The sequence below is a fragment of the Marmota monax genome, unplaced genomic scaffold, assembly GCF_021218885.2.
Source record: "Marmota monax isolate L192 unplaced genomic scaffold, Marmota_monax_Labrador192_F-V1.1 WCK01_AAM20220418_F8-fsc00027, whole genome shotgun sequence".
NCBI lineage: Eukaryota > Metazoa > Chordata > Mammalia > Rodentia > Sciuridae > Marmota > Marmota monax.
In genome coordinates this window covers 17,105,016-17,393,373 of record NW_026694617.1, presented here as the reverse complement: position 1 = coordinate 17,393,373, position 288,358 = coordinate 17,105,016, and the positions used below count along the sequence as shown (strand labels likewise).

Genomic DNA, 288,358 nt, shown 5'->3' with positions numbered 1-288,358 from the left:
TCTATCACAGCAAGAGGTAAACCTATTCCAGCTGATGATTGTAATAAAATGTACCTATGCAGGAAGGCTTGCTGCTTCACATTTCAATCTGGAATCATTCCAGGAGGCCCCATAGACTAGGGTGTTTGACTTTTCCACCTTTCAAATCACTTCCCCTCTTCAAAGTCCCAACCACACCACTCTGGGCAGAGCAGTAAGATAGGTGTGGACCAAATGGACTTTAACATGGGTGAGGTCTGCTCACACAGGCTCAGTATTACTCACTTAAATGATGTAAAAATGGAATTAGGACTGGGAAAATTGAGAGGGAAAGATGGAAGGAGGAAGACATACAAGGATGCACAATCAAAATAATAAGGCATGGCCTGGAGTTTGGGCACTTGACTTCAAATGAGGTCTATTTATAGAGAACATACACTGATCCTTTAAGTTCTGGAGTCATTAGTTCAGCCATTCATTCCTTCAACAAAGATTTATTGAACTCTTGACCTAGGGTCAGATCCTTCTGAGTCCTAGGGAATAAAACAGATGGAACTTTCTTGGAAGCTTACATTCCAGTGAGGGAAGATAGATGGAGCATAAATAGGTAAGTATCAGGATAAAGTGATGTAGACAGGAGAAGGAGAAACTTGAGTTGATATCTGAAAGTCAAGAAGGAATTGATTTTGTTTATCCTTTCACCCATTGGACATTTGGACTGTTTCCACCTTTTGAGTTATTCAATGCATGTGCCATGAATATTACTGCTGACATTCAGTTTTAAGTTATTAGAATCAGCCGTCTCATTTTATCTTGTGATGGATGTGTACATGATTAGCTCACCTGTGAATTGTGTTTTCAAATAACCAGGGTGGCAAAATAACTTAAATGATAGTGTATGTTCCTTATCCCTAAAATGTATAGTTTATTTAGTTATTTTACTTGTAAACTGAAAGTCCATATCCATTTTTCTGTGTTTACTGTTTGTAATTATAAAGAATATTTATTGAGATCAGGGATTTCATTTTTAAACCATTGTAATTATTTCTTTCTGGAAGTGTTCAATGAGAAGTATATAATAAGAGGTAAACTTTAAAAAATTACTTAATGTGGAAAAGTGCACAGACATGATTTGGTCTCTAAACTTCCCCAAAACACATGGTTCAGCCAGAATGTTCCAGAGTGACTGAATGGCTCTTACTCTTATGGGACAAGAAAAACAAAAATCAAAGTAGGGCTCTGGTCACTTGACTGTGCCTGTGTCTACAGATCTGTGATGGTGTAAATATACCATTAACCATGTCCCCCAGGTCGTTGTACTGTGTTTTGACAATCATCTGTAAGCCCCATTATAGCCTCCTCCAAAGAGATGAGGAGCAGAGATTACAATGCCCGTTTTCACCCTATGCATATGAGTGGCTTTTCAGGGTGCCCCTGAACAAATACACTAAGTATACTTCTGACCTCAATCTGGTGGATGAGGTCTACATCAGAACCAAGAGATTCACTCTCTGCCTCTAGAAAATTGTATTTTGAGAACTCAGCTAGATTCCTTGGCTAACCAGGTAATCTAGTCCCAGCTAAAGATAATACAGAGGAGACGCCACTCACTATTTTACAATCCTGGTTTAAATTTTTAAAAATCCCTTTAAATTCATAAACTCGAAATCCCTATAGAAATGTGTGGTAATGGAGCCAACTGAAGCATTTTCACTGTAGGTTTTTGTGAGACTTCATGAGTGAACTAGAGTTTTCTAGACCCCAGGCACCCTTTGCTGGCAAGGACTGGGTAAGTGTCCGATGTGATGGGTGTTTATTGTGATGCTGTTATCTGTCACTACCCAGAAATTCGAGATGTTAACAAAGATGGTGATGGAGATGTTAACTAAGACTAGCTGCTAGGCAGAGGCTTGGAGTGGGGACTGGCTGACAAGGTGTCATTGGGCTGGGGCGTTGTTCCCAGCCTGGGTGCCCATAAAACACCCTGAACAACACCCCCTCCTGAATTGGGGGATTGGGGACTATTTTACTGAGACTGCTGTAATGATTTTTCTGTGGGCAGTGTGGTGGGAAATGCAGGCAAGAGGTGGTGAACTGGAAGGGCAAGTTGAACTAAGTCTGAATTACTTAATTCTTCCCCCATTCACTGGGTGGAATGCATCTCCCCTTTGTCTTTTCCCACTAGTGCTGCAGGCAGCAATGTTTGTGGCTACAGTAGCTTCTGGTGCCTGATCCAGAGTGTTTCCTTCCCTGCACATTCTTCATTCTCACAGTTTCTCCTGGCTGGACAACCAGGGAGCTTCAAATCTCCAGGTGCCTGAAAATCTTTTCTTACTCCCATAAATTCTATCAGAATATCAGCCCTGAATTAACTATACAGTCATCACAACTTCACTGTACACTGTGACATCTATAGATGACATCTCTATATTGTATTTTTCTCCCATAGATTATGATTCCAAAATGATGTCTACTTTTAACAACTTATCTCCACGGTCTAGAGCAATGTTCATACCTCTGTGAAAATGTAGCTGTAGTTTACAGTTGACCTGTGTCAACCCTAACTAAATATAATTCCAGTAATCCTGGCTAGCTTCCACATGCTCGTGTCAATGTTTCCCTCAAATGTAAGAATTTACAGCCCAGAATCAACCTCTGTGACAATTGCAATCTGGGAAAGGTGGGTCTAACTTAAGGCACAGCAGGTAGTATGGAAGGTCAAGGTCAGCAAGCTGACCATCCACAAAGGCTAAATAAACATCTTCGTTGTAGCACCTAGAGAAGATAGGCTCTGGTGAGACTCAGCTCAAATTTTTAAAAATCTGATCTTCCTTGTCAGCCCTTGTCCCATCTCTGTTACCTTGTCCCCTACCTCCAAATTGAAAACCTTATCATCATTTTTGATCTACAATATGAAGTCCAAACTCCTTCACAGGCATAGGCTTGGACAGCCAGGCTTTCTCTCAGACTACACAATCTACCTTTCCCACTTCATCTTCTCCTACACACTCCATGCCCCAGTCAAAGTGAATTATCACCCCAGTCTCCCAGAGCCCCCATGCTACTTCTCACCTCCAGGCCAGGCCTCTGCATGGTGTAGAAGGATGGCACGTTTTCACTCAGAGCCTCTGGATCCTCTTCCTATGTGAGGACTTTTCTTCCCTTGCTGGAAGACAGCATTGTTTTCTTTCACAGAACTGACAAGACTCCATATTCAATTTGCCAGTTACCCTGGAAGGTAAGACATCGACAGGTAAGCTAGGCTGGCCCATCAGCTACCCCTGTTTGGGATGCTGAATTGGGAAGCACTGATACCCAGAAGCAGGGCTGGGAAACTTCTTTCCTGGCCATGGCAGGGGAGGGGGCCGCAGCCTGCAGTTTATGGGGGTGGTCTGTGATTGTCATGCCACCAACAGCATCCTCATAATGTTGCTGCTTTCTCAAATCTTGTTCTCCAGTCTTCTCTCAGAAACTGTGTGGCCACCTGACATTCTCTCCATACGTTCTTAGTCTACTTGCAATTAAGACTGGCTGATATACTAGGCCATTTCAATATGTCCTCTAAGACTCCTCTTAATGACTGTTTTCTTCACAAGCAGCCTTCATTCTTGTTCCTCCCTCACTAATGCCTCTACCTTGGACTTCCACAGAAGTCTGACCTACCCCAGCTCAGCATTGATTATATCGTGCCATGACCTGCCATTAAGTGGTCCAGCCCACCTTCCAGACTGCAAGATCATTAAGAACAGAGACTAAGACATTAATAATAACAATAGCACTAATTCTAGTAGAAATAATAATAATAAATAACATTTATTAGCATCTACTAATGTGCCAAGGGCTACCTCATGTTATTTCTCAGGTCAAAAATGTTTCTTTAATAAATAAAAAAAAATGGAAATCAAAAGTTGTTCACAGAATAGTTTTGAATAGTGTGGCTTGGGCAATCCTGAGGAAAGATGGGTATGATCTCAGTTCCTCAATTCATCTCCTTTGTTCTTTCTCTTTCTCTTTTTCCCTGTGAATATGTCTCTTATGTTCTACTCTTATCTTCAAAAGATTTTATTTATTGTTTATTTGTTTATTTAGTACTGAGGAATTAAACCCCGGGTATTTAACTACTGAACCACATCCCCAGCCCTTTATATTTTTCTTCTGAGACAGGATCTTGCTAAGTGGCTTAGGACCTCAGTAAGTTGCTAAGGCTGGCCTCAAACTTGTAATCCTCCTGCCTCAGCCTTCCAAATCTGTGGGATTACTGGTGTGTTCCACTGTGCCTGGTCTCAACTGGTGCAGCAGTAGTTATAGTGTTAGCTGCTGGTGACTTTATGGCCTTTAAAAAGAAGCTTTTTTTAAAAAAAATTTTTGTAGTTGTAGATGGACAGAATTCCTTTATTGTATTTTTTATTTTTATGTGGTGCTGGGGATCGACCCCAGTGCCTCACACGTGCTGGGCAAGTGCTCTGCCACTGAGCTACAGCCTCAGCCCTAAAAGAAGCTTTCAAAGTGCAAAAAGTTTTCAGAAGGAATGAAGTTTGTACTCTGAAAAGACTTAAAAAGGACCATACTTATTTTAATGGCTTGGGCACAAGCGCTAGGAATAAAGAGACGATACCCTTGTGCAGGTGTGTGAAGGAGCACAAGGAAACTGTTCCTCCTGACTGCTTTCTCCACAAGGAGGTCCTCTTCTGAGTCATTTCTAAACTTCACAGTGATTTTTTCTAGGGCCTTGACCAGCCACCTGCCCTGCAGTATAGTCACAGCAAAAAGAAGAGCCTGCAGACAATCATGGTTCCTTTCCCATTGCTATTTTCCCTTTCCTGCCTCCTGGCTGAGTGAATGCGGAATTGACATGCTGTCTCAAAGGCTGCTGGGCTCTGTTCTGCATGGACTCTGCCAGTACTGGCAGTGTATATTAACCTCTGAGAAAAAGACTGAGGGTGTAATAGGTCAGGTAGAAACAAAATAAGAAAACAGGTAACAGGTAACATCTTCAAAAACAGGTAACATCTTCAAAACAAAATAAGTCAACAGGTAACAGAAGAAGGAGTGGGGCAGGACAACAGAGAGCTCACACAGGTCACTGACTGCTCTTCAGGTCTGACTTCCTGCTGGCTGTCCTGTGAGGTTTGGGAGAAGACTGGCTACTTATTTAAAAACAAACAAGGTCCTCAGATCCTTTGAACAGCTAAAGGAACAGAACACTTCTCCAAGATGTATTCCTTCAGATTCCCAGGTCAGATGAAGAGGTTTGTATTTATAAGGGAGGCTGGTCTTGCCTGGAAAAACGGTGGTCAGCTATAGATCAAAATGATAATCTCAGAGCAGAGCACCAAGTCCCCCCCACCCCAGTATTGGGGATTGAACTCAGGGACACATTGCCAATGAGCTACATCCCCAGGCTTTTAATCTTTAAATTTTGAGATAAGGTCTTTTGAAGTTGCTGAGGTTGGCCTCATACTTTCAATCCTTCTGCCTTAGCCTCCTGAGTAGCTGGGATTACAGGTGTGTGCCACCAGGCCCCACACCAAGTGTCTTTTGCATGGGCCTTAATGTCCAGAAAGAATGGAGGATGTAGAGGAGAAAAAGCTAAAGGCCACAGGAAACCATGGATTTTAATAGTTTATTCCAATTATAGATTCACCATATTTTTTGACTCAACTTTATATTTCCTATCTCTAAACCATAAAGTTCAGAAGGGTAACTGTGGTAGTGTGACCTGGACAAGGTACAACCATGACTATGAGTCTCTTTGTTTCCTTTTACCAAAATACTGTAGCTCTTTGAGTTTAGGTTTCCTACCTGTGTTTCTTTCCATCTGTTTTTGGATGACACACAAAATGCAGTGGAGGCTGGGTTAACTGTTGGCTCATTGAACTATTGCCCAGTGTATGCAGTGAAATAAAATGAATCCCCTAAGTTTAGGTTATTGGACCTTGACTATCAAAACAGGTTCACCTGCTTTGTGCAGATTAGGTACCAACCTGTTTATATTATATAGAGTTTTAAACTTTTTTTTAAGTTTTTATTTACTCAGACTTGCACAAATAAGATTTTTAAGTCAAACTTTTTAAAGTAAATACTACGTTCAACAGCTTTTGGGGTGATTTTTCTCTATCCCTCTCTATGCTATGAAAGTGCTGGATCCTAGCATTCTCACCATCTGCCCTGCCACAGGCCTGGTTCAGGTCACCAGCAACTCTCCCTTAAATGCTGAGAAAGCTTCCAGAACTTCTTTCTGCCTCTGTTCTTAAACCACCCCTTCTCCTGCTTGGCATAATTCATCCACCATAGCAGACAGAGGCATCTTTATAAAGTGTAAATCAGATCACGTTACTCTCTGGTTTAAAACTCTCAAAGGCTCCCACTTACAATCAGATCAAACCACATTCTCTGATCCACAATGGGGCGGGGACATGGGAAAAATGGAGGAACTTGTTGGGGCAAAGGGGAAGGAGCGGAGGGGAGGGTGCATGGGGGCAGGAAAGATGGTGGAATGAGATGAACACGGGTTACCCTAGGTACAGTATAACTGCACATCTGGTGTGATGCTACATCGTGTACAACCAGAGGAATGAAAAGTTGTGCTGCAATTGTGTACAATGAATCAAAATGCATTTTGCTGTCATATACCTTATTAGAATAAATAAATTGATTAATTAAAAAAAAAACACATTCTCTAGCATTGGCCCATGGAGCCTACCTGTTTGAGCTCCTGAAGCTTGTTCCCTGTTAGGTGGCCCCTGCAGGGCCTTGGTACTTATATTCCTCTGCCAAGAGCTTCTCACGCCTGGTCTCAGTTCATTGTCTGAGTCTCAATTCACATATCCTCTTTAGATGGGCCTTAACAAAACATCCTACATAAATCAGCACCCTCTGCCCACCTCCACCCTATCTGATTATCCTATTATAGCTGCTTCTGGCACTTAAAAGTACTTGAAATTATTTCAAAACTTCTGTTGGTGTTTTTTTTCCTGTCTGCCTCTGCTCTACCTCCCAACACTAGAATATAAGCTCACTGAAGGCAGGAACTCAGATTCTTTCAGTCACATCCCCAGTACCTGGAACAGTGCTTAGCCTAATAAATACTTAATGACTTATTGGGCAACTTCACAGATTTAACACTTAGTAAAATTTATTTATGTGATAAATGAACTAATGATCTTGGAACCATATGAATGAGTCTTAATTGCATTATGTTGAGCAAAAGACAATGAGACTCAAAAGACTGCTTAGTGTAAAATTCCACTTACATGGCCTCCTGGGAAATGAAAAATTATACAGATAAAAACTGAGCCATGATAACCAGGGATTGGGGCACTGGTGGTAGGGGTTGACCATAAAGGGACACAAAGGAACTTTGGGTGATGGAACCATTCTGTAGCTTTTTTTTTTTTTTTTTTTTTTTTTTTTACTATACTGAGAATTGAACCCAGGGCCTTGCATGTGCTAGGCACATGCTCTACCACTGAGATGCATGCCTAGCCTATAATCTGTTTTTGATGGCAGTTTTATGGCTGAATGTTTGTTAAAATTATAGAACTGGTTGACTAAGCAGGATGAAATTTTTGTATGTAATTATACCTCATATACATGATTTTATTTAATTGCCTAACAAAGACCTTCACTTACCCTGGAATAAACATCTAATGCATTGTAGAAAGATTCTCATATTGAACCTTTGGTGAACAGTCACCAGGTACATACATTCTGAGGGCAGAAATTATGGGTAATGCATGATGTGGAAGAATAGGGAGTGGGATTTGAAGTTTGGCGTCACCACTTACAATTTCAGGTTAGGATTTCTTAGCTGCAAGCAATCAAAATCAGCTCTGACTAGCCTGTCCACCTCTGGACCGTATCATCACCCAGAAAGAAGGATGATGTAGGGGCTGGACTCTTGTTAGAAGCAGTCACCTGGAATTATGCTCCCACCAAGACCACATGCAGTGGAAGAGATGGGACCCCCCCCCAAAGAAAACCAGAGTGTTTTTAGGATGCCTGGCTGCCCAAACCTACAAATGTCCAATATATTGTGTGACCTCTTTGAAACTCAGTCTCTGTATTTTTAATACCTACCTTGTAGAATTCTAAAATTCTAATAAGATAACCATGTAAAGCATCCCAATCATAAATGTTGCTCTATAGATTTTACTTCCCTATCCTTCTTTCCTTGCTCTGTATGTCTGAAAGTTGTACCTTTAAACGCTCCTTAACTGTTAAGAACATAGTAATTTACATAGTTTCCTATGCCAGCAATCAAGACACGAGTGTCAGTCAATTTTTCTGTTTTTTTTTTTCACCTCCTAAATGCATCATACCCATTGTCACTGGACTACTACATCAATCTTACAACTGGTCACCTGCCTCTCCTTTTGGTCTTTCTCCCTGAGATAGTATAACGTAATAGCAAAGCAACGGCACAAACTCTGAGGCCAAATCCTCTGCTTCTAAATCTTGGCATTGCTCTTTTAACAGCCATACAACTTCAATAAAGTTGCATAATCTCTGTGATGATACTAGTTCCTCCCTCAGAGAGTTGTTATAGGGATTAAATGATTTACTGTACATGAGCATGTAGAATAGTGCTTGGTCATGGCAAGTGCTATCTAATGCGTGTTTGTTAAATAAATCTACCTCCATGCTCTTTCTAGATTATCTTCTAAAATTTAAATCTGAACCTTCTACAAAGAGCAGCCATGCCTTCCGGCCTCACCCCCCTCACTCCTTAAGGCCTCCTTCTCTGACTGCCAGGCTGATGTTGAAACTGGGTCCTCCTCTGTGCACCTTGAGCTAACCCTTTAATTGTACTCAGCTCCTTGTGTTGTGATTGTTTATGCCAGTTTTCTACACTAGTCTGTGTATTCTTTTTTTTTATTGGTTGTTCAAAACATTACAAAGCTCTTGACATATCATATTTCATGCATTAGATTCAAGTTGGTTATGAACTCCCAATTTTACCCCTAATTCAGATTGCAGAATCACATCGGTTACACATCCACATTTTTACATAATGCCCTATTAGTAACTGTTGTATTCTGCTACCTTTCCTATCCTCAACTATCCCCCCTCCCCTCCCCTCCCATCTTCTCTCTCTACCCCATCTACTGTAATTCATTTCTCTCCTTATTTATTTTCCCATTACCCTCACAACCTCTTATATGTAATTTTGTATAACAATGAGGGTCTCCCTCCATTACCATGCAATTTCCCTTTTCTCTCCCTTTCCCTCCCACCTCATGTCTCTGTTTAATGTTAATCTTTTCTTCCTGCTCTTCCTCCCTGCTCTGTTCTTAGTTGCTCTCATTATATCAAAGAAGACATTTGGTATTTGTTTTTTAGGGATTGGCTAGCTTCACTAAGCATAATCTGCTCTAGTGCCATCCATTTCCCTGCAAATTCCATGATTTTGTCATTTTTTAGTGCTGCGTAATGCTCCATGGTGTATAAATGCCACATTTTTTTATCCATTCATCTATTGAAGGGCATCTGGGTTGGTTCCACAGTCTAGCAATTGTGAATTGTGCTGCTATGAACATCGATGTGGCAGTATCCCTGTAGTACGCTCTTTTAAGGTCTTCAGGGAATAGTCCGAGAAGGGCAATAGCTGGGTCAAATGGTGGTTCCATTCCCAGCTTTCCAAGAAATCTCCATACTGCTTTCCAAATTGGCTGCACCAGTTTGCAGTCCCACCAGTAATGTACAAGAGTACCCTTTTCGCCACATCCTCGCCAGCACTTGTTGTTGTTTGACTTTATAATGGCTGCCAATCTTACTGGAGTGAGATGGTATCTTAGGGTGGTTTTGATTTGCATTTCTCTGACTGCTAGAGATGGTGAGCATTTTTTCATGTACTTGTTGATTGATTGTATGTCCTCCTCTGAGAAGTGTCTGTTCAGGTCCTTGGCCCATTTGTTGACTGGGTTATTTGTTATCTTATTGTCTAATTTTTTGAGTTCTTTGTATACTCTGGATATTAGGGCTCTATCTGAAGTGTGAGGAGTAAAAATTTGTTCCCATGATGTAGGCTCCCTATTTACCTCTCTTATTGTTTCTCTTGCTGAGAAAAAACTTTTCAGTTTAAGTAAGTCCCATTTGTTGATTCTTGTTATTAACTCTTGTGCTATGGGTGTCCTATTAAGGATTTTGAAGCCTGACCCCACAATATGTAGATCGGAGCCAACTTTTTCTTCTATCAGATGCAGAGTCTCTGATTTGATATCTAGCTCCTTGATCCACTTTGAGTTAACTTTTGTGCATGGCGAGAGGAGGGGATTCAGTTTCATTTTGTTGCATATGAATTTCCAGTTTTCCCAGCACCATTTGTTGAAGATGCTATCCTTCCTCCATTGCATGCTTTTAGCTCCTTTATCAAATATAAGATAGTTGTAGCTTTGTGGGTTAGTCTCTGTGTCCTCTATTCTGTACCATTGGTCTACCCGCCTGTTTTGGTACCAGTACCATGCTGTTTTTGTTACTATTGCTCTGTAATATAGTTTGAAGTCTGGTATCGCTATACCGCCTGATTCACACTTCCTGCTTAGAATTGCTTTTGCTATTCTGGGTCTTTTATTTTTCCATATGAATTTCATGATTGCTTTATCTATTTCTACAAGAAATGCCATTGGGATTTTGATTGGCATTGCATTAAACCTATAAAGAACTTTTGGTAATATCGCCATTTTGATGATGTTAGTTCTGCCTATCCATGAACAGGGTATATTTTTCCATCTTCTAAGATCTTCTTCTACTTCTCTTTTTAGGGTTCTGTAGTTTTCATTGTATAGCTCTTTCACCTCTTTTGTTAGGTTGATTCCCAAGTCTTTTATTTTTTTTGAGGATATTGTGAATGGAGTGTTTTTCCTCATTTCCGTTTCAGAAGTTTTGTCGCTGATATACAGAAATGCCTTTGATTTATGCGTGTTGATTTTATATCCTGCCACTTTGCTGAATTCATTTATTAGTTCTAGTAGTTTTTTTGTAGACCCTTTTGGGTCTTCTAGGTATAGAATTGTGTATTCTTTTTTTTAAATTTTTTTACTTAGTTGTAGATGGGCACGATACCTTTATTTTGTTTATTTATTTTTATGTGGTGCTGAAGATCGAACCCAGTGCTAAGCAAGCACTCTACCACTGAGCTACAACCCCAGCCCCACTAGTCTGTGAATTCTTAGAAACATAGATACTTAATTGATCCAACTCTCTATGGCTGGTACCTATCCAAAAAAGGGTAATTGAATAATTGCTGATTGAATAAAATGAACAAAATAGTTGTGATTGTCTACTGTGCCAAATAGAAGCTATTGTCTTCAAATGTAGTTTTACTTATAATTGGAGGGGCTGGTATTAATGTAGCTATTCATTTACTAACTCACTATAAAGACCTCAGGTCATAATATTCAACGCTGGCATTGTAGTGACTTTTGTATAGAAATCTAAAATAAGAGCACAGGTGTGGCTGTGTGCAATGATGGAGCATATGGAATCTAGACAAAAGGGTGTTTCACATGACTCCATTAAAATTTCAGTCAGATTTTATTTAAACACTATAAAGCAGACAATTCCAGGCTGATTCCTTAGCATGTCTTGAAGTGTAGAAATTCTTACTGATTGAAAATAGGACCAGCTGATTTAAAGTCCAGGTGTACAGTGGGTAAAGTTTCTAATTTGTTGACAAAAATAAAAAGACATGATCTAGATCCTTCTTGCATCTTGCAGAGTACTCAACAGGAAGGCAGAGGTCAGGCTGGCGCTCTAGTAAGATGCCTCCTGGGCATATGCTCAGCTGGAGATCCAGAGTTCAGTGTCAATGGGTATGGGAGAGACAGTGCTGCTCATGACCACTGAAGCCAACTGGGGACTTTGATAAGGCTGGGGTTAAGGTTTACGTCTTCATCCCCATAGACCCAGAAGAAGTCAGCTATGGCAGTGCCAGAGGTTTAAAGATCTAAATGTCTAAGGAGCACAAAGATCTAAATGTCTAAGGAGCACAATGAATATGCTCAAAATTCTCATGAGCATTTTTTTTAAACAAAGCTCTCTAGGTGATTCCAATGTACAAACAGGTTAACAACCTCTGGTGAAGAGGGAAGAGGCCCCTTTCCTATTCCCCAAGGCAGGGGCTATCTGCCCAGTTCATCCAAAAGTTCTGTCAAGTAGCCTAGACTAATGTGAAAGTATAGAAGCCTGGATGCCCTCTCTCCTATTTTATATCATTTGGATTGAAATTCTATCTGCCAAGTGTCCATTCTTACTACTCTGCTTCTAGCAGATCTGTGACAAAGCACACAGGACAGCAAGTGCCTGGGAGCAACACGGGGACCATGAACCTTAGCTCCTGGGAAGTTCCCACCAACAAAATTAAAAGCTGATAACGGACCAACACATATCGGAGGCGGGAAAGGTCTTAATTACTCTTCTGTTTTCTCCATAAAAAGAAAATAACATAAATCAAGAATAGAATGATTCTTTATTCAGGATGCTCATGGGATAGCAAGAAACCTGAAAGTCATTTACAGAGTTTTAAAGGGATAGCCAACACTCCAATAGTAGGTATATAATATATATAATTAATACACATTCCATTCAAGTGTGTATGATATACATAATACATCTGTATAATCTAAATTTAAAGCATAAAGTCATCTTTTGCAAATGATCTGGTGAACAGAGGAGCAGTTGGGTTTAGAGGAAAGACCAGCATTTGATGTTTATAGACCTCACTCAAGCCCTGAAACCACCACTCAGTGTTTACTTGAATGTATCTCTTCACTTATGGTTACTACTAATGAGTTTGTTGCTAGGTTGTAATGAGATAGTGCATGTGAAAGTGATTTGGAAACTGAAGAATACTGCCCTATCATTAATTGTTATTTAAATTCATCATTAGAGAATATCATAAGAATTGAAGACTGTAATGTGTCAACATCCAAGAAAAATATAGAGACGAATCTCTAATAACTTCCATTTGAGAATAAACAAGCAACATGAATGCAATTTGGGACACTCATGCCTGAGTAGGATGGCCTCTGGTATGTCTGAGGAATAAAGAGAAGGTTGGGAATTTGTTGGAGAAAAAGCTACTGAAAGTGTTTTGAAAGAGAGCTTATTGGTATTGTAGCATCCTACAAGAGCCCATGAGCCATGACTGGCAAGTGGATGCAGTTACTGGGTAAAACTAGCCTTTAAATTTTTTAAACTGATGCATTGTAATCATACATATAGTGGGATCCTTATGCCATATTAGTACATACATATAATACAATGAGATCAATCTCATTCCAAGTATGGATAAAATAATCTGGAAGTCAGAGCAGGCTATTTCATTGGACTAGGCTCTAAGGACACTGCATCAGGCAAGTTTTCTTACATAAAAACACTATCTGTCCTTTTTCTCCTGGCTGTCCTTGTGTCATCTGTGCAGTGAGCTGTATTTTGGAAAAGTTTCTTGCTGTAGTTCCTGTTTTCAGGCAAAATGACAACCTTCCCTTCATGGTCTTCCTCAGTTCTATTTGCCATGGTTTGATGGGGGTGATTATATACTGAGTCTGACAGCTTTCAAAAATCTATGAGAGGATCTTTACTAATTCAAATATTTGACCATTATTTTTTAAAAAGGAATACATTATAGGCCAGGTATGGTGATGCACGCCTATCATCCCGGCGGCTCGGGAAGTAGAGGTAGGAGGATCACAAGTTCAAAGCCAGCCTCAGCAAAAGCAAGGTGCTAAGAAATTCGGTGAGACCTTATATCTAAATAAAATACAAAATAGGGCTGGGGATGTGGCTTAGTGTTCAAGTGCCCCTGAGTTCAATCCTTGGTACCCCACCCCCCAAAAAAGGAATATACTGTAAATGGCAGAAAAAAGCTAACATGAAAGTACTTTTTAAAATAAAGATTTTTTCTTCTACTCTCTTACCTTTGTCTTCTTCCCTGAGAGGTAATAAATCAAGAATATGTCAACATTTTCTGTACATAAATGTATAGACACATCTTTTTGATTATATAAATGAGAACAAACTCTCTATATTAGTTTTGACCTTGCTGTTTTTACTTACTGGCGTGCTTGGCAGACTTCAGATCAGCAGATTCCTTCTGGGAATGCTTATAAAAATGCTAGAAAAGGCAAGACCTGTGTGAGGGAGTCTTCCCAGAAGCAAGTAGAACAAGTACCCTCTGCCTACTGTTCTCCCCTCCACCTTTCCAATGCAGTTTCACAACTCATCTCCTACATTTTATTTCATTTCAGCAAAAATATGTTGAATATTCACTGTGTGCCAGGCATAGAGTTAGGCTCTAGGAACAGAAGAATTGATAACAAAACAGTTACCACCTCATGAAGTTGAGACTGTTCTAGGGTGGGGTGAAGGGATACAGAAAAGTAAACAGGCATTCATTCCTCTGTCCATCCAGCATATGTTTGTTGAGGGCTTCCTTTCTGCCAGGCCCTGTGCTAGGAGTTGGAGATAAAAAGACTAACAAGATAGCCAAGACATTTGACTTCTTGGAGTATATAGTTTAGTAAGGATGACTGAGAGATAAAACAGAAACTCATAAATAATCGCAAATTATCACAAATGCTACAAAGAAACAGGATGCTGAGATAGAATATAATTGGTGATCACATTTTATAAAGGATGGTCAAGGAAAGTCCCCTTGAGGACCGGCCATTTAAGCCAAGACCTAGAGATAAGAAGGGGCCAGCCATAGGAAAAGTGGTAGGAAAGTTCCAGGCAGAGGCCACAGCCAATGCAACCTGAGCTGGAAGGAGTTTACCATGTTAAGAAAGTAAAAAGGGTCCAAAGACTTGAGGAGTGGTGAATGAATGGAAGAGAGGCTTAAGTCTGAGGAGTCAGTGAAGACATTATTCAGGGCCACAGTAAATAATTTGACATTGACTTTATTCTAAGCACAGTGGGAAGCCAGGGAAGGACTTATAAAGTAAATAATCTGATTAAAAAAAAAAAGAAAGTAACTCTTGGTGTTGGTTTGTGAATTGAACTAGAGGGGCAAGAATGGAAGCAGAGAGAAAATTTAAGAGGTTTTTATAGTACCATAGGTCAGAGGTCAGAGGTGAGAGTGGCATGACTTGAGGTGGGGTTGGCAATAGAGAGCAGTGAATGGATTTGAGATTCAGTTGAACTAGATTTATCAATGCCTTAGGAAGGATTTAAGACAAAGGGGAAAAAAAGGAACCAAGAATGTCTTCTAGGTTTTGGATTCAGCAACTAAGGGTCTGGTAAGTATTACAGGAGGCACAGGTGGGTCAAGGAGGGAGCGAGAGTGTATAAGTTGTTTTTGAGATGTTTTTGGAGCATATTGAAGTTGTCAAACAGGTAATTGATATATTTTGATTTAGATTGTAGTAGATATGCCTTGAGAGTTGCTGAACACTGATTTTTAAATGCAGTTATGCAAGCATATGATAAAGATCTGATCCCAGAGCTTGGGAGAGAGGCTGGAGCAAGAATTTTAGATAACAGCTGGGTGTGGTGGTGCACAGCAGCTCAGGAGGCTGAGGCAGGAGGATTGAAAATTCAAAGCCAGCCTCAGCAACTTAGCCAAGGCCCTAAAGCAACTTAGAGAGATGCTGTCTCTAAATAAATATTTAAAAGGCTGGGGATGTGGTTCAGTGATTAAGTGCCCCTGGGTTCAGGTTCAATCCGTGGTACCAAAAATAAATAAATAGAAGAATTTTAGTTAATAAATGAAACTGGACACATGAAGAATTCAATAGAGGGTACTGAGGATTTCCCTTTGTGGTCTGTTCCTCTGCATGGTTCTCGTCACCATGGCCAGTCCCTTGTCTTCCTCCCCATATTAACAGTTTGACAGTTCTCCTAAATCTCCCCAAAGTCTTGAGTCTTAATGTTAGAGTTGAATACTTTACTAATGAGAATTAGTTTAAAAAACAAATGCCTTCCAGTTACATTGCAGGACAATGATACATGAAGTCTCAAAGTAAAAAAAAAAAAAAAAAAGGTTTTTCTACAATATGGCATATTTGTCATAAAATTTCCATATGCTGATTTCAAAATTCAAGGTTAATTGCTATCAGTAGGGCCATCTGAAATAAGGTAAATTCTATTTATTTGTTTATTTATTTTTGGTACTCATTGGTGCTTTACCACTGAACTACATCCCCAGTTCTTTTTTTTTTTGTACCCGGAATTGAACTTGGGTCACTCGGCCACTGAGCCATACTGATAGCCCTATTTTGTATTTTATTTAGAGACAGGTCTCACCATGTTGCTTAGCACCTTGCTGTTGCTGAGGCTCCTCCAGCCTCAGCCTCCAGAACCTTTGGGTTTACAAGGTTTGTGCCACCACGCCTGACACATCCCCAGATCTTTTTATTTTTTATTTTGAGATAGAGTTTTGCCAAGTTACTTAGGCTAGCCTCTGGCTTGCCATCCTCCTGCCTTAGCCTCCTGAGTCACCGGGATTACAGGCATGCACCACCATGCCTACCCAGGTAAATTCTTGAACTGACTCTGTAATTCACTGACTCTGAGACCTCTTAAGCAAGTTCATGTTTGTGAGCCTCAGTTTTGTCAATTATAGAAGTCATGGAGCATATTAAATGATTTATAAAGGCTTCTTTCACCTATAACATTCCATGATTCAATTATGCCACCCATTTGTAAATGGGTGTCAAATGTTCACACCATGTTGTTTACCTCCTTTTGTAAAACACGACATCAGGAAATGGAGAGTTTCAATTACAACTGGGAGCGAGGCAGTAAGCAGAAAGAGGTCTAAGACCCCAGTGGTCACTAAAGCCATATCCAGGGCCATTTGTCACCAGTTCCCCCTTCTACAAAAAGCACAGTATCCACATATCTATGGCAGTCATGGTTTCAACTTATGAGACAAAATGAAAGGGGATCACTTGCATACATTTTTCTTATATAATATTTTATTTAAAATATATTTACTGGGATTTGCTCTGAATTTTTTTCTGTGATCATGTCTCCCACTCATGGTACTGAGAATATCTGTATCTTTTTGAAAAAATTTTTAAAATTGTTGATGAGCCTTTATTTTATTTAATTTTTTATATGTGGTGCTGAGAATCGAACCCTGTGCCTCACACATGCTAGGCAAGCACTCCACCACTGAGCCCACAATCCCAGCCCGAATATCTGTATCTTTAGAACTGACAAATTCAGAGAAGATGGAACATAGTTCTTTCACCAACTCATTAAGACATGGCGCACAGGCATAAATTTATGATTGTGAAGAGTTTTGTCACAAGTGTGTTAGAATGTTATTCAACTTTCTGTTACTATATCAAATACTTGAGATAATCAACATATGAAGAGATAAGGTTTATTTTGGTTCCTCACAGTTTTGGAGGTTCCAGTCCACATTCAGGTGGACTGATTGCTTTTTGGCCTCTGGCTGAGAAGCAGGACACCATGGTGGGAATGTGCCGCAGCCTGGCTGGGCACAAATGCCGCAGTCTGGCTGGGCACACAATCACGAGCCACCACACAGCTTGTAGATTCAAACAGCGCAACTCTTTATTCCCGAACTCACACCAGCCGTCTACAATCACGTTCTGGGGAAATCCACGTTCTCTTCCCAAATCCACCTCCACTGGGCTTCTATCTCCCAAAATATACTGTCTGAATCCCGTGAGAACTCAAGGGGAACTCAGGCAGCAGGATACGCCCTATTCCCAGCAGGAATAATCTTAAACCTTAAACCTGGAACCTAAACCGGGAACGCCCTAAACACGATTATCTTAAAACCGGGAACACCCTAATCCGCCTTGGTCCTTGAGCAAGGTCACTTACATTCAATGTCACTGCAACATGGGGTACGCTGGCAAGGAAATTGTCATACCTACTTGGCTAATGGCTCCCAGCAGGAATGCATGGCAGAGGGAAACCATTCACCTTGTGGCCAGGACACAATATAAAGGAAAAGGAAGGGGCCATGGGCTCACTATCCCCTTCAAGGGTATGCCTTCAATGACTGGAAGACCACCCAGTAGGTCCTTCCTCATAAGTCTCACCACTTACCAATTGTGCCAAACTTGGGATTAAGCCTTTAACACATGGGCCTTTGGGGGACATTGCAGATCCAAACTACACCACCCTGCCAAGTAAGTGAATCTACTGTGTGGCATTGCAAATACTTTGTGTTATGAAATTTAATCTCAAGACTGAGTTATCAGTTACACCTTAAGCAGTAATACAGTTTACTGCCTTTATAAGTGTGAATGGGTTAGTCTAAAGAATTATGTAAATATAGTGTAGGATTGTTTCCTCTTACTGTTTTTTACTCATCACAGTTTAATTTTTTTAAGGATAAATCTAACATGGTCTATTTATTTATTTAATTTTTATTTTGAGACAAGTTCTTGCTAAGTTGCTTAGGACCTCACTAAGTTGCTGAAGCTGACTTTGAATTTGAGATCCTCCTGCCTCAGCCTCCTGAGTTGCTGGGATTACAGGAGTGTGCCACCATGCCTGGCTTAACATGGTTTAAATTCTTCTGTAAGTCTAATTTCTTTGTCTCTCCTTCCTCCCATGATATAATACAGTTTTTATTTATTTAAATATCCATAATATCAACTCAAACAACTGTCACATTAACAATATGACTAGAATAATTTCAGGTCAGAATTATATGCAAAATATTTAGCAATCAGAATGTCACTGTGCATAAGCAAGAGATACATCTGTCCCACTATGTAGTAGCTGACTTTAGGCCATTAAAGGTCATGCCAAGTATCGTGGGATTTATGTCTCCTTTCTGATCTTCAAGCATGCTGAGACCTTTCCCACCTTAGTGTCTTCTGCACAGAATCCTCTTTCCCCAGCTACAACATGTTTGCTGTATTCATTCATTCTAACCCAAGCAAAAACTAAACAAACAAACAATGAACCAACCAACAAAAAATCTCTTTTACCCAGCATTCTGAAGAAAGCCACCAAAAAACATGGTGGTATTCTCTCCCAGGCCATACTCAGAAATAGCATCTTCCACCTCCCACACCACTTATCCTCTATGTAAGGAGAGGCCTGGAGAAAGGGACATGGTTTGTGGTGGAGCAGGAGACAAAAGTCCTTGGCCTCAGATGGTGAGTTTATCCTTCCATCCCCAGGAAGTTTCTCCTCCAGCCTACTCCCAAGAAATGTGTGGCAGGTGTCCCAGAAAATCGCTTATGAAGACTGTAGGTGCCACAAGAAGGAGAGAATGGATTCTTGATCCCTGGCTGGATACTAGCTATTTAGACAAATGTGCAGTCCTCTGTGGTGTTGCTGCCCAAAGAGTGAGGGATTTCCTATATTGTGGAGACTGATGTTCAATTCTTGCCCTGATATTTCCAGGGGCTGAGGGCTTCTTGGACAATCTTTTGGGTAATGCAAGAGGGGGGGGAAAGTTAAGGTATACCTTCAACCACTAGGAGAGCACAGAAATGAACTAGCAAGTCTAAAATCACACACCCAGTCCCTCTTCTATTCTCCCTCCTAGACTCCAGGCATTACCACAAAGCATCCAGAGTCAAGAAACTGAGCCTCATTCTTATCTTTCTCTTTTGTATCCTACCTCTAGTCAAAAACCAGTCTTTTAACTGTATTCTTGCCATCTCTAAATCCCTTTTCTTCCCTCCATCTCTTTTGACATAGTTCAGTCCTTCATCACTTGTTGCTTGCGTTCCTTCAAGAAGTACATCTTCTAGGGCAAGGAAAGCACTGACAAACTGCCTTCTTGAGAGGGAGATGAAGAAGCATTCCTTGTTCTTGCTGACCCCAAAGCTGAGGAAAACTAGGCTCCCTAAACCACAACAACCAGCCAGCCAACCAACAGAAAACCCAATTCCCTTGAACCATTCCTTCTTTGAGCAGACCCAGACTTATCTTTCTTTCTACCACCAAACACCATGTTTTCATTTTCAGCCTATATTTCCCTACCACTTGGTTTCCAATTCCTTGAATAAGGACTTCCACCTTTCTTTTTAATTGACATTTATTTTCAAGGATCACTCATGCCAAGGTGTGCTTATTAGGAAACTTTTTTTGGCAGGTGACAGAAATTCCAAACACAATTGTTTACACAACAAAGAGTGTAACTGAGCAGCCAAGGAATAGATCGAGTGCAGACATGGCTTCATCCAGGACTCAGCATCACTGTGATGCCATTTCTCTCCTTTGGTTCAATTCCTTAGTGTTTGCTCCGCCATAGGGCTGCATATGGGGACAAGACAGGGCAATGGCTCTGCTCCCTATATTCACTAGATGGAAATCCAGGGAGAACAAGAGTATGTTTCACTTTTTCTGTTTTCTAAGTCCCTGAACCAATCACTGTGGCCAACAGGTTATATATTGCTTGCTTAACCAGGCTTGAGTCACATACTCTAGCTTTTTGGGCAAGGATGTCAAACAGAGATACAACAGGAACCATAGAAATAGGTGGAATTGTGTGTAGAGATACATTTTGTTTAACCCAGCATATACAAAATATTATTTCAACTTGTAATCTATATAAAATTTCTGAGACATTTTACAATCTTTACTTACACTAAATTGCCAAAACCCATCATTTTAACAAGGCTTCTAAGTGTCGATAATATGTGTGTGGGCGGGGGGGAGGGGAGTGTCAAGAGAGTATGACACATAGTTTGAGCAACACCATTCTAGAGATCCTTTTATTTTCTCTGTGTGCCCCCAAATCACCTTTAGAGTAGTCAGTGTACTGAGACCTGCTAAAATATGTTTGAGCAAGTGAGAGTAAGGCAGGGGTATGACTGGTTAGAGTGAGGCTAGAATGAGAGACTTTACTATGGCTGCCACCTTGCTTCCATCTATGGGTTGAAACACATATTGCAGCCACATGAACAAAAAAAAAAAAAAAAGAAATTGTTTGGTCATTTGCAAGCCCTTGTTATTTCTGGCAGGACATCTCCTCAAGTGCAGCTTGAAATGACTTTTTTTGGAATTCCTATTCATTACAGAACATGGAAGATCTTTAAAGTATGCGTTATGGATTCTCATACCTGTGCCTAACAGCATAATTTTTCCCCTGTCTGCTACAGCCCGGATAGATTTCTCTCTCCTTTAAACTCATCCTACTTTCCATGCAAATCAGTAACCTATTGCAAGTATTGTGTTTTCTATTTCTGCAGATTTCCTACACCCCAAGTCAGAGCAAATTTCTTGACGTCTCTGAGCCTTAGTTACTTCAGTGCTAAAGTGTAGGAAGATAATGTGACCTTCTTCACATAGTTTGGGAAGATTAAACAGCATAGCGTTTGTAAATTGTTTGGCACAGTGCCTGACATACATGAAGAACTTTGTAAATGTTATTATTAAACAAGTCTTAATTGGAAATGTGAACAGTGACTGATATTTGATGATGTTGAAAAATTAAATTTATGTTGTGTTTTAAAAAATTCTTACCCTCTAAAGACAGACACTGAGGTAGTTATGAATGAAATGACATGACTACTGGAATTTGCCTTAAAAAGAAATAGGAGGGAAGTGGGCAGTGATAAGGTAAAGAAATATTGGCCATTATACGACAATTGTTGAAGCTGATGAGAGATACATGACAGTTCATCACACTATTTCATCCATTTTGTGTGTCTGAAATTTTCCTTAGAAAGAAATTTTGATATTCTTCACAAGTTCTGCAGGGCTGGACATAGTGTGGGTACTACATATTGACCTGTTGACTAAGTACATCCATGGAATAGGATATTGACATTTGGGGGAGAATTTGAATTGTCTCTGTAAAAGATGAACTTAAAGTAATTGGCTGCAAAGATCTCCAGGAAAAAAATTAGATGGGAGCATGTTTTAGCTTAACATGTTAAGGGTCATTTTGTCAGAAAAATAATAATAAAGTGTAACATCAGTGGCATAGGGAAAATCTGTAATTCTTTAAGAGACACAGAAAAGAGGAATTGCAGAGATTTTCTCTTTGGGCAAATCTCTCTCTCTCTCTCTCTCTCTCTCTCTCTCTCTCTGAAGCTGGGGACTGAATCCAGAGCCTTGTGCATGCTGGGCACACACTCTACCACTGAGCGAACATCTCCAATCCCCTCTTCTTGATTCTAATAAATAAATGAAAATACCTATGTGGCCTGTGGACAAGAATTAAAAAAATGACTCATTTGTGGCAGATGATAAATATGTTCTTTGTTATAGTATATTAGAGAATTTATATTAGTAAGAATAGCTTATTATTAGTAAGAATAGCTATATTTCTATAAAAGTTTTATCTCTTACATGCAATCTTTATTTAATTCTGTTACATCTAGTTCTTTTTCAAACCTACCCCTCTGAAGAACAGAAGTTCATTGGATTAGACAAAGGGGAATGAAAGGAAGGAAGGGGGAATGGGAAAGACAGTAGAATGAATGGGACATAATTTTCCTATGTTCACTTATGAATACACGACCAGTGTAACTCCACATCATGTTCAACCACAAGGATGGGAAGTTATACTCCATGTATGTATAATATGTCACAGTATATTCTACTGTCATGTTTATATAAAAAGAACAACAATGAAAAATACCCTGCCCCTCCATCTCTCTTCATTCTCTGTTTTGTTAAGAGCAAGCTAATAGTTTTTCCAAATCCATAATATTCTCCTACATTATTTATCAATCTATTAATCCCTTCATATAGTAATAACTTTTCCATATCAATGTGTGTATATATTTGTGTACCCTAAGCATTTGGGTCATTTAGCTTCCTTTTTTCCCCTTTCAACTTATGAATGGCTAGAATTAATTGCTTCTTAACTGGAAGCAGCAAACGAAGTATGTTGAATGGTAAAGAGAAGGGAATTTTCCTCAAGTGCCATTTCTGCCTGAAGGAGTTTAAATCTGTGAGAATAAAGCCTGTGAAGAGGGAATCTTTCATAAGCTGGCAGAAAGTGGCCTTGAGATACACTCCAGTTCTCCAGTTGCTCTTATCTCAGTGTGAGACAGAGAAGAGTGAGATAGAGAGGAAAGGAGGCAGCTGCAGGTTTGAGAGGCAATAGGATTTTTTTTTCAATTGACTGAACAGATCAACAATATAATTGTGTTGGTTTAAACCCCATAAAAATGGTTAGAGGCAGAGAAACAGTTCATGAAAAGAGCAATGCTTGGAATCTGAAATCCTGAATCTGAGTCCTACCTTAATCATTTATTAAACTTGTGGTTTTAGACCAGTGACTTAATTTTATTAAAGCCAAATTTTCCCACTTTATTATCAGAAATTATGATGTGATCATATGGACATCAGGATCACTATGTAGACCTCTGCTAGTGTGTTTTGACAGAAGTCTGTGAATTGTCAAATGCCACTCACATAGACACACTTTATGACCACTGCCTTAATCCATTTTATGAAAGATTCACTATAGAACATTTGCAGAGTCTCAGGTCAAGGGACTTATAATGTATTTGAAGATGAGTTCAGCTACATTGCTTTGTAAGTGTCAGGTGTGTTACAGCAGTTTAATAACAATTTTCCTTTTTAAGGTCCTACTCTGTATCAGGTATGTTATGTGTAAGTTTTCTCTATTTCTTCTTACAGTCTTCAATGGAAGTATTATTATCTTCTTTTTATAAGTGAGAAAGCACTTTACAGGATTAGCAAATTTATCCTAGGGCATAAGCAAAGAAGTTGCAGAATTAGAATTCCAACCTATAGGCCTGACCCTAAAAACCATACCTCTTCCTATCTACTATACTGTAAATTATTATGCCTTCATCTTTTACTCCTTTTTGCCCAAATGTTCCCATGCAGATTTTTCCTGTTCTTTCTTATCCAACAAAATCCTACCTACCTGTGATGGTTAATCTGGAATGTCAATTTCATTGGATTAAGAGATGCCTAAGATTAAGAGACTTCTGAGTAGGTTGATGAGGATGTTTCCAGGAATGACTGGAATGGGGAGACAGCAAACTGAGGTGGAGACACTGCTCTGAATGTGGATCACACAGTCTAATAGATTGAGGACCTGGATGGAAGAAAGGTGGAAGAAGGAGGAAGCCAAGGCAGATGCAAGCTCAATTCTTCTTGAGCAGGTGCTTGGATTGCTGCTGCAATTGCCAGAGGACATCTCACTCCCGCTTCTTCACTCTTCAAAAGTACACTCTGACCAGCGATTCTCCAGGAGTTCCTAGCCCTTCAGTCTTGGCCTGGGGCTGCATCATTGGTCTCTGTGTCTCTGAAACTTCAGCCTCTTGGATTGAGCTAATGCTTCTTCCAGATCTCCAGCCTGCAGACAGCCAATGTGGGACTATCTGGCTTCAGATCCTGTAACCCAATCTAATAAATCCTCTGTTAACAACCATGCATATGTATATATCCTGTTCTGTTCCTCTAGAGAACCCTATCCAATATGCCACCTTTCAAAAAACAATTAAAGTAATTATATCTTGCACATAGAGTTGGGCTTCCATGTCTGCAGGCTCCACATTTGTGGAATCAATCAATGGCAGATAGAATATACATGAAAAAAAATTGCATCTGTATTATGTGTTTACATGCGACATTTTCCCTGTTACTATTCCCTAATAGTATAGGATATAATATAGGATAACAACTATTGACATAGTATTCATGGTGTATTAGGTATTATAAATGACATAGGGTGATTTAAAGTATATAGGAAGGTGTGAATAGGTTATATGCAACTACTATGCTATTTTCCGGCCCATTTTATTTATGAATATCCTGGATTGGGGCAGCTATATATTTGTTGTAGGGGAGAGGGTTGATCTGGAACCAGTCTCCCACAGTAAGGAGGGAAATAATACAGGACTTCCTCCAGGTCCCAAGCTCATTATGATGTCTTCACCTTCTTATTCTCATGGCATTTATCTTTTCTACTCACTTTCATTCATAGAAAAACAAAAAATTTGTTTTAGTGCATCTCATGTGCAAGACACTCTTCTAGACGTGCTATCAGTGAGATGTTATCAGTGAACAAAATAGAAATCTTAGCCTTCATGGAGCTTAGATCCTACTGGCAGCAGAAAATGTTATGATATAAATACAACAAAATAATGATGACAGTAGAAGATGATAGACGCTTTGGAAACAATTCAGACCAGGGAGAATGAGAACTCAGGACAGAGATTGGAATTAGAATGGTCAAAACCAGCCTCTAGGAGAAAGAGACTTTTAGGTGAGGATTTACTGGAGGCAAAGGAGTGAGTCATTTGGCTTTTGCTGGCTTGGGGAGGAGGGTGGGAATGGACAAGGCCCAGACCAGGCTGGCCCACTCTATGATGCTCCTTTACTGCTTGCATAGATGTTTGTCTTCTTGACTAAATTGTGGACTCTCTTACATAAGGAAGATTTGCTGATTACATTTTATGCATCCCTTCAGCATCTTCCACAATATAGAGTACGAAGTGGTTGCTTGGCAAACAATACTTAGTAATTGTTGATTTGTTAATTATGGCACTCAGTAGCCTGATATCTTTGTATTTAGAGTCATTTTGAAGGATTAATGGTGAATCTTTCCATCCCAACCAACACATCGGTTTCCTTTTTGAAGTTGCTTTTCCTGCAATAGCCACAGAATGAGTGACATAATGGGGAAACACTGCCCCCTTCTGGGAAGATAATACTAGTGGCTTTTGACTAAATTCTCGGCTCACATGATTAAATACTATTAAACTGTAACTCATTATTATTTACTCAACCAATCATCTCTGCTTATATTAGCATTTTGATACAATTTTTTTGTTTAAGCACAATATAAGAAAATGAAATTTCTATGGGAAAAAGGAGATGATTAGGGTCTGAAGCACAGGGGCTGGGAACATAGCTCAGTGGTAGAGCACTTGCCTGGGATATGAAATACAGATACTCTCTCAATAAAACCACAAAATGCCCAGAAGAGTGGGCTTATGTAATAACTCTGAAAACCACTGGGGCTGAATTTTTTCTTAATAGATGGGAAAATTTAACCTCAGTTAATCTGTGTTATAATTATAGCAGGTCAATGCCAGAGATAAGGTTTTCAATCACAAAAGCATGAAATAGTAGAGAGAAAGAGCAAGTGACTCTATTGCTTACCAATAAGTAATGTGTCTGGGATGAAGAGATGTAGCATAGAACTGTAAGAAGCTCAGGAAGACAGACTGGAATTTGCTACTTGTTGACTGAATTGCTTTAGTTATGCATTAGGTACGAATTACCTTAGATATGAATTATCTTAGGAATTTAAATGTGGGGCTTCTGTTTCCTTTTGTATGAAATGGTAATATCATCCCTGTCTCACAGCATTCTAAGGTTTTAAAGCAAATATTTCATTTAAAGTGTCTGGTATGTAGTAGCTTTTCTTTTTAAATGCCATTGTGAATTTTATTTTCCTCGTTATCTAAAAAATTTATTTTATATATTTATCAATTTATTTTTTAATTTGTCCTAATTAATAATACATGACAGTAGAATACATTTTGACACATTGTACATAAATGGAGCACAACTTCTCCTTCTTCTAGTTGGATGTGGTGCAGTCACAAGGGTAGTGTAATCATACATGTATATAGGGTAATAATGTCTGTCTCATTCCCTTTTTTCCATCCCCACACCCACTCCTTTCCCCTCACTCCCCTCTGCACACTCCAAAGTTCCTTCATTCTCCCCACCCTCATTATGGATTAGCATCCACTTATCAGAGAAAACATCAGCCTTGGGTTTTTTGGGTTTGGTTTATTGTGCTTAGCATGATATTCTTCAGCTTCATCTATTTACCTGCAAATGCCATAATTTTATTCTTCTTTTAAGGTTGAGTAATATTCCATTGTGTATATGTACCACATTTTCTTTATCCATTCATCTGTTGAAGGGCATCTAGGTTGGTTCCATAGTTTCTCTATCTATTGTGAATTGATCTGCAATAAACATTGATGGGGCTGTATCACCATAGTGTGCTGAGTTTAAGTCCTTTGGGTATAAACTGAGGAGTGGTATAACTAGGTCAAATGGTGATGGCATTCCAAGTTTTCTGAGGAATTTCTACTGTTTTCCATTGTGGGTGCACCAATTTACAGTCCAACCAGCAATGTATTGTTGCTTATATTCTTGATAATTGTCATTCTGACTGGAGTGAGACAAAATCTTAAAGTAGTTTTGATTTGCATTTCTCTAATCACTAGAGATGATGAGCATTTTTCATGTTTGTTGATTGTATTTCTTCTTCTGTGAAATGTCTGTTCAGTTCCTTCGCCCATTTATCAATCTCAAAGCCCTAGAAGAAAAAGAACTAAAAGCAGTAGAAGGCAGGAAATAATTAAAATCAGAGGCAAAATCAATGAGATTAAAACAAAAAAAATGCTCATCTTATCATGGGGTTGCAGGTGCGACACCTCATATCTAAACCATAATACCTATCAATAGTTACATAGGTGTTTCCATGAATTGGTCATTGTAAATAATATTGTGCTGAACATGGGGACATAGATATCTCTTCAAGACTGATTTCATTTCCTCTGTGTGTGAGTGTGTGTGTATGTGTGTGTATTCACTAATTAGATTGTTGGATTATATGGTGGTTTTGAGATAGGAATTAAGGATACAAAGATAGAGCACTGAGTTTCAAAAGAGTAACAGCTATGAACTGTTGAAAGGCAGAACAAACAACTTGTGAGCAACCTGACCCATGTCATTGTACCTTGCCTGCAGTTTGCTGATTGGCTGAAAAGGCAACAAAACTACAAGATAACCATAAGGTATCTGGAGGAAACACTCCTTTAGGAAGCATGCCCATTAAAAACTGATACCTTAGCTTCATTATGATAGTAAGGCACAAACCCCTGGGTGGAGATTTAAGATGCTAATGAGACATGTGACATAGGAAGTAGCATGAGATTAGAACACTACGGTAAAATTGTGCAAGTGCAAGGAAAACTGACACGAAATTGCATACCCCTGCACTGACTCCCTCTTTAGATCAGTCTTCTAGCTACTGTCCCTTTATAAATGTTAAAACTCAAGACCAAGTGAGGAGATTCACTCTTTATCTCTGAGATCACCTATACTCCTAGTTTTGAACGTTTGTTTTCCCTTTCACATAAATCTCTTGCACTGTTATTCATATATCACCTATCCTTAAATTCTTTTCGTCAACATAGTTAAGGTTTTCTCTGCTCTTGGAAACCTCCTTGTGTTACGGAATTGTGTTCTGGTGTCTTGTGTCTTGTCAATTATTCACTGCTGTGACTAAAGGATTTGACCAGAACAACTGTAGAGGAGGAAAAGTTTATTTGAAGGCTCACGGTTTCAGAGATCTTAATTCATAGAAGGCCAGCTCCATTCCTTGGGGCTCGAAGTGAGGCAGAACATTACATTGGAGGAGTGTGGCAGAGGGAAGCAGCTCACATGGTAATCAGGAAAGGGGGGAGGAGGGAAGGGGGAGGGAGAGAGGAAGAGAGGGAGAAAGGGAGAGAGGAGAGAGAGAGAGAGAGAGAGAGAGAGAGAGAGAGAGAGAGACACTCCACTCTCTAGGTACAAAATATATACCCCATAGCCATGTCCCCAGTGAACCACTTCCTCCAGCTACACACCACTTACCCCCAGTTACCATTCAGTTAATCCCATCAGGGATTAATCAACTGATTATGTTAAGGCTATGACTCAATCATTTCTCTTCCATACCTTGCATTGTCTCACATGTGAACTTTTGGCAGACACCGCATGTAAACCATAACAACAATAGAAGATTTCAAGCAAGACATAAGGCATAGTAAAATTATAGCAAAGTTAATTAGAAAGGAAAGAAGAGGAGGAAGTCACCTTCAAGTGAGATAAAGGGTTGTTTCAAAGAAGACATTAACAACTCTGTCCTTTGTGTCCCAGCATTTATTGAGGTTAACTGGCAATTTCCAGAGGATCCTGCCAGCGCACCATCTCTAGCTTTTGATTGACAGATTGTATCAGATTTCTAAATCCCTATCACATATGTCTCATTCATGAGTGTCTAAGTGAAACCCACAAATTTATAATTTCAATTAGATTAAATAACATGTCAAGGACGTAAAGGCAAATTTAGTCATCTTGGTTTGTGCCGACCAGTTTTATCTGGAACTTGTTTTTTTTTTAATAGATTTTATGATAGTTTTAAGCCAGTGAAATCTGTTCTCCTCTTATAAAAGGAGGATACTTGGACAGACACTTTCCAGCTCTGTGAATAATATTTTGTTAGTTATGGACTATTATCTTAAGTCAGAGCAGGAACAGAATGACTTGTGTAAGTTTTTTCTTTAGAAACATATCTAGGGCTATTACATCATCTCAGTCTGTAGAATTAACCTCCTAATCTCAATGTTTCCATTGCTCATGTCTACCTGTTTTTGTTACTTGAACCTCTGTGCAGTGATAGTTCTATTTTTTATTTTTGAGGCACAGTATGGAAAACATACTGTTTTCCATAATAGCTGTATCAATATACTTCTCCACTAATACTATACAAGGGTCCTCTTTTCTCTACACCCTCAACAATGCTTGTTGTATCTTAGATTTTTTGATAACAGCCATTCTAACAGGTATGCAGCTCTATGACTGTTATGTACTTATTCATAAGCCATCTCTTTGAAACTCATATAAATAGGCTTTGCAGCTGGAAGGATCTTAAAGTCTGGGAAGCCAAGAGATGAATTATGCTAGATTACACACAAAGGAAGTAAAGTAGCTGTTGGGTCTGGAACTTAGGTTTCCTAATTATCAGTCCATCTTCACAACACTCTTTCCTATCTGTAAAATGAATGTGATGATAACATTTACTGCCTGAAACACTCATTCCATTCTCTTTGCCCAGCTAAATCTTTTTGTTTGGATGTTATCTCAAGCACCACTTCCCCAGGAGAGCCTTCCATTCTCCACTTTCCCAACCAGAATACATGCTCCTTCATAGCACTTATCATGGAATGGTCTTATTATGGAATGAGTTAATTAATGCTATGTCCTCATTAGGATTCAAACCCTACAAGGTCAGGGACTGGCTCTGATTTATCTTTTTGTTGCTTCCCCAGCTTTTAGCACAAGGCCAAATACATAGTGGGTCCCAAGTGATTCTTGGACCAGTAAAGGAGTGAATAGATAGAGAGTTTGCGAATTACAAGGAAGAAAAATCAAGTTTTTATTATAGTTGTTACAACCATTGCTGTAGTCGTCAATATTCATATTCAAGGCAAGTGTTGGGCTGCTCTGGGCAGGACAGCACCTTACCAAGCCTGTTGTCTTTGACTTCTCATCTAGTTTGGCTCCTGTTTTCCTTTATGCCTTTGCTCTTCACTTGATGTCCACCTGTCATTCACCCTGCTGCATTTACCCCAATCAGAAGTCTGGTTCTTACCCTTCAGAACAATTCCTTCACCCTAAGGATCTTGTTTTCCTGGCCAACCATCCAGAAGAAAATCTGCCAATAAATCAGTTCACAGCACTATGGTGAGGATTAATATTTACTTTTTAGTTTTCGGTGGACACAACATCTTTATTTTATTTTATGTGGTGCTGAGGATGGAACCCAGCGCCCCGCACATGCCAGGCCAGCGCGCTACCGCTTGAGCCACATCCCCAGCCCCTATGGTGAGGATTAAATGGAGAAAGAATGCAAACCCTCACCACAGGATTTAGCACATCTGCTCAAAAGATGTTCATTCTTAGAGCCTCTTTTCCCTAAGGGGAGAATTATAGGCAGCAATTAAGAGCTTATTTTAATAGACAATATTTGGAAAAGGAACAATAGAGATGAAAATCTTAATGGGAAATTTTCAGGCCAGGAGTCAGGGCAGCAGATAGAGTGGAAATATTTTGGCCAGAGGTCCCTCTAGGAACCCCCACATCCCACAGAATGGGTATCACTAGTTCTGCCCTTCCCTGAGGCAGCTTGTAGAACAGCCTTTTCCAGAAGGACATAAAGCCCATGGTGATGGGCACTTCTTCTGTGCCTGGCATACAATCTCCCAGCTTCTTTTCATACTTCCTCATAAACTCCCTTTATAGGGGTTATCCTTAGTGAAGTTATCTATTATTACACATAACACCTGAGCCTATGCCAGCGAACTTTCAATTCCATGTCTAATGTTTCTAAATGCTAGATGTGTGTTTACAGTAACTTTTCTCCATTAGATTGTCCAGCTGGCCTCTCAAATTCGGTGAACTTAATTGATTGCCTTTTTTCAATGCTGCTTTTTCTCCTGTGTTGCCAATTTTTGTATTGGGTTTCACGCTACAAACTTTAGAGCCATTTTCAACATTTCCTTTCCTCTCTTTCTAGGGCTTGGATTAGACTATCCAATCTGATAAGACTAGATGGTAGCTGATCTTGTTGGTGTCTTTCCTGTATCCACTCAGCATTCACTTTTCTTCTGCCTGCTCACCAAAAGCTTTCCCACTTCGAGCACCACAGACTTTTTGCATAAAGGATTTCCCTGGTTGCGGGTACTCACTTAATTCACCTATTGGGCAGGCCAAAAGTGCCAGGTAGTTAAAACCCCTGGTAAAAGTTTTCACTAATGATTAGCAGAAGGCAATGGATATATTTTGGATAGGACAGCTATACAGTGGGCTCTATGCTGTCTCTCAAAGTCTCCAGTGAATCTGAGTTTCAATTCCCCTTCTAGGAGAGCTCAATTAAAGCAGTGATTACTTATATTAAGATAAATGGAGGAGTTGAGAATGACTAGAAAATTCTTATTGTGGATGATAGACTGTTTAGTGATAATGTTAATCATGGTTGTAAGGAAAAACACATTTTATGTTTTGAAGTTAGCTAATTGAAACTAGGTGCCTGCTGGACACATCCAGTAGACAATTAAAAATGTGGAATTGAAGATTAGGAGAGAAGTAGACTGGAGATAAGGCTCTAGAAGTTATCAGTGTATGTAGGTGGAAGCTTAGGCTATTAAAATGGGTAAGATGGCCAAAATACTTACGTACAATGGAAAGAACACGAAGTTAAAAACAGGTTTCTATGAAACATCATTGTTTAAGAAAGTAGAGGAAGAAGAGCCACTGAAGGAAACTTAAAGGATAAAGTCCACATTGTACTCCATCCCTGGCACAGCATTTAACTGTGGCCACTTTGTTGACCACCTAAACTAGTTACTCTCTTAGCATTTTGAAAGCACAATTTCCTCTAAAACTCACTCAGATTGTTACACAGACGGAAGAAGGAATTAAGACTTAATTTAACAAGACAGGGAAAGGGCTGTGGAGAAGGGAATTAACATTGGTATTTATAACAGCCTGTGGCATGGGAACTAGCACCTTGTGTTACCCTTAGAGGAGCTGAAGATGACAGAAGCTAAGAAATGCTCACAAGCTTCTGCATTTGTTTACTAAATAGAAGACTGAGAGTCCATGCAGGCCTAGCCAACTGCAAAATCCATGTTCTTGTTACTACCAGTTGTGCCAAAATATTCAATGAAGTATAGAATATTTTAGTTAATATTTCTTCTTTTCTATAAGTAAAGACAGTGCTTTAAAAGTCATGTTTTGAAATATTTTGTTTGTCTGACTTATTGCACTTGCAATTAATAATTTATTTCCATTAACCCTCTTAAACTAATGAATGATATTTGGAACTGCCAGTTAGAACTTATGATTCATTTAAGGCCACCACTGTTAGGAATTAAAATAAGTTAAATACAGCATAAAAGCTTTAAAATATGTTATTTATTTGACCCAGTAATTCTTCTTCCTGGAATTTATTATAAGGAAATGATTTTTTTAAAAAATGTGGGCGAAGGCTTAGCCCCAAGCTGTTCATAATATTGAAAAATTAGTAATAGATGAAATATCTAATAATAAGGAATAATTAAATAAATAAATAATACTAAGATGTAATTAGAACTAATATTACAGGTTAATATTGATATGGAAAGTTGCCCATGAGATAGTTTCAAGTGAAAAATAAAGCAACTTACCAAAAATAATTATGGTCCCATTTTTGGCTGCCTTACCTGGAATATAAACACTAAAAGTTTGGGCTATCCTTCATTGATCAAACTTTCCTAAGATTATTTGCATTAATTAATATGAGTTGTGACCTTGCTGAAGAGAGAAGAGACATAGTTGTTAGAAGAGGTGGAGAGAAGCATGGAGGATCATGGTGAGTGTGGTAAGGAAAGTATATCTTGCCTGCCTTCTCATACTTGGTTCAGCACTTGGGCTTTGTGAATGACAGCTGGAAATGTTGGAGGTGTTTTTCTTATGAGAATATTATACTCCTAGAAAGGGAGTAGGAGTCAAAAGCTGCAGAACAGTTCAGGGAAGAATTGTTTGATTTGGTACTTACCCAGAAATGAGTCCTAAACCAGATGTTCAAGTTTTGCAGAAGGCTGGGGAAGGAGAAGCAGTTCTCCTCGCCTGTGTGGTAGACGTTGCTCACTGTCCCCCAGTATTTCCTCATCTTTTCTTATTAATATAATTTTATCTGGGTACTCAGGCGAAAAGCCTATGCTTCCTGTTGCAGCTAGATGTGGTTTTGTAATTACATGAAATGAGGTTATGACGGCAGAAACTAGAGTAGCCATCTTGAAATAAAAGATGAAGGCTTGAACAAAGCTTCCAGAAACAACCCCCTAGAGTTCCATATGAGAGAGAAATGGACTCCTATGTCATTATTTTGGGAAGCCCTGTTATGACAGCCAAGTTTGTATACTAACTGATTTTGCATATTTGGTTCCATTTTGGTGGGAGAAAGGCAATATCTACAGGACAACAAGAATGCTGCTATTCTCATAATAAATAGCAACAGTGGTAAGACTTTTTTTATCATAAGGAGAGGAAGAGAGAACAGTGTAATTACAACTGACTTGTGGGGATGTGAGTGCTCCAGTTATCTATTGTTGTCCAACAGACTATCCCCTAAAACATAATGGCTAAAACAATGACAATGCTTATTTTTACTGATAAACATGGAAGTTGAGCAGTACTTGGTCTGGAATCAGCTATCCTCTGAAGGCTTGCTCCCTCACATGACTAATGGTTTTTGTTGGCTGTCTACTGGGACTGGAATACCTATAACTAGCAACTTGACTTCCTGACAATATAATGACTGGGATATAAGTTATAGTGCATAGAGAAAGGTGTTGGACCCAGCTATTGCCCTTCTCGGACTATTCCCTGAAGACCTTAAAAGAGCGTACTACAGGGATACGGCTACATCGATGTTCATAGCAGCACAATTCACAATTGCTAGACTGTGGAACCAATCCAGATGCCCTTCAATAGATGAATGGATTAAAAAAATGTGGCATTTATACACCATGGAGTATTATGCAGCACTAAAAAATGACAAAATCATGGAATTTGCAGGGAAATGGATGGCACTAGAGCAGATTATGCTTAGTGAAGCTAGCCAATCCCTAAAAAACAAATACCAAATGTCTTCTTTGATATAATGAGAGCAACTAAGAACAAAGCAGGGAGGAAGAGCAGGAAGAAAAGATTAACATTAAACAGAGACATGAGGTGGGAGGGAAAGGGAGAGAAAAGGGAAATTGCATGGTAATGGAGGGAGACCCGCATGGTTATACAAAATTACATATAAGAGGTTGTGAGGGGAATGGGAAAATAAACAAGGAGAGAAATGAATTACAGTAGATGGGGTAGAGAGAGAAGATGGGAGGGGAGGGGAGGGGAGATAGTAGAGGATAGGAAAGGTAGCAGAATACAACAGTTACTAATAGGGCATTATGTAAAAATGTGGATGTGTAACCGATGTGATGCTGCAATCTGTATTGGGGTAAAATTGGGAGTTCATAACCAACTTTAATCTAATGTATGAAATATGATATGTCAAGAGCTTTGTAATGTTTTGAACAACCAATAATAAAAAAAAAGAAAATTCTAAAAAAAAAAAAAGAGAGAGAGAGAAAGGTGTTGGGGGTGGGGGTGGGGGTGAGAAGTGCAGTGTGCAAGCACAGAGTGCCAGAACAAAATTGTATTGCTTCTTAGGGTCTAAGAGTCACCTCATATCACTTTTGCTGCATTCTATTTATTAGAATAAGCACTCACCTAAGGTTGGTACAGGTCAGGAGAAGGTGAGATTAAGTCTACTTTTGGGGGGTAGGAAGAGATGTGATGCTGGGGATTGAACCCAGTGCTGTGTGATGCTAGGCAAGTGCTCGACCAGTGAACTACACTCCCAGCCCCTAAGTTAACTTTTTGATGGGAGAAATGTCAAATCATTTTGGACATGTTTTTAAAATACTACAATAAAAGCTATTCCATTGAGAATTATCAGAAGTAATTTAACACATATTGAAAGAGGAAGGGATTTGACCAGTGTTTGGTCACATGGCTTTACATGCTTCAAGGGAAAAAGTAACTGTTATTCTGGGCACCTATGTGTCCAGCTATTCTACTACTATATAAAAAAGGGAGAATGATTATTGGGTGGCAACTAGCAGTGTCTATAACAAATTCTAAGTGTCATTCTTCTCCCCTAAAACTGAGCACATGTAGGTAAGGAGTAATTCCTAACAAATGTTTAAACCACAGAGCCCCCAGCACAGTGCCTGAGTGGTAAACTTTCAGGAAATGAAGAAGTTTTATCCACACTAAATAGAGTTATCACAAAGAGAGAAACAGACCTCAGACCTCCCTGCTCAATTTTGAAGACAATGGTTTTTAACACTTTTAAACTTATTACCTATTTTTAATTTAAAAAATCCCCAACTCTCACCCACTATCCTACCCTTTGTTTACAAGGGAGGTATATCTCCCAAATGAGGAAATAGACGATAGTGTGTTTCCTATATATTGCTAGTTAATTACCTAGAGCAGGCTGCTTGTGATGCAAAAGTCTGTGGCCCCATCCCTCATATAGCACTTGAGGGAGAATTTATAAAGCAGTAATCAAAACCAAAAGTCTTGTACTTTTGGCTGCAGATATTTTCCCCTTGCGAGATCTTGAAGGTATTGTTTGTTTAACCTCTCTGGGCCACAACCAAGAAACGGAGGCTAGTAGTACCTCACATGGTTATTACAAAGTGAGATAATGCTTATGGAAAGTGCCGAGGAAAGTCTAGCACTACCAACAGCTTGTAGACTAGTCAAGCTTTCCTTTTTGCATCCTGTATTGGGCAAACGATAGTTTTATTTGTTTATTTCATTTTCCAAGTATAAAATTGCAAAGCAGCTCCGCACGTTTTGACAGCATCCTCTAAAACGATCACGTAACGCTCCGCTGCCACAAAGCACTATGTTTTTTTACGGCAGCTTACGACGCCGAACCTGATAAGAACACCTCGACCCCGCAGGCCAATCGCTCTGCGCCCGGGTGATGACGTAGGCTTCACTAGTGCATGCGCAGGCTGGGGAGACCTTGGAATAGCAGTGGGGCGGCTCAGCGGAGGTGAAAGGATTGGCGAAAAGGAAAGTACCGGGGAAAAATGCAGAGTTGGAGTCGTGTCTACTGCTCCTTGGCCAAGGTGAGAGCCGACTGGCTGGAGTCGAGCTGAGCCTGAAGTAGGAAGAGCTCACTCACAGGTCCAGGATGCGGCCTTTCGGGTGGTGGTGGGAGAGGCCGGCGCCCTGGCGAGAGTCCCCTCTTGACCCGGGGTTGGCTCGCTGGTAACCGCTGGTTTTCCGATAGCGGCAGCCGAGAGGCGGGCCCGGGCTGTGTACAGTCCCCGCTAGTGTGTGGCGACCAGCGGGCTCACACACTGCATCCCCTGGGCTGAGGGGCGTACGAGTCTCCCATAGGCCTTCACTTTGGCGGGGGAAGTATTAAACCACCCTTCTCAATTACGGTCTGGCTCTTCATACCTTTTTCGTAGTCCTAATCCTGACCCCAGAGTGGCCTAATTTTCTGCTGTTGGTAGTAACCTTGGGGTTACCCCAACATATAGCGCTAGAAGATTTCTATGAGGGCCTCTGTGTTTGTAGCTCTGATCTAGTGTCCATTGCCATCCCTCAGGTCCTCCAACAGGCTTGTATTTTTAATTGCAACGGGTTATCGTTTCATTCATCTATCAAATACAGCCAAATTGTATGTATCTGGTTCAGAGCTGGGTACTACAAGAACTTAAAGATAATATAGCAATCAAACTTTCAAACCTGAGGTATCTGTGTTCCTGAAAGTAAGTGAAACATGCCGGTAGTCAAGCTTTTTAAAGAGAGGCGGAACAGTGAGTAAATTCAGAATTGACACTCTTCTTTGCTTTCTTTACTTCAGGTGCAAGAGTTGCCTTGGAATAGAGAATATTACTACATCAGAGTAGATTTTTGACACTGCCTCCCATTTGCCTCCCATTTGTTAGGGGCAGGTGTCGCTCTTTTTAGGAAATGATACCTTAGGTTTGTAGAGGTTGACATTAAGATGCAGTTTGTGGAACTACAGTAACTACAGAATAAGAGTACATTTTTAGTGCATTTTCTTGAATACCTTGTCTAATTTGCAGTTCCTAGTTGATGGCTCAAGAACATGTAAGTAAATAGGGACTGTACGTACTTGGTAGAGTAGGAAACCATAGTTACAAGTAAAATAATTGTTGTAATGCAGATTATTCAAGTCCTTGAATTTGAAATTTCAACTTTAATTATGGCATTAATGATCCCCAGCACAAAAAATTAGCCATGCTTTCTGAAAAATTAATAATAATATCACTTTTATTAGGTTAAATATGAAATGATTTGTTGAATATCTGAAATGAAAAATAAGTATAGTAAGCTGGGATTGTGAAAAGTGCAGATGATGACCAACAAAGAGAAATTGATATTACTTCTGTGTGCTAATAGAAGATACATTGAAAAGCAGTGCTTAATTTATTTGCCCAAAGTTTTTGTACTTTCATAAGTCTTCATTAGTTCTATGATTTGTATTTTACATAATAGAAAAATTTCTCCTCATTTCTAGAGAGGCCATTTCAATCGAATATGCCATGGCCTACAGGGAGTTTCTGCAGTGCCTCTGAGAACTTATGCTGATCAGTCAAGTAAGTACCTAGTACAACAGTACTAGAATTAACTGACAGTTTGTGTTTTAATGTAAAAGCAGGTGAATATTGAATTTTAAGTAATCTGTGCTAGAATTCATTTGTTTATGTATTTATTCACTGAAATGTTTATTGAGCACCTAGAGTCTTTTGGGTGGTGAACAAGGCAAAGCCCTGCTCTTATGAAACTTAATAAGCTGGTAATAAAAGACAAATAATACATAAGTAACAGATAAGTACCCAGGAGGTAATTGAAACTAAAAGCAGTAACTGGAGTAAGACTATTTAAGATGTCAGGGAACACCTTTTTGAGCAGATGACGTCTGAGCAGGGCCCTCAGTGGAAAGAGGAGTGAGAAAGGTCTGAAGTGGGAATTAGCTTGTGAGGTTTCAGGAATAGCAAGAATACTTATGCAGCTTGTGCAGAGACCCTCAGAATGTAAAATCAGAGATGTTGGCAAGGATCAGATAATGGAAGCTTTGTAAATCAGGCCAAGTAGTGTGGATTTGACTTCAAGTATGATGGGGAACAACTGAGAGATTTTGAACTGAGGAGCAATTTTCTATATTTGAAATTTAAAAAATTAATTGATTTTGCCTACTGGGTAATATTGTGTTGGTCGTTTTAACAATTTAGAATGGTGAAATGATTTTTGGTGTCCTGGATGAAAATCTTTATGGATCTATCAAAAGCACCTTTTAAAAACTAGCAGGATGTACCTAAAAGGAAGCTGTGGATTATGGAATTTTCTTCTTCATACTTTTAAAACGTGAAGTATATAAATAAAAATTGAGATTTTTTTTAACTTCCTAATATGGATATTGATTATTTGAAATTATCTGTTTGATCTTTACCGGACTCACCTAATTGGATTATAAGTAAAAATTGTCTTATAAAACCTCATTGTAGAATCTTTTAGCTAGGGGTAATTGTGACAGTCGGTCTCCCTGCATTCTGTGAAATAATTTTATCCTGAATCCTTAAGTATTATCAAACTATTATTTCAGATGTTTTATTCTTAGAAGAAAGTTGGGGGCAGAGGATTCTAGTCCCAAGTAACCAACAGTGAGTAATTTATTTTAGCTTTGAATAGGTCCAGAAATCTTTTTTTAAAAAATATTAACTTTGGGCTGGGGTTGTGGCTCAGTGGTAGAGTGATGGCCTAGCATGCAGGAGGCACTGGGTTTGATCTTCAGCACCCCATAAATGTAAAATAAAGATATTGTGTCCACCTAAAACTAAAAAATTAATATTAAAAAAATATTAACTTGATGGTGGGAGGAAAATGTTGGACCCATTATACCCTATGTCTCTTTTGTTAAATGGAAATATTACTTATTATTCTCAACTTATATAAGATAAATTTTAGTTTTTTATTTCATAAGCATACTTTTCATGGCTAAATCTTTATCTTTGGAGTTATTTAACAAAGATTTATTGCTTTTTATATGTGTAGATACTCCTTGAGCAGAAACTTAGGTTTTAATGGAATTATACTAACACTGATAACTTTTTTCTTTTTTTCGGTACTGGGGATTGAACCTGAAGGCACTTTACCACTGAGCTACATCCCCAGCACTTTTTATTTTGAGTCAGGGTCTTCCTAAGTTGTTCAGGCCCTCTACTCTACTTATCTTTCTACTATTTATTTTTATTTTTATTTTTTTTAAGTGTTTTATGGATGTACATGATGGTGAAATTTCACTGTGGTATATTCATATAGGTACATAGGAAAGTTAGGTCAGATTCATTCTGCTGTTTTTCCCGCCTCATCTCTTCTCCCTCCCCCTCAGTCCCTTTCATCTAGTCCACTGACCTTTTTTTTTTTTTTTTTCCTATTTTGATGTAATTCTATTTTTATATAATTTTTTCTATTTTGATGTAATTTCTCTTCTTTTTCTCTCTCAGATTTGACTTTATTATAATTCTTTCTCTAATTAGATATAAGAACCAGGACCATGCATCATATATATCACAAGAACTTCATGAAATACATGCTCTTAGTATTTGATTTTGGGTAGATGGAACAGACTGTACATCGATAGACCAGTATAATCAGTATAATTCTGTGTATGTAAGCTAACACTTCTGCTGAAGCTTCCTGGGTAAACCGAATGTGATATGAGATTTGAGAAATAGTGACAGAAAAGATGTGAGTGTAAAAATTACTAACCTGGACTTTTTCCAGTAAGAGACAGGGAAATCAGTGAAGAGCAAGAGAGTAAGATCTTAGTTGGTCTTTAGCAGGACTAGAACAAGGGTAGCATTGTAGCAGTATAAGGTGTTATGGAGGATGGGAATAAGACTGGAGACTGCAAGACTAAAGTTGCATCCCCACAGGCCTACCCCTCCCTTCATTCCCCTCTCCACAAACCAAAGTTCATTCTTCCCTATTCCGTCGCCCCACTATGGAGCAGCATCTGTCTGTCAGAAAACACTCAGCTTTTGTTTTTTTGGGATTGGCTTATTTCACTTAGCATGATATTCTCTAGTTCCATCCATTTTTTAGGGTCTTGACTTATGTTCTCCCTGTTCTTACAACCCTTGGGTTATAGATATCATCCTTATTATTATCCATATGTTACATCAAAGTCCAGAGAGATTAAATAATTTATCCAAGGATTTAGGGCTGATAGAGCTCATATTTGAACCCGGGGTTGTTTTGCTTTAAATCTGTTGTTATATTTCTTTTTCTTTATGGATTAGGAGATCGTAGGGTTTTGATCAGAAAGTGAAGTATTACAATTCAGGATTTCAGAGGATGAGCAATTTCAGGTGAGATCAAGTATAGAGTGTGAGTGTGGGAGAGTGTGACTGTACACTGGAAATTAAGGCCACTGACAATTAAAAAACGTCCTCTTCCAGGTCCCAATGTACATTATTTTGTGTTATGATGCTGTAAATTATATATATTTTTTGTGGTCTTTATTTTGTAGATGGAGGAACAAACATGAAGCAGGTTAAATTACTCACCTAAAGTCATATACCTAGTAATTATAAAGCTCAATTGTTCTTCTCTGGGATTTTAGTTTACGGTGGCTGAAATTAAGGAATGGAATAGTATTAAATAATGGGAAATTTATTATTAGTAGAGATAGCTTGGTTTTGCCTTGCCATTCAGTTGCTAGATGATTTATTTGGCTAGTCAGTTGACCTCTCTGAACCTCTTGTTTCTTCTTTGAAATGTCATATTTATTCCGTGCTTATCTTCCTCATCTTACAGAAAGTCGAAGTCACTTGGCCATGATCAGACATTAGTAAGTGGCAGAGCAGAAATTTGAAGTATTATTTCAGATTCCAAAGATAGTCTCTTTCCTTTATATAGACTTATCTTCCAGTGTTCTAAATTCCTGTCAGTTATTATTAAGGAAAACTACAGAATTTAGCAAGGTCACTGGATACCAGTAATATTATAGTCGTATTTCCATGTGCTATAATAAATAATTGAAAATAAAAATGAAATTTAAAATAAAAAAATGAAAATTTTAATTTGTGCCATATTTAGTAGTATCAAAGAATATCAAGTTAATAGGAATATTGTTTAGAAAATGCTGGTTATTGGCACTTTTTTGGAGATTTAAATCTTGGGTTTTTTTTTAATAGCACCTTTTGGTAAGTATTAAGCAACTTACTATTTTATATTAATTTGCTTTTATTATAGTTGATGCTGATGTAACAGTGATAGGTTCTGGTCCTGGAGGATATGTTGCTGCCATTAAAGCTGCCCAGTTAGGCTTTAAGGTAAGATTAAACTAGATGTTGATTTGCTTTCAAACAAAAGCAAACAGGACAGGTAGATCATATTCACAAAATACTTTGCAGGTAGAAACATAATAAATAATTTCTTAACTCTATAGATTATTTGTAACCCTGAGACTGATAGAGGGTTTATTTGGTTGTAGTATTCTGAAGGAATTGAAAGTAAGACCCTTCGTTTTTCCTTTCCTCCTGAAACTTTTCACTTGAGCTTCTAATCACATTTTGGAAGATACAGTGATAGAAGTAAAAGCATATATATGGTAATGTTAAACAAAAATACCTTTTAGAGTAATTCATTTTGAAGCTAACTTGTGTTTTTTTATTCAAATGATGAATTTTAAAGTTATCTATGTCCCTGAAAAATAGTTCAAATAGATTGTTTTGCAGAACAATTAAGACAGATGCATTTAGAATTTTAGTGAACTGAAACTTTGCAAATTTCATGCAGTTAACTGATATTTTCTTTGGTTGTAGACAGTGTGCATTGAGAAAAATGAAACACTTGGTGGAACTTGCTTGAATGTTGGTTGTATTCCTTCTAAGGTGAGCATGTATTTTGAATAGTGCAGAGATGTTTTTTTCATTGGCCACAGAATATAAGGATGTATTGAGACTAGATTATTATTACTAATAATAACTTAATACAGTTATTATTAGATAATAACTTAATAATTAATATTATTAATAATAACTTAATACTTGGGTCATTTACTTCTTATTAACTTAATACAGTTAATAAGAAGTAAATGACCCAAGTAAGATTAGGAAAGACACATTGTTTTCTTTGTAAAACAGTGTTGTCACCAGCCTGCCACTCATTCCTGAAATAGCTTTTTCTATCAGTACCTAACCTTTCCATTTAAAATCTGATGATCCATTTTCTTTTTCTTCGTAGTTTTCTTTCCTAATGAAGCAGATAATGAATAGTAAATTCTATTAGGTCCTTATGTATGTAAATATGACTGCCTTTTTCTTTTTTTATTTAATTATTTTACAATAGAATGCATTTTGACATATTGTACACAAATGGAGCACAATTTCTCATTCTTCTGGCTGTACATAGTGCAGAGTAGTGTAATCATACATGTAAATAGGGTAATAATTTCTGTCTCATTCTACTATCCTTCCCATCCCAACAGTCCCACCCCTCCCCTCATTCCCTCTACACAAACCAAAGTTCCTTCATTCTTTCCTATACTCCTGCCACACTATGGATCAGCATCTGCTTATCCGGGAAAACATTTGGCTTTTGTTTTTTTGGGATTGGCTTATTTCACTTAGCATGTTATTCTCTAGTTCCATCCATTTACCTGCAAATGCCATAATTTCATTCTTCTTTAAGGCTGAGTAATAGTCCGTTTGTGTATATGTATACATTTTCTTTATCTGTTATCTGTTGAAGGGCATCTAGATTGGTTCCATAGTTTAGCTGTTGAGAATTGAGCTGCTGTAAACATTGATGTGGCTGTGTCACTGATGTATGCTGATTTTAAATCCTTTGGGTATAAACTGAGAAGTAAGATAGCTGAGTCAAATGGTGGATCCATTCCAAGTTTTCTGAGGTATCTCCATACTGCTTTCCATAGTGGTTGCACCAATTTCATCCTTGCCAGCATTTATTATTGCTTGTATTCTTTTTTTTTTTTTAAATATTTTTAGTTATACATGGACATAGTATCTTTATTTTGTTTATTTATTTTTATGTGGTGCTAAGGATCAAACCCAGTGCCTCACTTGTATGAGGCAAGCGCTCTGCCACTGAGCCACAACCCCAGCCCATTGCTTATTTTCTTGATAATGGCCATTCTGACTGAAGTGAGCTGAAATTTTAGCATAGTTTTGATTTGCATTTCTCTAATTGCTAGAGATAATGAACTTTTTAAAATATGCTTGTTGATCAATTGTATTTCTTTTTCTGTGAAATATCTGTTCAGTTCCTTAACTCATTTATTGATTGGGTTATTTGTTTTTATAATGTAAGTTTTTTGAGTTCTCTATATATCCTGGAGATTAGTGCTCTATCTGAGGTGCGTGTGGTAAAGATTTTTTCCCATTCTGTAGGCTCTCTCATCAAGTTATTGATTGTTTCCTGTCCTGAGAAGAAGCTTTTTAGTTTGAATCCATCCCATTTATTGAATCTTGATTTTACTTCTTGCGCTTTAGGAGTCTTGTTCCGAAAGTCAGGTCCTAAGCCAACATGATGAAGATTTGGGCCTACTTTTTCTTCTGTTAGGCACAGGGTCTCTGTTCTAGTGTCTAACTAGGTCTTTGATTAACTTTGAGTTGATTTTTGTGCAGGGTGAGAAATAGAGGTTTAATTACATTTGCTACATATGGATTTCCAGTTTTCCCAGTACCATTTGTTGAATATGCTATTTTTTCTTCAATGTGTGTTTTTGGTGCCTTTTTCTAGTATGAGATAACCGTATTTAATATGGGTTTGTCTCTGTGTCTTACGTTTTGTACCATTGGTCTGCATATCTATTTTGGTACCAATACTATGTCATTTTTGTTACTGTTGCTCTGCAGTATAGTTTAAGGTCTGGTATTGTGATGCCTCCTGCTTCAGTTTTCTTTCTGAGGATTGCTTTGGCTATTCTGGGTCTCTTATTTTTCCAAATGAATTTCATGATTGCTTTTTTCTAGTTCTATGAAGAATGAACATGACTGCCTTTTTTAATCTGCCAGGTAGAGGCATGTTCTTACACTTGTGCTTTTAAAGAAAGTAGTTTTTTTGTTTTCCGTTCTTGTTGGTTGAATTTTTTATGTCATTATTATTTGTCTTAGATTAATTACATAAGAAGATAATGTGAACTGGTGTGGTCTTATGTATTAGTTCATGTAGAGAATGTCATTTCATAAGTGCTTTTTGATCATTGAGTAATTGATAATTTTGTTGCTTTTTTTAGGCTTTGTTGAATAATTCTCACTATTACCATATGGCCCATGGAAAAGATTTTGCATCTCGGGGAATTGAAAGTAAGTATACTTTTTATGTTTAGCAACATTTTGGGGCATACTTGATTCTTCTTGCTAAATACTTTTATATGGCTAGTATTTGTGAATAGATGTTTAATGAGGGAAGAGGAAGATAACAAATCTTAAAAATGTAGAGATTTACTTAAGATTACTTAGATCCAGATTTTTTTCCATGGTATCTTTTTTTCCTTTGCAGACTTTTGCCAGATGTCTACTGATTTTGTTGTAAATACTTATTTTTCATTTCCCTAACATCTTGAGAATCTGGGGAAACTGGATTCCTGAGTTTGGTGAACAGATAAAGGAGGGAAGGCTTCCTCAAGTTGTTGGTAGTAGAAAGGGCCAAGGAGATAGAGAGGGATGAGACATAGTAGAATAAAAGGAGGATATTTTGTAACAATTGAATTTGATGGGTCTTCTTCCATACTTTTTGGGGTAGTTTTCACCCTTTCTTTCTAGTTATTGTTATCCCCCTGAAGTTTTCTAGGAAAGACCTAAATATACCTTGAGTTATTAACTTGTCCTTCATTTTTTCCTTTATAGCAGTAGGTTTCTGAGAGAAAGGACCGTGTGTAGGCAATCACTGACTATAGAGGTGTTGTATATACGCTAAAGCAAATATATTACCCACATTTTATTTTGCACTGCATTTTTACCTCTGATACACATAGTACAATGTTTAATAAGCCCTGTTATTGTGATATGATGTGTTGGCTTTTGTCTTCTGTGATTTTTAAGCTAGCTATTAGATTTAAAAATTTTAATTCTGATTTTTATGTAGTTCTATCAGCATTAAACCAATTTTTCAGACCTTGATTAGTAAAATATACCACACATTGCTTCAAGAATTTAGCTATAGACTTAAGGTTTATTTAACAAATTACAGTGTCTGAAGTTCGCTTGAATTTAGAGAAGATGATGGAGCAGAAGAGTACTGCAGTAAAAGCTTTAACAGGTGGAATTGCCCACTTATTCAAGCAAAATAAGGTTGGTGTTCATCTTGTAGATTTCTGTTTAATTTTATATACACATTAAACATTATACATTAAGCTAATACAGTGGTGCTATTCGAACTTGCCTACTGGGGGATATTTGCTTAATTTAAAGACAGTAATAACCAGAAATAGATTTCCCTGACATGTACAACAATTTTTTAAAGTACAGAAGCATTTTGTGTTTTAAATTAATTACTGAATATTTTTTCCCTGTTACTCATGTTTGTCAGAAAAAATCATTTTAAGCTTTGTGAATTTATAAACATTATAAAGGTTGTTCACGTCAATGGATATGGAAAGATAACTGGCAAGAATCAGGTCACAGCTACGAAAGCCGATGGCAGCACTCAGGTTGTTGATACAAAGAACATTCTTATAGCTACAGGTTCAGAAGTTACTCCTTTTCCTGGAATCACGGTATGCTTTATAAATTTACACCTGTTGTACCCTTTCTGTAGAAATAAGTTTTACAAGTTACGCTCAGTGGTCTAAGCTTGTAATCCCAGCTACTTGGCTGAGGGAGGAGAATTGGAAGTTCAAGGCCATTCTCCTTAGCAAGACTCTGTCAAAATAAAAATAAGAAGGTCTGAGAATGTAACTCAGCGTAGAGTGCCCCTGAGTTCAATTCCCAGTTTATTTTATGTAATTTATGAATTTTTTGAATGAGAGATTTCTGGCTGAAATATATTGTTTGACAATCATTAGGATTTATAAAGTTACTTATCTTACTTATTCTGCAGTGAATTTGACCAGATAACATAAAATTTTATATTAAGATATATAGGAGTTCAATCTAAAGTTAAAATTCTTTTTGTTTTGGAATGCTGAATAGTAAGATTTAAGGTTAGCATTTTTAATGGAATTTGATGAAATTGGTCATATAGAAGTCATAGATACTTCAAAAAAAGGTCTTAATTTTTTCAGTGATTTTTATGGAATGACATAGCAGTTTATAAATTATTGTTTTTTTCCAAGAAATTTTGATTGTGTCTTTTGCTTTTCTTATTATAGATTGATGAAGATACAATAGTGTCATCTACAGGTGCTTTATCTTTAAAAAAAGTTCCAGAAAAGATGGTTGTTATTGGTGCAGGAGTAATTGGTGTAGAATTGGTAAGTGGTGTCTTTCTCTTACTACCTCCATGGAGTTGGATTTAAAGCCCCTGTTTTATTCTTGTATAAGCCTATTAGTGTTGAGTTTTGCTTAAACACTTCTAGTAATAATGAATATACTTTTTCTTCTGAGACACCCTATTTAGATCATTAATAATTAGAACATTCTACCATATTTTATAGTCTGCTTCTCTCTTTCTTCCACCCTTTCTATTCCTTGAAGATAATCTAATTTGGGGGGGGGGGCGGGGGAAGGGTACTGGGATTGAACTCAGGGCAGTAGCCACTGAGCCATATTCCCAGCTCAATTTTTTTATTTTATTTAAGACACAGGGTCTCAGTGAGTTGCCTAGTACCTCACTTTTTGCTGAGGCTGGCTGTGAACTTGTGATCTTCCTGCCTCAGCTTCTTGAGCCGCTGGATTAGAAGCCCATGGCTAATTCTTTTTTAATTTGACAGCCCTAGATGCTAAAAGATGTCTATTATTCTGAGCAAAATTGCATTCCAGTTGAAGACTATGCTTCTTACACATCCTACCTGCCCTGGCTCTTTGCTCCCTCCTAATTTATGTTTTATAATTATTAGACAACTTGGAGTTCTCTGAGCACCATGATGTTTCATACCTTCTGCTTGTTTCATAACTTCACCCTTTCTGTCCATCTGGCAACTTTCCACATATTTCCAGTGACCTTTTCCCTTCATTTTAGGTATCCTCTTCTAGAACCATTGTACTTTTCATCACCAAGAATTGCTCTGTTTCTGAAATCATAAATTCAGACATTTTATTCTGTAACCACAATCTTCTTTATTGTTGCTCAGTTACTCTCAGTGTACTCTATACTCCATATTTTCTATTCCAGAAATTCCATATGTTTTTGCCATTTGCTTTTTCCTGTCATGAATGCTTTCTTTATCAGTTTACACAGTCTATCACTTTAACCACTCTCTTATATGGTGTCACTTGCCTCAATGGTTCTGTTATATTGCTTGGCAGAAATAGTTTAATTAAACTCTTGTTGAATGCAGCTGTATGACTTTTTAATGCTATTCCCATTGTTATTTCTGGAGAAAGGTGAATCCTGTGGATTCATGCCTATATAAATTCTTTGGTCACAAACCTTAACAGGTTCCTCAGCCTGGGTAACCACCCATAACTCCCCTCGCCTGTACACTGTCCTGATCTTGTAGTGGCTGTTTTCTTTCTCACTTTTTTCATACCTCTGCTAGTACATTGTCTTTTGCCTGCAGATCTCCTTTTCTCCTAAAAAGCACATTAAAGAGAAACCATGAGATGACAGCTCCCTCCCCTTGGGATGACAACTTCCTCCCCTTGATGCCCCACATTTGAAAATGACCTTACTAGCTGTTTTTGCAGCTATCCTTTTGCTCTCCTTCTTGTTACTATGGAAATGCTGTTTTCTCTGTGATTAATCCCTTCACCTGAGCTTGGTAGCACATCATTTTTTTTCCTTCTCAGGAGCTTGGTTTTATGATTTTTATTCTTTCTTGTATTTTTCAGTTTTTAAACTCTTTCCTGCTCCTTCTCCCTTTTCATTTATAGTTGAGCTTGCCTCTACATGTATGTATGTGTGTGTGTGTGTGTGTATACACACACACACACACACATAAACATACCCCTCCACACATGCTCAGGTGCATCCACGCTTGCAGAGATAGGCTTACGTACATATAAATAAGCCTTCTCTTGATCCCAGACCTTTCAGCTAATTTTCCTCTCACCTTTTCACTACTGGTAGTGAAAGAGTTGTCTCTGCTCTTTTTTATCAGCTCCCACACAGTCGTCAGTTCATGGATTCTGGTATCAATAGATTGCTTCTGATAAGGACATGACTAGATTTATTGCTCAATCCAGTGGACTACTGTTTTGCAGCAGTCAGCATTGTGTGATTTCTTGCCTTTAAAACTCTCTAGCTTCTCTGTTTCTGTATTCTGCTGATTTTATATCTATCCTTTGAGTTGACTTCATCTGTACCTTTCCTTTCTTGCTGTCCCTTTAATTGTGAGTAATACTCTAGATTCTGTTTCCAGGTTTTCTCCTAGACCCTTTTTGTCTTTCACAGAATATTACTCTCACTCTAGTTATTCAATGACTTACAATATCTGTAGCCTAATCCTCTCTCCTTGCCTCTAGACTTTCATATCTGAATGTACCAACGTCTCCATTTGTGTATGTCACAAGCACTCTGTTAAGTAAATGTAATTTCACCTTCCTGTGCCCATTCTCCCTCTTCACCCCAAATAAATCCAAACCTGTTTCTCTTCTAACACTTCTACCTCAATAAATGGTACTGCCACCCATATGGAGGTAAGCAGGAAGATTAGAATTATACATTGATTTCTCCCCTGCCTTCGTGTCCTGCATTTTCTTAGGTTTTTCTAGTCTTTTCTCCTCATAGTAGGTAGGGTGATCTTTCTCTAACACAAATTTAATCATGTCCCTTCCCTGCTTGAAATTTTTCAGTGACTTCCTATTGTTATTAGGACAAATCCAAATTTGATGTGGTTTAAAAATGATCTGGCACTGGCTTATATCTCTAGTTTTATTAGCACCTTTTCCTCTCAAGCTATGTTCTGGGTCTATCTGTGTATCAGTTCCTGAATACACCTTGATCTCACTCTATTGGTAGACCTTCCTTCTGTTTGGGATACTCCTTACCAGTCCTTGCATTCTTATGAGCCCTGCCTTTATTACCCCAGAGTTCTGGGGTGCTCTTGCTGGATGTTCCATTGCACCCAGAAGGTCAGTTTTTTATTTATCTCACTTTCTTGATACTGCTTGTTTCCTATCATTTCATTAAATCTTAAATTCCAGGGGGCAGATATCAGGACTGTTTCATTTACTGTATATCTTTAGAACCAAACACCGTAGCCAATATATAATAAGTACTCCTGTATTAGTTTTTGTTATTGCTCAATAAATATTTGTTGATAAATAAATATCTTTCAAAAGTCAGCTTAGTAGTTGCCTTTTTAGTGATGACTTCTTGGAGTTTAAGTTTTTCTGTCTTTGAGTCCTTGGTATAATGTATCTACCATTTTGCAGGATCTACTAGTAATAGTACATTACATTTACTTGTTTACTTTTGAATTCCCTTCAATACCATGAGCTCCTTGAAGGCAGGGACTAAGTTTTATTTATATTTGACTCTGCATTGCTTTAAAATTTTTTTAAGAATTTATATTTTAGTTGTATATGGACACATATCTTTATTTTTATGTGGTGCTGAGGATTGAACCCAGTGCCTTACATATGAGAGGTAAGCTCTCTACCACTGAGCTATATAGCCCCACCCCAAGCATTGCTATTCTTAATGTTTAGTACTTTGGTTTCATAAAAACCAGATCCATTATTTTGTTGTCATCATTTTGATGTGGTCCACTCTATCAGGTTCACCTGTAATGCTGCCTAGAACTCAATATAATAGAAACTACTTCTTTTCATAGATATACTTCTTTTAATGGAATCCCTTAAGTAGACAACCAAGTTTAGTTGTTTATCTTTTCTCTTTTTAAAGCAGCCATATCAAACTTGGGGTTAGTTAAAAACCTCATTTTTTGCATGTGTAATTTTTTTAGTTGTAGATAATACCTTTATTTTGTTTATATTTTATGTGGTGCTAAGAATCAAACCCAGTGTCTCACACATTCTAGGTGAGCACTATACCACTGAGCCACAACCCCAGTCCCACATATGTAAATTTTTTTTTTAAAGAGAGAAAGGTGGGGGGGAGGGAGAGAGGGAGGGAAGAGAGAAAGAGAATTTTAAAAATATTTATTTATTTATTTTTAGCTTTCGGCAGACACAACATCTTTATTTTATTTTATGTGGTGCTGAGGATCGAACCCAGCGCCCCGCGCATGCCAGGCGAGCGTGTTACCGCCTGAGCCACATCCCCAGCCCACATATGTAATTTTTAATTTGTTTTTTTGAGATGGGTCTTGCTGTGTTGCCCAGATAGGCCTTGAACTTATAATCCTCCACTTAGCTTCCTGAGTAGCTGGGATTCCAGGTATACATCATCATGCTTGGCTAATCTTTTAAACCTAACTAAAGACTGTTTTGTCCACTTGCACACATTATTCCAATCTATTTTTTAGTTTGATTCTGATATTTATATACTTGCCTGCTTTTTTTTGCCTTTTGTGATTCAGAAATTTGGGGAGAATGTTAACTGAGGAATGCAGTCCCATTATCAGATCTCATCTTCTTTGATGGAGGATACTACCTTTGGTGTCATTCAAGTTGTGACCAGGATAAAGTACTGGAAATTGAACCCAGGGGGTGCTTTACCACTAAGTTACATCCTCTACCCTTTTTATTTTTGGGGACAGAGTCTTGCCAAGTTGTTGAGGTTGGCCTTAAGTTTGCCATCCTCCTCCCTCAGCCAAGTAGCTGGGATTATGTGTCACTGCACCTGGCAATGCCACAGTGTTTAACAAGTTATAAACATCTTTGAGTCTCTGTTGATCTATCTATATTGAGACTATATTTGAACACCTTGCTGATATCAAAATATACCACATTCACCAGTCTAGAAAATAAGAGCAATTTATGTGTGGAACACTTGCGGTCGCATCTAATCATTGTCAGAACAGACAGTTTCTTCTAGTATTATGTAGTGACTGATCTCTATTCCATGTTCCAGAATCTATTCTTTCCCATTTTTTGAAAATTTAGGCAATATTTTGGCAATTCCTTTATGCTAAAGTTAACAGAGTTCACTGATATTCCATGTTCCAGAATCTATTCTTTTCCATTTTTTGAAAATTTAGGAAATATTTTGGCAATTCCTTTATGCTAAAGTTAACAGAGTTCACTGATAATGTCTAATGTCAAACTAATTGGTTTGATTGTGGAATTAACTCATTTGAAAATAGCTAGTTATTCTTGGGCTTCACTTTTTGTCTAAAGATTTTATTCATTCCATTATAAAATTGTTCTCTTAGGTTGCTAACAAGAACATTAAAGGAATAATGATTAATTGATTGGTTGGTTGATTTTAGTACTGGGAATTGAATCCAGGCCTTGCTTATGCTAGGCAAGTGCTCTACCACTGAGCTACATCCTAACCCTTTTAATTTTTATATTGATACAGGGTCTCCCAAAGTTGCCAAGGCTTGCTTCAAAATTATGACCCTGATGCCTCAGCTTCCCAAGTCACTGGGACAATAGGCATATGCCAGTGCACCTGGCCTAGGTTTCCTTTTGTTGGTCAGTATAACATCCTCAAAAAGTGATTCCATTTCTTCATTTTAGCACTTTTGCTTTAGGTTTTTTACAAGCCTTATGCTTTAGTAAGCTTTTTTTGCCGCTGTGACTAAAAGATCTGACCAGAACAATTTTAGGAAAGAAAAGTTTATTTGAGGGCTCATGGTTTCAGAGGTCTTAGTCCTTAGAAGACTGGCTCCATTCCACAGGGCTGGAGGTGAGGCAGAATATCATGGTGGGAGAATGTGGTGGAGGGAAGCTGCTCACATGGTGATCAGAAGGCAGAGAGAGAGTCTCCACTTGCCAGATACAAATATATACCCCCAAACTAGGTCCCCAATTCCCACTTCTTCCAGCCACACCCTACCACTTCAATTAGTACTCAGTTAATCCCTATCAGGATTAATTTACTGATTGGGTTAAGACTCTTACAATCCAATCATTTCTCCTCTGAACCTTCTTGCATTGTCTCACTTGTGAGCTTTAGGGGGATTACCTCTCACCAAACCATAACATCTTAGGTCATTTTCAGACATTCTGACACAATGTTTTTTTATTGTATTGAATTAGTTTTCACATCTTTTTAAAAACTTAGGGAATTTACTGTATAGTCATATCTCTTTTTCATAAAGATTTTTATATGACTGTATTTTTATTTTTTACGGTTTGCCTGCCTGCTTTGGTTTTGATGGTGGAGACCATAGGATTTAGAGGGCTGGAGATGTAAATCAGTGGTGGAGCACTCCCCTAAAATGGGTTCAATTCCTAGCATGTCAAGTGAAAAAAATTCCCAGTTCTCTAAATTTTGTTAGGCATTGTGGCACATGCTTGTAATCCCAGCAACTCAAGAGGCTGAGGCAGGAGGATCCCAAGTTCAGGGCCAGCCTCAGCAATTTAGTGAGGCCTTAAGCAATTAGTGAGACCCTGTCTGAAAATAAAAAGGGGCGTGGATGTAGTGGATGTAGCTCAGTGGTCAAGTGCCCTTGGGTTCAATCCCCAGAACTCCCTACCCTGCCCCACATTCCCTACCCCACAAGAAAAAGAGAACATAGGTTTTGGAATAGTACATATTTAAATTTGAATTTCAGCTCTGCTTTTTATTGACTTTGTGTTCTTGTTAAATTAATAAGCCTCTCTGAACTAGTTCTTCATAATGGTGATACAAATCCTATGTAGCTTATAGGATTATTGTCAGGTTTTAATAAAGTGACACATTTAAAACAATGCCTGGCATGCAATAAGCTCTATAAATAAATGGTGGATATTATTGGAGTTTTGGAATCAGTTTAGGATAGATGAACTTACCTGTGTTCATCATTCCCTACTTGAGTGTTACTACTCCAAGATAATGCTTCTTACTCTTTCCACACTCCTACTATTTCTTATTATTCTAATTTAGCTTTAGAAGAGTGCTGTTGCATTTAAACAACTTTATTGAGATCTAATTCACATATTGTATAATTCTCCCATTTAAAGGGTTTGATTTGATGGTTTTAGTTCATAGTTCACAGTTGTATAGTTATCACATTGCATAATGCTAGAACATTTTCCTCACCTGAGGAAAAAAAAAAAAAAACGGTGCCCATTGGCAGTCATTTATCCATTTCTCCCTTCCTGGAAACTCATCTACATTCTATGTCTATGGATTTCCTAATCTGGACATTCTTATCAGTGGAATCATACAATATGTAGCATTTTGTCTATGGATTCTTTCACTTAACATAATGTTCTGAAAATTCATTCAAGTTGTAGCATGCTGTCTATACTAATATCTTTTTATAACTGAATAATATTCCATTCTGTGGATATTACACATTTTGTTACCTATATTCATCAATTGATAGACATTTAGGTTGTTTCTCTTGAGGGACTATCATGAATAACAGTATTATAAATATCCATGGATAAGTTTTTATGTAGCTGTGTTTTCATTTCTAATGGTTATGTACCTAAGAGTGTGATTGTTCAGTCACATAATAATTCTGTGTATTAATTTTTTTAACACCTTCCAAAATGGTGACTGTATCATTTTTACAGTACCACCAGTGATTCATGTTTCAATTTCTCTTTTTCCTCACTAATACTTAGTACTGTCCATATATTTTTTTTTGGACCAAGGATTGAACCCTGGGGTGTTCAACCACTGAACCACATCTCCAGCCCTGTTTATTTTTTTTATTTTTAGACAGGTTCTCACTAAGTTGCTTAGGGCCTTGCTAAATTTCTGAGGGTAGCTGTTCATACGGGATCCTCCTTCCTCAGCCTCCCAAGCCACTGGGATTACAGGCATGAGCCTCTGCGCCCTGCTCTTATTGTGGTTTTAATTTACATTTTTCTAGTGACTTGTAGTCTTGAGAGTTTTTGTTTGTGCATAATTGCTATCTGTTTTCATCTTTGATGAAAGTGTCTGTTCCAGTATTTTGTGTGTTTTTTATTGGTGCATTTTTTTTTTTCCATTGAGTTTGGAGAGTTCCTTGTGTATTCTATATCTAAATCCTTTATCACATAGATTTTTTGCAATATTTTGCAGATCTTTGCAAAAGTCTGGCTTTTGCTTTTGTGTTCTTAATATTTCTAAGTTTTTAATTTCAATGAAGTCCCATTTATCTTTTGCTTGTTTGTTTTATGGATTGTGCTTTTGATATTATCTCTAAGATATCTAGATATTAGATCTAAGATTGTCTTCTGTGTTTTCTTCTAGAAGTTTTATAATCTTGGGTTTTAGGTTCAGGATGCATTTTGAGTTAATCTTTGTATAGTCTCACTGTTGGATTTTTAGTGACTCTGTATTGCCTCTTTTTAACCCAGCTCTCACCTCAAAATTTTATGAAATTTGTAAAATGAATGTACGAACCTAATTGAAAGAGTAAATTTTTAGCTAATTTTAAATTAAATCACTAGGTGATTTTGTTCCTCCATTTTTTTTTTATTGGTGCATCATAGTTGTACATAATGATGGGATTTGTTGTCACATTAGTACATGCACACAATATAGCAATATAATTTGGCCAATATTATTCTTCATACTAGGTGATTTTTTTAATATAATTTTGTGCAAAGGGTATGTTCTTTGTTTATCATACTTTATTATTTAATGCTATAAAATGACATTCATCTTGCTTGTCATGTGTATATTATGCAGTTGTTCAGAAGTTATGCTAATTGTTAAAATATGGTTAAAATAAAAAAACAGTGTTCAGCCAGGTGCACATTGGTGCACATCTATAATCTCAGCAACTTGGGAGGCTGAGACAGGATAATTGCAAGTTCAAAGCGAACCTCAGAGTTTAGCAAGCCCTAAGCAACTTAGTGAGACCCTGTCTGAACACTTAAAAAGCGGACTGGGAATGTGGCTTAGTGGTTAAGCATTCCTGGGTTCAATCTTTAGTATCAAACAAACAAGCAAACAAAAACACTATTCAGCTGAAATTATACTTTGAATAAAATTAACATTTCCTTTGTTGATAAAATATGAAGCCAGTTTAATATTTTGATTCTTATTTTCTACTTTTTCTTTAGAATACTTTACTGTCCCTTAGCATGAATTTTACTTGTTAATGTCCCCTGCCATAATATAAGGGCCCCAAGGGCAGGAATTTGGTGGGTTTTGGTCATTAATATATGCCTAGCATATAAAAGCATATGTAGTACATGGTTAGTGCTTAATAAATTTTGAGTGAATAAGTGAATATATGAAGTTATACCCATTTACTTCAGAGTTCATTTTAAACCTCTTTCTAATAAAAGTATTAGCAAGAGAAGAAACTGTCTTCAGTAAATTATTTAAGACGATTCAATAAACATTTGTTATGGAAATCTTTATCTTTTTTTAAAATTGTTATTTGTAGGGTTCAGTATGGCAACGACTAGGTGCAGATGTGACAGCAGTTGAATTTTTGGGTCATGTTGGTGGAGTCGGAATTGATATGGAGGTATCTAAAAACTTTCAACGCATTCTTCAAAAGCAAGGATTTAAATTTAAATTGAATACAAAGGTTACTGGTGCTACCAAAAAGTCAGATGGAAAAATTGATGTTTCGTAAGTATAGTACATTTATTTTTGACATATCATCCTTGTCACCTTAAGAAACACTCGATCAGCTTAACAAATGTATTGGGTTTCTATAACATAAGACGATTTTATTGCTTATTGTATGACTCAGTATTATCTATCAACTTAGTGCACTGAAATTCATGATTTAGTTGGTGTTAGACAAAATTAACCAATGTTCTTATTGTAATATTCCTTTTCATAATTTGTGTTCACAAAACTTAAAGTTCCCATTGTTTAGTAAAATTAATATTTTTAGGCAGAAATCAATAATATTAGATTGCTTACTGTGTCTGTGTTCTACTTATTAAATACTTAAATAATTTAGTGGAATAACTGAAGTCAGTTATGCAGCTGGTGAGTGGCAGAAATAGTTCTTAACTGATTCTAAGATTTATGTTTTTTGCTTTTTTGTTTTGTTTTGTGTTGCTGGGAATGGAACCCTAGGCCTTAAAAACCCTAGGCAATCAATCACATTACCACTGAACCTGATCCACACCCCCCACCCTTGAGACCTGTGGTTTTTCTTTTTGGATGTTACTAGGGATTGAACCCAAGGGTACTTTACCACTGAGTGACATTCTAGTTCTTTTTATTTTTTCTTTTGAGACAGAGTTTTGCTAAATTGCTGAGGGTCTTACTCAGTTGCTGGGGCTGGCTTTGAATTTGGCTACTTTGTCTCACTTCCCAAATAGCTGGGATTACAGGCATGTGCCACTGTGCGTCCTACATTGCCTGTTTTTATTAGAGTTTAATGATAAAACTCTAGAGGATGTATACATTTTTCCCATTGCCTGACTCAGTTTGCTTATAATGAAGTAAATGTAACATTATTAGAAATTTCATCAGGCTTTGAGAAGTCTTTGATTTTAAATTTCTTACTATCACCTATCTTTATAGATGTGTGTTTAACAGTTATACGCTGTTCATTGTTTAGTATTGAAGCTGCTTCTGGTGGTAAAGCTGAAGTTATCACTTGTGATGTACTCTTGGTTTGCATTGGTCGACGACCCTTTACTCAGAATTTGGGACTAGAAGACCTTGGAATTGAATTAGATCCTAGAGGTAGAATTCCAGTCAATACCAGATTCCAAACAAAAATACCAAAGTAAGTTGGGTAATTATTTACATTTTCAGTTTATGTGTATGTATTTTTTTCTTTTATTTGCATACAGGGTTTGTGTTGTTGAGGCGGGTCTTGAATTCCTGAGCTGGCTCAAGTGATCCTCTTAACTCAGCCTCTCAGATGCTGGGCATTTACAGTAATTTTAAAGTTTATTTCAAACACTGTTTTAAAAATAAGACTTTTGTTATATTTTAAAAAAAATGTATCAACTTGGGGGAAGAATAGTGTACTTAGAAGATGTAAAATAAAAAAGAACTTAGTGAATTTTTTCCATTGCTTATAGTTGAAGAACTGTATTTGATATGTCTTTTGGTGACTTATTAACTAGAAGTGCAATTATTTATTTCTTCACTCATTCACTTATTTTATTATTATGCTGGGGATAGAACCCAGGGTCTCACACACGTGAGGCACTGAGCTACACCCCCAGCCCTAGAAACATTTTTGTTAACATGGTGTAACTGATGAAGAGTATCCTTGATTTCAGAAGTTCACTGTTTCTTTTGATCTCTTGGTAGTATCTATGCTATTGGTGATGTGGTTGCTGGTCCAATGCTGGCTCACAAAGCAGAGGATGAAGGCATTATCTGTGTTGAAGGAATGGCTGGTGGTGCTGTGCACATTGACTACAATTGTGTGCCATCAGTGATTTACACACACCCCGAAGTTGCGTGGGTTGGCAAGTCAGAAGAGCAGTTGAAGGAAGAGGTAATTCTGAACATGGGCGGTTTTATTTCAGTGTTTGAATTGATCTAATAACACTGGTGACTGATAAACTATTAATGCAATACTAGATGCTTTTTTAGTAATTGTGGAGAACATTAGATTTTATCTATTTTTTCCTTTGTTGGCATCAAAAAGCTCATTCACTCTTTAGGTTTATCAGTAGTAATAGAGGGAAGAATAAGCTGCCTGTACTAAAAAACTAATAATTTCAGAGCTTTTATATTTGACTTGAAATAGATGGACATACATTTATATTTGCTTGCATTTATACCCAAAATAGATTTCATTAACATGCTTTTTGGTATTTCTGTATGCTCTGTGGACAACTGCCTTCTTGGGATTTGTTTTCTGTACAAATAGTAGATGATTTCAGTAATGGAGATGAATTTTTTCAGTGCTTATGTAAGTTCTCATTTTTTGTCTCACCAGGGTATTGAGTATAAAGTTGGAAAATTTCCCTTTGCTGCTAATAGCAGAGCTAAAACAAATGCTGACACAGATGGCATGGTGAAGATTCTTGGGCAGAAATCAACAGACCGAGTACTGGGAGCACATATTCTAGGACCAGTGAGTATTGTAAAAATAGAAATTCCATTGAGAATCTTGGAAACCATTGCTATTTTACAGGTTAATTTTAAACCACCTGGTATTTACATTCTGATGTTATTATCAACAAAAGTTTGATTAAGGCTTCTGTGCATCATTTCTACCAGGGTACCAACAGCACTCTCACAGTCTTGATATAGTAGTATATCATCTATACTACAGCTAAATCATCCCTTTAAAACATACACTACACCATATCCCTACTTAAAACCCTCCAGTGGTGCTTTTAAACTTCAAACTGTTAAAGATGAGCCCTCACTGAATCTAGCCTTACTCTGCTCACCTTTCTGACCTCATCTCTCTGTTCTCCCTGTCTATGCTCATTAAGTTTTTATCACATCAGTCTTATTTTTATAATAGGCCTTTGTGCTTGTAGGATCTTCTGCCTAGAATGCTCTGCCTCCAGATTTTGGCATGGATGATTGTTGTTATTCCCTCCTAAGGGAAGCCTTCACTCAGTCTACAGTGTATTCTTCCTCTAGGTATCTGTTGTAACAATATATGATATTTGAGTGCTTTCTATGTTGCTTTTCCTAAGTATATACATTAACCTTATTTCATTTTTATAATAGGCTTGTGAGATAGGTGCTATTATTGAAGTGAAGAAATTAAATGAAGCACATAGAGCCAATGAGTGGTTGAGGTAGCGAGTGAAGGGATTTGAATCCATCTAGCTTCAGAGCCCAAACTCTTCTGTGTCACCTTTTCCTGAATTTTCCTCAGTTGCCATAATGGCAAACAAGACTTAAAATTCTATTCTCTTAATAATTGCTATCCTATTAGCACACAGTTGTTTTCCCTCAAAGCAAAATTACTTTTTGGCTTATTTTAAAGGGTGCTGGAGAAATGGTAAATGAAGCTGCTCTGGCTTTGGAATATGGAGCCTCCTGTGAAGATATAGCTAGAGTCTGCCATGCACATCCGGTAATTATTAACAATGCACAGAATTATGGGCTACCTAAACTTTCTTCTGACCCACAAATATTTGATTTTTAATTTTACATTTTTTCCCTTGCAGACCTTATCAGAAGCTTTTAGAGAAGCAAACCTGGCTGCATCATTTGGCAAATCAATCAATTTTTAAATTAGAAGATATATTTTCTGAAATCTCCTGGAAGCTTTTGTAGAGGTCACAGGATATGCTCACAGTTCCAACAATTTCTAGGACTGAATTATGAAACTTTTGGAAGGAATTTAATAGGCTTGGAAAGAATGGAATAGTCTATATTTTGAAATATTTTGTTTCAATGCATTACTATGCAGGACAAAAAGCTGTTAATAATAGAATCCTGCAAAGTTTTCATCAACCCATATTTTCATGCTACTTATGAAAGGCTCAACCTCCTTGAATTAATGTTAAGTGGCTTTTATCTGATTCAGTAAAGTTGGATTTACTTTTTACAAGGATGGAGCCTGGAGTATGGTTTGTCAGCAGCTGTGTTTGAAAGAAGGTGATCAAGTTATTTTAAATTTGGTTTTCATATTGGAAACAAATCAGTTATTAGAACAATATTAAAATATATATGGACTGACTCGTATAAATAAAGTGACCATCTCTTCCATTTCAAACTCTTAAAATTCTTGCAATTTAGGGATAGAATTTATGTATTTCAGGGGTTTTTAAAGGTTCCATTGAAGCTTACAAATCTGTTACAGTTACTCAAGAGTCTTATCTACAGAACTCAAATATTAAATGGAGACTCAAATGTATTATAGTAAGGAATGAAGATACCGAAATAAATGTCTTAATATTCACTTATTAGTTATTCTAAGTGCATGTTGAGATGGTCCTGATTCATTCATGACTACATCTGGTGTATATTTTATTTATTACTTTTATAGTTCTGAATATCTCTTTTTCATATTGTATAACATTAAGTACATCATTTAAAAAGTCATTTCTCTTTATCTGCTTTACAGATACCTAGTAAATGTTTAGTATATACTTTTGGAGAAATATAACAAAGGATCTTAACTTGCTGTCTTTTTCTATGTCATTTTCCTTGGCTGAGAAAACGATCATTTCTTTAAAGAGTTACAAAGTTGCATTTACTGATAAGATAAATAACCATTTTAAATACTTAAGGCCAAGTACTAAATGCTAAATAGGCTTTTCCATGTTATAACGAAATTTGAAAATCATTTCAGATTCCTTAAGTTTCCATATTTGGCATAGATTGCAGAGACTTCTAAAAAGGAACATAAAAATTTAAAATATTAGCGATATGCAAACTAGATATTCACTGGATTGCAATCTAAAGGTTATAGTTTTAAGGAAAGTTTGGAGATAGTATCTTACTCCATACAGATTACAGTCAGTTGATTGTAGCTAAAAGGAAAAGTTTATTAGTCTTTAATTACATTATATGGTTCACATTTTCTTTTATTGTGTTTAGTGATCTTAGGGATTATATCATAGTCATGACTGATGTACTATAAAGACTGGCTTCTCTTACATAACTCTGAAAAATATTGAAAAAAATTAATTGGGCAGTTGACTTAAACTCCATACTTTTGTTGGGTAGGGGAACTGCTAAAATTTCTATTATTTTAGCTTTATTTGAGCTGCCTGAATATATATATATATAGTTTAAAAATTAGTTAGGAATTGGGCCAAGGGGGTCTTTACTTTCCTTGAGACTTTCCCCTTCATATTCCAGCTGTTGGGGTTGCCCCAAATTTTCTTCTGATTCTCTTAACAAAGAAACTTGCTTTTTGCTTTCCTCAAGTGACAGCTTTTTAAAACGGGACATTCAGTCAGTTTTTGTTTCCTGCTTTAGTGTCAACTCACCTAACTTCCCATCTGTTTTGGTTGCTCTCCAGTGCCTTTACAGTTTTTGTTAAATATATCTTGTTCAGAGTTTGCAGTTGTTAGTAGTAGAAGAGTTGGTGTGGTAGTTTACCTTGCTATTATTGCAAGTGACCTTCATCTTAAAAAAAAAAAATCTCAATATTTTGGTGCTAGTTTATTTAAATTTCAGGGAAAATTTGTAGTTAAGGAATTGAATGAAATATAATAAACCCATCATAAGGGTTCCATTCAGTATGAGGTGGGAAATAAAGTCCTAGGAATAAATGTTTAAATGTTCACTTACTGTTAGCTACTTAGTTTTCAGTATTATGAGGGCCTGTGAAGAGTGAGCTTAAGTTTAAAATTATTATAAAGTGAAAGCTTTTTAAATTTTAACTAAAAAGGCATGGGGAACAGAGATGGTTTTTGCTATTTAAGAAAAAATAATAGTTGCTCTAATGGTAAGATACTACCACTTTGTTATTAGGATTCAAAAAAAGTGACAAATAATTGCCTTAGACTAGAGGGACATTGCCTTGTTGTCTAAATTCCAGCTGTTAACATAACTTACCTAGGCCTGATGTCAAATGCAGCTGTGTTGGATATATGGATGATTAAATGGTCTACAGCATAGTCTTGGTGTAAGAAGATAGTAGCTGGGCTGTAATCTAGTTAATTTAGCTACATAATTGACACTGCCTTGGCAATTATACTGTAGTGACTTAACTTTATGATTAATAGTAACATTGCTCTGAAGGCAAAAAGCAGTATCCATAAACTGTGGCCTGATTCTAAGTGGTAAAACTTATAAACCACAATTACAGAAATTGCTTTTGTACACATTCCTAGAGCAAAGTATACTTGCAAGAGTTGGAGATTGGAGCAACTAAGCAGTCACTGAAACAGTGAAGGCTTCTTAGGCGCTATCCCTCCTCAATTTCTACCAGGGAATCCAACCTGGAAGTGATTTTTTAAGGGGTAGATTTTTGGAAGATGGTGACAAGACAAGATGGGTAATAAAGCTTATTTAAAGACATAACAAATTCGGGTCTTCATGGAGGCAGTAAGCTTTTATAAATTCATCTTTACATTGAAAAAAATTCTTTGTTAAAAAGGATTTATGAACACTAAATCAGCAAATGTAATAATGTATGTAAGAATTATACCGTTTATATAAAAGCACCATACTTTATTTAACTTCATACAAAATTTGGTGATTAAAACATTAAATAGGTAATGAGTTTTATTTTGAACATTATATCAGTTTTTTAAATGTAACTGTTTTATATTTAACTTTGGTCACCTCAGCCATCTTATAGCCTTTTCTTCTTTGTTACAAGCAGGTGCTATAAACAGCAACTTTCTGGCTTATATCCTTAAGGAGTGAACGGACCTCTCCTTCCAGTCTCACTAATTCTTGAGCTTTATCTTCTAAGTATTTTTGATTGTCCTCATATTTTCTTTCTAAATCTGTGGAAAATAAAAGAAAACATTAAGTCTATGATGATCTGAAAACCTGGTCCAATCTGTGTTTATAAGGCTCTATTTGCTTACCTAAGATAAAGCTAATAGACTTTCACCCTTTAAAGAAAAAGTGAGCCCAAGTGAAAAAAGACCCACCTTTGAGTAGTTGCAGTTTGCTGTTTGCTTGAGCCAGAAGTGTTTTTGCTTCATTTTGTAGCATTTCAGCTTTCCTTCTGGCATCAGCCGACTCTTCAGATTTTTTCGCAATTAAATTTTCTACTTTCTTATACTTTTCATCAAGTTCACCGTCCAGAGTCTGCAGTTCCACATTTAGACACAAAGAGGTGATAATGTCAGTAGTTATATCTAAGAGTCATTGTATAATTAATTGCAGCAAGCTTGGACCATAAAGATACTAATTCGCAAGGCTAACATTCTGAACACTGTGCAGGCTTCATATTAAGTTATGATTTCAAAATTGTTTTTTTCAGAAAAATTTTGGCATTGCATCTAAGCCCTCAGATGAACATTTTTCCATAGAAAAGTAGCTTAACTACATGGAGAGCTTCATAAAGTAGACTAGACATCAAAGAAAGTCCATTCTGAAGAGATGAAGGATCCATCTGCATTTTGACTAATACAGGGTTTGAAACTGGACATCAGGAAATCCAAGGAAAAGGGCAAACAAAAAAATTAGGAAAGAAGAGTAAGATTATAGCAATATAAAAAAAGTGGGTAAGGAGAGAATTGCATTGGTTTAAGAAAAGTAGCTACAAATGATTCTCCTGAAAACTGTTCAAACAGTAGTCATGGAAATTTCATTACAAGGTATTTTGTTCTTCATTGTTATGTCATTTTTATGTAAAATGCCTTATAAGCAGACTACTTGGGAGACTTTTGCCCTTCAAACTGTAGGAAACTACAGCAGCAATGATAGCTGCAATAAACTTCATATATTGTTTTATTCTCTTCACTGAGTGGTATAGGGAAGTTAACATTTATGTACTTAGAAACTATAGCAAGTGGGGCTGGGGTTGTGGCTCAGTGGTAGAGCACTTGCCTAACACATGCGAGACGCTGGGTTTGATCTTCAGTACCACATAAAAAAAATAAATAAAATAAAGGTATTGTGTTCAACTACAACTAAAAAATATTAAACAACGAAACTACAGCAACTTAGGAAAAATTCTGAGTAGGAAGGAATTAGAAAAATCATTTTACAGTTTTAATACCTCCCCCCCCAAGTTTCAAAAGTATCTTTGGAGATTAACATTTATCGGCATAAATTTAGAAATTGAATGCATACTTCAAGCATTATCTGGCTTCTAGCTCAAAGTTTGGCTTGTGTAAAATTTTCTCTGCAAAATATAGTACCTTCTAATGAGAAGGGGTAGTTAATTCAAAATGAGTCTGAAAGAGGTGAGATTTGATTTCCTACAAGCCATTCTCTATATTGAGATCTAGGCTTTTTCCATTCTGCTTTTAAAGTATTCTCAAATGGCTTTTAAAGTATTCTCAAATTACTATATGCTATAAAGATCTTTCTGATTAAAATATAGACATACAAGTTCAGTATACGTATTTTAAGACTTACCCCTAGGTTAAATTAATTCCAGTTGGGATTTGAGGTCCTAAGTCATATTGATTGGACCCTTCTAATATCTACTTCTATACTTTTCTATTTATATCTTTAAAAACTTATTTCAAAATAGGTCATTTGGAATGTTTCTGGTGAATAACCATGTCCCTTATTATCTGTCGCTTATTAATCCTAAGTTAGACAAGGAAGAGATTTGTTGAGATTTTATTAACTTAGCTGTGAAGTTCAAAGATTTACTTACCTTCTTAACATCTTCTGCACTTTGTTTTACAGTATATACTACTTTTTCAATGTATTCTGCCTCCTCAGAGTTATGGGCAGCCTTCCGTTTAAGTTCTACCACGTTCTTTTCTAGTTCACTGAGGCGCTGGGAGGCATTGGACAGTGTTTCCTCGGAAGCTGCTGTTTCAGATTCAATCTACAAGTATAATTTCAAGAACCCAGCCAATCATTAGTTTAAGAAATGGTAAGAATACTATGAGTACAAGTTTAGTGGAAGATTTAGAAGGATGCTATGTCATTTTTTTCTATGTCAAGTAATTAAAAATATAATTTTGATAAAAGTTATAAGAAGAGCCATACTTTAGTCCTCATTACATCTCATGTATTTGTTCACATTATTCATTTAGTACTTCCAATGATCTAAGCTGAGATTGATGGAAATTCTTTTTCTTATTTGACATTAAAAACAAGCCCCAGGAAGCTTGAAGTAGGTAAGAAAGCATTTTAGGGACACTCATAAACTGCCTAAAGAATGTTCACAAATAAGCAGCTGTGAGATGAGGGACTTCCACATGAATTTCCAAATGAATGTGAGTGAGAAATATAATTTTCATACTTTTTTTTAAAAAAAATGTTATGCTCTAGCAGTAGAGGTTTCAGCTAATGAATGTTCAACTCTGCAAAGTTTTTATAAGATTGTGAGAAGGCATATGGTCTAGGAAAGTATAGCTGAAAACTATACATATGGAGAATTATTTAGGGAAAGAGTATCTTGTCTGGGAAAATGTTAAGTGGGATGAATGAACATTGTTTCCAAAAAGCTAGCCAAAGTAGGCAGCTATTCTTGCCTATGACAGAATAGCCAAATTTCACTGACCATTTAGTTTGTATTAAAGGTGATGCTCAAGGTAGGTCAATCCCATAGAAATAACTGAGTAACCATACCGTCTTAATATGAATTTGAGTGTGGAATATGCAAAAATTTACAAATATTTCAAACCAAATGATCCTCAGTCTCATAAAGTTCACCTACTTGTTAATTTAGAAAAAAAAGTCTTGGAGAGAAATAATAATTCTTAGAGAATAGTGAATAGATTTACACAAGCTTTTGCTAGCATGGTTTAGTTAGAGGTTCTCTTTGTTTCTTATTGTTACTGATCTAAAACACTTCCTGCCCCCAGAGTCCCTGAAAAATATCCACCTTCTTAACATATCATCAAACCATATATTTCAACTATAATATCTTCCAATTTGCTCTTAAAAACTAATTTTTAAAAAGTCATTAAAATAAATAAAAGTTCATTAAAATATTATTAGCAGAATTAAGAAATTGGAACAACCTAGAGACAGAAATAAAAATCAAAATATTTAAATGGTTATAGCATAGTCTGGAAAAGAAACAATTTTTAAAAAATATTTTTCTAAGCAGACTGGAGAAGAGACCTTATATGGTCTCAAAATTTAAGGAACAATGGCTAAGCAACTGGCAAGTTTCATTTCACTGAGGCAGTAGAATAGAGGAACACAGTTTTGCATCAACTAGTGGTAGCAAAACAATGTTGAAAAACCATCTCCCAGGTTTTAAACAGATGATGGTTAGCCTGAGAAGACTGATAGTGCCAAGTGTGGGTGCTTACGAAGTATAGGAATTCAATTAGTCATCAAATTTTCTTCACCCATTAAAACAACAACAATAATAACAACAAAACACAAGCATAAAGCCACTTTCCTAAAAATGGGAAAAAAAAATAGAATTGTTTGAATTATTTCTGTTAAGAGGCAAGAGGATTGTTAGAATAGCACTAAATAAATCTGAAATGCTTTTCTTAGTGCCTTTAATATCTGGAAATCCCTTAGTATTTTGCTTATAAAGAAAAGAAAAAACATTTAAGTTTTTCATGCATTCTGAACAGAATAGATTATTCAGCTATAAGGTTTCTATTAGGTTCTTCTAGAATTGGGCATTGGAAAAAGACATTTTTCATTTTTGTTACTTTCCAATGATTATCAAAACTATAACACAGTTTTTGTGAATAATCACTGGTGTTAACTCTGTGGGTCACTTTTGGGCTGCTTTAAAAAAAAAATAGTGGGACAGTATCCTAAAATGGAATTTTGAAATTTAATACTATACTTCATACTATTGGACAGAGGGCTTTTTGTGGAGGCAAAAAGGAAGGGGACTTAATGGTCCAGTGTCATTACAGTCCTTTTTTATCCTCCTTGAAAATTCCACCACTCAGTTTTAGCATCTGTGCTAAGGGAGTAGTAGTTCCAATTTATTTAAATTAAAGGAATCCTTTTTACTACAGAGTTGGAAGAATTCTTGTTCATTGATAAATGTACTTTTCTACTTAAAAGGGGATGATAAAATGGGTATTTTTCCCCCACATTCAACTATGACTATAACATCTTACTGAAGTTAACAGGTTCTGGGTTCCTTGGATATCTTCATCTGCTTGTTTAATTGCCTTCTCTGCTGCAATTTGGGCCTTTTCTGCTTCCTCCAGAGCTTCCTTTACCATATCTGCTGTGATTTTAACATCTGTTGCACTTTTGCTGTATAAAAGAATGAAACATACTCTTTGTTAACATGAAAAAAAAAGTAGGCTTGCTAAGTTGTTGAGGCTGGCCTGGGACTTGTGATCCTCCCCTTAGCCTACAGTCACTGTGATTACAGGTAGGCACCACCAAGCCTAGCAAAGAACATTTTTTTTTTTTTTTAAAGATAGTCTTGCTGAAAAGACCCAGAGAGATTCACAGAGGTCATTCCTTGGTATTTCCTTGGTCAGTGAAATCCTTTTGTAATCCAAGCTAGCAACACCAATATGTCCCCTACATGCAATGGTGTCTCAGATACCTGGCTCTCTTAGCTTCTTCCAACAACATTTCAGCTCTGGCAATGTCAGCAGCACTCTGCTGTAGAATAACCTCTACTTGAGAAAGGCTTTCAACTCGTTCACGGATGTCTTCTGTCAAGTTCTGTAACTGCTGTGGGGTGCTAGGCATTTCCATTTTCAGTACTTCATTAGCAACAGCTTCAATGCTGTCCAAATCAGCACTATCCTCTGTGAAAAGCAAAGAGGTTAAAAATCATAACTCATTTAACCACATCAGTTGTCTTTGATGTGATTTCACCAAGAGATACCCACACTTCCTGTTTAAGAATTTATAACCTAACTGGGTAAGGAGATGAGACCTACACAGACCTACATGGTGTTAACTATGTGGGTCACTTTTGGGCTGCAGACAGTATTACCAGAATTGTCATAGTCTGGAGTAGGCTGTAGGCTCTAGAATTGGTCATTAGAAACAGACATTTTGGCCTTTGTTGCTTTCCAGTGATTATCAAAATTACAGTTTTAAGATGTTGGTGCTCAATCACAAAGACACTGGTTGTGCGTTACTTTTGAGCTGCTTTATAAAAATAGTCGAACAGTGTCCTAAAGTACAATTTTGAAAATTGTTGAACAGAGTCTATGCTATTTCCTAAAAGTGCCTTTTTTTTTTTTTTTTTAAATCTTTCTTAGATAAAGAAACAAAGCAACAAAGGTAGGCTGTAGATAGAGTAAGGGAAGTACTGAGCAGGTCTGGAAGATTTCTAAATTTGGAAGATTTCTGGATGAAGACTACTAGTATAGGCAGAGCATGTTATGTGAAGGCCTAGCAGAGTGAGTTGTTTGGATTCTGGAATACCACAGAGGCAAGCATTTAAAGCTAGGATTGAAGGCAGTGGAACTTTCCCCCTGTAGTTCTGGGGATCAAACCCAGGACCTCAAGCATGCTAGGCAAGCACTTCACCACTGAGCTAAAGCCCTTGCCCTTACAATGAAAATATAAGGTTAGAAGGAAGCAAATGCAGATATGAAGTGTTGTGATATTCCTTATAAACTTCCTAGATTTGGAAAATTATAGAAAGGGAAAGAGAAACAGAGAAGGAGTATTCAGAGTCAAAGAAGTAGGAAAATCAGAATAATGTATTATGGAAGCCAGGGAGTTTCAAATGTCAAATGTGAAAGATGATTAGGCCTCAATAATATCAGACACTTGTTCATTTTTTAAGCTGTATGTGTTTTTAGGTTGTCAAACGAACATAAAAATGGATCCCCAAAAAGTATAAGTAAAATGAAAAATATCCTTACCAGTCAAAAAGTTTCTGATTTGCTTGATCAGATTTCTCAGATCCTCATTGCTCTTGTCTACTTTTTCTTTGGTAGCATTTGTTTTCAACAGAACATCCTGAGCATTCTGTTTTGCCTCATCTGCCCTCAGTTTTGCTTCAGATACCTAAATATAAAGAATAAATTATTTATGAAACAATTTCATCCTTTCTGAAGCAGACCAGAATGTTAGTTTTTAGTATTATAATCATGTCTCTGGGAAACAAATTTGTCCCATTTAACCAAGTATTGTATTCCTAAATAGCCAAAATATTTAGTACACAAATTCTTATACAGTATTCTTACGTGGATAGGGCTAGCATTTAATTTTTTTCCAACTTTTTTTAACTCTTCCAAAACATCTGGTTTATAAAATGTTCCCTAGTTTTTTTCTCAAGTACCAACATAAGTACTTTTACAAATGCCAAATAATTTAGCATAGGATTTTTGTAGTATAGATGGATGTATTCATTAACCTGCTACAGTTTAACAGTTCTCAAAATCTTGCTTATCTAAGATTTGAGCTTCCTACACCCAAAGCATGTGCTATTCTGTTGAGGAGAAAGCAAATTCTTAAACTCTATGAATAAATAATACCTCTTTATCACTTTCCTTGGCCACACAAAAACATGAACTTTCATACTTGACACTGAAATTACCATTTCATTTTAGTTAGCATTTAGAGTTGATCACAACCTTTCAACTCCTCCAGTGTATAACAAAGCAAACCAACAAAAAACAATACTGAGGCCATCCACTGAATTACCATTTTGGAGAGTTGTTCCACTTCAGCCAGAGCACTCAGGACATCTCGGTCAAAGTCCATAGCTTTCTGCCAGGCACTGTGGGCAACAGTGACCAGACCACCACAGCCAGGTCCCCCACACTTCTTCTGTCCTTCATCAGTTCTGCAGTTGGGGCCACCACATTCAGTCTCAGAACAATCAGCCCCTGGAGGCGTCCCACATGTCTGCAAGAAGCCAAAGATCAGGCACAAGAGTTCAGAGAGTGAATCTACTGCAATATAACAGCTGTGCAGGGCCTGGGTGGCCCTAGAGAGCATGTAGTCCTTGGCAAGGGTGTTTAAAAACACAGTGTTCAGGAGAGAGAAACAATGGGCTCAGGAGTCAGCAAATCTATAATGAAATAAAACTTACATCCCTCAATCCTGCCCAAATGAATTAGAATATCATATGGGCCATACCCAGGATATAAACATTATCTGCTTTATCCATTTGGATTCTGTCATGTTGGAGCCACAGAATGTTGCTTTTTTTTCTTCCTAGCCAGTTGGTTTAAGGAAAAAAAAAAGTATTGTGAAACAACTTTGGGCCCATCTCTGTGTTAGTTGCTCTGGTGCATATGGTAACATAAAAAGGCCTATAGCCTTTTATTAACTTTCACATTTAGGGAGGAAGATAGAAGCACTCCAGATCAGATGCAGTAAGTGTGAAAGAAAGTAAGCAAAGGAGAGACTACTGAGGATTATAGTAGTTATAGATGAGGAAGGGTTTATTGGCCAGTGGAATTTGAGCAAGGGGAGTGGGAGAAATTACAGATGCAAAAAGAAAGGAGAAAGCAGTCTGAACAAAGGTAGCTATAGCTTTTCCAAATTATCCCCTACTACAAATACCCACCCACCCTCCCACACCACCTTTATTGTCTGCCAAAAACTTCCCAAAATCACTGAGTGGTTATGGCATGCAAATGCAAATTGAGAAATAACAAGTATATGCAAATGCAGATTGGGAAATAACAAGTATACCATATGATGAAAAAGGCTGAGCAGGAAGAGAAACTGTGTAGAACTGACCTTTTGTGGAAAATACTAATACTATAAATAAAAAATTTACTGTGATAGAAAAGTAGTTATCAGAATACTCCCAAATGAGGATAGTATCATTTTTAAGAAGTTTAGTAGATATAGTCAGCTCTCTGGCCTGAAAGTTTGAAGACTATCTTAAATTAATAACTAAAATAACAGTCTTTCACATCTTTGGATTACAATACATAAAACAACTTCAGAAAGTTTAATCTGTGTGCTATAGAAGAATATGAGTCCTAATCAAGAGGAGAAGCCAAAACCTCAGGGATGCTTTGTAAAAACAATCTGACAGCACATTAGGTCTGTTTTGTTTCAACAAACAGGAGCAGGCAGGAGAAAAACAGCATGGTTCTAGCTGAATATCAACAAAGATAAAGAACCAGGAGGTACTAGGAAAACACAAAGGGATAAAAATATGTCTTTTTACAAGAAAAAGACAGTATAGAACCCAAAGAGTTCTCATAGGATAATGAACAAAGACAAAAACACAGTAAGAGAGCTGGCAAAACTGGCTAATCTCGAGGAAGCTGAAAGGTGGAAAAGCCTGCCAGAGAAGGTGTGCTTTTGTAGTGGGGTGCCCACCCACCACCGCTCCCAAGATGCTCTCTTAACAGATCAAAGGTCTGTTAGCATTCTAGTTTCTTACTGCAGTTTAGGGATTTCATGATGACTAGTTTTTTGAATTAGAATCAAGATTGCTTCCTTATGAATTCTAATTCAAAAAAATCAGTAATCACAAAATCTCTGAACTGCAGTAAGAAACTAGCATGCTAAAAAGACTGAAAGAATGGCGTATCCATCTGTAACAGCTTTATCTACTGTTAGGTGCAGTTTATACATGGTTCTAAGCCTTTGCTTTTCTTTAATTTTTTCATTTAATAAACGGTGAAATCTCTACATACTCCCTACTTCTAGGTGCTATAAAGCTTCACAAGATATTATCAAACCTTACAGACATCAACAAAATTGGTCACAATACAGTACAGACAGCATGTTTTCACTGATTTCAGAGAAAGTGAGAGGTATGGGGGAAGGAGGGACCATGGCTAAAACAAAGTGATAATGAAGTCAACTCTTTCAACTCAAAAAACACCATCTCTCTTACTGTTCCTCTGTTTCTAGGATCAGAGAATGCAAATATAGTCTTATTCTATAAAAAATACCCTCCAAATTTTCTCATGTATCCTTCCATAAAAAAATTGAAAGGAAACAGGAGGAAGAAACAGACTCAGTTTGGCTCTCCTTTGGCCTTCTGCCTTTCATTAAACTCACTACTCAATTTCATTTGGCTCCAAAATTACTTTTAAAAGCTTCTAGGAAATTAATCTACTTTCTAAGCCAGTTTCAGGCTTAATCTTCACCAGGTAAAGTTACTGGAACAAAGGATCATCTTAGCTAACACCTATGGAAAAAATTCTTTTGCTCTGATTCTTTTGGAAAGTCTCTCACAGAATGATTCTGAATTCCCCCACTGAGATACATTTTGCACTTCAAATCAGAATAAGGTTATAAAAGACAGAAATCACATCATAAAAAGGATCATGCTTCAATAAAAAGTCATTCAGTTAATACAACAGTGTGAGAAAGTGGTCATGATTGTTTGGTTGCGCCACAGAGAAATAGCTGGAAGAGGGGGAAGGCTGGGAAAGCGCATACTCTGTTTATCTGACTTGGTCATGGATACCCGACACTGGCTGGGAGAGCTAAGCCTGGGAGTTTTCACTCTTAACAGTGTTTTCTCCTAGCATACCGCAGAAGTGAGGCCAAACCCCAAACCTTACCATTTCAGCAGCAGCTGAAAGGTCTAGACTTTGTAGTTTGCCTGCCAGTTCATCCAGAAGGCGAGCCTGTTCTTCTTGTTTTTCCCTGAACTGGGATTCTCTCTCCAACATCAGGTCTTCTACTTTGTCCCGGGTGAGAGCAGACTGTTCCACAGTGCTATTGGGATCTGTGGTGGAGGCATTCACCCTCTCTTCTGCATCAAGAGAGGTCTGGAAATACTTGGTAATACTATCCAAGGCACCTGGGGCAGGAAATGAAATTGCCCACAATTAATCTCATTGTACCTGATTTCCTAGCCAAGCTACATCCATATTTGATGCCCTAAACTTACTGTAAAGTTTTAGAATTCAGAAAAAAAAAAAATCTTTATGAAGAAGTAGAGCTTTCCTCTCATGACTAGTGAACCTAGTCTGTCCCATTAGCACCTAGTTGAGCTCTGAAGGATGCCAAACATTAAGGTGAGAGATGAGAAATTAATCACATATATATGTTGTTTCTATTCATAGGCAAACATCTAGTTCTTTCTAAATTGTTGGTGCTGGGAAGTCTGTAGATTATATGTTCAGATGCTTTTTCCTTTTCTTTTTTTACTATTCAGGTCCACTCAAATGACCAGTATCATGTGCCCAACAGCATAATGTGTTTTAACTTTAGGGACCTAGTTAAACAAGAAAAAAACAGTTGTGCATAAAATAGGATAAATAGTGTGATTACTATTTCTACATTCTTTTGCTTTTGGGGGAGGTACTATGTGGTCTGTAATACCAATAAATGAAGGATTCAGAAAAATGACTTCCTGGACCAAGCAATATTCTCAAATGTGAAAGGATTTGCAGAATTACCAACTTATTGTATTTGCTATTCAGAAAAGCTTCTTTCCAAGAAAGGCCAAAAGATTAAATCATTAACTGGAAAAATTAGGAAGTGGAACCCATGTAACAACTGTTGCCACTCACCCTGCGGAGCTTTTGCTGTGTCTCAGTCTTTCTGTGCCCCAAGTCCCATCTTTGTAAAATAGAGACTTTAGTATCCCCATTTGTGCCCACAAGTTCCATGAGAAAAGTTTAGGAACTATTAGAAAACAGTTTTTTCTCAGTATTATTTAAAATGTGAGGCAGATGGTGAAATGTATTATCTAGGATTGAGAATTTGCACAAAAATGTGCTCACCCCTAATATCTGAGTTTTTGATAAATTCCAGTTGTTCAGCAAGTTCTTTCACAGTATTGTCGAGGCTCTCGGCTTCTGCCTGTAGGGAATCCAGTTCTTTGGCTGTGCTGTTGCTTTGTGAAGCTGTGTTAGATAATTTTACTTCTACTTGAGCCATCTTTTCTGTAACATCTTTGGTTAGTTTCCTATAAAAAAGAAAAATGAGGTTACCTATTTAAAATAAATCAAAGGAGAATTGTAAAATCTCACTTTTACATTTTCTAATACTGTATCTACTATTTCCCCCTCTCTCCAGGGACTGGGATTGAACCCAGAGTCACTCTATCACTGAGCTTCATCCCCAGCCATTTTTAGAAAAATTCTGAGACAGAGTCTAAATTGCCTGTGTTGGTCTTGAATTTGCAGTCCTTCTGCCTCAGCCTCCTGAGCTGCTGAGATTATAGGGATGCCACATTGTGCCCAGCTGTATCTGTTACTCTCTGTGACTTCAAAACCAATTTAGTAATTTGTAACAATTCCATCTCTAAGTACTGATTTTACTCTTACAATAGATTCTACTATATCTAAGGAGTTTTCTTTCTTAAAAGACTTTGAAGAAAGCCCAGATGAACACCCAGCTGGGTTGTGGTGGGCGGCTGTGGATGGGTTCCAAGTCCCTGCTGTAAAACAACACAGGTCAGTGCGGGTCTCAGCTCCATGTGTAAGCAACTTGAGGCCCACATAACTGCACAGACTTAAAAGTCAACAAATGATTTTAGTGTAGAATTATGCCTTCCAGCCACCTTCCAAAAATGTTCTATGAATCTCAAGGATCTCCTGCAAGATGGAACATGCAGAGAGGAAACTCTATAGCCCACCATGAAGACAACAGGAACCACCAAACCAGCTTTTCATATATGCCTTCTTCAGGCAAGGTTGCATCAAATGCGTCTCCTTACACCAAACTGCCCTTCCATTTTTCATAAGAAAAAAGGTGATCATCTACTGAGAAAGAAACATGTAGCTTTCACATATTTCTTTGTAATCCAGACCAAACTGCATTTTGTGATACATCTTCATGTTCCAAAGTTGTTGTACATGCAGTATGTGATGTGATGTGATGTGTGTGTGTGTGTGTGTGTGTGTGTATGAGGGGGCTGGGGGAGAGGCAAAGAAATATTTGAGAAGACTTATTTCTGGGAATTACGGGTTTATCTAATTGAATATAACTGTCTTCTCAGGAATATAATAGTACAAAAAACTGGGAAAATGACTGAGGCATGGTGGCATGCACATATAGGTCAGCTACTCAGGCCAAAGCAGGAAGATCTCAAGTCTGGGAAATCAGTGCCAGTATGGACAACATATTGAGACCCTGTCTCTTAAAAGAAAAACAAGCTGGGTAAAAATTATGTTTAAACCTCAAATAATACCACGAATGACCTAACTTAAAAGAATAACACTTTACAGGTTCCTTCTATTTGTAGATTAATTATATTTTAGAAACCCAATGACTTTTTTTCCTGTGGATAATAGTTTATTTTTTCAACTTTTCCCTGTCAATCTGTTGGTTCAAAAAAGACTTTCATTTCTTCTCGGGTCTCAAAAATAATTACAATAAAAAATCAAAACTAATGTGTGTGTGTGTGTGGGTGTGTGTGTGGGTGTGTGATGCTGGGGACTGAACCCAGGGCCTCATACAAGCTAGATGAATGCTCTACCACTAAACTATACCCCCAACCCTGTAATATTGATTTTTTTTATGAAAGATAACTTCATATCATAAAATAGTACATTCTTGGATAATGTTAAAAAAATTTATGAAGCTAGTTTTCCTTAGATGCTTACAGTCTACCTCAGAGTAGTCGGGTTAGAAACAGAGCTTTTCTAGAATGTAATCTCCTGGCAGGCTCTCCAAGGACACTGGATTTTTTGGTTCTCAAATAGGGGCATGAAACCCAGGCCAAGAATCTCTCCCTAAATGGGCCTGCACTCAGAAAATGGCCTACCAAAACTTGTGATTGCTGCACATGAGGAGGCTGTTTCTTAATGAGGTAAAATGCCTCATTAAATGCATTATTACTCCACATCAGACATTTCTTAACTCCCTGGTCAACTACATGGTCTTGGGCAGAAAATCTAAGGCTTTAAAAAGTCAAGGGATCAGTTAACATTAAATCTAGAAGGATAAGGCACTTGAGCTAATGATGTCAGTAATTAGTTACATTGCCTTAGATATGCTGATTTAAGTGTCACCATACCAAAAAAAAAGTTACTGAACTTCAGTCATCATGTAAAATCACCTCCTTAATGGACAGGACTTAGCTGTAAAACAATCCTCTTGTTCTTGCCTAGATAGGGAATTGCAGCAAAAACCCATAGCATCTGGGAAACGAACATTAGTATCCCTTTCTGTTTTGTCCTTCAGCTCCTAAGTCTTACTGTACTGTTTCCTGGGGTCCTTTTTGGCAATCACCATTGGCAATTAGAATGAGGACAGGAAAAAATGAGGCTAGGAGAAAGGGTGGAAAAAATGATGCCTAAGAAGTTTGGCATCTCAGCTCAATTCTCTGCTTTAATTGGCAAAAACAAACACTGTCCAATCAGAGAGGTAAATACCTTGAGGAAGGCTGGAGGAGGATTTTTCATAGTGAAGACGTTCTTATAATTTGATGAGTGAAGCACTGGCCTAGTGGATCAATGGCTAAGCAGTAAAATAAACTTAAGAACAAGGAGTCTTATTTGTGGTGGTAGAATTTCCCTAATGGTAGCAATGTAATGTAACTAATGACAATTTAAATTTACAATGTAACTTTTTAACTTTCACAATTATCATTTTTACAATGTAGAGTAAAGGCAAATATTACCTTCCCCTTCCTCCACAGGAGAGAAAAGAGGCTCAGGAAGGAAATATTATCCAAGTTCATAGGCCTAGCACATGGCAAAGCCAAGGCTTAGTTATGGATCTTCTGTCTAAAATCCAGTGTTCCTTCCACTCCACTGTCTTCGAGAATTATTTGCAAAGAATAAAACATGCACTTACTCTAAACAGCAGCCTCCAGAGTCTTGGTCAAAAGTGATGAACCCACACTCACTCACCCAAGTGCTCACAGTCAAGACTGCTGGGAAATGATGGCCCAGAGCCTATTTTCACTAGCAGGACCAACAGACCTAACAGAAGCATCACACCAGGAAGGCTCTGCTGTGTAAAAGTTGAAAAAAAAAACAGCAAGTTGTTACTTTAGCTCATTAACTACTTACTCTGCTTCCTCAAAGAGATTCCCGATGTTTTTCAGTGGCTCTGCTGCTGGGCTCTGGGCCAGGATGTCTTTTATCTCGTTGATTTTCTTCTCCACTGAGTCCACAGTCTCCCTGTAAGGTCCAATTACACCACTGATCTTCAAGGCTTTGGCTTTCTCCAGGAACTTGTGGGTCCTGTTGGTCAGCTCGGAGATGATCACGTCCCAGAGAGCAAAGCACTGGTGGCAGGGTGTGCAGTCGGGGAAGACTCCTGAGTACCCTCGTGTACACTTGTCACAGCGTGGACCCTCGACACCCTCCACACACACACACTGGCCTGTGGACTGGTCACACTGTGGTGTCTCAATGCCCCTGGGGTCACAGTCACAGGCTAGAGAGGAAACAGCAATGGTAGGTGATCTACTGAATCACAAGTTGCAGTTACCAGATTTGGCATTTAGAATCCTCAGTCACTGTTAAAATGGGAAGGTGTCAACTGTCAATGACAGTTTACCAACTGCTCATGTAGAGACTGCAAAGGCTTCCTCTAGCACATATGACCTTAACCCTTGTAGACCCTTCTTCACGGTATAAACAATTTAAAAATTAGCAGCAAACATTTATTGAACACTTCAACTATGTGCCTGGAATTTTAGAAAAAAAATTTTTTTTTTAGATGTTGATGGACCTTTATTTTGTTCATTTATTTATATGTGGTGCTAAGAATCGAACCCAGTGCCTCACACATGTTAGGCAAGTGCTCTGCCACTGAGCCCCAGCCCCTTTAGAAATGTTTTACATGTCTCATTTCATGTAACCCTCATGGCAACTATATGGGACAGGTGTAATAACAATCACTTCTTCACAGATAGGGAAACTGAGGTATAGAGAAACAGTCTCATGCAGAAAAAGCCAAGTCAGGAATCTGATTCACCATCCTAACTCCAGAGCCTGTGCTCTTGACCTCCGTCCCACCTCTGCCTCCAACTATGACTTCCCTCAGACCATGTGAGCACAGACAATTCAGGTTACATTCTGATGTGAGTCATTTGGCAGATGGTGCATCACTAAGAGCAGTGCCTAATGGAACTGGTCCTATCTGGTCACAAAACAGAGCAGTGACTACTTGGTAAAATGCAGTAAACTTGATCAAAAGAAAACCAAATCTGGAAGAAGTCTCAGGAATCCAAAGTATCTCGTTTAAAGGCTTTCAACCACATATAATCTCATTCGCGAGTATCTGCCACTGTGATAACTATCCTAACGCTATAAGCGGAGACACATAAAATGTCAGAGGTGATCCAAGGGCCTGATATGGTTGGCATCTTATGCAGAGCCAGATGGCAGGAGGTAAAATCATGCCTGGTACAGGGTAAAAATTAGTGTTCCTGGGCAACAACCGTGATTGATTTTGTTTACTACAATCCCAAGGCGACTGGATCCTGTCTTAGAGTTCCAAATCTCAGGTGACCAAATAATTTTTCTATATTCTTATTTTTCTATCAATACTTGACACTTTACAGTATTTGTATAGTGTTTGACTAAATAAAGGCCCATACTACACATATCTCTGGCCTTAAATCCATTCTAGAAAAAGGTGTGAATAAGTAAAATAAATATACTTTTACTTCCCTAAAACCAGACTATGATCTCCAAAGGCAGGGCGTGTCTTCAACCATTTTTCTATTTTCAGTGTTGAGCAGAGTTAACTTGCACTTGGAGTTGAATAGTATTTGCCAAATGAGGCCCTTACCTCATTTACATAACTCCTCAAAAGAAAATAACCCTCCTAAAACTGCTGGCAACTGTGGCAAAGCTCAACAGATTCATATCTTCAAGATACTTTTATAAAGTCTTCTTGGGTAATAGCTGCAATTTGCCTCTGCCAGACTCTCTACTGGAACATCTTCCAGGAACAGTTATATTGACATTCCTGAGAGGGGCCTGCAATACCTCCATCTTCTCATACAATTTGCCTGACCCTCACCTCACAACATCCTGCCTTGTGTTGCTAGTTTACCTTATATTGTCTTTGCCAACTACACACCAAATTCTTGAGCAACAAATCCAGCACCATGATGAAGAATGAAAGCTGGGAACCAGGTGCAGTGGCACAGGCTGTTATCCCAGCAACTTGGGAGGCTGAGGCAGGAGGATTGCAAGTTTGATGCCAGCCTTAGCAACTTAGTGAGACTCTGTCTCAAAATAAAAAGGACTGGGTATGTAGTTCAGTGGCAAAGCACCCCAGGGCTCAATCCCTAGTACAAAACGAAACAAACAAACAAACAAAAAAACTCTTATGGAATCCTGAGTAATTAGGAAACTGAATCATGGCTTCCACATCTGTAAGAGGAGCTAATGATTTTACTTACCTTATATGATTGCTTTTAGGATAAAAATAACTTAATTCTAAAGTGCTTAGAAGAGCATCTTATTAGAAAGCACTCAAAAAAAGTTAGTTTTTAGTATCACTTTCTGTGACTAATGATCTCTTGCCCAGTGTTCCCTGATTACATTTCCACTGGATTAAAAAAAAAAAGTAGTCATGATCATAGGCTTATTTACCAGTAATTTGAATGTTAGACTACTCCAGTCCTTAACTTTTATGATTACAAAATATACTTTTCTTGGTGCCTTAGGTTTTCAAAATTAAACTTTGGGGTTTCAAAATTAAAACTTGGGGTTTTTTTTTAACATTTTTTTTTCAAACACCTTAGGCATGGTTCATTCTTTCCTAATTTTGGAAGGTACTCATACTGAATCAGGAAATAGCTTAAGCTAGTTATGGATAATTTTAATTGTGATTCCTATACCCTTTATTCTGTATGTTCCTTGAAAAAAGAGTTCCATGGTCAAGGCCCATATGGGAGATTCTATATCCTCCTCTTGAAGATTAAGAGCATATTTCACACTGATATACAACAAAAAAATTCAGTAAATTAAAGATCCAGAGGAGTTCTGTAGGAAAAATAAACAAACAAAAAACACCTGTTTTTATATTTTTTACCCAGCTGTATCTCAAACTCATTCATTGGATTGATTGTTTTTTAGTGAAATACCTCGTGACATCTCAGAAAAACAATGAGAAAGGCACTACTTTCAATTTCTTAGATGAAGAGAATAGGGGGAACTTAGATAATGCTACACCTGAAAGGCTTATGTTATTTAAATTTTAAGAATTGAGTTTCCATATCATTTTGGTAAATCCAGTTGTCTTTGAGAAAACTTGGTTACCTGTGTGGCTTACACCAAAATCACCTGGAGGGATTATGAAACTTATGGCTTCCTGTTCCCTCACGCCATGCTCTGTCTGATTCAGGAGGTCTGTGTGGGGCCCAACAACTTAATATTCTACAAGGTCCCAGGAGATGCTGCTTTTGAGTGTCACTAGACCTGACTTTAAGTATTGACCTTGTCATTTTTGCAGCTGTTTCTACCTTCTCTTGCATGTTTGAGAGAGAGAGAAAGTGTGTGTGTGTGTGTGTGTGTGTGTGTGTGTGAACACATTCTAAAGGGTGGAGGCACAACCATGACTTTATCAGTTCACAATGAGGATTTATACACAAGTATAAGGGCCTATGTGATAGAGGGATAAGCGATGCCACCCATAATAAACAAACCCACTTCACTTCTGTCCCATAAGCCCCAGAGGTATCCCTATGAATAGCCCCAAGAACCATCTACCAGAGCCCACTTATCCCACTCCTCCCCTAGGCTTCAGACAACTGAGGCATATGCTACACAGGCTTTAGTTTGCTCAGAAAATTATTTTTTCCCTACAGCTCATGCAAAGGTACATGTTAGTTCAATCTTGCATAGGATTTTACTGGGTTCACAACTTGGGCAAGGGATGCAGGCCTACTTTGAAATTATTTAACATTTTTCTAATAGGAATTTTTTCACCTATTGCATTGCTAAGGGCCTATTTTGCTCTCATTCTGTCACAAGTATCTTTGAGGGAAAAACACTGGGCTGACACTGTAGGCTCAAAAGACTGATAAAACTTCCCTCCTTATCTGGTCATGGGGATGCAATTTGGGTTCCACGGGGCTTCAAATCTCTCCAAAAGACAACCTAGCCAAACAGACCAACATTCCTTTCCTCCAACCGAGGAGCTGATCATCACTGAAAAAGTCAGTCCTGTACTCTTAAAGAATACAAAACAACCATTTTAGATACATCAGGTTTTAATTTCAAACTGAAGCTGGGAAATGGTTATACTCCTGTGAACATGTGCCTCCTTCCTGGCTTCCTGAATTTCCAAAATGGCTTCTCTTGGAGTCCCATAGGAGATGAGCACCAGATGACCCACATGTGTGACCTTGTCAAAAGACCTTCCGCCCACCCCAGATGTTTTAGTGATACTCACATAGCTGGAGCAGAAAGGTTGGGTCACACCTGACAATTTAAAACTTCATGGATGCTAACATTATGAAGGAAATTCAAAGGTCATCTCTCACACCCACCAGGATCTAAACAGTGATAAACCAACTGTGCAAGCTGTGGCTGATGCGCTCCAGCAGCCTTCTATGAGAAAGGGTGTGCCTGGAGCACAGCGCTGCTTTAGGAAGTGATATTATTTGGCAGAGAACCAAGAACTTTCTCGTGGAAAGAGAGTATATACAGAAAAAGTTATTGCTTGATCTTTAACATGAACAAATCATGAAGATCAAGAATAGCATTTCAAAAATGAGAAAATTATTATTATTTTTTAAATTTTTTTTAGGTGTAGTTGGACACAATGCTTTTATTTTTTATTTATTTATTTTTATGTGGTGCTAGGCTATAGCCCCAGGCCCAAGAATTAACAAGCCCCAAGAATTCCATTTTCATCTACAAATAAATTCTCTGTTCTGTGGTCAGGAGGTATCCTCTGTGTTTACTAAGTTTTCTTATTTAAAACAATTCTTAAGAGGTAGGTACTATTGCACCAATTTAGAAGATATTGAGGCCCAGCGGAAAACATGTGCAAGTCAGTGTCGGAATGGAAACCTGCTTTCCTCATACCCTTCCCTCTGCTCCTCCAGACCTGATTTCACCATTGAGCAAAGTCTACCCTCAGGGACTGTCATTAGAGGCTTTTCACGATTGTGAAACCAAATCTTCCAAGACTCCAGCTAACTCTTTTTCCTATAGGTACTTCCTATGGCTTTGTCACTACATAACGTCCTTATCGTCCTTCAGCTAGGACAGTAATTTCTAAATACCAGCTACCAACAAGGAGCCACTAAGCCTGTGGAAAGAGCAGGATTGGGTGCACAGGCATGGCCTCAGAGCCCTGCTCTGCCCTCACTGAGGAACGTCTTCAGTCAAGCCTCAACTTGAGTCTGAGATTAGTCAACTATGACAGGGAGGTTAGACTTGCCCCCAAAGGTGGCTGCTGCAAGAATAAAATGAAGACTGATATCGCATGTGTGAAAATGCTCAACATTGAGCAGATTCTCTGTAAATGCCCAATAAAGGTAACTTTTTCCTTGAGACCTTTTCTAATGACATCAATTCCCACTGATCTTGCCCTGACAACTGAAAAGATTTGTTCTACCCTTTTCCTGCTTTCTGTGCTCCATTTCCCCAAATAGCCTGCAAGCACCTCCTGTTGAGGCGAGAGACCTGTTCACTCACCAATGCTGGGCTCATTATCCACCTTTCTGTTGGACACTTAAATTTGCCTTGGGACAGAGAAAGTGCTACATCTGAAGTATCAGATGACAGATTATCTGCTGCCACCAGCTTTGCTTTTTAAGTAAAGTGGGTCTCTAGGATTTGCAGCAAGACTAAAAGGTTAGCTGATGTTTTACCTGGACACTTCCATTTCACTAAAAGAAACACTTGAATACTTTGTATATCTTATATGTGGTTTTCTATTTTCTGACATCCGTTCCTACCCCTTCCCTTTTTTGGCCTCCGTATTATAACTTCAATTTTGGAATGAAAGTGGGAGGATGACTATGATTTCACCTACAGAAACTGGCTGCCTGACTAATCCAGGAGTTGTAAACTTTTTACATAAAGATTCATAGAGTGACCATTTGAGGTTTTGCTGGCCATTCTGTCCGTCATGACTATTCAACTCTGGCACTGCAGCACAAGCAGCCACAGAGAAGATACAAACACGCAGCCTCCAAGCTTCCGTTCCCAGTGTGGGCAGTGGCCTGCGTGAGGTCCCTGCCTACAGTCTGCCCACTTTTAGTCTAGCTCCCCACTTCCAGGGACCCACATTCTGTTATTAGGATTAGATAAGACGTGTCTTCACTCGCCTATCAACAGAATCTGTAGTTCTCCAAAGACTCAAAGTCCTATTTCCTGAAGCACAATGGAAATAAAGAAAAAAAAAAAGGGGGTGGGGGATGATTGTAGAAGAAATTCTAACCTGAGAAAAGAATTCAGGCATTCTGAAGATGACTGTGTGGGCAAAGGAATGCACCATTTTTCTACTGGAGAAATGTGAAATAAGAAACAAACATGATGGGGAAAAACGGCCACTGCCCAGGGCCTCTCACCTGTGCCACAGTTGCCTTCCTTCCTCTGGGTTTAGAGACACTGGCCTTTTCTAAGAGCCAAGGCCCCAAATGGAAACCGTACCCTCCCTTTGCAATCTATGAATCAATAGAACGATTCCTTATGTGACCCTTTAGCTTCTGGGGGGCACAATGCAGAGCTCCAGGCTGAACTTTCCTCTAGCATGTTCTGCAGTGGGTGGATGAGATTCTCTCTCCATCCCAGCACAGTGGTGGGCTTGTTCAGACTTGGCACCATCAGCCAAGAGCCCCAACTTGCTGGGACAATAGGAACATTCAACAATTTTTATGTTGGAGGCTCAACTCATTTGTCTTTTACATAACTACATTTTTTTTTTTCCATAAGGAGAACACTTAGCTATGACCTAAGTCTTTCTAAAGCTTATTGTTTGCAAGATGGCACCAGAAAGTCTAAATTTGTGCCCTCCAACAAACCATTTCAACCCTGAAAACATATTTGGCAATTAATTACATAATTCAAGAAAAGAGTATGTTCTTTCCCCATGGTCCGATCTAATTTTAGATAACGCTTCTTTGTTGATCTTTGGACCCAGTTCCTTGAGTTCTGTTACTCCTATTTCCAATGCATAGCACTGCAAAGAAAACCCTGAGCCCAGTCTGCTTCTTACTGGCCCTGTGATCACTGGACCATATTGGGTCTAGCTCCCATTTCCTTCCAGTGTGCACAGGCCCTGTGGTTGGCAATGAATCACCCATTATGAATTCAATTCTCACTCTCTCTAGATGCTTTCTAGGTTTTGAGTCTCCTCTGCAGGATATCAAAGGCATTTGGGACCCAAATATTCTTGCCTGAGAGCCTGCCTTAAGTACTGTGGGACATTTGTCATTCTTGGCTTCTGAAAACCAAGCACCTATGGCAACCGCCCCATCATAGTGATAACCCAAATGCTCCCCTTCCCCAAAATTTCCAAATGTCTCACCCTAGCCCAGTCAATGTGGACACAAAGAAGGACATCGTGGACCTTAACACGCAAAAAGATATGACAACATCTTATAACCTTGAATTGCCCAAGTTAGCAATGAGGTTAGGTATTTTACACTTAGATTTTAACACTTTGAGAAAAGGGGCTTTCTGGTTCCCATTTAGAAAAAAATCCTGAAGATGAGATTGGAAAAGTGTCATAATTTAATAAGAACGTAAGGACAGAATGGAACTCCTATATCTAGAACCTGCCAATACCTCTAGGGTATTTTCCCTTGAATCTGTGTACTATCTCCAAATGTCTTGCAACCAACTTTTTACTGGTTGGGGTTTTTAGTCAGCTTTATTTGTTGCTATTACCAAAAACCTAATAAGGAAAAGTTTATTTGGAGCTCATGATTTCAGAGGTCTTAATCCAGATCTGGTCGATTCTACTGCTCTGAGTCTGGGTTGAGGTAGAACATCACGGTGGAAGTGTGGTAGAGAAAAGCGGCTCAGGAGATGCTCAGGAAGCAGAAAAGAGACTAAGCTCAGCTAACCAGGGACAAAGTAGATACCCCAAAGACTCCTCCAGCCACACCCTACCAGCCTATAGTTACACCCAGTTAATCAAGTGGATTAAAGTACTGATTAGGCTAAGGATCTCATAACCCAATCATTTCACCTCTGAACTTTCTTGCATTATCTCACACCGGACCTTCTGGGAGACACCTCATATCTAAACCATAATAGGGATAGGCTGAATGAATGGGAAGACTCAGATTATAATAAAAGGATAATGAAATGCAAAGAACTGAGGTTGGATTTTTAAAAAAACAAATTCTGCATGCTTTATTTTAAAAATTATAAATGTAAAATCATACAAAGAAGATTAGAAATATTCATGGCAAACCGAGTAAAGGGAGGAAAGTGCTGGGTGGCAGAGATGAGCAGGGGCTTGGTGTTCCTCTAACACAGAAGGAGTGTTTGACCTGAACCCAGGCAGCCTGGCTCCAGGACTCAAGCTCTGGGCTACGGGATTCTCCACCTGCCTGGCTCCCTGTTGCCCCCGAGCTGCTGGGATACCACTACGCAACAGGAAAGTCCTAAAGCTAGATGATGTTTGTGGTTTCTTCCTTAACTAAAGTCTGATCACCTTAAAAAGGAAATACCCAAGGGAGATGCTGAAAGGCATATACATGTCCAGTTTCAATACATTCTTAAATGAACCACTTTTCCTTGCAGAAAACTTGGTTTGGGTTGTGTATTACGTGTTTGTTTTTCCTGCTTATCAGTTTCCTATGTAATAAGCTGACTTTTCTTCTAGATAAAATGAACAAAGAAGTTGGTGAACTCCAATGCTACGAATCTCATTCTTCACGAAGTTTCTAAAACACAATTTAAATTTTGACCCAAACAAGCTGATGTGGGGGTCCATAAGCCACAATGTCTCTGACAGAATTAGAGGCAAAAGTTTAAAGAAAGGATAAAAGGGTAAGGGGTAAAGTTCTGACTACTCCATGAACAATTCTCTGATTGACTCAGCTCTTGAGTATAAGGCTTTTCATGCCAATAGAGCAAAAGGTCAGAGAGCTTTGGCAGTCAAGGCTGTTTTGCCAATGACACAGGCTGATAGAATCAGGGTCTAAGCAAAGACAGAGCCATTCTGTGGAAAAGAATCAAGCCCTTGGGGCACTATAAGATTGAGGAATTCAACAGACAGTGACCAGGGCCCTGCAGAAACTGGGGTTTAATTTCTAGAGATATCTTTGAGCAACTGGTCCACTGACTGTCAATATCTTCTAAGTGAGAAAATCTGAGCTCATTAGAACCAACATCTGGACTGACAGTGATGAATGAAAGAGTATTTGTTTATTGACACAACAAACATCACCCACTATGTGAAACAAACCTTAATCAAAGATGTCTTCACAAATCCTTCTAGCTAAGTCTCAGCTTAAGAACAAATCATATGAATTTGCTTTGGTGTTGTCCACTGTTTGAAGTTTTCCTGCAGTTGAGGAACATAGTTCCTAAATTTCTGGCCTTTTAAAAGGAGATATTTTAAGAGTTGCTCACTCAGGATCTGTTATTTCTTGTTCTCATCCAAAAAAGATGAGGTTATCCAAAAGAGAAAAAGATCATTTTTAAAATTTAGAGTCCAACAGGGAACTTACTACATGGTGTGTGCAACAAAGAAAATATGCCAAAGAGCACACAAACTATAGAAAATATCTAGTTATAAATTTTAAAAAGGGAAGAAAAATTAGGAACAGAAGAATAGCAAAGAGTTGAAATGGTTTATTAAAATGTTGCCATAAATGCTTGTAGAGCCTGCTCCTACTATTACCATCAACGTTAACAGCAGAATACTGCACCTCACCTCGGCATTCCACGTCGGGATCTCCCCAGAAGAGCTCCTGACACTCGCTGCAGGTACGGCCTCCAAATCCTGGCATGCACTGGCACTGCCCTGTGAACTGCGTCCAGAACATAGATCATGGTTCAAGTGGCTTCAGGGCAGAAGCTAATTGTCACTCTTCACCCCTAGTTGCCAGGTAGGAATGGACTGAGCTGTCTACCTGAGAAGACCTGCACATGCTGACTGAGAGGCTTGTCCCTCCAGCTTTGGTGCCAGCACTTTTTATCTGCTCTCCTGCAACAGTGTTTAAGCAGGGCCACAGCATGATACAATTGATTTACACCTTTCCTCATTCTTTTTTTTTTTCATTTTTTTCTGAAAGGTTTTGCTAAGTTGCTGAGGCTGTCCTCAAACTTGTGATCCTTCTGCCTCAGCCTCCAGTCATCAGCTCCTTTCCTGTTTATCCTCCCAGATCAACATTAATCTTAGGCTATCTGACTCACATGACTTAGCAGCATGTCACTCAGCCTGTGTGAGTAAACAATACCACTCTTTACAATGCTGGGTATGGCTATTCGGTTCCTTTGAAACTAAGAAAAAAAAGTCTGATTTGGGGGCCAGACAAGGAAAGGGGCCCACTCTGGCCCACTCAGGTGAGTCTACATCTGCAGTGGGGCACTAAAATGAAATGCTATGGATGCATCAGATGAGGACGCTGCAGAATTATGTCACCTTAGCCAAGAAGGGGGACAAGTAAGGGCTGATAGCCCGCTCATGCAGTGCCTGCCAACTTCTGTATTGGCCTTTCAATAATTGGGGCAAAGCCATCTAATGGTCTAGTTGTCACCTAGGCTCATCCAATCCTCACTCCTCTGCCACAGCCCCTTACCTCATTACAAGATGGTCCGAAGGAATGTGCAGAATTACAGTCACATGGGTCACACCCAGTCCCACTGGCCAGCTGCCAGGTATTGGGCGCACAGCGGTCACAGTTCTGCCCGATCACATTAGGAAGACACAAGCACTGACCAGTGGCTTTGTCACACTGACAGTCAGACCCATTACAGTGCTCCTGCACGGTGCCCAGGTAATTGCAGACACACTCTGAAAAAGAACAGCATTGATCAGCTTTACCTGTGGTTACACTCACACACACACAGGCATGCAGAAGCTGGATACAGCTCATCAGCTAAGGTTTTCCCTCTCCAGATCTCAGTCTTGACAGGCAAGAAGGAAAGGAGGCGATTAAAAAAAAAAAAATCTAAAATTACTGTTCTTTGGAAGTTGTTATGATATACTACATCATTCTGACATTTCTCAGGCAAATGACATATTTGCACAATACACAATGACAGATTTTTGCCTAGGAGTATTTTCCAGATATACAAATCTAATAAGCTGCTGGTGAAACATTTTAAAATTGAAGATTTAATTGGAAATTTAAAAAGATATATGCCTGCGGGAATAGAGATATCCAAAAACTTCAAATTCTTGGCAAGAAAACGCAGTAATGAACATGTCAGAAAGAATAGGTAGAAAGAAGCCCTTTAAGCTAGGAAGGCTTGAAGGAATCTGGTCCTGCTGGTCCCCACATTCCACACAGGTTTCTATAGACCAACAGTGGCCTGGGGGCTTTGAGCAGCAGAGAAGGCTCTAACTGATCTCTTGATAAGAGAGAAAAAAAATGTGAAAGATTTTAGAAATGTTACTCCTTTTCACTAAGCTGGAGGGCTCTGCTCCATCAATGACTCTGGAAAAGGTGTGGCCTACAGTGGTATTTAGAATCTCCAAGTCCCATTTGGTCAGCAAGTTCCTAGGCAGAAGACGACATCCACACACTCTTTGTGTGCCATTTATCATGGTCACACCCAGTTTTCTGTTTTGGTTTTCTCTCCCTGACACTGAGCCATATCTTGAGACTCCACAACTTGCCAGAAAATGCTGTAATGCTAAAAAACAATTCGGTCTCATCCTTGTTTTAGGGATTTAACTCAGGGGCACTCAACCACTGAACCACATCCCCAGCCCTATTGTGTATTTTATTTAGAGATGAGGTCTCACTGAATTGCTCAGCACATTGCCGTTGCTGAGGCTGGCTTTGAACTTGCGATCCTCCTGCCTCAGCCTCTCAAGTCGCTGGGATTACAGGTGTGTGCCACTGCACCCGGCTCAGTCTCATCTTTTTTATTAAAACTGAAAATATAACCTTTCTGAACTAATGATACAAACAACCCCCTGATGATTAAGAGAAAGGTGACAATCATTTCAACCAAGGGCAAAGAGAATGTAAATCTTACTTCTACAGTCCTGCCGGAGGGCATCGCCATAGTACCCAAATCGGCAGAACTGGCAATGGTCCCCTTCCGTGTGGTACAGGCACTTGAGACACCTTCCAGTCTCCTTGTCACAAGCTTCTGGGTCTGTTGTGTCAATGTTGTGGTGACACTGGCAAGGCTGACAGGACCCCCCAACATCAGAGGGATTGCCAAAGTATCCTGAGGCACAGTCTTCACATCTGGAGCCTAGTGAGCAAAAACAAACAAAAACAGAAACAAAAATACAAGACTATCAGCTTGACTAAAAAGCCAGATCACAGTCCGCTTATATTCCTGCCTAGAGAACCAACCTGGCTGCTTCGTCTTCACTGTGGTATTGACAGAGCCTAAGACCACTACATCGGGCTTCTTAGCTGCAAGGGGAGGGAAGTATTCTGTGGCCTTGGAGGCCACAGCAGGGCAAGACAGTTGTAAGACTCTTAGCACATGGGACTTTAGCTTCTCATTATACAGGGGTGGAGCGGGCCAGGAGCTAGACAGAGATGGACACTGTAAAGGGTAACTCGATATTAAACTCCTACCCCAAGAATTATATAAACTGAAAAATCACTGTACTTTCTGAAGCAACCTGAAAAATGGGATCCTTGATGATGACCAATTGTCCTATGAAATCCTTGAATCCCAGGCTTATGTGAACCACACAAAAGCATAGCTAGTATTGAAGTAGAGGTTTTGATAATGAAATAAGAAGGAGCTTATTCTCAGAACCAGCTAAATTCACTAAGTATGAACAGACAATGTGATTTTAATAATCAGTGAGGAAAATGTTCAGCTCTGACCAACACAGCTATTTGCCAGTTTCCTAGATGATATTCTTTTCATCCTTCTGCCACCATTTGGCCACCTCACTGCTTTGAGACAGTTTGGCTAGGAGTCAGACAAGGGAAGAGAGAAACTGAAACTAATCTTCCTACTGTTTAAGAACACAAAAATGTTTCACAGGGTTTTGTGTGGATTTGAATGAACTTGATATCCTCACCTCATATAGCCACTTGCTCACAGCTTCCCAGGGGAAGAGTTTCCCATGTGCAGTTGATAACATTATTATCTTAGAGACTCAAGAATTAACTCTACCCACATGTCAAGTATGAAAATAGAAGGATCTTTCCAATTCCCTTAACTTTTACTTAAGGATTGTAAAAGCGACCTTAACTAACTCACCCTTCATCTCCTTCTCCTCAACAGTGATCTCAAAGACTACTCTTTCCTCCCTCTTTGCCTCCTAAAGTCGGTACATGACTTACCAATGTACCCAGGATCACAAACACAGGCAAGCTGTAGAGTCACAGGATCTTGGTAACAGCTCCTAGCAAACTGGCGTCCACTGCCGGGACCATCTGGGCAAGGGCAAGGGCGGCAGTGATCTCCTGACCCAATGATGGGGTCACCATAGTAACCAGCCAAGCACCTGCAGGAGTCACGAGACAGTGAGCCATGATCCAGTTTTAAGAAACCTGTTCCAAGAAAAGTCTTAGAAACTGTGTTCTGCTTGAGGACATCTTCCCCCATTCCCCATGTTTCCACATGGAGAACTTTCCATTGAAGCACTGGTTTTTCAAACTTTTACCACAATTGGGATCCCATGGAGGACCTGTTAAAACATAGCTGGGCTCCTCTCCTCAAGCTTCTGACTCAATAGGTCCCAGGTGGTGCTGATGCTACTGATGTGGGCACCACAGTTGGAGGACTACTATCATTAGGATGATACCATCATCTCACATGGCCACTTGCTCACAGCTCCTCAGATAAAGGGTTCCCCATGTACCCTTATTTGTCCCATAAGCTACCCGCCTGCCCCAAGTGTTGGGTTCTGCTCCCTCTTTTCCCTAAGGAGTCAGTCTTTGTGGACATGGTTTGTGCACCATGCCGGGGAGGAATGGAATGTTAGCAACCACACGTCCGATCCAGCTTTTATCAGTAAGAAAGTGGACAGGGATGCTCTGCAACTGTGTGACTTCGGAGTCCATGTCTCACACGGTGGCAACTTGGTCAGCAATGAGGAAGGCCATTTATTAACTCCCAAATTCAGCATTTCCAATCCTCTCAACTTATAGACCAGGGGTCGATGGAGCCCGGATGATTTGCCAAGCTTATATACCTTGTTAGATAATGAGCTATTATTTCAATTGCTGACTTTCGACAAGAGATTCTTTTACTGTGTCATGCAAATATCTTCAAGATAAATCCATCCATCCTAGTTATACTTATAGGAAACTGAATACTTGAACTCACCCAAAGTTATAAAGCAAGTTAGAAGCAGAGCTGGGCCATGATTTCCAATTCAGTGTGTTTTCTCTGTTTTGTTTTAGGGTGCTGGGGATAGAACCCAGGGCCTCACGTATGCCAGGCAAGTGCTCTACCAAGGACTGAGCCACAACCCCTGCCTATTTTTCATGCTTTTTTGGAGGTAGAGGTAACATATTTTTAAAGTGGGGGGAAAAAGAGAGAATTAATTTCCTGTTCTGAGAAAATTAATTATATATTTGATTAGATGCAGAAATAATACATGAACATACTCCTTAATTATGTGCTAGGTGCTGGGAAATTCATAGTGATGAAGCAATTTTGTACAATGGTATCTGAGGAAATTTCTGGAACTTTTCTAAGTAAAATAAAACATAAGACGTCATGACAAATAGAATGTTCATTTCCTGCCCTGCCCCTTACTTCCTCCCCTCAAGAACAAATCTAGCATATACAGTTTTAAATTTGTGGGATTGAAATTTTGATCATCTGGGAATAAGGAAAAGAAGGATGAAAAATTGGCTTAAACTAGAAGGCAGAAGGGTTGTCCTCCAAACCCAGGGCTAAAAATCTTTTCTCCCACATCACTTCCTATTCTTCTTTTAAAAAAAATTAAAAACAAAACAAAACAAAAAAAACATTTACCAATAAAATCCCAAAGATAGTTGCAAATATCAACCAGTCTATTCTCAGCCGATGCTCTTTCAAGATTCTTGAGTGTCTCATTTTGAATCAGCACTGTGGGTAAACCACCTTTGTTGCTTACTTCTGTTCCCTACCCTCCTCTCTTCTGGTTAATCTTATTTTTTCATCTATCTCTTTCCCATACTAATTCTCCATCTCCCTCTGGACAATCAACAAAGAAAAATCTAGGGCAGAAAACAAAAGATGACAGCGATATATTAATTTCCTACTTTCATCTCTGTGTAACTCTTCCCTTGTGTTCTTTTTACAGCACAATTTTGTGATGATTTTGATTCAAATTCTTAAATTCCACTTTAGCATCAGGCCAAGAGTCATGTGTTTGCTTCATGAATGTTTTTAAATGCCTTAATTTAACCACATATTCAGTTTTCACTAAACATTTTTCATCTGATAAGCAACTAGCACCAAATGAAGCACCTGCTGAAGTCTTACAAGTGACAATATTTATAGACAGATATTAGAAGAAAATTTATGGACATGGAAAGGTGGAAACTATAATCCCCACCAAGAGCAGTTTCTAACAGTAAGGCTGCATTTCTGAATTAGTCATGAAAGGATATGTCAGTGTGTAATTTTTCACAGACTATTTTTATCTATTGAACTAAATTGTTAATGTCAATGGAGGTACATTTTATGTCTACTCTTCCGAGTGCTTTGCATTCATAATAATTTCTCAATTAACACTTGCTAGAACAGTTCTGCTTGTGCACATTTTATATGTCTCCTGGAAACTGGGATTGCATAAAATGTTTTGAAAAACAAAGCTACTTAAAATGACTAATCCCATTTGGATTTGGTTTCTCCTTTGACCCAAATTAGGCACTAACATTTCACAACTCCCATCTGAGGCCAGAATGTGCCGAGACAGAGACATGATGTCTTCACAGACCTATTGGTGAGCTCTAAAATGACTCCATGAGGGGAGATTCATGGTAGTTTTGTTCTCTGCCACATCCCCAGCAACAGGCCACTGCCTGGCACATACAAGTTATAAACTACATTTGTGCTGCATAAACGAATGAGCTCCTAGGAAATACCAAGGTGGTAAGAAATGAATGAGCCACATGGAGCCCAGCAGAGATGAAGTCTGTGATTTGTCTAAGAAAATATTTGCTCAGCCAAGGACAACATCACTCTTGTCTTACAAGAGGCGGCGTGCACATACCTCTCACAGTTGTGGCCTGTGGTGTAGTCCTGGCAGCCCAAGCACTCCCCGGTCACTGAGTCACAGTCATCGGCATGCCCGTTGCACTGGCAGGGCTGGCAACTTGGAAAGCCCCAGTACCCAGGTAAACACTGGTCACACTGCCGAGCATACACCCCGTGGAAACAGTGGCACTGGCCAGTGATCGCATCGCAGAAGGCATTGACGGATCCTTGAGGGTGGCAGTCACAAGCTGCAGAAGGAGGCCAACGAGGAAATGCCTTGAGAAACTCACTGAATAATACAGAGACATGTCAGAGCACCCTTTTAAAAATTAGCAAACTTGTCTCCAAATCCAAATGTTCGTGGGCTCATGTGATCAGCTTCAGCATTGCCTTCTGGAGGGATGGAACACCTCCCCCACCCCACCCCGACACTGTGTTGTTCATCTGAACACCTAACAGGGCTTCTCATACACCTACGTTTGCATCCGCTGGGGCCAAAGCCAAAGGTTCCGGGCGCACACCTGTCACAGGTTCTTCCAACCACATTTGGCCGACACTGGCACTGGCCTCCGCTGGGGTCACACACAGAACTCAAGGAGCCCTGAGGGTCACATTCGCAAGCTGCAGGGTGGAGACAGGCCAGAATCTATGACATAAGCAGCAGCACCTCACACCCGCCTCTGAGCTGGCCCACCTCCTCTCTGCTGGCCCACCCTGGTCCTGGCTCTTACTACTTTGGCTTATTCAGAATCCCAATTTCAAACAGTATCATTCCTATGCCAAGTGGGAGAGAAGAAATAGGGCAGAGAGGACAGATCAAACCAGTTTTTCTAGGCAGACAGTCATTCCGGCTTTTTGCCTGGTCTTCAGAGCTCAAATATCACAGGACTTAGACCTTTCTCTGACCTTTCACAGAAAAACAAATTTCTGTTATTTGATGCTCCTCTGACTCCACCCAACTCCTCTCTCTACCTATGGACATGCTATATCCTCAGGGATTTTTCCCTAGTCACCTGCTGTTCATATATTTCTTAAACACTGATTCCATCTTCAGTGGTGCTCAGTTATCTATTAATTTTGGGTTGAGCCTAGGGGCACTTTACCACTGAGCTATATCCCCAGCCCTTTTTTATTTTTTCCAACAGGGTCTTGCTAAATTGGTGAACCGGGTCTCCACTTGTGATCCTCCTGCCGCAGCCTCCAGGCTTGCTGGGATTATAGGTGAACCACGCCTAGAGCTTGATTACCAAAATATTACTTAAAATGAACACAAAACCTCATACAGACACCATCTCCTTCGTTTAAACCCGGAACCACAGGGTCTGCACTCCAGTGCACCTCTGACGCCAAGCACACTCAGAGCAGGAAGCAGCACCTGCCCCAGCTGCCAGGCTACACCTACCCAGGCCCATTTGATGTAACAGGGCGGAAATGCTAAAGATGATGTTTCTGCAGACATCAGTCATTGGTGTCTTCACAACACTTCTGCTGTTCTCCAGACACCGGTATCTCTGAAAGGTTTCCCAGATACTATTGGTGACCCCATCTCCTGAGCCTCCCGTGGTGAAAATGTCCAGCGATTTACAATAAGGCATGAGAACAAGCTGCAAAGGAATGAAAACAGCAAAAAATCCTGATGGCTGTGTCCACATCGTCAGTTTAAACAAGTAAACAGATAAAACCCCCAAGGCCTCTCTGCTTCCTGAACAGAAGAAAATCTGACTCATTAAGTGAAATCCTTCCTAGTCTTGAAACTTCTGGCCAGGAAAAGCTTATATATACTTTACATAGTATGATTGTTTTTGAAATGCTATTGTTTAAGGCAGTTCCTATTTTGGGAGAAAAGCAGTTTAAGTAGATCTTTTCCATTGGGTAGAATTTTATAAGCAAGGTGAACTTGGAAGGGAGAAAGAATAATCTGCTTTACTTCTCCATGGACGCTCCTCCAGGAAGCATTTGGGCACTTTTTAAAAATTTTGGTACTGGGGATTGAACCCAGGGTGCTTCTGTACAATATACATATTTTTAAACATTCACTTTTTAAAAAAAAATAACTTTATTTTTATGTGGTGCTGAGGATCAAATCCAGTGTCTCACACATGCTAGGCAATTGCTCTACCACTGAGCTACAATTGCAGCCCCCTTTTTTTATATTTTATTTATATGTATGTGTTTTATATTTTATATTTTGCTAAGTTATTTAAGGTTTGCTAAGTTGTTGATGCTGGCTTTGAACTTGTGATCCTCCTGCCTCAGCCTCCCGAGCTACTGGGATTATAGGCGTGTGCCACTGCACCTGGCATTTGAGCTCTTTTTTTGTGTGTGTTTGATAATGGGGATTGAACTCAGATGAACACTACATCCCAAGCCTTTTTTATTTTCCATTTTGAGACACGGTCTTGCTAAGTTGCCCAGACTGGCCTTGAACTTGAGATCCTCCTGCCTCCTTCTATTAAGTAGCTGGGATTATGGTGTGCACCATGGCATCTGGCTCAGTTGGGTACTTTTTGCCCAGGCTTTCCTGCATGTGTCAAAGGCGACCTGGCACTTACCGAGTCAATAAGCGTGTAGGGGCTCTCCACGTCAGTATCGGAGGAAGTGTACTGGGGTAGCTCCAGCCTCACCGTGTAGTTCATACCCTTCTCAAAGCACACGGGGCGGGGAAGGACAACATATCTGCCCACAGACAAGAGAAGACAACAAACAGCCCATAAGTATCCAAAAAATAAAAATTAGAATGAAAAATGAAAGCTCTATAGTGACAATTCCAAAGGAAGCAAGTCCATAGTCAATGTCTGGCTCTGAAACAGTAACTACTACTTACAACAGACTAGACAAAAAAAAAAATTTTTTTTTTTTGTTAATTTTAGTTAGTTCTGTGGAGCTGCAAACCTCTGTCACACTGACCTTGAGCCTGGCGATAATGACACCACCTGGTTGTCATCATCAGGAACAGTGTTACCACATCGGCTGCTGGTTGGAATCTTCCCAGGTCGCTGTACTGTGATGACAGCTTTTTCCCAGTGATCGGGAAGCTAGAATATGAAACAAACAAAGAGAGGACCATCTGCATTAGCCCAGGGCTGCCTGTCTGTTCTCTCCAAATCGATCATTTGCCAAGTTTAAATGGAAAACACAGATGCTTTTCCTCCCTCTTTCCCATTTCCTCTGCTATTGCCCCAGTTCCAGCCCCAATCCCTTTTCTCTAAATGCTGAAACACCTCTTGAAGGCCCTCCCTGCCTCTTCCCAGTGTCCCTTATGGCCTACTTTCAAGCCCAAATGATGAGGATCCCCTGCTCAGAACCCTTCAAGCTTCCTGTGACTATGTAGCCCACCTTCCTCACCGATCCTGGCATCTTCCTAACAGCATCTCCAGCCATATCTTCCATCTAACCCAGAGGAACAATTCCCAGAAATCTTGCTTCTTTACTCATGATATTCCTTTCTTCCTTTGTATTAGTTTATAAAAATTCCACCCAAACATTAAGGCTGAGATCCAGCTTTTTTTTTGCGGTGGTGGGTGGTACTAGGGATTAAACTCAGGGGGCACTCGACAATGGAGCCACATCCCCAGCCCTATTTTGTATTTCATTTAGAGACAGGGTCTCACTGAGTTGCTTAGGGCCTCACTTTTGCTGAGGGTGGCTTTGAACTCACGATCCTCCTGTCTCAGCCTCCCGAGCTGCTGGGATTACAGGCATGCTCCACTGCACCCAGCTAGATCCAATTCTTTATGACACATTTTGGCAGCCTCTGGCTCAGCCCAGTTGGTGTCACTCCCTCCATCTTTTAGCCCCATTCTCACCTCTGTTGTCACACTGTCACCTCCAGCCCTTTACTACAGTGAGGGAAATGTGTCTACCTTTGGGCAGCCAGGCCTATGGGGTCTCCTCAATTCAGCCAGGTTAAGCACCTTACTAAATGAAACTGGATTCAAGAAAAATAGACATTTTAGGGTATTCACTGTCATTCACTGGTAGGGTGCTTGCCCACCATGTGTGAGGCCCTGGGTTTGATCCCCATCACCATTAAAAGAAAAAAAAAACTTTAAAAGAAAAATATACATTTTAACTTTTATGAAGGAGGTTAGCAAAAAGTCAGAGGCTGATCTGTACCAAAACAAACCGCAGATTTCACAGAAACTTGAAGTCCCCATTAAAAGTTCTGTTTTCCACCAGCACCCCCACTCCACCTGCCCCCCGCCCACACTCCAATGGGGTGGTTCCTCACCTGTGGCTCATAGCGAATTAGGATGTCATACTCCATGGAATATGGTATGTTGTCAATGAAGAACTCCAAATAAGCCCCCTCGGGCACTCGGACAAAGCCAGCTCCAGTCCAGGATGGAATCCGGTCTGGGATATACTGCCGTTCCACCACACTGACTCCCTGGGAAACAAGGGGAACAGTGCTATGCTTCATATGCAGTGGAATTCAATTTCACTTCACAGCCAAAGAAATCCAAAGCCACCCAAAGATTCAAAACCATGACTCTCATATCTGTTCTTCAGACACAAATTTCCCAGTAGGTTGTATAGAGTTTTTGATATATAAGCAGGTAATTGGTTTCTTTTTAGTTTTGTGGTTGGAAGTCTTGGGACATTGGGGATGGAACTCAAAATGACAAGCAAGTCTAGGAGGGATGGAGTCATCTTCAGAGTCTCCACAAGGCTAGTCAGTCCAATGTCTAATGGAGTTATTTCTGTCTCATTGGCATTAGTTTCAGGCTCTAAGTACAAGGAAATAAACTCAATATGCTGATGAGCACTTGCTAATTATTAAGTCATTTCTGATGTCCTGTTCACAAGGTTATTAGATAATACCTGTGGTTCGTCATCTCCAAAGGTGGCCACCATCAATTCTTTTTTTTTTTTTTTTTTTTTTTTTAAAGAAAGAGTGGGAGAGAAAGAGAGAGAGAGAGAATTTTTTAATATTTATTTTTTTTTTAGTTCTCGGCGGACACAACATCTTTGTTTGTATGTGGTGCTGAGGATCGAACCGGGGCCGCACGCATGCCAGGCGAGCGCGCTACCGCTTGAGCCACATCCCCAGCCCCTCCATCAATTCTTTTATTCCCCTATCTGTAAAGAGCTTTAACCATCAAGAGACACAAACTACATTATCCTCTATGAGACCTAGTTGGCTGTGTGACCAATAGGATGTCAGGAAATGATATTCTGGGACTTCTGAGTCCAGGCTTCAAGAGATCTGGCAGCTTCTGCTTCCTCCTTCCTAGAATCCAGAGGCCAGGTGAAGAAGTCTCGCTGTCCTCACCCTACCAAGCTAGCAGGAAGCTCAAGAGACCTGCTTGGAGAGGTCATGTGGATAAAAATGCCCAGCCAGACTCCAACTGCTTCAGCCATTTCAGCTGAAGTCTAGACATACATTTTAAGTATATATGATGTCAGATATAATTTTGGAGCACACAAAGAGAGAAGAATGGAGGAAGACTTTTTCTTACAAAGACAAATTTCTTAAACACACCAGCCAAAAGCCTTATTAGTGAATGCTCCAAAGTCTTATTTGTGAATGACAGACTGACTCAGCTTTAAATTTAGACTGTTTTCAATAAGGCATGTCCACACCCATATTTTGTGCTGACAAAAGCTACAAAAATGCTTCTTCAATGGCCTCTATGAAGAGCACGTTTACACCATAACCCCCCTTATAATGCTGCTTTGCCAACCTGCCATGCACCCCTCTACTTACAGGCCCCAAACTGGCTTCCTCTGCTTCATAGAGGTAGTGATCCAAGGTGGTAAAGTAGTACCCAGATTCCACCCCGTCACACTGCCTTCCGATCATGTGAGGTCGACAGGAGCACTGGCCGGACTCCGCAGAGCAACTGCAGGGAGGAAGAGCAGGTCAGCTGTGTTGGCCATACACATGAACTGGTTCACTGGAAGCTGTTCTGTATTTGCCATTAAACATTACAGGGGGTAAGAGGTTTATGTAGAATTTTATTTCCTTCACAAAACAAAAATATGTGAGGGAAAAAATAATGCCTGTGAATGAGTCCCAAACTCTAAAGCATGACAATGAAACCTCTTTTCAGTTTTACCTCTCTTTCTTTCTTCACTTATGCTCCACCCATGTAGAGATTTTCTATAGACATCACACAATTTCTTGCTTTGGTATCTTTTCTGTTTTGCTTATATCCAACTGTGAGCTCTTTCCTGAGCCTCAGACCCAAATATCCAACTCCCTGAAGGACACCTCCAACTTGATTATCCCAGAGGCACCCCACATGAAAGGGTCCAAAATGGCAACACTCAATCCCTCCCGTGTTTTCTACTGGGGTGAAGGCACTCTTGCTCCCCCCTATCCCCACTGAGTCAACTAAGTTGGAAATTTAGAAGGTATTCTACAGATTACTTCTTCATATACAAATAAGAACAAAATTCTGTGACCTTACCTCTTTGCATCTTATGTCTGTCTTCTTCTTTTCTACTGATCATGCTATACTTTGCTTCTCTTTCCCAAACAACAAAGGCAATAAGTCAAACTGGAATCCTCATTGCCAGGTTTGGAACTTATCAACCAAGTCACATCACAGTGGCTTGGGAAGGTGCACTCTGCACCTCTCCAGCCTCATCTCTCCCACCATACTCAACTACTTGCAGTTTCTCGAATGCACTACGTGATTCAAGTCTCCTTCCCTTTGCTTATGCTGTTCCTCCAGCCTGAAGGTTCCTTTCCCCTTAATCCCTAGCAAAGATCCACGTGTTTTTTAAAAATTCAACTACAAACCACCTTTGCAGTGGCATTTCCTGATCACCAGCCCCCATTCCATAAAATGAATTTCCTCCATAAAACGAACTTCCTCTCACGTCATCACCTCCTTAAGGGAGGAACAATGTCTCTTTTACTCCTGTATCTTCAACATCTACAACAAAGCTCGTTAGAGTAGTAATTCACTAAACTGAAGCACTGGGTCTTCAAATCTCCAGTTTCCAGAGCCTCATTCAACTCCTATCCCTTTCTCCACGTTCTATTTCATTCCCTCCACCATTCTCAAGTGGTGATTTCTGAGGTTTTAATTGTTCCTTAACTACATTGTTCTTAAGACATGTTGCTTTCTTCCTTATAGCATATTACTGACAGATTTCTCTAATCCCTTATTTCTCTGACTCCTTGAGGATCTGAACAGGGCCTTACCTTAGTTTCCCCATCACAACTGGAGCCTAAAACCCAAATTACATGCATCCATATTTACTCCATTAAAATTTAATCTGTGCTAAGTGCAATATTGCATGCCTGTAATCCCAGCTACTTGGGAGGAAGAGTTAGGAGGATCACAAGTTCAAAGCCAGGCTCAGCAATTTAGGGAGGCTCTAGGTAACTTAGTGAGACCTCGTCTCAAAATAAAATATAAAAAGTGCTGGGGATGTGGCTTGGTGGTTAAGTACCCCTAGGTTCAATCCCCAGGACAAAAAAAAAAAAAAAAAAAAAGTTAAGCTGTGGTTTGAAATTGTTACTAAAGTAACCCATTCTCAGAGATCCTTTTTTTTTTTTTGTCATCCCAAAGTTCACCCGAAATCAATTATCACAGGAATCTGTAACATTCAGAGGCTTGTTTAAAATGTCCCAAATGGCTGTCACAATTCAGAAGAAGACCTCTTCCTACATGTCATGTCACTATCCCACAGAAACAGGAATCCTTAACACCCTATGGCCAGTTCCCAGGGGAGGAAAGCCTGTTCCCATTAGGAACCAGCGCTCTTGGCACAGGCTGCCACCAACAGCCATTTTTCAGAAATTCAGCCATCAGACATTACATCATATGGACAAAAGAAATCCTCTTTTCCTCCCCCGCAGATGTTTACCAAGGAAACAAATGACCAAAACACGAACCACTAAAGAAGAAAACAACTAGATCCTTCAGGAGCAATCACACAAGAGACAGGAAATGGAGGCAAGGATGAAGAGGCCCGGCAGACTCCCAGGCTGCCTTCCATGAGGCACAGCTCCCAGTGAGGCAACTCCAGGAGACTCAAATTTGCCTCAAACTGCCCTGCCATTGCACATCTTGGTGACTTTGTGACAGATGTGAATCACCATCTCTGATGAGCAGGGCTCTAGGTCACAATGACTGCTTCAGTGAGCTCCTTCTTGTGGCTCTACCTGCCCCTACAGCTCCTGGAACCCCGACTCTGCTGTGCTTGTTTCTGTATTTCCAGCCACAGGTGAGACATTGCCATGGTTTGCCCAACTGCCCTCTGCACTAATTCATCTTGTCCCAAACTGTCCTTCGCTTTTCACACCAACTTCTTAATCTCACCTCTACTACTTCTGTCAGCAGAGTTTAAATTTTTCTGTTGGTGCAGGTCAGATATAACCTTCTCTTTTCTTTATCCCAATATTCAAACCTTATTTCAAATCATCTCTCAACCTAGCAGCCTCTTCCTGTTGTCACGGTGACTGTCTTAGCCTGTTTACTGTAGCAGTTTCTTAAACTGACTTCTCAACTCTTCTCCATCTTCTGCTTGGTTTGTCCAGTCAACCACCACCCAACCTGCCTTCCGGTGGCACTGTTTTCATCTTTTCACAAAACCCACAGTTGTTTCCCTGGATCTTATTATCTCAAGTTGTGAAGCCTCTGCCTGCCTTTCTGCAGCTTCCACACCCCAGTCACTGAAAACAACTGCTTCTCTTTCCAGGACCAGTGCTTAGCTTTCAGAGGAGCCACGCTCCTCATACTCTTCAACAAATATTTACTGAGCAAATATTGGCCTTCGAAGCTGTGCTTCCTGGCACCAATACCCTCACATTGTCAACTTTCTGAACCAATCCTTAAACTTCCTTGGTAAGTCCATTCTCCCTCACTCAATGATATGCAGAAAGAGAAATGAGGCAGATAGGGATGCACGTCCTAAGGAATTTATAGTCTAACTGGGGAGATAAACAATAAAGTAATTAACCAATGTAGTAAGAACTCTGCAGAACCACCAGCAAAGCACTCTGGGAATGGAGGAAGATACAGTTCATCCAACTGAGGAGACTGAAGAGGCTTCAGGAAAGCTGTGGCACCGAAACTTGAAAAGGATTTTTGATAATAGTGGGGTGTGGGTGCAGACTATAATCCCAGTGAGTCCAGAGGCTGAGGCAAAAGGAGTGCAAGTTCAAAGCCAGCCTCAGGAACTTACAGGCCCTGTCTCAAAATAAATAATCCAAAAATGGGCTAGGGATGTGGCTTAGTGGTAAAGCCCCACTGGGTTCAATCCCTGGTACCAAAAAAAAGGATTTTTGACAGGTTGACATGGGGGGAGAGGTAGGTATGACAAGAACAAAGAGCATGATGGAGGAAGTGAGCAGAGATGGCCAAGATCACACCAGATCGTCACTGTGCCACCCCCATTCCTGTCTGTGTCTTTACCTCCTTTTCCTCTCAGCTAGAAGGCCCTCCCCACCCACCTAATCTTCATCAGTTTTCACGACTGGTGCTCAAATCTGATCTTATCCACAGTGAGACACTTTCTGGTGTTCAAGTAATAACAAAAATCACATGTGATAGAAATGGTATGCTTTTTAATATTACATGTTCCACCAGTCTCCTTGTAAAATAAAAACAGGTTCAAGTCATTGAATCAGTAAGATAGAATAATGACAAAATAAATAATACTCTTGGGTAGGCACTGTCAGCCTCCAAAGATGTCTATATCCTCTTCTCTGGAATCTGTGGATATGGCAAAAGGGACTTTACAGATGTCTTTTAGGTTAAGAACTTTGAAATGAGGAGATTATCATGGATTATCTGTGTGGGCTCCGTCTCAGCACATGAGTTCTGAAAGGTGGGAGAGGCAGGCAGAGAAGTAAGCCAGGATCTGACCCACCATGGCTGGCTTTAAGATAGAGGCAAGGGCCCTGAGCAGCTTCTAGAGGCTGGGAATGGCCCTTAGATGACAGCCAGCAAGAAAATGGAAACCTCATTCTATGACTGCAAGAAACTGGACTCTGCCAACAACCACCGTAAGCAGGAAACAAATTCTCCCTTACTGTAGTAAGGCCCTTAGAATGCCATATGGCCCCATGGACATCTTGCTTTTAGTCTGCTGAGACTGACCTGAAGTGTAAAATAACAAATTTATATGTTTTTAGCCACTAAAGTGTGGTAATTTATTATAGAAGCAATAGTAAAACTAATATAGGCCCTATGTTTTTCCAATAGGTGAAGACAGATTTTTTTTTAAAACAACAGAGACTTCTCATAAATATAAAAATTAGCAGCATTTAAAAATTTTTTGGAAGAGTTTTTAATTTTAATTTAAATAGTCATGTGCAAGGAAAATACAATTTTAACTTTTCCCTATTACTAAGGAATTAGGTGGAAAAAATTATAGTACAGAAAGCATCATTCATAATAGCCACCTAATAGCTCAATACTGTCATCTCCTCCATACGTCTGATTTCAATTAAGAGTTGGTTCCACCCTGGTTATCAACAAAACCACCCATTCTTTCCGGGGCAGCATCACCCTATCATCTCAACTATACTTTCTAATTGGTAGGAGCTGTTTCTAGTATCCCTTTATGTCCACATCAGGGTAATTGGTAAAGGATTAGATAAACCATAATCATTCAATACACTGATGAAAATGTCTATTTTATTCTATTTATTCTGCTCTGGTTTCAAAGTCGATAACTTTGAGTCACCCATTTATTGAGTACTGTGCTGAGTGCCATGGGAGATGTAAAAACTACACTGTCTGGAGACCTTTTAAACAAAGTTGTAACACAAAACAGAATAAAAGTGGTAAAGAGATGCAAAAATAAGGTGCTGCTGAAACACTGAGAGAGGGCTAGAGCATCAGTATAAGAAGCAGAAATCTTCCCCAAAGTGGTGGGGGCTCAAGCCAGATATGGAGGGCCTAAGTTTAATTAAGGAAACAATTTTGAAGAATGCTGTAAAGATGTTTATCTTTTTCAATGTTTCTGAACATACTGTTTACCTAGCAACCACTGCCACTAATTCTTATTTAGTAAAGCAGGCAATCTGCCAGGCAAAATTTCTTTAACCTGGCTTGAATTATATTACTTAAATTAGATCTTCTTTAAATATTAAAAATTTCAGATTAGCAGTGGACTGAATAGACACGATCACTAAGCTTTTACTGTACCATCAAAAATCCATTTGGCTCGCAATACATTTTTAAATGTGGAAAATTTCAAATGACTTCATTCTGTCCCTGGCTTAAGTAACTAAGGATTGTTGAGGATCACATTTAGAGATTGCCTAAGGAGTGCGTGATTACTCACTCCATCTTAAAAACTGTTTTGTTTTTCAGATTCCTTTACTCAACTGGCATTTAGTTAATACCTACTATGTGTCTGAGGCAAGTGAAGGAATTCTGTCAGCTAAAAGGTATTTATGAGTGCTTACTCCAAATCAAACACCCAGCAGATATTTTCTGAGTGCCACTGACACACCACAGTCTCCTAGTAGGAGCAGTGCTTTAGGAGACGGGACCTCGGGGACACGTAGAGAAATTCCTCTTAGGGGAAAACACTGGGGAAGACAAACACCTCTAGAGACCAATAGAGTAGCAGGACTAGAAGTCATCTTTAAAGGATGGGTCTTTAAAGGCTGACAAGTCTTGTCAATCAGATGACTACCTGCTTTAAAATCTTTGACTAAAATTTTTTTGTTTCCAAACTTTCGATGAACACATTCTGGATTTTATTAAGTTTTGCAGGAGACATTGAAGGGCAGCCAGGGGCAGTGTGTGGGTGGAGACATGCAGGAAATGTGTGTGGAACAGAGAAAAAGAGGAAGGGAGTGTAAAAAACAAAGCACTTAGGATAAAGGAACATAGGACATTCCTGAGTTTAGGACATAATTTGGAGAAATACGTAGGCTACTTCCATTAGCTCAAGGAAGGCTGTGGGAGTGAGGACAGCTCTCTATGGAGGAATCAGTTGCTAAAGGAATCAATAAGCCCTCAGGAGCCACAAAGGAGTCAGAGAAGGGATTCCACAAGCAGACAGCAGTTAATCTTTTTTCCTGCTTTTGACTTATTCCCTGGATGTTTTCTAAGAACAGAAACTCTCGCTGGAGTTGCAGAGACTACAGGCCATACTGAGTCTGCAGCACAAAGTGCAATGGAACAAACCCAAATAAAGAGGCCAAACAGAACATGTTCTTGAGACCCCAAACATCTCATTCCTTCCCAGTGGACTACCATGGTGTTGGGAAATGACCTTGTAAGAGAACTGAGTTTTGAGTCCAAGAAGCTTGCTCAATGAATTCAGCATGTTCTCCAAGGGGAGATTCAGGATGACAAGGGAACATCTGTTGAGTCTCTCAGCCATCACTTACACTGACTTTACCAGATGTTCTGACTCTGATCCAGTGAGAGACCAAAATTCTCTGGGGCTCAAAGGCGGTTTATTACTCCCACAAATTGAGCACCTTGCCAAATGTGTATTATAATTTTTGGTAGAGCTTCATGTTCCTTCTATTCAAGAAATACTGGCATATTTTGGTAACTAAAGAATTACTATACACAGTTTTTATTTTTGGATTTGGAAGCCACCAAAAAATAAAAAAAGAAAGAAACAAACAAAATAAAAAGATTCTCCACGTAAGTAAAAAAAAAGAATCTGTTTTCCATCTGTTAGATTGGCAAAAAAATAAAATGTTTAATGATATCAGCTGTTTCTGGGGATGGGGAAAAGGTATTTTCATAATCCTCTGGCTGGAAAGTCAACTGGTATAATCTGCCTGGAACAACCTGACATTCTCTATTAAAATAAAAAAACGTGCATGTACTTTGACTTGGCACTTCCATCGCTGGTAACCTGGTCTACAGAAATATCTCTAAACGTTCATCAAGATAGCAAGTATATTCACTGTAACATTTTTAAAAAGGAAAAAAGATGAAAATAAGCCAAGACATTTTTACATGTTAAAGTGCCAAAGAGCTATTGAAAAGAAAGAGGTAGATAAATACAAGCTGATATGGAAAAGGTTCTACAGATGAAAAAGACCAAGTTTCAGAATATAATACACACGTTTCTTTTTTAAAACCCTGAATAAAAGTAGAAAACAAGGAGTTCATGATTTTCTTTGAATTCATCTGTCCAAAAAACAAACAAAAAAAAAATTACTAAAACTTAACATGTCATTTTACAAGAAATGAGAAGGAATATCAATCTTTTCCATGTTTTATTGGTGCACTACAGAATATCAATTTTAATAGTTTAACATATTAAACTATTAATTTCTAGGGAGATATAAGAAGCTGCTCATAGTGGCACTTCTAGGCAGTGCTTAGAAGAAAATTGAAAGTGAGAACAAGAAAAGAAACACTTTTCACTTTATACCTTTCTGAACTTAATTTTTTTTTTTTTTAACCATGGGCATACATGGCTTCCATTGATGAAAAATACTGAAAAGGAAAACACCATCATAAAAACTCAAGTAATGCAAGTATACTAGAAGGTTTCAAAGCTATATCCTGGAATAAAATATTGAAAATACAGAGATTGCGGGTACCAATAATTACCAGGTATTAAAACCAAAGATGGACATACTCTGTATAGCTTAAGAGTCAATAGACACTCAGGCTGCTCCTAGATGTGCTGACCTGCCTCAGTGGCTGTGGTAAAGAGCACAAAGTGGAGCTCCACTCACCTGTTGTTGAATGCTCCCCCGAAGTCACAGTCACAAGGTCGACAGCCATCCAGATCGTTGCTCAAGCCCCAGTGCTGTGGCTGCAGAACAGAAAAGATGAAAAGAGTAAAGGTGGGTTCCTGGAGCTGCACAACACACCACAAGGAACAAGTCACAGCGTGGTTTTGGTTTTTCCACCAAAGACAGCTGACAGAAGAGACATTCTGAAATAATGAACCCAAGTTTGCAGGTCACAGGAGGCAGAGGATTATAGGTAATCACATGACAGGGTCATATCAGACTCCTTTTCTTTGTGCAATTAATGAGTAAGCAGTACAGATACCAATTTTCTTCATTTGAATTATGCTGGCAGTAAGTCACAGCAAATATTTGGCAGGACTTTAATTTTCCCTCAGTTCAGTTTGTCATAAATCCCACCAGGAAAGCCTTTCAAGGATTCACCTGTGTGGAAAGACCACATAGATTCTTCTCACAACTGGAGGGTGAGGAGACCATTAAGTCTTTGGGGCATTTGAAATGGGAAAAAAAAAGAAGAAGAAGAAAGAAAGAAATGGGACAGTATCTATCAGGGAAGATGATTTCTAAACCTCAAAAATGAGCAGATTAAAAAGAGGCTACCCAAGCTGTGCATGGTGACACATAACTGTAATCCTAGTGGCTTAGGAGGCTGAAGCAGGAGGATTGAAGCCAGCCTCAGCAACTTAGCAAGGATGTAAGCAACCAATGAGACCCTGTCTCAATAAAAAAATAAAAAGGGTTGGGGATATGGCTCAGTGGTTAAGCACCCCTGAGTTCAATCCCAGGTACCCAAAACAAACAAAAACTTACAAATTTAAATCAGACTTCCAGAAATCTATTTATAATCTATCAGGATTATATACAAATACATTTTTTTTAATGGTGATAAATGTAAGAATACCATAGAAAATGCAGAATAATGTTTTTAAACTGTCCTCAGGATTACTCCACCCAAGGCTAGGGATGTAGCTCAATGGTAGAGGGCTTCTGTCTGGCACATGCAAAGCCCCGGGTTTGCATGTGCTAGAAAAAAGCCCTCTACCATTGAGACTTACATTTATAACCAAATGGATCTCAAGCATCAAGCAAAAACAACAAAAACCCATTCAATCGTTTTGGTGAACTTTTTTGTGTATTTCCTTCCATATTTTGTTTTTCTTGTTGGATATTTTTTCCTACATAATCAAGACATTATTCATGCCCTGTGTTTTTCTGTTAAACAGCAGAAGCGTTTCCTCATGATATTGTCATTTTCAACAGCAATCAATTTAGCACTGTATGGAAATCTCCAAATTTACTTAACTATTTTCCCACTCTTGTTCCCAAGTCTTCTGCCATGATTAATAAAGAGGCAGTGAGTCCTGTGAATAATCTTTGTCCAATTTGGTGATTATTTCATTAGGACAGATTCCCAGAAGTGGGATTAGTGGGTCAAGGGGTATGCACATTTCCACAGGCTACTGAGACGTAGCTCCAAAATGCTTTCCAGAGTATGAACCAGTCTGCATTTCTATCAGCAACAAACAAAGGTGAGCCCTCATTATGTCTTCACTAATAGCAAGTATTCTCATTTTAAAAAACTTACTAGTTTGCCTGTAAAAGTGGTATTTCACTGTGGCTTTATTTTATAATTTTAACTGTGAACATCTTGTCAAATTATTCACTAGGAATTCTTATATCGTGAACGTTCTACTTGTGTCTGTTAACATTAACACATAAGGGGTGCTGGTAGACTCCATGATGGTAAAAAGCGTACTCTATTAAAACATGTCATGTTCACTAACTGTTCATCCCATGTGATTAGGATTTACCTACCAGACACTGGTCACAATGCTGTCCTGTCACCAGACGCTTACAGTAGCAGTAACCAGTCTCAGAATCACAAGGATTTCCGCCAGGAATCGTTCCCAGAGGGTTGCAAGCACAAGCTTTATTAAAGACAAAGTGAGACAAAAAAACACACAAAGTGAGTCCAAAGTCACTGTTTGGTTTTAGAATTACAAAGTAAAATGGGAATTGGGTACATGGGAGAACTCCCAAACTTCTTACTAAACAGACTTACATTTACAACCAAATGGATCTTCAGCACTTAAGTCATAGAAGCCTTCTTTGCAAATATCACAATGTTCTCCTTCCACGTGCAATTTACACCGACACTGACCAGCAATGAGACCAGTAGAAAAATCAGTGTAACTGTCACAGATTCCCTCATTCTGAGAACCTGCTGGGTCACAGGTACATTCTAAGAAGAAGAAAAAGGAGCAGGTTAAATGGACCAGAAAAGACAATGTATTATTATGTAAATACACTGTTCCCTTCCACCTTCAAAATCTCACAAAAATAAACCAAAGAAGTTTCAACTATCAAGTAAATTCCACTCCCAACAGCCCAGGAAGCAACTAAACTAACCATACTTGGCCTGCTGCTCATACTGAGCTCAGAGAGGGATGTTACTACAGACAATTCCATGTGAAAGGTAACCTAAAGTAGGTCCCAATGTGACATATCCCCACATACTTTCGCAGAGATTAGGATCTCGGATATCCCTCTCCGGGTGCTGGTAGTAAAACGGTTTGCACTGCTCACAGTTTCGTCCCATGGTGTTGTGCTGACAATCATCACACACTCCCCCGCTGACATTCCCAGTGGCCAGGAAGACGGCCATGTCAAAGTGGCATGAGCTGGAATGTTCGTTGCAGTTACACTCTGTATAACAAGACCAATGTAAAGAAAAGACGTTTAAGCCACTTATCAACAGAGTCTGCAGGAATAAGGCTCAGGTAAACTGAGTTCAGAAAGAAGAGCAATCAACAAGAAGGCATAATCTCACTAATGATACTGGTTCAAACCCTAAATCAGGTTGGAAACTAAAAATGTGAACTCTCTGAAGCAAACATATTTATCTGTGAAAGAAAATGGGCTATTAAAAAGGAAAAACCCTCGAGGGAAATTCTCTTGGAAACGTATGATCAGAAGGACAGCTGCCAGTCCACTGAGGGTATCCACAGGTCCCATTCAGTGGGACTGGGTGAAAGTACTCCAAAGGACATAAGGTGGTACATTCCTAGGAAAGCCTGTTTGGACTCCCTGTTTGGAACAACATGGTATGAAGTATCATTTTCCCTTTTCCCTATTCCTACCAGCACATCAGGCCTCTTTGGTAAAAGAGGTAAAGCTCTTTGGTAAAAACTGAGATTTTGTTGCGTTGTATTTTGTTTTGCTTTTGGTACTGGGGGATAGAACTCAGAGGTACTTTACTACTGAATTATATCCCCAGCCCTTTTCTGTTTTGGGACAGGATCTAAACTGTTGAGGGCCTCACTAAGTTGCTGAGGCTAGCCTCAAAGTTGCAATCCCCCTGCCTCAGCCTCCTGAGTCACTGGGATTAAGGCATATACCACCGCACCCGACAAAATTGAGGTATGTTTAACAGCCATCTAGCCAACCTTCTCAGATGTATTTCCTTCCTCTAGCCTCTTTGGCAGTCATCCAACCTGGCTCCAATCATCTCACTCATGCTCAACACAAGGGCATACCAACTGCTCTTGTCTGGCTTTCCTGGGGCTCTACACTCTCAGCTTCCCCACTTGCCTCTGCCATAGGACGTCCCACAGAGGGACGTCCGTGTCCCTCTCCTCCAGCAACCTCAAGTACCACTCATCAAGGGCCAGCTGGGTGCTAACTGCTTACAAAGCAGTGACCACTCCTGCTTTCACTGGTTTCTGAACTTTTAGAATATTCTTCCTAGCGAGGGCAGAGGAACTCTCTTAAAAGGGGAGGAAAAGTGTATGAAATCAGAGCAGGTGGGAAGGGTGTTGCTTCACACTTCTGTACTCCTCTGCACAGAGAATAACATTGGGAATTATCCAGAAGGCGCAGCTGGCTGGCACGGAATTGAGGCTGAAAACCCTACTCCATCTCTCTCTGGCCTTAATGATCCACCATGCCATATTTTTCTTTCATTTTCCCTCATATCATCTTGTCTTAAAAACAGGTATGAGATCAAGGACAACAACTCGGTCTTCCTGGGTCAGTGCCAAACACAGAGGGGCTGCTCAGTAAATAGTAATTTTTGTTAAATTAACTGAATGCATACTATTGGTCTCCTGGAAATATCACGGTGAGCCTGGGAGAAGTGTGTAACTTTTCTTCCTCTTCAAAACAGCTCACTGTTTGGGCACTGTGAACCAGAGAACCAGAATCCCAATTGATTCAAAACCTCCCCAGGGCTGAGACTTACTTTTACAGGCATTGCTGTTCCGACCTTCGGCAGGTCTCCAGGGCAAATCATGGTAGAAATCCATGCACAGTTCACAGTTTAAGCCCTTTGTATTATGCCTGCACATGCAGTGTCCATGGACCTTGAAAGTTTAAAAACAGGGGCCAGCAAGGTCAGGTCAGAGAAACTAATGGCCAAACTGTCTCCACAATCAATAGAAAATATAAACCCCTTTCCACACGAATTGCTAGCTTGCCACAGTGAGGGTTTCCTCGATTTATCTTCTTCCTCTCCCAGCAAGTTCTATCCATTTCATAGAGGGCTATAATTCCCACTCTAGAATAGTTCCTATGACATAATGGATGCCCAGTATTTTATCATCCATAAAAATAACTCAGATAAACAAAATTTGCTAATTTAAAAAAGTAAACTAATTACTTAATAATTTTTTTAAAAAACTACTGTAATAGAAACTTCAAAAGTCACCATGCAGAACTATATCTGGAGACCAATTCATATTACTGCAAGTTTTGCCACAAGGCCAAATAAATTGGGGGGAGAGATGCTAGAAATTAGAACCAGGGGTGCTTTACCACTGAGCTAAATCCCAGTCCTTTTTATTTTTTATTTTCAGATAGGATCTAAGTTGCTGAACTTGTGATCCTTCTGCCTGAGCCTCCAGAGTAGCCAGGATTAAGGCTGCATTACCATGCTCAACCCAGATAACCATTTTTTAAAAAGTTATTTGCTTTAAAAAAAAAAACAAACAAACTTTAGACATAGCACTTTTTTCAACCAAAATAAAAATTTAAAAATCAAATATTTTTTATCCTTTAAGTCAGAAAACAAAATCGCAGAAAGATACAATCTAATTTGCTGCACTATTCATGTTATTTAGCTATAAAACATGTATGCTTGGGACTCCTGAGACATGCAAATGATAAACTATTTCTGCTCATCATATATGTACGTAATGGGTATTTCACTTTGACACTAGTTTCTATAAAACTGAATTCAGAAACAGAACTAACAGGCCCCTTTGGACTTGCTCTGACAAGACTGAAGGTAGCTGAAAGTAAAAAGTCCTCTCACTACAAAGTGGTTTTATAAAAACTGAAAAATGGTCCAAAGCTCATACCATGAGACTCTACAGTATCTGAGCAAACAGAACAACATACTCTGACAACCATGAGAGTAACATGACATTTGCTATGCAGCAGATTTGTTACATTGGAAAGTAACTGCATAATCTACCTGGCATTTTCTCAAAGACATACTATAAGATCAGTAACATATCTATCCCATCTATCCCTGCCTTCAGGCTCTGTTAAAAATCTAAGTAAGTTGTGGCTCAGTGGTAGAGGGCTTGCCTGGCATGTATGAGGCCCTGGGTTTGATCCCCTGCACCTCAATAAGAACAAAATTATCCAAGTTGTTTATGCACTGAAACATCTAACTGGAGTAAAAGGAAGACAGAATTTTTATAAGGTTGAATACATCCAATCCTGAATCTTGTTTTAAAATAAGGATTAACAAATTTCAAAAAGACATTAAGTAATCAAGGCACACCCTTCAACAAGGGAGGCCTGGAGTTTGGTGGCAGGAACCCTAAGGGAAGGGCAAGAGCACTAATCCGAATACCCATCTGTTATTCACTTATCTAGGACTTCTTAGCCAAGTCCTTAATCTCTGTTCTCTTCTACCAAGAACAGTTGGTTTAGGTGATCTTCTGAATCCTGACACTAAAATCCCCTGGGTCTATAAGAATTTTCCCAGAAGTTACTTAACTAGGTTGGAGTACCCTAACCCTTTCTACATATTTGGCAAATCACCCAAATTCCAAATTTTAAAACACTCATAACAGTACAAACACAACATGGAAGTGTAAAAGGAATGAAATTAGAAGGAAAATACAAAGAAAACTTTTCTTGAACTTTACATTTCTAAAGATATCCCATGGCTCTGGGTTAAAATTTCCAGTTGCTTTGGACTGGGATCAATTTCTGCTTTCTAGCATAAAGACTGAATACCTGTGGTTTTTAATCTTCCCTACTGTAAAGGCAAACTAAATTGTTATTTAGACAATTTTTTAATCCTTGATGACTAGAATATCTACTTTAGCAAGAGCCTATAACAAAAAATTACAAAAATTCATTCAGGGTTTGTGAAATGAGCAGTCTATACATTCTCACAGTCCAAGAAACTGAAGAGAAAATCAGCAATCAACCACCAACCTGGTAAAGTGGTGAAACCTAAGCCTGAAAAACGAAACCCCCTAAAAAATGTGAAAGGTTTAAGGTAAGACTAAATCTTGCCTTTTAAAATCACCAGTATAAAAGAGCAAGCCACAAGGAACACTGACTTACCATTCCTTCCACGTCTTCACTGAATCCATCCACAGGGGCACATTCACTGGCATGGCCGTAGCAAAAGCAATTTCCTCGGACCACCATATCATAAACTGCATAGTAGTACTTCTCCCTGATTTCCATTCTGGAATCCAAAAGGTTATCTCCCAAAGTATGCAGTTTCACAAACTTGATTCTCAAATTGGTGATTTTTAATAGATCTGTGAAGGTCAACCAAGAAGATGAAAAGTCTGGTCAAACAACCAAGAATTCTTCTGCAATTATACTTCCTTTCTCTTTAGAGCAATTTTGACAAATGAAAATGGCTTTAGAAAAGTTTACTTCCCTGAGATGGTCTAGATGACAGTTGTAAAACTTAATATAACGTGAGGGTCCCTGGAAGCAGGAAAGCTTACTGCCTTCTCAGTTTTCCAAGAATGTCTAACCTGTATTGAATCTGTCTGAAGACCAGTGATTCACGAAGAAGTGTGAAAAGTGGAGAAATGATAAGAATGCAGATGTGTGATTACCATAAGCCATTCGCTTCCGGAATACCATCTGGCACCCTCAGAAATTAGTGTCAGTCTCACAGAAAAATTCCATTCAGGTGGGAAAAGATTTAATTTCACTTCAATTCTAGTTATTATTTCAACAGTTAGGAGCATATCTTTCTTTATCTACTTTTGGAGGAGAAAATATTATCTGAAATTTCCTGCCACTTCAATGAAATTCAAGTTACCAAAATAGATTTAACACTCCAGAATAACTACGATTTAGGGAAAGAATAAGTCAACCAAGTTTTTAAGCAACATTTTGTAATTTACAACTTTTTTGTCGTCCTAGTTTTACAAAACATTTCCATACTTATCAATATAATATAGAGACATAAGAAAAAAAGGGGTTTTAGTACGAGGATGTCAGGGCAAATTATTTTTTCCTAAATATAAGTTCCTTATAAATCAATTTCTTACATCTTTTTTTTTTTTTTCCATCCTAGATCTGAAGGCCTATGCATACTACAGAAGCTGGGCTTCAATTACATCCTCCTGTAACTGGCTAAACCAACAGCTAGACAACCTTCTACACGATTGTTTTCATTAATTTCTAAGTTGTTCTTGCCAAAGTGGATCCCGGGAGATTGGTTATTCCATCTGCCCCCTGGCTGAGCTCTGTAGCCTGAAATTGCTCATAAGCTTTATTTTCATTTATGCTGATACAGTCTTACAATGTACAATAGAAAACAAAAGAGTAGTGACTCAGTGCATTAGATACTTTCAAAGCCCAAATATAATTTTAAATACTTGTAATAAATGCATACTTCACAACAAAGACTACAGAAATGGCTGGGGGTGGAAAGTTAAAATGCAGGCCTTAAACTTGTAAAATCTGCAGCAGAAAACCCACGTTCCTACTGAGCTGAATGGCAACATTCCATACTGCAAAATCCTCCCGCACAAAGTGAGCACAAGCCCCTGCTGAAGAGAGGCCCAACCACAAATGTGAAGGGCAGCTGGAATATTTAGAAACTCTTGAAATGATCTTTGTGGAAGCCCTCAGAAGAACAAATATGCTCCCCTTGCTCTCCTGCTATAGTTAACAATCAAGCCTCGAAAAAACTGCTGTTCCACCAGGGGATCATCTTTGAAGTGCTTCTCCAAGGTCTGTACAATAGGAACAACTCAAGAAACATTGTTCCCTAGATTACAAAGTAAATCCAAAGCATGATCAGCTCACATGAATGCTTCTGTCACACACAAATAGATTTTCTGAGATCATAGAGAAACAAAAGAGAAGGGGATTAAAGTTATAGAAGCAGCACCATCCCCAAGTCCCCCATATTTCACCTACAAGGGGGAAGGTAGGTGGGTCCTTCTGGGGACTTAGGAGAGGTTTGTCCTAGAGCTCATGAGGATGTTTTTTCACAACTGAATTTTGAAACACGGAAGGATGGCCTCATAGCTCACTCAGATAGTGGCACAGAGCTGGAAATACTATTAAACATTTGTTTTACAATAGAATGAATGAGTAAATTAGGGACCAGAGACAGTCTGGGCCACATGTAAAATTAATTTAAGCAGGGAAGCAGTACTTTTCTGGCAATATTCCCTGGATTTCTTCCACTCAATTCTTCCATGCTTCGAGCTTGGAAGTTCCGTGAGGACTTGGTTTACAAAAAGGGGCCAAGCACAGCTGGGAAAGATCAGCAAGGACCAGCCCTGCTTCTACTCAACTGTTTGCAACTCCACAGCACGGGAGGCAGGCTCACCCTTTCCAGGGCCAGCTCTGTGCAATACCTCAAACCACAGCTGGCTACAGTATTCACACCAACATCCACTTCAATTTATTGAACATTTTCTATAGGTCCTACATTTTGGTTGGTCAGTTATATATATCAACTCATTTTCCTTCCACAATTATCCTAAGGTTAATATCATTCTCTCCATTTAAAGATGAAAGAAAGCAGCAACAAGACAAAAGTCAAAAAAAAATTACTTATCCCAGGTCACATTGCTATATGATGGAACTGGGATTCAAATCCAGTTGATTCCAAAGCCTATACTTTTAATTATTGCACATTGTTTTCCAAAAAGATCAGAATATAATAGCATGTAATACTGTAATAGCATGAGCATATCTGCTGAACATTAAAAAGAGCTCTGAACTGAGAATCATAACGTGGGTTCAGATCTGACTGCCATTTAATAGCCACATCACTTTATGTATGTTGTCCAACTGTGAGCCTCAGTGTATTCACCTATTAAATGGAAATACAACCTTCACCTTACTGAGTACATTGAGACGGCTGACACTTCTTCCTTCCCATTCCTCCCTCACCAAGATTTCTAGCAAAGCATATGGCCGCCTAGTTGGAGATGTTTCCTAGTGTCTCCTGTACTGTGACCAGTTGCAGCCAATGGAATATGAACAGAAGTGATACGGACAATTTCCATCTCTCATTTTAAATGAAACTTGCTTGCCTGCCACAGATTGAGGATACACTGGTAGTGATCTAATTCTAGCCACGTGGCTAAACCTGGGAAGAAGACTGGCCATATAGCTAGGGCTACCCACTTAGCAAGTAGAAGTGAAAGCTTAATTATAGCAGTCGAGCTACATTTCTTCTCTTGAAATCCCTCTGGCTGATTGCATAAGAGAAATAAACTTCTACTTTATTTGAGCAACTGTATTTTTTGGCACTCTTTGTTACAACAGCTTAACCTGTATTCTAAACAATATACTGAGCAATAACAGAAGTAAAGCAGGATGATCAACATAATTGTTTGAGTACTTATGACATAAATCTTTTACTCTTATCAAAACATGTTCTCCATCATTGAAGACCTATTACTGATCATTTCAAGAGCTCCAGGTAGTGGAAGGAAGAAAATGTAGAAAATGTAGGTGGATTAGGGACTGAATACTTGGGTTCTGGTGATACTTATTTCATGAGTGCTGTTTCCCACCCAAACATTTATTTGAAAACAAGCTTACTCTGTATCCTCGGGCTATAAGGATCTTCTATTTTGAATGCAGGATCTAAAGCACGAAATATCACCTAAAAATAGATAAGAGTGGTTGGCATTTTTACAATGTCCAAAAAAGCAGACTTGCAAGTAGAATGGAGAACAAAGGATTAAACAAACCTCTCCTTCTGTTGAGGGTTCAATGTCAGAATATCGGGAATCACAAATTATATCATCGACTTTTTTCATGGGACCAGTTGAGATGCCTGGGAACGAGCTCTCACAGTCATAGGCGAAGTATCTGTACACGCCCCATGTTTTACCAAAGTCAGACGATCGCTCTATCAGCATAGCAGCCGGACGGAATGTCTAAAAGCAGGGAACAAAAGTCTCATAATTTTTATTGGTAATCTGTACTTTTTTTAAGTCACACATGAAAATGTCACTCACTATGTGCCACAAACCCTGACTGCATGTGGCTGATATTTCAGACAGCGGCTGGATTTCAACTACTTCAAGTTGTTTCATGGAGCCTCTTCTTGCAAGGAAAAGTGTCTGTTCTCTAAATTTCACAAGTTTTCCTCGTCTACTAGATTAGTAAGCTGTTTCTCTTTAGAAGTGAATTAGAAACAGGCCTTAACAGCAAACAATTTTTGGCACATTTACCCACCATGCCCATAACACAATTGGGTTTGGGTGCTCATTCTTTCATTTCTTCATGTAACCCTTCAATAAATGTATGAACAGCCTAAATGGACCAGACAGGGGCCTTTTTGGATTACATGTGCTCTACATAGTTCAGTGAGGTACTGATATGAGCATAAAAAAATTTACAGTACATGTCAAACACCATAGTTTAATTACATGGAGTGTGATTCAAAAAAAGAGGAAGAAGTTAATCCAGATGTTGGGAATTCAACAATTCTCTTGCTAGGTACATACCCAAAAAACTAAAAACAGGGACTCAAATAGACACTTTTATGACTGTTTATGCCGCACTATTCACAATAGCCACAAGGTAGCAAGAACTCAAGTCTCTTTAAACTGGTAAACCGATAAACAAAATATGGCAAAATACATACAATGAAATATCCCTCGGTCACAAAGAGAATTATGATATTTGCTACAGTAGATGAATATTGAAAGCATTATACTAAGTGAAACAAGCCACACAAAATTTCAAATATAATAATTTCATTTATATGAAATATCTAGGATAGTTAAGAGATATCTAATAAAGACTGAAAGTAGATTAGAGGTTACTAGGGGAAGAGGGAAGAGACAACGGAAGTTATTGCTTAAGGACTACAGAGCTTCTTACACTAAAATGTGTTAAAAGGCAAATTTTATGTGATGCATAGTTTACAACCAAAAATATTTTAAAAATAAATAAAGCTAGGAAATGCTTTGCAGAGAAGATAGCATCAAACAATCTTAAAAACCCTCCCTGGTTTTCTAGGCAGGGGCTGGAGGTGGCCAAAGGGGGCAGGAAAGGTTGGTTGGGCAGGGTATGAAGACAGCTATTTGCCATTTTAAGGGGCTTACTTTACCCTTCTACAATGAAAAGGAATTCCTGAGGAATTAAGAAGAAAATAGTTAAATGATCATATTACATTTTAGCGAAATAACGCGTTTGGCAGAATTATTGAATTTGGAAAAACAAGATATGGGGAAACTAAGTGGAAAAAATTAAAAGTTTTTTTTTTCCCCAGCAACTCAGGAAGCTGAGGCAGAAGAATTACAAGTTTGAGACCACCCTCAGCAACTAAGTAAGGCCCTAAGCAACTTAGCAAGACCCTGTCTCAAAATAAAAAATAAAAGGGTTTGGGGGTTTAGCTCAATGGTTAAGTGCCCCTGAATGAACTCCCCAATTTTAAAAAAGTGAAGTTTTTTAATTGAAGCAATTACAACATGGAGATAAACAAATGGATGGAATTGACTGCTCTGAAAAGTTAATGACAGTAAAATATGCTGAATTACACTTGGTGGTCAATTAGATCTCAGTGGAGAGGAAAGGAAACAAGGCACCAGTGCTGCCAATGACACAGGCATAGAAGAGGAGTGAAGGCCCTTGTATTTGGGCCTGGGGCATGTGCCAGTTACATGTGAGGTGAGAAAACAGTGGTCTAGCACTCAGCTTTGAGAACAGAGCTTGAAACATGAAGTCCCTGCACACACATAATATTTGAAACCATCAATTATATGATGTCTCCAAAAAAGAAGCAAAGGCAAGATAAGGGGAACCAAGGTCAGTGCTACAGGAAAATACACCAGCGAGAGGCTAGACCAAAGGAAACAGCAGAGCCGGCGATGCCAATTACAGTATTCCATTTAACTCTCTTCCAAGGGCTGATCTGACTTCCTTCCAAATTCCTATGTTGGAGATCTAATTCGATGTGTCACGATGTGACTCTGTGGAAATAGGGTCTTCAAAAGATAATTAAGGCTAAAGGAGATCATTAGGGCAGGCTCGAATCCACCATGACTGGTGTCCTTTGAAGAGGAAATGAAGATCCACATGCAGACTGAAGATGGTGTGAAGACACGGGGAGAAATCATCCATCTATAAGATGAGGAAAGAGGAAACTAACCCTGCCCATACCTCCAGTTCAGATTTCAGCCTCTGAGATGGAGAAAAAATATATATATTTATTGTTTCATCCCCCTGTCTGTGGTACTTTGTTAGGGCCGCCCTGGGAAACTACACACCCTCGTAACACATTTGACTTACAGAGGAGGAAACTGAGGCTCAGACATTAATTGACTTGATAGTTACAGGCAGAGCTTACATTTAAATCCAGGCTAAATCAGACTAGTACCATCTCCCTTTCTGGTTAAGGGCATAGAAGAGGGAAAGAGTCGGAGGGGAAAGAGAAAAAAGATAGAATGCTCAAAAACAAAATAAGATGAAGATTTAGGAGGGCATGATGAACAAGGACAACTGGAAGTAAGAGAAAGCAGAATGAGCACTAACAAAGAGCAAATAGGCAAATCCTTCACACAGACGAGCGCATTTTGGGAGGTGAAGTCAGACCACCATGAAAGAAGATCAAAGGAGAGTTAAGCCACCTAGGAAACAGAACCCAAATAAAGATACCTACTTCTAAATTAAAATCAATACTTGACAGTAAGTTGGGGGAGAGCTAAGGGTGAAAATGAGCACGTGCCTAGACCTCAGACCTCTTCTTAATCCCAAGACCCTTTTTCTCTGATAAAATGAGTCCGGAGTAAGAAAGTAGTTTACATTTTCAGATGCATAAATTACTTTTTTACCTATCCAGGAATAGAAGAAAATGATAATCAAACTGAAGGGAGACTAAGAATTTTAGGTAAGGGAGGAGATCCCCAGTGACTGACTAAATTCTGTGTGCCAGTAGCCATGGCATAGTCCCATGACATCAGACTCCTACTTGGTGACACTTGGAGAGGGTTTGAGAGGGCCACGCCTGGTCTGGTGTCACTGTGTCAAAAGGTAAAGCGAGGAAAATCACTGAAACCAGTCTTGCCTGTGCTTTCTTCTTCTTCCCTTCTGGAAACTTCTAAGTTCCAAAGGGTCATTGGCAAGTCATCCAATCTCCTGTGGAGTTAATATGCTGTTGGAAACCGGAACAATGCATTGCACCTCAAGAAGGCAGCCTTTCTGTGCCCTTTGCTTAGTGATCAATCTTCTCTTGGGCTGTTGCACAGTTGCCTCCAGATGTATAATAAACACAAGAATTTGGAAACATCTGACTGTATACAAAAATCTAATGAACATACACAAGATGAGTTTGGCCAGAATGAGAAAACCTAGTCAGTCATCTCCATGGCAAACTCGAGTGAGAATAAACACATACTCTTCATCTCCATCTCCAACCTCAGTTCCCTTTCCCTCTCCACCACTGTGGATGTAATCACCCCCTTCCCAGTTAGCCGGCTAGATAACCTCTGACTCATCCTTTTCCTTCTGCTGCTCTGCCTCTTCTCTTTCTCCCCTTCATGGGTCAACCTTTGATCCTAAAGTATCCAAGCCACTGTCCATGGGAAACCGGGTGTCCTCCTCTCAGCAATGATTCTCAAAGGCATTGGTAGCAGAGGGTCTCAGTATGGCAGCAGGAGGATACATGGGATGTAAAAAAGCTTTCCAAGAACATTCTGATCGCTCCTAACCTGGAAATTCGAAATGTTCTGAAATTCAAGACTTTCTGAGTGCCAACCTGACTGAAAAAGTTTTGAATACTGGAGATTGGAGTACTTTGGATTTGATTTCAGGATTAGGGATGCCCAAGTGATAATGTCTATGGAAATATTTCAAAATTTTAAACACTTCTGGTCCCAAGCATTTTGGATAAGGGATACTCAACCTGTAATATGGACTGGACTCCTGAGCTGCAGGAAGAGGCTCCCTTCTCTGAGGCTCATAGCTGGCCTTTCCATTAACACCAGCCCTGACTTCAATAAGAGCTCCCAACTTGTCTCCTCTTCTCACTATCCCAGTCCTTGCTCTTTTTCCTTGTGGGTTGCCCTTTCTGAAACACAGGCCTATAAAGCTCAGGTTCCTCACCAAGGATACAAGGTCCCTCTGATTCTAATCTGCTTTGCTAATTTCCCTACCCTCACTTCCTGGAGCTGCAGGCAAATCTACAGAGCACCTGGCTTAACAAACCCTGCTCCACGGTCCCACCACCAGTGCTATGCTCGCAGACTGTGTTCTCTGCCAAGAGTGGCTTTTCTTCCACCCCCTCTCACTGAAATCCTGGTCAGCCCTCCTGGCTCAGGTCCAGTGCAACCCAGTCCTCTCCCTGGGAGGCTTTCTCCTTGATCCCAGGATAAAAATTAATATCCCCCTCTTCTATGCTAAAATACAGCGTTTATAAAACTATCAAGTGCCCACAACATGCCAGAAGAGCACGATTATCCCCATTCCCAGAGCAGAGGGGTAAGTCACACAATCTTTGGATACAGGCATCCTTCTTCCCATTTTACCAATGAAAAAGCCCCACACCAGTAAATGGTGGAACAGAGATTCATACCCAAATCCGCCCACCCACATATGTGTTGCTTTTCTCACTGGAGCTAGAACCCGAAGGGTAAGTTTTTTCCCTTAAACTACACATTGACCAACGTGTCCATCATTCACAATCTAGTTGCCACCTGCTGTTTGACCTTTTGCATTTATGTGCAGAATTTCATCTTTGGCCCACTATATTCACTAGGATGAGTACTAAATATGTGCACAAAGGACTTTTGAATAGAAATAAACTCAGAACTATCCATGTATTTGAACAGATGCCCTCTCCAAGATAAAAGTCAAGACCATAAGCATTAATAAAGGTGAGTTTCAATATTTTTAGGTGTCACATAAACTGAAGGCAACATCTTCATGTGTGACTGAGTTTTAATTAACCACCAGGTTGACTGTGTGGTCAGTAAGAGGACAAGTCTGGTGAAAAGAAGCACCTGGATTCTGTGACCGTTCTCCCCTTCACCCTCGGGATCCGGTATCAACGTCAACCTTACTGTCCCAGCAACATAACCACCAGTTACTTGGGGGTAAGCAAGGAGATGAAGAGCTCAGGCCTGGGAACCACATGGCCCCAATGTTTCTGCTAGTCACTTTCTGGCTCCCACGCCCACCCCTGCTCCCTGGCCTCACAGGCTTTGGTAAGTACACACAAGTGAAACTTTCACAACTCCTTGGCCATATGGGACATGTATCCCAAGCACATTTTCCTAACCTGAGAGGGTGTAGTTAAGTTCCCTAACTCCAACTGCAAACTGTTCAAAAGCGATTTTAATCTGGGAAGCAAAAAGCAAATTATGAGTTTTATGTGCGCCAACGTGTACTTTAAGCCATGTGGAGTCTGTCATTTCCAGGCAGCTGCTTGAGAAGAAACAAAGGGACTTTGTGCAGAGACATTCCCTAGTCCTGGAGTCATTTTACATCTTGAAAAGAAAAACGATGAGAAAAATCTACATTTAAGAAGGCACACACATTTCTTAAGGAACTGTAAAACTATTCCCACGAATTTTGCAAAACCTTGAAAACTAAAGATAATACACTTCCTTTTCAGCTACCAAGACTCAGCCTTAAAACAAACACATGGGATCAAAGATTTATGTCCAGATGTTTTATTGTGGTTTGGGAGTAAGTCAATGCTGTCTCTCTCTACGGAGAGTTAGAGAGATATCTAATTAAAAGTTTACAGTTGAATTACCTTAGAATAGAAGCTCTTTCTACTTATGGCCATGAAGACAGAGTATTTGTTAATGGTCATTATTCATGTCCGTGTTTTAAAAATTACTCAATGATCCCAACTTAGGGCAACAAAAATTCCAGTTGGGCCAACTCACAAGGACATTTGTTTTGAAAGGGGAGATTACACAGTACTCGCACGTGTCATTTGAGAGAAAATTATAGATTTCTTACCTTGAAAGTCATTATGAGATGAGTAAAATGGAATTCTGCTTCCAAATCCAGTTGGATAGTTACATTTTCCACACCTATCAGAGAATTTTAAAAAATAAAGAAGGAAATAGTAAGGCAATGGGGACATCTCTGAACAACTACTTAAGACTATTTTCTTAAACTACCCTTCGGCTCCTTGTAGAAATCCTCTTTGCCTTCCAACTTATGCTGAAGCTGAAGATAATAACGTTAATCCTCTGTACTTATTTAGGTAAAGAAGCACAGGCCAGAATGGGTCTTCAGTTTTCCACAAATCATTCTGGAACTCAACTTACTCAATCTGCTCACAGGAACAAGACATCTGGCAGGGTGCCTCTCAGTGCTGTCAAGAAAGACATTTCTTGCCCAGGAAGACATGAAACATGCCCCAACCCACAAAGCCAAGCAATTCTCAGAAAGGAAGGGGGCACTTCCTGTACACAGTAGGGGGTCAGCTTGCAGTATGAAGCAAAGGAACACAATCCTCCTTTAATAAAATACAAATACTCTTTTTTCTGTATGGGACAGCAAAGAAAATAAATAAATCTAGTGCATATATTAGTTTATGCCAACTTAGAAAAATCTGTCCCAGTGGGGGCAAACTTTGGATGCATTTCCACAGCCGAAAAACAATGCTAAAGAGACAAAGAATCAGTCAAGTAAATAAACTGGCCCAGAACAAATACTAACATCTTCCCTTTCAGGGGAAAGCCTGAACAAACAAATGAGCCTTTGCACTGTGCCCTGAGGGTCAGTCGGTCCCACTTGAACACACTAAAAAGGCCACTGGAATCCCAGGGATGGGAAGCACCTCCCCCAACCCTAAGCCCTCTAGCCTGCCTGTTTGGTCAAGGAGACTTTTCCATATTTCCAGATTGAAGGGAGCCTTTGGGGGCCATCTTCCAGAGTAAAAGAACTCTTAAACGCAGGAAGACAGGAATGTGTCGGAATGAATCATGTCACAGGCTGGTTGTATTTTCAGGAAATCAGTGGGATCTTTTGAAATAAACTCTCCTGCTGGAAAACTGCCAAGTCGATTGAGGGGAAAAAGTGGTCACTGGAACGGATATGAGTTAGTTGGAATGTTAAAGAAAAACACTATAATCATACTAACGAAACTTATCTAACTTATTAAAAAGAAACATGTTACAAAACTACTCTGGACACTTATTCCTGAGTGAAATGTAAGCTAAGGTGGTTTTACTTCTCTCCTTTTCCAGGCTTTTAAAAAATCTGGGATATTTGTTCAAAATTAAGAGATAACGAAATAAAGTACAAGGCAAGACCAGCCCCATAAGACATTCTTACATGTAATGTAAGAACACATACCACAGTGTGTGTCCCCAAAGCACACATTCCATTTAGATTTATAGCCTGATAAAGCACTATGGTTTTTTTTTTTTTTTTTCTGATGCTTTGTTTTTGAGTTTTAATATGAGAAGAACGATCCATGGAGAATAGAAACAAGATCATTCTTCTATAGGGCATTTGATTTTTCAGATCTAGGAATAGATTACCATTAAGGGTCAGTTAAAAGTAGCTGTATGTTCCAGGCACATCTCTTGGCCTGAGCACTGCTGATTTAAATACCACCATGCATAAGCACAACTCATGCAAAACACACAGAAAATAGATAAAGTCACATTCAGAGAGAAAGTCTTTAATTGTGAGCTATCAGACAACAGAGAGATGATAGGGTAGATGACTTTCTAAAGGCCCAGTTCCATCTGTCTAATCTCATCTAATCTTTGTGACAGAGAACTCAAGCCCCTCTGTTTGGAAAATCCTTCTGGCATTTGGACTCTCTTGTTACAAAAATTCAAAGCTGTAGAAACGGATCAACTCCAGATATAACTAAGAAAAACCTTCCCTAGGAACTCTATCACCTGAAAAGCAATTTTACTAATAAAACAGAGACAGTCTTGCTCCTATTGTCCAGGTACACTTTTAATTGTCTTTCCATTTCACTGGAAGAATGTGGAAGGTCAGGATACACTCTTGCCCCTGCTTGTAATACACTCCAGGCTATTTCAGAAATCCTCTGTGACTCACATTTATAACAACGTTTGTCACATTGAACTGTCAACCAAAATATTTTCCTATAGGAATTGTTAATTCTTTAAGAACCTAAATTATGCATACTTTCTGAGGATTGGTCTCAAATTTGTAACCAATAGTTCCCAAGGCCAACCCATGAACAACTAACCCTCCCTAGAAACAGTCTTCTAGAAACTTTTGCAATTTAATAGTGAATGACATGGAAAATATTAAATTAAGGGAGTTCCTGTATTATTGGATGATAAACAAGTGCACATATCCAAAGCTCCCTAGGTATAGGCCTATGCTAAAGAAACTTAGTTGTATCCATCCCCTTTATATCAGACTTCTGTTCACTTCTTTGAGGGTCTTTTTCCATAAAATTTTAATAAAAATAACTAATAGTGCATTGTTAATTAACACACTGATTTTACCTTTATTCCCTAAATTTCAACATTTAACAAATGTCATACTCATGTGACCTTAGTTTCTTAGCAATAGGAGCATCATATTTGATGAATTTAATAAGTCAAAACCCAAAAGGCAAAGGAAAAAAGGGGGCTGGATTTACACAATTATTGGGAAATGGTTTAACTTAGGGTCATATCCATATTGATGAACTCTTATAATTATATCACTATTATTATTTAACAGCATTACTATTATGAAATTTTCTGTAGCTGGAAAGAAGGTTGGGGAGGATCTCTGATTTTATCAACCCCTTTCCTTTGGGGTTGATAAAAATGAAAGCTATGTTCTGTGGAAGAATAAGAATATTGTCCTGAACCAAAGTCTATTTGTGAGATAGATATATGTCAGTCTCTATATATTTTGCAACAAGAGAGCCTGAGGAATATGGAGCTCTTCACACACCCTCCTGTGACTGCCCCTGACACAAACTCATTCCCTAAGGGACTCCTTGGGTGAGGACGATGGCATATTCCTGTGGTCCAGCATGAGATATCGCTTTCTTCTGAGCTGTCTGCTTCAGGGAGAAGGGTCAGATTTTACCAAGAAAAGTTATTGCTGCAGGCAGTGTATCTGTCAGAGGCCATAACTACAGGACAGAAAAGCCAATAGTAATTACAAACACCAGGAGCCCGTAAACCCCATGCATGTTACCAATCACACCCATGGAACTTGTTCCCACGTCAACCACATACCATTTTCGGATTGCCACCAAATCTTGAGGCGGTTTGGAGCAAATGTAGTGACCACATTTTCAATGAGATGGCTGTCAGGGTTGAGGGTCTCATGATAAGGATCTTGGGAATCACATATAAAGCATTTTTTGTCCTCCTGCAAATAAGTAGTTTTTCATGAGTCTAGGAAGCAATCTCATTAAAACAAAACAAAAAACTAGCCACCACCACAACAAAAAACCCATTTAGCCCACAATACAAAAATCAAACCATTACAGCTTCAAAAAAGATGAATAAGCAAAAATTTCTTAAATGACTCTCACATTTTTAAGTTATTGAGTCTAAAATACTACTGAAAATAATTTTCTCCTTTCTTGCAAATTCAAGGTCAAAAGTAAAAAGAGGGCTTTGTCTTCATAAGCTACTAATTTAATCAAAATCAAATTTCTAGGCTTAAACCTTAATCTTAGTAAATTGCTGGAGAAGCTTAGTCTAAAGGAAAATGAAGAAGAGGTATTAGAGTTTTTGCTGACATAAAGCAAACTGGAAATGAAAAAACAAAAGAAAAAGAACAATTCATTTGGCCTGATTTTCTAAAACCTAAATAAGGCAGAAACCAAGTGTTAGGCAGAAGTATTTTGAGAAGCTTTGGGATCTACAGAACAAGATTTCTTAGCTTCTACTTTGTTTGAGCAAGCAGCTTGGCAGTGGGCTCACAGGCTAACCTGCAAACTGCCCAGAATAGCTGGAGAGGCGGGTACCACGCTGTCCTGCCACATTGAACCTCTATAAATGGGGGCCAATTCAAAGAACTCACAAACAAATGTGAACTGGAATGAAGATGAACTTGTTTTAGAGGAGACTTGAATTTCTCTGATTTTCTTTCTCCCTAAGATGGCAGCCACAGACAAATGGGCCATAGGGCCACAAGAATTCCCAATTGTCTTTGCATGGTAATAGAGTGGATCATAAAAAACAAAGTTTACTAGTTTCCCTTTCCATATGGACCTTTGCTCTATACCTACATTTTCTGAAGTGCAGATTATTCTCAAGTCTGAAAATCACCAAAAGACGGAAATATATAGGGACTGACGTATATCTATCTCACAAATAGACTTTGGTTCAGGACAGTATTCTTACAAAGCCCAAACTGACTGACTATACTTTTACATTTGTATTTATTTAGTCATTACCTTCTTCCCCAAAGAATCTGAGGATTGGCAAGATGTATTAACCAATAAATAAATAACAATAATAGAGACCCAAAGTTAGGGATATACGAGGACTAGGAACAAAAGCTTTCTCCCTTAATTTCTACGCCCACTAAGTGTTTTGGGGAAAGTGCTTGAGGATATAAAGCACTTGCCTAGCATTTACAAGGCCCTGGGTTTGATCCTCAGCACCAAAAAAAACCTTTTTTTTAAAAAGTGTATGCCTATTCCCTTTTCGACCCCATTGTCTGTGAAAAGCACTCTACAATTTCATGGCTAATCCTATAAACTAGAGAGTCTGGCTCTACTTGCTTTTAAGACAAGCAGACGGATTCTCATTCTGGTTGAAGCTGATTTCAGACTCTGGTGATTCATTTACAGGATGTCCTGGCCTCTGAAATAAATGTCAGCACAATGGTTTAGGTAAAATTTAAATGCTAATATTAGAAAAAGTAACATCAACTGCCTTCATTAACTTGTAGTCAAGGAAACTAGTACTGACGAACAATTACCAGAACTTAAAAAAAAAAAAAAAGTTTAATTATAGCCTCCCTTTTAATCAGGAGGAAGCAGTCTAGACATCTCTGTATAAACCTGGAAGCAAATAAGTGGAAGTCACTTTACCACATTCCTTCAGTTTAATTTATCAGGTCTCCAGAATGAGCTTTCTGCTTTGTAAATGTGTCTCTGCTTTAAGGCATCTGCTGTGCAAAGCACAGGACACACTGTCCTCTTACTGAAGGGCAGATACACAGGTGGGTGGCCTGACCAGGATCTGAGCAATTAGCTTGGAACTCACCCTACATGTGAGACTAACATCTTTTGCTTTTGTTAGAGACCAGAGATATAAGGCCTTCTTTTTAAAAATCAAGGAAAAGGATCCAAATTCTGGGTAATTTATGCTCTGTCTTTTAAATTAGTTCTGACTTTGTATATACATGACCTCTGAAGTTTAAAATCTGGGTTCACTCTTAGAAACAGGTAACACCTTGCCATTTCATTTTGGTCCTCTACTCTCAGGGTACCATGGCAACCAGGGCATTCTGAATAGGATCCTAATACCTAATGGAGGTAAGTGGGCAGAGGACCAAACCAAGAAATAAAAATGGATTCAGTGACTGGAATCACCTTGCAAGGCAGCAGTGCTTTGAATACCCTTTTTTTGTGTGTGTGAATGAAAGATGAGGGGGAAAACCCAAGATTACTGCTCAGTATATAAGAGGATAAACCATTTTTAATGCACATTTTCAAATAAAAGATTAAAAAAAAAAAAGACTTTTGGAGCCCCTGGCAAAGGCCAGGTCTGTCTGCAGTCCTGGCTTTTCTTACTGATTGTGGTAGTGGCAGAAAATGTTTGGCGGATGCAACTGTACAAACTGAGGTGGGGGCGAGAGCGACTAGCCTAATCCCAGGACTCCCCTGGCTGGCTGCATTTCCTATCTGGATTGCTGGCAGAATGCGGAGTCCCCTGCGCCTGCCCCTTAGGTCAGGTCTGGAGGAGGTGCAAGCACCCAATAGTCGATCCTCACCTGTAGGTGGCTGACAATACAGTAGGGTTCCGGTTTGTGCAGTCCGCACGTGGAGGTCACTGACAGCTTCTGAGCTCGGCCTATGAGAAGGTCACCGGTGGCGGGGTAACAGCTGCCTTCAGCGCAACCATAGCTGAACTCCGGTTCTTGAGTGCGCACTCGGGTTCCGCACAAGGCTACAGGAAGAGCAAGCTACATGGTTGGGGGGGGGGGGCACAAGCAGGGAAAAGGCCCGAGAAAAAAGAAAAAAACAGGAGGCGGGGACAGAGCTAATTCAGAAGAAAGCAGAATACACAGAAAAAAACACAAACGAGCGATAAGCGAAGAGGCTGGAAAGGCAGGGTCTGGAGGAAAAAAACGCAGAAAGAAACCTACACACGTCATCAGGTCAGTCTAACAGCAGCTGAAGGCATCACTCCTGGAAAACCCATCCCACAGTTTGCGCCCATCCTGATCCACCCCAGGGGCGCAAACTCCCATCACAAAAGGTGGATGTGCTGACCTGCCACTTGGACAAGCCTAAACCGAGGCTCAGGGAGGCTAGCGGACACGCGCTGCACATCCGCGCGCACATGGCAGTGCGGCGCGCCTCCTCAGTATGTGTGCGTGGAAATTTGGGCGCGTGGAAATGAGCCAGCGTGGGGGGTTAAAGCGTGTGCTCATGCACGCGGGGGTCTCTGGTGATTCAGTGGGGGGACTAGGAGCTTGTAGCAGATGCCGCTTCCTCACGCAAAGGGCAAATCTTTCGTTTCTGCAGATCTGAAGTGGCTTCAATGTTTCGCCATTTCGAAAAACCATCTAGTCCAGCTGTTTCTGGTGCCACCCAGAGACAAACAGCGATGGTTAATTAAAGCCACATGGCCCCAAATCAGTTCCCTGGACGATACCTACACTCGGCCCAGGCACTTTCCTGGGCAATTGAGTTTTTCGCAGATCCTCCACGGCAACCCCCGCCACCCTAGGAAGCCTGCCTTTCCTAATGGGTAAAATGAATTGGCCGAAGGTGCCTCCTCCGGAGCAGCAGGGGCGGGAGCTCTGGGCGCAGAGCCGGGGGATGCAGGTCCGCGGCCCTTCGCATGCGCCGTCCCCAACCACCACCGAGGTGAAGGTGGTGGCGTTTAATCCCAGGGAGATAATTTCCAACCAGTCCTGCTCCCGGTCCCCTAGGCTACCTTCGAAGCGAGGACAAACCGCTTTTGGGTTTCCCTTCCCCGTGCCCAAGCGCCGCCCCTCTCCCCACCGCTTCTCAGAATTACCTAAGAAACTGAAGGCGAACACCTGGAGCAGCCCCATATCCAGTCCCTACAGCCGAGGGGACACCGCCGAGGAAGGGAAACACCCCAGCCAAACTGCCTGCCTTTTCTTCTTCGCGTCTTCGTTTCTGGAGAGGTGGAGGGGGGGAAAAGGCGAATATTCAGGGAAAGGAGAAGAGCACTTCCATTTCCTGCCGCTCCCAAGGAAGAAGGGGGGTGGGCTGGAGAAAGGAGGGGGGGGTGGGAAATCATGCAGCCACTTTGTTCTTCTCACCCCACTGTGCGAGCGTTCCTGCCGGTCCTGGCAGCCCCCGAGCCCAAAGAAGGGAATTAGAAAGTTTAGCCTTGGGAGGAACCTAGGGAGGCGCCTCTGCTCATGCGCAAATGAGAGCAGGGGCTGAGGGGGCGGGCGGCTGCAACTCCGCGAGGAGGGGGTGAGGTCCGGGTCCCACCCCCCGGGGCGCTTCTTTTGTTTTAAGGCAGCTTCTAGGGCTGCTGCTGGGTTTTGGTTCCTCCAGTTTGCAGCGTGATGGTGGGCCACCACCAGTGCGCGTCCTGGGCCCGTGTGAGGGTGGGATGCGTTTGGGCTGGTTTCAGAGATAGGTGCTCAGATCACCCAGCCAGCGGAATCAGTTGGGACCTACCTGGACTCGTACATTTACATTTGTAAGAAGTGAGTCATGAAAAGGTGCCCAAGGCTACAAACTCTTGCACAGGCGTTGGGGGAAGGCTGGTTACCCCTTAGAAAGAGGGTCAACTTGTCTGGTTTGTTGTTTGGAATGTGAACCCCCCCACCACACACACACACACACATACCGACAGCCCCCAGAGTCTGAGATGGGCAAATCTTCAATGTCTTCATATGAAAAAGGAAAATGCTATTCTTTGTGTATTGTTTATACGCACACATTTATTCAGGACATGTTTACAATCTGTGCTACCGAGGTGGTCATGGCACTGAATTATCCGTTCTGTTTTTAAAATCCTACTTCTTACCAAACACTGTCACTAATTCAGGTAATTTCTTGAACGACATTATCGTTAAGGCCTGTTTTCTCCATCTCTCTGCGGAAGAACTGATATACAGCCAGGAAGCTAGAGATCATTCTCACGAGAGACACACTTAAAAATTTCTGTACAGCACAATCTCGACAATTCTAGGGAGGAACTCCTTGGTATACAAATGAGGTGGTGAGGAGGGGGCTCTAATGAAGGGTCTTTAACAGCACTGTGAGTGGCTGGCTGGTTAAATAGAAGCTCACGCATCTCCTAGCGGTTGGACAGGAAAAAGAGGTTGGGGACCAACCTACTGCTGTGAATTAGCCAATTCTGATGTCCTTTACCATGGATGGAGTCAAAGTCTGAGCTTTGTTTAGTTCTTCTCTGACCAGTTGTGCCTGAAATGAGGGGAATGTAGTTAGTTGTTAGCACAGTCCGGAGATTTTGATTGTTTTCCAGTCCTGGAGGTGAAGGGTTTACATAGCTAAATGGTCAGTTTTTAACTTGGCTACAATGAGATAGGGCCAAGGGAAGTTTAATCATTAGACCATAGACAAAGCTACCCTACGAATTTATAAACATCCACTAATCTGGGGAGGCAGGAGCCTCAGGTCTTGATGAGGTATTAATTATTCACCAAGTAAGTATTGCCCCTATTGCAGCCTGAGTAGATTTTTGGTCTCTGATGATGCTTAAGATCTTGGGTGCTAACTGGGCAGTCCAGACAGCACTGAGAAAATCCTGACTGTTGTGAGGGCTTTAATACTGTAATGGAGAGTCTATACAGATTAAATGGGGGGAAAAATCTCTTCTTTGTTCAGCTTCTTAATACCCTGAACCAAAGTTTCATCTTACAGATTTCATCCACACAAATTGCAAGCACCATTCACCTCTTTCCTGAGCCTCCTTGCCACCTGTCCCTGGTCAGTGTCCCCTCCCTTTGCAAAGGTTTATTTGCCATTAATACTCTTCAAAAGCTTGGCTGCCTTCCTGATCACCACACTCTTAGTAAATTTAACACTACTGAAAAATTTAGGGTTTTTTTTTTTATAATTTGCAAATGTATTTGTAGGGGGCGGAATGTGTGTAACACTTACCTTCTGACCACTCTATCCATGAATTTGTCACCACCAGTCCCACCTGCATCTTTTGTACTTCTCTCCTGGAGGGTACATCTTTTGTACCTTCCTCTCATGAGACCAGTGCTTTTACAGTAAAACTTGTTCAATTTTCCTTTCATTTTAAAAACAAAATAAGCCCTGCCTGTTTCCTGCCCCCCACTCCTCTCCTCCCTTTGACATTAGACTCAGGCTTTTGGCAGGACAGTCTGCACTTAGGTTCTCTGCTTCCTCCTGGTTTCTCCTTCTTCCTGTTGTAGTATAGCTTCCATCTCCACCATTGTTCTTGTTAATGGCCATGTCCCTCTAACTGCTGTGCAATGGACTTTGTCCCACTTTGGTCCTGTTTGATCTCTTTGTGGCATATGGTTCAGATGATTGCTCCCTTCTTCAGACTGCTTTCTTCGTGACTTTCAGGACAGAATTCCAAAATTTTTCCGTAGGACTTCGACTCTTCCATTTCTCTTGTCCTTCTCTGATTTCTTAAGCATTGGTGCTCCCAAAGTTCCAGTCTCTTTCTTTCCATTCTGCACGTGCTCATCCACATCCAATAGGTCCACCAATGGCCTTGTCTCCCACCCCTGCATCTGTATCTCTAGCCTGTACTTTGTTCAGAATTTGCATGCAATTTCTAATAGGCCATTGAATAGCTCTACATTAATGACACATGGGTACTTCATATTCACATAAAATTGAACTCATCTCTCCATTGCACCACACAGAGCAAAATGAGTTCTTCTGTTTCCCACTTCAGTTATTAGTGCCATGATTCATCCTTTAGCTCAGGGAATGAACTGGGAAAAGTCAGGCTACATTACCAGTAGGAAACAAATGGTAGTCCCCTTATTTTCTTTCGTTTTTCTTTTCTTTCTTTTAAATTTCTTAGTTATAGGTGGACACAACGCCTTTATTTTACTTTATGTGGTGCTGGGGATCGAACCCAGTGCCTAACGCATGCTAGGCGAGCACTCTACCACTGAGCCCCAGCCCCAGCCCATAGCCCCCTTGTTATTAATAATGTAAAGCCAGTAATAGCAGAGCATTAAACCTACCACAGGACTCTCTTGAATCTAACTGCACATATTACATGCCCATGAAGCAGCCTGGGAACATTGGACACCTCCTCTCCTGCACTCATTCCCTGACCCCCTCATTAGTTCCAGCCATTTCTACTTTCTTAGCAACTAGCTGTCATGTCCTCATTGCTCCAGCCTCATTGCCCTGCCTTCCTTAGTTCAGTGTCTCTTCACATCTGGAGCCTGCAGGTGCCCTCTGACGCTGTCCCTACTTCCAACCACTCTTGTCTGCAGTCAAGGCCTTCCTAAAACCCACAGAAGGAAATTTCGGAGGCACAACCTAGATCGTGTCATTCTCTCTTTTTTAATACCAGTAACTAAACCCAGGGACACTTACCCACTGAGCCAAATCCCCAGCCCTTTTTAAATTTAGAGACAGGATCTCACTAACTTGCTTAATGTTTCACTGAATTGCTGAGACTGGCTTTGAACTTGCAATATTCCTGCCTCAGCCTCTGGAGCCGCTGGGATTACAGGTGTGCACCACTGCTTCTGGCCTATATTATTCTCTTGTTCAGTAGCCTTCGGTGGTTTCCCTTTGCTCTTTCCTTGTACGTGACATATTTTATACTTTTATGACTTTCTCTCTCTCTGCTACATGGACCCACCTTGACCTTTTCAACTTGATCAACTATATTCATCTTTGTAGATTCCACTTAAACTGGCTTTTTACATGAATGTTTCTTCCAGTGCCTTGTAAAAGCCCAAAACAGCATATATGACATAATGCTGTAACTATTTGTTTGTGCCCTTATCTCCAATAGACAGTGAGACAAGGACAAGTACTGTGTAACATTCATTTCTGCATGACCACTGGCTGGCATGCCACGGGGCACGTTAGAGGTACTTGAGAAGGAAAGAAAGACTAGTCTCTGCCTTTTAAAGACTTCCTTGGCTCTTAAATGTCTACTTTCTAGCTACCAAATTTTACATGTGAACAAGTTCTTTTTACCTGTTATATTCCATACAACTTCCTTGATTTCTGAAAATTTTACAAGTTTAGGAGAAATGAGTCTATTTTTTGTCAGCCTGCCCAAGACTTCACAGTGGCTGATGACACCCTCTCTTGTACTTACCTGGCACTACCTGCTTCTGCATGAAGAAATCATCACTGTTCTGCAGCATTTTGAATGGCCGATGGAATTGCAAATTGTTGGTTGTTCTGCCTTAAAGAATGTGAAACAGTTATCTCCCTGAGGCATTTACTATTTTTATCTGAAAGAAACCCACCAAGAATCATTTAAGTTTACCTTCACTCACAGTCTTAAAATGCCACATATGGGTGGCATCTTAAATTCTGATCAACAGTGAAACGACAGGGACATCACATTCAAGAACTTGATCATTTGGTCATAAAACCTCACTATTAGCTGGGTGTACATGCCTGTAATCCCAGCTGTTCAGGAGGCTGAGACAAGAGAATTGCAAGTTCAAAGCCAGCCTCAGCAATGTCGAGGCACTAAGCAACTCAGTGAGACCCTGTCTCTAAATAAAATACAAAATAGGGCTAAGAATGTGGCTCAGTGGCCTAGTTCCCCTGAGTATAATTCCCAGTAATCCCCCCACGCCCGCAAAAAAAAGCAAAATAAACCCCCCCTCATTATTTACATAAACTTGTGCTCATGAAAAACATTAGATTTTTGTTGCTTTGAAAATTAGCTTGAATTTTACTTTGTGAAATTCATAATTAATCTCACATACACATACAAAAAAACTTCCTTGCATGTCCATTTCCTTGCAAAAAAACATGAATCTCTCTGGTTAAAAGAAAAATATCATCCAGTTTAGTTCATTTTAGGAATACTTCCAAAATTCATTCATGAACTGATGCTTCATGTGTGTTCAATTTCATACAAATTTCTTGATTTCCCAATATGTTTCAAGTTTAGGAGGTAACAATAAGATCAATGACCAGTAAAATTCAGGACAAATGTCAGAATACTTTTGTACATGTCTTTTATAATGTGTAGTTTGAAAACTTATAGTTTTTGTATTAAGTGTCCTTGTCCCTAGGAACTCTTTGAGGTCAAAACTCATACATTGCTGGTGGGACTCCAAATTAGTGCAACCATTATAGAAAGCAGTATGGATATTCCTCAGAAAATTTGGAATGGATCATCATTTGACCCAGCTATCCCACTCCTCGATTTATACCCAAAGGACTTAAAAATCAGCATACTACAGTGACACAGTCACATCGAGGTTTATAGCAGCTCAATTCACAATAGCTAAACTATAGAACCAAACTAGATGCTCTTCAACAGATGAATAGATGAAGAAAATGTGGTATATATACACACAATGGAATATTACTCAGCCTTAAAGAAAAATGAAATTATGGCATTTGCAGGTAAATGGATAGAGCTGGAGAATATCATGCTAAGTGAAATAAGTCAATCCCAAAAAACCAAAGGCTGAATATTTTCTCTGATTTATGGATGCTAATTCACAGTAAGGCGGTAGGTAGGGAAAAATAGAGGCACTTTGAATTAGGCAGAGGGGAGTAAAGGGAAGGGATGGGTAAGAAGGATAGCAGAATGAATCAGACATTATTACCCTATGTACTTATATTATTACACAACCAATGTGATTCTTCAACATGTACAACCAGAAGAGTGAGAAGTCATATTCTATTTATGTAAAACATGACAAAATGCATTCTACTGTCATATATAATGAATTAGAGCAAAATTTAAAAAGAAAAGAACTGTTTTGTTAAGGTTTATATTCCAGCCACCTGGGAGAGTTTCTAGTTTCTGGATTTGAGTATATTATATATAATATTTACTTGTTACATGAATAAAATTGAATAACCCTTCTTTCTAACAGTTAAGAGATCACAAAGGGGTCATTATTATTATTACCTTCCATAACATGCAAACCATCAGGGCCTGAATCAGACAGGGGCCAAGGCATTTTAAGTCTTGGATCATGTAACAGAGACTGTTGTTTGGGTTGACATTAATATCCATTCTCCCTTCATTTGGCCACCTCCCTTGGATTTTTCTTGAGGGGCTAGCCCTCTCACATTTGGATGAGGCTAATCCCTCCATCAGCTCCAGGCCAATTGGGGTATTTCCATCTCCTTTCCCTTGGTTGGTTTAGGAGTAGATATGAAACTCAAATTTTCCAGTTAGAGCAACTCTGGGATTTTTGTGGGCATTCCTGGGAAGCATTCCTCTCTCCATACCAGACTTGTAGTTATGTGGATGTCAACCTGGAACTGGGAGAGGCTGCAAGAGACTGGAGTCAACACAGAGGAAAGCTGAAAGGTGAAATCTTAAGGACCACCTTGAAGTATCTTGATTCAGCTATGCCTGAAGGCAGAATATATTACCTTAGCCAATAATTTTTTTTTTGGACATGTAGCATGAAAGATATAAATCTTTGTTGTTTTTAACCCGAGATTTGAGAGGCTCCCCTCACCCCCTTAACTGAAACATAATGTAGCCTATGCTGACTGATGCTGGCAGGTCTTTATCAACATTGTCTTAAGAATAATCACACATCACTTTTGAGATCCCAGTATCTCAAAAGTGATGTCATGATGAGAATACCAAATTCTGTGCCTGACTGTTTTAAGATAGTGACTAAAATAGGTTCAAGAAGGCCTCATCTAAGCTACAGGCATTTTGCAAGATTGAACACTTGCTGCACTTTGCTTCCCAAGAAGGTAGCAAGATCCAAGGGGAGATAGGGTGGCACTTCATTTCTGCCTGCCTACGCCCATGAATTCCAAATTTTTAAAGTTCCAATCTGTATTTAACAGGAATACCATAGAAACACTCTAAATGGGGCAAGTTTTTTCAGTTCACTATTTATTCTTTGTTTGTGAATTTGGGCACCTGATTGTTAACCTGACTCTTTAAAAATGAGCTGCAGAGAGATTGATGTCTGAGGAAGGGAGAAGACAGCTGTAGGAAGGCTCTTTAAAGGAAAATTGTATCAGATTCGTAGTGGGATTCACTTAAATTTAGTCAATTGTATGCCTTATGATTTGAATGCTAGCCATCAACCCAAGCTTCCTTTTATCTTCATAAAGTGAATCACTATGTTTACTGGAAAACACTGATGTCAGACTAAGTAAGTAATGGTTAATATTTACTAAATTTTGAACTGGGGGAGCTTTTAATTAAAATTCAGTTCATCTCTTAAAGAAATCCACCTCAAGTTTTATTTTAAAAGATTTGGAATAATTTTATTTCAGCTTTCTTTCTCTAGTTTCAGAAGGAAGCTACAATTCTGTAAAAGCCAGAGGAGAAAAATGAATTCTCTTTATTCCAGTATTTAAATTTTGAAGTCTTCCTTTATTCTGTTTTATCTAAATTCTGTCTGTTTGAAAGGTCAAGGTCAGATTTCCTAGTGGGCCCCCAAAATCCTTACCACACTTCCCCAAGCATTCCTAGAACTGGACCTGGCAAACAGCAAATACTTAGAAAATGCTTATTGAATGAAAAGTGCGTTGTATTTAACAAATATCTTAAACCTGGTAAGGTTCTGGCCATGTCTTTGTCCCGAGTCTCACAGTGATAGGTTTGCAGCTAGAGTAGATTAGATTATCTCACAATTCTGGGTTGTTAATCATTACCCAGGGTGATCCAGGAAACTGGGCTTAATTAGCAAGTTAAACACTCTGCTATTATTCATGGCTTGTACCGTGGGGAGAGCAGGTCTTAATTCCCAATCCAGTATTAATGCCCTGGGAAAACAATCTGTGCTCTGAGCACATTTTTAGAAGTTGTAGAAATGTTAGTAAAAACCATCTCCTTTCTCAAACAGCTGCAGTTTTGCCTCCTCTCTCCCAACCGTAATGCCCTTGGCCTTGGAGATGAATTAACTCTACGACTGTAGTTCATCTAGAGAAGAAGAGGGCTGCTTCTCTGGAGAGAGCATTAATTTCATCATGGCTGCGGCGCTTACTGCTGCCAAGGCTGCTAATCAGATTTATGAAGACCGGCCCACCTAGCACAGAGCGGCTGCACTTTATCACATCAGAAACAAGTCAGCACTAGGTCTCACTCCAGGATTAGGTGCTGTTTCAAATATTGGGCTTTTTGCCAACCTGAGATGTTGCAGGATGTGTTTGCTGTATATGGTGTAGCTAATGAAATGCCAGTGTGAGCCTCCATTCTGGTGAGGATCTAGGACTAAATGATCCCTCAGAGGTCCTTTTGGAAATCATGAAACAGGGAGTGGAGAGTCGAGTCATCTGGATATCCCGAGGACTTTTTCAATCCTGTGGAGATAGTTACCATGATTTGATTTACCTATGACTATCTAATGAGTACCTTAAGCCTCATCAGCAACATCTCTCATTCTTTAGCAAACATTTTTTTGGGGGGTGGGGTGGGTACTGGGGATTGAACTCAGGGACACCCGACCACTGTGCTGCATTCCCAGCCCTATGTTGTATTTTATTTAGAGACAGAGTCTCACTGAGTTGCTTAGCACCTCACTTTTGCTGAGGCTGGCTTTGAACTTGGGATGGATGCTCCTGCTTCAGCCTCTCGAGTGTCTGAGATTACAGGTGTGCGACACTGTGCCTGGCTAGCAATCATTTCTTGAGCACATATTATGTGCCAAGCATGACGTGTACAGACCAGGATTTTCTGAAATACATTTGCTGTTGGTAAAATAAACAAGGGTTCAATTGAAGATGATGGAACAACAGGGGTTTTATTTTGATTTGTTTGTAACACTGGGGATCAAATCCAGGGCCTTATGCATGTCAGGCAAGTGCTGTACCATTGAGCTACACACATAGCCCCCCAAAATGATCTACTTTTTTTAAAGAAAGCAAAAGCACATTTATATAAACATAAAAAGTGATAAAGTCCTAGGAGGAGGAATAATAAATAACAGTAGGTATTTTAGGGGGAAAATACAGGAATTGTTTGGGGTGGGAATAAAAGGAGACTCCTGCCTTACTCGTCATTTTTTTTTTAAACAAGGAGAGCATTTTCATCAGAACAAAAATTCTAGCCAAAACTGTCCTGAAGAATGAATGTTTACTATAATTTGAAGAAAGTAGGCTATTGAAGTAGACTATGAATGTTGACTGAGTCTGAATTTTTTCTTTGAAATACAAACTCAAAGGCCTGTGGAATTAAAGATTCACTAGTCATCCGTGAAAGACATGACAGGCTTTTCCTTTGGGACCATGGTAAGCCCCATTCCTCTGGTGCCTCAGTTTCCTTATCTATAAAATAGGTACAAAGTTCAGGTGCCTGAGTCAGTATTTGAAGTCTGGCCCCTCCACAATCTTGCCGTGGTCTCTGCATTCTCAGTTTATCAGCCTCCCCTTCCACCCCATCCACTTCTAGCCTCAACATACTCATTATGTGCAAAATTCAAACCCTGCATTTTGGCTCCTATAGTTCCTTCCAAGGAATAACTTCTGTGCGAAGCCAGCTTTTCCTCCAGTCTGTACCTCAGCTCAGATAGCTTCTTGCATGTAGTGCCTTCTCAACCCCATTGCCTAAGTACAATACTTATGCCAATTGGAGAGGGACTTTCTAGATTTTTCTAGAACAGGTGTGCCATGAAGACAGGCATTCTCCTCTGGCACTTAGTGACATGTCCTCAGAAATTGAAGAGTGCACAGCATACTGTAGCTGTGTAATGAGTATCTGTCAAGTGAATGGCTAGTATATGAATATAGATTTTTTTTGGCTTTGGGGGTACTGAGTTTTGAACCCATATGTACTCCACTGCTGAGCTACATCCTCAACCCTTTTTGTATTATTATTATTATTGTTATTTATTATTATTTTAAGTACCGGGGATTGAATCCAGCGGCACTTAACCACTGAGCCACATCTCTAGCCCTTTTTATAGTTTATTTAGAGACAGGGTCTTGCTAAGTTGCTTAGTGCCTAAGTTGCTGAGGCTGGACTTGAACTTTTGATCCTCTTTTGCTGCTGGGATTACAGGCACGTGTCACCATACCAGGTTCCCTTTTTGTATTTTGAGACAGGGTCTTGCTAAATTGCCCAGTCTGGCCTCCAACTTGGCGATACTCCTATCTCAGCTTCCCAAGACTCTGGGATTACAGGTGTGCACCACTGCGCCCTGCTGAGTACAGTTTTCTTATATACTACATTCCAAGTGCCTTGAAAGCATCTTAGTTTAACCAGTACAGAGCTGCTACCTGGCAGGTGCTCATCAAGTACTTGGTGAGAGTGTTCAAGAACAAGAGAATGAATGCTTTGGACTCTGCCCACTGTGCTTTCTGGGGAGAAACCATTCATGGATGATTCTTTGACCATGGTGAATCATGGAAATACACATTAGTACTTTAAAAAACATACACAGCCAGGCATGGTGATGTGTATCTATAATTCCAGCAACTCAGGAGGCTGAAGCAGAAGGATTGCAAGTTCAAGGCTAGCCTTGGCAATTTAGTTAGGCCCCATTTCAAATAAAAAGAAATTAAAAAAATAAAGCATAGACATATTTTACTTTATACAGTGGGAAATACATAGTTTGCTGTAATTCACATATATGAAGTATTAACAAAGAAAGTATTAATTAAACACATACTTGTTCAGTGACTGCTCTGTGAAGAGGAGAGTATAGTCTACATGAGGATTATGAAGAAGTGACCCAATGTTCAGTGATGTTTAAAGCTCAAGTGGTGACAATATAATGGTAAGTCAATACTTAGCAAAGTCTTGGTTGCCTCATCTATAATAAGCCTCATGAGGCTACTAGCATAAAGGATAATCAATAAGATGCCTTCCCTGGAGGGCAATCTGAAATATGCTTTAATAAAATGAGTTTGATTGGGAAATATACTAAACTATGCATATAAAGATGCTTACAGTATTGTTTTATTACAGAAAAACTGGAAATAATCCAAAATGACCATCACTAGAGGATTAGTTAAAAATAACAGTTCTAGACCCAGGAGATGGAACACCAAGCAATTGCCTAAAAACCACATGGCCTATTTCTACAACATCAGGTAGAGGGAGAAGTAGGTTCCAATTATGAAAAAATTTACAACATACGTATCATGTATTAAAAGGAAGGCATTAAAAGGAAGAACACCCAGGATTTATTTTCATAGCCCCAAATATTAAATGATAGCTGCCTTTTTTCCTTATTTCAACTTTTTTTCTAAATTGAATATGCATAGCCCTTGTTGTAATAAAATATTTATTTTTGGTACTAAGAATTTAACCCAGGGGTACTTTACCACTGAGTCACATCCCCAACCTTATTTATCTAGTCTCTAGGATTATAGTCATGTGCTACCATGCTGGCTTAAAATATTTTTAAACTAAAACAATTTCTTGTGGTTGCATTCTCAAAAACAACCTTCTGCTTAAGAAGTTCACTTTGATAGATTCTGCAACCTAGACACAGATATTGGGCAATGTTCACATCAAAGCAGAGAATACATATTCTGGGCAGTGAAAAATTAAATCACACTTGCTGGTGTTCCTTAAAATGAGCTAGTACTTTATGGAAACTTGAGTTGGGGTTAAGTAGGAAGTATTAATGGTTTGTCTGGGTTTAAATGCAATGTTATAGTAGCAATAATTTTTAACTACTTTTTTTGCTCCTATGTTCCAATCAAAATATGGGAAGCTGCATTCAGAGTTCAGTTTCTACTTAGAGATGTGTGTTTATGTAAGTTTTCAAGTCTTTCAAGTTGTCTGTATGTTAGTATTGATCCTCTAAGTGGGATGAGGGAAAATTCATTTTTCTAAGAATAAAATTTAGCATATACATTTCTATACTTTGGATAGAATGTATGATAGTGATCAAGAGGTCAGGAATAGCTCAGTGGTAGAGCACTTGCCTAGCACATGGGAGGCACTGGGTTTGATCCTCAGCACCACATAAAAATAAATAAAGGGCGGCTGGGGATGTGGCTCAAGCAGTAGCACACTCGCCTGGCATGAGTGCGGCCCAGGTTCGGTCTCAGCACCACATACAAAGATGTTGTGTCCTCCGAAAACTAAAAAATAAATATTAAAAAAATTCTCACTCTCACTCTCTCTTTAAAAAAAAATAAATCAATAAATAAAGGTATTGTGTCCATCAAAAAAAAAAACAACATAGAACTGGGATTTTTAAAAAAGAAAAACTTTTCATTTAAAATATCGTATTACCCAGACAACTGTGGTACTCATGGATAATCTCTGATATTCAAAGGCTGAGGCAAGAGAACTACAAGTCCAAGGTCAGCCTGGGCAAAATAAAAATGGCAGGGTATATAGAGCACCCCTGGGTTCAATCCTACTACCAAATAAATATCCATATCTAAATAGATTGACCTTTTTAAATAGTGACTTGTAAGAAATGTTAGACTTGCCATTTCTATGTGAAAGCAATCGTAGTCTTAGTCCTGAATATTTCATCTTCCCTATTCATATTTTGCCTTCCCTAGATAAGTCCAACAGAAAGCTGAACCTGAATGTCATAAAGATCCTTGAATGTTTATCTTTAGATATGGAGTGTTTATACAGCTTTCCCAAGCTTTGAGCTTCTTCCCATGGTACAAACCTCTGGAATTCTCAAATGCTGGTTTGGTTTTTAGATTTATGGACTCCATTTAACTTCCATTTCTACTCCAGAAAGTTCATAGTAAGAAGATACTTTTAATTGGCTCTCTAAACTGAGAATCAAGAGAGTTTCAATTTGATTTAGCTATTCACTTTAATAGAGATAATCTGGATTTCTGGTTGGCTTATTACAAAGTCCTACAATTGCTTGTACATCCTGTAGAACTAGTGTTTTCAACCAACTAGTTCTTCTAGTAATGAGGCTTATGTTTTGTTTTCCTACCAAAAAAAAAAAAAATCAAATAAACTTTGTTGAATTTGGTAACATAACACTTAATATCTAAAATTTGGTCCTCTTAAGTGTGGCCCTATTTTTAAAACATGGTAAATTTTGAGGATACTTAAAATAATTCCACTGAAGCTAGAGAACATCTTGCTAAGTGAAATAAGCCAGACTCGGAAAGCTGAAGGTTGAATGTTTTCTTTCACATGGAGAAGCTAGAAAGAAATAAGGAAATATAAAAAAGTCAGGGGGGCAGATCTCATGAAAATAGAAGGGAGATCAGTGGAGTAGAGGAAGGGTATTGAGGGGGAGAGAGAGGGATGAGAAAAGGGAGGGACTGTAGATTGAAATTGTCCAAATTATGTTGTGTATGTACGTGAATACATCACCGTGCATTCCACATTTCTGTGTATCTATAAAGCACCAATTAAAAATGCCTATAATCCCAGTGGCTTGGGAGGCTGAGGCAGGGGGATCACAAGTACAAATACAGCGTCAACAACTTAGTGAAGTGTATGCAGTACTTAAAAGTGGTGGCCACCTAGTGAATAGGGGATAAAGTGTAGCCAACCTCTTCCCTGCTAGCTTTTGGTGTTATCATCAAAGTGAACTACGTTTGTGTAACTATATCAGATGCTGCTGTGAATTCTGTACACTTAATCCTAGAATGTATGAATGTGAAGGAAACTTTATCTCTGGTCAAAAACTCCACATAATCTGATTAAATATGGTTAATGTGTTAAACTTTGTGTAACTGAAAATTTGTTCAGTCTATAGGATGATTAAAGACAGGTCATCAGAGAAGCAGAATGCATCCAGAGTGGCCACTTTACCAGTCAATGAGTAACACTAAAGATGGCACATAGGTTCAAATTTTTCCCTAGAAGAGAAACACTAGGTGTATCAGACAGGCAGGTGTTGAGGGGAGAAGTCCTGCTTAGGCTGCTTGATGTGGCAGGGAAAAAAAAAAATCACATAATCATTTTTCTGTTTCTTATAATGGGAGAGGGCAGAAATGTGAAAGCCAACAGAAGCTCTCTTCGGGAAAATTCGAGCAGGCCGTGCTGTTGCAAAGAGCCTCCAAACTTATGAGGGAAGCAGCCTGTGAGACTGCTCAAAGTTCTTTTTTTTTTTTAAAGAGAGAGAAAATTTTTTTTAATATTTATTTATTAGTTCTCGGCAGACACAACACCCCTGTTTGTATGTGGTGCTGAGGATCAAACCCGGGCCGCACGCATGCCAGGCAAGCGCTCTACCGCTTAAGCCACATCTCCAGCCCTGCTCAAAGTTCTTATGTTCACTGTTGCAAAGCACAGATAAAGGGCTGGGAAAGAATTTTGGTGAGCAGGATAAAGTGAATATAATGAAAAAGGTGTTCTAGTCAAGCTCATTTGTGGGGAGGCAAGGAAGGAAGCGAGTTAGGTATGTGTGGTGTGCATACAGGAGAGTTTGATCAAACTTGTTTGTTTGATGCTAAGAACTATTGAGAGGCCTACAGGTTATATTTGTATCTATGTTAAATTGTGTAAGCATACATCTTTATAATAATAGTAAAGGTTTAAATTTTTTTTTCTTAGCTCTGCAATGCAATCAGTTTTTCTGGATGAAGCATGATAGAACAGGAAGGAAAAGATTTCCCTCCCTCTGGCTCAGTGAGCTGTACTTGGAAAGCATAGCTATTGCCTGTCCAGGACCTTGACCTTAACTAGGGAGCAACTCCCCTTATTTATGGCCAAGTGACTTGGAAAATAGCAACACTCTAATCAACTCAAACATATGGCAGGGGAGAGTGACCGAGTGCAAAGGCAAGAGGCTAGATCACAGGGAAATGAGAGCAAGGGAATGAGTTGTGTGAGCTTGGTTTGGAGATGTTTTGGAGAAGAGGAGCTTCAAGAAAGGAAGGACTTTAAATGGCTGTGATGGAAGGTGTTAGTTATTGAGATGGGAAGATTATGTATCTATATTATTGGGGATTGAACCCTGGACACTTTACTACTTAACTATATCCCAGATCCCTGCCACCACCACCCCCCCGCCCCCGTCCTCAACTTTGAGACTGAGTCTTGCTAAATTGCTAAGGCTGATCCTCCTGCCTTATCCTCCCAAGTCTCTGGGATGACCACCAAGTCTCTGTGGACCACCATGCCCAGCATATATATTTTAAAAATTTTATCCATATTGCATTCCCACTTTACATTCTCTTTAAAACTTGAGATAAACATTTCAATTGTCCTCAATTACACTTTTAATTTAGAGGGTCTGAAGCACAAGGTGAACTGGTTTCACAGTATAGTACAGTTGAAAAAAACATTACTTCAGTGAAGGTCTGAGGATTGCTTGTTGGCTTCAATTTGGAGTCAATTTATATAAGTGAACCAATATTTATTTAGATTACTCCACACTGTGGTAAGTTCTGTGAAAGATCAAAAAGGACACATGCTCTGTATCCTCATTGAACTTACTATCTGGCCAGACATATGGCACATCAGTCCCCTGGCAACATGAGGGAGAACTTTAGTTAAGGGGCTTTGGGCTAGGCTAGAGAGAGAAGCCTTCGGGGATTGCTATAAGGAATGGTTAGGTCTGAGAGAGTAAGCGGATGGGATTCCAAGGCAGGCAGGACTACAGCTGCAATGGGGCAGAAGGGGCCACAGGTGTAGCTTACACGAAGCAACAACAGTAATGACTTGAAGGATTTCTGCAATGCCTTGCTCTTAAAGCCCTTCACGTGAATTAGCTCAGTAGGCCTGAGAAATAGACCAGTGTATTATTAGCATTTACAGCTGAAGGAAATGAAGACCTGAGATTCAGAGAGGCTGTGCATTATCTGAGGTCATGCAAGGGACAAAGCAGGATTCCACTGTCTCCTTGGTCTATCATCACCATGCTGCAGGAAGGAAGGACTGCTGTAGCAGGACTGGAGAGGATTTAGGGTTCCCTGGTGTCCCAAAGATACTAATAAGGGGTCTGGGGCTATGACTCAGTGGCAGAACGCTTGTCTAGCATGTGTGAGGCACTGGGTTCAATTGTTAGCACCATATACAAATAAACAAATAAAATAAAGGCTTTCTATCCATCTACAACTACAAAAACAATTAATTAAAAAAACCATACTAATGAGGATGTTAGTTCAGTTTCTTTAAGAGAGACCAAAGTCATCCTGACTTAAATGACAGGTTTGCTTTACTTCTAAGGTTAGGCCTGTAGGTCGTCCAAGGGAGTCAAACACACACACAACTTTAACCCTCAAGGTCACTGTGCCTCTCACATCTATGTGTCCCCTGCTGTGTGCTACAGAGAGCTGATCTGCGTGGGAATATCAATCAGTAAGAGACTGAGCAGGTGGGGAGAGTGACATGAGAATATTTATACCCCCAGATTCCCTGCCGGGTTGTCACAGATGACTGGGTCCCTTGACCAAAGACCATAGGTCCTGTTAAGTGGCTTTCCTACACAGCCTAAATGTTCACTCTTTCACCCCTCAGGCTGAGATTGGTGGTGACCCCTGCCCAATGCTGGCTCTGGGTGACTGCATGTTCCTTGTGGCTTTCCTCTACCTGCCCCCATCTGTAAACGGCCCCCTTATTAAAATGTCCCAGTTGTGTTCTCTCTTTCCTGCTGGCACCCAGGCTGACACTGGCAACCAGGGACCTAAGTTTCTCCTTTCTTGTTTTGCCAGGTTATCTTCAGATGCTGTATAGCTATATTCTAGATCAAAGAGGAAAAAAAACTATACAACCACCAAACAAATGGAGGATGCTATTAGTTTCTTTTTGCTTCTGTGAAAAATTACCATAAACTAGAAGACTTAAAACCTCACAAATGTATCTTATGGTTCTGCAGAAGTCTGACACAGGTGTCACCGGGCTGAAATCAAGGCATGGTTAAGCTCCTCTCTGGAATGTCCAGGGGAGAATTCCTTTCCCTGGTTTTCCAGCTTCTAAGGGCCCTTTCATCCCTCTTCAAAGCCTGCAGTGAGGCCAAGTCTTCCTCATGCCACCCTCTCACCTGCCTCCTTTTCTACTTTTAAAGACCCTTTGTGATTACATGGGGCCTACCTGTGCAACCTGGGTGACTCTCTTCATCTCGGTGTGTGGCTTATTAGTACCTTACTTTCATCTGTGACTTTAATTTCTCTTTGCCATGTAACTTCACACACTCACAGATATGGACATCTTTAGGAGGCCATTGTTCTGCCTCCCACAGAGGGCAAATTGCTTCCTTTTGAAGTTGTGACCTGGCAGTGGCACACAACACCTACTCTTACATCCTCTTGGTCAGAATTTAGTCACATGGTTATATTGAATTGAAAGGGAGGTTAAAATATGGTCTCTCTAACTAGACAACTATGTGTGCAGTTAAAACACGGAGGAGTTCTGTTACTAAGAGGTCATGGGGGGAGATGGGTATTGGAAATTGTATTTCTTACAACAATTTCCAGCCTGTGCCCCAAGAGCCTCACTTGTCTTGCCAGGCAGGACCTGCTGTTGGAGTTCCTTCACTTCATTTTGTCAGCTTGGTGCCTTTGCCTAATTGTTCTCACCTCTGAGCTTCCCTTTACCCGGAATTGGTTTCTAATGTAGGAGGAGAGAATTATCTCCTTAATGGACCACACCAGCTATCTCCTGGTCAACTTGTTCCCTCATATTCACATTGATTTTTTGATATGACACCTGGGTTCCAAATGCTTTTACCCTGCCCTTTGTTAACAGGGTTTCCAGATAGATCACTGGCCCACCCGGAATCTGTGATCTCACTAGTCTACTGGCCATCTTCTAATTCTGCCTCCCACATCTAGCATCTTAGCTCCTTCCTGACTGCTCCCATTATTGTACCAGTCTCAGTGGTCCTTGCCTGGCCACTACTAAGTTCCAGACTTGGCTCACTCTTGCCCTCACACATCCCCTGCTCTGAGATGCTCCAGGTTCAGTCTAGACTTCTCATGAATTGGTCTCTGCATATAAATATTTCATAGAAGAGTAAAAATGACCTTGTAATCATACTGTTAGTTGACTATTGTGTAGATAGGTACTAGTCAGGTTTCTTTGGCAGAATGCCTGAGATAATTGACTTAAAAGAAGAAAAGGCTTATTTTGTCCCACAATTTTCAGAGTTTTCAGTCCATGTTTGTTGGGCCCTGTGACTTTGGGCCTGTGGTGGCACATCATGGTGAGAGTGCGTGGTGAAGGAGGCCTGTTCACTTCATGATGACTAGGAAGCAAAAAGAGAAACAGGAAAGTGACAGGGCCCTAATGTCCGTTTCAAGGACATGCCCCACCCAAGTGACCTAACTTCATCTCATTAATCCTCACTTCTTAAAGATTCCATGACCTCCTAATAGCATCGTGGGTTGGGGACCAAGCCTTTAACACATAAGGCTTTGGGGGGACATTCCAGATCCAAACTATAGCAAGATGCTTTACATCTTTATTAATTTTGAATATTTAATGTAAGGAGTCCTGCAGTGATTTATCCACAAAGCATCATCCCCTATACTTAAGATAATGTTCTTCATACACAGGTTTAACTATGAAATATTAGGTCTCAGTGTTAGATCTTGATACACATTGTCAAATTGCTTTGCAATGTATAAAGTGATACTGTTTCACAGAATCTTACCTTGATCACATCCTGAATAATGAATGGGTATAGCAATTAATAGAAGATAGAATGAGTTTCCCAACATTACTGAGGAATAAGATTTTTCACATATGTACTTTTTTTTTAGACAACTGAAGCTTATTATTTTAAACAGCAGACTTTAGAAAGCACAACTAGGTATAATTGCAGTTTTTCCAAAGTACATTCCTGCGTCCTTACCTCTTTCAACTACAATGTCCCCAGGGTGAGGGGGTTCTGCTGAGATGAGGGGTTTATCTTGCCTTTGCACTTGGTTCCACAATGAATGTCTTTTCCTGATGCCTGGGGATTTTCCTGCCTTTCCAGAACTCTATGGCTAGTTAAGTCTTCCCAGCCAGCAAGCACAATCTCTTCTCTTTTTAGCTATTCCCACATCCCCTGACCTATTCCTTCTGTAGTCTCTGATTGCTGAAAATGGAAGAACAATTGAATATTGCTTTTGGGAATAAATAACAACAACCTCAAAAAACCTGTGCTTGCAACATTAACTGTCTGTGTACCAAGTTGAAAGTCAGTATCTTATGGAAAGCTGGAGTGTGTTACATCCAGCCTTAACATTAGAATAAAGAACTTAGATTTTGGGTGTTACATTTTTGACTCTCTGAGTCATTTTGTACACTGATCATGGGTGGAGGTTTGCAAAAGCCTCAATGCTGGATAGGTGGAGCATTACGATTGTATACTTCAAGAGAAATTTCTGGGGTGGTACTTCCTGTAGAAAAATTTCCTTCTATTCTTTAGAATCTGCAGGGAAATAGATTCTGCATTTTCCTTAATAACCTACCTTTTAATGAATTTCATACTTATGTGCAATATTAAAGGTCTTTGTTGAATTTATAAATCCTATTTTTATTAAGATAGAAATGGCTCCAGCAGCTCTTCCTCTTTCATATATCAGTGTTGATGTATATTATTTTTTATTCAAAAATGTGGGGCCAAATTCTTTTCCAACTATCCCTCTGAAGGATAGCATTCACAAACAGTTTGCTGTTATAAATCACACATGCAAAAAAGTTAATGTTAAATGTCTTTTTTGAAATGAAACATCTGATATTTTATACTAAACAATAAGAACATGATTGCTAGTCTTTTAAAAACAAGAAGATTTTTTTACAACAAAATACCCACAAATTGTGAAAAGTAGTTCAATATTTATCTTTTTGAATATTGTTCCAATGTCATTTGGGGGAAACAGAATCCTTTGGGTGAGAGAATGAGTCTGTAGGAAAGTGGCTGTAACTGCAAATTACATTTAGAATTGTGTGCATTTTATTCAAAAGAGAATAATAGTTTTACAAATAAAGCAAATACAAATAAATAAAAAAGGACAATCTAGAATACACGTCTGCATTCCTTCCTAGTATCTTTATTTAATGTTTAAATTCATTTGACTGAAATGATTTTTGTTTTAATTTTTTTTTTTTTTTTTTTTTTTTTTGGCACTGGGGATTGAACCCAGGGGCATTTAACTACTGAAACACATCCCAGCCCTTTCTATTTTTTATTTTGAGACAGGATCTTGCTAAGTTGCTTAGGGCCATTGTAAGTTGCTGAGGCTGGTTTTGAACTTTCGATCCTCCTATCTCAGCCTCCCGAGTTGCTGGGATTACAGGCATGCACTACCATGCCGAGTTTGAAATGATTTTTAGTAAGTACTTATTTAAATATTTACTTATCTTATGTACCAACTACTTTCGAGTTCTGAAAGAGAAAAGAAAGGAAGAGGAAAGGTCTCTGAAAGCGGATACTATATCTTTTCTTCCATCTTTCTGCTGTGAAGTGGCATCCAAGTGGCCTCTCTCTGGCCCAGTTCCTCCCTCCAGCTACATGGAGCAGATCTCTAGTGAGAAGAGGATATAGGGAAGGGAGGCAGGAGAGGCTGACCTTTGTGTCTCACAAATTCAGTACACTGATGCAAGTTTGTGCACCAGAAGCCAGAAACACAGGCACAGTCTTTTGGGCCTTAACTCTGCCTAACTATAGCAGGTGGCGTATTTATTTTCCTGCTCAACAATTTCATTTTTAATGGCAACAACTTGCTCTTCTAATTGTTTCAGTTGATCAGCTTTTTCTTGTCTACTTAGATTCAAATCTTGGATCTTCTTCTCTAAATCTGAAAGAAGAAAATAAAATAAACGACATATGCCCATTTGGTAGATTCCTCCTAGATATCCATATTATACCAAACAGCGATTTGTGTGTCTCTCTCTTTTTTTAATTTTTAAATTTGTTTTAATTAGTTAAACATGACAGAACAATGACCTTGTTGTGTGTCTCTTCAAGATATTTTTAGTTTATGCTTTGATCCAATGAATAAAACATCTCTTTCCATAGGTCTTCTCAAAGTTTTCACATATATCAGAAAAAAATTCATCTTTTTATCTAAAAATTTTATACCTAAAAGCATTTTTTTTAAAAAAAAGTAAGGCTGTAGCTGGTTAGAATTCATTAGAAATGAGGCCCTAAGCAACTTAGTGAGACCCTGTCTCAAAAAATTTAAAAGGACCAGGAATGTGACTCAGGGGTTAATTGAACTCTTGGGTTTAATCCCTGGTCCAAAAAAAAAAAAATCATTAGAAACAAAAACATACATAACAACTTCCTTGATTAGATTTAGTGAAGTGCTGTATTTCCAAAGATTTGTTCTTATTACTTTAACTTCATTTAGAAACATATGTTCTTTGTTTTAGAGTTTTCCAATTTTCAGAAAACAAACTGACATTTTTATTTTTTCATCTTTCTTCTCTGATGACACTGAAGTCCCTGAACTATAAAGCAAAGTGACTTGCTTAACCTCACACTTATTCCTCTACCAATTCATGGCTTTATGGGTTGATCCTTGTGTCCACCTATCTATGGGTTGATCCTTCTGTCCACCTATCTATGCATTCATTTATTCATTCTTTATTCAATAAGTAGTTGGTAATTCTAGTAAACTTTAATATGGAACCCACAGCAGTGAATAGAAGATCTGTAGAGAGAGACATTTAAAAGCAAGATGTGGCCTTTTGGAAAAGACTCTGACCTTAGGTAGAAGAAGGAAAGAAAATGTCTCACGTTACTTCGTCAGACCACATCAGAATACTGGATTGGTTTGAGGTAATTTTCACATTGGCATGTGTGGAGAAGAAAGAGCCAGATTGCTGAAGACATTTGAAACTGTCCTCTCAACAAAAATTGAGTTAACTGGTGATGTTAACTCATATGGAGAAAAGAAGATTCAGGGCACGTTACTTAGCTCTTTGTAAGCACTTGAAAGCCCACTTTAGGAAGCTAAGCAGGTATGTACTCTCTTGTCCCGAGGAAATAAAATGAAAACCAATGGGGGGAGCTCAATGAAGATGGACAGTCGGATTCTAACATTTTAGCAGTCACAACGATTCCAAGACTGAAGAGTTTCTTTGGAAGGTGATGAGAGGCAGGAAACTTGCAAATAAAGGTCATTTGGAAAGAAAAGGGGATTCAATATTATATTTACACTAAAAAAAAAAGACCCCTGTGTTTCTATCAGCTAAGTTAATAAGGTTGAGCTGTCTACCTCACATTTCCCCATCAGGTCTGTTCTCCATCCTGTTCTGTATCCTGGAAAGCTAACCTCCGTGGATGATGTCACCTGGCTCCCTTGAACTCTGGCTTTCATTCACACTTGGCCAGTGGAATGTGCTGGCAAGTGACCAGAGGGAGGGATAAGCCATTGGTCTCCATCCCTGGCCAGTAGCCGGGTTCTGGCAGCTTTTCTGTCTCTCAGCTCCAGTGCTGAGAGTATCTGGTGGGTATCTCTCCCTAACCCTCCAGTGTTTGCAGGGCTCTGGCAACACTCCTGCTTCCCCTGCCCCTTCAGGCCTAGGGATGCTAATGACTTCTCATTGCTGCTAGTCACTCACTCTTCCACACCCTTGAAATTGAGCTGGCTTTACAAGTTGTTTGACCAGCAGAAATGAGAAGAGATGATGTTGCAGGAGCTCAGGAACCTTGCATCTCCAGTTCTCACTCTCATGGGACTCTGAAACATCTGTGCAGTGAAGCAACCTGGGATTCAGACCAAGGGGAGAGAGCCCCTTACACATCTGCCATGCCTAGTCCCCAGCTGGCCCATCAGTGTAGCTACTTGAGCAATCCAGTTGGGACTGGCAGAGGACCCTCCCTAGCAATCCAGAGCAAGGGGAGAGTTGTTGCTTTCAAGCCATCAAATTTTGGGGTGGTTTGTTATACAGGGAATATGTAACTGAGATGACATTACTTGTAAATACATTATCTAGAATTGTGGCCAAATATGCTTTCTTTTCCTTGGGGAACCTTGACATAAAGTTTTGTGAGGGACCCTGGCGGCAGACTGGGGTCTATCACCACTCTTAAATCTCCCTCCTTCCTTCCTTCCTTCCTTCCTTCCTTCCTTCCTTCCTTCCTTCCTTCCTTCCTTCCTTCCTCCCTCCCTCCTTCCCTCCCTCCCTCCTTCCTTCCTTCCTGGAATTTAACCCAGGGGCACTTAACTCCCATCCTTTTTATTTTTTATTTTAAGTCGATCTCTCTAAGTTGCCAAGGCTGACCTCGAACTTGTGATCCTCCTGCCTCGGCCTCCCAAGCTGCTGAGATTACAGGTGTGCACCATGATGCCTGGCTACTCAACTTTGATGCTGCCAAAGGTTCTCTCTGGGATCCCATGGGCATATCTCCCTAATAGATGTTCTGCCTCTTCTCAAGCGGCAGAGTAGGGCAGATAGCCAAACCAATGTCTTATTTTTCTATCTTGTTGAGTGGTAAAAATAGCCCTAAATGAAAAGAGAAAATGAAGCACAATGCTTATTTTAGACTCTGAGAAGTCTTCTAATCTAAACTTCTCTTCCAATCCAATTGCATTAACTGTCAATTTCAGTTAATGTGGATAAGTGGGAACAATTTGGACTCTAACATAAAATACAGGACAGAAATAGTCTTCCTATGTTTTTGTTCTAATAATATGGACCAAGGTCTGAGAATAATGGAAACTAGTTTTCATGGTACTGGGTATAGCATGTAAGGTAAAAAAAAAATCTCTATGACTTTCTGAGTTTTTCCTAGAATTTCCTTTAAATATAATTTTTTTCTGGAAAATGTTGAAAAATAAAATAAAAATTACCCACAAGACTGCTTTTTAAGACAATTACATAAATTTTAAAAACTAGTGGTTTCTTCTTTACCCTACTGTCTCCCCAGAGATAAGTAATGTTAAGAGTTTGGTGTGTCTTTTTCCTGACTTAGGCACAGACTCACGTTGCAGGTTTTTTTGTTTTGTTTTGTTTTTAATGTCATAGAGTGATGACACCAGTTGTTGTGAGGCCAAAGTCTCATTTTATAATAAAGAAGCATATAAAGCAAGGAGTCTTGTCTGGTTTAGTATTTTAAGAGTTATTCATATTATAAAAGAATATAATTAGTTTTAAGGTTCTGGGAGACAATAAATATGATCACAAGTAAAACTATGCAACTCATCACTTGGCAATTCTTGACTAGAGGTAGTTGAGGACATGACTGCCCAGAGAAGTCATGAACATCAGTCGTGGAAAAGAAGATTCTAATTTACTTTCTGATTGGACATATTTTATGTTTACTATACTTTGTGTGCATCAGAGTTTTCATTTTAATCAAGATTCTTTTTGGATTCTTTTTGGATTGCTGATCTATGCTGGATGACCTAGTGCACTAGAGTCATGAGAGGAAAAATCAGCCACTTAGGTTAGGGGGCTATCAACCTCGCCACTGTTAAAATTTGGGGGAGCTTAATTGTTTTGGGGAAGGTGTCTTATGCCTTCTTGAGCAACATCCCTGACCTCACAAGCAAAACTTTCTTCAGACATCTCACCGCTAGTTGAGAACACTGAGTTATAACCTTTCAAGGTGACCAAAGGGAATCTCAGTTTGTTCTGATTCATGCAAGGCTGATGCCCAACATCCACCCTTGTATGTAAATCCATGTGCAAAACTTGTTACTTTTCTATTCTAGAAACATAAGACCAATTCCTACTTCACCCTGCTTGGCAGATTTACATGTAGTTAAATTGGGTTAATCGATAAATTGAAATTGGCATAAATTCTATGAGGAAGAATATTAGGATGTCATTGCCCTACTGGTGGGGTGGGTACAAATAGATACCTGTTATTCTTTTCATCTTGTCCTCTGTATCCCCAGCCAGTTTCTCGGCGGCATCTTTTAGCTGTTTGACTCTTCCGATTGTTTCCTTTGTCAGTCCTAAAGCCCTCCTCTCATGTTGAAGAAGGGTGTACTGTTTTTTCAGCTCCAGAAACTCCTGTAACAGAGCCACACTCCCATCAGACAGCACCCATAAAGCATCTACATATGCAGGATTCTCCTAATGCCCTTCACACAAGGAGTATCAAGGAAATCATAATCCAGTCAATGTTCCAGAGTCACCCTGATATTTCCATGGGGATTGTATTTGCATTTTTGCTTTTTTTTAGGTTGAAAAATATCCTTAGTGTCAATTAATTAAAAAGAAACTTCTTTGCTATGAAATATCATCAGTCATTATTGCATGTTAAGGCAACTGTGAGACACTATTTGTCCTATATTATTTTAAGGATGGAAAATACAGAAATAATCTAATTGACAAGACTCCTCAACAAGACTCTTGTTCAGATGGTTGAACAGTTAAACATCTTCAAGATGAAGAACAGAGTAATGAGGATTTAGAGGCAGTAAGGATAATTATTTGGTGCAATAAAGGTAACAGGAGGTAGCAAGGAGGTAGGAAAGGAAGAAATGTTAGTATGAAGAACTCTCCTGGAATTAGGATGAAAATCTTTGGGGTGAGAGTCTGGTTGACCATCTAGAAAGTTAAGTAGCTAAAGACCAGAACCAGCCATGGAGTATTGATGTGGGATACAGGTAAACAGGAAGCCCCTTTCTCAACATCTGCTCTACAGAAAATGGTCTCCCAAGTTGGTGGAAATTTTACTCAGCACATTAGGAACTAAAAGCAAAGGAATAAGCAATTTGTAAACACACTAACATTTTTCTTTTGTTTAAGCAACTGTATTAACACAACCAACCAAAGATTTCCTGCAAGAAAATGAGTTGATAGGTTCTTTCAGCAGCCTAAATTAATGGGCCACTCTCCACAACCATCTAATTAACCCAAATCTAATGTTTGTAACTTGATCTGTTCTTTTTGGAGATGACTTTCATTTACTATTTTCTTTCTCTTTCTTTTCATTTTCTTTTTGTACTGGGAATTGAACTCAGGGGCACTTAACCCCTGAATGACATAAACTGAGAATATGAAGGTTCAGGAACATTTTGATTTACAGACTATTTGATAAGACATCGCTGAGAATACTTGTATGGGCAGATAGGGAGAAAATACACCAAGATTTGGTCAGGGGCTTCTGTCTTCTATAGGGAAAGCCCTCCACTGCACAAGATCCTTTGGGAATCAGGATCCCTAAAAATGTGTACCACTGAGTATGGAAGAGCATTAAAGGAAATGCTGAGAAATGAGACAAAAGTCTGGGATTAAGGGATTATCCTTCGAAAAGGCACTGTTTGTCTGCTTTTGGTGGCAGGGGTGGGACTAATGACCTTCTCAGCACCCCCAGCCTGACGACGGGCGGATTCAGCCTGAACTCTTGCCCTGCCCGCTTGTTCTTGGTTCCTTTGCCACTTGGTACGCAGCAGGGAGAATCCATCCTCCTGCTCTGACAGCTGCTTTGCTAAGTCCAGCTGCTTATTCTTCATTTCCTTGGCTTTATTTTCAGCCTGTTGTTGATTTAAAGACCAGAAAGGACAAGTCTCTTTATTAAGCAAACAAGAAAACAAATTATATTAACCCCTTAAAAAACATTAAACTAGGTAGAAAGAAAAACAGAGCCTTCACCTCTTCTGTTGCATTTATTTTAGAAAAGTTACAATGAAACATTTTAGATGTACTAAGGAGTTGGAAAAAATATGACAAATATCCATGGATCCACCAGTCGGTTTAGGAATAAATCCCTGACTTTGAGGCAGAGTCCACTGTCCTGCTCCCAGTCTACATCCTTTCTCCCCCAAAGGCACTCTCTAGCCTCAATCTAATCTTTGCCATTCCACTATTCCCATGGGCTTTATGTCACATCCTACACAGTATTCCTAGCAATATATGTAATCTTTCTAAAATGTTTTAACCATAGGCAAACATATCATACATTTCTGCAACTTGAGTATTTAAATTAAAAATTATGCTTTTGCAGGTTGTCTAAATTCATTAATCTGTCTCTAATTCATTCATCATTTTACACATTTACTGTCGTTTGAGGATATAAAAATATATCCAGCAGGTGCTGGTGGTATCTACTTTTTTCCCCTTACAGACAACAGTGAACATTTTATACTTGTGTCCTATGTCAGTGACTGTATTTGTCACATCTAGAAGTCTTATTTATTTTTCAGAATCTTTTGTTCACGGATCATACCCATGGCTTCTTTGGTTTTCTAAATCTTATTTTGTACTTTATATTCAGTAACAGTAACATCCACAGTACCTTGCATTCTGATTCTGTTATTTATTGTTTCAGATGACTCCTGTTTAAAGCAATTTGTTTCTTTATATGTTTGGGAAGAAATCCTGGAGGCTTGGCTTTAAGGTCATTCTTTCAAAGGGAATTTTTGTTTGCCACTGTCAGGCATGGGGAGGGGGGGCGTTATGAACTCAGGACCATTTATTTTTATTTGTTCTTTTTATCTATACATGACAGTAGAGTGTATTTTGACATGTTATACATCATGGAATATAACTTCCTATTCTTGTGGTTGTATATGATGTGGAATTATACTGGTCATGTATTCATGTATGATCAGGACCATTTTTAATGACAGTCCTAGCTTGGATAATGTAGATTTTAGTCCCAAACTCATATGAGAGCCAACCTGTGTGGTTACTCCTCTATTCAGAGGCAAGTTTCTTTATTGGCTGGTGTGTGTGTGTGTGTGTGTGTGTGTGTGTGTAGTAATTTAATATTTCACTAAGGGTTTTGTCTTTCTGTGTCCCTGCTCTATGCAGGGGTCTTGTTACCTCCTTGCATGAGCTTTGTTTTGTCTATTATGCATGGCAACCATCAAACCCCAAAGCTATAACACACCAAGGATTGACAGATACCCTGAGCCTGCTGTCAGGTTAGTATTTGATTAGCTCTCTGCATTCATTGGCCTCTGAGGATTCTCAGGGCTTTTTTTTTTTTCTTTCCTAATATAGCTGCTATACATTTAAAAATTTTAAGTATCCTATCTAACTTTTTTTTTTTTACTAGGAGGGCTCCTTAGGGTATTGGTCTACCATATTTTTAGTATGAAATCCCTTCCTGTGTCCTTGGGCATATGTGGGAATTTTTTCTGGAGCTGGAATATACACACGTTTTCTGTAAAGGGACAGATCATAAATGTTTTACTCTTTGTGGTTCATAATTCTCTGTTCTAACTATTCAACTCTGAGCCCTTGTGGTGTAAAAGCAGCCATAGACAACATGGCCATGGCTGGATCGTACCAATTCCTATTCTAGAGCATGTGTCTAGAAGGGGAGAACCTAGGGACCTCCCTTTTTTGCTACACTGTGTATGCAACCCCCTCCTATTTCTTTTCTGGTGTGTTACCTCTGTTGCTTTTTGATTCTCTTCTCAGGATGCATGTAGTAGATCTACAAGATACAACTCAATAATGGAGACTGAGTCACTTTCAAGCCTGGAGGAAGGGGATATATATAACAGAGGACGGAACCCTGCAGGCAGAGCTTTCTCACCATGGACTGGGTCCTGCTCTGTCTTCCACCTGCCAGGCTCACCATCACAGCGGGTAAACCATGGCCTACTCCCAACCAACTCTGGATGGAACACATTTATTTAGGTGAGATATCTGTTTGGTTCTTGAACACTCTGATGGAAGATCATACTAGTTACAAAAATCTTGCAACACTTAACTCTTCCTTTCTTTGATTTGTGAGCTTTTACAAGTCTGTTCCTTTTCATGGGTTCTGGCCTCAAACCTACTGTTAATTACCTGTGTGACCTGACACAATCACATAGCCTCCCTGAGTCTTAGTTTCCTCAGTTACAAATTGGTGATAGCACTTGCCTCATTCCCCAGAACTGGTTACAACTAACTGAAATGATGTTGGAGGGCTCAGTAAAACATAAATTAAATGCATAATCATGTCAACATTAATGTAACAGTACTATATCAATGTAGAACTTTAGTTTAATACTTAACCCCACTCAAATCTTCATTTATCTTTGTAATAATCCGATCAGATAAGTAAGGCAAGTGTGACGTTGATTTACGTAAAAACTGTTTCCAACCTTATCATTTATTTCAAGTTAGGTTCAAAAAAGGTGGATAATTACCTGCAGTACATTCTTTTTTATTTTTGTTATCTTGGCAGCCAGCTGAGTAATAGTAGAGTTTGCCTGTCCTTGAGTGATTTGAACTTGTTGCAACTTATTCAATGTTTTGTCAAGGTTTAACAAGACAGCTGCTGCTTTCCTAAGGTAAGATATTAGCATATCAGATTAGATAAATACGCAATTCTTGCTTTACTTCACCTTGAGAGTTCACTCAACTCAGTCAAAAACCTTTACTGAATTCTTTTGAAAGTGAATTTCAATTCCTCTTAAGCAGGGCAAAGTAATGAAGTCTTTATTTTGAGAAATAGGAATATTTAAATGCCAATAAAACACACACACACACACACACACACCTACCTACACCTGGTAAAAACAGATTTCTTTGCACAAAGAAACTACTATCAGTCAGTTCCAGCTCTCTGATTTCTCAACTGCAGGGACGCTGCCCTCTTAGGTCCTTGCTGGAGTGGGGCAGGCAAGTCAAGAGGCCCCGCAGACAGCAAGAGAGGACCAACGACCGACCCTGCATTTCAGGCTGTGTTTATTCAGGGTTATTTAAGCTTTGCTGACATTCCAGCTACCCAGGGGCCCAGTCAGAGGTTAAAATCACAAGCATTCCAAGTGATACAGACTATTTTACAGAAAGGAGCTCACCTTTGTCAACATTCACCAGATACTGAGATCTACAGGCTCAAAACTACCTTGAACAGAATGTACTAAGTGACTGAAATATTTGAAAGAACTTTGAAGACGCATCCTTAGAAGTGTTTGTGTCCAAAGAACAATTATCCAAACTGCAAAATATCCCCTGCCCCATCCAACCATCCCTACTCCCAGTGGGAATTTCTTTTCCTTTCCAAACTTTGGGAATCCTCCCTCCTCCCAACATAAACTCCCCACCTGCATTATCTCACTTCTGTAAAATACCCAGAGCACTGCCTACGTATATGTATATGTTTTTTCCATATTCTTTTTTTATATTTTCAATGTACTACTACTTCAGACATTACTTAAGAAAGTAAAAAAGAGAAAAATTCCAGTAATTCTACCACCTTGAAAGATGCGGGCATATTTGAGTATTTTGTCCTAGAATTTTTTTTTTCTTTTCATGATTGAATTCCTCTTCCCTGTGCAATTCAGTTGCTTAATTTAAAAAGCATTACCATCACACTGACAAAATCTCTTCGTATTATTAAAAAAATTTTTTAATCAACATCATTTTTAATAGCTATGTAATCATATTGTACTTACTTAAGCTTCCTGATTTTAAATATTAAAACCAGAAGGGGCCGGGCACTGTGGTGCATGCTTGTAATCCCGGCGGCTTAAGAGGCTGAAGCAGGAGGATCATGAGTTCAAATCCAGTCTCAGCAACTTAGTGAGGCCCTAAGCAACTTAGCAAGACCCTGTCTCTAAACAAAATATTAAAAGAGTTGGGAATGTGGCTCAGTGGTTAAACACCTCTGGGTTCAATCCCTGGTACCAAACAAACAAATTGGGAAGGAGTTGAACTTGCAGATGTGGAACCCTTCATTTGTTTAAGAGGGTGATGAGGCAGTGAAGGTAGTCCAGGTCTCAGCCCTGATGAACATCCAAAAATGGTGCTGGATGTTCACGTTACCATCCAACTGATGATGTGACCTGACCCACATCACTCCACGCTCATAAAAATATCTTTCTGATGCCTTTTTGCTTGGCAAATTCTAAAGGAGTTAGTTAATCCTGTATACCATAGATTCCATTTTACTCCTGTATTATTCCTGGGGCATAATTTCCATTTATTCTGTCCTCCACCACCATAAATTTTTACTATAGTCTTTTTTTAAAAAAATTGAGAATTCCAAAGTAGTGCTTATTATAACAATCCTAAAATTACAAATGGACAAAGAAGGGAAAAAGACACCATATTTCAACGACCTGTTAAAATATCAGCATTTAATTCGTGGAATTTATTGGTATGCATGGGTATTAAGAGGCTTTGACCACTGGTAGGGTATTTAGAGTTTTAGCAAAACAGAAAGCAAGCATCCCTGCCCACTGCCTCCCAAATGCCCAGCTTCCTGGGGCACCTTCAAAAAGAGCTTAGCCTTTTATCTGGACATGGATCTATCAGAGGGTAATTTCATTGCACTTTATAGCTCCTGAGCAAACATTTTTTCAGATGACCTTTTAGCAGATGGTCTGTTAAAGCAAGATGAGAATATTAATACTGCACTTACTCAGCTGCTTTGGCCTTCACCAAAAGCTTTTGGGCTCCATGTGCTGCTTTTTTAAGCTTGTTCTTTTCTGTCCTGTAGTCCTCACCAAGTTGCATAAGTTTCTGTACTTTGTCAAATTCATGGGTTAGATTTTGTGATGTTATTGGTAGGTGGATGTCAAGCACACGATTTGCAACCTTCTCTATGTCTTCTGGAGGCACGTTTTCCTCTTAAATAAGAAGATGGATTTTAGCATCATGTTCCCTTAGCAAACTCTGTATCTACTACACAGAAACACAATGAACTCAAGTCAAATGCCCTGGCATTTGATAATGTGTCCCTAGAATACAAGGACTAGATTGCATATGTCCCATAGATGCTCTTCATCCTCAACCTTCTCTTGCCCCTGCTGAAATGCTGCTTCTGTAGTGCTGAATACTTACTAAGTAAATGCGTGTCAGAAAAATGGAAAACGAAAGACTTGGAACACTGTGCATATGCTCCAAAATATCTTCCTAAGAATTCTTTATTGTAAGTGCAGATTCAAAAGCAGTACAAATGTTTAAATGCCTGCCATTAAAATTTAAACACAGTGAATAAGAGAGGAGTGAGGTTGGGTATGAAGTCAACACAACTCGATTCTGGTCCTCCATGACCATAAGAAGGCTCACAATTTTTTGCTCATCTATATAATTGGGCAGCTATTCCTGATGCTATTGTTCAAAATTCTGTTTTGGAAGGCAATGTGCCAATACAGAGTGGAGTACCATGTGAATAGCACATTGCAAAGAAACTTTTAAACACACCCATTCCTTGCTTGTCAGAAAAGTGAAACTGGTCTCCTTTAAGAACTAAAGTGGAAGATGGCAGGTAGGGTGTGATGTCACAAGCATTTGTCACTCTCCAACTCCTGACTGACCACCCATTACACACAAGGCACAATGCTGAGTCCTGCAGAGAAAACTAGAGATGGTTTAGACACAGGTCTTATCCTCAAAGATTTATGGACAAGAGGGGATATAGATGTCCAGTGTATGCAAATATTGATCATAGAGCAGAAATGGTGACTATGAGACGAAATGCTGTGGATTCAGAGGAAGGAGAAAAATACTTCAGGAAAGACTTCTAACTGGGCGTTGGGGGATGCAGGTTAAACTAGTAGAGACTGTAGGGTGTGGGGAGGGTAGAGGCATCCTAAGCTGAGTGACTTGCAGAAGCCAAAGCTCAGGGTGGTACAAGAAACAGTGATGTATTGAAGGGCACCTAGGCTGGTTCCATAGTTTGGCTATTGTGAATTGAACTGCTATAAACATTGATGTGGCTGCATCACTGTAGTATGCTGGTTTTAAGTCCTTTGTGTATAGAACAAGGAGTGGGATAATTAGGTCAAATGGTGGTTCCATGCCAAGTTTTCTAAGGAATCTCCACGCTGTTTTCCAAAGTGGCTTCACCAGTTTGCAGTCCCACCAGCAATGTATGAATGAACCTTTTCCCCCACATCCTCACCAACATTTATTGTTACTTGTATTACTGATAATTGCCATTCTGATGAGACTCAGTGCAGTTTTAATTTGCATTTCTCTAATTGCTATTAGATTAGAATAGTGTTGAACCTTTTTGCATGTACTTTTTTTTTCAAATATATTTATTTTTTTGGTGTAGATGGACACAACACAATGCCTTTATTTTTATGTGGTGCTGAGGATCGAACCCGGGTCCCACCCCTGCTAAGCGAGCGCTCTACCACTGAGCCACAATCCCAGCCCCTTTTCGTGTACTTTTTGACCATTTATATTTCTTCTGTGAAGTGTCTGTTCAGTTCCTTTGCTCATTTATTGATTGGTCAGCTCAATTCAACAATAGCCTAGCTACGGAACCAGCCTTCAACAGATGTATGGATAAAGAAAATAGTACATATACACAATCAAAAGAAGAATGAAATTATGACATTTGCTGGCAATTAGATGGAACTGGAGACCATCATGCTAAGTGAAATAAGCCAGTCCCCTGAAAAACAAAGACTGAATGTTCTCTCTGATATGTGGATGTTAACACACAACAAGGGAAGGTGGGGAGGGGAAGAAAAAAGTCATTGGAATAGACAAAGGGAAATGAAGGGAAGGAAGTGGGGAGGGGAATAGGAAGGATAGTAGAATTAATCAGACAGAGTTTTCCTAGCCTTGTATTTGAATACACGACCAGGGTAACTCCACATCATGTATAACCGCAAGAACAGGATCCTAATTAGGATAAGTTACACTCCATGTGTGTACAATATGCCAAAATACACTCTACTGTCATGTATATCTAAAAAGAACAAATAAAATAAAATAAAAAGGAAACAGTATATGACAACCCGGCACAGAGGCGCACACCTTATAATCCCACTGGCTCTGGAGGGTGAGGCAGGAGGATAGAAAGTTCAAAGCCAGCCTCAGCAACTTAGTGAGGCCCTGAGCAACTCAGTGAGACCCTGTCTCAAAATAAAGCCCCAAAGCTCGAAATGTGTCTCATAGTAAATTCTAGGATTTATTACTAAATTAATCTTATACAGAAAGCTATAATTTTTTGGCACAGAGTTAATATTTTGAGATTATTCTTGTTAACAAATTTAGAACCAAGCAGTACATAATCTTTCTGATTTAGGAATGTCATTTCTGATTAATGTAATTTGAAATTGGTTATAATTCTTGAGTATAAATATTTAAAAAAATTTTTTTTTGTTTGTAGGTAGATACAATACCTTTATTTTGTTTATTTATATGTGGTGCTGAGGATTGAACCCAGGGCCTCACATGTGCTAGGCGAGCGCTCTACGGCTGAGCCACAGCCCCAGCCCTTGAGTGTGAATTTTTAAAAGAGGAAGAAACAAAAATTATTCTCATGTTGAAAACATATTACCTAATAAAAAGTTCTTCACTGTTTTGATTAAAAGATTCAGTTTTTCTTCCTCGAATTCACTTTGGTTTTTCATATTTGCCAGTTTCTCATTTAGCTGCAAGACATTGTTTTTGGAGACTTCTGCCAGTTTACTTATATTTTTGATCTGGAATAAGAAAACAAAACAACCATGAGTAATGTATGAAAAAACTAAGCACATTCTGTGATATTTAATTACTTAGCTGTCACTAAAAACTAAATAGAAGTCTAGATACTTAAACTATGAATTCATTTTAAAGGACTCTTTCAATTGGTGATTAGTATCTCTTTCATTATCGTGTTTTCACAGTAGCATGAATTTGCCTTTTATAACATTGTCAGTGATCAAAATGTTATTTGAAAACCTTATCAACCTAGCACTAATACATTTTCTTAATATCAATCTAAAATATGAGTTCTGTTTTAATGAGATGTTTTTGCATCTTCCAATACCAACAACTTGCACAGGACTCACCAGCACTCCCTGCCTGCAGTGGCCACCATGTTTAACAAGTTGAAAATGTTTTCTTTTATATAAGTTAAAATAGTAACTCTTCTAAACATTCCTCCACTTCAAGTAATGCACTTTCTCTGAAAGCTAACTAGAAAGCATTCCTTCTCCTAATAAATGAGCTTGACCTGAGAGTGGGCTACAAAGATAAATTCCAAACACTGTGTGCTTGGTGGAGGAATGATGGAGCTGATAGCAACCAGAAGTGCAAATTCTTAATTGTGATTTGAGAAAGGTCATGGGCTTTTTCTTAGGATTCCAACAAATTAGAGAGAGGGAGGAGAAAAGCAGAAAGCAATAGAACAATATTGCCAACAAGCTGAGCTTTAGTGAATAAATTAATTGTGACAGAAATAGGGCCAATTAGGATCAAACATAATTAGGGAGGAAATACCTTCCTTTATTTCTCTACAAAAGGAACCTCCCTAATTTGAGCCATATAGATTTTGTGAAAAAGCATTTGTGTTTTGGTCATTAGCAAGTGATAAAACAAAAGAGAAGTATTTACATGATGAAATGTGTGTATCTTAATTCTCTAGAATTTTCTTAACTTTAAAATAGGTTTCTATCTATTTGAATGGGTATGGATAGCAGTAAAATGAGGATTCCAGAAATAAATATTCTAGACAGGAAAGTACCAAGTGATACAGATGAAATCTCAGAGTAGATTAGTTGATACCATATTCAGAAAGAGATTGCTAAATTACTTCACTCTTAAAACATCTCTCTGTAATCCATCTTCTGTCACAATTGATTTCTGAGAATTCTCTCACAATAGAAAATAGTACCCTATTCTATCAACATCCCTCTCTCACCCTTATCTAGCTTCCCATTTATGTGCTGATTAACCCAGACTCTCCCAATACAGACTTCAGGGTTTATCTTTTATCACTGATAGTCTAACACTATTATTAACTTAAAGATAAAATCAAGCCACAATCAAGGTTCAATTCAATGGTGTCTTTTTTTTTTTTTTGAAGAAGGACCAATATAATAGTTTAAAATTACATAAAACAATTCTATTTAACTACTGGGACTTAAGACCAGGATTTGCAGTTATGACTGCTGCTGTATTCCCAACTTGTAGATCAATGTCTGGCACATGTTGGCATATTTGTATATAACAGTGAATATTTATGAAAACAATGGGGAACTACATAAAAGTGAAAAACTAGGGCTGGGGATGTGGCTCAAGCGGTAGTGCGCTCGCCTGGCATGCGTGCGGCCCGGGTTCGATCCTCAGCACCACATACAAAGATGTGTCTGCCGAAAAACTAAGAAAATAAATATTTAAAAAAATTCTCTCTCTCTCTTTCTCTATCTCTCTCTCTTAAAAAAAAAGTGAAAAACTATGTAACAATACAAAATTGTGGCCATGTATATAGAATTGTTCATCATTTAGTACATGTAGGATATTCTCCAGCTTGGCTCATCAGATACTTGCTCCAGAACTTGGACTCTGTAAGCAAGTGGACAAGGATGTAAGGGATGTGTATGTGTTTTTCTTGGCTGTGGTTCTCACCCAAATCCCAAGCTTGGCCCTTTATATTTCTCTTAATTCTGAGACCTAGAGGTCCTTACATACATTTCTTTTTTTTTGTTTGTTTGTTTGTTTGGGAGTTGGCTTTTCTTGCTTGGGAATGAGAATGCCGATTAACCCAATATTCAACCCATATTGATTTTAAAAATTCCAGTCCTTAAATTTTGTTTTCTTCTTCATCAAAGGTTCTATGTGCATAGTCAAAATACAAGTTGCATCATTGTTATTTTCAAAACCAAAGAATTCAGTGCATCTCGAAAAAAATCTAAAGGACTAGGGATGCAGCTCAATGGGGAACACTTGCATAGCATGTCTGAGAGCTTGGTTTTATCCCCAACATCAGAAAAGAAGAAAGAGTTCATGACAATGACAACGGCAACAATGATAATGATAATGATGAGCTAGGTGCTTAAATATGATACTTATTATAAATATGAGCAGAAAAATAAACAGAGATGACCATAATAACTTTAAATTAACTTTATCATGTCTACCAACATAGGAAGGAGATCAAAGCCTCAGGGTGTATTCCTATTAAAATATTTTCTAACATTAAACCAATATGGAAATTTATGTACTTAGTAGAATTTTAAATAAACCTTTGAATTTTTGAAAAATTATTCTTTGCTTTGAGAGAGCTATAATTTTTAAAACTTTAAGGCTACATTTCTATGTAGTGTTTTCTATTAAAAAAAAACAAAACAAGTCCACACAAGTCTATGACCCACAGAAATACCCCTTGAGTTTTTTCTTTTCTCCTTTCTTTAACACACACACACACAAACACACACACACACTCACCCCCCACTCTCAATATTCACACTTTAAAATCTACATTCATATCCATATCTATATTTTAATAATAGAATAACTATTGTTTCAGTCACTAGAACATCCAATATGTAGAATCTATCTTCTCTCACTTGGAAGTTAAATGGCACTTCAAAATTTTTCCTTTTTCTTTATTGCTACAATTTTAAAATCAAGCAAGAGAAGAGATTATTTACCTGATTCTTCAACCCTTGAGACTGGTTGTTCAAATTTTGAACCACAGATTCTGCATCCTGGGCTTTTTGGAGGGCATTGCTTGAGAGGGTCAGAGAGTCATGACAGTTGGGACCACCACACCGCCTGTGTCCCTCAGAGTCCCTGCAGAGAGCTCCCCCACAGGGTGAGAGATCACATGACAAGTTCCCAGGTTCTCCACACACCTCACAGGAGAAATGATTTATGTTAAAAGACAACTTGTTAGCAGATTTTCTAACACTACTGAACTCTTTGAAGTAAGGCATTGCTTTATTCATGTGAATTTCTTCAACAGTTATTCAAGCTTGGTAAATGGGGGTGACCTATTGAATGTTTCCTAGGTAACTAGGTAACTGAATAACTACCTAAATTATTTCTCAGTATTGTGCCAATATGTCATTTTTGTATTTATAGTTTAGGGGAAAAATGGTTAGATTTTAGGGTCTCCATGTTAATTTAATTTTTATTCTTTTAAAATGTGTATTAATTTAGCTGGGCACAGTGGTGCATGTATATAATCCTAGCAGTTTGGGAGGGTAAAGTAAGAGGATTCCAAGTTTGAGACCAGACTCAGAAAGTTAGCAAGATCCTGTCCTGAAAATAGAAATATAATAAGGAGTGTGAATGTACCTCACTGGTAAATAGCCTCTCAGTTCAATCCCCAGTACCAAAAAATAAAATAAAATAGATATTAACTTTTACTTACAAAAATCAAGAGGAGTAAATGCCCACAATCGGTATACCATTTCAGAAATAGTAAATAATATAAAACAATAAAGTCAAGCAATAATCTTTAATATGATTAAAAGTTAATCAAAAATAAAAATTAAATATATTTATATATTTTGATAAAATATATATTACATATTATTTATATATTATATATTTGAATTGCTCACACTTTTATTAATCTAAATTTAAAAGTAAGTAAAAAATAAACTATAAAATAGGGAGGACTGGGGCTGTGGCTCAGTGGTAAAGCACTTGCTTAACACACGTGAAGCACTGGGTTCGATCCTCAGCACCACATAAAAATAAACAAATAAAATAAAGGTATTGTATCCATCTACAACTAACAAATATTTTTTAAAAAAGACAGTGAGATACAATTAAAAAGTTTGTATACCACATAGAATCCACCACACTTTTACGTACCGTTATGAGTATTTACCTTCTCATTCAATATCTGGATATCTGGTATCTTAATCTGCTTTAACTTTTCCAATGGCAAGTTTTCTTTTGAGGTCAGTGTATCTAAAATGGTAAGCAAGCTGGTCCTGGTGTTTACAGAGTTATTTATGATGGAACCAGTTTCATTAGTTTTCTTTTCAGCAGATGATGATATGCGGTAATACTTCTTGATATTTTCTAAGGAATCTACATCAACACAAATTGAGGTAAGTTAAATTTTGTGAAAAATAATTGCATCATCTCTCACTATGATCATTCTACAGTTTGGCTACTATCTTGGTCGAAACTTTCACTACAAAATTTCAAGATCCTCTTGCTTGATTTTGCCTTTAATGGGGAAGAAGAGACATAGTATAATAGATCTAGACATGAGATACACAACTTTGACATTAAAGTCCACTGGGATGGATTTGTCCTGGTTCCACTCTCTACTTTCTGGATACATCTTAGAGCTAATCAGTTAATCTCTTAGATTTTGTTTCTTTATTTGCAAATTCTTAATACTTTGTGAGGACTGAGATAATATGAAAAATTCTGTAAAATATGTCACAAATATAAAGTGTTGACTATAAACACCTATATAAACTCTAATATGATAAAACAATTAAGTTTACTTGACTGTAAAGAGCAGGAGTTGACAAACTATTCAGCAAAAGTCAGAGAATTAATGTTTTAGGATTTTCTGGCCATGATGTTTTTGTCACAATTACTCAACTCTGACATTGTATGTGGAAAGCTACAACAGGTAAGGTTGTGTGTGTGTTTTTTTTTAATTTTTTTCAGTTGTAGTTGGACACATACCTTTATTTTATTTATTTTTATGTGGTGCTGAGGATCGAACCCAGGGCCTCCCATGTGCTAGGCGAGTGCTCTACCACTGAGCCAGAACCCCAGCCCCTAAGGTTGTGTTTTAATGAAATTTTATTTGCAAAAAGAGCCCATCAGCAGGAATTGTCCTAGGGCTGCACTTCACAGACTCCTGATGTTGAGGCTGACGATGTTAGCTAAGAATAGCTAGTTGAGAGTTTTCTTCTCTTGTTCTTTCTTCCTTTCCTGGTTGAATCCAGGGATGCTTTACCATTGATCTATATCCCCACCCCTTTTTAAATTTTTTAAAATATTTATTTTGTAGTTGTAGTTGGACACAATGCCTTTATTTCACTTATTTATTTTTATGTGGTGCTGAGGATTGAACCCAGGGTCTTGCATGTGCAAGGCGAGCGCTCTACTGCTGAGTCACAGCCCCCCTTTTTAAATCTTTATTTTGAGAAAGGATCTTGCTAAGTTGCTTAGGGCCTCATTAAGTTGCTGAGGCTGACCTTGAACTTGTAATCTTCCTGCCTCAGTCTCCCAAATTGCTAGGATTACAGGCATCTGGTTGCCAGTTGAGTGTTTTCTATATGCGTATGCTTTGATTTTCTTCCTCAGTCTTCAGCAAACACAGTGAAGAATACATCAGTGTGATCATTATCATTTTACAAATGAGAAAACAGAGGCTCTGGTGAGGTACGTTATTTGCCAAGACCTCACTGGTAAGATAGCAAGCCAGGATTTGAACCCAGTGGTTTGACTCGAGAGCCTGCATTCTTAACACTTCTATTTTCTGTATTTGTGATAAAACATGAATTCATGAATGTAATATGGTATATTTTAATGGATATTAACATACATTAGACTTTTAAACTATACCTCTACATTTTGGGAACTGGGGGCCAGGCTCCTGATCTTTACCTCCTACATAAGCATATCCAAGCATAAAACAACCACACCTTATCTTTTCAAACTTTCTTACCATTGTCATGCTCTTAATATATCACATTTCTCATTTATCATGAAAAAACTAAAAACACATTCCTATTTCTTGGAATGATTTTTAGTTTTTATTTATATGACAGATTTATCTCTGTCCTGTGACGCTCTGTTCAATGGCCACCTACTCCCTGAAGCCTTTCCTAATAAGCCCAGAAAGAATTCTTTGCTACTCTGCTTCCAAAGCAGTTGCTAGTGTTAACATGGTTGTTTCTATTCCTGTCTCCCTCAGCAGACAGGAATAACTCAAGGGCAGGTACCTGCTGATTCATTGCCTTATTTCTACTGACCAGCATAGTGTCAAGAATACAGAAAAATCTGTGTAACTACTGTTGGACTGCAAATTTGAGAGGATTAGCATGCGGTCAAACTTTATGCAGAAACTTCTTACCTTCAGTGCTTGCATTAAGAATGCTAGATTGCAAATTATTTCAGATTAGGAATCAGTAAATTGTGTTGAGCATCATTAATAGATCTGTGGTAGAACTCATTTCACTAAATGTAGGCATTCTTCAGGGAAATTAGGCATTCCTAATTGTATTTTTTGCCCTCTCTTTTGGGGTTGAAATTAGATGAAAAACATGTATTTTCTCCCATTTCTTCTTAATTAGACAGGGTAGGTAATTCAGTATTGCTTCCCTTGGTAGTAATAGGTTGTCCATCACCAAATACAATAGGGATGTCATCTTAAACAGGAGATGAACTACACGGTTTTGTTTAGAGTTCCATTTATTCTGTAAGTTGATTTTGCTTTGGCACGGCTCACATTCAGTTTTAAGAACTATGCAATGTGATTTCTAGTATGTTGCTTGACTAATTCTTACAAAGTTCGTATGAGAAATGTTGTGTTTAGTCCTTTTTGCTGCATATTCCTTTGTATTTGTGGTTGCTGGAAATGCAGTAGTTTACACCCAGGAAGGCACAGAAACCTCTCTCTCATTTGCTTACAGCCGTCTTAGAATTTCTAAGTTGCTGATTACTCAAGACACCTTATAGGGTTTAGCATTAGATTTCTTTGGGTTTTAGTATTTGTTTAGAATCAGATATTGTTACCTTTATTTGTTATTTTGAGCAAATGTTAACCAGGCTCTGTAATGTTTAAAAAGCTGACCTCTTCATATACAAACAAAACATTTAATGGGTGTGTTTGCATGTTCTAAAGCATTCAGGCGCCATGGTTAAGTATGGGATGACTCACTAATGGAATGAACGATGGATTTCATCAAACTTCATGCAGAAACAGTCAAAGACCATTTTTCTTCTTACCTTCAGTGCTTGCATTAAGAATGCTAGATTGCAAATCAATTTTCTCCTGAACGTTTTCAAGCAAGTGGTCTGTTTCATTCCTCATCCTTACTATGGTTTCTGTCAGATCTTGGAATTTGTACACCGTTTTCAATTGTTCATTTAGATGCATGATTTGTTTTCTGTTGGAGAAATGAGGGTTAATGTGTTTACTGAGGGTAAGGTATTATGTGTGATATATTACTGAAAAAACATGCCACATAAATTGCTTTTATTATCTTGGGTGTACTCAATTAGAAGGGACCCCCCTCCATAAACACAGTTTTTCATTTGACTCTATAATTCTGTTTATGGTTCATTTGTTTTCTCTTAATTAAGCTTCCTGAAATATTTCATTTAAACTAATACCTGTATACCAATTCTGGCAGAATAAGGGTTTATAATCTTTCCATGTCAACTATTTATGCTCTCTCTTTCTTTGCTTTGCATTTTAAAACATGTATTTAGACATGGTTCATTTAAATCAATTTAAAAGAGCCCATCTACCTCTGGTTTGCAACACATGATAACAAAGAACAAGTCACCCAGCCTAAAGTAAAAATCAGTTCTTAATTTAGAGTAAATCTATGTTCAACAAATTTTGTTTCAGTGCTCCTTCTGTGCAGGGTTTTAACTTTAATTTTCATGAGTGACATGGTGAGCGTGTTCTGGGTCTATTTTTTCGTATCATCTTCTCTTTGATCATGCATACCTTTGTAAAACCTCAATTTGCTGGGTCCAATATATACAGCTGGTTCAAGTAGATTATGAGTATATCCTTTGTGATGCAGAAACTGGGTGAAAATCTTGGAGGGTACACTTAAGGGAACATGAATTATGGGATTAATTTATCTTGGCACAAGTACAGAACATTAGCTAATGCTTTCCTAGCTTTTTCTTCTCTTTCTTTTCTATAGACTTTTCCTTCAGGCTTCAGTTGTCACAACTATGATTCTTCAGGCTAATAGTGATAACAATAAAAATAGTAATTATTGTTATTCCTTAAATACTATGTGCCAAACTCTATACTAAGTGTCCCATCTTGAGTAATTCTCCCAAGAATCCTATGAAACAAACACTTTATCTCTCTTTTGTTCACGAAGAAGCTGTAGCTTGGAGAAGTTAAGTTGCCTTCCTGAAGCTACACATATCTAGTGGATGCAAACCAGGGAGACTTGACTTCCCAGTTCAAGCTTTTGACATCCCAGGTTCTCTGTCTTCCTGCTCCCCTTTGATTTATAATTTATCCAGCAAATGTTCATTATGTAATTACACTTGGCTTAAAAAGACAAACACAGGAGAAGGCAATCCCTGCCTGGGAGTCCCCTGGTGAGGCAATGGCAAAGGAGCACAATGAAGTGGGAGGATGGAATAGGAAACACAAGTCTTTCTCTGAGAAGACCGGTAGCCACCACCGTCTTCTCGTCACTGTAGGCATGGCCCCGGGATCCCCCTTCTGCTGTCTTCTCTCTAGCTCTACTTAGGGCTCTTTCAGTCTTTTTGTAGACTGGCTCATTCTTCTTTCTTGTTGGTACACTGACATTTTCCTGACATCTATAACCACAAACCACTGGTCTTGGCCTATGCTCATCATCAGGCATGTTTTCCTTGGGCCACTTAGTGCATTTTACAAGTGCTATTGGGTTAGCTTTAGAATGCTTTAAAATGAAAACATGTCATGAAAATCTAAATGTCTGTGTCTCATAAAAAGCAGGGGGATCTGGTAACACAGGGCCAAAATCTTGCAGGGCAAAAGTCATTAGAGGGTAGAGATGTGTCTGTTCTCATTGGCCAGCTTGACTTGGCCATGTGATTTCCCTGGGCCCTATCACTGTGTTTATGAGGTGGTGGCCCTTTCTCAGAACTATACAAGTAGGCTGTATCTCCTTCCTTGTGTAACTTTTAAGCAATTGTCATATATATCTGAGATATTCACATATCAATGATGAATGACCTTAGAGTTGCACTTGAGTTACGTAGGACATAATACTCTATAGCTTCAACTATTTCTTAATTCAGGAACTTTTAATGGGGAGTGAAGACATTGTATTATATAACCTCACTTTTTGAGATTTCTTAGTAGACTATGAGCTTCTTTGAGGATAGTAACTATACCCAGTTCATCCAGGTTTTGCCCAGAGAAAGTTGGCACACTCTGCCTCAGGAGTCGAGGTGCCCGTCCTAACTGTGCAACTCTGCCATTCCAGAGGGAGAGCAGCCACAGAGGGTACGTGAATACATGAGGTTGGTTATGTTTCAGTGAACTTAATTCACAGAAGCAGGGCTGGCTTGGATTTGACCTGTGGGCTGTAGTTTGCTGATTTCTGGCCCAGAGAAACCAATGTAATCTTGAGAAATGGTTGATGAATGGGGGAAAAAAAAAGGAATCAACAATATGTAATAAAAACAATCTTGCATTTTGAAGGAATACCATATTTGTTATAAGACTGCACACTAATGTATGGGCTTCTAAACAACTGAAAAATTTGGGAAAATTTAGCAAGTTTTCCATGAGTGCTTTGATAAAAAATAGTATTTTTTGTATTAGAAACAACTATACTTCCAGTTTGTCTTTTCAGCTCTGCTGGGTTTGAACTTCCCAATTAATCTCCTTTCTCTGTGGGTGGAATCATGCCCCCAAGTGTGCTGGGCAAGCGCTCTACTACTGAGCTAGGTTCCCACCCCTCAATTAACCTCGTATTGACTGTCTTTTTGTTATAATCAATGGCATCTGGAAAAAATCACATACAATTCTAACAAGGCAAGAAAGACAGACCAGCAGGGTTACTAGCCTGGTTATTAACTGAACACTTATCTATTCCCTGATATCAATGAAGACAGAGGCAGGAGCTGAGGTAAGTCAGGAGCTGGGCTATCTTTCCCTCAAGCACAGAGCTTACCTAACAGAGTCATGATAATCCTTGACTTTTAAGAATTCCTCAGATGAGAGAACAGGATGTTTCAAAATCCTCTCTATTTCAGACATGTTCTCTCTGAGGCCTTTGAAGTCGACCTCACAGACCGGCAGGGTCTCTCTTTTATCTTCCATGTTAGCAGCCAGCCTAATTAACCCTTGCACTGCTTTGGAGAGGGAAGAAATGGCTTGGTCCCATTGATCAAAACACAAGTGACATCGAAGACAAGTAGGGAATTCCTGACCATGACCCCGGGCACAGTGGTCACATCGCTGGCCGCTGACACCCTCCCGGCAGTGGCACATGCCTGTGTCTGGGTCACAGATAGGCTTCTGGGTTCCTTCCATGTTGCAGTCACATGCTAAAAAGGAAGAGAAAAGAAGCAAAGAACGTCACTTTGTTTTTTTGCTTATGACTAGCTCAAGAACACAGCTCTCTCTTCTTTCCTGAAAATCTTTCCAACGTATGTTTCTAAGGTGGCTATTTAAAAACTATACAATTTCAGAGATCTGTGCAATGGTCATGCCTCTGTATAAACATGCCTCTGTATATTTCAATAGCAAATCAGTTCATGGTTTCTATATGGAAAATTTGGGAAACTGTTTTATATATTGTGTGTGTGCCTATGTATGTTCTTTATCTGTTTGAGGGAGACATGTGGATTTGATGGTGGGTAGCACTTCAGACATGCTACTGACTCAAAGAAGTCCCAGGTGTGCTGGGTGTGCTGACCCACGATGTCTTCCATTACATAAGGGGGGGCTATTTCATTCTCAAAAAGTGGGGGAATTAAATGCATATTATCTTAATTTTGAAAAATTATCTGATGCCCCATAGCACTTTGAGTAGGTTCCTGATCAAATCAGAGGATGGACGATGTGGGAAGCTATTGTCATCATTGCAATCTCTCAAAGATTAGGGAATCACTGGTCCATGTCTTTCAACTAATTGCAAGAAACAAATGATTTAAAAGGCATTTGACAGTTTGAATATAAATAAGGCCAATTACAAATACAAACTGATTAACACCCTAACCTCCTCAACTAGATATTATCCAGCACATATTATCAGATTTGGTCCAGGGGCTTCAGCAGGAAGCCCTGGGGGTAGTGTTATCTCACTTCCCCAGCTGGAAGGCAAGGTTCCCTCATCATTACCTGGTCTCCTCCAGGAGCTTTAGTGGAGTCTGTGGCCTGTGGGGAACATTTGTAAAGTTTCTCTATTGCTTCACAATAAAAGGTAAAAGCATTTTTATGAAATAAGATTATTGGAATATTAGATGGTTATGGAAAAAGAGGTCCTCTAAGACAAAATTTCCAAAGGTTAAAATTTCTCCCTGTTTTTTGTTTTTCTTTTCTTTTAGGGGTGATAGTGCTGGAGATTTTACCCAGCACTATCAGCAGCAAGCACTCTACACTGAGCTACACTGCCAGCTCCTCCTCCTGGTTTTGAAATGATCAATTCTGCTTAGAAAACTAAGTAAAGTGTAGCATGGAGAGAACTCACTGAGTACACATATTTGAAGGGGGCAAGGGAAGGATGGCAATATTTTTAGCCACAAAAGACCATTTATACAGAAATGGAGAGGAGGAAAGAGTTATCATGCTTGGCGATATAGGGGTGACCATGATGGTAAGACCATCACATTTGGCATTTCTTTGGATTGATCTCCTTTGGAAGCTGATTTTAAAAGGAGATTAAAAAATCCTGTTCCCTAGAACCAACCTAGACTCTAAATGTGCACTAATGTGGCACCCACTAACTGAATGTGGCTATTTTAAATGAAATAAATAAAGAATTCTGATCCTCTGTTTCAGTACATGCTAGTTACCTGTAGCTGGTAACTGGGCAGCATGGAGGCTGAACATTTCCCTCACTGCAGAAAGTTCTATTGGACAGAGCTGCTTGAAATGCTGCTATTTAGGGCTCACATACGTCGTAATGAAGGCCACTGGAAGAAACTCCAAGAGGATAGTGGTGTCACATTGTTTGTGACACCTAAAACACCCAGCAGGCGTTCTATGAATGTTTATTAACTAAGTAACTATGGGATAGACCCAGGGTCATGGATCACTTTGAGGAAATATTTATCTCTCTGGCTTCCTATGCCTATCTCCCAGCCTCTCCCTCAGTCCAGAGTGGTTAATTTTCCCCCAAACACTTGTAAACATCAGAAAATTGACTATAAATCATCGTCCTAGAGGTCTGTTCCACTGTAGTGAATTCAAGGAATTATTATTATTATTTAGTTGTAGTCTCACTATATTGCCCAGGGTGGCTCCAAACTCCTGAATTCAGAGATCCTCCTGCTTCAGCCTCCCAAGTAGCTGGGACTAAAGTCATGCACTACCATGCCTGACACAATTTTGAGGGATTTGAATATAGGCTAGTTTTTAATACAGGCTAAAAGTTTTAGCATAGGAGAAAACTTTTTTGTAGGGCAACAAAAAGATTATTTTCAAAACTCAGATAAAACTTTGTGAATTTTCAAATGAAGTCCACATCTAAAATCAACAACCAAATGAAGGAATTTGAAACTCAGTGGGTTCATCATGTGCCCACGGCAGGGCCAGCTGAGTGTACTCACATGCTTAAAGAGCTTCAATACTTACGAAGGCATTGCCCGAATGGGTCACCATAATAATTTTCCTGGCACTCATTACAGCGTTTCCCACCATAGCCCAGTTTGCATAGACATTGGCCTGTAAGCTGTGAGAACAGTCAGAGGTGAGGAAGGGACGAGCTCTGTGGTGTGAAATATAATGCATTTGCTCAGGGAACATTTTTCCCTCCAGTGACTTAGAACATACAGCTGTGCAAAAGCGGAGAAGGATGATTCCCACGGCCAGCAAGCACCCTGGATAATACTGAGACTCAGGAGCTAATGTGTTTTGGCCCTAGGCTGTTGGATATACCGCCTGTGTCCAGCTGTTCAGGGACAGGTGGCCCCAAGTGGGGAAACATACACAGATGTAAATGAAAACAAAACACATATTGGGAAATGGGCCACATTCTTTCCCTCTACAGTTATGGGAGTTTCCCCCAGAAGAGAGAGATGGGGAGAGAAGCCAAAGACCTGGTCTAACATTCATCAATTAATTTGGCAAGTAATGTTTCCATTAAGGAATGTAGATTGTATTAACTGAGCTAGGGTTCTGCTAAAATAAAAAAAAAAGGATTGTTTTGTACTTTATATTAATCATTTAATGACTGTCGTTTAACTGTGAGGGAGAAGACTAAACTTTCTTGAATCCTCCCAACTGGATTATTGACTAGTTGTTCTAAAAACTGAGGAGGTTAGAAAATAATAGGTGAGAATACAAACATAAAACACTATTGTAGTAGTCCTATGCTTGACCAAATCTGCTTAAATGTCAACTCTGTCAGAAGGCTTCCAGTAAATTAGCAGCTAGATTCATAAAGTGACTGGGTCTACCAAGCTTCTACTCATCTTTAGATTCCCATTAGCTTCTGCTAAAAAAAAAAAAGAAAAGAGGGAATGATAGGGAGCTTGCTGCTCTTGAGGCCTGTTGTACTGCTAGTTGGTCTGGATTGTTGGGCACTGATTTCTCTACTGATGCAAAATCTGCCTCCTTGTAACTGGTTCCTACCGTTATGAGTCCTGACTTGTGGAATTGTATAAAACAGGGAGGCTCCGTCTTTCTTAACAAAAGATGGCCATCTCAACTGGCTTTTGCATCTCTTCTCTAAGCTGCCTGCCTCCAATTCCTTCAAACCTTCATCACAGACTAGCATGGTTCTATCCCTTATTCTAGTTGCCTTTTTTTGGACATAACCTCTATGTTATGTTTAAAATATGATGCTGAGCAGAAAGACAAATCCTGACCACTCTCATTCATATGCATGTGGAAGCTTAAAAAGTTGATCTCATAGATGTAGAGAGTGAAATGGAGGAGGCGGGAAGGATAGAGAGAGGGGAGAATAGAGGAGGGCGGGTTGATGGGTGCAAAAATACAGTTAGGAGGATTAAGTTCTAGGCTTCTATAATATAACAGGGTGATCTAGTTAATAATTTATTACATATTTCAAAATAGCTAAAAGAGAGGATTTTGAATGTTCCCAACACAAAGAAGTGATAAGAATTGAGGTGATGGATATGCCAAGCATCCTGATATGATCATTACACATTGTGAATATGTATCAAAATATCACACTCTACTCTATAAGTGTGTATAGTTACTGTATGTTAATTAAAACTTTCTAAAAAATTACAAAAAATATGGTGCTCAGAAATGACCACAATGCTCCTGGAGCTTCCTGACCAGCAGAGCAGATATGGAGCAATGACTGCCCTGAGCTGGGCATGCTGTGACCCCGCTCTAGTTGGAACAGGCATCACTCCTTTGGCAGCCCTGGCACACTGCTGGCTCACTTGAAGCTTGAACTTGCAAGTGAAAATTTTCAGATATTTTTCACAGGAGCTGGTGCCAAGTTATTATCCTGTATTTGTGCAAGTGATTTTAAAAACCTAATTGCACAATTTTACTTCTACCCTGTTAACATTTCCTTTTGTTTCTAGCCTACACGACAGCCTGTTAGGTTGTGCTGTCTCCTGCACATTAGCTTACAGCTTTGCAGTATCTGCACATTTGAGAAACTTCTTACTCCAACTCTGCTAAACTGTTGATGAAAACATTGGACAACACATTGGGATCTCTCTATGGGAATGCACTAGGGGCCACCCCTGGCTGACACAGAGACATTTATCAGTAGTTGTTTGAACAGCTGGGAATCTAATTATTCACATGTCTTCTTTATACTCCAATGAAAAGTGTTTCCTGATTGTAGAGAGTAACCTTCCACATGGGATCCACAGTGGACCAAACAACATAAAATACCCTTGCTATGAGGTGCTTTTTGGTTAAACAAATGTCATCTGACCTTCAGCTTCATAGGCTTCCTTTAGCCTCCATGGCTGAACTGAGTGTTGAGTAATGCTACAAAGATGCTTCCCAAAGGGTCTAAGAGGCATGTGGGACAGAGCAGTCATCCATGTTAGAAGTCCCTCATGAATCAGGAAGCCCAGCAGTCTGTGGCGTTCTACCAATTTATTCCATGGTTAGTGGATACAGGTAAGAAGGGAACACAAAAAATGGGTGTGTTCACCTAGCATCCAGATCTTGAACTCTAACACTATCTCCAAAAAAGGAACCAGCACTCATTGGACAAGGGGCTGATTCTAGGACTGGAGCAAGAAATACATAAAGATGAGCCTGAAGCATTTTTCAGTATAAAAAAATAAGGAAGTACTTTGAAAAACCCTACAATTTGGGGGTATGTCAAGAAGACACAGGGGCCTAATGAATGAGCTTCCAATGGTTAAAGTTGGAAAAATTTGAACAACAAAATAATGTTGGACCATAACCAATAGTGTAAAAGTATCCATGAATTCATGGTGATATAAATAAATTGAATAAATGCATAAATGGGGGACAACAAAAATATCTCCAGTGCAGAAGAATTCCAACTATTCATGGAGATACTCTGCCCTCCAGGGGGTGGACATAATTCCTTGCTGCTTGAGTGTGGGTTGTGTGTGGCGACTTCCATCCAAGAGTACAGTGTGTAAAGGAAGAAGAGAGTGACTTTAGAAGACAGAAACCTGACCAGTGCTACCTCTGCCTGGTGCCCAAGATTCACGTCAAGAGTGATAAATCAAGCTCCTTGATCCATTTTGAGTTAACTTTTGTGCATGGCGAGAGGAGGGGATTCAGTTTCATTTTGTTGCATATGGATTTCCAGTTTTCCCAGCACCATTTGTTAAAGATGCTATCCTTCCTCCATTGCATGCTTTTAGCCCCTTTATCAAATATAAGATAGTTGTAACTTTGTGGATTAGTCTCTGTGTCCTCTATTCTGTACCATTCATTGGTCCACCCGCCTGTTTTGGTACCAGTACCATGCTGTTTTTGTTACTATTGCTCTGTAATATAGTTTGAAATCTGGTATCGCTATACCGCCTGATTCACACTTCCTGCTTAGAGTTGCTTTTGCTATTCTGGGTCTTTTATTTTTCCATATGAATTTCATGATTGCTTTCTCTATTTCTACAAGAAATGCCGTTGGGATTTTGATTGGCATTGCATTAAACCTATAGAGAACTTTTGGTAATATCGCCATTTTGATGATGTTAGTTCTGCCTATCCATGAACAGGGTATATTTTTCCATCTTCTAAGATCTTCTTCTATTTCTCTCTTTAGGGTTCTGTAGTTTTCATTGTATAAATCTTTCACCTCTTTTGTTAGGTTGATTCCCAAGTATTTTATTTTTTTTTGAGGATATTGTGAATGGGGTGTTTTTCCTCATTTCCGTTTCAGAAGTTTTGTCGCTGATATACAGAAATGCCTCTGCGTCTGATAGAAGAAAAAGTTGGCTCCGATCTACATATTGTGGGGTCGGGCTCCAAATTCCTTAATAGGACACCCATAGCACAAGAGTTAATAACAAGAATCAACAAATGGGACTTACTTAACTAAAAAGTTTTTTCTCAGCAAGAGAAACAAAAAGAGAGGTAAATAGGGAGCCTACATCATGGGAACAAATTTTTACTCCTCACACTTCAGATAGAGCCCTAATATCCAGAGTATACAAAGAACTCAAAAAATTAAACAATAAGATAACAAATAACCCAATCAACAAATGGGCCAAGGACCTGAACAGACACTTCTCAGAGGAGGACATACAATCAATCAACAAGTACATGAAAAAATGCTCAACATCTCTAGCAGTCAGAGAAATGCAAATCAAAACCACCCTAAGATACCATCTCACTCCAGTAAGATTGGCAGCCATTATGAAGTCAAACAACAACAAGTGCTAGCGAGGATGTGGGGAAAAGGATACTCTTGTACATTGCTGGTGGGACTGCAAATTGGTGCGGCCAATTTGGAAAGCCGTATGGAGATTCCTGGGAAAGCTGGGAATGGAACCACCATTTGACCCAGCTATTGCCCTTCTCGGACTATTCCCTGAAGACCTTAAAAGAGCGTACTACAGGGATACTGCCACATCGATGTTCATAGCAGCACAATTCACAATTGCTAGACTGTGGAACCAACCCAGATGCCCTTCAATAGATGAATGGATAAAAAAATGTGGCATTTATACACAATGGAGTATTACGCAGAACTAAAAAGTGACAAAATCATGGAATTTGCAGGGAAATGGATGGCACTAGAGCAGATTATGCTAAGTGAAGCTAGCAATCCCTAAAAAACAAATGCCAAATGTCTTCTTTGATATAATGAGAGCAACTAAGAACAGAGCAGGGAGGAAGACCAGGAGGAAAAGATTAACATTAAATAGAGACAGGAGGTGGGAGGGAAAGGGAGAGAAAAGGGAAATTGCATGGAAATGGAAGGAGATCCTCATTGTTATACAAAATTACATATAAGAGGTTGTGAGGGGAATGGGAAAAAAAACAAACAGAGAAATGAATTACAGTAGATGGGGTAGAGAGAGAAGATGGGAGGGGAGGGGAGGGGGGATAGTAGAGGATAGGAAAGATAGCAGAATACAACAGTTACTAATATGGCATTATGTAAAAATGTGGATGTGTAACCGATGTGATTCTGCAATCTGTATTTGGGGTAAAAATGGGAGTTCATAACCCACTTGAATCTAATGTATGTAATATGATATGTCAAGAGCTTTGTAATGTTTTGAACAACCAATAAAAAAAAATAAAGAAGCCAAAAAAAAGAGTGATAAACCATGTTAATAACATGTACCCTTAATATGATGTGATGAGAAGGGGAACACTTTACCTCCTAGCTCTTCTCAAAACCCATAGCTCCAGTCTAACAAGGAAAACATTGGATTAATTTTAACTAAGGGACATTCTACAAAACACCTCTCAAAACTGTCAAGGTCATCACTAACAAGGAAAGTCTGTGAAACTGTCACAGCCAGGACTAGCCTACAGAGACACAATGACTCACTATAGTGATATTAAGTAAAAACTTAAAAAAGATATTAAGTAAAAACTGAGAAAATCTGAATAAATAATGAAGTTCAGTTAATGATAATATATTGATCCTGGTTCATTAATTGTGGCAATTAGTGTAAGATGTTAACAGCGGGGAAAACTGGTGTGGGGTACATTGTCTCTGTACTATCATCAGAATCTCACAAATCTATTCTAAAATAAAAAAAATTTTCATTTTTGAAAAGGAGAATGGTAGGTTTGTGTGGGTTGGTGGGGGAGTGTTGCAGAAGAGGAAGAAGAGAAAGGAAAACACATTCTATATGTAAGAACTCCCTTCAAAAATGTACGTTAGACTTGACCTTTGAATAATAAATTGAACAGTGCAGCTGAAATTGGAGGTGAGCTATGCATACGAATTATGATTACTCTAGCTTCTTAAATTAGTATTTTGATCCAATTAAACTCTGATCCCTATATTGTGAATTTGTCTTTTTCAAAAATTTCTTACTATTGTTTTATCCTCTCTCATCTCTATTAATGTGAAAAATGGATTCATTAAGCCAACAAACAAGGCAAAACAAAAAAAAATTATGATTTGACATTTTTTCATTAATAGATATTATAATAATCTTTAAAAATTCTATGCCCCTTGTTTTATTGACTATAAACCATAGTTAAGTAGTGTTAGCTGTATATTCTGTGGTGACCATTGGCTCCCAGTGGCCTATCTAGCCTGGGCTCTTTAGAAGCACTCATGCTGGTCTGAACATAAAGAAGAAATCCTGCTTTACCACACATAAAGAAACTTACAAGTCCTCAGAAATGACAGCTCCATTTTAAAAATGGAATTGTGTCTCTAGCATGGTAAACAAAACAAAACAAAACAAAACAAAAAACCCAACCAACCAACATAACAACAGCAGCAGCAGCAGCAACAACAACAAAAGGAACTGTGGATTCTGAAGGCATCTGTTTATTTATAAGTAATTTCTGGTTAACAGCCTATTTCTTGGGTCCTCCCTATGATCCTGAGAGGGAAGGTTCGTATCTGGGCTTTGTTGTGCAGGAAGTCTGACTTCCCCAGTCACAGACAGGCCTAAGGAAAATGGAAGTGGGTAAGCTTAACTCAGAGATCCTCATACTCTTTTTCTGAGTCTTTTCATTCCTTAGTAAATAAATACCAACTCTGTGTCTATATAAGGTTATTCATGTCTAAAAACAATAGCACACTTAGAAAATTTTCTTTACACATTTGGAAGGCACATTTCAGTCAATACAATTCTCACTTTTGAATGCACTAGGAAGTTTTAAAGTGTCTTGCCTGGTCACAGTGGCTGCTTTGAGAGGTCTGGTGGTCACAGTCACATGACTGACATCCCCTGCCAGGGACAAGATTCCAGTGTCCATCAGCACAACGGTCACAAGCCAGGCCTGTGACATTTGGTAGACAAGGGCATGCACCAGTGATGGGGTCACAAAGGCAAGCTTCCTCACCAGGGGGACACACAGTGGGACTGACTCCAGATGGGTGGCAGGAGCATCCTGAGATAAGACAGCTGTTGTTAGAAGTAAATTCAATAACACTGGCATTTAACAAACCATGGGAATAGCTTTTTAGACCTGGGTATATCGTTTTTTTCCAAATGAATCAAAGAAAACCCTCATAATAGCATGGGATTTATTAGAGAATCTAAGCTGAACCCATTCAATTATTTTTGATCCCCCCCAAGTGCCAGTTTCACACATGTCAACCCACTGTGCTCTGGGAGCTCACAGTAAGGATGACTATAAGCCTTACTTTCCCCTTATGTCATTCGCCAAAGCCCTTTTTATTTAAATGATTTGGGGGAAAAAAAGGATTACTAAATCAGTTTAGGTTAGTGGAAATAGTTAAAATATCCACTGATATTTTAGTGCACATTTTTTCTTTCTTTTTTCACAGAATAAATCTTGGTCTTCCACAGTGATTCTCACATTTATACATTAAAGCCACTTGATTAGCTTCTTAAAATACAGATTCCTGGGCCTCACAGAGATTCTGATTCTGGGGTCTGGCCTATAACCTAGGAATCTGCATTTGAGTCTCCCTACCTCACCCTAGCTCCAGGTGATTCTGGACCCTGTGGACCACACTTTGAGAGATATGCTTTGAATCTACTAGGACAGGTGTTAAAGACAAGAGTCACAAAAGGCAAATGAACAACAGCAGTGAGAACATTGAGACTGCATTTGAGAGAGCCTGCGGTGACACTGCACTCATTTCTGTGGGTGTCAACTCAGAGAAACAGTCCTATCACCCAACTGGTGTTGGGTGCTGCTTTCACTTGCAGGGACCGGCCTAAATGAAGCAAGCATGGGAAAGCTGACAACACATTAATGAGTTGCCACTCAGCCACCGCATTCCTCCCAGACAGCTTTGCAGACTTACTTCTGCAGGTCTGATTGAGGGCTGATCCAAAGTGACCTGGTTTGCAGAGCTGGCAATTTGTGCCCTGAGTGTTGTGCAGACATCGAAGGCACTCCCCTGTTATTCGGTTGCAGGACTCTGGATCAGTTACATCTATGTTGTTGTTGCAGGCACATGGCTGGCAAGGTGCTCCCGAAACACTTGGATTACCGTAGAAACCAGCAGCGCATTCCCCACACTGAACACCTGAAGGCAGGTGGTAAGAAAAGGGAACAGGATGAGGCATAAGTGTTGGGTAATGGAGGGGGATTGATGTAAATAGAGAATTCTTGGACTCCTTTAGGTATAATGAGAAGTCACACCTTTATTTCATTTAGTATTCTAAATGAAATAAAATATTCACTTGATGTATTATTCATTCAGAAAATTAAAAGATCATACAGAACTAAGAAGTCTTTGGTGAAGAGTAGATTCTATTCTTATCAAAAACTAAGAAGTTGTGGGCACAGTACTTCTAAGTCCTTATGTCACCAACGTTACTCTTATGTGCCCCAGGACTGAAAGTTCAGTGCAACAGCCCCTCTCCTCCTGATGGCACACCAACTTTCACCCAATATGATAGGGGAGCTGTGGTTAAAATGAGGCAGCTCTGAAGGGAAAATGCACCCCCCCCCCCCCAAAAAAAAAGTGACTGATTGGGAGGTGTGTTTAAGGTGAAGAAAGGTAAGAGCAGTTTTTGATATATGAGCCCTTGAGGGTGTTTCTCCCAAGCACCAAATGAAGAAGCCATCTTTCTCTCCAACACTCTTTCCCTTCCAACCTCCAGGGAATTGCAGTGTTTAGGTGCCCAAATGGTGGATCCACTCTTCATATTTTGGTTTATCCCCTTGGAAATGCTCTTAGCCTAAAGATGGCCTCAGTCCTTAAAAACTGTCGAATCAAGCCAAACTGTGCTTGGAGAAGAAAGAAGAGGCAAGAATTAACCAAGGCCATGTATAACCTCAGGTGTAACAAACAAGAGGAAAATCAGTCCTGTGATTTGTTATTTATAATGGTAATTATCCTTGAAGAAAATAATATTGCCATATTTTTAAGTATAATTAAATCAAATAGACTTTTAAAGTTTTTCCTTGCTTGCATTATATACTCACATTCATGATTAAACTCTTTAAAATAAGAATTTTGGGGGTTGTGGTTGTGTCTCAGTGGTAGAGCGCTCCCTCACATGTGCCAGATCCTGGGTTCGATCCTCAGCACCACATAAAAATATATAAGTGAAATAAAGGTATTGTGTCCAGCTACAACTAAAAAATAAATATTAAAAAAATCCTGTTTTTAAAAAAAAGAATTTTGGTGGAGCAACAGATACAAATTTAGAATTAGAACTTATGCAGTATCTGCACAATGCCCAAATCAGTGCTCAAAGATATTGAAAAAAATTAGTTATATCTGTTAAATAACAGTCAAATTGCTTACTTGTAATTATACAAAGAAAACATTTGACTGATTAAATTTTATTATTTTATTATTTATTTGCTTATGCAACATGTTTTATACATATATATTGATGTTTTACATACATACAAAACATACATATGCTACTTAATCATATGTATTTTACTAAGCATGTGATGATTATAATTTAAATAATTTAACTTGATCTCATTTGGTCAGTTAATTTTCTAAAACATTATTTAAAAGCAATTATAGCTCAGTGGAATGAGTTTTTTACTTGTCATTGGTTTTTGAATCCTTCAAATTCATTGTTCAGTAAAGGAACAGCAACTCAGCAAATTGTGCCTTCTTACCATTAACTGATCTTCTGCACCACTCATGTGTCCAAGGCAGACAAATTATGAACATGTGATCATTTTCAGATTGCAGCATGGGATGGAAGGAAAAATGATGAACTAGACTTCATACCTGCGTAACCTTGAAGACAATTGCAGATTACATCTGACATCCAAGGACTCTGATAACAGGAATGGGCAAAATACTGATTGCTTGAGGGAGCATCTGGACACAGGCAAGGACGACAAGACTGTCCTAAAGAAGGATTTCCATAGTAACCATCGATGCACCTGTCAAAGCAATTTCCTTTTACCAAATGCTCCTGGGAAAAGGTCATGTGTTAGCAACTGTGGATTTGCTATGCTTTAGGACAATGCAACTCTCAAAACTCAATATTTTAAAAGATGTTGTGTAAAAGATTTTTTTGTTTGTTTGATTTATATTGAAAGTCCCACAGTACAGTCCTTAAACCCTTCATGACTTACATGTTGGAGTGGACAAACATAAAAAGCAACGTGCCAGGCTAATGGGTTACAGATTTAATCAGACATTTTCTGGGTTCATAAGATGACTCTGAAGCATGATGGAACCATTATCTCCACCACCCCTGGCATTTGTTCTACACTTAAATACTGTGGAGTATTTTCTTGAAGGTCCTCCTTTGTGAAATCGGAACAAAAATTTCAAAATCTAAAAATTAAAGTGCATGTGAATTCCATACCTTTCACAGTTTCTTCCGGTTGTGAAACCTCCACAATCGAAGCACGACCCTGTCTCTGAATCACAAAGTTCAGCAAACCCATTGCAATGGCAAGGACGGCAGTTGGGAAACCCAAAGTAGCCTGCCAGGCACTGATCACAACGGCGGCCAGTCACCTCTTTGTGGCAGGTGCACTGACCGGTTATTTGGTCACAGACTGTGTTCTTCGAACCTTGAGGATGGCAGTGACATGCTGGATAAAACAAAGAGAATTGTGTTGGGTGGTAGCAAGCATGATGGTGATGAAACAGTTAAAGTTACGATTTTTTTTGCATTCACTGTCTCAACCCAGGTGAATAAAATGAGTCTGTAAAGTGCTTAGAACAAAGCCTTGGCACATAATGAGCACCAGACAAATGTTTTTTAAATAACTGATTCATTCAATAAACAGTAGGTTTTGAACGGCTGGACCTTATGAACCCTTGTTTATACAGAATAACCAAATAGGCAATATGTTTTCAATGACTTACACTTCCAAATATTATTAGAGGTCAAAGTATAACTTTGATACTGTAAAAAATGTCAGAACCCTTCTTGGGATAGTCAGAGTTTTCTTTTTCTTAGACTAGGTAGTAGAGGCCCAATGCTTTTCTGATAAATTACTGAATCTCTTGAGCCAATCTTCCTTGTACAAAAATGTAAGGGCTGTTGGTTTGATAGCGTGTTACACAGAAGAAGTATTTGCTCCCTGTGTAAATCTCTTTGCATATCTTAAGCACTTCATAACATTTTTTTAAAAGAAAGAAAAAGTAATAATGGACCTAGGTAGGTACTGTTCACTAGGTAGGCAGCCACACCCAAGAAATGCCAAGGAAGAGGACCCCATCTTTGAATCATGTCTGAAAAGATATGTTCCCCTAAAATTGAAGGCATTCCCTCTAAAATCTGGAACAAGACAGGGATGCCCTCTATCTCCACTTCTGTTCAACATAGTTCTCGAAACACTGGCCAGAGCAATTAGACAGACGAAAGAAATTAAAGGCATAAAAATAGGAAAAGAAGAACTTAAATTATCACTATTTGCAGATGACATGATTCTATACCTAGCAGACCCAAAAGGGTCTACAAAGAAACTATTAGAGCTAATAAATGAATTCAGCAAAGTGGCAGGATATAAAATCAACACGCATAAATCAAAGGCATTCCTGTATATCAGCGACAAATCCTCTGAAATGGAAATGAGGACAACCACTCCATTCACAATATCTTCAAAAAAAAAATAAAATACTTGGGAATCAACCTAACAAAAGAGGTGAAAGACTTATACAATGAAAACTACAGAACCCTAAAGAGAGAAATAGAAGAAGATCTTAGAAGATGGAAAAATATACCCTGTTCATGGATAGGCAGAACTAACATCATCAAAATGGCGATATTACCAAAAGTTCTCTATAGGTTTAATGCAATGCCAATCAAAATCCCAACGGCATTTCTTGTAGAAATAGAGAAAGCAATCATGAAATTCATATGGAAAAATAAAAGACCCAGAATAGCAAAAACAATGCTAAGCAGGAAGTGTGAATCAGGCGGTATAGCGATACCAGACTTCAAACTATACTACAGAGCAATAGTAACAAAAACAGCATGGTACTGGTACCAAAACTGGTGGGTGGACCAATGGTACAGAATAGAGGACACAGAAACCAATCCACAAAACTACAACTATCTTATATTTGATAAAGGGGCTAAAAGCATGCAATGGAGGAAGGATAGCATCTTCAACAAATGGTGCTGGGAAAACTGGAAATCCATATGCAATAAAATGAAACTGAATCCCTTTCTCTCGCCATGCACAAAAGTTAATTCAAAATGGATCAAGGAGCTTGATATCAAATCAGAGACACGCCGTCTGATAGAAGAAAAAGTTGGCTACGATCTACATTCGGTGGGGTCGGGCTCCAAATTCCTCAATAGGACACCCATAGCACAAAAGTTAATAACTAGAATCAACAAATGGGACTTACTCAAACTAAAAAGTTTTTTCTCAGCAAAAGAAACAATAAGAGAGGTAAATAGGGAGCCTACATCCTGGGAACAAATCTTTACTCCTCACACTTCAGATAGAGCCCTAATATCCAGAGTATACAAAGAACTCAAAAAATTAGACAATAAGATAACAAACAACCCAATCAACAAATGGGCCAAGGACCTGAACAGACACTTCTCAGAGGAGGACATACAGTCAATCAACAAGTACATGAAAAAATGCTCAACATCTCTAGCAGTCAGAGAAATGCAAATCAAAACCACCCTAAGATACCATCTCACTCCAGTAAGATTGGCAGCCATTATGAAGTCAAACAACAAGTGCTGGCGAGGATGTGGGGAAAAGGGTACACTTGTACATTGCTGGTGGGACTGCAAATTGGTGCAGCCAATTTGGAAAGCAGTATGGAGATTTCTGGGAAAGCTGGGAATGGAATCACCATTTGACCCAGCTATTCCCCTTCTCGGTCTATTCCCTAAAGGCCTAAAAAGAGCATGCTACAGGGACACTGCTACATCGATGTTCATAGCAGCTCAATTCACAATAGCAAGACTGTGGAACCAACCTAGATGCCCTTCAATAGACGAATGGATAAAAAAAATGTGGCATTTATACACAATGGAGTATTACTCTGCATTAAAAAATGACAAAATCATAGAATTTGCAGGGAAATGGATGGCATTAGAGCAGATTATGCTAAGTGAAGCTAGCCAATCCCTAAAAAACAAATGCCAAATGTCTTCTTTGATATAAGGAGAGTAACTAAGAACAGAGTAGGGACGAAGAGCAGGAAAAGAAGATTAACATTAAACAGGGATGAGAGGTGGGAGGGAAAGGGAGAGAGAAGGGAAATTGCATGGAAATGGAAGGAGACCCTCAGGGTTATACAAAAGTACATATAAGAGGAAGTGAGGGGAAAGGGAAAAATAATACAAGGGGGAGAAATGAATGACAGTAGAGGGGGTAGAGAGAGAAGAGGGGAGGGGAGGGGAGGGGGGATAGTAGAGGATAGGAAAGGCAGCAGAACACAATAGACACTAGTATGGCAATATGTAAATCAATGGATGTGTAACTGATGTGATTCTGCAATCTGTATATGGGGTAAAAATGGGAGTTCATAACCCACTTGAATCAAAGTGTGAAATATGATATATCAAGAAACATGTAATATTTTGAACAACCAACAATAAAAAATAATTAAAAAAAGATATGTTCTCCTATTGGAAAGGAGAATGAACCTATCTACCTGTAGGTTTCATGGCTCCTAAGGTAGGTTTCAGTGGGGAACAATATTTTAATGGCTTAAATAGTGAACAGATAATTAAAAATCCTACATATGAAGCCAGAAAGCTGAATTATAACTGGCTGAAAGAACTGGGTGGCTCCCTTCATGTTTTTTTTTAATAGCTTTAACTTATTTATCTTTTATCTAGTGCTGAGTATCGAACCCAGTGCCTCACACGTGGTAGGCGAGCCACAACCCCAGCCCCATGGTGGCTCTTTCTTGACTTCCTGGTCTCATGGGGGTTCTAACCTCTCCAGCCACTGGGCTTAAAGGGTATATCTTTAAAACGCTGGGTTTGCCTAGCCAACTCCCTTCATGGTGTTCCCACTTTTACCGATTACTTCCCATTTAACACAGGATACAAAATTCCAGACACGCAAACCACATTTTATTCCTAACCGAACTCTACACTCAGTTGGTGCTGGTTGATCAGTGGATGAATGAAGTTTGGTAGGAAAAATTTCAGCACATTTTATCTACATAAAGCCTGAATAACGCAGTCAAGTTCCCAATTTCCCTTCCTTTAAAACCCCCACATGCCTCTGCCTGCCTTTGAAATGCCGAGATTGTAACTAAGCATGTTTCCCCTTGTATATTTTTCTACGTACAGTGACAGCCATGATGTCCCAAACCGTAGCTTCCAGTTGAGCACCTGTCGCAGCAGCGCCCAACCACATGAGGTTTACACTGGCACTGGCCTCCAAGTGGGCTGCAGCTGGATCCGACTGCACCCTGGGGGTGACACTTACAAGCTGAAAAGAACAGAGGAACTTGGATAGAGCTGAAGGAGGTGGCAGAGAAGGACCTTGCCCCTTGTGGATCTAGTTTACTTTGTTTGGCACTTCTCTAGCCCTTGTCTGCCTCAACTGTTAAATGGGGACAATATAGGATCTACCTTATGGGACTGTGGTACAGATCAAAGGCAATAATACCTGTGTAGCACTTAAAATCACATTTGGCATGTAGTAAATACTCAACAATAATAATGTTATTATTATTATTTATTTTTGATACCAGGGATTGAACCCAGGGGTGCTTAATCACTGAGCCACATCTCCAGCCCTTTTTAATTTTTATTTTGAGACAGGGTCTCGCCAAATTGCTTAGGGCCTTGCTAAGCTGCTGAGGTTGGCTTTGAACTCAGAATCCTCCTACCTTGGCATCCTGAGCTGCTGGGATTACAGGCATGCACCATCATGCCCACTTTAAGCCTTTCATTAACTTGTTAAATAACATTTATTGAAGCCAGGGATGGTGGTGGCCTGTAATTCCAGCAGCTCCAGAGGCTGAGGCAGGAGAATTGCAAGAATTGCCTTAGAAGTTTAGGAAGACAAGACTATGAGCAACTTGCCGAGACTCTGTCTCAAAATAAAAAATAAAAAAGGCTAGGGATATGGCTCCGTGGTTAAGTGCTCCTGGGTTCAATCCCTGGTACCAAAAAAAAAAAAAAAAAAGGCTTAAAAATTATTCTGTTATAATTGGTATTATTACTTCAATTTCCAATGCTCTATGTTGGTGCTGGAGTATACCTATGAATTTTCCCCCCATTTCATATATTTCACAAGATGGTGGGCACACACACTGAACCCACAGCCCTACACTATAAAAACAAACAAACAAACCATTTGCTTAGAGCTCAGGAAGCCCGAGCTCTTACTCTATAGCACTATTTCTCAACCAGGGGATTATTTTGCCCCATAGGAGACATTTTTGGATTTCATGACTCAGGGAGGGTGATACTGGTATCAGGTGGGTAGGGATGTGGCTAAGCATCCTATTATGCACACACCCAATAAAGAATTATGCTGCTCAGAAGTTATATAGTGTGGAAGCTGAGAAACCCTCTACTATACCTAAGTGAATGGGCAAGCTGCATAAGATTTTTGAACCCTAATATCCTAATTTATTGAAGGTTTCAGGATGAAAGAACTTGGTTGGAGTTCCTTCCAGTCCTCAAATTCTGAGATTCCAAATGGGTCCTATAGGACCATTGCTCAAGCTGGCCAGCACTCCAATGCTGCTACAGGGTAACTGTTTTATATACTTACTATACTGGGAATTATGATTCTAACATATTGGCAGAATGCTCTGTACATCTGATGATTGAGTGATGGGTATTTTGGCTGTGGTTTGGAGTGGATACTAGAATACATGAATTCACTTATGTTCCAAAAGGCATTTGTACAGTTCTTAGTGCTTCAGTAGAGCCCATTAGACAGATACTCACCCACTGCCCCATTGTGTAGCTTGGCAGACATGCTGGCCACGAGCCTTTCACAAGCACCAGAGAGCACTTGAGGTCCCACTTCCGAGGCAATTTCAACACAGTTGTGCAGCTGATACTCATCCATGTCTTTCTTGCTGCAGAAATCCTCCCATGAATTGATTTGAGGAATGAGGCCAAGCTTTGGAAATAATGAGATTTTTTTTCAAACCCTCTGCTGTCCAAGATTCTCATGATATAAAATAATAGATCTCTGAGAATAATGGTTTAAAAGACTTAATAATCCAACTTGTCTAGGACTGAAGACTTTGTGATTTTTGATTATCTAAGAAATCTTTAATTAGGTATTTTCATTTATTGATATATGGCAAAGAAATTAGATTGCCTTTATCTTTTTATTATCATCATCATGATGTTTTTTTACTTGCTAATAAATTTGTCTTAGATATCAAAGACTTATCTACGCTACTTGTGAATTAATTATGGCTGAGACAGTGCTTTTCATGTGGTAGAGTGTACTATAATTCCATAAAATTCTCCTCTAGGCTTTTTTTCAGTTACATGTTAACAGTGGTGTTCTACCCACAACTTCTTGGAGATTCACAGTATAGAATAACAGAGTTACTAGAAGTCCTACAGGAAAGATACTTTTAAGATTCAGTGTTTACTATTATTTAATCAGTTGGTCCTATATCCAAATAAGACCTCTTATTAAAACCAGTGTTTCATAGATAAGATTTTGGGAATTGCTGGCATAGGCCATTTAGCTGTCATGGGGACAAATGTATCAAAATAAGTTTATTTTCAAAGAGGACTCATCTGTAGTTTAATATCTATGTGAAGAAAGGCTATTATGTCACATGTTCTGAGAAAAGTTTGTTATGACCTAATACTGTTTATCTTTTTAAATTCTTTGTTTTACCTAATACTATTTAAAATGTGTATTAATGGCTTTGGATGATAAAGTAGAGAGTATGTTGACCACATCAAGGTGGTCATTTTGAACACCTGGTGTTAAAAACAGTATTGAAAATAGGTTTTCATTCAGTGGGTCAAATTAGCCAGGACTGGGTGGCATAGATAGATCTCCCCTGGTTTCCTCTTTGCTTTGTTCTTACTGAAACCAGTTTTCACCGCCCTTTACTTCAACCTTCTCCAGCCTTTCCCCAGTTGCTGTTGGCCACACCTGTGGGTGGGCTCTCAACCCTGGATGTGTATCAGGGTGTCCCTGCTCCTTGACTCGCTAGCCTGGTTCTTCTGCACTCTTGGCGGATGTTGTCCCCTCTTATTCTTCTTATTTTACAGAGAAAATAGACCCTGAATTCTCCTTCCTACCTCCCAGACTCCAGCTTGGAATATCACCAACTTCCATGTCTCCAATTGCTGACAAAGGGAGAGGCGTTTTCTACGAGGAGATGTCCCATTGCCATCTCTGCCACCATTGGGAAACTCTGCCTCACACTTTCTTGCTTCCGTCTCTTCCTTTCAGCTGAAATTAAATGTGTCCACATCTCTCCCACCTGTACAACCACCTCCTTGATCTCAGTTATTCCTCCTACCACTGCCCCTGTCTCTGGCCCTTGATTCTTGGACAGACTTCCTGAACAATGTTCTTGCCACCCCTCTGCTTTCTTTACCAGCTAATACAATACCTCTCCTCACCCCTTAATGTTGGGGATCCTCAGAGTTCTCTCATTAGCCCGTTCTCACTCCATTCCGGCTTCCTCGGTGCCACCTCTAGGCTGTTGGCATTGGAATGTATGACTCCTGCACCTGCCTCAATGAGACTCCACATGTGCAGATCTGCACTGATCCAATTGCCTATTGGTTGCCCCACAGCACCACAAACCAGACACTGAAACCTGTTCTCCTTTCTGAGTCTGCTGTTGCTAAGTTATGCCACCCACCGCATCTGCCAAGCTCTCAGTGGAGGGAACAAGGTCATTTTGACATCTGTTCCCTTTCTGTCAACAAACCCCACCACCACCTGTGTCCCACCCACATCACCTAAATCAAAAGCCTGCTCAGTTCTACCTCTTAAATGTATCTCGGATGCATTTACTGTTCTCCTTTCCCTCCCACTTCCCTAGCTGACGAGAGTGGCAGCCCAAGAGATGTCCCAGTTTCCATTCCTGCCACCTCCCAACAACTTTCTGCATTCTAGTTGTTTTAGTAAGCTTCTCATCACTGTGACCAAAAGACCTGACAAGAACAACTGAGAAGAGGAAAAGTTTATTTTTGCTCACAGTTCCAGAGGTCTAGTCCAAGGCCAGCAGACTCTAGCTGTGGGTGAGGCAGAACATCATGGCAGAAGGGTGTGGCAGAGGACAGCAGAACAGGATAGGGCCACCAGGAAGCAGAGAGGGAGCTTCACTCACTAGGCATAAAATATAAACCCCAAAGGGACACCCGCAGTGACCTACTCCTTCCCCACACCCTGCTTGTCTATAGTGACCTCCCAGTTAATCCAGTCAAGTGAATGAATCTACCAATCAAGGCACAGCTCTCATGTAATCCAATCACTTCTCCTCTGAACATTCTTACATTGTCTCACACATGACTTTTGGGAGAACTGCACATATCCAAACCATAACCATAGTCATAATGATCCTGGTTAAATGTGCTTTGTTCAGATAATCCCCTCCTTATAAACTCTTCAGTGGCTTCCACTGCCTCTGGAAAAAAAAAATCTAAACTTATTTTCCTCATTCTGCTACCCCACTGCCCAGCCTGGCAGCCCAGTGATTCTCACTATGGGAGGCACCTCCCACTGGGGACATCTGGAAATTCAGAGTGGTTTTCATCATCACAGTGGTTGAGTAAGGTGTGTTAAGGGCATTTAGTGCATGGGGGTCATAAATACTAGACATTCTCATAAAATGGAAAATGATCTGATGTTATCTACAAATTTCAAATGTTCCATTGAATACCCATGCATGCTCTCCACCAGGATCTGCTGCTTTGCCACAGGCCCCAAAGCAACAGAGCCAACCAACCAAAACTATGAGCCCTAATAAACCTTTTTTCTTTGTAAGTTGCTTATCTCAGGTACTTGGTTATAATAATAGAAAGCTGTTCAAAACATCAGTAGGTTGGATTAAAGAAGGTTGAGAGCCATTTGATGAGTCATACTGAGATTTTCAGGCCAGTAACCCACTATGACTCCAAGGACCTCTTATATATTCTGTTGTTGTCTGCTTGTCTACATGTCCCTTTTATAGAGTGAGCCTTGGGTGGCAGGGATGGTATATGTCTTGTCCGCACCTGTGCGTAACATCATGTCTAATTTATAGTAAGTGCTTCATAAAACTATGTTCCATAAACAAGTATATTTATATTTCCACTATTTTATATTTAAGTTGATACAAAGGTAACTAAACATTTAAAAACAAAAACAGGTAGGAAGAGAGTCAGGAGACAGGTAGATGGTACAAGACTGGGGATAAGGGTAACCGTCCAGAGACTATTAATAGCTATCAGTCTGGAACAGTTTAGAGTTGGCTGTTCCTGAAACCAGGCTGATGGACAAGATGACAAGAGTCTCTGTCAGCTATAGGATTTTGTAATGCCATGACTCACTTCTTTTCCTAGAAACTTCAAAAGATTTTATGTTTACCAGTGTAGTCTGCTCCAGGATTTAAAAAGAATGGCAGTTTTATATTCTAGAATGCCTAATATACTTTTGACTCCAAACACAGTTTTATGGAAGCACATATCATGTAATCTGAGCAACTGAAAACAAATCTCAACTGTCTTACTATGTCTGCCAGACAAAAGGCATTTGTGCCGAAGAGTACCCAGGGTAGAACAGAGGTTGCCTTTGGTCTTCTTGGTATGTACTCTGGTCTTAGATGCCAATGATAATCTAAGGGGAAGAATGAACTTTGATATGACTCAGTCCCAACTGGTTGTGTATTTTCCAGAGTAGCAAAATTAGTAATGTAGCATTAAGATGTTAATTTGTAATAATGAAATGTACAATGTCTTTCTTCAGCTGGCCGTCCTGTCAGGGCCTATAGTGCACACTGAGGTGCCCAATCTAGATCCTTTTGGGCTAGTGTATCAATCCTTCAGCTGCTATGGCATTGTCTCCTAAAGACCACAATGGTCTTCTTCAGAAAATAGGACTCAGCCATCTTGTCCTGGAATTTATGTACTCATTGGAGGGCAGGTGGTGGTGACACTGGTGAGCCTACAGCCAATGACTTGGGCACATTTAGGAACACCACATTGCCTCCAGGTGGATTTAATTCTTTGGTGCAATTCCTCTTTTCCTGGGAACATGCCCTCAATAAATTACATATATTCGAGACTCTGTCTCAGGGCATCTGAGACCCTGCTGTTAGGGAATAGTGTCTAAAACAGGAATCCAGGGCCTCTTCTGAGATTTTTTATGGTTATCCAAGATGATATTGCTGTCCTAATTTTTATTTATGTTTCAGGGTTTTTCATATATATAAGAGAATGATTGCTTGAAAATGATCAAATGGATAAGTTTTTAAATTAATTTCAAATTATCCACTTATACTTATCAAACATTACTGCAATAATTTTAATTACATGTTTGTTTTCTATATCAAATTGAGATTTCTTTGAAGGCAAAACCCATATTTTACACCTTAGGCCTAGCACAGTGCCTAAGGTGTATACGTTGTATACAGTGTATACGTTTAGCGAAGAGATAATTTGGATGGATATATTTAATATAGCATCAAGTAATAACCTTTGGAATTTATAAAATTTAGAAATATTTAGAATATGGGTTTAAAATGAGGACTATCTTGGCTATTATAAGCTCAAGTTTTGTGATCATCATCATCATCTCCTTAGTGATCTAGGGATCCCTGGATACTTTGTCTTTATTTGCTCTGTCTGGGTTCCCAACTTTTAGCATTTTTTTGTCCCTGAATCAAACTTGTTGGATATGATTTTCTTCCTTTTGTAATTCATAGGTTGGTTCATAAGCACAGTTCCATTAAAGCTCCTCAGCAGAGAAGATAAATTGTATAGGTAGGGAAAGCATGATAGTTTGAGTTTCCCATTCAAAACTTTGTTTCTACTTTCTACTTCATTTCTATTGTAATGTGGTAGAACCTCACCTCAACTATTACATAGCCCTCCAGATGTGGGGTTAGGCCACCTTGGTTAAGGTTGCCAGTATTACCCAGTTTAAATTGAATTTCAGAGAAATAACTGGTTTTGTCAGTTTTTTTTTTCCCTGCCGTGACCAAAAGACCTGACAAGACAAGGAGGAAAAGTTTATTTGGGGCTCACAGTTTTAGAGGTCTCTGGTCATATATGACCAACTCTATTCCTCAGGACCCAAGATAAGGCAGGATATCATGGTGGAAGAGTATGATGGAGGAAAACAGCTCAGGACATGACCACCAAGAAGAAGGGTGGGAGTGGGAGAGAGAGAGAGACAGAGATGGGTGGGGGGCTCCCTTCACCACAGACAAAATATAAACCCAAGAACACACCCCCAGTGGCCCACTCCTCCAACCACATCCTAACTGCCTATCGTTGCCACCCAGTGAATCCTTATAATGGGATTAATGAAACGATTAGGTTAAGACTCTCATAACTCAATTATTTCACTTCTAAACTTTCTTGCATTGTCTCTCACATGAGTTTTTTGGGGACACCTCATATCTTAACCATAACAACAATGAATAATTTTTCATAAATGTCTTATGCAACATTTGAGGACAATATTTATATGAAAACATATAAATATGAGGGACATATTTATATGAAAACTTAATTGTTCTTCTGAAATTCAAATTTAACTGAATATACTCTCCCTTCCATCCTTCCTTTCTGCCTTTCTTGGCTAAACCTTGCAATCCTATATTTGGCTAAATAAGCCAAAAACTATGCCTGTTTGATGTTAATGATAGGTAAAACTTGTTTAATAAAATCCAAGATAAACATGCCCGTACTGAATTCTATATAAGCAGATATGATAAAGTTCCAGGATTTAAACTTTAAATGTTTGATGGTTAAATATTTGAACTTTGAAGGCTTAATTTACATGACATAAATATATTTTACACTAAATGAGGGGCCTAGAAACTACCTGTAAAGGGGTAATAGTGAACATATTTGGCTTTGTGAGCCAGAAGGTTTCTGTGCAACTCCTCAACTCCTATTTGAAGTTTTAGTTTGAATCAACTACAGATAATACACAAACAAATGGGCATGAGTGTGTTCCAATAAAACTCAGTAGGGACATAGTTTCCAAGTAAAATGTGAAACTGAAAATTAATTGGAACATTCCTTCCAGAAAAGAATTTGGTAAATTATTTCAAGAACCATGAAAAGATAAAGTAGAAATCTATTTTAAAATTATATATCATATATACACAGTCATGAAAAATCCACTTATGTGACCACAAGTAGAGTAATGGGTAAATTAAATAAATTTACTCAATGCCCAAACTCTGGCTAGTGGCCAGTCTGTATTGGAAGGACGGTGCAGATAAGAAGTTTGGAAGGAACACCTATGGTTCAGCTCTATGGGAAAGATGCTGAGAGAGGTCACTCAGAGCATTATGCACGGTTCCTAAAACAGATAAGATAAAGCTCCCGTTCCTAACTCCTTACATATCAGCTCTGTAGACACTGTGCCTCAGTTCTCCCATCTGTGAAATAATGACAGCACCCACCTCACAAGGGTGCTGTGAAGATTAAATAGCATAATTTGCAACACCTCCAAACCATTACTGGGACATGCTGTTATAAACGGCTCACAATGGCTATTAGGTGACTCTTGTAATTAAACAGAAACACTTATATTTTTTTCAAGAGACGTATCATTGGTCGAAAGGTAGAATTATATTGGCCCTCAGCTGAGAAGAAAGCATCCATAAAGCTCTGAGATACTTACAGAATCAACCAGAATGTGAGAATGAGTGTGGGACTCCAAAGGTTGAAAAAAATAGACGTCGATGGAATACTGTACTTCTGGTTCTAAACAGATGGGTGTGGGAAGCAGCTTGATTCTGGATTAAGAGAAACACAGCAAACTTCAGTGACAGAAATACCATTATATCACTTATGTGGCCACAGTATTTGGTAGCATTGCACTTGAGCTGGAAGAGTGCTCCACACTGTGGGCTAAAACAAGATCTAGGTCTATACTAGCACCGGTGGGCTGGCTGGACGGTATATGCACACTTAGATGCTCCATGGCCTCAAAATTAGTAGCTTTGCTAGGTACAGTGGTGCATGCCTGTAATCCCAGGCACTTGGGAGGCTGAGGCAAGAGGATAGCATGTTTGAAGCCAGGCTCAGCAACTTAGTGAGGCTTTAAGCAACTCAGTGAGACCCTGTCTCAAAATAAAAATTAGGAAAAAAGGGCTAGAGATGTGACTCAAGGATTAAATGCCCCTAGGTTCAATCCCTGGTACCAAAAAAAAAAAAAAAAATTAGTAGCTTTAACTTTGTAGATGCTCAGCTATGGAGAGTACTCAACTGAATATTCTACTCTTATTCTGACAGCATTTCACTTTCTCACATTTCAAAGCCATCTGGAGAGTGGAAAAGGAACATTCAAGTTTAGGGCCAGGATATATATATGGGCTGGGATCCTGGTTTTGCTACACTAGAGATAAAAGTTGAAAAAGTCCTTTAAGTAATCTCAATTTCTCTTCATCAAATGAGGACATAATTTACCTCATTCAGTTGTGGCTCAGGAGTAGAGCACTTTCCTAACATGGGTGAGGCCCTGGGTTTGATTCTCAGCACCACATAAAAATAAATAAATGAATAAAATAAAGATATTGTGTCTAACTACAGCTGAAAAATTAAATATTAAAATATTTATATTTTAATATAAGTACATAATAAGTTCTATGGTCTTTTCAATGCCCCTCTTCCCCCTTTTAGTATCTGGATACATATTATTGACATATGAATCAAATTCTAAGACAGGTCCCAAGCATACCTGGCAGCTGCTGATAAGATGAAAGACTGAGGCTCCTGTGGTAGAATCTTGTGTGTGCAGTACTTGCTCTCCCCAGAAGGGTTAAACACGACCTGGATGGCCCAGTCATCTGCAGACTATACAGGCATGACATCAAAGCATGTCACAGTGAGGAGTTAGGAAATTATTTTGTGCACACACTGGTATACCTAATGGATAGTTCATAGAATTGAATTTGCAATCCATAGCTCACTTGGAAAACAGAATTTTGGAGTCAAAAGGATTTGAGTACCTCACTTCCAGGCCCAGCTCTCTGGTGTCTATATTATGATCCAGGCTGCAAGAACATTGTTTTTGGCCATAATTACTGCCCCCAAGCCTAGAAAAACCCTAACCTTTCTGACAGGTCTAATGTTCATGCTCTGTCTCAGAAGGATTTGGTTCATTCCTCATGTCCCTGGATCTCAGAACAAAGAATACCAATCTGGAGTCCTTCATAAAAGGACATATATCTATCCTATCTAACTATGTGTCAAGAGAGAATAATTAGTTTCATTTGGGAAGTCTTAAAATTTGGAGAAAATGAGTTGTATTATGAATAGATGAATATGTTCTATGAATAAAAACATCTTTTTAGTGGCTCATACTCACTGGGTCAAAGTTCATTCAAGTCCATGGCTTTCATTTATAAGTAGGAAGTAAAGAATTATGTTCTATCAACAGTTTTAAAGTGGGTCAGTGATGTGATCATGTGATGCACAGTGAGCAGCTCCACAGTGTGGTCCCCAGAGGGACAATTCCTCTTTCTAGTCACATAAAATATTTTTTTTGGAGAGATGGTTGGTAAGCTTCATATTACCAAAGAAAAGGTTAGGGACTATGGTTCCAGAGCAAGCATTTTTCTAATTTTGTTTTTATTGCATTTCAGATATTTATCAAGAGATGTGGAGAGCAGGCAGTATGGCAGCAGGTGGGGTGTGGGGCTATCTATCTGGTTTTAGTCTTTCTCTTGTAGCAGGGTAAGACCTAAATGCAAATAAATGCTTCTGCTTCATCCCTTCTCAGTCTAAATCTCAGCACATATATTGACTTTAAAAAATTTAAAAAATCCCAGGAGGGCAGAATTGGTGTTATTTTAGTTGTTTATTGTTCTTGTACAAACATTCAGCCACTACTTCCTTAAACCTGGTCCCCAAACATACAGCTCCAATGTTAGCTTCTCTCTATGGATGAAGCATGTGAGCACATGGTTTTATGCTTCAATATTTTTAGGAAACCCTTTTGTCTCTAATACTTTCCAGATGTTTTACTTGTGCCAAATTGTTTTAGGATGAACCTATCCTAGCAAGGCTGCAATGGAAACAGTTCAAGAATGTGTTGCTCTCATTTTTTTTTTTTTTTTTTTGCCATCATGAAGTTGGAGTGCAAAGTTACCTGAGTTTCATAGCGAACAGCAATGGTATAGTCCATGGGAAAAGGAATGTTGTTGACAGCAAATCTCAAGCCAGCTCCAGGGAGAACTCTGGCAAATCCAGGTCCAGTCCATGTAACAGGGTTCCCAGGAACAAGCTCTCCGAAAACAATGTGAACTGCAGGCACCTGGCCAAAAGTCACCAAGAGGAATGTAACTATCTTTCCCTATAGTCACAGTCTGAAAGAATTCAGCAAAAAATAAAAAAGTATTTCCTTGGTGTGTATATGATCCATCTGAGTCATGAATAAATTATTCCCACCAGGATACAGTCCAGAATCCAGCGAGAATAATGTGCTGACACTGCAGCTTTGGAACATATGTTACTATATAGAATGATTAATCTGAAGGCAATGTCGAGAGAAACCATTTAAATTTACAGTACCTTATGTGCTAGTGACCTAAGCAAATTCCACATTGATAACCTTGACTTTTCTTAGATGTAATTGTGGAACTCTGGCCAAAATAAGGAGGGAAAAAGAATATTTTCATGTCTACTTTGGGGATTCTTCCTTAAACGTGCATGACAATGAGAAAACCCACATAGGTTTCCTTTCTAGATATTTCTTCCACCCAAACATGAGAAATGCTCTTCTTCTGTCTGCCTGAGGGCATGTAAGTACAAAACTCCTAACACATTTGATTGCTTAAAATCCCTGATGGTCTCTATAAACCGGATGTCAGTGTAAGAACATCTGGACCTTGTAGATAATATTCTTTCATTACTTTTGCATCTGCCTCTCCACGTTCAGAGCCTCCACTCAAATTCTGCCTCTGGTTGCTTTTGCCTGAATTGTAGCAATAGCTCTCGGCTCTTCTCTCTTCCTGGTCCAAAACTTGTTACACATTGCTGCCAACGAAGCATTTTGAACTCTTCTTAATTGCCAACAGAATAATGTTCAAAACATTCAGCCTGGAGTTCAAGTTTCTCTGTGGTCTTCCCCAAACTTCCCTTGATTTGAGAAATGTTTGTTTAATAACATTCAGTGCCAGCCTCTGAATGAGGAATGCAAAGATGAATAGGACAGAGCCGCTGCCCCCAAGTTGTTCAGAGGCTTGAACTGAAGACAGAAACATAAATAAGAAACCTACGGTAGATTAGGTTCTAACAGACAGAGGCATATGTAAAGTCACCTCTGTGCAATGTTTTTCAAACATTGAAAAAAATACCCTAGCAATTGCAGTGCCCTCCACCCCCATCTCCTTTACCTGGTTAGTAAACCCATCTCCCAGTTGCGGCTAAGAGCTCACAGCTGACCCTCACTGGAGAATTGCTTTTCTATATCCCCCTCTAACTTCAAACTCTCCTAGCAGAGCTCACTGCCAATGATTGACAGATTGAGGGTATACAAGGCTGGCTCTTAGGCCTCAAGGGGCAGGACACTTTGGCCTGCAGTTTATATACCTGAGCTTCTCTGAGGATCTACTCAAGGTCTGTTGTGTCTAAGACCACATATTACTCTGCACTTTCCTCTTTTTCTCTTTCACACCCTTCAAGAATTTTCCTGAAGAAAGCTTCCTGGCAGGATCTCTTCTTAGGCTCTGTTTCTAGGGCACTTGGCCTGAGACGCTAGTAGCAGACAGTTGACCTAAAAGTAGACCCTAAGATGTAATATTGGAGGTGGTTAATTTACTACTCAGCTGGCAGTGAGGACCCCAGTATGGAACTGTACTGATGGTCCCCAGCAAGAAGTAGTGGTACAATTGCTAAAACTGTCACTAGTGAGGATTTAGGATGAGGGAAGGGGAAGCAGTGTCTTGAATGGTATTTTGGGCATTGGAAGATATGGAAGACACAGTAATTATAAGGACTTTAGATGGGGTGGATGCCTTTGATGAGAGAAAACGACAGGCCCAGGACAATCAATTGTCAATTTAAAGCAAAGTGTAAGAATCAGTCACAGGGTCTTTTGGGGGACATGTTAAAGAGACTATGATCTCCTCTAGCTAGAGGGCAAAAGAGCTGAAGACTGGGCACAAGATATAATCACTGAACTTGAGGTAAGTTGCCTATGCCAAGGACAGGCTCACCGAAAAGCAGCAGAATGCCTGGAGATGGGATGGTGCACATGAGAACCCTGAACCCTCAGGTTCTCCTCAGCACTCTGAGACTATTGAAGGGCAGCCTAAGAAAAACTGAAAAATGTTGTCCCAATCCTTCACCCCCACATGTTCAGACAATGTAGAATTCTCAAATACATGTGTCTTTCAAGAAAATGTATGCTTTCCCCAGGATCTGTTAGTGTTTCCTCTTCTGACCATTTTCCAAATAATTAGGGTCAAGTCTAAGCATGACGGAAGAGGGAAAGTGCTGGATCTTTGAGAGGGATTATAACCAAAGAAGCTGGAGGACCTGGCAGACATGGACCATGAACCCTGGGAGAGAATCACTGAATGTGCATCCTGAAAAGTGGAATATGAAACTGGATAAGGGAGAGTTTGTTGATTTGAATCCACATGGAATCTAGGATTTAACAGCCTGGCAAGGGCCCTGGGAGACAAGATAGGATACTTGAGTAGCTACTGGAAACTTTGCATAGACCATGGCCCAGAATAAGTGAAGTTGAGATGTAAGAAGGGCTGTGGCAGGATATGGAGAGAGAGAGATAAAACTCAAAGAATTAGTCATGCTAGGATGGATTTAAGATATAAGACTGGAAAACCCACCAACTAAGTTTGTGTGGAAAAGCTGTTTTACCAAAACGGTGAGGAATGAGAAGGGGAAGGGAGGACCAGCATTGCTGAGAAGCCAGTATTGACTCTTCTGTAGACTGGAAAGACACACTACTACAAAATTGAACTCCTTGTTAGCAGTGTGCCTGGCAGAATTCCAGACTATCAAAGGCTGGATGGCAGCACTTAATCTCAGAAACAAGATGGATAATCATTATTATAATGGGCAGTGAGGTTGGAATGGAAGACAAGGGGGCTGAACCACAGGAATCTTTCATGGAGATGATTACTAGAACATTGTTTTCCTAGAAGCAAGACAGATGGACAGTCAAAAGACAGATGGACACTATTTAATGTATATAATCAAAAGTGAGCAATCTGAGTTAGCTAAAGGCTGAGGTCAGCTGCTCTAGAGGAAAGATACATTTTTTTCCCAAGTTTCTAAATCGGACCCACTTCTCAGTACTAGAAACAAGCGACAGGTGCTCATGAGGAAGGAATCTTCAGTTCCATATCAAATGTGATTCTCTTACTTAGTCCTCCAAGAGAAGTATGGCTATTTACTTTAGTCACTTTTTGCTGAGTAAGGGGATATTCCCACAGCTTTAAATGTTAGTGGATTTAGGATCTGAGTTGAGGCTGGTAACCAGAAACTCAAAGTGCCATTATGTTCCCCTGGTTAGAACAGAAGGAGGTAAGTGTGCTAGGTCTACAACCAGGTAAGCGGTGCAGCTGTCAGCTCTAAGAAGCCACACTTCCTGTCTGAACCAGAACTTGATTGAATGCAGAAAGAAGGCAAGGCATCCTGAGGAACATGACAACCAGAAAAGTCCATTATATCTTTTCCTATTTGTGTATTCTCCTCTACTAACCAACTATTCCCACTGGAAATGGTGACCAGAGGAAAGAGAAATTGGGAAACCCATAGTTTCTTTTCCTTCATCTTTCCTCCTTTACTAGTGTGGAAAGACACCACCAGGACATGCACCAAGAGGCCAATTAAAGACAGCTGAGTTCCTTTTGCTGGCATTTCCACAGGCCAGAATGAAATACTTCCGAATACATGACTACAAATTGACAATGTAGATCTGAATAAAAAGTTTGTCATTTCAGTGATTCCACATGACTGGAATGCTCTGTTTGCAGCTGAAATTGCTGTTGCATCATGTACAAATATGTAACAATGAATTCCACTATTATGTATGATTATAACGTACTGATAAAAATATGGAAAAAATGATGTTGCCTGATACAAAGATGAATGGCAAAATTTATGCTAATAATTTAAATTTTTGTATATCTTTACTTAGAATGACATTGAATAGAAAATTAAAAAAAAAAAACACTCTTGACAAACTGAGAGAAAGACCATGAAAGAAAGTAAAAAGCTTTATATTTTAGTACTTTCAATAGGTCTCTTCTCTGTTTTTTGGGCAAGGGACCTTACGCAGGGTCTGAGCATGCAGGAAGTGGGCTTTAGCAGATGCTAGGCCAGCACAGCCTTCGGCCAGCTCCTCATTGTTAGCTGCAGTGGCTCACACCTGCCCCCTTCTCTTGAGAATTGCTGTTGGTTGGTAAGAGGCAGCTCACCTGGAAGATTTCCCACCTACAACCAATGCCTGATAATAGGGAAGTACAGCGGATCTGCCCTTGTGTCTCAGTGGAGGACAACTCTGCTGTGTATTTATTTTTTACTGCTTCTCTGGGGATTAGGTCATAGCTAGGCTTTATCTCAGCCCCTTCCTTGGCTCACTTTGTCCTCTTCTGTAGCTTCTTTCCCTAAGCCCCTTAAGGTTTTTTTTTTTTTTTTCTTTATGAAGGGTCACTCAACAAAACACATGAAACTAAATCCATACTGTGATCTTCACTTTCAGGTAATCCAGCCTAAGACACTGCCTATGCACATGAGTGTACACACATGTGGGTGTACACACACACACACACACACACATACACACACACACACTTATACAAAACTGGAACAAAATTGGAAAAATATGACATTGTTATGCATTCTTCAGCTGTACTAAACTAACAAAGTTGACTCCTTGGCCTATTTACTAATAGGCATGATCTGCAGTTTGAAATGACTGATCTATTGGACCCCAGAGAAGGAAACAACTAACTATGTCCAGATGTCAGGGTAGGGATTGTTAGGGAAAGATTAATCTGAATTGGATCTTAAGCCATGAGGGGAAGATTTTCAGGTCGATAACACAGAGGTGGCCATTTCAGGCAATAAGTGGGAGAGTGTGTCCCGGATGCTTTGAGCTTAGTTTCTCAATGTGCTGTCTTGGATCAGCTGTCTCAGAATCACTGTGGGATGCCTAAAAAACATTCAGCCTTTGAGCCAGTCTCGAGTCCCCAAAGTAACATTTCTGAAGTCATTTTTTTAAATATTTATTTTTAAATTATAGGTGGACACAATATCTTTGTTTTTTTATTTTTATGTGGTGCTGAGGATTGAACCTGGTGCCTCACGCATGGTAGGCAAGTGCTCTACCTCTGAGCCACAACCCCAGCCCCTCTGGAGTCATTTTAAGCAAACTCTCCAGGGAGTAAAATTTGAGGGTCATTGATCTGCACCCCAGAGTGGGGAGGAGAGAACTGACTCATTGCCCACTCTTCTCTTTCAAGTGGATTTCAGATTGAGGACAGCTACTTCCAGCCTAGAATTAGGTTTCATGAGGACATAGGATAGGAACAGAAACAAGGAGAAGAAAGCACAATCATATTAATTGGTGCACTTGAACATGGTAGAAGCAAGAATCTCCATGAGGCCTTCTCTGGCCCTATCAGGTGGGAGTACTCCTCCTTAATCTGAAACCCATATCACACTACTCACAGCTTCTCTGGGGTCCTTAACCTACCCTGCCACATGTCAGTTGTTGGTGTACATGGTTCATTTCCCCTACAATAAGATTAAGGGTAGGTGCCATGTCCAAGCATTTCTGTTCCCTTTGTTCAACCACCTCATTCACATGACAAGGTCTCTTATGTGTAAGGAACTGTTTTGGGTGCTGGGTTTGTGAATAAAGCAGCCAACATTTGTTTCTATTTGCTTCTCCAACGTACCTATTTGTGCATATGTGCATAGGAATGCACAATAAACATCTCCATGTAACAAATGAATAGATGAATGGATAAAACAGGCCAACAGTGGCCTCATGTTTAGGTGAACAATGGTTGGATGGCTGCAAGGTGTTTGGGTTTTTTGGGCCATTGGAGGGAGGGCCCTGAGAGGGTGGCATCATTTTGGCACTTGGACCAGCACTGACCATCTACAGCCACCTCCAGTAGATGGCATGGCCATAGCACCATTCCAGGGCAGGACAGCCACTCCTCAGCACTTAACCTCTTCTTACTAAAATGTCAAGGATTTTGAGAATTAATAGTGTCTAAAGTCTCCAACTCTCCAGAACCCAGCTGTCTGGAATTTTATATTTGGAGGAGAAATGAAGCTCTTGAAGTTTCCCCAAGAGGTTCTAACTACTTAGAGCCTGGCTCTTCCTTCCCTCATTTCTGTTCATGAGGACAATAAGCACTTATGCTGCCAGAGCACTCATACAGGCCAGGAGTGGCTCTGAGGGCTTGACTGCACTTCCACCTGCAGCAAGCAACAGTGGCCCCTAAGAATGCTTACCTCATTCTGTTCCCCAGCATGTATGTTTTGCTTCTGACTTTTCTTCAGTATTATGTTTCCTTTGTCAATTCTGAAATCATCTCCTTGTTGCTGGAAATACACATCACATTTTGGCAAAGCTGTTGCTAATATCTTAAAAAGAACAGAGGTGACAGTTCAGCTAATCATCAAAGGCGTCAATCATACCATCATTCAAGAGCTTCAGATTCTGCCATAACTTAAAAGGTAATCATGATTCTCACTTAATAGCTCCAGGAAGAAGTAATGCTGGCAGTTTAAAGTTTGTTGTTGTTGTTTTTCTGTGCAAATGGGAAATTTTGGTCTTAAGGCCACATGTTGGGTTCTCTTTTAAAAGATTCTTTACTAGTGAAAGCTGAAACTGAGAAAAATTTCAATTCTGATCTAGGGGGTTTATGGCATTTAAAAAGAATATCAATGCTATATATCAATGCTATATTTTAAAGCAAAATCTCAAAGAAAATTGGAGAAAATTAACAATAGACATGATATAGAGATTCACAGAACTATTATTATAACTTTTTTTTCATTTTAAAAATTTTAATTTGTTACATATGACAGCAGAATGCATTACAATTCATATTACACATATAGAGCACAATTTTTCATATCTCTGATTGTACACAAAGTAGAGTCACACCATTTGTATCTTCATATATGTACTTAGAGTAATGATGTTCATCTCATTCCACTATCTTTCCTACCTCCCATGCCCCCTCTCTTTTCCTCCCCCCCTTTTCCCTTTTGCCCTATTTAGAGTTCATCTAATCCTCCCATTCTGCCCCCCCATTATGAATAAGCCCCCTTAAATCAGAGAAAACATTTGGCATTTGGTTTTTTGGGATTGGCTAACTTCACTTAGCATTATATTCTTCAACTCCATCCATTTACCTGCAAATGCCATGATTTCATTCTCTTCTATTGCTGAGTAATACTCCATTGTGTATATATGCCACAGTTTCTTTATTCATTCATCTACTGACAGGCATCTAGGTTGGTTCCACAGTTTAGCTGTTTGTGAATTGTGCTGCTATAAACATTGATGTGCCTGTGTCCCTGTAGTATGTTTGTTTTTAAGTCCTTCAGGTATAGACCAAGGAGTGGGATAGCTGGGTCAAATGGTGGCTCTATTCCCAGTTTTCCAAGGATTCTCCATACTGCTTTCCATATTGACTGCACCAATTTGCAGTCCTATCAGCAATGTTTGAATGTGCCTTTTTCCCCACATCCTCGTCAACACTTATTGTTGTTTGTATTCTTAATAGCTGCCATTCTGACTGGAGTGAGATGAAACCTTAGAGTAGTTTTGATTTGCATTTCTCTAATTGCTAGAGATGTTGAACATTTTTTCATATATTTGTTTATTGATTGTATATCACCTTCTGAGAAGTGTCTGTTCAGTTCCTTGGTCCATTTATTGATTGGGTTATTTGTTATTTGGTGTTTAGCTTTTTGAATTCTTTATATACCCTACTCTTTATATACCTTTATATCCTTCTTGCTAAGGATTGCTTTAGCTATTCTGAGTCTTTTATTTTTCCGATGAATTTCATGACTGCTTTTTCTATGAGGAATGTCATTGGGATTTTGATTGGAATCACATTAAATCTGTATAATGATTTTGGTAATATGGTCACTTTGACAATATTAATTCTGCCTGTCCAAGAACAAGAGAATTCTTTCCATTTTCTAAGGTCTTCTTTAATTCCTTTCTTTAGCATTCTTTAGTTTTTGTTGTAGAGGTCTTTCACCTCTTTTGTTGATTCCCAAGTTTTTTTTTTATTTGAGGCTATTGTAAGTGGGGTAGTTTTCCTTGTTTCCCTTTCAGAGGTTTTGCCACTGATAATCACAGAAATGCCTTTGATTTATGGTTATTGATTTTGTATCCTGTTACTTTGCTGAATTTACTTATTAGTTCTAGAAGTTTTCTGGTGGAATTTTTTGGGTCTTCTAGGTATATATTCATATCATTGGCAAATAGTGCTAATTTGAGTTCTTCTTTATCTATTCGTACCCCATTAATTTCTTTCATCTGTCTAATTGCTCTGGCCAGTGTTTCAAGAATTATGTTAAATGGAAGTGGTGAAAGAGGGCATCCCTGTCTTGTTCCAGTTTTTGGAGGGAATGCCTTCAATTTTTCTCCATTTAGAATGATGTTGGCCTGGGGCTTAGCATAGATAGCTTTTACAATGTTGAGATATGTTCCTGTTATCCCTAGTTTTTCTAGTGTTTTGAACATAAAGGGGTGCTTTATTTTGTCAAATGCTTTTTCTGCATCTACTGAGATGATCATATGGTTCTTTAAGTTATTGATGTGATGAATTACATTTATTGATTTCTGTATGTTGAACCAACCTTGCATCCCTGGGATGAACCCAACTTGATTGTGGTTTACTATCTTTTTGATATGTTTTTGCATTTGATTTGCCAGAATTTTATTGAGAATTTTTGCATCTATGTTCATTAGAGATATTGGTCTGAAGTTTTCTTTCTTTGATATGTCTTTGCCTGCTTTTGGAATCAGGGTGATATTAGTCTCATAGAATGAGTTTGGAAGTGCTCCCTTTTTTTATATTCTGAAATAAATTGAAGAGTATTGGTATTAGTTCTTCTTTAAAGGTCTTGTAGAACTTGGCTGTGTATCCATCTGGTGCCGGGCTTTTCTTGGTTGGTAGGCTTCTGATGGCATCTTCTATTTCATCACTTAAAATCAATCTGTTTATATTGTATATATCGTCCTGATTCAATTTGGGCAAATCATATGACTCTAGAAACCTGTTGATGCCTTCAATATTTTCTATTTTTCTGGAGTATAAGTTTTCAGAATAATTTCTAATTATCTTCTGTATTTCTGAGGTGTCTGTTGTGATAGTTTATTTTTCATCAGGTATATTAGTAATTTGAGTTTTCTCTCTCCTCTTCATTAGCATGGCTAAGGGTCTGTCAATTTTATTTATTTTTTCAAAGAACCAACTTTTTGTTTTGTCAATTTTTTCAATTGTTTCTATTTCATTGATTCCAGCTCTGAGTTTAATTATTTTCTGCCTTCTAGTGTTTTTAGTGTTGATTTGTTCTTCTTTTTCTAGGGCTTTGAGATGTAATATTAAGTCATTTATTTGTTGACTTTTTCTTCTTTTAAGAAATGAACTCCATGCAATGAACTTTCCTCTTAGTACTGCCTTCATAGTGTCCCAGAGATTTTGATATGTTGTATCTGTGTTCTCATTCACCTCTAAGAAGAATCTTTTAATCTCCTTCTTGATGTCTTTTGCAACCATTTTTAATTCGGTAGCATATTATTTGTCTCCAGGTGTTGGAATAGCTTTTGTTTTTTATTTTATCATTGATTTCTAATTTCATTCCTTTATCTGATAGAATGCATGGTAGTAACTCTACTTTTTTATATTTATTAAGAGTTTCTTTGTGGCATAATATATGGTTTATTTTAGAGAAGGATCCATGTGCCTGCTTAGAAGAAAGTTTATTCGCTCTTTGAAGGATGAAATATTCTATATATGTCAGTTAAGTCTAAGTTATTGATTATATTATCAAGTTTTATAGTTTCTTTGTTCAGCTTTTGTTTGGAAGATCTATACAGTGGTGAGGAAGTGTGTTAAAGTCACCCAGAATTATTGTGTTGTGGTCTGTTTGACTCTTGAACTTGAGAAGAGTTTGTTTGAAATAAATGTAGAACGTAGGTGTTCTATTTTGGGGGCATATGTATATTTATTATTGTTATGTCTTGTTGATGAATGGTTCCCTTAAGCAGTATGAAATATCCCTCTTTATCCCTTTTGATTAACTTTGGCTTAAAGTCTACTTTATTTGATAAGAGGATGGAAACCCCTGCTTGCTTCTGCAGTCCATGGGGATGGTATGATTTTTCACCTTCTATCTGTGGATGTCTTTTCCTATGAGATAAGTCTCTTGGAGGCAGCATATTGTTAGGTCTTTTTTAAAAATCCAAACTGCCAGTCTATGTCTATTGATTGGTGAGTTTAGGCCATTACCATTCCAGGTTATTATTGAGACATGATTTGTATTCCCAGCCACTTTTGTTTACTTTTGGTATATAACTTGACTTGGTTTCTCCTTTGATTAGTTTTTCCTTTAGTATAAAAGCTCCCTTTGCTGATTTTCATCATTGTTTTTCATTTCCTCTTCATGGAATATTTTGCTGAGTATGTTTTGAAGTGCAAGCTTTCTAGTTGTAAATTATTTTAACTTTTGTTTATCATGGAAGGTTTTTAGTTTATAATAAAATCTAAAGCTTAATTTTGCTTGTTGGCATCCATTTTCTTTCAGAGCGTGGTATATGCTGTTCCAGGATCTCCTGGCTTTGAGGGTCTGAGTTGAAAAATCTGCTGAGATAAGAATTGGTCTCCCCTTATATGTTATCTGATTTTCTCTCTTGTGGCCTTTAAGATTATATCCTTATTCTGTGTGCTAGACATTTTCATTATAATGTGCCTTGGTGTAGATCTGTTGTAATTTTGTATATTTGATGTCCTGTAAGCCTGTTGTATTTGATTTTCCAATTCATTCTTCATGTTTGGCAAATTTTCTGATATTATCTCACTGAAGAGATTGTGCATTCCTTTGGTTTAGAACACTGTGCCTTCCTCTATCCCAATAACTCTTGGACTTGGTCTTTTGATGCTATCCTATAATTCTTGGATGTTCTGCTCATGGTTCATTACCATCTTCACTGTGTGGTCAACTTTATTTTACAAATTGTATACTTTGTCTTCATTATCTGATGTTCTGTCTTCCAAGTGATCTAGTCTGAGGGTGATGCTTTCTATTAAGTTTTTTATTTGGTTTGGTTTATTGTTTGCTTCATTTCAAGGATTTCTGATTTTTTTCAGAGTCTCTCTTTCCTGAAATAATCTTTTGCTACATGTATTTGCTCCCTTATCTCTTTGTTGGTGTGATCAATGGTTGCCTGTATTTGCTCTCTTATCTCTTTGTTGGAGTGATCAATTTTTGCTGGTATTTGCTCATTTAGGTCACTCTTTAATTCACAGATCATTTTAGTTATAAATGTTCTGAACTCCTTCTCTGACATCTCATCACATGTGCTGTCCATGGGTTCTGTTATTGTAGTATCCTGGTCTGTTTGGGGCACTTTCCTCCCTTGTTTTTTCATGTTGTCTATGTGATTTCCTTTCTTGCAGTGTGGATCTGAGGTATTACAGTTCCTACCCTATAATCTTGTAGTATCTGTGCAGATTATCTGTACCTCACCTTGGTGTTGGGCTTTCAAACCCTGCTGGTGTCCCAGGATGGATGCTACTGCAACTATAGGAGGAGGTGGTGGCTATAGCTTGAGATAGCAGTGGAGGTGCCCCAAGATGGATGCAATGTCTTTCAGAGATGGGGCTGAAAGGGTGGGCCTTACACTGGCTTTGGGATGCCTGCTCCAAGATGCAGCTGCTTCTAGGACCTGTCTGTTGTCCCAAGTTAGAGACTACTGCATGGGGAAGGCTATGGGGATGGCTTCAGTGTCTCAAGATGGAAGTGGGTTAGTCCTGGGCTCTCAGGTGGTGCGTGTGTGGGAACAGACCAAGTTTACCCTGGGTCCTGGCTCCTGCACAGGTTATAGAGGCAGGTCTGGGCTAAGCCTGACTCCGGCTGGTGGAGGCAATCCTCAGGTATTGTAACTTTTGACACTCTCCAGACCAACTGCTCTTAGCTTTTACTATTTGTAAGCTTTGGTTTTGTAAGTTCCCATGAGAGGTTATACAAGGATAGGCAAATTCCATCAGGAAACCAAAGGAGAGGAATAATGTTCATGCAACTCCAGTTTTCTTAAAATCCTGGATTTTATGGTCTTCTCTTTTATATCATCTCCACAGTTTTCCAGCTACTGACCTAGTCTGTGTCCCATTGTCCTGTGTTTCCCAATTCTCACTGCACCCTTCATACTGTTGTTTGCCTGGCTGATGTCTTAATGTTGTTTTTACAAGCAAGAATTTTCATTTCACAAGTGCTCTCGTAGTTCATCATGAACTTGCAGTCCTGAGATAAGCTATGGCTTGCTTCAGAGACCCCATTTATTCAAGAATCTGCTTTTTGTGCTCTCTGAGTCATGCCCTTCTGCTCACTCTGTGATGATGACCCTTTGGATAGGCCACACTGGCATTATGTCACTTAACAATTTTTTTTTCCTTAACCAATTGTGTTCATTTTCTAACACAACATTTTAAACTACTTTGTATCATACAAAAACATATATTATGGAATTAACATTAACCCTATATTAGACAGAATTAAATTCTATATTATATTAAGTTCAATCGATATTAACTTGTTGTGACTTTAAACCACGTTTTCTCTACATGGAGAGTAGTGACTCATTCCCCTCTCCTCTCTTTCACATTGTTTCTGAAAGAAAATTTAAATCAATGTTTTGCAAACTGCATAAGAATCACTCAGGGATCTTGTTAAAATGCATATCTGCCTCAGTACCAGGGATGGGCTGAGCTGTTAGTGATCTCCCAGGTGACGCTGATATTGTTGGTCTGTACATCTACATTTTGAATATCAAGGACACATACAATCTTTAAAAAGTCACCAAGAAAGTTATTTGTAATTCTTTTTAGTTCTTCAATGAGAACAGTAAAGAACTTATCTATAGATGTCATTATTTTAAGGTGTAGTCTTGGGGTAAGTCCATTTATATCTCCACCTTTCCTTTCTCTCTGCTGCCTCTTATCTTCCACCCTTGTTTATTCTGTCTCAGTTATTGCACACTCCTCTCCAACCCAGGCTTCCCTTCTGCAAGAACACTGAGGACAGTCTTTATCATAGTATCTCCTTGCTCAGAAAGCTTTAATGAGCTCTCACTGCCCAAAGAATAAAATGTAGCATCCTTGATAGGAGGTGGTACTTCCTCCTACCAAGTATTTTTGGTACTGCGTTGGTTTTTTGTTTTTTACAAGACAGCATCTTGCTATGTGCCCCGGCTAGCCTCTAACTCCTGGGCTCAATTGATTCTTGTGCCTCAGTTCCTGAGTGCCTGGGACTATGGGTGCTGGGCACTGAACCTGATCCCTTTCCATGTTAACTCCCTTCCCTGCTTGTGAATATACCCACGTTGCTTCTATGCTGAGATGTTATTTATAACTTTCTCTGGCTGGAATGTCTTTTCATTTATTCCACACTAAAAATCCCTTTGTTTTTCAGTATTATGTCAAATTATTGACTCTCCTGTCTTAGGCTCTGCCCTCACTCTGCCCTCTCCCTGCCCCACCTTCAGCTAGCTATATAAAGGTATGGGTTAGATTCAGACTCCTGAGGCCAGAGTCCCTAACTAATCCCTTTTATACTGCCCTCAGCCTGGAGTGCTCAGCATTACTGCATGTAGGTGAGCAATGGCTTAATAAAGGGCAAGAGTTTGGAAACCACATGTAGCTGGGTTTCAATCCAGGCCCTGCTGTCCACCACCTGCATGACTTTGGGAACAGCACTTAACCTCTTAGGATGTTTTCCTTCATTTTGAAATTAGGGATGATAATACTTAAGTTGAGATAATGTATATAAAGTATGCAGCATTAATTATGAAATAAAGAAAAATAAATGGAAGTTGTATTCATACAAATAACAACAAGCTGTGGCAATAGCATTGTGAGCACACTATAAAAATGTGTTAAATGAATGTGCAAATAATTAAAGGGTGCCCAATTTACATCTTTTCTACTACTATTGAAGGTCATGTCCTCAGGAGAGGAGGAAAATTATTCACACTGTTGTCCTTTAACACGAAATATCAATCCCATCTTGAATTTTCTTCCTTTTGCTATAGGCATTACTTTTAATCTTTTAAGAAAAATTTGCTTATCTTTTAAACCTATTCTATCCCCTCAGGTTTTGTTTGTTTGTTTGTTGTTGTTAAACCATGGAAGGAGTAATAAGGATCTGTGCATGAGTGACAGGGCCCCCTAATGAAGGAAATCAACATTCTTCTGGACACTCTACTCCAACCCCTGGTTCTGAGCTGTGTTAGCATACTCAATATTATCCTATTTATTTGCAAGTCAACACCTACATGGCACATACTTAATTAATGTTAAGTCACAGTCTATTTATTTCAGCTCATGCTTGATATATATATATATATATATATATATATATATATATGATGGGAACATTTGTATTTATACACATGGCCTAAATATAAATATCAATGCTCCTTTCCAAAAATGTTTTGATTATTTTAGTCACCACTATGCAAATGCAAAGAGAGAGAGAGAGTGTGTGTGTGTGTGTGAGAGAGAGAGAGAGAGAGAGACATAGTGATGCTGGGGATCAAACTCAGGATCTCATGCATGCCAGGGGAAAGCCCTACCACTGAGTCACACCCCAGCCCTGGACGCAATACTAAAGTCCATGAAGAATATGGACATAGGATTACTTCATTTTGATTCTCCCATCACAAGCTCTATGTCTAAGCAGGGACAGTGGGAGTCTTTGCTTGTTTCAATTCTAGTCACTAAGAAAGCAAATTCCAAAGCTCTCAAGAGCATCGTTCTTTCTCTCCACCAACAAAATCCAGTTAAGGAAGAGATCCCAGGAGATGACTCAAACTCTGGAACCTGGAACGAGTTCCCCTGCTTTCTTCATCCAAATATCATCTTCAGAATTGACTTTCACAGGCTTAGAGACTTTCACTTTGAATTGCCTTTCCTTCACCATATTCCTATCTATGGCTGGAGTCCCACTCTGAGAATCTTATGACCTTTATTTTCTCATTGTCAGGTATCCACAAAGTCCCCACTCTGTGTCAGGCACTGTGCAAGACACTAGTTCAACAAAGGTCAATGCAACACACACATACCCTATAGGCATTACTTCTCACTGTTTATGTGCCATCATGGAGACTTAAGTAGATGCTCAATAAACACATTTTATTTGATGGGTGCCCTGAAAGAGGTAAAGTCTGTTTCATTACAATGTGATCCAGTTCACCTTTATGCTCCAGACTCTGCTAGAATGGAGCTACAAAGATAAATAACACTGACTCTGCCCTTGAAATTCATATAATCTGCAATTGCATGATATAACACTGCTTCAATCTACATCTGTGGGCAAAAGCATTCTCTCCTAGGTCCCTTAACTGTGATCTCAAGAGTGTGTTGTATGTATTTACTGACATGCCATTGAGTGAAGTCTGTGGGGAGAGTCAAGGAGATACTCACCAAAGGCGCGAGTCCTTGGAGTGGTGTGGCTTCCTCTGCCTCATAGAGATAGAAATTCAAAGGGGCAAAGAAGTAGCCTGGGGCAGGTTCATTGCAGCTGCGGCCAGTGATGTGTGGGCGGCATTCACACTGTCCATCCTTGGGTGAGCACCTGAAGGGAAAAACCCATGTGGAGGACTGCGGAGGGGCTGAGGGTGAAGTGCAGATGGGGGGGTGCTGAACCAAGGGCCCCCTGAGTCTGAGGGAGCTTGTTGAGAGGTTGTGGGTTCCACCTGCCTCATCTGGAAAAGAGAATTCGGATCCAGGGAACCCAGACAGCTGCTTCTTTCCTCGGTGGCTCCCTAGTTCTGCTCCAAAAACTGGGCAAAGGTGAGCATTAGGACCCCTCTTTACATACAGGTGGCACAGAGTTGGTGTTTCCAGCAGGTGAGTCACACATTTCCCCTGACCCACCCCATCCTCTGGGGCACAGCCAGGCAGAAGATTGTTTCTCTCACCCTTGTTTATCGCTATACCTGGGCTTCGGGAATGTTTCGAGTTCCTTGCTTTTCAACACCCTTTCCTTGTCATGAAATAAAACCCTTTGCCTATGACCGTGAGCTTATCAGAATAGAATGTGCTTTCACGTGGAGGCAGGGAATGTTGCTGCAAAACTTCATTTTACTGACTTACATGTTGGAATAAGCACCTCCAATATCACAGTCACAGGGAGAACATCCAGGGCGTTGATCCCCTAGTCCCCAGTAGCCAACCTACACAGAGAAAGGGCTCAGTTGATTTCAGCTGTGAAGATATTTGCTGCTCTGAAGCGCGACACTGAAATCACTACAACGCAACAGTCACAAGTCCAACAGCCACACAGACTGACTCACTGCACAGGAGCCTTCCTTGCCTGGACAAGGATCTCCACGGACACATCTCTCCCATCTGTAGCACTCAACTAAAGGGGACAGAAGAGTTATTTACGTATGGCTTCAAGTGGAAACACAACAGGAGCCAACAATTCCTCTAACAGCACCAAGTTTTGCTCAGGCAGGGTCATTTAAGGTCTAAGACAGTCTTCTGCCATCTTATTTGCAACTCTTTAACTAAAGCCAGTAGGTTCCCTTACCTTACGACAATCCATGGGGGTTTTACTTATAGTGCACTGAAATATTTTGGGATAGAAAAATCAATCAAACAGATTTTAAGATATTCTATGAAGATCTTAGTTCAGTAGAGACAACCATTTATAAGTCAGTCATCTTGGCATACCGTGAACCCATGTGAGAGTCAACTCTGATGCAAGGCTTTCTCAACATTGCAACATCTTGCCCTTTATGCAATATAAACAGCTGATGAGATATAAACAGCTTTTATTTTTTCTTAAAACCTGATAACATTTAGTACGAAATTCTCAGAAAAATACTTGTCCCTCCAATTTCAATTTAGCATGCTCAAATAAAATTTAGATTTTAGTAGCTATGAAACTCTTGTTTGGAATGGTCTTAAGTATTTCTATTATTTTTCTTGTTATCTCAGTAAAAATCGTACACCCAGTTATACTTAAAATTTTGATTTCAAACACCAAACATGGACACAATGTGTATAAAATGCAGCAAAGGACTTTTAATATTTCGGTTTGGTTTTGGAACCAAAGAAAGAAGAAGTGAAATGAGCTGTTCCATTCAGGATGTGGTTGTGAAAGACTTCTTCCAGCCAGGTGTGCTGTCCCAGTGGCCTTTCAGGTGGTCCAGCCTGAGCCTGAGCTTGCATGATTCATTGCCATGACATCAGACTGAGCGCAAGTTTGGTCTGGGACAACCTGATTTTGTATCTTCAGCAATCCTGTTGCACACCTGTGCACATTGCTTGGTGTTGCTCATACCCAATAGAAATGGCAAGGCTGACCTTTCTCTTCGTGTAAAACTTCTATATTACCTGCCCTGTCTTATGTATGGTTTCTTCTTCTTCTTCTTTTTTTAAATATTTACTTATTTATTTTTTAGGTGAGATGGACACAACACAATGCCTTTTATTTTTATGTGGTGCTGAGGATCAAACCCAGGTCCCACCCATGCTAGGCGAGTGCTCTACGGCTGAGCCACAATCCCAGCCCCACGTACAGTTTCTTCTTCATATTTTCTTCCTTGCTTCTTTCCCCACTTCCTCTGCCCCAGCCTACTATATTTTCAGTAAAATGACTTAAAATATTAGCACAAAACTCTTTCCTCATGGGCATCTGTTTCTTATTTATCAGTGACATTTCTTTAGACACATGAAGGTCACTGTTCTTTTATTAGGTTAAGTTTTTGTTTTACTCTTTCTAAAATGTCAGGGTGGGCTGCCAAGATTAGAGAACAAGGAAAAGAATGGGGTTGGAACTCCTCAGTTGCATGACACATTTCTTATGGAGTGAAACCAATCTTATCTTACTAACTTTAGAACATACATGTTCATATATTTAGTGCTGTCTGTGAAATACCCAAGGGTTTATTTCCCATAGCAATCTAAAATATATTTAAGCTCAAGATTGTTTTTTGTTTTTCTTTTAAGAGCTCATCTGAAATCTTTTTAGGCAGACAGTGGTAAGGGTGGTATGGGGATTATATGTATAAACTAAAAGAAAGGCCATATGGTCTGGTTGGCCAAAAGGCGTAGTGTTCTACTCTACTGCTGGGCACTCTCAGGAAAACAATGGATATATTATTGGCCTCTCCATCTGGATCCATCAGTCCAATCCAGTGGTATGCTGGTAAATGTTTAAAAGCTTTCTATAAGGTCTGGCGGTAAGGGAGGCTGATGTATAGTGTCTACCAATTTCTGTAGTGTAAATACTCATACCCCGGGAGTATTAAACTAGAGTAGAACAAAGAAAGCAATTAATAAGACCAAGTTTCTTCTAGGCAATTACAGTATAAATCTGCATAACTATGTAAACGAAAATTATAGGTAAATACATACAGTGCACTGTTCGCAGTGTGGTCCGGTGACATAGGCCTGGCATAAGCATTGACCTGTATCTACATCACAAGTCTCAAATGGCAGACTCCCAAGGGGGTTGCAGTTGCAGGCTGAAAGCACAACATATATAATCATTCTCATTCTTAAATGTCTTTAATAGTCACAATGAGTAAGATGCATGGTCACAAAAACACAATGCAGCCTGCCCTGTCAGATTCATTGTCTGCCTGGCTGCATGATTATTGTACTGCATACAACCCCACACAGGAAATCCTGTTCTAGACACTTCCAGAGTTTTTAAGTAGTCCTATCGGATGGTAATCAGGAGGAGACAAGGCAGTGGAGGAGGAGGTGTAAGCTGGAGTCCCGGCACAGTTTTCCTGAGTGATGCTGGCCAGGCTGGCAACACAGGGCAGGAATTTCCAAGTGTTGTGGTTCTCATTGACAGCTCCTTCTCTGCAGATGCACCTCTCATTTCCCTCTCTCTTTCTTTTTTACTGCTTTGTAATGTTTTTATAATCCTCCTTCTCTGTCTCCTTCATCCACAGAAATTTCTGAGTCCTGCTTATGTTGTTTTGTTGTTTTGTTTTTTGATAATGAGGATTGAACTCGGGGCACTCTCCCACTACCTACATCCCCAGCTTTATTTATCTCTCTAAGTTGCTGAGGCTGGCCTTGAACTTGCAATCCTCTTGTCTCAGCCTCCTGAGTCACTGGGATTACAAGTGTGTGCCATCACACCCAGCTTCATGCTTATGTTGTAAAGGCTAAGAAGTTATGCTACCAACAAAAGGTATACTCTTCCCCTACAGGAAAAACCAGTGTTTGAGGAAGCAACTCAGAAGTCCACCAACTGATGAATGGCTAAATCAAATGTGGTCCATCCATACAACAGAATATTATTCAGCAAAAAAAAAAAAAAGAAAACTGATACATACCACAACATGGATGAATCTTGAAAACATTATGCTAAGTGAAAAAAGCCAGTTATAAAAGACCTATATGACTCCTTTTATATGAAATAACCACAACCAGCAAATCTATAGTGAGAGAATATAGATAAGTGCTTCCCTTGTGCTGGGGTCATGGATGGTAGAGTGAAGTAGGAATTTATGGCTTTTTTTTTGGTAAAATTCATATAACAAAATATACCATCTTAACATTTTTCAGTTTTGTCAAGTCTATTCATATTGTTGTGAAACCAATCTCTTTTGATCTTGTAAAGTGGAATTCTATACCCATTAAGCAATGACTTCCCATTCCTCTTCCTCCACACCCCTGGCAATCATCATTCTACTTCCTGTCTCTATGAATTCAAATACTCCAGGTGCCTCATATGTGTTATTATACTATTTTTGTCTTTTTGCAACTGGTGCATTTCACTTAGCACAATATCCTTAAGATTCATGGTGTTGCAGCTTGTGTCAGAATTTCCTTCCTTTAGGCTGAATAATATTCCTTTGTGTGTACATGTTACATTTTGCTTACCCACCCATCCATTAATGGACATTTAGGTTACTTTCATCTTCTGCCTATTGTGAATGGTGCTGCTATGGACATGGGTGAACAAATATCTCTTCAAGTTCTGTTTTCCAGTCTTTTGGGTATACACCCAGAAAAGGAATGTCTTCTTGTGGTGATGAAAGTGCCCTAAAATCTATGTGCTGATGTCTTTGAATGTACTAAAAACCAGTGAATTGTGCTCTTTAAAGAAAAAAAATATTATATATGCGAATTATGTTTCCAAAGCTGTTTTACACACACACACACACACACACAAACCAACATACCATAAGTTCTCAGAGGACATCATATTAATCACTAAAGCAGGGAGAGACCCGGGATGCTGAAAGGTATGATGGAAAATTGGCTTGACTGTAGAATTCATTATCATGACATTTAATTTTGCCATGAAGCCTGAGAAGAGCATTTTATGACAGAAAGATTCAGCCTGCTGTTCTCTAAACATGCAAATAATCCACAGTTCCTTACATGGGCGAAATACGGAGCAGGATGCTGTGACCAAATGGAAATTATTTACTCAGACTTCCCAGAGGAATCAACAGCTCTACGAGACCCTAAGCAGCTCTCAACTTCTGTGCTCCTAGAGTCAAGAGCCTTAGCATTTGGCCCCAGACAACTGCTGAGGTTCTTTATATTTCTCCTCAACCCCTTCCTTGCTTCTTTAATTTCCCCGCTCGTTGTCAGAGAATTTATAAGTCAATATATGGAGGGGAGTGAGAAGAAAAGAAAAAAGGAATTTAAAAAATAAAAAGAAACCACCGCTTGAAAATTCCCTAAGAAGTCACGAATAAATTTATATAGATAGTCCTAGTGGAGGCCATTTTTCTTGGGGTTTTGCAGTTTGGCATTAAATTTCTTGGCGTTTCCCATTTGTTCCAGGAAAATACGAGCGCCCCCTGCTGGTACTTAATAAAAAACTCAGTAAACCACAGAGAAATATCCACTAACTTCCTAATATTTGTGGGAGGTATTGTATCATTTTTAAAGACTCAGAAGCCAACAGGACTGTTAGGTATTTGCAGTAAATGAATTTTGGGCTGACAGTGACAACATCAAGATTAAAATGCACCCAGGCTGGTGGCCCAGCCCAGACTTACGCTGACAGCCCAGGGGGTCAGAGGCACTTAGTCCATAGTGATTGGGTTTGCACAGGTCGCAGTTGACTCCTTCCACATTCTCCTTACACAGGCACTGGCCGGCCACAGTCCCCATGGCAGCATCAAGGTGGCTCACACAAATGCCACCAGATATGGTTCCATCAGGATCACATTCACAAGCTGGGGACATAGAAATCCATTGTCTTAATTAGTTAATTGCAAATTGTAGGAAACCTGAAATATAAGCAAGCATAGCATTTTACCCATGCTGGAACTATTTTATTTTGTTTAAATGACTATGTTTACCTAATTAAACAAACGGGCAGATTGGCTGTTCAGAAATATCTCCCAGATTTTTGTCCATAAAACATATCAAGTAATTTCATGCATATATTTTTAAAAGATTTTAAATGATTCTAAAGTTGGAGAACAAGAGGATGAGTGCTATTTTGAAAACTGGATGTTAAGAGTGGAGTAATTCTTCCTGGGTTGATGAAAATGTTTTGGAACTAGGTAGATTGGTGGTTGTACATTATGTTAGTGAGTTTTTATTTTAAAATGGTTAATTTTATGTTATGTGAATTTTCAACTCAATAAACAGATTAAAGAAAGACTAAAAATGAAAATAAGGTCAAGACACAAGTTTAAAGTAGGATGCTGTGATGCTATATATCTCATTCCAAGGACATGAGAAAAAAGAGGAGATCACATAAAATGTCTGCCAAATCTCTGAAACGGTTAAGTTTGTTCTTCTCCATCATAAAAAAACTATGTTGCAAGGAAAGTGCTGTCATTCTTTGTAGTTTTTCTTGAAACACCTACAGGAAAGAAAGGGAGGGAACAGGGGGAATAGTAAGCTGTAGTCATGTCCCTGATTTCATTTTGGAAATCTGTTGATGAAGCCAATCTTGGATGAGGAGATTCTGGAAAACGGGGCAAACAGACGCTATACAACACAAGCAGCATTTTTAAAATTTGATTTTTATTTTTGGCACTTGTTGATTGGTTCTGGGGACACTAAATTACATCCCCAGTCCCCTGCCCTGGCTGTTTTTGTTTGTTTGTTTTTAAGACAGAGTTTTGCTAAGTTGCTGAGGTTGGCCTGGAACTTGCCATCCTCGTGCTTTAGCCTCCCAAGTTGCTGGGATCACAGGCGTGCACCACTATGCCTGGCACCACCATTACTAACACTACTTCTTCTTCTTCTTCTTCTTCTTCTTCTTCTTCTTATTATTATTATTATTATTATTATTATTATTATTTTAAACAGAAATTTGAATAATTCAAGGAAGGAGTGTCATGAAAAGGGATGCTGATAGTATGAATAATTCCAGGGGACAGAATAAGGACTAGAGTGGAGAGGTTACAAAATGTAGACTTTGAAGATAAGGAAGAGCTCTCTAATAGTTAGGGCTACCTAATCTACCCCAGAGAGCAGTGATGTCTCATTATTGGAGGTGTCCAGATATGTGCTGAAGTAGCACCAGTGGCCTTGGTTTAGAGGATGAATGTATTGGTAGGTAATCGTTCATACTGTTGTCTCTTGTTGCTTTGTGTCTGCATGTTTCCAAGGAATTCTACTTTTAAAGAATGCAATAAATGTAAAAAATGAACATCTTATTTTAAAGAAAAACCTCACTCACTTTTATATATGTTTGCTTTGGACTGACAAAAAGAAAGCCCTCAGGTGTAAAGACTGAGTTCAATGGGAAAAAATCCAGTCAAACCAGTTGTTTTCTGTCATTGAAGCAAACTCGGAGATGTCTGACAGATTCTTTCAAGTTTTGATTGTTTGTTATAGGATTGTGACTGGTGATAAAATCTTTCTGTGGAAAAACAAAATTGGGATCTGTTTAATTTGGAGACAAAAGAGTCACAATTTTCTTTTAATTAAAGCCAGTTGCTTCCAAAAAGGAAGGACTAGAAGGACCGTTTTAGAAGTGGTCAAAAGGACAAAAACTCAACTTCTTTTGGGAAATACTCGGAAGAGTCAGCACTGAGTTCTAGAGTGTAATTTAATTATGCACGAAAGTACCTTTAGGGGCAGGGTGAGTGGACAGTGACTTAACTTTGAAATAATCCATGTCCCAGCCTTCAGAAGTCCAATAAAACCTAGTCATGTCAGAATTTGATTCTCGCAAACTTTTATTACCTTACCTTTCATTACCAAGTCTCTGATTTTTCTTTGTTTCCTCAGAGTAACAGGTTTAAGTTTATTGAAGAGATAGACATGGAAAAGGGACACTCTAAAGGGAGAAAATGGGTCCTCTCAGAGAGGAGAGAGACAGTGTGCCTTTCCTGCACTTTACTTTATTGGGGATCCCAGAGAAGTTTCCACAGAGTCCCACCCACTTTACCACTTGACTTTGAATTGACATCAGACTGGATGACATCAGACTGTCAGGTCCCCACTACCATGGTAACTCTAGGTCACCTTGGCCTGGATGACTGGTTCTTAATGGATTCTTTTTTAAAAAATTTATTAAATTATTTATTTATTCTAATTTGTCATACATGATGGCAGAATGCAATTCATTTCATATTACACAATAGAGCACAATTCTATATTGCATTTAACTGTCTTAGTACTAGAAGATTTAAAATTAATCAACTCTTATGCCTGGAATCTACTTATGTAAATATTTAGGTTCAAGCAAGGACAATTTAGAGAAAATCTGTAAGAGAGTGCTAATCAATCTTCTCAGTCCACATCATCTGTGTACATACAATAAGCACATGTTTGGGTGAACTGGGAGAAACTGGGGACAAACATGAAGGAAGTTTGTTACAAGCTCCTCATCTGCCTTCTCTGGAAAAACTCCTTGTTTACAAAGAATGACTTAATTCATATTGGGGTACTAGTTTTTGTTACTTGCCCCCTCCTTACACAAAGGAACCACCAAGTTAATACTAAGTAGTTCTTAAGGAATAAGACTTTTATTAATGTGTTTAAAATATTTGGTTTACTATTTCCAAATATCTTTCTAGATTACTATAATATCTGTTTTGAAACACTGTTATTTTCCTGATTCTACCCAGAAGAGCAATTCCATCTTTCTTTTTTTTTTTTTTTGTACAAAGGATTGAACCCAGAGGTGCTTTATCACTGATCTACATCCCCCAGTTCTTTTTATTTTTTATTTTGAGGCAGAGTCTGGCTAAGTTGCTGAAGCTGGCTTTGAATTTGCGATTTTTCTGCCTCAGCCTTCTGAGCTGCTGGGATTACAAGTGTGCACCATCAGATCCAGCTTCTTCTTTTCTAAATATATAATTTCTAAAACCTTAATAAAAGTTGTGAATGGTGTGTGGGGGTATGTGCATGTGTGTGTGTGAGTGGTGTGTGTGTGTGTGTGTATGTGTGTGTGTATGTGTGTGTGTGTATATAGCAGGGGAGAGAGATATATCAAAGATTCTGGACATTTACGAACATGCTCTAAAAACATTTTCTTGGAATTTTGAACATGTCATGTAAGTTTTGAACTTACATGTCATGTCAATTTTGAACAGGTCATGTAAGTTAAATTTTGTATTAGTGCCTACTGAGTAATCTAAACAAAACCCCTTTATTGATACTTTTTTATATTGTGATATATTTGGTCATTTCTAGTTTGAAATCTAGGACATTGAATGTAGTTAGGTGGCTACCGAATTACTTTTATTTAAGAATTCATTTTATTATGATTATTTTAAGTTTGAAGCAACCTTCCTTGCTTTTACTTTACATTGATGATACAGTCTAAGAAGCATGTTTTCTGGGTTCAAGGAAAGGCAGTTCTCCATGGGTCTTGGACATCCTGAAGGTTTCTGCTGATACGCTAACAATGCAAGGCCCTGCTTCCTCTTTACCCAGGAATTTCTTAGGGTTGTGTTTGCAGCAAGGAATTTGAAAGATAAGGTAACATCTGCCTCTGGTCAAAGAGCAAGCTTGCTTTCACTTGTTATAAAGGCAACAAATCCTCCAAGTTCAATATTCCTTGTCTGTGGCATAAGCTCACTAAGTGTGTGCAGTATCCATTTGGTATCCTTGGGACTTGGGTCTTGGGTACATGGGAACCCAAGCCAACACAATGATTTTTTTTTTTTGGTAGTAGTAGTTGGACAGAATGCCTTTATTTTATTTGTTACATTTTTATGTGGTGCTAAAGATCAAACCCAGTGCCTCACACATGTGAGGCAAGTGCTCAGCCACTGAGCTTATTGCTTGCTTGGCATGAATAATAAAGTTTTTTTTTTCCTTTGGCCCAAGACTGTCATGTCTTCCACCAGCAAACATGGAGCGGGGGAGGTGGGAAGCAGACTAACTTCTTAGTTTATAAATAACATCTCAGACCCAGTTACTCACACAGGGTACGGTTAAGTCAGTTTGGAGTATTTATCTGGGCTATAACATACAGTAATGATGGGACTACAGTGAGGCAAGCAAAGTGCCTAGGGTATAAAATTTAAGAAGACAAGTATGCACTTACATGACCCTGACAGTGAATGCTACATACATTTTGGGAAATAGTGCTTTGCTTACCTCATTTTAATTTCAGTCCTGCAGAGAAATACAAATTAAAACCACGTTGATTTAACACTTCATTTACTAAATAAAAGTGTGACAAAACCAAGATTAACAAAATTTGAGTGCTGGCAAGGATATAGAGCCACAGGAGGTTTTTACACTATTGGTGTGAGTGGCAATTGGCACAGGACGATTCTGTATTATCTAATCAATTTGAAGAGGTGCATACCCCATGGGCCAGAAATCCCACTCTCAGTTGTGTTGCTTAGGGATAGTCCTTGCATGTGTATACTAAGTCACAAATACAGAAATGCTTATTGTAGAATCAGAAGGAAAATGGGACAAATACACTTTGTCATAGGATGTAATTCAATACAGAAATTAAAATGAAAGAAGGGCTACTTGATATGGACATATCTTAAAAGTATAATGTTGAATGAAATATTCAAGTTTCTGAAGGTTATTTATGGCATAATATTATTATCTAAAATCATTGTTATCAAAAATTTGAAAATGTGCCAACCTACGTTGTTTGTGGATAAAAACACACATGAAAGCATAAAACAAGAATGATAATGATAAATACTTAGTATATGAGACAGCTTACTCCTAGGAAGGAGGGTGAAGGAATGGGGTGCACCTGGGACCTGGATGGTGCCTGTTATGTTTTATTAAAGAAAGTCCTGGTGGCAATAAGATGAGTTTAGGTTTTAATAAAGTTGGTGGTGGGTATATTATTGTCTATTAGTTTGTATGTGCTTGAATTATTTCTCATAAAATAGTTGAGATGAAAGATAAGAGATTTTAAAAGTTTCCCTCCTGTTCTTCTTTTTTTAAATTATTTTATGAAGCAAGGCAATACCTTACCTTATTCATCTAAACAGCAAAATTGAATTGTCTCAAGCCAGTCAAATGTTTTAGGCAAGTCACCTCTTTAGCTACTTCCCTAAGTGAAGCTAATTCCATGATTCTCAAGACACCTGAAGGGATCTTGGGAAGCCATCTGCCCCTCCTGGTTGAATTCAGAATTGTTTCCTGATTCCCTGATAGAATCAGGTCCTGCTTCAAGACCTTCAAGACCCACCTGGATTAGTTGGCTCAACTTGTTTGGAGAAAGAAAAGCTCTTAAAGCGGAAGCGCTTATGCATGCCTCGCCCCCGCCTTCCCAAATAGGGTTGTTTGGAGACCCATTAAGCAGAGTGGGGACTGGCAGCCCCAGTGAAGCCAAATCAGAACTTCCTTGGATGAGTGGAAAGGGTGGGGCAGGGTTGGGGTTGGGGACTCACGCAGGCATGCATCAGGATCTGAGATGGCCTTGAGGGGGTCCTTGTAGAACAGGGGTCTGCAGCGGTCGCAGTGCTGGCCCTCCGTGTGGTGCTGGCAGTCCTCGCACACGCCTCCGCTGAGGCCGCCACTCGCCAGGTACGTGGCCAGATCGAAATGACAGCGGTCAGAGTGGCCATTACAGCTACATGCTGAGAAAGGAGGAGATTGCCTTAGTGCCTGAGAGATTCGCCAACATCTCAGGAAGAACCAAGCCCTGTTCCACACTCCGGTCCTGCACCTCTCTTCCTGGCCACAGCCACTGGCACCTCTTTCTAGACGCAGCAAAGGTACAAAGGGCCCAAACCGCTGCTTTCCAAGGATCCCTCACCCCTCTGTTTCTGCTCCGGTACTTTCTATAAAATGTGTTCCTTCAATGTTTAATATGTAGTTTTTTAAAAATGATGCAAACAAAATAAATCATTTAAGTGACCTAGAAGCCACAGAGTGCAATATGTGTAGTTTCATAGAGAGCGCTTTTACCTACTTATGCTCTGTAAATTTGAATTTTTCACCTGAAGCGTTCTATATATACTCGGATTCTCAAATAAGATGGAGCTGAGCCCTGTTCAGATTATGCCCCTCTGTAGGGACAGAAAAGCTGCAGGAAAGGTTGCAGGTCATATGAAATCTCATCTGGGGCTCAGCCAGAGAATTAGAGGGCCAGCCAGTCTGTTTAGAGGAATTTGTCTTCATGGTAATATCTCTTGGGTTTTTCTCTATAAACAGCCTAAATTTGGCCCATGTTTGGTTGTGTACTGTGACTGTGGCGGAAAGGGCTTCTTTACTAGAGGTCTTCTAAGGGACTTCCTTTCTCTTCCTCAAGTCCTATTTTTCTAAATCTGGGAAAAGAAAATAAATAACAAGATTGTTTAGAAGTTCATCAAAATTCAGAAGCAGCAAACATGTTGCCAGCATCAAAAACAACATCTTATCAACCTGAATATTTTATTGGCGGGTTTCTGTTCATGACTAAAAGGCTCAGGGGTCACTCCAGTTGAACTGGGCTAATCGGGGAGCGGCAAAATAACCACACAAGAGACACAAATACCTTTTTCTTTGGGGTCGCTGGGACAGCTCTTCTGACCTTAAGGGTCTGCAGGAAGAGAGAGGGAGAGAGAGAGAGAGAGAGAGAGAGAGAGAGAGAGAGAGAGAGAGAGAGAGAGAGCGCAGGAGCGAGCACAGGCTGACCCCTTTTATTGAGGAGAAGCTATTCAAATGAGGCAAGGGGTCAGGTTTCAGGGGGCTGAGTCTATCTTCATGATGTCCACTGTCGGCAGGTTGAGTGACTTCTAGGTAGGCCACACCCAAGAGCACAGTAAGAGAAGGATACACACACAAGGCACTTCCATGGAACATTCTATCTTAAACAGGGCAAGGGGTTACATTACAAAGGAACAGGTGAGCATAGCTCCACCCATGGGGCTGTAGGAAGACATGCCCGGGCATGAAGACAGTCACTCGAACCCTAGAAGAGGGGGCAGTCTAGCAGCATGGGTGCCTGACACCACATCACCCAGCAGGGGAGTTAACTCAGTCATGTGCGAGGTTGGTCTCCCACATTTTATTAATAATAATTTATTATTATTATTATTGTCAATTTCAATTCTGGATCTCCTTTCTCCCATCATCCTATATGTGGCTTAAGGTCCTGTTTAGGGACCGCATGATCATTCAGGAAGATGGTCGAGCTCTCTGTGCATTGCCTTTAGTTATTTTAGCATCACAAGACTCTGCCTAGCCTCTGAAAATGTGCCACACAAAACACATATAATTTTATCAAAAAAATTATTGTAGTAACAGTTGCAGAATTTGGTGGTTCTTCTATGTGACATAACTGGAGGGATTAGGATGTCACACAATTAGAGCTGGGAGCCACAGCCTCATCACCTTTGCAACCTGCAGCCCCAGTGAATGAACTATGTATTCTCCAAAACTGGGAATACAGAATACATTCAATCCATATGAGGATTTTTTTCACCTACATCTGCATGCATTGTCCTGAGAGCCTATGGCTGGTCTCCATGGAGCATCCTGGAAGAAGTCCTTGCACCTCTCACAGTTTGGGCCATCTGTGTTGTGCTGACAGACGCACCGACCATGAACCTGCATGTGCAATAAACAGTGTTAAAATATGCCTTTTCTCTGAAAAGCCCTGGGGTTCTTTAAGTGAAAAATGAAAGATCTGGTCATGGGCCCTCTCTGACTCTTCTTTTTCCACGTGTTAGTGACAATAACAACCTCAACTATCTTCAATTGCCTGCTTAACTAGCTTTTAAACTTTAAAAATTTTCAAAAGTTCAGTGAACATTTAAATACATTTTTCCCCTGAATTCTATTTCAGTGCCAAACATTACAACCTCAGTAAAATGAGAGACATAATGGACATGGGAGTGTTGAGGGAGGGGTGTTTATTGGGTGTTTAGAACCATAAGGGGAAATAGGGAGTTAAAAAGGGAAACTGTAAGACATGTGATTCTCTTGGTTTTTCTCTAAATGACCAGCGTTCAGAGTGTTGCTCTATTTTGGTGAAACATAGAAGTTGTTGGGTGGGAAGATACAATGGCCTAGACAGTAAGCCTGAGATTTATGCCTAGTAAATGGTCTAAATTTATTTAATAGGCACACCCCTGGGACTTTGCACAGAAACACAGTTAGTGGGCTGGGGATATGGCTCAGTGGTAGCATGCTTGCCTGGCACATGCAAGGTACTGGGTTCATTCTTCAGCATCACAACAAAATGAAACAAAAACAGTTCTATTGGGGTTGGGGTTGTGGCTCAGTGGTAGAGCGCTCACCTAGCATGCGTGAGGCACTGGGTTTGATCCTCAGCACCACATATAAATAAATAAAATAAAGATATAAAAATAAACAAACAAACAACAACAAAAAAAAACAGTTCTATTACACCAACCTTTAAGACTAGTTCTAAGAATGAGGGCAATCTTCAGTATTAAGATATTGTTATTCAGAGTAAAAGAATATTACTAGGATTGAACATTTTTATAACATCAGATATTTTCTGAAACAGTTTAGCTTTGAGTACAGTATCTCACATCAACAGACCTTCAATAATTTTTTGCAAGAGAATGAATGTGAAATTCTGGTTTAGCCCTATTAAATCTCCATTTCCTGAAAAATAACAAAAGGAGGTCAAGATTGGCCATCTTGAAATCATAAATTATAAAATCTGCTCATTAGTAAAATGAAATTCATAGGTGGCATAATTCACAAGAAACTCTGGCTAGAAGAAAGGCCCCCAGATGGCCTGTTGGACAAGGTTGAATGACAGTTTCCTGCTCCAACAGAAAACTGGCAGTAGGATTTGTTGATCTCCATGTAGAGGTCTGGAGTGCATTCAGCATCAGGACAGCAAGGGACAGGAAGAAGAGCCAACTTTTCTTTGGATTAATGACTCACCATTCCTGGGGAGCTGAAAGTGTCGCCCCGCTCTTTCTGTGAAGGACCACATTCACTGGCATGGCCATTGCAAAAACAGCTTCCCCGAAGAACCATTTCATACAGAGCATAGTAGTATTTATCAAGGGAATCATTTTGCTTCCTTCCCAGAAAAGTATCCCCAAGTGTATGGAGTTTGGTAAAGTTTATCCTCAGGTTTGTTAATGTTACAAGATCTAGAGAGTGAAAATGAAGCAATATATAAATATGCATTTAAGTTGCATTAGTTCAAGGCGCCCGCCTTGACTAACATTCCCTTAGCATGCTATGGAGATGCTGTTACAAGGAATAGTCCTGGCACAAAATTTAAAGAGAAGCAGGAAACATACAAAACAATTCATACCCTGGATGTAGGGGCTGTAAGGGTTTTCTATTTCAAAGCTGGGATCCAAAACTTTTAAAACAACCTGTAAAAACAAATGTAGATAAATGTATAGCATGTAACCCCAAAACCTAATTGTCTAATTTTCTTCGAAAGAGTTTTTGATCTCGCAAGTGGACTTAGCTGATGTAGGATATAAATTATCACTTGGGTTAGAATATAAATAAAAGTACCAAGAACAAATATGAATGCCAGGGGTGAACCAGTCCTTCCTGGCTCTTCATCACAGGTATCCCTACAGACAGAAGGAATGATGCTATTGGTGAAGAGGGGTCCAAGCTGGGTTGGGGTGGAGTGGTAGACAATTCAGCAAGCCACCATCAATTTGGGCTGGCAAAGAGTTCTGAAACTATCACCTGCCACCAATTCTTTCTTACCTCCCTGATGAAATAGTACCTCCAACCCCACTCCCACCCTGACCCCCTGCCAGTCACCAGCTTTGCTTAGAGGGATGTTCCTGGAGGTTCCACTGGGTGGTGGTTTGAAGAGCATGGGAATGGGATGGTGAACCCAGAGATGCTGCTGGCCTGTGACTCCTTTGCAAGGGTTAGAAACAGGTGACCAGGGCCATAGGGCCCAGTTTAGATTTTAGCCCTGTTTACCCTTTAGCTGGGCATTCTTATGAAGGATTATTCTAATGTATTTATAATTTCTTATTCAGGAATCATTTCAATATAGACACTTTCATGTTTAAAAAACAAACAGCTCAAGTTATATTTCAGTAAGTAATATAAATTTCTTCTAAAATTTGAGTCAATCACATTTTTGAAAGTTTTGAAAAGGAAGGAAATTTTACCTCGCCACCAGTTGAGGGTTCAATATCTGAATATTTGGAGTCACAAACAAGGTCTCCCACTCCCTGGGCCTGGCCAGATGTGACATCAGGAAAGGAGGCAGCACAGTCTTTTGCAAAATATCTGAGCACTTTCCAGGAGTGTCCGTAGTCTGTGGATCGTTCCACTAACATTGCAGCAGGCCGAAAAGTCTATGAAAATAAGTAAAAGTTGTAATTGTCACAGAGGCAGATTTTATTACCTACTTCACATTGAACATTCTTTTTTTTTGGGGGGGGGGGTACCAGGGATTGAACTCAGGAGCACATCCCCGGCCCTTTTTTTTGTATTTTATTTAGAGACAGGGTCTCACTGAATTGCTTAGTGCCTCCCTGTTGCTGAAGGCTGGCAATCCTCCTGCCTCCGCCTCCCAAGCCACTGGGATTGCAGGTGTGTGCCACTGCTCCCAGCCATTCTTATTTTGTAATTCCATTTTTTCCAACTTTATATGTATCTTTTAAATCTACTATATAGTAAACCCACCTAGATCTCATTCCAGTAAGTAGGGAAGAATTTGTGAATAAATACTTTGTCCTCAGAATCTAATTGTATTTTGAAAATATTTATGACTATGTGAACTAGTAATTGAAGGAAGATGGCATATAAGTTGAAAAGCTAATGCCATTAATATTTAACAGCAATTCACTTTGATTCCCTTAATCTAGAATATTTTTCCTCAGGCAAACTCTTTTACATCCTTCAAAACTCATCTGTGAAGTTGATTCTGATTCCCCAGAGCAGATTTAGCCTCTTCAGCTAAGTCTCCTTGCATTCTAATCATGCCTCTATTTCTGTACTTTGTATTACAACTTCCTATTTATATGCTTGTATTCATCAATAGATGGTAAGTTCTCTGGGGGCAAAGACCAATAATCATTTTTGTTTGTTTTTTATTTTACACTCATTCTTTATTATCAAAACTAGTACCAGGCCTGAAATCAAAGTTAAAATTTTGATGAGTGATTATGAAAGACTCTAGCACAATGATTTGCTCTGGCATCTGACCAACCTTAGTAAAGAGTCTAATTTTTCTTCTTCTGTTGATCACAATCTTTCCATCTTTCCCCAAATAATCCTCAGTTCCTGTCCTTTTCTCCTATGAATTATCTTTCTAATTCTTATGGTTCTTATCACCTATTACCTGAAGTTTGCCTCTTTCTTGTCTTCTAAGATTTTAGAAAAAAAATTTAACCATTTACTCATTAATTAATAAACAATTTTTAAAATTTTACTGAAGAACAAAACCCAAGTGACAAAAGTTGAGGCTAGACCTATTCTGCTTTTGTTCTCTGTAAAAAAGTGAAAGTTCAGATTATGGGACAGGTAAAAGGGACAGGTAAAGGGGACAGCCAGCCTGTCCCTCTGTACCTTAAAGGTCAGTATAAGGTGGCTGAACTGAAATATCGCCTCTAGGTCCAATCTGATGCTGACGTGATCAAGGCCTAAAGAAAAATCCAGAAAGAAAAAAAAAATCAATGCTTTTGAGAAATCCCGGCTTATCATGTTAACCCCTTATTTTGGCTTGCTTATAGTAAGATACCTTTGACATCACAGGCAGGTAGTCAACGCTCTTTGCCAGTCTGGACATGCTGCTGGGCCACTCCAGGCCCAGGAAATCTATGTGAGAATAGCATAGATATATCCTGGTCTCTGCAGGCATGCAGGCATGTTTTGGTGGCAACATAAGCAGCCACTGTGTGGCAGCATCACATGCCCCCGAGGGAGTTTCAGGCCCTTTCCCATGGGGTGAGAAGAGAGAGTTCATTTCCTTAGGCTTAGATCTAGACTACACATAAACAGGAGCTAGCAAGCTGGAGCATGATGAAAATCAACACACCCGTTTCTTCCAACAGTTGCTAACTCATTTGAACTAGAATTTACTCATTTATCATAAAACATAGCTTGGAACATTCCCCTTGAAGTGGGGAACCTGTGGGCTCCTCTGTGACTGAGGAGATGACAAAAGTCCTAGCCAGGATTTTGCATGGATCTAGTTAGCTGTGATCCATCTCTAACATGCAAATGGAGCATCCACCTTGACCTGGACCTGATGGAAGCCCAGAGCTCTTGAGAGCAGCACTGTCCAACAGAAGCAGAACATGAGTCTTATTCAAAATGACTCATGAGGAGGACATGAATAATTTTTTTTCTAGTAACTACTTTGAAAACAGAAAGTGAACCAGTTAAATTTATTTTTAATAACATACTTAAACCAATATAGCCACAATATTATCATTTCAGCCTATAATCAATATTTTAAAATTGAAATGCTTTGTTAGACATTTTCTAAATGATGTTTTAGAAATCTGAGGTGTTTTTTCATTTGTAGCACAACTCAGCTTGGATTGGCCATGTTTTAAGTGCTCAGCAGCCTCCTGTAGCTAGGGGCTAGCAGACTGCATGGTGCAGCTCTAGACAACAGTGGTCTGACACAGTGAGCCGGTGTCCAGCTTAGACCTTAGGCTGAACAGGGGGGAAGAGTTTGCTGCTGAGAGTTCAGCCGTATTCTGGGTTTTGTGTCAAAGGCTCCAATGCTTTCTAGGAAGAGATCTACTTTCCTCTCTTTGAAAACGCTTGGTTGAGAACCCTCATTGTGTATTCGGCTCTGACAGAGTGACATTCTCTTTGTGAGGACAAGTGGAACAAATGCTGGACGTGTGGGTCAGAACAGCTGTTAAGCAAAAATGGCAACCATTCATCAGTGAAGACGGGACTGCAGTAAAAACAACATCCTATTCATTCAGGAGAGTCCAATGCTCAACGATAACTGGGATCCAAAATGAAATGGCATTTAGTAGACACCAGTCATGCCTTTGTCAAGCAGATGGCATAGAAAAACTGCCTCATGTTATGCTTGCCCCAAACTATCTTATATAATATGATGATTCCCATGCTGTTCTCTAATGGTCTAGGATCCTCTAAAAGAAATATATTTAGAAATATGAAGAGAATAGAAATATTAGAACCCAAAGTGCAACCTAGAGATGTGGTAAGTGGAATGATTTTGTTGCTAAGGGAAACTGAGAGGGCTCCACACCCATGTTGAAGAGGGGCTGCTGCGAGTGAGGAGGCTGCCCCTTGGGGAGGTCTTCATGCACGGAATGGAGTTAGGTCATGAAGATAAGGCCCAGGGATGGGTGGGACAAGAGGGATCCCTCATCAGGTTCACACTTAGAGTGGGCCTGTCAGACCTTCAGACCAACAGATGGTCATGGCCAGTGTGGGGCTCCATAGCACCATTGTCACAAGCAGAGGAGGACGTCACTTCAGGGAGGAAAGAACTTAAAGTTAGTAGCCAATTATCTTTTCAATTTTAAATTAAAAGCTTTAGCTCATTGTAAGGAGCAAAATGTTCTTTATCTCTCCATGGATTAAAAAAGGAAAAAGTACCTGGTGTTAATTCCCAAACATCCCCTGGCATTATTCATTCGGTTCACATCAGTGTGTTTTAGATTAGGGTTAATTCACCAACACTTCATAAACTTTTTAATTTTTTATAAAGAACAAAAGGATACAAAGATAGTTTCCTCCCCCATATGGGAAGAGTGAAATATTCTGAGGTAGGTGCTGAAAATACATTTCGGTTTCTCTGAAGGAAAATATTCTTTCTTAAAAGGAAAATAAGTTTGGCTCACATTGTTGGTGGATCACATCTTGCAGTGCTATTGTTAAAAAGCAGGCAAAGAGGAAGGTGCCTTATTAAAATATGAAGAAATGAAAAACTGAAAAGAAATTTGATCATACCATTCTCAGATTGCCACCATTTCTTTCCTCTGTCTGGTTCAAAACTTGTGATTACATTCTCAATGGTGTGACTGTTAGGCTGGGAATACGGGTCATAGGGAAATCGGGAGTCACACACGAAACATTTTTGTTCCCCCTGGAAAACACCATTATTAAATTTAAAAATAAGGAATTTTAACTACTTATTGTTGATCTGAATCTAAAAACAAGCTGTACACACTATATTTATCTTTCAATCGGGCTAAAAATAAAAAGCAGAGGAAATAACAAGACATCACTTTTTCCATCAATAGGTGCTTAAATACAATAACAAACTGAACTCAAATATGACCTAGAAATTATATAAGTTTATGCATTTGGGGGCAAAAATACAAATGTGTTACTAATTTTTCTCCTGTAAGAGGCAGATGTTCTGCAAGTTATTTTAAATATAGAGAAATACTCATGGTGTATTTTTTGAATTTTCAGGAGAGTCTAACTCAAAATAATTTTTTGAATTATTTCCTTTAGCCAAAAAAGGAAATAATATTTGGAAAGAAGAAATTCATGAAACACTGGGGTACTAGGTTATCTGCAACTGTCATTTGATTCCTTTTCTATCAGCTTAGATAGTTTGGGGTAGGGAAGCTTTCATGACAAAAAACCTTTATGTCACATTTTTGGACAGAGGAAAAGGATTTCCATTAAATTCACAACAAAGAGGCCCATCCTCCTGTCTTGCAGACTAGAAGATCTCATTTACTGTTCTATATATATATATATATATATATATATATATCCCCCCCTGGAATAGTGTCTAGCACAAAGTTGATGCTCAATAAAATTGGAACTAGTTCTGCTTAGGAAGGATTTTCAAAAGTGACAAGAGAAAAGCCTGGCTTTTGAGCTTCCTTAATTTAAGGTGTAGCTTAAATTGTAGCTCTGCTTAAAACTCCTTGAGGGCTCTATGTACATTTTTAAAGGACTTTCAGTGGCCTGCACAGTTATTCCTGGCTCACACTTGAGGGACTCTGAGGGAGAGTTTTTGTAAAACTTCCAAGAAGTAGAGACTGCTCATTATAATTTTCTGTGCCACCAATTACCTGTGACATCCTATGTCCTCAGCAGGCAGGTCCCTGGTGACTGTTGATTGTCTGATCAGGGCCATGGCTTTAACTTTATTTCTACCTGTCTTCCTTTGTCACCTGGCTCTAGCTACACGTGCTTCTTGCTATTCTTCAAGCTCACCAAAAACCCTTCTTCTTTGGGGTCTTGGCAGAAGTCATTCTCCCACCCCAATAGTCTTCTCTCTTGATCCTTCCCTTCTTTCAGGTCCCTGTGTAAATGCCAACCTCTCAAAGAGCTTTTCCTCAACTACCTTATCTAAAATGCCACCACCTCCCTTCACCACGGCTTGCTATCACTGTTGACCTTTTCTCTAACTTACGTGTTTTATAAATCCTTACGCTACTTGAGACTATATTATGTATCTCCATCTAGAATTTAAGCTGAATGAAGGCAAGGACTTGGTTTACTGTTTCTCTCTATATATCCCTTCCCTGGAATAGTGTCTAGCATAAAGTTGATGCTCAATAAAATTTGTTGACTGAACGCACATGATTTTAATGATTATTTCAGCTGGAATCTGTCCAAGTAAACCAGCCCTCCAAAAAATCCACATAATCAGTGTGCTTCAGAATCACTGGATGCCTTAAGCTTGTTGTTGAAGAAAAATCAAGATGTTCTTTGAAGATTAAGACACAACAGACGGGCCTTGGGATGTGGCTCAGTAAGAGAGTGCTTGCCTAGCATGCATGAGACCCTGGGTTTGATCCCCAGCACCACAAATAAACAAAAACACAACAGATGCTAGATCAATTCTTCCTATGAGTCGGTTTGTCCCAGACCTGTCCTAGAAGATCAGCAGAAGACTTGTGATGCCACCAAAAGATGCTAAGTCCTTGAAGTATTTCAAATACTACTATGAAAATAATTAGGGAAAATGTTTAACTTTGGGTCTTTTAGGCTATTTTTTTTTTTCTGTAAACATTTTAGAAGCAATGTCTTTCACTGGGTTGGCTATAGAGGATTCTTAGCTGTGGCCACCAGATGTGGGCATTCCAACTTGGGAAATGCAGTGCATCAGCATTGACTTGAAGCTTCTAAAGAAAATGTTTTGCTTGTCACTTCTCTTAGACAATGGGTGCAGGACAATCATTCTCTTTGCTGCACAAATGTTGACATAGACTCAGATCTGTAGCCCCACCTGTGATACTTGTCAGCCTGAAATATTTCGAATCACCCCCAGGTCTAAGCTTTCTGTCATTCTCCAAACAAAAGAAAGCCTTTACTTTGATTTTCTGAATAACTTTTATTTCTAGTGGTATAACTTTGAGATATAGAATCACCAATTTCTGGTGATTGACAGAGTACACTGGCTCCTGACCACCGTAAACAAATGCCAGACGTTGAAGAATAAGATGGACGGTGCTAGTGCTGGAGAGTTGAGAACCACTTTTGTCTAGAGGAGCTGGACTTAGTAAAATCTCTTGAAGGGCTATCTATCCCAGCTGGCCTAGGGTTGAGCAAAACTTCCTCCATGTAATTTCCTTACAACATGTAGAGGATTTGCTTTCTTACATAAGTACTTCCCAAACAGAACAGTGCTAAGCACACAAGTATTGTCTCCACCTATTTATAATCATCTTCTTTTACTCAGAATCAATTAGAATACAAAGCATTTTCCAGAGACCTAAACAAGATGCCTTAAATAAACAATACATGGAAAATCCTGGGCCACCAACATTAGGCTTATGTCCAACTTCCTTCCTGTACATCCTCTCATTTAAGGGTGAACATGATTGTCTCAGGGTTCTCAGCAGGTACGATACTCAGATGACCTTGGATGCTTGTTCTGCCGCCAGGATACAGGGAGGAAGAACCCTGAAAAGCCACTGGTCTTCTTATAAAAACTGGTTGTTAAGGGGAAAAGACATAAAAATATGTTCACATTGGAATCTATGGTTTTGAAACAATGCAACTTCCAAGTGGTATCATGAGGGTGATGTGCAGTCCATTCAAAGTCCTCTGTCTACCTAAGGCTGAGCAATGGGGACTCATTTTCAGAGCAATGGTTTTGAGGCCCTGAGGCACCTTTGATGTTCACTGAATGAGTCAATTATGTTTGCTCTATGGGAGTGATAAGTAAAACGGTAGATTTTATTGTAATTCCCGTCAAGGATTGAACCATAAAGACTTTCCTGTCTAATTCTGAATGTACAGGAAATAGAAATTTGGCAGACTTTCTGTATTTTCTGATTAGTCAAGGTTTCCTAGACTTTTAATTATATTTCCCGGGTCACTTCAGGAAGGAGCATTGTCCCATCCTTCAGTGTTGTCTGAGTGAGCCCAGGTGTACAGGAAAAATCTACATCATTGATTAAATAATGACCCAGTAAGTAAACAAGGGACTGACCCACCTCCAGGTAGCTGAGGATACAGTATTTCTGGGCTCCATTCAGCCCACAGGTAGAAGATGCAGTAAGTTGCGTGCTGCGGCCCAACAGGAGATTGCCAGGGGTAGGACGGCAGGCACCCTGGTCACATTTGTCTTGAGCTTTCGAGCAAATGAGCCACCCTTGAACACAACAAAAACAGCTACACAGAAGGTGGCCCAAAGGAGCCCAAGGCCTGAAGAAGCAATTGGTTAAGCTGGAAAGTTAACGGTTCATCTATTTTTAATACCAGTTTCGTGGATATTCAAGTTTGTGGATGCTGTTGGTGCCCTCAGCCTGATGGGAATCTCCTAGCATGGGAGAGTTCACCATCTGCATCCCTGGGCCCCACCTGGGACAGCCAATGTCTGATGAACACAGGGTTCAAAAGGGTGATACCATTGGATCCACTCCACCCTGGGGTTCATGCTCAGCATCTTCTCTTGGCACATGGCTGGCCTGTGTTCACTGCCTTCAATCCTTTACTCCTGATGGCACTCTCTCAATGAATCACTTCACACCAATTCTTGTGTCAGCTCTGCTTTGAGGAAACCTCTTCAGAGACTGTTTCTGTTTACTGGGAATTCTTTATGTGTCATTTTAGGGCAAATAGTGAAGCCTAATGAATAGACACTAGGAAGGAGAATCCTAATCCTGACTGTTAAATCTGTTGTTTCAATGGCAAAAATGAAATTGGAGACTTTAAGACATACATGGGAAATATCTTTCCCTTAAAATAAGTAGATCCAGTAGAACCCCTTTATAACCTGATTGTTGGGTTCAGATAACCCATGGAACAAATCATCCCCCTTTAGGATAAAGTAAGAGTTTCAGTCTGTATGACAAACAATTCATTTTGATGCCTAATGTCCTATAGATGTGCAATGAGGGAATTTGGTCATGAGTGAGATAAGATCACTGCAGGGGTAATGCTATCTTAATCGCTACCTCAGTTCTCTATTATTCATGTGTAGCTTCTGAGAGAATATTCCTAAGTCTAAGTTTGTGTGAGTGTGTGTGTGTGTGTGTACATTTTTCTTTATCCATTAATCTATTGACAGGCACCTTGGCTGATTCCATAGCTTGGCTATTGTGAATTGCACTGCTATAAACATTGATGTAGCTGCATCCCTATAGGATGATGATTTTAGATCTTTTGGATATATACTGAGGAGTGGCATAGCTGGGTCACATGGTGGTCTCATTTCTAGGTTTTTGAGGAATCTATACTGCCTTCTGCAGTGGTTGTGCTAGTTTTTAGGTCCACCAATGATGTATAAGTGTATCGTTTTCCTCACATTCTTGCCAATACATATAGTGAGATGAAATCTAAATATGGTCTTGATTCGCATTTAACTAATTGCTAGAGATATTGAGCATTTTTTCATGTATTTCTTGTCCATTTATATTTCTTTTCTTTCTTTCATTTTTTGAGAATTGCCTGTTTAGTTCTTTTGCCCATTTATTAACTGGGTTATTATTTTTCTTTTGGTGTTAAGTTTTTTGAGTTCTTTGTATATTTTATATATTAATTCCCTATCTGAGAAGCAAGTGGTAAAGATCTTCTCTCATTCCATAGGCTCTCTTTTTTCATGTTCTTGTTTCCTTTGCTGTGCAGAAGATTCTTAATTTGATGGCATCCCACCTATTGATTTTTTTAGTTTTATTTCTTGCACGTTAGGGGTCTTGTTAAGGAAATTGGTTCCTGTGCCCATATGCTGGAGTGTTGGACCTACATTTTCTTCTAGTAGTTGCAGAGTTTTGGGTCTAATTCCTAGGACTTTGATCCACTTTGAGTTGGGTTTTGTGTAGGGTGAAAGATAGGAATCTAGTTTCATTCTTCTACATATGGATTTCCAGTTTTCCCAGAACCATTTGTAAAAAGATTATCTTTTCTCCAAGGAGTGTTTTTTGGCATCTTTCTCTAGTAACAAATAACTGTATTTATATGGGGTTGTCTCTGTGTATTCTATTCTATTCCATTGTCTTCATGTCTATTTTGGTGCCAATACCATGAAAAGCATTTTTTTAATCCACCTTAGATTAACACTCCATGCAACACTAGGAGAACACTTCGGGAAATGCTAAATTCCATCTTATTTAAGTGTCTTCTGTTCTAAAAATGCTTCAATTCTGTAAGTGGGGTATTATAACATCTGACTTGAAGACTGATTTAAAGTTAAATTTCAGGAATTGATTTAAGATTTTAGTCATATATAATTAAATTTTCTCTGGAACATTTCATAAATTGCTTATATTGCAACATACATGACTTTGTATACACAATTCTAAATATAATATTTGAGAGCCACTGAGTTAGATAAAGAAAGGAAACTAGGAGCAAATGAATGGGTAATTTGAATCATTGTAAGTTAATTGTTAAATCCCTATATGTATAAATGAATTTTATTTCTTGCTTGCAGAGTATGCTTCATTATCTTATGTTTTTCACTCTTGTAATAATAACATGAATGTATTTTCTAATTGTTGTGAAGTTTGAATAAAATGAAATAGAATCTTATTGGAGTTAAGGTCTACAGCTAGCATGCAGATAAATTCGAATACATAGAATGAGTGCATTCGTGTACTGTTTTGTGAGGCAAGCACTCTATCAACTGAGCTATATCCATAGCCCTTCTGTATTATTTTGTGGGTTGCTATTTGTAGAAATAGTTGTTTCCTCTTTTAAAAAGTATATTTGAAATGGCGTGGGAAACCTTGTTATCCTTATGTAGAAGAATGAAACTAGATCCTTATCTCTCTCCCTTCACAAAAGTCAACTCAAAATGGACCAAAGACCTAGAAATTAGATCAGAAACTATTTCTTTGAAGAAAATATAGAGTCAACACTCCAGCATATAGGCAATGACTTTCTCAATAAAACTCCTAAAGCTCAGGAAATAATGCCAAGAATTAATAAATGAGATGACATCAAATTAGAAAGCTTTCATACAGTAAAGAAAATAATTAGACTGTAAAGAGAGAAACTATAGAATGGGAGAAAATCTTTGCTAGCTACTCTTCTGAATTAATGTCCAGAATACATAAAGAACTCAAAAAACTTAACATCACAAAAATAAATAACTCAATTAAATGGGCAAATGAATTAAACACACTTTCAAAAGAAGAAATGCAAATGACCAACAAATACATTAAAAAGAGTTAAATATCTTTAGCAATAAGAGAAATACAAATCAAAACTATATTGAGAGTTTATCTCATTCCCTTTAGAATGGCAGCCACCAAGAAAACAAATAATAAATGCTGGAGAGGATATGGAAGAAAAGGAACAGTTTTGCACTGTTAGTGGGACTGTAAATTAGCACAACCACTATGTAAATCAGCAGGAGGTTTCTCAAAGGACTAGAAATGGAACCACCATATGATCCAGTTATACCACTCCTTGGTATTTATCCTAAAGAATTAAAGTCAACATACTCTGGCGATACATGCATACCTCTGTTTGTAGCGGCACAATTCACAATACCTGAACTATGCAACCAGCTTAGGTGTCTGTCATTAGATGGATGGATAAAGAAAATGTGGAATATATGCACATCAGAGTTTTATTCATCCATAATTATGTCATTTTCAGGAAAATGGATAGAACTTGGGACCATTATGTCAAGTGAAATAACCCAAACTGAGGGTAATATATTTTATCTCATGTGTGGGAGCTAGAGAGGAAAAAGGATAAAAAGTGTGTGTGTGTGTGTGTGTGTGTGTGTTCTCATGAAAATTAAAGGAAGATCTGTAGAGTAGAAGAAAGGAACATTGAGGGGAAATCGGGAGGGAAAGGAGAAATACTGGAAATTATATTTTCCAAATTCTATTGTTATATTATGTGCATTATTAATATGTAACAATTAATATCACCATTATGTGAAATTATAATGCACCAATAAAATATGGAAGAAAGTATATTTGAATAGGATAGTACAGTATCACAGGTTTTCATGTGGGCCTAAGTTGTTATTTCTCTGCAATAGATGCTCAAGAGTGCAATTGGTTATATGGTAAACATAGTTTTGTAAAAAGCTATCAGATTTTTCCCCAGAGTGTTTGTAACACTGTATATTCCCACCAGCAATGTAGGAGGGATACACTTTTTCCACATCCTCTGTAATGTCTGAGGTTGCCACTATTTTTTATCTTAACCATTATGATAGGTGTATAATATCTTTTGTGGTTTTGAATGGTGTTTCCCTAATGAGTAGTAATGTTTAACCTCTTTTCATGAGCTTATTTGCCATCCTTATATCTTCTTTACTGAAATGTCTGCTTCTGTTGCTTACCTTTTTCCAATTGGACTGATTTGGTCCATGACCTAATTGAGTGAATATTTATATAAGGCATGAGGTCATGTTTGCATAAGATAAAACTGCACAGAATTAAATATATATACATATAGGTATACACATAAAACTGAATGAGGTCAGTGAATTATATCAATGTCAATTTCTTGGTTGTGATATTGCACTATCATTATACAAAATATCATCATTGAGTAAAATCGAATGGAAGATACACAAGATCTGTCTGTATTATTTCTTACAGCTGCATGTGATCTCAAAAGATAAAGTATCCACAGCCCCCTTGCAAAAAACAAAACAAAACAAAAAAACTCCCCATCAGTCTCTGGAGAGTGAACCAAGGAAAGCTCACACTCTACAATACCACACACATGACATTTTTCAGCTGCTGTTATATACTTTTTTTTCCTGTGAAATATGAAAATTTATGCCAAACCTTTCCAGTAGATAGGAGTGAGAATAAGGGGTCTATAATGAAAAATAATAACCTCACTGTGAAATATATTTTGCTTCTCCTCAGATTTCCCCCATTATAAAATATAAAGAAATAATTTCTTCTCATAGACTTGTTTGACAGTTAGTGGATTTCTTTCATCTTGACCTCCACAAATGTAGGCTTTTGAAAAAATCATTTCTTATATGGACACATTCTCCACATAAACTATTCTACTATTCTGGTCATGTTGTATCATCAGGCATGAAACATACACAGATCATGAATTCTACATTTGAGGATATTATCCCTGATGTCTCCATTACTAAATGACGGTTGGAATAGGGACTTTCCTCTCCTCAACCTCCGTGTAAAGAATGCTATTTTAAATCAAAGGCACAACATTTCTTTCTCTTCCTTTGAGGTAATTATGTAAAGAAAGTCAGCTCCATCTTACACCCTTTTGGTGGTATAATACATGATCCTAGATTGGTAAATGTGGATTTTTCCTTTTATTTATTCAACAACTCAAATTCACATCTCCTCTTATTTCCTAGTATTAGGATTTAGGATAAAATCCTTTTTAGGAGTTTGGACTCTAATAATTAGAGATTTTTTTTTAAAGTTCAGGTATAAATTTTTGTTGATGCTACATGTGGATTAACTAAGATTTCCCTTCCAGGGATTTGTTCTTTTAGACAAGTTGCATCCTGAATTATTTTATTGGCATTGATGCCTTAGAACTTTAACATGTTTTATTAACCTGACTTGGCCAAACTTGTTTTGATTAGATGTGTACTTTTCAGAAAAAAAAATCCCAGGACTTGGGGGAAATTGAACTATTATTCTTATAATAGTATAAGTACAAATAGGAACTTTTAGTCTAAAACACTTGATTAAAAATGGCTGGAAACACAGAAATTAAAACTTCATGCTGAAGACTATTTAAAAAAAATTAAGTGAATTGCATCTGAATTTTCAACTGCCAAAGTATCACAAAGCAATAGGTAGAGTTGATTCAGAGAACAAAAACGTTTATATTTTTGGAAATTCGGTTCATTCCACACAAAATGTCATGAAACATGAAGAGAGAATGTTATTAAAAATGAATTTAGGAGATATGCTCATTCAAAGAAAATGTGCATCTGTTATCCATAAAGGATCATTTTGTGGAAATCACTATCATTGTATAATATTTCTGGTTAATAATTTTGCATATTGCTACAATGTTCTTAATCATGTGAGATGTTTTCACGTTTTAGAGTCCATTGCAGAGTTTTAGAGGATGCAAGCACATACCTTTATATTCCCACACACATTTAGTTATCATGGGTGATAAGGAATGTGTGTTACGTAAGGTTTGTACTTTGCATCCAATTTCCAACATCTGGAGGCCAATGCAATTTTTATGATTCTTCTTCTCTTCCTCAGTCAGAATGAAATGTGAAATGTTTAAATAGGGTCTAGTAATTGCATAAATACTTATAGTCAAACTCCCAACTAGAAAATGCCCACGCTGATGATGTGTGGGCAACCTGGTTGGGAGTTTGACCTTAGGCAATCCTAGAGATTTGGTTTTGAGTAGGGCAAGCTTAGGTTCAGGAATCCAGAATCCATTGCAGTGGGTCCTTTTTCTGGCAGAGCTAATTTAGTATTGAAGATATTCCCTCCAACCCTCAAGAAAGGGGAGGGATCCCTCAGTTACCTTGGAGTGGCTTAGATCCGTTGTAATGTGTGGTTAAGGGATCCCACACACAGGCCTGGGGAAGACAGATCCTCAGTGATCTATTCTAATACTGAATACTAGTTTAGTTCCAAAGAGGACATCTAAGGCAGCCACAGAAGACACAGCCAGCTGAGGCCAACTCTAAGCCCCATAGTCCTGGGCTGTGGATATCAACCAAGGGCCCCAGGTAGCCCAGGAGTCCCTGCTTCCACTGTCCTGTGGGTCCCCTTTCCAAGGCAGGGAATTCTCAGCAGGCAAATTGAAGGCTCATCATTCTGCAGCTGCTCCTCTAGCACCAGCAAATCTAACTGAGAAATTACCTCAGGATTTGATTCTGAAAGTTGAAGAGAAGATTCTAAGCGACTTAGTATTCAACAACTAAAGGCAGGGCTGTTATAGATATAGAAATGTCAGGGCAGAAGGGAGTAATTAATTTTTGGAAGCATCTTCTCTATGACTAATGCAAATTATTCTTTGTTTATTAAAGACAGCAAAAGCATGGAGAATTTGGCCTTTTTGAGTTTGGACATGCTGCTCATTTAGAAGAGGGAATTTTGCCTGTGAGTTCTTCACAATACCTTGTCACTGGGAAGAGTGCTATGTTCAAAGCAGACTATTTAAAAAAAAAATTAAGTGAATTGCATCTGCAAATTAAGAATCTTAAACTATTCAACATTCTTTAGTATCTATCCTACCTGCTGATGATGGCTTTCTGTTAAGGAGCAACAGGAACAGCTATGTGTGAATACTAAACATGTATGGGTGGAATTTTTCAGTTGTTTGAAACAATTATATAATAGAATGGCCATGCAAAAATAGCAGTATGAAAAAAATAAGAGAATATGTTTAAAACTGATTTCTACTAAATATTTTAGGATAACTCAATACAAGCAGAAAATGGATTTTGACAACTGCTACTCACCAAGGTGTAAAAACAGGGTCAGTCGAATTTGCATTCTTTTGCCAAGAAAGGACTGGATTCAACTATGCTAGGTTAAAAAAATGGTTAAAGTCAGTCACTGATAGATTCAATCATTGTTGTCATCACGAATTATTTAAAAGTCCTCAAATTTGACTGCTGGTTCTTACTGTTTAGAGACACAAAATATCTACAACACCCAGTTCCTTAAAAAAATAGGAGTATAAAAATTATAACGGATATTCATTTGCTATTAATTGGTGGGGATGGTTACTGGGGATTGAACTCAGGGTCAGTTAACCACTGAGCCATATCCCCATCCTTTTTTTAATTTTTATTTTGAGACAGGTTCTCCCTAAGTTGCTTAGGACCTCGTTAAGTTGCTGAAGCTGGATGGAACTTCCAATCTTCCTGCCTCAGCCTCCCAAATCACTGGAATCACAGGTATGTGCCACCATGCCCAGCTGCTATTAATGTTTACTATTTTTGGAAACCACAGAATTCAATAGTTTATGAGCAATAATATGAAATATAAATTTCCTTCACATATTTAAATTTATCCCATTTTTCCCATTTAGAATTTTTTTTTCTAAAAAATTGTAAAATTTTATAGACTTATTATAGAAAAAGTAGAACAGGCAAAATGAAGAAAATATTACCTATAGTACCAACACCTAGAGAAAACAATTGATATCTTGTTCTTCAGAATTTTGTCCTGGTATGTAAATAATTTTCAAAAATGGGATCATAGTGGTCACTTGCTTCAATCAATATATCGTGGACATCTTTCTGTACCACCAACTACATTTTAAAATTGGTGGTTTTAGTTTAGTGTGGGGCATCAGGATGTCAACCTGGCATCAGGATGACAAAGCAAACTAGCAACTCTTCTTTGAAGCTCTTTGTATTCCCTGGGAGAGAGGCCTCTCTCCACCCTAAGACACTGTTGTGTGAGCCCTGATTCAGAAGGGTATGTACAGACACCTCAGAAGATTGTGAAGAAAGAAGGTAAAACTGTTCTCTTACACTAGAATTTTAATTACTGCATAATAGCTCTCTGAATGCAGGAATCAGAAGTTATTTAATGATTCTCCCATTGGTTTATATGTACTTTTTTTCTAACATTTTCCTATTATGAATATTTCTGCTAAATCTTTAAAATTCACGTCTTTATCCTCTAAGATGGAATGGAAATAATTGGTCAAGATGTGTATGTGTTTTAAATAGACATACCTGTGTAATAGGTAATAGGTATGTGTGTATATATATATCTATATATCTATATAGATATATATGATATATAGATATATAAATGTAGACATATATATACACAGATATATGAGTACACAAACTATATGTATATGTGCATGTATATTTAGTGTGTGCACCTGTGTGTGCATATGTGTAAACAGATTTTGATGTTGCTGTCAAACTGCCAATATAGGAAGTTTGTCCCAATTTATACTCTCATAACAGCTTATGGGAACAACTGTTGGCTTAAACCCTTGTCAATACTGAATATTATGAATATTAGATCTTTGTCAGCTTAAAAAGCAAAAAAGTTATACCTCATCATTATTATTTTAATTTTTTATTTGAATGACAGTGAGTGAAAAAACATTTTCATGCATTTATAGATGAGACTCTCTTTGACATTCTGTCCTTTGAGGTGTTTCCTAATGAGGCCTGTGTTCATCCTCAGCAGTTCCACACTCTTTCTTTTTTTATTTGTTCTTTTTAGTTATACATGACAGTAGAATGTATTTTGACATATCATACATACATGGAGTATAACTTCCCATTTTTATGGTTGTACATGTTGTGGAGTTACAATGGTCGTCTATTCACATATGAACATAAGAAAGTTATGTCTGATTCATTCTACTGTCTTTCCCACACTCTGAATTCCACTCATCCACATTCTCTGGACTCCAGCTGGATAGCACCTCCTGCTTTCTGAACCCTCTTCTGGTGCTATTTCCATTGCCTTAAAGCCACCTTCCTAAACCCAAATGCCAGCCTCCAGTGAAGTCTTGAAATGGAGTGGGGGTGTTTTGAAATGCTTGATTTTAGGTAAATTTCCTATTCTGTGGTCCAAGCTCCTTACACAGCCTGGGGATCATTTCTGAAGTCCAATGGCATAAGAAAATGACCTAGTGACATAGTCCTTTTGCAGCATCTCCCTCTGCAAATGAGCTCTCTGTTAGAGAAGGCTGCAGGGCTACACTGATGACCTTATTTAAAATTGTATAACCTGTAGGAGATTCCAGGGCCATCATGAGGCAGACCACCACCTCAGATGAAAAGCCTAGGCCAAAACTTGGTTTTTGTTTGTTTTTGGCTGATTAACCATTTTAAGTATATAGTTCAATAGCATTAAGCGCATTTACATTATGCAACCAACCTCCTGAACTCTCTTTCATCTTGCAAAAATGAACAAGTTCTCATGAACCCCTCCTACTGGCAATTATCATTCCGGTTTCTATTTGGCTTTCTCTGCTCTCAATACCTCACATAAGCAGAATTATGCAGTATTTGTCCTTTTGTGACTGGCTTATTTCACTTGGCCTGGTGCCCTCATGGTTCATCCATGTTGTAGCATGTTTCAGAATTTCCTTCCTTTTTAAGGCTAAAAATATTCCAATGTATGTACCCAGGTGTGGGAGACCAACATTGCACTTGACTGAGTCACACTCCCCAGCTGGGTGCTGAGACACTCAGTCACAAAAATGTGGCAGAACTTTCCCCACCCTTCTTGGGTTCGAGGGTCCGTGTCTCGTGCATGGGTGTGTCTTGCTACAGCCCCATGGGTAAAGCTATGCTCAACCATTCCTTTGTAATATAACTCCTTGCCCTGTTTAGGATAGAATCTTCCATGGAAGTGCCTTGTGTGTGTCCCCTTCTCTTACTGTGCCCTTGGGTGTGGCCTACCCAGGTGTCAGTCAACCTGCTGACAGTGGACATCATGAAGATAGACTCAGCCCCCTGAAACCTGACTCCTTGCCTCATTTGAATAGCTTCTCCTCAATAAAAGGGGTCAGCACATGCTCTCAGCTCTCTCTCTTCCTGCAGACCCTTAAGGTCAGAGGAGCCATCACAGTGACCCCAAACAAAAACGTATTTGTGTCTCTTTGTGGTTATTTTGAGCAGCCCAGTCAGCCCAGTTCAACTGGAGTAAACCCTGAGCTTTTTAATCTCGAGAACAGAAACCCGGCACCCAGGAAGATTTTTAAGCCACCAATGTTCAGGCCCAGTCCAAACTAAAGAAATCAGAATCTCTTTGGGTGGAAACCACAGATTAAAGTGTTTAATGTGCTCCCCAGAGGATTCTCATATGTAGCCAGGGTTGATGAGAGCTATCCGGTGGCTTGCAAGCATCTAAAACTCATCAATTTGTCCAATATGCCTGTCCTCCTCCTGGATTCCACTCTAAGATGAGGGCATACCCCCCTGGTTTCCAAGCTTTGCTATGCATTTGGACCACCTGGGGAGCTTTTAAAACTCCTGCTACCTGGGGTCACATTCCATATCAAGTACATCAGAATACCTGGGGATAAGGTGCAGGTGTCAGTATTTTTTAAAGATCCCAGATGATTCCAATGGGTAGCAAAGTTTGAGAACCACTGCACCACCACCAATTAACTTGCTCAGGCCAAAAACTTGAGAGTCATCCTTGATTCCTCTGTCTCTAATAATTAAATCAAATTCTCATCAAATCCCTGTGATCTTATCTCCTGAAACAATGGCTCTCAAAGGGTGGACTGAATAAGGCAACAGATTCATCTGGGTTTGCTGGGACTTTCCTGGTTTTAGCACTGAAAGTCCCTAGGTTTCAGAAATATTCATCAGCCAGTCTGGGGCAAACCACTGGATCAGCAGCACCACCATCACCTGGGAAAAGCAAGCAAAGGATCAGACCCCAGCCCAGGACCCCCTGCTTCACAAACTCTTGGGAAGGGGCCCAGCTTTCTGAGCTTTCACAGATTTCCTGGTGAGTCTGATGAATGCTTCAGTTTGAAAATCACTTCCCTGAGGACCTCCAAGTCCACAGTGCAGTGATCAGAGATGCTGTTGCTTTTAGGGCCAGCAGCTAAAACCTAATGAGAATCCACTCTGCAGCAGAATCATTCTTCTTGTTTGTTTTTGTTTTTGCTACTAGAGATTGAACCCAGGGGTATTCTACCACTGAGCTACATCCCAGTCCTTTATTTTTTATTTTGAGACTGGGTATCACTAAGTTGCCTAGGTTGGCTTTGAGCGTGAGATCTTCCTACCTCAGTCTCCCAAGCCTCTGGGATTACAGGTGTGCATCACTGTGCCTAGCTAGAAGGTACATTCTTATGATCTGGACAGACTGAGTCCATCATAGATGCTGCAGGTCCACCCTCTGGTGTTGGGGTATGCAGAGACTGGCTGGCGATGTCTGCAGACATATTTGGCTATATAGGAAAGGGGGATGCTCTTGGCATGTACTGGCTAGAGGCCAGAGATTCTGCTCAATAAATACTCCACAATGCATAGGACAGTCCTTGTCCTCACAGCAAAGAATCATTCAACACAAAATATCAAGAGTACTGAGCTTGAGAAACACTGCAAGTGGCTTCACTGCCCCCAGTCATGATGTTTATCATTCCATCCTTAAAATTGGTCATTTTTAGTATTTATCCAGTTTTCTGTTTTCCATTTTAGGTGAGTTAAGCCTCCAAATAGATAAAGTTACAGTAAGTCAACTTCTACAAGTTCTTTTATCTGAAATCACCCACCCAAATTTCATAAAACCCATAGCTGCATGTGTAGCACAATTTCAGAAGTTGTGATGTCTGTCCCCTCCATACCTTTCTTTATCAAGTTTACATTTAATTGGTGCTGCTTTTCTTGTTGTTTTACCAAAGCTGACATTTGTGAAGCCTCACAAGGGTTATATGACTTTCTTTTTTTTTTTTTTTTTCCTGGCTCAATTTTTTGGTGGGTTTGAATAATACATGTAAAGTGATTGGCATTAAGAAACAAAGCTATGCTTTCTTTGGATGAAAAATGTGTAAATGTATTTCCAAAGGCACAGGATGCATTTGGGTAATTGTTTAATGAATGCTGCTAGGTGACACGAATCTGAAAACTTATTAAGTACTGCAAAAAACAAACAAAAAAACAACCCCCCCCAAAAAAAAACAAACCAACAGCAAAATATATTAAACTGACAATAATAAACTTTTTAACATTGCTAATTAGTTAACTTACTATCCACTAACATTGCCTTAATAGCCCTTGCTTGAAGACCATCCTGTCCACACCTTATCAAAGAGTTTCCTCTGCTTTTTGGAGATAGTTTGTATGAAACAGATGAAGCCAGGTAATGCCCAACTGCAGAGCCATAGGCCCACAGGTGGAAGCAGTGTTTGATAAAGCCTTCTCCATGGGAAAAGCACATCCCACACTGCTTCTACTACTGCTCAGTTCTTCTGCAAATGATGCAGTAATATGCAACAGAGGGCCTGATTATAATAAATTGATTAGTCTTTAAAACATTTTCTAACACAAATAAGCTAGAGTTGTCATAGAAATCTTGTGTTTAACCCTTTCCATTATTTGTGTGACATTTTTTTCATATTACTTATGGAATCATTAGCTATTTCAACGTTTTCCCCCTAAATTGCATCACAGGGAGGAATGCAGAATGCAGAGTTATGAATTTTACTTTTGTTTCAATCAGAGCAGATACTAAGTTTTCCTTAAAATTTAATATTTATTCATATCTAGGATATTAACAAAATATCCAGAAAGTATGGGTAGTTCTAAAGAATTTACACTTTTTCTAAATTTTGCAAGTTGTTTCTCCATGTTGACAATAAATAGTCACCAAATGCACAAGTAAAACTTGTGATTTCAACACTACGAACATCACTTGGAGCTTCCTTAAGATGTAGAAAGACTCCATCATTGGGGGCTCTTCACTATACACTAAGCATCAGTTTTCCCGTGGACACTGTTTTATACAGCAATAATCTTGTGTATCATCTGATTAGTCTGTAAATGTAATAATTATAATTAATGCTCTGCTATATTATATGCTAGTTTTTACTCAATGCTGCTTTCCCATATAACTAAAAATTCAGAACTTGCTGATAACTTCACTTATCCATAAAATGCCAACTTATCAGGGAAACCAGGTAAGACTTACCAGGATTTGAGTCTCTGTCGAGAGGTGTGCAGGCAGCAAACAGGGCGTGTAAAGACACACCTGAAAGTGAGAGTCAATTTAAGTAGAAAATGTTCTCCCCGAGGCACCTAAGGGTAGGAAAGAACATGAGAGGTATTCCAAAACCTGCCAAAAAGGTGATTTGTGAAGTTACTCACCTTAGATTTTGACTACACACCCTGTATGCAGAGGGAAATAGAACTGAATTTTTATGGCAAATGTTCTTGTTTTCTCTAAAACCACTTTTAATGCCAGGGGAAAATGCAGAGATATGTCATTCTGTTTTATTTATTTATTTATTTATTGGCTCATGTTTCAGCAGTAATTTTTAAACAGCTTGGTACTTTCTAGCTATGAATGTGCTGAATTAGAGGGGCTTGTTTCTTAGATATGAGGGACCTCAATCCCACCCCAATCCACTTCAATAGGGCCAGGTGAGGTACTATTATTAGGGTCCTCAAGGCTCGGTTCAGTTCTAACTGGCTTGGGATCACCTTAAAAGTCTCACACATTTTGTTTACCTTGTGATTCTCCAAATACAACCATTGTTGGAATTGCAGGTCTAGCTGGTTTGGAAACCCATGTAGTTTGGAATTCCATTCTCCTATAAACAAGGTTTATAGAATAGAAGTGAAGTTAAGAGTTTTAAATTATAATAGCATGTCAGGAAACTAAAGTATCAATGTAAAGAAAACCTGTGCAGTTTCAGTGGGTCATTTTATTGGTTCCTTGAAAAAGATGTATTTGGGATTCCTAGAAATTCATGGAGAACACCTCTTGGAAGAATAATGGTTGTGAGCTGAGCCAAAACGAGATACTAATTTTTATACAATATTTACACATCAGGGAATACATTTGACAAACTTTCCCCAAACACTAATGTTTTATACCTTGAAAGTTTTTCAGAGGTGTTGTCAATGGCTCTCCCTTGATAATTTGTGTTGTTTTATTTATTGCTATATTTTAAATTGATGTCACTGTATTGCTTTCCCTGCAGGTCAAGCCAATCTGCTTATGTCTGACATCCAAGAAAGCAAACTCCTGAGCCATGGCTTCTCCATTTCAAGACTAAGTAAGTACAAGGAAACTTTATAGTCAGTATTTGACAAACTAAAAATTCCACAAAGCACCAGGCATTAGGAGGTGAAAGGTCAATATTTGATTTTTAGGTAGAAACTTCAGCAGGATCTGAGTGAAATTGAGAAACTTTTCAGTTTGTTCAGTTGATGGGTTTGCATCTGTTGAGTAGTCCAATACCATGAATTTTCCTTCAGACTTTTAGAGTACAAAGCATAAAAATGTAGGCACTGAATATTTATATGTTTTAATCTTATTTCAAACATTGCAGTTCCACAAACTGTTTTTATTCATTTTAAAAATATATGATGTTGCTGCATTCTTGAGTGATTTTTTTTTCTTATCTTGAGGTTCCCTCTCCTGTAAGTGTATCTCCAGTTTTATAATGAAAATCCAGTGACAACATGGTTTAAATTTCAAAAGTTGCCTTCAAGTCATGATGAATCAGTGGTCCTGCAGGCTGTTTTCCTATAGACTGATGCCATATCTTGGGATACTTAACTCCATTTCAGAAAGGCTTAACTATTCGCCTATTGGGATTAGGGTTAGGGATGGAGAGTTGCCAGACAGGAGATAGTTCCAAAAAAAAGAATTTGGCCATGGAACAGAAAGGTCATTCTATCAGTGAAGGAAGAAGTGGTCTCTCAGCATAGGTCTTCTTAAAGTCTTGGCATCTTTCACTTGTCTTTGTCAAAATGAAAATGGCTTTACTGCATTTCCTGAACAATCATATGTGCTCATTTACCAAAACCAGACAGTGCAAAGACATATGAAACCAAAAACCAACTGAAAGCCTACAATCTTTTAGTATCTTTCGAGATCTCTCCTCTCTCACTCTCTTGTTCTTGCTTGCTCTCTCTCCTCTCAGAAGTAGAGGACAGGCTGAAGGGCAGGAGCAAGACTCAAATCCCAGCTCCTAGAACTTTCAAGACTGGGAACTTCTGTCAGGTACAATTTACCTATCAAATGTCATTGACTGTAAACAGGCAGTTCAGTGCCTTCACCTGAACTACAGTGACTTGTGAGAGAACGGTTCATCTCTTCCTTAGGACAAGGTATTTCCTTGGAAGGCAGCCTGGGAAGAAAGTCCTTGGTGCTGCCTCATCTCCACCAGAGCTGCTAATGACTCTGCTCCGACTGTGGCCTTGCCTGTCTTTCCTTCTTGGGGGCCACCTATCTGAGGTGGAGAAGCTGCCCCTAACAAGACTTGCCCAGACTCCAGAAGTCTGCACTGGACATGGTGAGCCTTGCAAGTCCTTACAGGATGTGTGGGGGATTACTCATTCTCCCAGAAGCCTCCAAACAGCTCGTCAGGCTTTAATAGGATTTGAGAGCCCAGTGAAGATCCCGGTGCTTAATGAGGCTGACACCAGCTGCCAACACTGAGAGGACAGATGGGTGTGGTTTGCCTGAGAAGTCCTCAGGCAGTGAGGAAGTGCCAAACCCTTTTTGATGGGCCTGGTATCACCGGTTTTCTACTATCTCAGAGTGACACATGAAACTGCAGAGAACCCCAGGTGGATTTGCCCTGTGTTTTCTCTTATAACCTTCCCTGTTTCTTCTTTAAGGAGGAAGATAGGAAGAACTATGCAGCCTGAAGTGGCTTGGCCCAAGGTTACCCTTGAAGGCTCACCTCAGAATCTCCCTTGGGGCACCCTAGTTAAAGAGACTGAGGCAGATGAAATTGGCAGGGCATTTAAGAGATAGCAGGATAGCAGGGGACTCAAGTCCACCAGATTATTTGGCAGGGGGGGGGTACTGGGGATTGAATTCAGGGTCGCTCAACCACTGAGCCACATTCCCAGCCCTATTTTGTATTTTATTTAGAGATAGGGTCTCACTGAGTTGCTTAGTGCCTCACTTTTGCTGAAGCTGGCTATGAACTTGCGACCCTCCTGCCTCAGCCTCCACTGTGTGCCACTGTGCCTGGCTCACCAATTGGTTTTTTATAATTTCTGTAAGAATTTAAAAATACATCTCAACATGTATTGAAAAATACTAAAATGTACTAAACTTTCAGATTATCGATATATGGGTAAAACCTGTTTCATTTCTATGCAAAAATTGGTAGTACAGGCATATAGAGTGTGACACCCCTTGAGGACTTGAGAGATAAGTAACCCTTTGTCTGCAAGATAAGGAAACCAAAATCTAGAGAGTTAAGTAACTCGATTAAAGATACACATCAGTCCATAGCCACCCTTCATCTTCCCTGCTTTAACAGCCCATGTGGATAGCTGTGTTTCTTTTATTTTGTTCTTTGGTGTGGTGGCTTTGTGGTACGGGATCATTCTGGAACACTTGAAGTTTTCAGAGAATCCAAGAAAATATTTTGTAGGAGAATGAGGCTTATTGAATAATTTACTCCCCACCTCAACCTTGTGAGTTAGGTGCTGAATTATTCTCATTTATAGATGAGAAACCTGAAGCACAAAGAAGTAACTCACCCTTTCCCAATATCCACATGGATATCAATGTTTGCTTTTTTTGTTTGGTTTTTTTTTGGGGGGTGGGGTGGGGGTAGTACTGGGGATTGAATTTAGGAGCACTTGGCCACTGAGCCACATCCCCAGCCCTATTTTGTATTTTATTTAGAGACAGGGTCTCACTGAGTTGCTCAGCACCTCGCCCTTGCTAAGGCTGGCTTTGAACTCGTGCTCCTCCTGCCTCAGCCTCCTGAGCTGCTAAGATTAGAGGTGCACACCACCATGCCTGGTTTCAATGTTTCTTTTTCAATGTTTCCCCTGAGATGAACTAACACAGCAAGGAAACAGGGGCGGAATAGGTAGAAAAAACCAAGTTGTTGGGGCCCATCATATGTAGTGAACTGACTCTTTCCTTTTGATCACAAGGAACTGTGGCAGAAAAATGTTAAAAATCTTTGAAATGGGCAGAAAGGTGCCTGGATATCCTATGTGGTATATCCATCCTGTTTACATATGTCTTTCATTGACTTTGAGCTATTTTACAACTCTAGAAGTCTTAAAATATTGATAGTAATGAAAATGATTCCTCATGGAAATGTAAATTAGATCCTGTAGGGATACTATTGATTATTGCCATGTTGCTATCAGCCAACTGATTTCAGCCTTTCTGATAGCCTGTATATATATGTTTTGAAAATACTCTCCTTTGAACTGGTTATAACATTTTTCTAGTTCTCTCCTTCATTAATGAATTAAAGTCATTGACATGTGTTTGTTTATAGTTACATGGAAATCATGATTTTATCTTTTAAATGACCAGTCTTCTTATATGCTTGTCATTCTTGCATGTGCCTGTGTGACTCTCCTAGGTGCTGTTTCTTCTGTGGGTTGTACTTTGCCTACTTCTTCATCTAGATCAGGGGTCAACAAATCTCAGGCCCTGTATGGCCAACTCTCTGCTTTGGAATGGCCTACAAGCTAAGAATGATTTTCACATTTTAAATGGTTAAGAAAAATCAAAATAATAATAATACTTTGTGGGAGCATTAAAATGAAATACAACTTTTAGTGTCCATATATAACATCTAATTGAAACAGTCATTTTGATGTGTTTAGATGTTGTTGGCAGCTGCACTGTGTATGCTACAAGGCACAGTTGAGTAGTTGCAAAAGAGACAACACACCTGCCAAGTCAAAAATATTTGTGACCTTGACCTTGAGAGAAAAAGTCGGTTTACTCACAATCTAATTAATGCCTCTGGAGTCTCAGCATCACCTCCGGGACCCTCCACTTTCTCTAACCTTCTGGCCCATACTGAGTTCCCCTTCTGGGTTCCCTGTACCTATGTCTCTGGTAGCAGCTGCCTCTTTATCCCTTCATTCCTGGTTTTTATGTCCCTCAGACCTGGGCTCCATCTTGCTCAACCTGCATTCCCAGTGCCCAAGATAACAGGCTCAATATTTGTTGAGTGAATGCTTCTTTCATCCTTTGCTGGATGAAACGAGTATTTGTACATCACATTATCCTGAATAAATATTTAACAATTGGCTATCTATCAATCCATTTTAAAAAGAAAATGATAGAAGTCAATATTTCTTTTGATTTTCCCAGCAATTAAATGATATAGCAAGGAAGCGGTGGGCTTAATGCTGTGAAGACCAGCTGGTTGGGACTTACTGAGAGTGGCAGCTCTGAGAGGATAGAATGTGCCCAACAGGAGCACAGACTTAAAAAGTTGGAGGAAGCCTGAGTTTCCAGAGTTCATGAAGCTCCAGCTTGGGAAGGGAGAGGAGGGCCACACAGTTTCTGGGAGTACCTTTGACATTGTTTTCTACATAGCTACTTCATGGTAGCTCCTCTTGCTTGTCCTGTTTATCACTCTATTACCACTAATTCTTGTTTTTTTCTGCTTTATCCTTGTTGCCACGCCAAGGAAACATCCCCTTGCTCTATCAATCATTGTATGTGAGCCCAGTTCTCTCCAGATTGCAATTCTGTTTTGTTGTTTCCTGGCAGCTCTGAATGTTCACTCCCACAAGGTGCTACTGGGGAGAAATGCCAATGCGTCACGCTCAGTAATCAATTCAGGACTTAGGTCATCAAAACAGCTTAGAGATTGATAACATAGTTGGAAAGCAGATTTGCAGAAAAAACTCTAAGCACCTTTAAGAATCTAAGCATTGTACTATTTTAGTGTACCCCAAACTGCGTGGACTCCTTCTTCAATCTGTTCATTATCTTCCTGGGTCTTCAGGTGAGACTCTAGCTTTGTCCTGGCATAGGATTTGCCATTACTTGGATGACCTACAGAGTCTGTGGTCCCAGGCTTGAGACCACGTGGAACTTGATACCACCTTCACCTACTATGGGCCTAGGCACAATTTTTAGTTCCTCAAAGACAGCGACCTTATCTTCCTGTTCCCTTGGCAACTCTCATTCAGATGTCATATGCCGAAGCTACAGGAGGGATTGGCACAGACAGGATTAAACTCCCAATTACCCACATGCTTTGGCTTGAACTGTGTCCTCTATCCTTCACTCCAAGTTCATATTGTTGAAGTCCTAACCCCTCATATTTCAGAATGCCACCTTATTTGGGGTGGGACTTCAGCCCATCATCACACCTATCTTTGTGATCATGGTCTATGGACTATCACAGTGCTGGGTCCCACCCAGATCCTTAATGATTGGGCATGAAGGCACTCAAGTCTCCACTTTCAGAGATTCTTGTTTCTATTCTTCCAGTCCTCCTGGAACACTATTTAGCAATGGGCTCAGAAATGTATTGCTTGACGGAAGGATTGATTCTTTCATGGAGCACTAGATGCAGAGCAGCAAATCCAGGTATGCAAATGAGCCTTCTCTTTTTTTCTGTATAAAATAGAGGTGAGGGGCTGGGGATGTGGCTCAAGCGGTAGCGCGCTCGCCTGGCATGCGTGCGGCCCGGGTTCGATCCTCAGCACCACATACAAACAAAGATGTTGTGTCCGCCGAAAACTAAAAAATAAATATTAAAAATTCTCTCTCTCCCTCCCTCTCTCACTCTATCTTTAAAAAAAAAAAATAGAGGTGAGACTCTGCTTGCATGAGAAGAGTGGAAAGCTGAGATCTCAAAGTCCCTGTCTGTCCATAAGCATCTTCCCGGAGTGGAGCTGGTATTCCACAAGACATGACTTTCATATTCTCATTGTGTCTTTCTCATCTTGATGGAAAGTAATGACACACCCCTGACAACACCTAACATGTCTCATCAAGGGTAAGAGACTTTATGAGCCAACTTGCAGGTTTGGGGAAAACTGAGAAAGTTTTGGCATGGCCTGCTGGAGCATATGTCAGCCTCACAACCATAGGAACTGAGGTGATTTTCCAAAACCGACTGTCCTCATATTGGCTCTATATGCTAAAATGTAAGAATAGGAAGATGTGAGTCTCTGTTCTTATATTAGTGCGGGTCCATGTCTAGGTAGTGCCAAACTAGGGATGCTCCAAACCCAGGTACTCAGATACAGTGATGTCTTTCTTTTTTATAGCCTTTGGACTGAGGGTCTAGGGGCCTTTAAAAACAATAGGCTTTCTTTTCACTTTTAAATATTGGTTTTTCACAATTGGATAGACCCACAGTCCTACTATCCTCCTAATTTTGATACCAAACTTTCAACTTTTGTAGTTTAGATTTTTTTTTAGATTTTTTAGTTGTCATATTTATTTATATGTGGTGCTGAGAATTGAACCCAGTGCCTCACACATGCTAGGCAAGCTCTCAACCACTGACCCCAGCCCTGTAGTTTAGATTTAAGGATAAATAATTTAAAGAAGAAAGCGCTTATATTTTGGAGTCAGACACATTTGAATTCATATGCTAGAACTCTCCCACAGCTGTGTGATCTTTGGAAAGAAAAGTGGCATTTCCTCACAGGGTTGGTAAGAATATTGAATGGGAATATTCAATATTGGATAATTGAGAATATTTAATATTATGTGTAAGAATATTGATGGACACATTGCCTTGTATGGTATGTGGCATTCAACAAGCACTACAGATAGCTTAGGTGTTTTCTTCTTCTTCTTCCCATTTTATTATAGCAATTCCTAGCTAAAAAGAAGATAAATACTGAAAACACATGTAAAGTAGGCAAACATTTCAAAGGTTGCTTATATTTGAAGGACAGAATGTGAAAGAACATAAAGTGATTTGCAAAGGATTATGCTTTAGTCGGCTTCAGCTGCCAGAATAAAATGCCAAAAGACTGGGTGGCTTAAATAGCAGAGATTTATTTTCTCACAGTTTTGGAGGTTAGAAGTCCCAGATGAAGGTGCCAGCCCATCTACTTCCTGGTAAGGGCTCTCTTCTCCTTGTGTCCTCACATGGCAGAAGGAGAGAGTGAGAGAGCAAGAGAGCACTCCCGAAGCAATTTCTTTTTATAAGAACACTAATCCAATTATCAGGGCTCCACCCTTATGACCTCATTTGACTTTAGTCCTCCTGGTAAAGGACCTAAATGCACATTGGGACTTGGGGTTTCAACATATGAATTGAGGCGTACAGGACACAAACATCCAGTCCATAGGTCATATTTACACTTGGCATTTCATTTCAGCTTTTATTTTGGGAATTTAAAATTGCATTAAGATTTATAAAAAATGCTTCTTTCCTTATCCTGCCTTTCTGGATTCAGGCAGGGAAGGAGGCCAGAAGGCTGCAGCAGCATCCTACAATTTGTTGACATTTTCCCACAGCACTGGAGGTGTGTAGTCTTCTCTGGGCAGGTCAAAGTTTCCAGGGTTCACTGCAATTGGAATGGGGCTTCAAAACTGCCCTCTTGGGCGATGGGGGAGAAATTAAGAGAAGGAAGGAGTGAGAGAGACAACAGATCTCAAAATCCATGTCCCTTCACACCAGAGATTGTGAGGTCTCTCTGTTCCCGCCCCCCGCAGGGCCCTCCCCCCCAACTAATCAGTTGTCAATTGACTCCATCAAGCTGTCCTTGCTGCTGCTTTTATCTTCACTGTTTATTCTGATATCCTTGTTTTTCCTCTCAATGCAGCAGCATATTATTGGGAACATGCATTTAATTACAGTGTTTTTGTGAAAAGCTGCTGCATGCCTGTTTTCTTGTACACTATCCAGAAACATTTTATAAAATCATCTTTTCTTTTTAGAGGACTAGATTTATTAGTTGATTTTTTTTTTGGTCTTTTTTTTTGCCAGAGAAGACAAAGAAAAATAAAAAAATAAAAAAAACATCAAAAACAGGTCTGAAGGAGAAGACACACATGAGAACAACCAAATGGGAGATGGTGCTAAGGGAAAGACATGCCATTTGCCCTGATGGTCTGAGGAGGTTGGTTTGCCAACCTCAATTATTAACACCCACTGAACACAAAGTATTACCCTAGGCTCTGAGCCTCACAGTCTGGTGAAAGGAACAAAGGAGAATATTAAAATTACTATTGGCAAGGTAAAATGTTCCTGGGTTAACTGAGAACCAGTCCCCAAACACTCAGAGACTTTCTAGTCCTCATGTGGCTTCTAGGGGCTTCACGAGCCAAGAAGAAAACGTGAAACTCCCACCCTACAAAATGGTCATGCAACTTCAAAAAGAGTCTCCAATAGTTAGATGGAGTATTATGTTCAAATATTAACACCGAAGCCCTCTGTACATTACAAGGGGATGTGTGATGTAAGGAATTGCTTTAAAAATGCTAAAGTATATGGAAAAAAAACGATCACATGGTGAAAATTACAGAAAGAATCTGGGAATGGTAGCAATTATTCATTTGCCTTTATTCACTCAATCAATATTTATTGAGGGTAAACCATGAGCCTAGAATGGAGTCTGTCACATATCAGGCACACGATAACTATCCCTGAATGAAGAAGAGAATACATCATTTTTCCGTATTTTATTCTAGGCCTGAGGGATGTATAGTGAAAACAGGACCTGGCTGTACCTTCCCAGAGGTCTAGTTGGGAATGCAGAAATTCAGCAAATAAATAAATTCACAGGTGGACTTCAGACTGCAATAGCAGCTGTAAAGAAACAAACAGTGTGGCTGGGGATAGAGCTCAGTTGGTAGAATGCTTGACTTGCATGCACAGGGCCCTGGTTCAATCCCCAGCACCACACATACACACACACACACAAAAAAAAAAAAAAAAGAAAGAAAGAAAAAAAAATAGTGTGATGTGTTTGGTGGGAGAGAGTAACAGAGGAAAGGGCCTACTTAAAGACAGGGTGAAGGGAGTCACCTAGAGGATGAGAACAAAACTATGCAGATACCTGGAGAAAGAACCTCTAGGCAGAGGAAATAGCAAGTGCAAAGCTTCTGGGGTGGAAAGGGACTTAGCATGTGTAAATAAAGGGCAGTGTGGCAGAGTGGGAAAGAGGAAGGGAGGGAGAGTACGTGGTCTGAAATTTGGATTTTCTCATAAGTGGAGTGGGAAGTCAATGAAGTATTTTAGGCAGGGATCTCTCTATTGTAGAGAACATAGCAAACCATGGTCCTGAGGCTGAATATGGCCAGCCACTTGTGATTGCCAATAAAGTTTTATTGGAACATAGCTACACCCATTCCTTTAGGTATTATCTATGGCTGTTTTCACTCCAAAACAACAGAGTTGAGTGGGTGCAACAGAGACTGGATGGCTTGCAGAGCCTAAGTTATTTACTGCCTGAATTTTTTTTTTTTTTAATTTGCCAACCCGGCTCTATTGTGTGAAATATCACGAGGACAATGGGGAAGCAGGAAGCGCAGCTGGGAGACTGCAGATAGAGTATATGTCTGTTCAACATATATTTTGGAGCCAGTCACAGTGGCCCATGCCAGTAATCCCAGCAGCAGGAGGCTGCAGCAGGAGGATTACAAGTTCAAAGGCAGCCTCAGCAAAAGCAAGGTGCTAAGCAACTCAGTGAGACCCTGTCTCTAAATAAAATACAAAATAGGGCTGGGGGTGTGGCTCAGTGGTCGAATGCCCAAGTTCAATCCCTGGTACTCTCCCCGCCCCCCCCCCCCCCAAAACCCCTATATTTTGGAAATAGACTTACAGAATGAACCATGAATTTGTTGGGTTTGGGGAATTTAAAACAATGTCTTCTAGGGTTTTGCCCTGAGCCAACATGGTGCCATTTACTGAGATCTGGCACTATTATAGACTAGATGTTTTATGACTACCCCTACTAATTCATATGTTAAATCCTCATTTCCCTGTGATGGTGTGGTTTTAGAGGAATCAATGTCCTTATAAAGGATCCTACAGATATTTCTATTTCCCCCTTCCAAGGTTTGAGGACACAGTAAAAAGATGCTATCTGTGAACCAGGCAGTAGGCTCTCATCAGACACTAAATCTGCTGTGCCTTGATCTTGAACTTACAGCCTCCAGACTGTGATAAACAGATTTCTGTTGTTTATTAATCACCCAGTCTAAGAAACTCTATTATAGTCCCCCCCCACAAATGGATTAGAAAACAATAGAGAAGAGAAGGGCTATAGAGTTAAAAAAAACAAAAAAACAAAAAAAAACTCAAGATTTAAATTTTGAACAGATTAATTTTGAGATGTCAAGTAGACCATATTTGGACAGAGGATTGAGAGCTAGGAGATAGGATGCTGTTTAGCCCAGGAGAACAAAACTCAGAGAAGTTCCAGCACACAGTAAAGACAGTAAAAAGCTTGAGAAAAAGAGGAGAGAGAAGAAAGGGCTGAGGTTATAGTTTAGGGGTAGAGTGCTTGCCTAGCATGCATGAGGCCCTGGGATTGATCCCACAAAGAGAGAGAGAGGGATAGAGATTGGAGTGAGGGAGAGTGGCTTGGAGTACTACCATATAGACACCATCAAGCTAAGGCCCCAGAGGTGGTTTTGTCACAGGTCTGGAGAGAGAGAGGCAGATATTGGAAAGGCACTATCTCCTTGTGCTAGGACCAGCTTTTGCTGCCCCTCTCCCTCCTGGAGGTGAAGGATGGAACAGACATAGCTCTGGCTATCAGGGTGAAGAAGTCTGAGTTTAGAGTTAACTTGAGAGTACAGATTCGGGAATCAGAGGTGGAAATCAAATATTGCTTCATTTCTAACATGGGTTTGTAGATTGTGGTTCTGATGGTCAGCCATGTCTAGGTTCCCTGCTCCCCACCCCATCCTGCACTTCTGAACCTGGGGCCACCCAACCAGGGAGGTCTGCAAGTGTACCAGAGCCCAGGCCTGACAGAAAGCATTAGCTACACTGCTGATACGGGATAGAGGTGGCCACCCTGAGACCTTTCCCCAGATGGTGGGCCCAGACCACTAACATGAAGACCAGTAGAACCCAGTGATCCCCAGCTTTGCTTTGGGCAGTCAAACCAAAGAGAAAGAGAGAACTAAGAAGGAGAAGAGTCACTTATGCTGTTTTTTCCCTGTCAAAATCAATTTTATTGAGATACACTTACGTACAATAAACCACACTCATTTTAGGTATATAGTTTTGTGAGTTCTGACAAATGAACACCCCTATAACCACCACCATAATCAAGATATGGGCTGTTTCCATCATCCCTAAAAGGTCCTTCTGCCCCTTTGTAGTAAATATCTACCCATCCCCTGGCAATCACTAATCTGCTTTCTTTCATTGTAGGCTGGTTTTGCCCATTTCAATGTTTTATATAAATAAAACTTCCATGTTTGGTTTATTTCACTCAGTGGAATGAGATACCTATATAAGTAGTTTTTATAGCTGATTAATATTTCATTGGTATGAGTATTGAGATATATATATATATATATATACACCAAAAGATGTTTATCCATTTACCTATTGATGGACATTTGAATCTACAGGTGGGAGAGGAGAAAGGCTGGGCAGTAGATTGAGTGCCATGTTTCTCTTGTGCTAATGTGCATCAGAATCACTCAAAGAGCTTCTGAAAGCACAGATGCTTATTCCCATCCTCAGAGCTCCTGAGTCAGTACATCTGGAGTGGACTGAGGATCCGTGTTTCTAACAACTGATGCTGGTGTCACTGTTCTAGGGACCACACTTTGAGAACCCTATGTCTTGCATCATTTCCTTGCAGAAACTGGAGGACCTGGAGGTGAAGTGCACCATTACACGGGACTGTATGCATCACAGGCTTCATTAATACACAGCCCTATTCACTTTGACAAATATAAGCCTAGGAATGGTTTCGTTGAACAACTTTACTAAGGTGTCACTTATTACCATAAATTCCCTTGTTTTAAGTGTAAAATTCAATGATTTTTAGTAAATTTACCAAATTGTGCCATAATCAACACAATGCAGTTTTAAAACACTTCTGTCACTGTAGCAAGTTCCATTACCCAGTCTATGGTCTGTTCTTGTTCCCAGTCTCTGGCCCAGACAGGCACTAATCTATTATCTGTCTTCATAGGTTTGACTTCTGGACATTTTAAGAAAATGGAGTCATGCAATATGTGTTTTTTTTTTGTGTCTGGCTTCTTTAATTTAGCACAATGTTTTTGGGAGTCTTTCACATTGTGGCATACATTAATATTTTTTGAAACATTGCTGAATAGCGTTCAATTTCATTGTATAAACCTACCATTTAATTGTATTTCATTTTGTTTATCCATTCATTGTTCATGAACATTGGGGTGTTTTTGGCTCTTATGACTAATGATTCTCTGGACAGTCATGTCTGAGGCTTTGTGTAGACACAGGTTTTCATTTCTTTGGGGCACATGCCTAACCATGGAATAGCTAGGTCATATGGTAAATTTACATTTAACAACTAAGGAAACTGCCAGACTGTTTTTCAAAGTGGATATGCCATTTTATATTCCCACCAGCTGTATCTGAGGGGTCTATTTTCTCTAGATATTTTTTGATGAGAGGAATAGAATTTGAGAGACACCAATGGGCTGTGTAAAGAAATGTATTCAAAATTCTGTTCATTGACTACTTTAAGTGCACACACTATAGTGTGGGAACGAGTTGTTCCTTTATACTGGCTTCCACCTTGACTGCACATTAAAATCATTTGGGGAACTTGAAAAATTGTGATGCCTAAGCCGAAGCTCAGAAAATAATGAGACTCTGTGGGGCTGAGTGGGCAGGCAGCAGGCCTGTAAGACTCCCCAGGTGGCTTGCTGAGAACATTTGATTAAAAAGAAAATTTCTTTTGTTGAGTCATCTACTGAGATAATGAGCATCAGAGTTACAGCTGAAGAAAGACATTGTCTATAGGATAAACCAAGCAGGTCTGGAGAAATTTTATGGCTGTAGAAGGAACAAAGGATGTACTGTCTGGCAAATAGCAGCTTCTGTAATTACCCTCATATACTTTTTGTGGTATTATTTCAAGCTTTTTGACCATAAAGTGGAGGAGAGAAGATGATAATTGAAGGAGGAGAATGGGATGGGGAATAAGAGGTGTCAATGTCTGATTCCAGAGAGACTTGAGTTGTTTAAATGTCAATAGACATCCAGTGGAGCAGGAGCAGGGATAACTAATGGGTGAGAATCCCCCAAGGAGGAAGAGACTTCCAGACCCAGGCAGAAAGTCTGGCCTTACACAGGAGGAAGGACAGCTCATCTGCTTTAACAGAAGATAGAGGTGGCACTAGGGTACTGTGGTGCAGGGAAGCCAAGGGGAGCAGGGAAACAGCCCAAGCCAGGGGCCCCCAATCAAAGCCCAGGGACTTGCAGAGAGAGAAGGACCACCAGAGGCTCAAGCAAGGAGCCAGGCCAGGGAATGGAGACCCAAGGGCAGGGCTGGGGCAGGGGGCTCAGGACAGTGGACAGGGCTGGGGAGGGAAGGCAGGGGATCCAGCAGGAAGGAGGCAGGCTCAAGGGCAAGGGCCACTGCCAGGTATCAGGGTTGCTGGAACAGGACCAAGGGCCCAGGGAGAGCATGAGGGGCAGGGCTCTGTTTCCCATAAAGCTCCATGGCCTAGATGAGACTTGAACACCAGGGACGGGGCCAAGGATGCCTGGCAAAGGATGGGGGCCAGGAGGAGGGCAGGAGAGCACAGCACAGGGTCACAGTTGGGTGCAAAGAGGGGGGAGAAGCAGGATCCAAACAAAAAGCACAGGCAAAAGATCTACCCAATGGATCCAGGTTGAGGTACCCAAGGAGTAGGAAGCTTACCGCCTGTGCTAGGGGAATGGGAGATGGGGAAGGGGAGGAAGAGGCTGCGTGAGGATGAGGAGAAACCCGTCAAAGCAAGGGGCACCGAGGGGAGCACGCTACAAGACCCAAGAAGTGACCCCCAGGTTAAGAACCTACAGGAAGCGACATCACACTACACAAGGCGACTCGAGGAATGCCGTCAGAGATTAGGGCAAGCGGCCAAGCAGAGCACCACGAAGGGTCAGGGTTAGGGAGGGCTGGGTTGGGGTAGGGGGCAGCATGCAAGGTGAGAGGGCAAGAAGGAAGGGAGGGGATTGCGCAAGCCAAGGTCGGGCGCAATGCCCACATCTACTGCCAGGTGTCAGGCTTCTGGCAGCCAAGGGGGCCCAGGTGAGGGGCAAGGCTGTGTTTCCCTTAAGGAGCCTTCAGGGCGCAGAGGCCAGCCAATTCCAGTCCTCTGCCCCAGGTGACTAGATTCTCAGAGAGGGACGAGGACCAAACGAGGGCCAAAGCTGGGCACTGTGTGGGGATACCCTGCGTCCAGAAGCAGGGGTGGGGAGCCAGGACCCATTGGAGGAGCCCAGGCTAGGGAGAAGCAGGGGCAGCGGAGGGTCCAGGCAGTGCCAGGATACCACAGCATGCCCCTGAGGAGCAGGGCAGCGGCCAGCCCAAGCAAGGAGCCCCCAGTCAAGGCCCAGGGACGCGCAGGGCAATAAGGGCCACCAGAGGCTTGAGGGAGGAGCCAGGCCAGGGAATGCAGAGCCAGGGGCTGGAGAGGGAAGGCAAGGGATCCGGCAGGAGGCAGGCGGCTCGAGGCCCAGTGCCATGGCCAGGGATCAGGGCTCCGGATGCGGGACCAAGGGCCCAGGGAGAGCAAGGGGCCAGCTGAGGAGCAGGGCTTGGTTTCCCATAAGGTGCGCTGGCCCAGAGGAGGATCCTGGGCCAGGGACCTGGCAAAGGGGGCCTGGCAAGGGAAGGGGGCCAGGAGGAGGGGCCAGGAGGGCTCCGCACGGGGTCTCGCGGTGGGTGCAGAGAGGGGCCAGAGCCAAGACCTAAGCAAGGAGCCCAGGGTAGGGACCGACCCGACCTAGGACAATGAGGGACCCAAGGAGCAGGGAGACCACCCGAGGGGAAAGCGGGCAAGATGAGGAAGGGGTGTTGCGGGGATGAGGAGACAACGGGCAGGCGGCACAAGGGGCACAGAGGGGAGCACGGTAGGGGGCCCAAGCAACGGCCCCCAGGTCCGACCAGACAGGGAGAGACGCCACGCGACGCCACGCCACACCACGACCATGGTCAGGGGCCCAGGCGAGGAGCCAGGCCCGGGGACTGGAGTGCAAAGTGTCAAGGTTAATATTTGTTAGTATTGATGGGCCTTTATTTTATTCAAGTGGTGAGAATTGAACCCAGTGCTTCAGACTTGTGAGGCAAGCACTCTACCACTGAGCCACAACCATAGCCCCAGGCTTTAAGATTTTTTTTTCCCCAAGGATATGTATGCCTCTATGTGTCCATTTATAATGGATGCAAATGAAGACTGCTCTGCTTCTGTTGAGGTATAAATGGCAGATAATTGTAGCTTATATTTCTACAGTTTTTGTTATTTTAGAATGGCCTATAAAGTGCTTTGTATTTAGTCATTCTATTAACTTGAGAGCAAGTAGAAATTCTTCTGTTCTTTTTTCTTTTCTTCTCTCTCTCTCTCTCTTTTTTTTTTTTTTTTTTGGTACTGGGGATTAAACCCAGAGGCACTTAACCACAGAGCCACATCCCCAGCCTCCCCTCCTTTTTTAATTTTTATTTTTTAGTTGTAGATGAACACAATATCTTTATTTATTTTTATGTGGTGCTGAGGATTGAACCCAGTGCCTTGCATGTATGAGGCAAGCCCTGTACTGCTGAGCTGTAGCCCAACATGCCCAACCCTTTTTTATTTTAAATTTTGCGACAGTGTCTTGATAAGTTGTTCAGGTCCTGGCTAATTGCTGAGGGTGGTCTCAAACTTGTGATCCTCCTTTCTCAGCCTCCTGAGTCATTGGGAATACAGGCATGTGCCACTGGGATTACAGGCATGTGCCACTGGGCCTGGCATGAGTAATAATTATTAATAGTAATTAATTATTAATGTAGCAAATTTATAAGAAGAGAAAGTAGGTAGGCCCAGTGGCACATGCTTGTAATACCAGTGACTTGTGAAGCTGAGACAGGAGGATTACAAAAAGACCAGCCTCAGCAACTTAGCAAAGCCTTAAGCAACTTAATATTGCTGTCTCAGAATGAAAAATCAAAAAGGCAGGGGATACAGTTCAGTGGTAAAGACCCCTGGGTTAGGTCCTCAGTACAAACAAATAAACAAGAAAAGATAAGGAATGAGCCCTAAGTTTTCTTAGTTTTTAAAAAATTATTATTTATTTTTGCATTACAATTCTTAATACACCTTTATACCACAATTTATCATATCTCTGATTGTATATAAGGTATGTTGACACCAAATTCACATCTTCATACATGTATTTTGTATAATGATGAGGGTCTCTTTTCACCACTTATTTTTTTTTAAAGTGTTTTGAGTTGTAGATGGACACAGCACCTTTATTTCATTTATTCATTTATTTATTTGGTGCTGAGGATTGAACACAGTTCATCACACATGCTAGGCAAGCACTCTACCATTGAGCTACAACCCCATCTCTTCTTATAGTTTTTGACCTAACAATTTTTCAACCTTTTAGAATGATTCCATATATACTTTTTCATTTGCAAGTCAAAATTTTTACTTAAAATATAATTTAGGTTACCTGAATGATGTACACATTTTATGAAAACATTTGTTGTGTAAACAAAACTTTAATAATCAATTAATATGTACACATTAAACCCTCAGTTTATGGTTCAAGACAAGAGTGGTGATGATGACAATGATGACGATGAGGATGACGATGATGATGACAATGACAACAAAGGCAAGGAAGATGATGAAGCCTGATTTTAGTTGAGAGCATGCTCTGTGGCCAGGCATACAGGTTGGTGTTTTCCTATGGTCCCAACTATTATGGAGGCTGAGTTTGAGACCAGAGTGGGCAATTTAGAGAGCCTGTTTCAAAATTTTAAAAGCCTGGGGGTGTAGCGTAAGGATACAGTGTTCCTTTGTTCAATCCCCAGTGCCAGTCAGAGTTTGGGGAAAGAACAGTTGATGGAAGTGGATTGTTTGAATTTGAATTCTTGGCTCTTACTCTTTTTTTTTTTAATTTTTTATTGTGGGTTGTTCAAAACATTACAAATTTCTTGACATATCATATTCCACACTTTGATTCAAGTGGGTTATGAACTCCCACCTTCACCCCATACACAGATTGCAGAATCACATCAGTTACACATCCATTGATTTACATATTGCCATACTAGTGTCTGTTGTGCTCCGCTGCCTTTCCCATCCTCCACCATCCCCCCTCCCCACCTCTCCCCTCCCCTCCCCTCCTCTCTCTCTACCCCCTCCACTGTATAACCCTGAGGGTCTCCTTCCATTACCATGCAATTTCCCTTCTCTCTCCCTTTCCCTCCCACCTCTCATCCCTGTTAAATGTTAATCTTCTCCTGCTCTTCGTCCCTACTCTGATCTTAGTTACTCTCCTTATATCAAAGAAGACATTTGGCATTTGTTTTTTAGGGATTGGCTAGCTTCACTTAGCATAATCTGCTCTAATGCCATCCATTTCCCTGTAAATTCTATGATTTTGTCATTTTTTAATGCAGAGTAATACTCCATTGTGTATAAATGCCACATTTTTTTTATCCATTCGTCTATTGAAGGGCATCTAGGTTGGTTCCACAGTCTTGCTATTGTGAACTGTGCTGCTATGAACATCGATGTAGCAGTGTCCCTGTAGCATGCTCTTTTTAGGTCTTTAGGGAATAGACCGAGAAGGGGAATAGCTGGGTCAAATGGTGGCTCCATTCCCAGCTTTCCAAGAAATCTCCATACTGCTTTCCAAATTGGCTGCACCAATCTGCAGTCCCACCAGCAATGTACAAGTGTACCCTTTTCCCCACATCCTTGCCAGCACTTGTTGTTGTTTGACTTCATAATGGCTGCCAATCTTACTGGAGTGAGATGGTATCTTAGGGTGGTTTTGATTTGCATTTCTCTGACAGCTAGAGATGTTGAGCATTTTTTCATGTACTTGTTGATTGACTGTATGTCCTCCTCTGAGAAGTGTCTGTTCAGGTCCTTGGCCCATTTGTTGATTGGGTTGTTTGTTCTCTTATTGTCTAATTTTTTGAGTTCTTTGTATACTCTGGATATTAGGGCTCTATCTGAAGTGTGAGGAGTAAAGATTTGTTCCCAGGGTGTAGGCTCCCTATTTACCTCTCTTATTGTTTCTTTTGCTGAGAAAAAACTTTTTAGTTTGAGTAAGTCCCATTTGTTGATTCTAGTTATTAACTTTTGTGCTATGGGTGTCCTATTGAGGAATTTGGAGCCCGACCCCACAGTATGTAGATCGTAGCCAACTTTTTCTTCTATCAGACGGCGTGTCTCTGATTTGATATCAAGCTCCTTGATCCATTTTGAATTCACTTTTGTGCATGGCGAGAGAAAGGGATTCAGTTTCATTTTGTTGCCTATGGATTTCCAGTTTTCCCAGCACCATTTGTTGAAGATGCTATCCTTCCTCCATTGCATGCTTTTAGCCCCTTTATCAAATATAAGATAGTTGTAGTTTTGTGGATTGGTTTCTGTGTCCTCTATTCTGTACCATTGGTCCACCCGCCTGTTTTGGTACCAGTACCATGCTGTTTTTGTTACTATTGCTCTGTAGTATAGTTTGAAGTCTGGTATCGCTATACCGCCTGATTCACACTTCCTGCTTAGCATTGTTTTTGCTATTCTGGGTCTTTTATTTTTCCATGTGAATTTCATGATTGCTTTCTCTATTTCTACAAGAAATGCCGTTGGGATTTTGATTGGCATTGCATTAAACCTATAGAGAACTTTTGGTAATATCGCCATTTTGATGATGTTAGTTCTGCCTACCCATGAACAGGGTATATTTTTCCATCTTCTAAGATCTTCTTCTATTTCTCTCTTTAGGGTTCTGTAGTTTTCATTGTATAAGCCTTTCACCTCTTTTGTTAGGTTGATTCCCAAGTATTTTATTTTTTTTGAAGATATTGTGAATGGAGTGGTTGTCCTCATTTCCATTTCAGAGGATTTGTCGCTGATATACAGGAATGCCTTTGATTTATGCGTGTTGATTTTATATCCTGCCGCTTTGCTGAATTCATTTATTAGCTCTAATAGTTTCGTTGTAGACCCTTTTGGGTCTGCTAGGTATAGAATCATATCATCTGCAAATAGTGATAATTTAAGTTCTTCTTTTCCTATTTTTATGCCTTTAATTTCTTTCGTCTGTCTAATTGCTCTGGCCAGTGTTTTGAGAACTATGTTGAACAGAAGTGGAGAGAGAGGGCATCCCTGTCTTGTTCCAGATTTTAGAGGGAATGCCTTCAGTTTTTCTCCATTCAGAATGATGCTAGCCTGAGGCTTAGCATAGATTGCTTTTACAATATTGAGGTATGTTCCTGTTATCCCTAGTTTTTCTAGAGTTTTGAACATAAAGGGATGCTGTACTTTGTCAAATGCTTTTTCCGCATCTATCGAGATGATCATATGGTTCTTATTTTTAAGTCTATTGATGTGGTGAATAACATTTATTGATTTCCGTATATTGAACCAGCCTTGCATCCCAGGGATGAATCCTACTTGATCATGGTGTACAATTTTTTTTTTTTTTAATTTTTAATTTTTTATTGTGGGTTGTTCAAAACATTACAAATTTCTTGACATATCATATTCCACACTTTGATTCAAGTGGGTTATGAACTCACACCTTCACCCCATACACAGCTTGCAGAATCACATCGGTTACACATCCATTGATTTACAAATTGCCATACTAGTGTCTGTTGTGCTCCGCTGCCTTTCCCATCCTCCACTCTCCCCCCTCCCCATCTCTCCCCTCCCCTCCCCTCCTCTCTCTCTACCTCCTCCACTGTATAACCCTGAGGGTCTCCTTCCATTACCATGCAATTTCCCTTCACTCTCCCTTTCCCTCCCACCTCTCATCCCTGTTAAATGTTAATCTTCTTCTCCTGCTCTTCATCCCTACTCTGTTCTTAGTTACTCTCCTTATATCAAAGAAGACATTTGGCATTTATTTTTTTAGGGATTGGCTAGCTTCACTTAGCATAATCTGCTCTAATGCCATCCATTTCCCTGTAAATTCTATGATTTTGTCATTTTTTAATGCAGAGTAATACTCCATTGTGTATAGATGCCACATTTTTTTTATCCATTCGTCTATTGAAGGGCATCTAGGTTGGTTCCACAGTCTTGCTATTGTGAATTGTGCTGCTATGAACCTCGATGTAGCAGTGTCCCTGTAGCATGCTCTTTTCAGGTCTTTAGGGAATAGACCAAGAAGGGGAATAGCTGGGTCAAATGGTGGCTCCATTCCCAGCTTTCCAAGAAATCTCCATACTGCTTTCCAAATTGGCTGCACCAATCTGCAGTCCCACCAGCAATGTACAAGTGTACCCTTTTCCCCACATCCTCGCCAGCACTTGTTGTTGTTTGACTTCTTAATGGCTGCCAATCTTACTGGAGTGAGATGGTATCTTAGGGTGGTTTTGATTTGCATTTCTCTGACAGCTAGAGATGTTGAGCATTTTTTCATGTACTTGTTGATTGACTGTATGTCCTCCTCTGAGAAGTGTCTGTTCAGGTCCTTGGCCCATTTGTTGATTGGGTTGTTTGTTCTCTTATTGTCTAATTTTTTGAGTTCTTTGTATACTCTGGATATTAGGGCTCTATCTGAAGTGTGAGGAGTAAAGATTTGTTCCCAGGGTGTAGGCTCCCTGTTTACCTCTCTTATTGTTTCTTTTGCTGAGAAAAAACTTTTTAGTTTGATTAAGTCCCATTTGTTGATTCTAGTTATTAACTTTTGTGCTATGGGTGTCCTATTGAGGAATTTGGAGCCCGACCCCACCGACTGTAGATCGTAGCCAACTTTTTCTTCTATCAGACGGCGCGTCTCTGATTTGATATCAAGCTCCTTGATCCATTTTGAATTCACTTTTGTGCATGGCGAGAGAAAGGGATTCAGTTTCATTTTGTTGCATATGGATTTCCAGTTTTCCCAGCACCATTTGTTGAAGATGCTATCCTTCCTCCATTGCATGTTTTTAGCCCCTTTATCAAATATAAGAAAGTTGTAGTTTTGTGGATTGGTTTCTGTGTCCTCTATTCTGTACCATTGGTCCACCCGCCTGTTTTGGTACCAGTACCATGCTGTTTTTGTTACTATTGCTCTGTAGTATAGTTTGAAGTCTGGTATCGCTATACCGCCTGATTCACACTTCCTGCTTAGCATTGTTTTTGCTATTCTGGGTCTTTTATTTTTCCATATGAATTTCATGATTGCTTTCTCTATTTCTACAAGAAATGCCGTTGGGATTTTGATTGGCATTGCATTAAACCTATAGAGAACTTTGGGTAATATCGCCATTTTGATGATGTTAGTTCTGCCTATCCATGAACAGGGTATATTTTTCCATCTTCTAAGATCTTCTTCTATTTCTCTCTTTAGGGTTCTGTAGTTTTCATTGTATAAGTCTTTCACCTCTTTTGTTAGGTTGATTCCCAAGTATTTTATTTTTTTTGAAGATATTTTGAATGGAGTGGTTGTCCTCATTTCCATTTCAGAGGATTTGTCACTGATATACAGGAATGCCTTTGATTTATGCGTGTTGATTTTATAACCTGCCACTTTGCTGAATTCATTTATTAGCTCTAATAGTTTCTTTGTAGAGCCTTTTGGGTCTGCTAGGTATAGAATCATATCATCTGCAAATAGTGATAATTTAAGTTCTTCTTTTCCTATTTTTATGCCTTTAATTTCTTTCGTCTGTCTAATTGCTCTGGCCAGTGTTTCGAGAACTATGTTGAACAGAAGTGGAGAGAGAGGGCATCCCTGTCTTGTTCCAGATTTTAGAGGGAATGCCTTCAGTTTTTCTCCATTCAGAATGATGCTAGCCTGAGGCTTAGCATAGATTGCTTTTACAATATTGAGGTATGTTCCTGTTATCCCTAGTTTTTCTAGAGTTTTGAACATAAAGGGATGCTGTACTTTGTCAAATGCTTTTTCCGCATCTATCGAGATGATCATATGGTTCTTATTTTTAAGTCTATTGATGTGGTGAATAACATTTATTGATTTCCGTACATTGAACCAGCCTTGCATCCCAGGGATGAATCCTACTTGATCATGGTGTACAATTTTTTTGATATGTTTTTGTATCCGATTCGCCAGAATTTTGTTGAGGATTTTTGCATCTAGGTTCATTAGAGATATTGGTCTGTAGTTTTCTTTCTTTGAAGTGTCTTTGTCTGGTTTAGGTATCAGGGTGATGTTGGCCTCATAGAATGAATTTGGAAGTTCTCCCTCTTTTTCTATTTCCTGAAGTAGCTTTAAAAGTATTGGTATTAGTTCTTCTTTAAAGGTTTTGTAAAATTCTGCTGTATACCCATCCGGTCCTGGGCTTTTCTTAGTTGGTAGTCTTTTGATGGTTTCTTCTATTTCCTCAATTGATATTGGTCTGTTTAGGTTTTCTATATCCTCCTGACTCAATCTGGGCAGATCATATGACTTAAGAAATTTATCTATGCCTTCACTATCTTCTAATTTATTGGAGTATAAGGATTCAAAATAGTTTTTGATTATCTTCTGTATTTCTGAAGTGTCTGTTGTGATATTGCCTTTTTCATCCCGTATGCTAGTAATTTGAGTTCTCTCTCTTTTTCTCTTCGCTAGCATCGCTAAGGGTCTGTCGATTTTGTTTATTTTTTCAAAGAACCAACTTTTAGTTTTGTCAATTTTTTCAATTGTTTCTTTTGTTTTGATTTCATTAATTTCAGCTCTGATTTTAATTATTTCTTGCCTTCTTCTTCTTTTGCTGTTGTTTTGCTCTTCTTTTTCAAGGATTTTGAGATGAAGTGTGAGATCATTTATTTGTTAGTTTTTTCTTTTTTTAAAGAATGAACTCCAAGCAATGAATTTTCCTCTTAGAACTGCTTTCAATGTGTCCCATAGATTCCGATATGTTGTGTCTGTGTTTTCATTTATCTCTAAGAATTTTTTAATTTCCTCCTTGATGTCTTCTATAACCCATTGATCATTCAGTAACCTATTGTTCATTCTCCAAGTGATGTATGCTTTTTCCTTCCTTCTTTTATCATTGATTTTCAGTTTCATTCCATTATGATCAGATAAGATGCATGGTATTATCTCTACTCCTTTATATTGTCTAAGAGTTGCCCTGTGACATAATATATGATCTATTTTTGAGAAGGATCCATGTGCTGCTGAGAAAAAAGTGTAACTGCTTGATGTTGAGTGGTATACTCTATATATGTCAATTAAGTCTAGGTTATTAATAGTGTTATTGAGTTCTATAGTTTCCTTATTCAACTTTTGTTTGGAAGATCTGTCCAGTGGCGAGAGAGGTATGTTGAAGTCTCCCATGATTATGGTATGGTGGTCTATTAGACTCTTGAACTTGAGAAGAGTTTGTTTGACGAACATAGCTGCACCATTGTTTGGGGCATAAATATTTATGATTGTTATGTCTTGTTGGTGTATGGTTCCCTTAAGCAGTATGTAGTGTCCCTCTTTATCCCTTTCGATTAACTTTGGCTTGAAATCTATTTTATTTGATATGAGTATGGACACTCCTGCTTGTTTCCAAAGTCCATATGAGTGATATGATTTTTCCCAACCTTTCACCTTCAGCCTATGTATATCTTTTCCTATCAAATTCGTCTCCTGTAGGCAGCATATTGTAGGGTCTTGTTTTGTGATCCATTCTACTAGCCTGTGTCTCTTAATTGGTGAGTTTAAGCCATTAACATTTAGGGTTATTATTGAGATATGGGTTGTTCTTCCAGCCATATTTGTTTATTTCTGTTACTAAACATGGTTTGTTTTCCTCTTTGATTATTTTCCCCCCCCTTTACTGTCCTACCTCCCACTGTTGGTTTTCATTGTTGTTTTCCGTTTCCTCTTCCTGTAATGCTTTGGCGAGGATGTTTTGAAGAGATGGTTTTCTAGCTGCGAATTCTTTAAACTTTTGTTTATCATGGAAGGTTTTAATTTCATCTTCCATCCTGAAGCTTAATTTCGCTGGATACACAATTCTTGGTTGGAACCCATTTTCTTTCAGTGTTTGAAATATGTTATTCCAGGATCTTCTAGCTTTCAGAGTCTGTGTTGAAAGATCAGCTGTTATCCTGATTGGCTTACCCCTAAATGTAATCTGCTTCCTTTCTCTTGTAGCTTTTAAAATTCTCTCCTTATTCTGTATGTTGGGCATCTTCATTATAATGTGTCTAGGTGTGGATCTCTTATGATTTTGCACATTCGGCGTCCTGTAGGCTTCTAGGATTTGGGATTCTGTCTCATTCTTCAAGTCTGGGAAGTTTTCTCATATTATTTCATTGAATAGACTGCTCATTCCTTTGGTTTGGAGCTCTGTACCTTCCTGTATCCCAATGACTCTTAAGTTTGGTCTCTTAATGTTATCCCATATTTCTTGGATGTTCTGCTCATGGTTTCTTAACAGTCTTGCTGAGCTGTCTATGTTCTTTTCCAGTTGAAATACTTTGTCTTCATTGTCTGATGTTCTATCTTCTAAGTTTCTACTCTGCTGGTAGTATTCTTCATTGAGTTTTTAAGTTGGTTTATTGCTTCCTGCATTTCTAGGATTACTGTTTGTTTGTTTTTTATAACCTCTATCTCCCTGTATAGTTGATCCTTTGCTTCTTGGATTTGTTTGCGTAGTTCATTGTCGAAGTGATCTTTCATTGTCTGATTTTGCTGTTTAATGTCTTCCTTGATACTCCAGATCATCTGAAGCATGTATATCCTGAATTCTTTATCTGACATTCCATCTGCTGCAGCTGTTACCTCTTCTAAAGTTGCGTTGACCTGCATTGCTTGTGGTCCTTTCTTTCCTTGTCTCTTCATACTGCTTGCATATCTTTCCTGCAGGCGTGGGCGGCGGCTCTGCTCTCTCCTTATTCCAATTGAGGTGTCGTGGCTACCACGCCAGCAGGTCACTGGGCCTGTTCTGGGTGCTGGCGGCGGCTCTGTTCTGCCCCTACTCCAATTCGGGTGACGAGTGTACCACGCCGGCAGGCCACCGGGCCTGATCCGCCGGTCGGTTGCAGGTTTGCCTACCCTGCACGCGCGGGCGGCGGCTCTACTCTGCCCCTACTCCAAATGGGGTGAGGTGTCTGTCGTACCGGCAGGCCACTGGGCCTGTCCCGCTGGTCGGTCGCAGATCTGCCCACCTTTCGGGCACGGGTGGAGGCTCTGCTCTGCCCCTACTCCAATTAGGGTGGTGTGTGTACCATGCCGGCAGGCTCCTGGGCCTGATCCGCCGGTCTGTCGCAGGTCTGCCTACCTTGGAGGCGCGGGCAGCGGATCTGCCCTGCCCCTCCTACCACGCCTGCGGACCCCTGGGCCTGATCTGCAGGTTGGTCACAGGTCTGCTCACCCTGCGGGCACGGGTGGCAGTTCCGCTCCGCCCCCACTCCAATTGGGGTCACGTGACCACCACACCGGCAGGGCCTGATCCGGGCGTGGGAGAAGGATCTGCTCTGCCCCTACTCCAGTTGGGGTGATGTGTGTACCACACTGGCAGGCCACTGGGCCTGACCCACCAGGCTGTCACAGGTCTGTTTACCTTGCAAGCGCGAACGGCGGCTCTGGCCTGCCCCTCCTACCACGCCCATGTACCACTGGGTCGCGGGTCTGCCCACCTTGCGGGTGCGGGTGGCGGCTCCGCTCAGCCCCCTCTCCAATTGGGGTCACGCGATCACCACGCTGGCGAGCCGCTGGGCCTGCTCCGGGTGCTGGCGGCGGCCCGGTTCCTCCCCTCTGGCTCGACAACAAATTGAGGAGACTCGGGTGTCTGTGCCTCACCCCCCTTACCAGGAGACCAACTGTTTCTGTCGCCGCTGGTATTGATGAAGTTCTCTCCTCCGCCGCTTTCTGATGACATCAGATCTCTGCCATGTTGGTATCCTATGCGAATGGCAGCATTTCGTTCCCCGTGCCAGGCAACCAAAGCAACGGGTGAGTCCTGACCAGCCCTCAGCAGGACCCGGACCAAGAAGCAGTTTCCGCGGGCTCCTAGCCCCGGGCCAGGGCAGTTCCGGGAGCCGGAACTCGGCCGCTCCGTGCTTGGTGTAAGCTCCTATAAGAGTAGGCTCCAAGAAGCAGTCCCCGCGGGCTCAGTTCCGGGAGCCGGAATTCGGCCGCTTAGTGCTTGGTGTATGCTCTGATAGGAGCAGGGTCCAAGAAGCAGCCTCCACAGGCTCCGCAGCCCTGGGCCAGGGCGGTTCCGGGAGCCGGAACTCGGCCGCCCCGCGCTCGGTGTTCGCTCCGATAAGATCAGGTTCTAAGAAGCCCCCAGGCACTGAACCCTAGCAATCTGTCTGCAAGCCGCAGGCAAATGGCAGCCTGAAATTACCTGTTCTATGGCTGAATGAGCTGCGGTCAGTTGAAAACAGGGATGGTGATGTCAGCTTTCCAACATGGTGGCTGCTGGCCTCCTCTGTGGTCTGACTGGTGTGGAGAACCGAGATGGACCGCTTCCTTCCCCCGTCTCGAACCCAGAATTCAGCCCTGAGTACGGTGCTTGCACGGCTGGCAGAAACTGCAGCGCTGTATCCCTGCGTCGCTATCTCCTCGTTTCCCAGCGCGCGCTGCAGACTCTAGCCGCGGGGCGATTTGCTGAATAAGCAGTGTTACCCTCCGTGCGACAAACCTCTCACGTTTGAGTCCCCGTAGCTGATCCTCGTGCGATGGAAATCCTTCCTCCAGGTTCCGGAGCACCCCACTATTGCTGGAAATTCCTAACAAGATATCCTTTAGCCGTCCTGACTTGTCATACTCCCACACAGTGAAGCAGCACACGGGGGCAATGCACTCCCCTCGCCGCCATCTTCCCTCTCCGGCTCTTACTCTTATTGACTGTGTTGTCTCAAGGAAGTTAGTTAACCTCTGGACTTTAATTTCCTTATCTATGAGAGGTGATCATCATCATCATCATCATCCCATAGGCCAGTTATGAGGATCAAATGAATTAATATCTGCACCCTTTTAAAATAGTATCTAGCATGCAAATTCTTGGTGAATTAGAATAGTGCCTAGCATACAGAATGCACAAAGTTACTATTTATTAAACAAAGCAATGATAATGAATATTCACTGCAAACTTACTGTGTGCCTGTTTCCAAATTTAGTATTTTGAACACATTATTGCTTTCATTCTCCCAGAATCCTATATGAAGGATAGAGATTCAGGTTACAGATGAGGAAACCTGAAACCCAGAATGTTTAAATAATTTGTCCAAAGCGACACAGCTTGTGTGTAGCAGAATTGAGGCTGAGTTAGCCTATCTCTATCTAGAAGTTATATTAATACCCACTGCATGTCCTTGTTGCATTTAAACCATTTTACTATTGATCCAGTTGATTCTGTACAATTTGGGATCCTCTGTAATCTCAACAAGCTTCATAAATATTCAACTTTGTCATTCTCTTCTTTTTTGTAACAATTCAGATAAATCTTAATTTATTCATGTCTTTTTTATATCAAGGTATACACATTTTTTTTTGAGACAGTTTCTCTCTATGCTGTCCAGGAAGTCCTCAAATTTATAATCTTCCTACCTCAGCTCTCTGTGTAGATGGGATTTCAGACATGTCCCACCATGCCTGGCTAGAAATATATTTAATGCCAAACAAAATAACATAGCTGTTTTTAATAAGCATATAAGAATAACAAAGATGTTTTTAGGCTCAGAAATATTCTGACTCTGCTAATAAGGAGATTACTTGAATTATTTAATCTATTACTTTGGTGGCTAAATATTTTATTTATTTGACCTCAGATTGAATCTTTATGAAGTAGAGCAAGGCGAGAGGTACCAAGAATTGAACCCAAGTGTGCTTAACCACTAACCCATATCCACAGACACTCCCCAGCATTTATTTTTACTTTTATTTATTTATTTATTTTGGTATCAGGGATTGAATTCAGGGGCACTCAACCACTGAGCCACATCCCCAGCCCTATTTTGTATTTATTTGGAGACAGGGTCTCACTGAGTTGCTTAGTGACTCACCATTGCTGAGTCTTTGAACTGGTGATCCTCCCGAGCTGCTGGAATTAGATGCATGAGCCACCTTGCTGGCCCAACACCCCTTTTTATGTTATTATACATAATATTTAATATTTTTAGATGTTGATGAACCTTTATTTTACTCATTTATTTATATGTGATGCTGAGAATCGAACCCAGTGCCTCAAACATGCTAGGCAAGTGCTCTGCCACTGAGCCAGAACCCATCCCCTTTTTTATGTTATTTTGAGACAAGGTCTCCCTAATTGCTGAGGGCCTTGCTAAGTTCCTAAGGCTGACCTCTGAGCAATCCACTGAGTGAGTAAAGGTTCCTATGAAACTTTGGTCAAATGTGGCCTTTCTAAGATTATCCACTCTGGAGTCAGTTCTCTTTGAATCCCAGCTCTAATGCTTGCTTTGATAAATCATTTAGTAAGCCTCCATTGCTCAGTGTTTAATCTGTAATATTGGGGTAATAAATGAACCTTAATCATAGGGTTTTAATCAATATTAAATGCTTAAACATGTCAAAAGCCCAAGAATTGTGCCTTGCAAATATTGAACATTATTTTTATTATTGTTTCTTCTAAGCAAATAAACCACCCCAGGTCCTCCATCCTCTTAATGGGTATTTGCTTTGTGCTCTAGAGGGTTTGAACTGACTTGATGATGCTGTTTCATCCCAGGACATTTGTGAGGAAGTTACGGTTAGTTAGGGCTCTTGTTGGTGACCAAGAAGCTGAGAAAACTTATGTAACACTTGAGGGATTATATCAGGTCTTACCTGTTCCCTTATGCCTCTCCTTACAGCTGACTCCTGTCAAGAGGTTCTATATTACTCCAGGACAGATGCTGATCCTGGGCAAAAGGAACTTGACCAGCTCTTGTCTGACATGCTATTCATGAATAAGCCATCTCACAGATAACCTGTCCTGACTAGCTACACTTGTGCTCTGTTCCCATGTCTGTGATCTTCCCAGAGCTTGGTTATTCCATCCCAGCTCCTGCTTTACCCTGTTCCTATTCCCCACTCCTACCCCTAGTCTTCCTGAATACCTATTGGGCCACTAGGTCTCCACTAGTTAAGACTGATTCCCCAAACTCCTCCTTGTTCCATACCTGAAACTCTGAGCACTTTGCGCATAGGTTGTAATGTCACTGTGACCATTCTGTCTTTTGAACACTTTCCAATTCCTATAAGCCTGCCTACACTGCCTCATCTGTGGACTATCTTGTCTGCCTATAACATTGGACTTTATCTTGGTGTTTAAAACAGTGTGTTGTCTTCACCTCCAGCTGCTTCCTGATACTGTTGTTTAATTTAAGTTGATAGAGATGCTATGTGTTAACCAAAACTCATTTCTTCTGCCTTGTGAGTGTAAAGTTAGACTACATGTTCTAACTTCCCTTACAATTAGATTTGGTCATGTCACTGAAATCCAACTGAAGGAATGTGGGCATAAATGATGTCCTGCCTTCATTTGAGCCCCCACCTTCTCTCTCTTTCCCTGTAGATTGTCTAGATACAGGGTTCTAATAGAGGGCTCCAAGGCCATACAAGAAGACAGAGGCAGGATGCAAGGAGCCTGGTTCTCTGAATGATGACAGACAAGACTGCCTACTAACTAGGAATTTCCACACTGATCTTTATGTGAATGAGAAATAAACTTTTATTTTGCTAAGTCACTTTTAATGTTTTTAAATATTCTATATAATTGAATGTCACCCTATTTTACATTGTGGGCCTATCTAACTCCAATTCTCAGCTATTCTCCCATTTTCCTGTCTAGTTTTGCTATAACTCTCCAGGCAGACCTGACTCAATTCTCTTCCAAAGTAAAATACTTCAGAGGTACATCTTTAATTTCATGATCCTCAAGCTTTAACTGACATGGGTGTATTCAACTTTTCCATACCCCTTAAATAATATTATAATCATGAATCTTAGACCCCTTTCGAAACCTACAGCTGATCTCCCAAAACACAAAAATAAAAGAACAGGAAGCCCATAAACACAAACATGTGTTTAAATTGCCTGAGAGTTCAGAGATCCCTGAAGTTAACAGAGCCCATGCTCTAGGTGTAAACAATGACAAAAGTCAGTTTTTTACTAGTTCTCTCACACTGGGTAGCCCTGTCTTCAGAATTACATAAAAGCATTCGAGAGTGAGGGTCTTGCTAAATTGCCTAGGCTGGGCTTGAACTTGCTATCCTCCTGTCTTGACCTCCATAGTTACCGTGACTACAGATGTGCACCCTCATGCCCAGCTCATGTATCTATTTTATTAGTGAGGTTGAACCTTTAAAGGCTGATAATCAATCACTTGAATTTTCCCCCCTTTTGAATTGCCTGTTCATTTTCTTTGCCCATGTTTTTACTGTGGTATTTGTCTTTAAGAACTCTTTATACATTAATGATACCAAGTATTTGCTACAAATATTGAAGATTTTATTCCCTCATATTGTCGTCATATTTTACAAAACTATTTCTTTCTTCCTTCCTACCTTCCTTCCTTGTCTTCTTTACCTTAACTTCCCTGGCTAATAATGTTTTTAATATTTTTGATCAATATGCATCTGTTCTCATAATTGTGATTGATGTAGTGTGTTGCATATAAGTATTCAATTTATGAGCTGTTTGCAAGGAAGTGGCTAACACACTGGCAGCTGTAGGAACAATTGCTGCTGCAATAGTGATACCAATAATAGTGGCTATGAGAGTAGCAAGAAAACATTTGAGACTAAGTAATATTAATTCATCATTGGATATAGATAAGACATTATGCTATGGACAGGTAGGAGACCTGGAATCCATCTATGAGTTTGTTGTTTTAAAATTATGGTTGCAATAATATTTAAAGTGATATTATGGGTAGAATAATAAGGGGCTTTATTTCCTTGAAGGGTAACTTTATAGAGCCATGGTTCATGGTGATATAATTATCTTCTCATTTAAGGCAAGCATCTGCATGCTTTCTTGACAAAGGGCCAGAAAATAAATATTGCTGGCTTTGTGGGCCATATCATCTCTGTCACAGTTATTGAACTCTGCTATTAAGCCATGGAAGTAGCCACAGTCAATATGTAAATGAACAGATGTGGCTGGGATCCAGTAAATTTTTATTTGCAAAATGTGGCCATGGGAATGGGTTTGTTGGCTTCTGTTTTTTTCTTTTTAATTATTATTATTATTATTTTCATTTGTATTATTTTTTGTAAACCCTGTGTGGCTCAGGCCCCTGAAAATTTCAAGCAAAAATGGGGATGGGGTCACCATTTTTGAGGGCTGCCTCTGACTTGAGGATGAAGTGGGTGAAACCACTTTGCCGTCTCCCTCACATCAAACCATTGTGCATTGGACTGGTGGTTAGAGGCATAACTTGGGAGCCAGACCACCTGTGTTCAAAGCCCAGCCATGACAAAAATCAGCTGTGTGACCTTGGATCAGTTGCTTTACATTTCCATGCCTCAGTTTTCTCCTCTGCACAATAGGGGATGGTGATGACATCCTGCCTTGGAGGCTGTGGTGGGGATTAAATGAATTAAGACAGAGAATGCAGAAGTGGGCCTGGCACATATGGCGCTTGGTACAGGAAACCTGCGACTGTGACCTGAGCATCTGCCAAAGATAGGGCCTACACCTGGTGAAAGGTGTTCACAAATCATTGCTCTAGCCCCTAAGAATTTTACATGGGTGGGGAGTGTTGTTACCCTGTTATCCAGACTAGGAAAGGAGACTTGAACAGGAAGGGTCATGGGGTGTCCTGCAGTGGCAGCACAGAATACAGTGATGGTTTTATTTTTAAATCACTGGTTCTCAAGCAGGTGGATTTTTGCAAACTCCCTGCCCACCAAGAGGACTCATGGCAATGTTTGGAGATATTTCTTGTTATCACAACTTGGAGGAATATGAAAGCTTTGCTACTTGGCCACAAGGGGTGGAGCCCTGGTATGATGCTCAGGCATCCTTCCATGCACAGGACAACCCCCATCCTATGAAGGATGCTTCCAGCCATCACAGCAGCAATGCTAAAGTGGAGTAGCCCTATCTTAAATACACTGCTTCATCAGGATTTCCTCAGAAAAGGACCCCAGTGTAAGTTGATAATTTGGGAGGTGCTGCTAAGAAGCATGGGTATCAGGGAGGTCAAGTGAGACAGGGTAGTAAAGATCAGGGCTATTACCAAGCAGGTTTCCATGAGAGCCAACTGTGCTTAATCTTCTTGGGGACCCCTGAGGGGCTTTGCAAAGCATGCGTGTTTCAGAGCTTGCTCACCTGTGGTGCAAGGGAGCTGGGTATTTATACACCAACACTGTCAGCCATGGGCTGAGGGATGCCCCAGGGAGATGCTGATTTCCTGACATTTCCAACATGCCTCACTGATGGGAAGAAGGAGCCTGGTGGCCAGAAAACCTTTCAGGTAAATATTTTCCTCTGAGATGGGGAGCTACAAATAAAAAACATGCCCAGAATGGAAAGTGCCAAGGACTGTGGGTTTTCACAGCTGGCCTGTTCTTCTGGCCACATTGATTCCAACAGGAAAACATGTATATACCCCAAATGAGCATCCAGCATCCAGCCTTTCTTTCAGCAAGAGTGAGAAAATTATTTGTTGGATGAAAATCTGTAGAAAGCATTTCCTGGGAAGAGCTTCAGGGGATCTGGCCTTCACTGATTAGCAGGCTCACCAAT

General features: G+C 39.5%; 3 protein-coding genes across 3 annotated transcripts; 1 reads left to right on the top strand and 2 right to left on the bottom strand.

Annotated features, from left to right (window-relative positions):
• Positions 1-36,242: 36,242 nt before the first annotated feature.
• On the top strand, positions 36,243-60,458 carry Dld (dihydrolipoamide dehydrogenase). Its single transcript, XM_046422541.2, has 14 exons — positions 36,243-36,392; positions 37,820-37,898; positions 41,560-41,639; positions 42,132-42,200; positions 44,567-44,636; positions 45,523-45,623; positions 45,905-46,048; positions 46,643-46,744; positions 55,823-56,013; positions 56,963-57,133; positions 57,670-57,859; positions 58,307-58,444; positions 59,318-59,407; positions 59,502-60,458. The coding sequence occupies exons 1-14, from the start codon at positions 36,354-36,356 to the stop codon at positions 59,565-59,567; spliced, it is 1,530 nt and encodes a 509-aa protein (XP_046278497.1). The 5' UTR covers positions 36,243-36,353; the 3' UTR covers positions 59,568-60,458.
• A 1,984-nt stretch (positions 60,459-62,442) lies between these two features.
• On the bottom strand, positions 62,443-130,651 carry Lamb1 (laminin subunit beta 1). The gene is made up of 34 exons (XM_046422540.2): positions 130,507-130,651; positions 130,236-130,360; positions 128,980-129,155; positions 126,261-126,396; positions 123,043-123,116; positions 116,814-117,002; positions 116,662-116,725; positions 113,188-113,390; positions 110,843-110,963; positions 109,120-109,308; positions 108,665-108,844; positions 108,418-108,530; positions 106,585-106,664; positions 98,662-98,797; positions 97,183-97,341; positions 95,859-95,986; positions 95,504-95,627; positions 94,354-94,555; positions 93,429-93,572; positions 92,968-93,199; positions 90,098-90,261; positions 88,815-89,039; positions 87,407-87,621; positions 86,539-86,635; positions 76,737-77,106; positions 73,497-73,681; positions 72,327-72,568; positions 69,487-69,690; positions 68,703-68,847; positions 67,421-67,628; positions 66,978-67,119; positions 64,580-64,756; positions 62,895-63,054; positions 62,443-62,744 (listed from the first exon to the last, which is right to left on the bottom strand). The coding sequence occupies exons 2-34, from the start codon at positions 130,270-130,272 to the stop codon at positions 62,608-62,610; spliced, it is 5,358 nt and encodes a 1,785-aa protein (XP_046278496.1). The 5' UTR covers positions 130,273-130,360; positions 130,507-130,651; the 3' UTR covers positions 62,443-62,607.
• Positions 130,652-149,802: 19,151 nt separating this feature from the next.
• On the bottom strand, positions 149,803-254,920 carry Lamb4 (laminin subunit beta 4). The gene is made up of 35 exons (XM_058572154.1): positions 254,809-254,920; positions 248,634-248,700; positions 241,225-241,382; positions 237,767-237,902; positions 235,391-235,464; positions 233,986-234,174; positions 233,151-233,214; positions 232,769-232,983; positions 231,334-231,454; positions 229,312-229,500; positions 223,522-223,701; positions 220,901-221,010; positions 218,630-218,709; positions 217,958-218,108; positions 208,740-208,871; positions 202,387-202,551; positions 200,974-201,089; positions 199,915-200,029; positions 193,029-193,206; positions 191,410-191,553; positions 187,491-187,722; positions 186,902-187,059; positions 185,000-185,224; positions 183,893-184,113; positions 177,235-177,331; positions 174,608-174,983; positions 171,690-171,850; positions 168,595-168,800; positions 167,405-167,608; positions 164,329-164,473; positions 161,449-161,656; positions 159,230-159,368; positions 156,440-156,616; positions 154,994-155,147; positions 149,803-150,976 (listed from the first exon to the last, which is right to left on the bottom strand). Exons 2-35 carry the CDS (start codon positions 248,665-248,667, stop codon positions 150,837-150,839), a joined length of 5,394 nt encoding a protein of 1,797 aa, XP_058428137.1. The 5' UTR covers positions 248,668-248,700; positions 254,809-254,920; the 3' UTR covers positions 149,803-150,836.
• Between the last annotated feature and the right edge of the window lie 33,438 nt (positions 254,921-288,358).

What these genes read in the sequence shown, in the direction of transcription:
- Lamb4 (XM_058572154.1), bottom strand. Translation starts at nt 248,667, where the DNA reads ATGCAAATTCGACTGACCCTGTTTTTACACCTTG. An exon ending in TTACAGCCCCTACATCCAGG is followed by an intron (nt 232,984 to 233,150) that starts GTATGAATTGTT and finishes TTCACTCTCTAG; the next exon opens with ATCTTGTAACATTAACAAAC. An exon ending in ATCTTATCAGCAGCTGCCAG is followed by an intron (nt 200,030 to 200,973) that starts GTATGCTTGGGA and finishes CTCTTAATCCAG; the next exon opens with AATCAAGCTGCTTCCCACAC.
- Dld (XM_046422541.2), top strand. Translation starts at nt 36,354, where the DNA reads ATGCAGAGTTGGAGTCGTGTCTACTGCTCCTTGGCCAAG. An exon ending in ACTTATTCAAGCAAAATAAG is followed by an intron (nt 45,624 to 45,904) that starts GTTGGTGTTCAT and finishes AACATTATAAAG; the next exon opens with GTTGTTCACGTCAATGGATA. An exon ending in GAGTAATTGGTGTAGAATTG is followed by an intron (nt 46,745 to 55,822) that starts GTAAGTGGTGTC and finishes TGTTATTTGTAG; the next exon opens with GGTTCAGTATGGCAACGACT.
- Lamb1 (XM_046422540.2), bottom strand. Translation starts at nt 130,272, where the DNA reads ATGGGGCTGCTCCAGGTGTTCGCCTTCAGTTTCTTAG. An exon ending in TCATTATCGCCAGGCTCAAG is followed by an intron (nt 95,628 to 95,858) that starts GTCAGTGTGACA and finishes GTCTGTGGGCAG; the next exon opens with ATATGTTGTCCTTCCCCGCC. An exon ending in TCCCGACGTGGAATGCCGAG is followed by an intron (nt 77,107 to 86,538) that starts GTGAGGTGCAGT and finishes TTTCCTCTCTAG; the next exon opens with CCTGTGACTGTGACCCCAGG.